Below are 283,060 nucleotides of genomic sequence, written 5' to 3' on the forward strand. Positions count from 1 at the left end.
ATTCTGATTATAATCAGTTATCATTGATTCCATAGGTGATTTTTAGCAGGTCACTTTCCTTCTCCGGGGCTCAGTTTTCTCATCTATAAAATGAACAGGTTGGTCTAGATGAGCTTTAAGAACCCTTCTAATTAGCATCATTTCCTGAACATTGAGTACCTGTCCTAAAAGTAATGTGGGGCATATGATCATACTAAATTAGATATGTATATATATATGTTTCATGTGAGTTTAATTTTGTTTTGATAACTTCTTGACATTCCTTGAGATGATTGTATACACACAGGTATTGGAAAAGCAGTTGAAATTACTGCATTACAGAATAGATGTGTTTCTGCAAACATCGTTGTTTTTAAATAGCAATATGGCAAGGATACCAGATTTAGATTTGCAGACCTGGGCTTGAAACCAACATGCTAAGTCATGTATCTCCAGGCCCAACTTGATAATATGACAAACTTAGTCACCAAGTGTTCTTAACTTGGGATTTGTGAATTGACTTTTAAAAGATTTTTGTTACAATACTTGTTTCAGTATAATTGGGTTCCTTTTTTAGGGATAGATGGGTAGCTGAATTAATAGATATTGTTATGTATTTATGCACATTATGTATATATGCACATTTAGTTTTGCATTAAAAAATGTTATTCAGAGAAGAGGTTCATAGGTTTCACTGCACTACTATTTGAGTCCATAACAAAAAACCACAATTAAGCGAGGATATCCTTTCAAATTCTAAATGCTGAATGAAAAAAAGTATTATGCACCTACTGTGTGTCTAACATGGCTAAGTAATAATGATTTTTAAAAAAGTGACAATCTGTCTTCAAGGATCTTAGGTTATAATCAGGGGAGATAATTGGAGTGGTAACCAAGGAAAGGTAGTTTGATTGCAAAATTAAATGGATGGATTGGAATATCCTGCAGTAGCAGTGATTTATTTAATTATGGTTATGATGGTGTAGTTAAGTAAGAATCTACCAATTACAGTGGTAGTTATTACATGGGATGAGCAAGTTTCATTTTTTTTTGACAGCAATAGTTATGAGTGTGCTTCTGTAGACATTAGTCTGAATTGAAATATCTGACCTTCACAAGATAAAATTGGATGCAATTGATTTCTCCATTTTTACTTAGTTGTCTCAGTTGAATGCTGAGTTCTGTGCCATAGACATGTGTTTTATTTGTTTCACATTCTGACATTTTGTAGTTTTAAAGAGTGGCTATCTCTCCTAGGAAATGTGTAAAGATCAGTATACATACATATACATAGTAATATCCCGGTGGTTACTGGTATCATTCAAGGATCATTTAAGTTCCTCCAGAAAATGCAACTCACCAAATCACAGAACAAAAGTGTTGCTAAAAAATATCACCAAGAAGTAACAAATTATTATTATTATTATTTTGCTGAGCCAATTGGGGTTAAGTGACTTGCCCACGGTCACACAGCTAGGAAGTGTTAAGTGTCTGAGATCTGATTTGATCTCAGGTTCTCCTGACTTCAGGGCTGGTGCTCTATGCACTGCACCACCTAGCTGCCCCAAGAAGTAACAAATTATTGCTGCAAAATTGTCCAATTAATACGAAACAAGTAAAAATCTTCAGAGCACTAAGACCCATTTTTTTAAAAAAGGGACTCACTTTTGATATAAAGGGGAATAAAGGTATATATGAGATAAATCAAAGATTAGATAATTCAATATTGAAAAAAGATAATTTTTACTGGTTGGGAAACCATTGTCAAAAGTCCTGATGAGCCTGTAAGGGTGAGCATTTTCATCAGAAGTCTTAAAATATTCTTTTGAACATTTTTTTGTTTTTTTTATTTCCAGTGGAACTTGGAAGGATTGTCCATATTCAGAGAATCATGAATTCTAATAAGTATACTGACATACTGAAAAATAGGACATTTTGGAAGTGTAGAAATTTCAAAATGGGAAGAAAATAGTACAATATAATATTACACTAAGCCAAACATCATGAAAAGTTAAGAAATCTATCCAAGAGATGGAAATGAGCTTATTTCAATAGCATAAGAACTTAACCTGCCTCACACCTAATTGATAAGCAAGGAGACATTTGGAAAAATGAACTGTTTGTCAAAGATATGGTTCCTATCCTGTCAAAGAGTTGGTTTCATGATGAACTGATGTGTCAAAATCTTGTGAGCTCAATGCCAAATCATGCAAAACAAGGAATTGTTAAAGTGGAAAGTTACTTACACTGTAAAAATATAACCCGTCTATACTCTGTCCCCATTAATTTCTACAGAACCCTATACTCTGAACTTTCATTTCTTTATTTAAAAAATCTTGAAGCCCATCTTTACTGGCTTAATGATCTAATGTTCCTTCTAACTCCAAAATCCTAGGATTTACTTTTTTTTGCATATGAAATCATGGTTCTTTCAGTGATTTTACTTATGAATTAGGGGAGTGTGAAAGGGGATGGAGTGAAAAGCTTCCTCAAGAAATAAAACTAGCTTTCTATAAAAGTTAGGAAATGTTTTTCAGCACCATATCTGGGGGAAAAATTATGATCTGAGAGAAAATAATCTTCAATGTAAGCTGGAAAATGAAGATTTTTTTTAAAGGACTAGGATTAATTTTTTTAGTTTGAGTCCATGTGTTCCCCAGTTATTCATCAACCTTTGCAGTTCAAACTGGTAGCCCTCAGTCACGTTCCTGTTCATTCAACTTACAGGCAATTTTTGAGTCCCCAGCAAAGAAAGCAATCTGGCAAAGTCTGTGAGTGTTACAAATTGTCTCTTCTAGGTCACTGAGGAGGAGGTTTGATAGACTTTCCAGTCCCTGTGTTCTGGTTAGTTATTTTTTCTCAACTTTGTTCAAGATATCAAAATATGATCATTTTGCATTACTTGGGAAAAAGGAAAAAACACTACTTCCTATCTTACCCCCTCGCCTTCTCAAACCATCTCCTACCTCCTCAAGCCACCAGTAATCTCAAGCAAGCATTAAAAGGGCTTAAGTTGAATTTAATAGTGAGACTGAGTAAGTGGATTCATTAACTCGGCAAACCATTTCAAGCAGGAGAGGGATAAAGTTCGGAATTGGAGAAGTAGAAGGGGAAAATGAGAGTGAAAAATAGACGAATGCAAGCAATCATCAAACATTTTGAAAGCACCTATTAAGTGCCAGGCATTATGCTAAGAGATACAAAGAGGCAAGACAGCTTCTACCCTCAAGGAGCTTACCATCTAAGACAGCGACATGCAAACAATCATATACAAAGTCAAATACAGAATCTACATGTGGCTCTTCCTGATCCGTAGACAAACAAACTACCATGGGGTTTTCTTGGCAAAGATGTTGGTTTGCCATTTCCTTCTCCAGGGGACCTTTTTGTCAGGCTAACAGGTTAAGTGAATTGCCCAAGAACACACAGCCCTCTATCCCCTGAGCCACCAGCTGCCTCTTATAAAGGATAAACAGGAGATAATTAACAGAGGGAAAGCACTTATTAAGAGGGGTTATGGGGGAAAGTTTCTTGCTGAGCAAGTAATGTGTCGGGACAAATACAGAATGGTGTTAAAAGTGCCCAGCAATTTACCAAACAACTAGCCAGTATTGATGGATTAATATAGGCCCGTGCTAAGTGCTGGCACTGGGTACGCAAGAAGTTCTTGTAAATGACTGCTGACTGACTGACTGGATCAGAAGTTCCAATCCTGGGCTGCCTTTTGACCTTGAGCGAGCAGCTTATTCATCTTATTTTCCCCAGTTGTTTCATTCTGTCCCCATTTGTTGTTCCCCTGGTAAAGGTACTGGAGCGATTTGCCATTTCCTTCTCCAGCTCATTTTGCAGATGAAGAAACGGAGGCAAACGGTGAAGTGACTGGTCCAGGGTCACACTGCTAGGATGTAGCTGAATAAGTACTGATTGGCTACATCGGGGCTTTTTTCCTCCAAGAAATTTTTATGCTACCCCGAGTATACAAATCACACATTTACTAATACCAGATCATAATTTTGCAGGCCCCACATCAGTTAGATGGCCCCGGAAGCATTTGGAGTAAAGAGGAAGGAGTTTAAATCCCAATTTTGGCAAAGTATAATTCTCAGGGGGCTGAACTTCTAGTTCTAAACACTAAGAGCCTAAGAAAGAAAAGTGAGAATGAAATTAGCAAAATATCTTCTTTTCCCCTTTCCTTGCCCCCACCCTCCCAACACAGTTCTGCTCCCTCTCCCTCCCTGCAGGAGGCGGCCCCTTTAAGCTCGTCCTCGCTACGTAACTTAAGTCGCTGAATTCGGAGCGCGTTCCTGCGACGGAGCGAGGCTGAGGAAGTTTGTCCACTTGGGGCCGCCGTCGCGCCGCGCCGCCATATTGTCCGCTGGAGCCGCCGCCGGAGCCGCCGAGGTGTCCTGGGAAAGCGGAGCTGCGCCGGGATGGGTGAGTGCGCGCGGGGGCTGAGGAGGTCGGGGGAGCCGAGAGGCCTCTCCCCGTACGGGCTGGAGGCGCGACTCCGGAGGCCTGGGGCGGCGCCGGCTGAGGAGAGCCTGGGGCCCCGAGGCCGCGCCGCTGGCTCGGGAACAGAGGCGGGGCGGAGCCGGAGCCGGAGCCGGAGTCGGAGCCGGAGCCGGGGCCGGGGCCGGGCGGACGCCCCTTCCTCGCCTGCCTCGTCTTCCTTCCCTCGAGGTGGCCGCGGACCCTCCCGGAGCGCTGACACCTGGTCCCGCAGCCGCCTGGGACGTCCCGGCCGGGGGAGTGGGGCCATCCCTTCTCCAGCCTCCCCGAGGGAAGGGACGAGCCCTCGCTTCTCCCTGCTCCTCGCCGGACCGGAGCTCCGTGGGGCGGCGGCGCCGGCTGCTCGGCCCGCACCTTCCGGCTCCTTTCCGCGGACCTCGTCCGGCGCCTACCGCCGGGCCCGGCACATGCTCTTACTCCGCGCTGCGTCCCCTCCCCGGGAGACCTGTGGCTCTCCCCGCCCCCACCCCGTGGTCCTGCAGCCGCCGCCGAGCCCCGGGAGCGAGCTCCGGCCAGGCCCGAAGCCCGGGGGCTGGGGCGCGCTCCGCCCGGAGTCTGCGGGACTCGGAGCCCGGACTAGCCTCCGGCAGCCTCGTCCGTGAAATGGACAGAACCCCGGGGTGCTCGCGAGGGCAGAGATGAGATACGGAAACGGGAGGTAGAGAAACGGATGCACAGATGTGTGTACTCCGGGGCACCATGCACATGCACATGCACACACTCACTCACACTGGTTTTATCCACGTGTTATAGATAGGGAAGCGGAGGCTTGTTGACTTAGCCGGGGTCACCCCCTAGAAACTGCTGCCCCGGCGCCTCGCTCATTGACTGTGTTGGGGGAGCTGGATTGTGGTAGCTGGGGTCGGTCCCGTGGCAGACATCCCCGCACCCCTTGGGGGAGCTCGCCTTCTGGGCCCGGAATGGGGGGGGCTTGTTTCAGTCTGAACGGCCCAGGGAAGAGATGGAGGGAAGAAAGGCTGCTGCTGCTGCCCGGCGCCGGGGCAGCCGGGGCGTGAGAGATCTCTGCGCTCGGGCTTTCTTTCAGGACCTGAGGAAGGAGCTTGAGCTCTCAATCCGGCTGTAACGGGGAGACACCAGTGGTCAGGTTTGTCATTCTAGAAAGGTCTAGGGGCTTTAGTGGCCCACAAACTCAGTGCAAGTTATTAGTGCCCCGTATCGGCCAGAAAAACTCTTCCCTTTCCTCTCCCCCTTTTATAAGATAGGAATAGCTTCTGAGAATATGGAATTAATAACGTCCATCTGCCCTCGTCAGACCTTATATGTGTAATGGTGTGTTTAGTTTCGGATACTGCTGTTTAAGAAGGATAATTGAAGTATGTGCAGAAGAAAAGTCATCTAGGAAAATAAGGAAATATACATTTATTAAACGTCACAACCTGTGAAGTAGATGTTATGATTAGCACCCATTTTACAGTTGAGAAAACTGAGATGAATTTAACTCTACGTTGCCCAAGGTCCCACAGCTACTAAGTCTGAGGTTTGATTTGGCTTCAGGTCGTCCTCATTCCAAGGTCACGTACTACTCACCAGCTGCCCCCAAGAAGTTGGGGACGTGACGTCTCTTTTCAAGCCAATGGGGAACAGGTTAGAATTTGCTGTTTGGCCTCTCAAAGGGCAGAATCTGGAGAAACTGCTGGAAGACGGACCAGACTCCCTCATTTTGGGGACTTTCAGCCATCAGCTTGACAGCTGCCATTTGGAGGAATGTCCATTTGAATGGGTCTGCAGAAATAAGCGACTCTGATATTCCATTTTGTGTCTGTCCTCTTGTACCATTATTCTCCGAATGAGCCAGTGGAGCCCTTGGAAACTGAACTGGAGAAGAACTAGACCAGTGCAGGTACCCCAAGTTGTAAAAATGCTTCACTAGTAGGTAGAATCCAAAAGTTCCATCCTCACCCTTTATTGATACAGTCGTTTTGGATTTGAAATCTTGTAAAAGTTGAGCAGAGATTAATTGTATTAGAAAATGTTTACTTTTCTTTGAGAGTAGAGGAGTATTTTCGTTCTCTTAACTGGCAAACTCTTGGGCTCCTCTTGTCCATCTAGTCAGTCAGCAGTCATTTGTTAGTCATTTACTATGTGCCAAATGCACTGCACTAAACCCTGTATGCAGAGAAGGACAAAAACATGTTTGGCAAGTAGGCCCAGATAGCTGGAGCACGGGAATGGGGGGTGGGAGTGGGAGAGGATGAATTAAAGCATCAGAAGATAGGAAAAGGAGCCAGGCCCAGGTTGTGAAGAGCTTTCGAAGACCAGGCCTACTTCCCAGCTGTCCGCAGGATAAGTATGTCGCCACTGGAGAAGCGGCTTATCTCTGGTACAGGTATATTGATTAAGTATTTTAATATTTCAGGCAGTAAAACAGCATTTATTAGCCTTCTGTTGTATGCTGAGAGAGCAGTTCCTGCTCTTGAGGAGTTTAGTCTATGGGGGATAGACAACATTCGGACAACTGTATGCAGTTAGAGATGCGCAGGAGAGATTGAGAGGAAGAAAAGCTGCTGACAGAAGGCAGGACTTGGGCACCAGATAAGCCAGGTGGTAGAAATGGGGGCAAGTAGTGATGAACATTCTGCTGCTCTGAGTCTGTGGATGGAGGGTTCTCAGCGTTCAAAGGGCAGCAAGGATGCCAGAGTCTCTGGATGGTAGAGTCCACGAAAGGGACAGAACAGAAAGGAAGGAACAGGTCGGTTTATTCAGGGCTTAAACAGAAGGTTTTATATTTGATACCAGGAAACTATTAGAGTTGATTAAAAAGGAGATATGACCTAGAAGCATCATCTTCCAGAGTTCTGATTAGCCCAGACGCTCTGTAGCTCTGTGACCCTGGACAAATCACTTGCCTCAGTTTCCTTGGTTTCTTCATCTGTTAAATAAGCTGGAGAAGAAAATGACAAACCATCTCATTATATGCCAGAAAAACTCAAATAGAGTCACAAAGGGTGGGACATGATCGAAATGACTGAAAATCAACAAAAATAGCTTGACAGCTGAATGGAGGATGGACTCCCAGGAAACTCAGCCAGATGACTTTGGATTTGAGGATTTTCAGCAAGGTGGAGTGCAGAGGGAGAACAGGAGGCATATATGAGGTTTTTTTAAAAAGGTGAAATAGAATTGGCAATTGATAGATTAATCAATCAGGAAGCATTTAAAAAGCTCCTGCTTATGTGCCAGTCACTACTGAGAAACTGGGGATATTGAAGTCAAAAGATGGTCCTTTAGAAAAGTTCAATCTGGTGGGGGAGACAACATGCAAATAACTCTATACAGACAAGCTATAGGCAGGATAAATAATCAATAAAGAGAAGACACTAGAGGTAAGAGAGACTGGGAAAAGTTTCCTGTAGAAGGTGGGATTTAATCTGGGACATAAAGGAAGCCAGGCTGCCAGGAGGTGGAAATGAGTGGGGAGAACATATCAGGCAGGAAGGACAGAAAATACCTGGAGCTGAGAGATGGATTGTCTTTGAGGAGCCACAAGAAAACCATTGTAATTGGATCAGAATATGTAGAGGCATGTAAGATGTCAGCAGTATTATTCAACACTCTAAAATAATGAGACAGTATAAAATATCTGAGAGTGTACCTGCCAAAATAGACATGAGAACCATGTGAATGTAAATATAAAAACACTTTATACAAATAACTCAAATCTAAATAAAGTAAAATTTATCGTTCATGGGTAGGTAAAGGTGATTTACTAAAAATAATTCTTACACAACAGATCTACTTATTCAATGTCATCCAAATTAAATTACTAAAGTATTTTACTGAGTTAGAAAAAATAACAATTAATTTAGAAGAACAAGAGGTCACGAACTTTAAAGAAACCAAGGAAAATGGTGTAAGGGAAGCAAATTCAGTAGTATCAGACCTTCAACAATGCACTCCCTTTATAATATAGTTTAAGTATAAAATGGATAGTTTTGATTTCATTAAACTAAAATTTTCTTGTATGAGTGTAGCCAAGAATAGAAGGAATGCAGAAAATTGGGGGAAAACTTTCACAGACCATCTCTCAGAGAGGATTTAATTGGGTTGGAATATTTGCTGTGGTATAGGAAATTCTGAGTTGGTTAATTTAGAAACTCATAGAAAGACTTGGACTTAAGGAAGATGCTATTCACCATCAGAGAAACAGATGACAAATGGAAAATATATTAATGTACATATGTGTGTGTGTGTGCACACACATATACACACACACATATCTTCAACTAATTGTAGTCATCTTTGAAGTGGGGTGAGGGGAGGGAGCGGGAAAAATAAAGTAAAAAATGCATAGCAGAGAACAAAAGAAAATCTACAATGAAGCAAAGAAAAGCTAGGCTTTCTTGAAATGGAAATTTGTTTTATATTGTATCCTTTCATTTTCTGCAGTGTACATGGCAATGTCTTCCTTTTCTCATTTTTGTATTTAAGATTTAAATATTTTTAAATGGTTAAAAAAAAAAAGAAAGAAAAACTAGAATCCTTTAAAAAAAAAGATGTAAAAAAATCTGGAAAGATCAGGGCTGGGGAGCTACATATCATGAAGGACTTTGAACAGCAAATAGAATTTTGGAGATGTTAAGGAAGTCACTGGAGTTTATTGAGTAGGAGAGTGACATGGTTGGACCTGCACTCTAGGAAAAATATTTTAGAAGCCGAATGTAAAATGGCCTGAGTAGGGTTGGCTGGGTTAGGAGGGAGGTGAGGAGGAAGACTTGTGGCAGCCTGACCAGTCACGGCATATTACATTAGTGCAGGCATGAGGTAATGAGCACCAGGAGTAAGTATCCCAGAGAAGAGGGCAGATGCAAAAACAAAGATGCAGGGGCTGCTAGGAATGAAGTAGACCAGCCCTGGAGTCAGCAGGACCCAAGTTTAAATGCAGCCTCAGATACTTGCATTGTGACCCTGGGCAAGTCACTTAACCCCAATTGCCTCACAGAAAAGTCAGTGGTGTTGCAGAGGTGACATCTAGAGACTTTTGCAGCAGATTGGATCTGTCAAGTGAGAAATAGGGAGAAGTCAAAGATGGCACCTAGCTTGTGAGTCTGGGGGACAGAAGAGTCTCCTCTTCAGTAATTGGGAAATTTGGGAGGAAAGATACTGAGTTCAGTTTTAGACATGTTAATTTAGACATGTCCTTTTGGACATATTGTGTTTATGTGGGAGGATCAAAAAGGAGTTGAAAAAAGAAGAGGAATGTGGAAATCAGAAGCAGAGGGAGCCCAGAAGCTAATGCAGGTTGGTTAGCCTGGACCTCTTCGCAAAATAGATTCCAAGAGGAAGCCTTCCCAAAAAGGAGATTACAATTTACTAATTGGAGTAGGAAGGCTGCATTACTGAAAGATGTTCTTTAGCCAGTAGATCCTACTCCCCAAAAAAATGTTCTAGGATGAGACAACAGTTTACACATAGTCCAAAAAAAAAATTGAAGCTATATTTTCTCAATTAACTACATAAAACTAGATGTGTTAAGCATATTTCTTGGACATGATGGCTCAGAAGGAAGTACACTGTATTACAGAATCATAGACATTCACTTGAAAAGGTCCTTAGAGGCCATTTAGTCCAATCCCTACTTGGATAAAAATTCCTTCTGTAATACTTCCACAAGTAGACAACCATCTTTTTCTTGAATACCTCTAGTGAGGTATTCCTACCTTCCTGGGAAGCCTATTCTACTTTTAGTCGCTTCTAATTAAGAAAATTTTACTCCTGTTGTTTTGAAATTGCCCTTCTATATTTCTACCAGCTAGTCCTACTTCTTTCCTCCTGAGATAACAAATATTCTTCTTCTACATTTGCAAACACCTATCATCTTTCCCTGCCCCACACTCCCTCCTCAGTTTTTCTTCTGCCTGGTAAACATTTTCAGTTACTTAAACCAGTCCTTGTATAGTCCCTTCCTGTTTTGGGCTCCTCCTCTGGACTTGTTAATGTCCTCTAGCTTAACAATGTCTTCCTTAAAATGTACCCTCAAAATGGAACATAGTATTCCCATTCTGGTGTATACTAGAAGAAGTATACTTGTTAAGATCACTTCATCCTACTCTGGTTTCTCTTCAGATCACATAAATCTTTCTCCTTTTACGAAAGGATACTCTTCATCCCTTAATGTAGCATATGAATAAATTCTCTTTTTTGGTTGCTGTGTCATGCTGTTTATTGAGCTTTCAGCCACCAAGACACCACTCCCCATGTTTTCATATTGGCCACTGTCTAAGTACCTCTTGTCTATCTGTACTTGTACAGCTGTTATTTTTTATCCTAAGTAAAACACCAAGTTATCTCTCAAATTTTGTTATGGTATATTTGACCTATTTTTCCATCTTGTCTAAATCTCTGTCTCAACAGTCACCCATATCAAGAGAATGGTTGTGGAGACACTTGTTGAGAATTTGCTTTATGAGGCACCAGATTCTTACCATGTTCTAGAGGCAGTTCATTTATGTGGTGAACTGAATCGAATTATAACCCATCCTCTCTCCCTTTTTCAGCAATTTTTCCTTTAAAGACAAGACAGCATTGCTAATTAGGAATAAATAGCACCTACTTCATGATATTTTTAGGGAACTTTTTTTTATAGGCAACATTTTCTGTTGGATTCAAAACTTAGGCCCTCAAATTGTTGATGTTCTGTGCCATTTGGTTGGATTAAACACCAAGCTGTTAAGAAAAAGGTTTTCTTCTTTTTGTTGGCTGTAATTTTTTTTCACTTAAGCCCTATCTTCAGTCCAAACAGTACTGTCTTCTAAAGCCAAGTGATCTCATTGCCTTCATCAGCCCTGGTACCTGAGCTCTGTTTTTGTGGACTCTCACGGGCAGAGAAAATGCTATCTGGGACTGTTGAACTAAATGATTCTAGGATTGTTGAAGGCCTTTTGGACTATACCCCTGGTCATAGCTCGTTTCTAATCCCATCTAGTCTCTGTGGAGAATGGTAGCCGACAGATCTCTAGCTGCTGAGTTGGGTGGCCTTGCTTAGGTGCTCTGTTGGCATTTCAGACTCAGGGTCCAGAACCAAATGCATCATTAGGAACTTGTCTCATTCTAATCCTTAGTTATTCTAATGCTTAGCTATGCTATCTTCAACTTGTAACTTTAAAGAAGTCATTTAATGTCTTTAGACCATAGGTTCCTTATTTAAAGAAAGGTGCTTGGATTAGATGATTTCTATAAATGCTTCAAGCTTTGAATTCTATGATCCTCATTCTATGATCCTCTTAAAATTGTTTCATTTGGATCATATTTTTGTGGGTTTGAAATTAGAGGTGTCAGGGTAGTTACCAAAAATAATGAAAATGTTGTTTTCATATATGTATATATGTGCACACACCTACTTTAGCTCCATGATCTCATTGGTGTAGATACATTGCAAATACCTTCCCACTACCACTATAACCTGTCTCAGCAACTTAAAAATAATGTGTATTACCACAGGAAAAAGATCACTCAAGGTTCAGATGATGATAAGCCTTTCTTTGCTGAGCTAAGTAGGGCTTTACATGATGAGAATCCCCTCTGCATTATAGTACAGCATTCAAGGCCTTCATGTTTATTTGATATTTAGTTTAGGTGGGAATTAGTATTAATTTTGATAGCATCTAAGAAAAGGATCCTAGGTCGACATTTCTCATCTAGTTCTGTAAATTCAGTAAGGGCTTTTTGAACAACTAGTGTGCCAAGTTAGTCCCTTAAAGGATTTTGGAGCCTGTGGTAGGCAGGAGCCGTTGGTAAGGCAAACTTCAGGACTGATTGCAGCGTGCTCCCTATTAGCTGTAAGATCAGAACTCAGAGCTAGAAGAGACCTCAGAGATTATCCAGTATAAGCAGCTAGATGACTCCATGGAGAGAGCCTAGGCCTAGAGTCAAGGAGACCCGACTTCGGATCTGGCCTCAGATACGTAGTAGCTGTGTGACCCTGGACAAGTCACTCAACCTGTTCACCACTGGAGAAGGAAATGGCAAACTATTCCAGTATATCCAGTACCTTTGCTAAGAAAACTCTATACATAGTGTGGTTCACTGGGGTGACAGAAGGTTAGATAGAACTGAGCAAGTATAGTGGTTTTCAAGCCTTTTGATCTGAGCATCTTCCAAAAAGCTTTTGTTTATGTTGCTTATATCTGTCTCTTCATGCCATATTAGAAATTAAAATGTCTTCATATTTCTTTGAAAATAGTTTTGACCTCTTAGACCCCTAAGAGAGTCCTCAGACCACATGATAATCACTCTCTAGTCTGTGTGTCACCCCCCCCCCAATATTATACTTGAGGTCCCTGAAGTCCAGAGACATTATATGACATACCTCAGGTCACATAGCTCTTAAATCCAAAAGTTGCTGTTGCACCGGGTTGCAAGGAGCCTTTCCTGATCTCTCTTAGTGCTAGCGCCTTTCCTCTAAGACTGTTTCCAATGTATTCTTCAAGATCTTGTTTGTGTATTATAGCTTGCATCTTGTTTTTCCAAAGAGCAAGGACTGCTTTCTTTATTATAGCTTTAGTACTTAGCATGGTGCCTGGTGCATAATAATTGTTTGGTCAGTGTTTGCTGATGACTTTTGTAGGGCACCAATCTGTGTGATGAGGGAGCTAAAGTGATTTAATTGAACAAGGACTAAAATTAGGGGAAATGATTATCTATTTCTAGTATCTATAATTCTCACATCAGATAAATAAGGGAAAACTTGTGGGAAAAGTTATCTATAGATATTGTTCACAAGTAACCTCTTAATTTTAAACAGTTGTCTATCAGATCATCGTTTCGTAATCATTTCAGTAAGCCCTGTGATGACATAGACAGAATGTGTAGGAGCCTTTATTGTCGACTGACCCAGTTATCTGGGCAGAGTAGTGACTCCCATTGTCTTTAGGGATTGGTGTGATGACTAGTTTACAAAAAACATTCTGGGTGCTTCATGCTGTCAGACCTGTTTCTCCCTGCTTTCTCCTTTGCTCTAGACAAATTGGATCAGGCTTCTAGAAGCTCAAAAAGACATTGTCAAAACCAAAGAGTAGATTTTGTTTAATCTTCTTGTTCATAAGATTTAGATTGGGAAGTGATCTTAAAGGTCATGTAATCCATCTCCCTCATTTCATAAATGAGGGAATTGAGGCCTAGAGAGAGAAGTTACTTGTTCAAGATCAATGTGTTAGGGAATGTCTTTTCCAGAACTATATTAATGTGGCTTTCTTACCTCCACTAGCTCATCTCATCTTTTTCCCTCTCCTAGAAGCAGAAGAATTATTGTTGGTTTGCTTTCGTTTTGAATTGACAAATACCCTATTTAATGTCTTTAAGGGCCTTTCAGTCATCTTACTGATGCTGCTTTTTTGCAGATAGTATTGTCTTTAGCTAGGAGAGCTTCAGTTCAGCCTTACTGGTAATCATAGAATCAGTAATCTTAAATGTAGTAACTTCATGAATCCCATTTTCAACTTTTCAAGGCACTACTTAAAGACTTCTAAGGATGGAACAGCTAGGTGGCTTAGTAGATAGAGCACCAGCCCTGAATCAGGAGCACCTGAGTTCAAAATCTGGCCTCAGACACTTAACACTTCCTAGCTGTGTGACCCTGAGCAAGTCACTTAACCCCAATTGCCTCAGCAAAAGAAGAAAAAAAAAAAAAGATTTCTGAGGATAAGGAATCTCATCCCTAAAACAGCCTTTTTTCACCTTTGGACAACTTTAGTTGATAGGAAATTTTTCATGTTGAACCAAAATCTGCCTTCTTGTAGCTTGCACTCCTTGGTTCTAGTTACCATCTCGGGTACCAAGCAAAGCAAATCAGATCTTTCTCCTTATGACTACCTCTCAGTTTTTAGAACACAGCAGTCATGTCCCAGGCTAAACATAGTAAATTTGGTGATCCAGCCTCCTCAATTTACATATGAGGAAACTGAGGCAAAAAGTAAAATCACTTCTCCAAGGTCCCACACATACTGTCAGTCAGGATTTGAATCTAGGCTCTCTGATTCTGATACGGTATTTCTGTATTGAGTTCCTTCAGAAGCTGCTCTTCTGCTGTAATTCTTTTTGGTCTTCTCACTATAATGCTTTCCATCTGCTGGACATGTAGCAGTTTGTCAGTTCCCTTTTTAAGAGCAAGATACAATTCATTGTTAATAGTGGGCCTTTGAACTTTGAGAAATTAGTGGACACTAAGGTGAACATGAAATGACACTACCCATTTATATCATGCTTAATACAAACTGTCAGCAGCTCATTATGTGAAGAAGAGAACAAATTGGGGACCGTTGTAGGTAGTCAAGACCCTTTTTTTCCTGCATCTCCTTCTGAAATAACCAGGATTTGGGTATAGAGAAAATATATGTGAAGGTTCTACTCAGTAATGGAATCCTCAAGATGTGGGAGACACGATAGGCAGCTTGGAAAAGGACAGATGAAAAGAGCAAGATGATCACTGTCCAAGGATTTAAAGACATTTGTGGACGAGCAGTTAAGTTAGATTTGTTCTCTTTGACCCCACTAGAATCAGTGGAATGGAATTTGGCAGAGAAAGCAGTTCAGAGTAAAGGAAAAATCCTAAATTATTATCACTGTTCAAAAACTCTTCCAGAGCTGTCACATTATTCATCACTAGAGCACCTCAAAGTTGAGTCTTGCTGAAGTATAGAAAGCATTCTTAATGTAGAAGGCATTCCCATTTAGGAGCAATGTAGATCAAATGTCACTCTAATAAATCACTTTCAACTCTTAAGACACTGTATAAGGAAAAGCCCAACCTAATTTATTGACATTTCGATGGAACCTTTCATGAGGGTCATGGAAAATTTTCACCTTGAACTTAGGTCTGCTTCAAAAAGGTAGAATGATATTAACATTCACATGGTAATTCACTCAGAGAGCAACTTCTGCATATTCTCGTCATGATTTTTGGAGGGAAGAAGCCTATCTAGATGTTCCCCATTTTGCATGTGGGGAAACTCAGAGTAAATTGCCTTATGTCATAAAACTAGTAAGAAAGTATGAGGAGTTCAAGATTCTTGGACTCCAGATTGGTCTTTGTTCTCCTCCTGAAAAACAACAGGGACTGATAATAGTTACTGTGTGATCCTGGGCTGGTAACTTCCCTGCCTCAGGATTATTGGGAGAGTCAAGTGATATTGTGTATGAAAGTACTTACAAATCTTAAATAAATGAGAACTATAAAAATGTGAATTATTGTTACCACTACTGCTGTCACCTCTTAACAGAATGGTTGAAGTTTAACTGAGGGACCAGCTGGGCAGCTTCTTAAATACAAGAACATTTGGATCTCAGTATTAGACTTATAGGCATCTGGTCTGTTCAGACCAAACCTGTTGCACACCATTGTAGTTGTAGATTGGCTTTGATAATCTCTTCTCTCCTCATTTCCTAAAAAGAAATTGGAAGATACCTGTAGGAAATGCTAAAGCTTCAGTGCATTGACAAAAACTGGGACAACAGCTTAGTTAAAAACATCAATGCCATACTACTTTGTGGGAAAGAGGTCTTGTTCCAAGCCCAAAGGGAATACATCGAGGAATGAAAAGCATGATTCCTGCCCTCAAGGAGTTTTCAATCTAGTAGGGGCAGTGAGGCATATATGCTACTATAATGGAAGGTAGAATATGATGTACCCTGCCATAAGAGAGGTAAAAAAGCACTCCTGGGTGGGAAGAAAGAGTTGGCATCTTAACTGAATCTTAAGGGATAGATGCTATTTCTCATTTGGAGATTTAGAGATAGAAAAGATATCACAGGGCTTCGGAGGACAATTTAAGCCAAGAGGTGGGAAAGGAACCCTGGACAGTCCAAATCAATACATAGGAGGCATGAAGGGAAGCATTGGCAGATAAGGCCAGAAAGGTAGACTGAGGCAAAATTTTGGAGAACCTTGAATGCGGGCTTGATAAATCCCATAGTTTATTTGGTAATAAAAAAAAAAAAGCCTTTGAATTTTTCTCATTAGAAGAATGATACCCTCACAATAAGAACATTACTTAAAGTAGCACAGAATGAATCAAATGAACGAGACTGGAGGCAAAAAAAGAGACTAGACTGCTCAGATAATCTAGGTTAGAGACTGAATGAGAGTGATGTCATGAGGGATGGAAAATTTGTGTTTGAGACATAAGGATCATGTTGGAAGTGTGGGGGCCAAGGGAGAAGTCAGATGACTGAGTTCTTACCATTGTGTTCCGTGCTTTTGTCAGAGTATACCAGTTGATTCCTATTTGAAACACACAACCAAAATCTCAGCTGCTTTTTAAAGAAACACCAATGATAGAATTTACAATGTTCAAGTCAAGGAAATAATGGGCTTACTACTGTATTACTAGTCACACCACTGTATATTAACAAGTCACATCTAGAGCCCCTGCTCCTGTGTGCCATGTTTTAAGAATGTCCTAGACAAATTAAAATGTATTCAAAGCAAGGTTATGAGGATGGTGAAGGGTCTGGCAACCATGTCATTGTAGGAACTGGAGATATTTGTTTTGAAAGAGATGGCACTTCGGAGATACAAAAGGCGACCTTCAAATGGTTGTAGTGCTGTTATATAGGCAGAATGGTAAAACTTATTCCTTATTTCAGAGAATAGAATCTAGCCTAATCTGTAGAAGTGTCTAAGAAAGCAGATTTTGAGCTATTCAAAAAGATTGACCACTTCAGAATAGTTTCCTGTCATTTGAAGTGTTCAAGCAGAATCTGGATGATGATCTGTTAAGATGCTGTATTAGGAAAGTTGAACTAGATGCATATAAGGGACTTTGCAAGTTCTAAAATTCTGTTGTTCCATATGCAAAAGTGCTAAGTTTTATAGTTACAACCACTTGAAAGTTGAACTCCCCCAGTCTGGTTGAGATGAATCCATTCCATTTGAAATAATTACATTTGGAGAGAGAAGAGATGGAGCACTATGATTTCTCTCATCTCTAAAGATGCTTGTGTATTTCGGTACCATATCTTTTGATCATAAAAAGATCTGAATTAGGACCCTAAAACCAGCAAATTGATAAAATCGAAGCTCTCCCATCTAGCTAACCATGTTTCAAATGTACTGTCAAATAAGGTTTACTAGATGGTCTCTGAGGGCCCTTCTCACTCTAATGAAACATGATTCTGTCATTGCTTTCGTACCATGATGACTCCTGAAAGGATGAATTGGCCCATTCTAAAGGAAATTCAGCAACTAAAGTGAATTTCTTAGAAATTGACCTGGTGTGTGATGTCAATGCCTTATATCTCACTTCAAAGTTAGAATCCATTTGTCGTTCATGAAGTAGCAATATTAAGGATTGAATCTATATGGGTCCAACGTAAAGGATAGATTGAATAAACCCTTATAAGCAAAAGTGATTTTCTTAAATGTAGCTTCTCACCTCTCTCCTACTAAGTTACTAGGAAATTGATTTATTTTTAAGTGAGGTCTATGAAAGCGTCTCCCTCTGAGGAGTTAATAGATTTTTTTCAAGAGATGTTTTAGGAGGCAGTTAACAAACATTTACTACTTAAGCTTACTTACTATGTGCCAGGTTTTGTTTGTTTGTTTGTTTAGGCTGGGGTTAAGTGACTTGCCCAGGGTCACAAAGCTAGGAAGTGTTAAGTGTCTGAGACCAGTCTTCCTGAATTCAAGGCTGGTGCTGTGCCAAGTTTTAAATACAAAGGTGGATGATGTTAGCAGTTCTTTCTCTCCAAGAGACTTAGTGCATTGAGCCCTGAGTCTAGAATCAGAAAGTCCTAAGTTCCAACTCAGCCTCAGGTACAGGTCACCTAATTCTGTTTGTTTCAGTTCCCTGAACTGAAAAATAGGGATGATAATAATAGCACTCTTCTTCCAGGATTATTGTAAAGATCAAGTAAGATAATTGTTGGTTTTGTTTGTTTTTAACTATTTTAGTTTTGTTTTTAGTTTTCAACATTAACTTTATAAGATTTTGATTTCTACTTTTTTCCCCTCTCCAAGATGACAAGCAATCTGATACAAGTTATAAATGTACAATCATAATAAACATATTTTCATATTGGTCATGTTGTGGAAGAAGAATCAGCACAAAAGGGGAAAACTTCAAGAAAGGAAAAAAAATTAAATTAGTATGCTTCAATCTGCATTCAGATTCCATTGTTCTTTGGATATGGTAGCACTTTTCTTCATGAGTCTTTTGGAATTGTCTTAGTTCATTTTATTGCTGCTAAGAGCTATGTATATCAAAGTTGATCATCCCACAGTACGACTGTACAATGTTCGCCTAGTTCTACTAATTTCATTTGACACTTGAGCTGAGGAAAAAGCTAAAAATCTAAGAGATAAAGGTGGAGAGCTAGTACCTTCTAGGGTACTAAAAGTAGAAGAATGTTGAAGGACAGCTAGTATGAATACCAGGGAAAAAGAAGGTGGGAGTCCTTTCTAAGTACCAACAATTGGGCCAATATGGCTGACCCAGTAGAATATATGGAGGGATATATATAAGAAGGTGGAAAGGAACCAGATTAAGAAGAGCTTTAAATGTAAAAAAAGAAGAAGAAGAGAATAGGAAAACACTGGCGTTTATTGGATAGGAGGATGGAGGGAGAATTATATGATCAGACCTAGGAAAATTATTTGAATTTGGATAGGAAAGGAGAGAGACTTGAGTCAGGCAATATAATTAGGAGAGTGTTGCAGTAATTTACTTGAGAGCTGATGAGTGACTGAATTAGAGAAGAATGACTACAAGTGGAAAAGAAAAGTAGATTAGTGATACTGTGGAAGGGGGAATGAAAAGATTTGGTAACTGATTTTATACATATATATGGTGAATGAGATTAAAGGAAGAGTCAGAGATGATATTGATGGGTGATGGTGCTCACTACAGTAATTTCCAAAGAAAGGGCAAATTTCATGGCATGATGAATTCTGTTTTGGACATGTTGAGTTTCAAATATCTTGGAGACATCCGGTTTGAAATATCCAACAGGTAATTTTTATCATAGGACTGGATATAGATCTAGAAGTTATCTTGGGAACAACTAGGTGGTAAGCACAGTGTAGAGAATTCCAGACGTGGTTCTTAGTTCAAGTCTAGCTTTAGACACTTCCTAGCTGTGTGATCCTGGGCAAAACCCTGTTTGTGTCTGTTTCCTTCTCTATAAAATGAGCTGGAGACGGAAATGGCAAACCACTCCAATATCTTTGTCTTCAATAACCTCCAAAAGGGACCACAAAGTGTCAGGAAATGACTGACAAATAATAAGGAATTATCTGCATAGAGATGCTTGAACACATGAGAACTGATGAAGTCTCCAACTGAAAAGGAGAAAAGAGCCCAGAATAGTACCCTGGGACATTCCCACAATTAGTGCTTATGACATGCATGAAGATCTGGCAAGAGATCCTGAAAAGGATCAAACTAATAAATAAGAGAACCAACAATTGTACAGTATTACAGAAGCTGAGACAGTGAAAATAGTGAACAGCATCATATGTTGTAGCGGGACCAAGGAACTGAAAAGAATATTTGATTTGTCAATTGGATCATTAATAACTTTGGAAAATGCAGTTTCCGTTGAATTATGAGGATTTAGAAGGCAGAAAGAAGAGAAAAGGAATGGAGACATACGAAATGTAAAAATGACTTTTTCAAGGAGTTTAGTCAAGAAGGGACTGGAAAGAAAGTATTAGGGCTCCTCTCAATACCTACTGTTATATAAAATCATTCTCTCTAGCCTTCCAAAGAATTTCCAAATCAAGTGCAAACTTGTCTAAATATAGTCCACACTCTCTCTCCTATCCCTCTAAATTTGGCTAGTATAAAATCAGAGGATGGTCTATACTCATGCACCTAATTTTTTTGACTCCTTTTGGAAGGGTTTAACTCTATGTCAGATAAAAGAATTGTTATTCTCATGCAACTAGATTTTAACTTCTCGAAAGGAAAAGTTTTTTGTTATTGATGTATCATTTCTTTTTTTCAATAATAACTTTTTATTTTCAAAATACATGCAAAGATAGTTTTCAACATTCACTCTTGCAAAATCTTGTGTTTGAAATTTTTCTCCCTCCTTTCCCCCAGCTCTCTTCGTCTAGATATCATGTAATTCAGTGTATGTTAAACATGTGCAATTCTTCTATACATGTTTCCACATTTATCATGCTGCACAAGAAAACTTAGATCAAAAAGGGGGGAAAAAGCAAGCAAATAACAAAGACGTGCAAATACTATGTTGTGATACACTTTCAGTCCTCATAGTCCTCTCTCTGATTTCAGATAGCTTTCTCTATCACACATCTCTTGGATTTGGCCTGAATCACCTCATTGTTGCAAAGTGCCAAATGCATCATAATTGATCATCCCATAATCTTGTTGCTGTGTACAATGTTCTTTTGGTTCTACTCATTTCACTCACTCTCACGTGAAGAGAGTTCATAATGAACTGTAAGTCTCTTCAGGCCTCTCTGAAATAATCCTGCTGATTGTTTCTTATAGAACAATAATATTCCATAACATTCATATACCACAATTTATTCAGCCATTCTCCAACTAATGGGCATCCACTCAGTTTCCAATTCCTTGCTACTACAAAAAGGGCTGTTACAAACATTTTTGCACATGTGGGTTCTTTTCCCTTTTTTATGATCTCTTTAAGGATATAAGCCCAATGGTGAGACTGCTGAATCAAAGTGTATGCACACTTTGACATCCCTTTGGACCTAGTTCCAAACTGCTCTCTAGAAAGGTTGGATCTGTTCACTATTCCAACAACAGTATATTAATGTCCCAGTTTTCACACATTCCCTCCAACATTTATCCTTATCCTTTTTTCTGTCATTTTAGCCAATCTGAAAGTGTGTAGTGGTACTTCAGAGTAGTCTTAATTTGCATTTCTCTAATCAATAGTGATTTAGAGCATGTTTTGGTATGTCTAGAATGGTTTTAATTTCTTCATCTGAAAATTCTGTTCATATCCTTAGATCATTTATCAATTGGAGAATGGCTTTATATTCTCATAAAGTTGAATCAATTCTCTATTTAATATTTTAGAAATGAGGCCATTATCAGAACCTTTAGGTGTAAAGAGATATATATATATATATATATATATATATATATATTTTTTTTTTTTTTTTTAACCAGCTTTCTGCTTCCTTTCTAATGTTGGCTACATTGGTTTTGGGAAACCAGTTTTCAAATTTGTTTTCTGGCATTTCAAAAAATACTGCCTTTCCAATACATGGGAGAGTTAAAAACAAAACAAAAACAAACAAACAAACAAAAAAAAAAAACCCTGTTGTGGTTATTTTCTGATGGCTGATGCCTAGCAACAATGTAAATGTTTGTTGAAAACAACAATAATCATTTAATCATTTAAAATGAATAAAACATCTTTATTTTCCTAAGAAAACTTTTACAGTGAATTTTTATGTAGTTAATTGTGTGATTTTTTTTCAGTTATATATTTTTAAAATTCTATTGAAAAAACACTATTTTGAAAGATCAGCATGTATTGATATCAGTACTTTTATTCCAGTATCAAGTGCTTCCTGAAATCCAGTGGTTCCACTAGCCATTGTGTATTCTGTTTTTTAAAGACTTGCATTAGATTGATGCTGGCTCCTTAGATAAGTCATCTTCCATTCTTGTTCTCTTTTAAAAAGAAGAGATTAAACTAAATTGTCTGCAAGAAATCCCCCTATGATGGCTAAGAATAGGCATTTTGAAGAACCCAAAGATAAAGCATCTCAATTCCCAAGAGATGTATTTTTTGATTTGTGATAGACTTCTGACATAGTGAACAGATAGTTGACCTAAAGTAAAGACCTGAGACCAAGTCCATCTTTGACATCTATTGGCTGTGTGACCCCAGGCCAATCACTTAAAATGTTGTTCATCATTCCCTTCTTGAAGAAGACCAAAGGTGTTACAAGAGTGGTGTGTTGACTTGCAGGTGAATTGGATAGCCTCACTACCTCCTCCAAAAAGACTGGTAATGGGAAACCCCTTAAAGCCCAGGACTGCTTATCTGTTATCTTCTGCACTTAACCAGAGGTCTGGCTGAAGAAGGAACTTGATAAGTCTTCCACTTATGCTTTTGTTCCAAGTCACTGATTAAAAATATTGGACACAAATCTAAAACAGATCTCTGCTGTGTGCTGTTTTAGTGTGCCTTTCAGGTTGTATTGTTCTGTTGATCATAACCTATTTGGCTTCCTTAATTCATCCAGGAATGTTTTTTAGGGAATGCCTTAATCCAGAGTTAATTGTGTCTATAGTTAACTCTTACTGGAAAGCACTTTGATTATAGCTTGAGAGCTGTGGTGATAGGGTGGCTACCCCTTAAGACCACTATCTGTGGTCATCAGTTATGTTAATGTTGTACCTCCTCATCCAGTTTTGTCAGAAAGTTGGAAAGACTTGAGATTTAGAGCTATAAAGGATTTTCTAGGTCTTAGAATCCAGTGACCTTCTTTGAAAAAAAAAAAAAAAAGAAATGAAGGATGGAGGCTTTGAAATACCCCCTTTCAGGCAGCAAACTCAAACAGGTCCAAATGTTTCACCTAGGTGGTAGACTAAATAGCAATCTTTAAGAAAGAATTTGTATTCTCAAACTGCGTATACCCCTTGACCCAAAAGTGTTTCTACTGGGCCCATATCCCAAAAATCCAAAGAGATCATAAAGGAGGGAAAGGGGCCTGTATGTGCAAAAATGTTTGTGGCAGCCCTTTTTGTAATGGCAAAAAACTGGAAACTGAGTGGATGCCCATCAGTTGGAGAATTGCTAAATAAGTTTATGATATATGAATGTTACAGAATATTATTGTTCTATAAGAAACGATCAGCAGGATGACTTTAGAGAGGCCTGGAGAAATTTATATGAATGGATGCTAAGTGAAATGAGCAGAATCAGGAGATCATCTTACACAGCAACAAGAAGACTATAAGATGATCAATTCTGATCAATAATGAATGATAATGATTCTTTCCAATTTTCCAATTCTTACCAATAATGAGATAGATGACTGAAGCCATTTCCAATGATCTTATGACGAAGAGAGCCATCAATATCCAGAGAGAAGACTGTTGGAATTGAATGTGAATCACAGCATAACATTCTCAATCTTATTTGATGTTGTTCACTTACATTTTGATTTCTTATTTTCTTTCCTTTTGGATCTGATTTCTCTTGTGCAGCAAGAGAATTGTATAGATATGGTCACATGTATTGGAATCAACATATATTTCAACATGAATAACATATATTGGATTGCTTGCCATCTAGGGAAGGGAGTGGGGGGAGGGAAGGAGGGAAAAATCTGGAAAAAAAGGTTTTGCAAGGGGTTAATGTTGAAAAATTATCCATAGGGGCAATTAGGTGGCACAGTTGATAGAGCACCAGCCCTGAAGTCAGGAAGACCTGAGTTCAAATTTGACCTCAAACATGTAACACTACCTAGCTGTGTGACCGTGGGCAAGTCACTTAACCCCAATTGCCTCAGCAAAAAAAAAAAATAATAATAATAATAATAATAAATAAATAATAATAAAGAAAAATATTAATTAAAAAAGAAAAGAAAACTTGTCATAACATTGAAATATATATTTGGTAACAAACTACCCACATATGAGTATGTTTATAGAACTATTTAGTGAAGGAATTAGTAGTTGAAGTTGTTAGGTACATGACAATTGTTAGTAGTTGAAATGATCTCTCTTTTATTTGCTTTGTCAGCTTTGGATAAATATTTGGTAACAACTTCTATTTGTCTGCTTGTTCAAATATGGTTAGCTATACATTCTAGATTGGATGCCACTAATGCTCAAGTAAAAACAATGTTAGAGGAGTAGTTGCTAGGGGTGCCAGGGACTGAAGTTTGGGTCCTACTGGTAAGGCACTGGTTTGTTAGAGTCTCATTAAATCAGACTTAGAGCTTGGCTTATTTGCCTCCCTTTAAAAATCCATGACTTAGCAAGCCTTGGACTTGGTGTTCTTCCCTATTTCATTCAACAAATCTCTGCTGATCATCTTTTATGTGTAAAGTCCAACCTTGAGTGGGAACATAGAATTGAAAAATGATGCAATCTCTGACCTTACACAGGCAAGATTAAATAGAAGGAAGAGAAGGCTTCAGCCTAGACCATTGATGATTCTTAAAAGTGGGTTAATACTGGAGCTGAGCTTTGCTTGAAGAAAAAAATTTCAACAGGTGTAGATTATAGAAGAAGTTCTAGTTATAGGGAGAGGGTGGGTGGCCCACTCCCACTCAGGAGCAACTGACTGGAATGCTTGAAGGAAAATAATGTGGGATAAAACCAGAATGGTCAATGAGAGACTCAAATGCTAGATTAAGGAGTTTATTTTATCTTCTTAGGCAATAAGGTAAAACTAGGTTTTGGCCTCTATCTTATACTTTTTTTTTTTTTTTTTTTTCCTGAGGCAATTGGGGTTAAATGACTTTCCCAGGGTCACACAGCTAGGAAGTGTTAAGTGTCTGAGACCAGATTTGAACTCAGGTTCTCCTAACTTCAGGGCTGGTGCTCTATCCACTGCGCCACCTAGCTGCCTCTGATTTTGGCCTCTAGTGATAGGTTGATTTGAAGATGGGTCAATGGTAGAACATTTAGGTGATGTAGGACTGGAGATTGAGAGTCATCTGCAAAGAGGTAATAATTAACTGTGGGAATGGATTGAATCATTAAAAGAAATTATAGTGAAAATTGGGCCAAGAACAGAACTTTAGGGGACATCCACATCTAGTAGGAACCAAATTGGTGAGCCAGAGAACCTGCTCTTTATTCTACCTATCTATAGTTCCCTTTTCCCAAAAAAAATTTCCATTTTGGAGTTGGTTGCATATTAGGGCCAAGGTTCCCACACCAGCTTTAGAACCGTGTCACTCTGTTGTCTAATAGTGAGGCTGTTTTTTTTATTGGCCAATTTAATAACAACGTTGTCTTAACAAACAGCTTTCTAATGATAATTGTGCTGTTTTTGCCCAAGGACTGAGCTTTATACTATCCTAAAAATTACTGGGGAAGTACAAAGGGAATGAAGGGGCAGGCAGAAAAGGGGTGGCTTAAAGCTTGAGGAGGAGGGTTAATTATTTGATGGAAGAGTCCAAATGCTAAGCTACCTATTTATTAAGGGGAGTTCTTCATTAATTTCTCCCATCTCTCTTCCTAGTATCATTAAATAGTCATGTTAACGTTATGAGACCTATGGTCTCACTTGGTCTTCTGAGATGTACAGCATATACTCAGCAATCAGTCTTGATTTAAACCCTTAGCATTTCCTGATTTAAGTGCGGCAAGTGGTAGCATTTCATTAGAAAGCCTCCCTTTTCAAGAAGAACCTACTGAGCTTGTTGCCTGGGTGATGATCATAATTAAAGAGACTGATTGGTTTCCTGTTTATAGTCTCCTGGCCTAGCCTCCCCTCCTGGAAGATCATCCTGTCATTAGCTGAAAAATGAAAGCTAGTTTCCTTATCTCCTCGGTGCAGCTGTTTTGTAGCCTCCCAGGCAAGCTTGCTTCAGATGATTGCTTCCTAGATGGAAATAAGTCACATTTTTAAAGCCCTTTATGTTATAAAGCAGTCTTCTCACAACTTTGTCAGCTAGATGGTCCGAACATTCCCATTTTTCAGATGCAGAAACTAAGGCTCAGAGATGGAACAAGATTTATCCAGGATCTCATGGTTAGGTAAGTGCTGGAGCCAGGTCTTCCTAGGACTTCATTAGAACTAGTATTCAAGAAGCTCCTTTTATAGATGAGGAAACTGAAGACCTAAGAGTGTAGGGAGCAGGAACAAAGACAGACTATGAGTCCAGGGGTATCGTTGATGGAGGGAGAGCAACTTAGTTGGGCTGTGAAGGGCTTCATAGGAAGGGAGAGATTTCATGGATAAACCATTAATTTCTCAATTGTTGTTAATGTGAATTGTGTAAAATTTTTTTGCTATAACATATCTCTAAACATCTTTTAAAAAAAAAACTCCTTTTTAAATACCTTAGAGTACATATCCAATATTAGAGTTACTTTATCAAAGGGTATTTCTCACTTTTATAATATTTGTTAAGTAACACAACAGATTGCTCTCTTGGAGACTGCAGTAATTTATATTGTTCCCAGCAATGTATGAATATTTATTTCTCCAAGCTCTGTCAACATACTTTTCATTTTTTAAAATTAATTTTTGTACCAAATTGTGTTTGTGTCTGAAGCATATCCAATGTATACGTTGAATAATGCCATGGATGTGGAGTCAGGGTCCAAGTTAGAATCCTAGCTCTAGTACTTAGGGGACCTTAAATGAGTCATTTAATCACCATAGACCTCAATTTCCTCATGTGTAAATAAAATTAGTAGTTTAAACAAAATCTCTAAATTTCTTTCCAACTCTTAAGTATAAGTCTAAATAGAAGAATTCCCCAAAGGTATTAAGCTACTCTGGGTGTAAGATACTCCATCAAATTAAATAGGTCCTATTTATAGGTGATGTGCTACTTTCAACAAGCCTGAGAATATTTAAGTTGCCTCATTAAATGTGACAGCCTCTCCGAGGTTATATAGTTGTCTGGACTAAAAAAAAAAGAGGAATAAGAATGCATGCTATTCTTGAGGGGATCTTCACATTTTCATCCTTACAGGTACCCTTCTAGTGTAGAGGAAGGCAGCTTCTCCATTCTTATCTCTCTCCTTGTGGGGTGTATGTTTGTGTGTCTTTCTGTGGCCCAGTATTACACTTAAAGTGGCTTAGGTTACCTCCTCTTCTCCTTTACTAATCAATCACCTACCTTTCTGATCATAATTTCTTGTATTTCAGTTGAGAAATTGTACAGTGGCTTCAATTATCCCCGACTCCTCTTTGACAAACACTAATTATCTCATTGTGTTTTGTTTTTACTTAATATACTTTTTTCAATTAAAAAAAAGCTTCCTTCTCATTTTTCATCCCTATTGAAGAAAAAAAGGAAAATGTATATAGTCAAGCAAAACAAATCGCCACATTGGCCATCTGAAAAAAAAAAAAAATTTTTTTAACATTCACCTTTGCAAACCTTGTGTTCCAAAGTGTTTTTTGTGTGTGTGTGTGTGTGTGTGTGTGTGTGTTTTCTTTCCTTTCCTACCTTCTTCCCTATTATCTTCCCTAGTAACTGAGGTAAGGTTTGAATTCAGGTCTTCTGAGCTTCAAGTCTAGCCCTCTATCCATTATTCCAGGCTTCCTCTTGAAATCTAAGATTAGATGATTTCTGAGGTCTAAGTAATATAAGTAACAAACAGCTTGGTACAGAAGTGAAACCATAAGATTTGGGAGCACAAGATTTTCATTGAAATGCTACTTCTGCTTCTCCCTCTCCCCCAATTTTCTGACTTAGGGCAAAGCTGCTTTGCCTTCTTTAAATACTTCTTGGGGCAGCTGGATGTTATAGTGGATAGAGCACTGGCCCTGGAATCAGGAGGGCCTGGGTTCAAATGTAGCTTCAGACACTTAATACTTCCTAGCTGTGTGACCCCGGGCAAGTCACTTAACCACAATTACCTTATGCCCCCTCCTACCCCCCGAAAAAAAACAAACAAAACAATATTTCTTCATAAAATGAGAAAATTGAGCTGGAGCTGGAAGCAACCTCAGACATCATCTCAATTCTGAAGTCCCAACACTGTGCGCTGCCCCATGCTTCTGCCAATACAGACCAGAGAATCTTGGCCCATCAGTGGCTGAATATCCTCCACAAAGGCTGTCCCAACTGTCCCTTTAATATGTTTATGGGAAGAAATGTAATAAAAGGTGTCTGTTTCTAGACATAAGTTGACTAAAATTCCTAAAGTTGCTGAGTCTCATGAAAACAGAAAGTTAAATTAAAGGGAAAGAGCCATATCAAATTCAAATGTGGAAGATTTTTGGAAATGGATGGGTTTGGGTATGCTGAAAGCAGGGAGTGAGGGCCATGAATAACATTGGGACTTGAACATGGATTTGGTATCCATCTTCCTTCTATACTTCATCTTCATAAGAATTGTACTTTGTTGACATTGGAAACAAAGTGAGCTTATACATGCCAGTTGTAGAAAGGAAACGAAAGAAAAGGAAAGTCATACTGAGTTTCACAGTGAGGAAAATTGAACTTTTTTTAATGTTAGAGAAACTCCAAAACTTAAACAGAAGAATTTTAAACTTGACAGCAAAAACCTTTGAATACTTTTCTTTCTCTTCTCCCAACCCTCTCACCATCTCTCATCTTTAAATGACTCTTGATACCCAAGCATTATATTTCATTTCAGTGTCAGGTTTTGTTTCTTCTGAACTTTCAAAAGTTCCATTGTATACTCACTTATTCCACTGAGTTTTTTCTCTTTTTTAAAAAGAGGCCTTGTTTACCTCTCATTTGTAGACCAATTTGCATTCATCATTACAGGACTCTTGTAAATCCTATCAAAAGCAGTCCCCAAAATGAGCTTTTGCAGTGGACTAAAAGAATCCGGGCTCTCCAACAAGGGATGTGGAGGAGCTATGGTTGTGCCAGGCCTACTGGATTTGGGGGGGAGAAATAGCTATAGTTTGAAATTGGCTAGACCCTGAGCTATGTTTTAAAGAGCCAGTTATCAGGGAAAAAAAGCTGATAAGCATCCCAACTATGATCTTATTTCACCTGGCTTGAATATGTATTGAACCCATTCTATTTCCCTGATCCCGTAATCTGGAAGTGTTCTTTACTAATTGTCAGTAGGTTGAAAATAAGCTGAGGATTTAGAATTTTAGCACTATAACTGAGAAGAGGGGCAGCTAGATGGCAAAGTGGATAGAATACCATCTTGAATTCAGGAGGACCCGAGTTCAATCTGGCCTCAGACACTTAACACTTCCTAGCTGTATGACCCTGGGCAAGTCACTTAACCCCAGCGAGGGGGGGGGGGGCGGGGGGGGAGGGAAGATTCACAATATAACTGAGAAGAGTTTCATAGCCCTTCTCTAGATTGACTGCCAAAAAGGTCTATGACCCAAAAAAAGATCTATTAATCTTGGCCAACATTATATATATATATATATATATATATATATATATATATATATATATATATATATATATATATATATATATATATAATTTATTTTTTTTTTAAGATAATGTTTGTGGGGGTTTTTTAATCATGGTTTTTTTTTTTTTTGTTTTGTTTTGTTTTTAATTTTGTTATATTTGGCCTATTGTCCTAACTCATCCAAGATCTTTTTTGGATCCTAACTTTGTCATCAGTTAACCCTTTCCTTCCTTTATGCCTACAGATTTGTTTAGTGTGCTATTTTTCTCTCTTCCAAATTATATTAAAATATAGGCTTTTTGAGAGCAAAAACTATTTTTGCCTTTAAAAATAAATCCCCAGTACTCTTAGCCTCGTGCCTAGCTGATTGATAGTTAATAGCATAAGATAAGACTAGAGCATTCTGCTAGAAACTTCCTTCCAAATTGATAACTGTTAATAACTACAATGGGGATCACTCGGGCCAATCTAGATCTAGGTAACTACTTGTACTACCATATAAACTACCTCTCTGTCCACAAAAACTAGCTGATTTCCCTTCTCCCCTGTCCCCCATTTTACAGCTATAAAAAACTGAGGCCTAGAAAAATGATATAACTAATTTAAGGTCTTCTAGATAACAAGTACCTAAATAGTAGAAGTAAGTATATTTCCATCACCAGCCTGAAAGGAACCCTTCTTGGCCCATGACATAGACACAGACATTGATCTAAAGGGAATCTCTCTGATAATGTTTCTTTTTTGGATCTTATTCTGAGGTATAGTTTTTCTTTTAAGGTAATGTTTTCAATGTAAATTTCCCACTTCTCATCATTGTAGCTCCCTTTCCAAGATCCTCCAGTGAAGTCATAAGCCAGTGTTTGTGAGATTCCCTTTGTTGCTATGGAAATAAAAATAGTCACACAATCATCCTTCCAGTTCCCCTTGTCAACTTTGTGCCGAAGCAAGTGGAGGAGCAGCCACCCTGGGTAGATCTGGATCTCAGTCATGAAAAAGCAGCTGTCAGGTAATGAGACTCACTAGGCAACACAGCAACCTTTTGTTACCCGTCTGTACTCAGCAACCATTAGTTTCCTAGGAGTGTCCAGACAGCATCACAAACTTCTTTGCTTTTGTACTAGGTGGACTTGGACCATGCCTAGTGTGGCCATAAATTTGACATGTTCTAAGAGCCTGGTAGTGTTCTTTCATTCCAGGGAAATCCTAGCCTAGCTTGCCAGTCTTCACCTCTCTACCACAGCTCCATTGGGTGTCAACAGCTCATTTAGATGTCCTTCGTGTTATTGTACTCCATTGGCAAATTATCCTTCATTCCTATCTGCCCAGTCTTTTCACTTTCTATTTTTAATCTCACAAGTTCATTTTTAAATCTCTGGAGCCTTGAGACTGCCATAAAAGTCATAGAATTGCAGGACTCCAAAGTTGGAAGAAACCTTAGGAGCATTCTAGTCTAACTTGTAAAACTAGAAAAGACTCCTCTAAAACATACTTAGAAGTAGTAGTCTAGTCTTTGAAGACTTCCACTGAGAGGGCACCCACTCCCTCCAGGCAATCCAGTCTGCATTTGGATAATTTCTATTGGAGGAAATTTTTCTGTGCAGACCACGCCTAAACCTGCCTCTTTGCACTTTTTCCTTTTCCTCCAACTTTCCTTTGCTCCTTATTTTGCTCTTTGGAGTCAAGCAGAACAAGCCTGATCCTTCTCCCTTACAACAGCCCCTTGGGTACTTGGAGACAGCTTTCATATGCTCACCAGGTCTTTTTTTTTTTTCGAGGCTGGATATCCCCAGCACCTTTTACTCCTCCTCCTCTCATAGAGACCCAAGGCCCTTCATCACCAAATTCAAGCTTCTGGAGATGTGCTCTCTTTTTATCAGTGCCTTTCCTTAAATGTTTGCCTGTAATAGTATCAGTTGGGGGATTAGTAGTGATAATAGCTCCTGGCACTTGTATAGCACTTTCAGTGGGGTGTAGGCATTGTGCACAGCTCTGGAAGGTCAGTGCTACTATCATCATCATCCCCATTTTACAGTCGAAGAAACTAAGACTGACAGGAGTGACTCATCCAGGGTTACTATCTCAGGCCTGGAGTGGATTGCAGTGAGAGGACCAGTCCAGCTGTGCCCTCAGGCTTTGAGTGGCTACCTTATTGTACTATTATGAAATTATTGAAATTTCACTCCACTAAAATTCCCAGCTCTCTTCCCCATCTTACATGTATGAAGTTCACTGTTTGAACCTAAGTGTTAGATTCTACAAATATCTTTATTAAATTTCATCTTTATTAGATTTGGCCTGATGTTCCAACCTGTGAATAGATCCCTTTTTGATCCTGAATGTCCTTCAGTAATTTAGCTGTCCCTCTTTGTGTCATTTATATTCAATAACCATGCCAGCTATGCCTTTTTTTTTTCTCAATGTCAACTAAAATAAGAATTTTCACATACACATACACAATACAACAGAAAGAGATGGTTGTACATGAAACCTTGAACTCTATTAATTTATAGCCTGCTTTTCTTTTTTAAGTGTATAATAAATCATTGACAGAAAAGTTAAATAGCATAGGTCCAAGTACAAATCCCCGAGTTTCTGGACTGGAGATCTTTTCAGTTAACATTGACCCTATTAATAACTACTCATATAAAACTGCCAGACTTTTGTAATTATGCTTCATTATCTGTACTTGCATTTACCTAGTGTGTATGTGTGTGTGTGTGTGTGTATATATATATAAATTTTAATTTTTTAAAATGTTGTGTTGGATGATGTATTCTATGTTTCTTTGTTTTGATTTGTTTTTAAAGTCAATCCCCCCTTTTTTTTTTTTTTTAATTGGAATTTTCCCTTCATGTCATCACAATTTCATCATCTGATAGGGTTCCCAGTCCCCTTTTACAGCACTAATTTATATCCTTCATACAGATTAGAGAATAATACTTAGAAATCCTGGTCTTTTGAGACAGAAAATCTGGAGCTCAGCCACTATGCTTATATCCTCATAAAAGTTGTTTTAAGAAAAATGCTTTGTTAACATTACAGTGTATTATATATAAATTCAAGCCCTTTCTCTTGAGTTTTTCAGGAGATTTCTTAAGTATCTCTGGATAGGAAGGGAATTAATGTGGTAGTAGATTTGAAGTCTAGGGACCTGATACAGAATCCTACCTAGCTCAGCTACTTAACTGTCATCAAGGTATTGTACTACTATGAGGGGGAAAAAAAATCTTTCTAAGCCACTTTCCTCATCTATAAAATCAGGGGTTTGGACTAGAAGATTTCTAAATTCCTTCTGAGCTCTACATGGTGTGATCCAAATGGAGGCATCAATTATTTGCAATTCATGGAAGCCAGGATTTGATTTGGCACTTGAAAGATAAACAGGCAAAAGGAAGAAGGGAGAGCATTCTAAATAAGAAGTAAACATATTTGAAGACAATAATAATGTTGGGATCTTCACTTAGGAGACTGTATCTTTGTGGCAGATGAAAAAAACTGAATCATGGTCCCCTTTGTCCAAGAAGAAGCGTAACTGGGACTGAGGATGAGGTCTTGTGATTTCAGTTCTAAGCCCATGAAATCTGGGATTTCTCTTCAGTCATTCATGAACATGGAATGATATAGTGGATAACAATAGGACAAACCTATCATTTCCTTGTTTTGGTGGAAGGTATGTCCATTGAGTAGTCTTTTTCCTTCACAATGAGCCTTTTTCCTCCTTTGAATTGGCATGACAACTAGGAAAAACCTGAAGTTATTGGGGTCTTCATCACCCTGTAAAAGCCTAGGAATCCACATGTGCAGAAATGTTTGTGGTAGCAAGGAATTGGAAATTGAAGGGATGCACATTAATTGAGAAATGGCTGAACAAGTTAGGGCTATGTGATTATGATGGGATTCAATTGTTCTATAAGAAATGTGCAGCTAAATCACTACTGATTAGAAAAATGCAAATTAAAACACCTTTGAGGTACACTTCACACTTCTCAGATTAGCCAACTTGATAGGAAAAGATAATAAACGTTAGAGGAGTTGTGGGAAAACTGGGACACTAATGCATAGTTTTATTCCAAATTACTCTCCAGAATGGTTGGATCATTTCACAACTCCACTAACAATGCATAGGTATTTGACCATTGTTTTCCAAATAAGGCAATTTGGTAGTGATGGGCTTCAGGTTGGGCAAAGAACATCACCTTAATCAAAGGACCAGGTCTTTACTACCTGCCTCAACTATAATAAAAATCTTCCTAGGTCCTATATACCATCAAGATTTCATACTGTTAACTAGAATCATTTTTTTATTGCATAGATCTGGCATAATACAGCAGCTCAAAATTTTTAAGTAGATCCTTTTTGCCTCCAAATTAAAGTACACATTCAAACCCCTCCATCCTTTGGCACTGCTCTACTTTACCCATGTTTCTATTCTCCAAATACTCTACCCTTCATCTGAATTGTTCTGTTTTCTGTCACCCTTCAAACTCCCACATTCAGGCTATTGTGCCTTCCTCCTCCTTGCCTATAGAATTTCTTTAAAGACACTCCAAATTATTCCACTTCTTTCATGAAATTTATCCTGTAACATTATCTTATCCTTCTAGACTGTAATAAGCTCGAGGAATGCTTGAGAAGGTCAAGTTTTTCTATCTTACATTGTAGTCTGTACCTCTAGACACAAAGGTTTGTGAATAATGAGGATTGAACCTGTAGTAAAGAAAAAAACCTGGTGAGGAAACTCCCTTCTCTGTAATCTAATTAGAGTCTTAGAGTGGCTTAGAATATTGTTGACTTGCCCAAGCTAGGACTGGAACGTAGTTCTTCCTGGATATAGAGTTGTCTCCACTAAACCCTCTTATTTCATTTATTTAATTAATATTAAGTGGGTGAAGCTCTGATGCACTGACTGACTTTGCAGTGAGAACCCAGGGGCTGACATGGCCCTAAATGTGCTCTGGAAAGTCCTGGTTACAAGTCTCCACTTGTGACTGTGGGGATAGTTCTGGTGCCCCAGATGATTGGCGGCTGGCTGGGTTGGGTCTTGGCTTTAGGCCAAGCTTCAGTGATCCTGTGAGTCCCTTTTCTTTCTTTTGGACCTTTGTTTTCAAAACCAATTGGATTTGATCATTTCTCAGTTACATTATGTCCAAAGTTTATGGTGTTTGCTTTCCTTTTTATAACCCATTGATTAATCAGTCATCCATAAATTGATGCCAAGTATTCAAGACTCTTTGGGTCATTAGATCTCTTTGGAGGTCTGGTGAAATCTGTGAACAGTTTCTCAGAATAGCATTTTTATAAATACATTAAGTAAAATATTTATGATGACAAAAGAAACCAATTATGCTGAAATACAGTTATCACGGTATTTTTTTTTTAAGTTCATAGATCTCAGGTTAAAAAACTCTATTATGAATCCAGAGGACTTATTATAAAAATACTATTCACCTGATGGAAGTGTGAATGCAGATCAAAGCATACTTTTTTTTTTTTTTTTTTTTTTTAGCTTTGGGGATTGTAGACCTTTTTTTCCTCTACTTATTATTCTTTCCAATTATATGTAAAGATACTTTTCAGCAGTCACTTTTGCAAGATTTTGAGTTTTTTTTTCTCTTTTCCTTCCTTACTAAGGAAGCAATCTGATATAGGTTATATATGTACAGTCATTTTAAACATATTTCCATCTTAGGTTGTAAAAGAAAAATCAAAAACAAAGGAATCACCACAAGAAAGAAAAAGGGAAAAAAAGTGAAAATAGGAAAAGCATACGACTTTAAACTTTATTTTTCTTGAGTTCTGTTTTCTTTTATAACATGGCTAATATGGAAATACATTTTACATAACTGCACATGTATAATGTATATCAAATTGCTTGTCTTTTTCAAAGAAGGGGCAAAGGAGAAAAAAAAATTGGAACTCAACAGAAGTATGTTTAAAAATAAGAAACTTTGTTTGAAGGTAAATAGAGATAGCACTTGATACCCCAAGTACCTCTGGAATATGAGGATGAAATCATCCTTTTCTAATTTTGTTTTCAGAACCAGGGCTGTTGCTTTGTATCTTGGAGATGACCCTGGTTTCTCAAAGGCTGTGTAACAGAACACAAGCTCTGGATGATCCTGCTAAGCTGGAAAGTTAGTCCAGGCAGCAGGTGCACCCTGAACTAGTCGTCAGCAAAATTGAGAGCATATTATCAGCAGGAGGGTGACTCCTAAAGAAAGGGTTGCAGTGGCCATAAAATTCATGTTCAATGAAGGTTCCCTATTCTTCAGGGACAGAAAATAGTGGGGAAGATCCCCAGAGGATACAAGAAGACATTTTTAGACCATCTATAAACATTCCTATGACTGTAGACCTTTTAAATGTATGTTATTTGTTCAAGTTGTTACAGTAGTTCAAGAAATAAATCATATCCAGTCTGTGGCAAACCAGGGTTAGTTACATTTTGCCTCAGTTGGTTATAACTGTCATAAGGTTCTTTGATGCTGGGGAGAAAAAGTTACATGCAAATTAATAATTTTTTTGTTGGAAAGAAATTTAAAAATCTGAACATTGTCCATATCTAGTCTTAACTTTAAGCAAAATGATTTTTCATAAAGAGTGATTTTTGCATAAATAGCAGTTACAAGAGCTGGGTTCAGAACCCCAACTCTGCTACTTGACATCTGTGTAGCCCTGAACTCCTTGACCTCTCTACACTCATTTTTGCCTGTAAAATGAGACAATTGGATCTATTGGCTCCTAAGGTCCCTTCCAGTTCTGAATATATGATTTATAAAATAAAAAGATTGGATTAGATGGTCTCTAAGATCTCTTCTGCCTCCAATTGCAAAGGCTAGATGAATTCTAGAAAAGAGAAATGGAGAGGACAGTTTTGCTTCTAGTCGGTCAGAACCACCATTACCTATTTCACTGGTAGCCTTTACAAATAGCTAGGGTTGGGGACAGAATGAGAAGGAAAAGACTGTTTTTAGCTACTCTTCCCAAGGACAAAAAAAGGTGGAAAGACTCTAGATTTCACAAACAGGAAAGGGAGAGTTATCCAAATCTTGGACTTACTGCAAATTGAATCCTAAATCAAAGCTAATTGCAGATAGCATCTATTGTCTACTGGAAGTTCCAGAGCCTCTTCTGCCAGTTAATGCAACTAGTTGAGCAAAGAGCATTGGGTAGATGGATTACAATGGGGGTTGGGACAATTCAGTTCAGACCCAGGTTTCTCTGGTGAGACCCTCTTCCTTACTATTGTGGAAAAGACCTGGTGTGTAGCTCTGTGCATGTGTGCCTTAATGCTGAAGCATTTAAAACCCTTGGTGTAGAGGTCCTCTTTTCATCTCTTATGCCCAAAGAATAGTTAAATAACACAAAAACTCATTCTTTTTATGGGAGGCCACTTGGGATAGTGGAAGGAGCCACTGATTTTCAAATCTAAAAACAGACACTGAGTCCTTTCACATGAATAATTATTTATTATAATTATGCCTTATATCCTTATGTATCTACCTAGGCATTTCTTTGTAGATTCCTGATAAAATAAAGTCTGGATTCTGATACTTAGGACAGCCTTTTCCCATCTCTATACTCTACTCTTCTCTCTTCTCTATCTAGGTAGGGATTTATTTTATTATGTATCAGGTGCTATCTTAAGTGATAGGAATTGCAAAACAAAACAAAAGCTGTGTATTCCCTGCCCTTAAGTGACTTCCCTTCTGGAAATTTACCGCTAAATTCCTGAATTAATCAGTACAGAATTATGCAAAATAAATACAAAGTAATTCTGAAAGAAAGACATTAAGTTCTAGAGGTTGAAACTAACCCAGGCTTCTAGGAGAAAGTGTTACTTGAGCATAATCTTAAGAGCCAATAAACTTTGTGCCACTTATCTGTAAAGATAAATTGGAGTTAGATTAGGAAGGTCTTTAATGCTAAACAAAGGTGTTTCTCTTTTATCTAAGCAGCAAAAAGAGCCCCAGAAGTTTCTTGAGTTAGGAGAGTGAGAGTAAGATTTTGTTTTAGGAATGTCTCTGGCAGTTGTGGGAATGGGGGATAGGGGACAGAGCAAGGACTAGATGGAGGGAGAGAAGTTAGCAGACTATTCAGAAGTCCAAGTGATGGGGCCTGACTCGGGGTTAGTAAAAAAACATATTAGAGGTGCTGATGACATAGGTGGAAAGTGGGGGTATATTTATTCTGGAGATTACTTAAGTGAAACTGGTAGTTGCTGTTAAGTGTCAGGGTAGTAGAATGTTTAAAGGAAGTCAAATTTAGGCTTGATCTAAGGAAAAACTTTCCACAGTCTTAACCTAAAATTAGAATGGGCTACCTTGGGGGGGAAAAAAAAAAAAAAAAGGTTCCACTTGATGTCCAAAGTACCAAGTGTATGTGTTAGTTCTTTAAAGATAGAAACCAGAAAAAAGTGCTTTCATAGGATCATTTGTTTTGTGTGATCCAATTTCAACAAAACATTGATTCTGTTAGTCATCTGGTATGTAAAGAAAACTTTAAAAGAAATTTTTTTAATATTCATAGAATCCCTGTCTCCAGAAAAGCATCTTAACTCAATGGGGAAAACACTGTATCTGAGATCTGAAGGCCTGTATTTGTTGTATATGAGGCATGCAGATTGAAATACTTAAGTGTCCTACCACACAGGTCATTGTCTCAGCCCTAAAGCATTCTATAAATGTCATCTATTGTCATTATTTCTGGATTTAGGGGAAAAAAATTTTGCCTGTCTCCCTAATTTGCAAATTCTCTAAGTATGCTTTTAGATTAAGATTACTACCATTATTGATCCTCTTCAAAAATCAAAAGCAAGATTTATACTCAGCGAGAGGATCTGGGAGTAGGGCTGAAAGTATTCTAGACTTGGCCCACTTTAGGGGATGGAGAGAACTGTTGAGAGAATCTCCTCTTATAATAGGTGACTGCCATTCTTTGATTTTTCTAGAAACCATGGCGAGCCCAGGAAAGGACAATTACCGGATGAAGAGCTATAAGAACAAAGCACTGAACCCAGAAGAAATGAGAAGGCGGCGAGAGGAAGAGGGAATCCAGCTCCGTAAGCAGAAACGAGAGCAACAGGTAAAGATAGAACCTATCACCCCTTCTGCAAAGGTAGGAGATTCATGGGGGAAGAATTTTCTGCAATCTCTTTAAGGGGACTGGTATGTTACATTGCAAAGGGAGACAATTACATTTGTGTCTCCTCCATTTCTAAAAATATTTATTCCTGCCACCCTTTGGTAAATGGAAGGAAGAAAAGTCTCCGCCAAGTTAGTCTACTCCTTTTCCCTCTGAGTAAGCCCTGTGTTTACTTCCCTCCCCCCTCTCCTTTCCCTCTTTCCTCTCCCTCTCCCCTCCCTCTTAATAAAACTTCATTAATCATTGTAGCTCTAAGTAATTTCTTTGCCCTCAGAACTCATCTAGGACTCGTGTCAAAAGTATAGCATAAGCATGATGAATATGGAAATATGTTTAGAAGAATTGCACATGTTTAACCTATATCGGATTAAAATTCCATAAAATTTGGAACACAAGGTTTTTGAAAGGTGAATGTTGGAAACTACTTTTGCATGTGTTTAGAAAAATAAAATATTATTTAAAAATTTGTTAAAAGCATATTTCATACATTATTTTCACGTATTTGCTTCCTCAACTAGTCTGTAAACTCAAGGGCTATGGTCATGTCTTACATATTCTTATCCCTCTAAAATGTCTGTTTATGATCCCCTCTCCTATTGTCAATTTCTCCCATATAGATATTCATAAGGTTTAAACAGAATGGCATCTAAACTCTTTCATCATCTTTACCTCCTTCTATGAACTCCTTAATCCACCTTTTCTGATGCTATAGGTAGAGCTGACAATTCTGATTTCAGAATCTTAAGATTTCCCTGCCAAATGTTTTGGTTCTTGGTATGAGTTTGGAGCTTGTTTAAATTATTATACCTCTACATTTATCAGTCTTGTCTAAATTGATTTCATCTTCTGGACTGTCATTTGACTATAGATATAGACAGATGCCAAAAGGGGAAGGGATGGCCAGGCCAGGGATAGTATGTGTGAGTTTGCTAACAAACAAATGTGCTTACTGTCGACCCTTTTAACTTTTATATTCAGCTTTTTAAACGAAGGAATGTAGAACTAATCAGTGAAGATGCTGCCATGTTTGACACACTACTCATGGATTCCTATGTCAGTTCCACCACTGGGGTAAGGTCTGAGTACACAGTATTGGGGATTTCCTATTTTCACAGACTTAAGATTGGGCATGTCATATTGGTTCCTGTTAACTGCTATGATTACACTGGGAAGGTTCTTTTTTGTTGTCACTATTGCCTTTTTTAAAAAGTACCATCCTTGGTTAGATCAGTTGTCATCCTAATAGTCCTCATAGACCAGGTGTCAAGCGAAGTTGTGAAAAATAGTGATAATTGTTTTTCTATCCCAGAGTCCTCAGGAGTAGTAAGAATAGAGTTTGAACATCCCAAATTTTTTCCTCTTTAGCTATATGGCAGCAGTAGATGAGCTAGAACTTAAAAGTATTTTCTTTGTTGAGTGACCTTTATGAATTTCTCTCTTCAGTGTGTGTGAAGGGATAGATATAGTAGACAGAGCACTAGGTTTAGCATGAAGGGGCTGCAGTTCTACTACTTAGAATTTATTTGACATTGGCAAAGACCTGATTTTCTTTTTTCTATAATGAGACAATTGGAATAAATGATTTTGAATGCCACTTCTAACATTAAATCCTAGAACAGTATTTTTTATTTGCATTTTCTTACTATTCCAAAGAGTCTTTCTGTAGTAGATAGTCTTTCTCATACTCTGGGTATGAGCCAAAGAGGCTCTTGGGATTTGGAGGCTAGATTTTCTGGTTACTCATCGAGTCCCAGCTCTGTCCTTTTCCTTTAGGATAGAGTGATCACAAGAGAGATGGTGGAGATGCTCTTTTCTGAAGACTCTGACCTGCAGTTAGCAACTACGCAGAAATTTCGCAAACTGCTCTCAAAGGGTAAGACACTCTTGCACTCAGAAAGAAATTAGTGGTACAGCTTGGAAGTATGTTTCTCTCTTTAAGAAATTAAAGATATTAGCATGGAAAAGGGAAAGCCAGTTGGCCATCTTTAAAACCCTCAGTGATAGGTGAGAGGCAGAGAAGTCAGACTAATTCTTGGCCCCAGACACAGAGGAGGAGATGACCCCATCAGGAAGATGTCAGCTCAGTAGTCATTAGCTTTCCCTCCCCTGCCTCAGGAGATCTTCCCTTTCATGCCTTTAACCAAAGGCTGAATGCCCACTAGTCAGGAAGGTTTTAAAGGACATCCCAGTGCAGATTGATTTGTGCTAGATAGCTTCTTAACCCCCTTTCCACCTCTGAGCTTTTGTAGGCTTCTGCCAAGATTTCTCTCTGGGCCTGTTATATTCTATTAAGTTCTGCTGGTTCCAGAAGTTTTTCTGAACTTTGGGAACAGAGTAGTCGCCCAAAAAAAAAAAAAAAAAAAAAAAAAAAAAAAAAGCTCATCTTTCACTTGCTTTCTGAGTAACAACAGTCAGCATTTCTGTGGCATTCTCTGTGAAGATAGAAGTAGCCAAGTAAAAGTTCCCCATGTTACAGACGAGGAAACTTCACAGATGAGAGGGGGAGAGGGATTTGTTCACACTATACAAGAAGTGCTTGTTGAGTCCTTGATGTTTCATATTCAGTTTAGTCCCTCATTTTATGCACATTAGAACTTTTTTGGTAACCTGAGGTGTTTAGTGATGATTGACCATACATAGTCCAGAAGCTTTATCTAAGAAGACCCTGGGAGCATCCTGAGACAGGCTCCCATGTATGTGTTCCTTGAGGAAAGCCCAACTGGACTATTGCTATTACTGCCAAATAATTACCTGGTGTCAGCCAGGGAGCAGATGTCACCTGGATCTCTCCTAATTCTCAGCCCTTTCCTTCAGAGCCAAACCCCCCCATAGACGAGGTGATCAACACCCCTGGAGTAGTGGACAGGTTTGTGGAATTTCTGAAGAGGAGCGAGAACTGCACGTTACAGGTGACTATGGGGAGCTGGTGCTGCCTGCCCAGGTGTTGTGTTAACTTTGGGTGGTGGGCGGGGGAGCGAGAGGGTGTGACAGGGCTTTCCCCCACACCCCTCAGGCAGCTGGCAAGAAATGGGATCCTTCCCCTCGCCCTCAAGACCACCTGAAACCAGGCAGCCTCGAGTGGGAGGCAGCGTGGTGTAATGGAAAGAGCACCGGACTGAGAGTCAGGAGACCTGGGTTCGAGTCCTGTAAAATGAGGAGGTTGGGCTGAATGATCTCTAAGGTCCCTTTCAGCGCTAACATTCTATGATTCCCCAGCCTGACCTCTAGGGAGGGTCCTACTGCATGTCTGGCTTGGGGCTCCTGTGGAGGAAGCAGACAGTTTCTGTCAGTTCTTAATCACCAACCTCTGGGTTCTGTTCCACATAAGGGGGGAGGGATCCTCCCAAACCATGGGATACACCCATTTAATAGACATACCCTATCCCACATTTTGCAGCTCCTGTCTCTCCAACATAGACACCAATAATCCATTTCCCACCGTACTTCTTTCAGTTTGAAGCTGCCTGGGCCCTGACCAACATTGCCTCCGGAACCTCACAACAGACCAAAATTGTCATTGAAGCTGGGGCTGTCCCTATCTTCATAGAATTACTTAATTCTGACTTTGAGGATGTACAAGAACAGGTAATGAGCTGGTAGGATAGTGTGTTCAGGGTCAAGACAGTCTCCCTCCCTAGGTTCTGACTGAGGCAGTGACCAGATATTTGTAAAGACCTTATCTGGGGGTCTCTAAAGATGCTACTGCTGGACTGACCTTCCCCTCATTCCAGGAAGGCCTGGGTCAGATTGCCTTAGGTGTTTCTGAAGCTTAAAGAAAGTGGGGAAGTGACTGGGCCTGAGGGCTAAGCCATTTGGAACTGGCTCTGGCCCTGGGAGCCATAGACACCTCAGTGCCATGAAAAGATCATCATGGAGCTTGAATCCCAGCTATCATGCCAGTATATCTTAGAGCTCCTCCTAACCTAAAGATTCTTTGTCCTTATCCATAAAATGAGTCCTGGGCCCAGAGGACCCCACACTCCTGGCGGCCAGACAAGCCGTGTGGTTAAGAATACCATTTGATTCCTTTCAGGCAGTCTGGGCCCTGGGAAACATAGCTGGTGACAGCTCTGTCTGCAGAGACTATGTCCTGAATTGTGCCATCCTCCCACCGCTGTTGATGTGAGTAACCTGGGCCCTCAGCCCAGGGCATCCCTGGGCTCATGGAAGAGTGGGCAGTTCTGAGAGGCTGCATGGTGTGGTGGGAAAAGATAGATTTCATGTACAAGGACCTCGTTTCAAGTCACAGTATTTAGGTGACAGAGAGTAGATTGTTTCCCTTTCTTGGGTCTCCTGCTTTCTTGATGTATAAGATGAAGATAACTTCTCCAGCCCAAGTTGGGCATTCTCTAATTCTTGAAAATCACCATTATGATTGCTACCATTAGTTTGCTTTTAGACTAAGCAGGCGGTTGATGTTCACGCTCATTATGGAAGTCATCACCTTCCAATCACATCTTGTTATCTGATGAGATTCTGATCCAAGGTAAACAAGAAATTCTGGCAGGTCTCAGGGGCCCTTACTTTTTTGTGGTTTCAGAAACTATTTTGTGCAAGTGCCCTAGGAACAAACTGCTCCTGAGGATAATGAACTTTCTGCTCAGCTGAAAAGACTTAGATACAGGCCTGGAAACCATTTATATTTGCTGGAGACATATATCTTATATCTAAGATCTGGCCTAGCAAAGAACAGAGGCTTATTCTTAGAGGGTTGATCACCAGGAAATGGGTTTTTTGGCCATAGTAATTCATGAGTCCCTCTGTTAATACATGGAGTTATGATTTGGAGAAAGATATGTTAGAGTAGAAAGAATATGTTTTTTGGAATCAGAGAACCTGAGTTCAGATCCCACCTGGAAAAGTCCTGGGCAATACCTCCCTTCTTCATTTTTTGGGGAGTGAACTTCAGTCTCCCACTCTGTCCTGTGATCAGACTTCTGGCACCTTAAATAACTGCTTTCCAAAGTCAGCAGCATAGGGATCCTCATACATAGTAGGTAAGCAGTGAATGAACAGCCACATGAGAATGGGGCTCTTTCCCCCGGGATCTCTGCAGACCAAGCCGTGATAGCCCCCACTGTCAGGAGGTATAAGGGGCCACTGCCTGACCCGCTTAGAACCTCCCCCAGACTCAGCACCCTAGCATTGATTTCCTGTGCTGCGTTTTCTTCAGACTCCTCACCAAATCCACACGGGTGACGATGACCCGGAATGCTGTGTGGGCCCTGTCAAACCTGTGCCGAGGAAAGAATCCGCCCCCTGAGTTTGAGAAGGTGAGTCCGTTGTGCCTCTGCTCTCCTGGTGACCCCCTACAGAGAGAGATCAATTTTCTGGGGGAATGGATCCAGAGAGGAGGCTTTTTCTTGGCTATTGTATTAAGTAGTCAACCTTGTTCATTCAGGTTTTAGGGGGGAAAGGGTGAGGTAGTGGTGGAAAAAGCATTAGTATTAGTCTATAGACAAGTCAGTAAGGCTCCTGGCTCTGTGACCAATTAGCTGTGTAACTCTGGGCAAGTCTCCTCGCTTCCCTGTATTAGCCTCTACTTTCTCATCTGTAAAATGGGGAGAAGAGAAGATTCCTTGTCCTTGGTCTGAGCTGTTCTTCCCATGCCTCTGCAGGTTTCTCCCTGTCTGCCTGTGCTGTCCCGCCTGTTGTTCAGCAGTGACTCGGACCTGCTGGCAGATGCGTGCTGGGCCCTCTCTTATCTGTCTGATGGCCCCAACGAGAAGATCCAAGCGGTCATAGATTCTGGCGTCTGTCGGAGACTTGTGGAGCTCCTAATGTGAGTGCTCAATGCTGCCCTGACTCTCGGGACGGGGAGGATGGGCAGGATCGGGAGGCTCCCCAGAGCCCAGAGGGGAACTTCCCCCAAGCCCCTGGAGCTTCAGATTACTCACGTGGCTCCGGGAAAGCCTCCCAGCGGTTTCTTTAGTGGAAAGAAAATTGATCTTGGGGTCAGTAGGCAGGGTCCCCAGGTAGGCCCTGGTGCTTTCAAACAATTTGACCTTGCACAAGTTACTGAAGCTTTCTGAGCCTAAATTTTGCCAACTATTAAATAGGATAATAACATTCATCTTGCTTTCAATGGCGATGATAGCAGTTATCATTGATGGTATTATGGAATAAGTTTTGATTATGTACCAGGCCAGCCCTGTGCTGAATGCTGGAGATGCCAAGAGAAAAATCAAGCAGTCCTTGCTCTCAAGCTTACCATAACAGAATGAAGGCCAGGCATTTTAGGAAGCGGAGGAGGAAGGATGCTCACCATTGGCATCAGGCCAGGCTTCATGGCATTGCTTGAACTGAGGAACAGTCCCTAGAAAGATACAGAGCAAGCAAGCCTCGACATAGGAGAGGAGACCCCAGCTTGCCCCTTTGTGGAGCTGGGAGGCCCTTGGACATTACACATGGCGTGGGTTTGTTGAAAACTTTTTCAATGCTTAGAGCAGCTATGGTGATTATTTTTTTCTTTTCTAAAAAAAATATTACTCAGTATGAGATGGGGAAGAATACTTGGGATAACTGCTATAAGAAATAGAAGATATCAGTAAAAACTGGGTTTTTTGGTTTGTTTGTTTTATTTATTTTAAAAAAAAAAAAAAAAAAGGAAAGAAAAGGCCCAGAGATGGAATATGCAAAATAGCCAGAAGCCTGTTAGGTTAGAGAGAAAAAAAATTTGATGCAGGATATCCCAAAGGTTCAGGGCAGCTTGGAGCCAGGGTTGGGGCAAGCTTTAAAGCCAATTGGGGATTTATCTTTTATTCTAGAATCCAGTAGCTGGAGTAAGTGATATGGTTAGACCTGCACTTCAGGAGTATCTTTGGAGGCTTCATGGAGAATGAATGGGAGAGGAAGAGACCTGAGGCTTGGAAAACATTTAGGAAACCTGGAAATAGTCCAGGAGAGAGATGGGAAAGACCTGAGCTAAGTAGTGAGAAGAGGATAGATCTGAGGAAATCGGTGGAGGTAAAAATGGCAAGTTTTGGCTGTCCATTAGAAACATGGGCCAAGTGAGGGTGAGTTGCTGTGCGGGACTGGAAAGCTAGGAGAAGACTTAGAATTTGTTCACTGCTAAGTTCTGAGGAAAGCATAAAAAAGGCAAAGCCTAGAAAACACTTAGCAAGCTTAAAGAGTTATGGAAGTGTTGCCTGTTCCTCATAGGCAGAGTGAGGGCTCTGACTCAGTTGGAACTTAGAGCTATCCGAAAGTGAGCATGCCTTCCTTGACGGACTGTGCGGGCCCCGTTCCTGGAGACAGAACGGCCTGAGGTCTTGTAGCCCTGCTGTGGGCAGCATTGGTGGTCAGCTGCAGGGTGGACTAGTTGACTTCTGAAGATTTGGGTTCCAAGCCTAACTTTCTGTCTATGCTGATCAAGTAATTTAACTTTTGTAGGCTTCAGTTTCCTCACCTCCAAAAAAGGTGGTTAGGTGATTTGTAAAGTCTTTTTCTCTCTAAATTTTCTAGTCTCTATTTTCTGTTCCCCATAAAGTTAGTAACAAAGCTGTGCTTTAGGTAGCTCTCCTGAACTAACCATCTCTTGGGGCTTGCCCTTTCTCTGCAGGCACAATGACTACAAAGTGGCCTCCCCTGCCCTTCGAGCAGTGGGCAACATTGTCACGGGGGATGACATCCAGACCCAGGTAAGGATCAAAAGCCTGCAGCCCCTTCTTCCCCTGGGAAGCAGACTTTGCAGACAAGATCAGGCTGTCCTTGCCATGTGCCAGTTCCTGGAGTCCTGAGCCAGGGGTTTCTTTGTGTCCTAGATTACTGTGAATATTGGAGTGGCAGAGGCAGACCTCTCTCCTAAATAAGTCGCCAGCATTGACACTGCACTCTTTTTCTTCAGGTGATTCTCAATTGCTCAGCCCTCCCCTGCCTCCTCCACTTACTGAGTAGTCCCAAGGAGTCAATACGGAAAGAAGCTTGCTGGACCATTTCAAACATCACAGCTGGAAACAGAGCCCAGATACAGGTAGGGAAGAAATTCTGGATATTAGACAGACTTGGACCCCTCTAAGTCTCTGTTCTGTGACAGGTCCAGGAACCCCTACTTCATCTCTCCTCTCAGAAGTAGGTTAGGGCTAAAGCTAATGTTCAAAAAGAAGTTAGCCAGATTCTGAACTATTCTTCCTCATCAATATTACTTAGAGTCCATGCTTCTAGCTCTGTAGTTGCCATTTCCCCGGAGTGTGGGTCTTCTGATGGGCAGGACTTGCTCTCTTGGTCATTCTCTGGGCTAGGGAAGTCCTTAACCAGAGCTGTCTCCTCATACTTCTCTTTCTCCCTCCCCCCCTCCCATTCCAGGCTGTCATAGATGCAAATATTTTTCCTGTATTGATTGAGATCCTGCAGAAAGCTGAGTTCCGCACAAGGAAAGAGGCTGCCTGGGCCATCACCAATGCCACGTCAGGAGGAACTCCTGAGCAGATCAGGTACTGGGCTCTTCCTTCCTGTGGTACTGTGCACCCCTCCTGCCCTTAAGCATTAGGTGGGATCCCCTGATATAGCTGTTTGACCTCACATGAACAACCTTCCACCCTTCCCAAGTGCCATTGCCTGAGAAGCCCCTCCTCCATTCTAGTTAAACAAGGCTGGGAAAAGCAAGCTGGATTTTTATGGCAGTCCTGGAGTGATTCTCCCTCTAGACATGGTAGAACCTAAGAAAAGATTGGATTCTGTGTTTTCCTAGTGATGAATACTTGCCACAAATGTTGTTAAATGTTGTCCGTCTTTTGGACATAGGCTACAAAGAGATGAAAATTTAAAATGGTCAGTTTCAATAATAAATGGAAGATATACTTTGTTTAGCTTAGATAATATCCCAGTAAGCTGAAGCCACGCAACATGCGTCTCTTTGACAGAAGCAAAATGTCCTTTTGTAATCTTAAAATAAAACTTGTAAAGTGGTTGGAGAAGCCTGCTTCAGCTCAAAGTCCTTGGGGAGCATCTGGGTGGTTCTCAGTGAGACACAGATCATCAGCACCTAAAACTGGAGCTTTCTCACAACAGGTCAGCAGTCTAAGCCTCCACTTATTTGGAGGAATTTTCCAGGGCTCAGGAGACCTATAAGATTGGTGCCTGTTAACATGGCATTTACCTTTCCATTGGCTCCCAGGTATCTGGTTACATTGGGTTGCATCAAACCTCTGTGTGACTTGCTGACTGTGATGGACTCTAAGATCGTCCAGGTTGCCCTCAATGGCTTGGAAAACATCCTGCGGTTGGGCGAGCAGGAGGCCAAGCGGACGGGCACAGGGACCAACCCCTACTGTGGCCTCATTGAAGAAGCTTATGGTAGGTGGCATCTTGAGCCCTCCAGGAACACTCTGAAAAGGCTTTGTATTCGGTCTTTCACCTTGATAAGGATGGATAACCACCTCAAACAGGGGCTGTGGCCTAGCTTGTAAGCCACCATCATGGTAGCTTGCTTCCTATAGCTCTCTCGTATTGGCAGAGCCCCCTCCTCACTGCGGCCTTGTGAGGCTCAGAGAGGAAAGTCACTTGCCAGGACCACCTGGTGAATCAGGTTCAGGGCCCAGGCTGAGCTCCCTCATCCCCATTCTCTGCTGTTCCATCTCTGGGTTAGTCTAAGATGACTTTGCCAGCCCCTGGGGGTGCTATCCACATATAGATGCCATTTTGGTTTTAGGGAATTCTAAGAGTGGCTCTTTGCAGGGTGGGCAGAGCTCATAAAAGCCCTAGAAAGGAGCCTTTTTAGAAGTTCTAACATGGCTTCTGCCTTCTAAAGCAATTACTATGTAAAAGAAAATGCCAAGATAATGTATTAGTGTAGGTGGCTTTGAGAGAAGGTGCGAAGATAAATATTTCATATCTATGGGCCCCAATCACCTTCTTAACTCTAGGAGGAATTATTTCCTAGATAAGTCAGAGGAGAGCAAGCCCTTGTAGATTGTGTCCAAATTCCAAGAGTTCCCTTTCAGCCCTAATTAGTGTCCAGTTTGAGAGAGGCCTTCCATCTGCTGCCTGCCCTTTGTCCTAGTCACCTTCCTCTGGAGAGCTGTTCTAGACTCCGATTGTCCCCAGAGGAAGACTTGGCTCCGGGAGAACTTCCTGACTTTTACGACTGTCCAGAAGCAGGGCAGGCTTCCCTAGATGGGGCGATCCCTTGGGCCAGGAATTAGCATGGAAGTTCTTCCCAGGCCTGTTTGGGTGGAGAATACTGATCCCACTTCTCTTTCCCCCACCCCCAGGCTTGGACAAAATTGAGTTTCTCCAGAGCCATGAAAACCAGGAGATCTACCAGAAGGCCTTTGACCTCATCGAGCACTACTTTGGCGTGGAAGATGAAGACACAGGCCTGACTCCTCGAGTGGATGAGACACAGCAGCAGTTCATCTTTCAGCAGCCTGAGGCCCCCATGGAGGGCTTCCAGCTATAATGCCTGCCCAGGGGAGGGGAGGGAGGGACAAGAGGAGAGCACCACAGACTGGCCCCTGCTGTCCTGGGCGGCAGAGGTTGGGGCCGGGAGGTACAGCCCGGCTCCCTGCCCCAGCCCTGGAAACTGCCCTGGCTGCCTACTCCCTCCCTTCCCAGGAGGCCCCTCTGAGGACAGGCCAAGGCTGAGGCTTTGCTTTCATGGAGAGAAGGGGGCTTGTTTTTCCTCCTTATCCACTGTATTTTTGCTGCATACCTGTCTAACCCAAGAGCCCAGGGTGGAAAAAGGAAGACTGAGGTAACCAATTTGCACCTTTTTTTTTTTTTTTTTTTTTTTTTTTTTTTTTTTTCCTTTTGTGGTGATTTTTCTCTTCCTCCTTCCCTTTGTCCCTTCCTGGACTCTGCCCCAGGCTGTGTCAATCTTACTTTGGGTACTTGAGCAGATGGAATATTCTGGTGGGGGGGTGGGAGGGAGAGGGGAGGGAGAGAATCCCCCCCCAAAAAAATAAGTGTTCATGCTCTGATGGAATATTAATCCTGGATGCTTGGATTGAGTCATTGAAGCTTTTTCTTTTTCCTTTTGCACATTTTACTCGTATTATATTCCTCCTGTCATTTTGGGGACATCCTTGGGACTCTTAAGAGTATCATGTCCCCCTTTTAAGACCTGGCTCTCCCCAGTGGCTGGTACACTTCAGCAGAAGGGAAAACCGCCATGATGTTTCTGGCTGCCTTCCCAGGGCAGGGGGGGCAGGGCCTTTTGGGGAGCCAGTCCCACCTTACCTGGTTTGGGACATGGGCCTACCTTGTGTAGAAGAATGGCCTCAGGCAAGGGGATGGTAAAGGCCCTCAGGTGTAATGACCCAGATGTAGCTACTGATCCTGCTTTTCCAAAACTCCCTCCACCTAGCTGTCAACATGGTGCAACCCCTGACGTCATTGTTTACTTGAAATTCTCCCTCAAGGTGACACCTGCCCTGAGGGGTGACATTTTCTCCTGAGTTCATGGCAGGTGATGGTCTTTTTCCTTTTCTGGGGGAAAGGAACAGGCCTCAGCCGGATTTCCCCCAGAGGGAATGCAGGGATTGCCAGAGACTTGTGTCTTTAGCCTTTCTTGTTCCTCTTCCACAGCTGGATCATGTTCATTTTACTTACAAAGGAGAGAATGTCAAAGCGCTGTATTTTTTATATTCTATATATTAGGTAGGTGAGTCTTAATTCATTTGGGGAGGGAACAGATCCATGAGCTGTCTTAATTTCTATAAATAGGATGCTGTGAGGCAGACAGAGCCTAGTGATGGTATCTCCCTCTCACCTAATAGGTTCCCCTCTTTCTCCTTTCTTGCTTGAGATCTGCTGGCTCAAAACCAGATCAGGCATGAGTTGACCCAAGATTTTTTTTCCTAGCCAAGCACATGAAGGTGGCCTGGGGCTTATAAATAAGAGACCTTAGAAGGGGCAGGGGTAGAATGTGTTCCATCTTAGTCCTGCTGGACTTTCCATAAGCCTAAGGTCATAGAGCAGGAGGTCCTGACGAAGCTGACTCTGGTTAGCCTCTGATGACCCAAATGACCCCAGTCTCCTACTGGACTAAAAGCCTTCTCCTTGCAAGGGTGAGGAAAAGGAGAGAGCAGTTTTCCTCTTAGGTTCCCCCAGCATTATTTTGGTATTGACACAGATTGGCGGGGCCCCTCTTCAGTCCTCTTTGTGTACTTAGCACCTGGAATCTACCCCAAGCATCTTTTTGTTTCTTTGCCTAAAATTGCAAATAGGAGGCCCACTGCTGACCAGGTGACTCTTTGAAGGAGTGAAGGCGAGAAACAAGAACCCCAAGGGAAGGGGCTCAGGCTCTGGTCTCTGGAAGGCCGTATCATATGGCAGGCAAAACTTTACATTCCAACTTTAACTAGCAGACTATTTAATTGGTCAGAATAAATACTCTCAAATCTACACCTTTCCTTACTCTGAAAAAGAAAAAAGGATGCTTTTGTACAAATTGGCCTTTTTTATTTACTTTGAACATAAGACTATGAGCACAGTTCCTACATTGTCCTGTTTCCCCAGACCTTTTTAGGCATCAAGGTCCTTTCTGTCTCAATCCAGGAAGGCTAAGGACAATCCACAGATTCTCCCCATCACATCTTCAAGGGAGTTTTTCATTGGCCAAGAGTTTTCTACTTGCCCTCTTCTCCCCTCTCCATATCCTAAGGTACATCAGACTCTGGCATTATCTTAGAAGCTGTTACATTGGCAGCTAAAGGTAAGAAGCACATATCCAAGATTTCCCTCTCCTTTTAGAAACCCATTAACAGAGTTCTTAAGGAATCCAGCCTAGAAGCCTGGGTGTGACTGCCCAGAAGGTAAGAGGACTGGAATTCCTGTATAGGTAAGAGAACAGTGACCCATGTCACTCACAAGATTACCTTCCCTCAAATGAACAGAGAAACTTTTTTATTGATGTTTTTGATTTGAAGAGTGACAGTATTTCAGAAGAATCCGTGTTGAGCAGCACTTTGGGCTCTGAAACTCCTTGTGATTAAAATATCCTTCACTTGCCAAAACACATCCAGTCGAGCCCAGCAGTCCAGACAGCAAGGGATTTGCCTGACCCTCAGGCTGCTGCTCAAAAGTTCACTGGACATAGATGGGAGCTAGGGAAACACTGACTGCAAACTGATTTTCAGTCAGGATTTTCTTTGATATAGCAACCATTGTGCTGTTCCTCTGCCTTAAGGAGCTAATGATGACTCCTTCATTCCTTATTTATCCCTTCGTTATGTTCCCCAAAACAGAGAACGAGGGATCCCTTTGGTTGGTCTTGTGCCTCACTTCTCTGATAGTTCTTGGCCCTTCTTGATTTTTGATTCCTGTACATCCCTGAGTAGTCTTACCTGCTGGCATCTTTCCCTCTGGCCCTAGTCTGACACTGGTTTCTTGACTGGTAATGCACTGGGCTCCACGCCCAAGTCTACAGTCTCTGGATGAGTCTGACTGAGCCTGGCAGCGTGGAAAGGGAATGACATGGAAGGTAAGGAAGTAGTCTGAGGAGGGCTGCAGATCAGACTTCAAAGCAGCTTCCTTCTCAGTCAGCTTAGAGCCTGAAGCTTCAGGACTTTTGAATTTGACTTTGCCAGGTGGATGACCCATAATCAAACTTAAAAGCTAAGTTTTTGTTAGTATTACTACAGAATATATACAAGGACCTGAGGGGGTAGGATGGTATTGCTTAATCAAATGAGCCACTGAATCACCAGCCATCTCATCTCTCTGCTCTATCCAGCCCAAATGGTCTAATTCCCACCCCCATAAATCATATCTGGACTGGTGAGGTCCGTGGCCCTCCTCCCCAAATAGTTTCTCACCTTTCTTTAGATGCAGGTAATGTTTTGCGGACCTCCTTGGCAGCTCTATCCCACTTCCTTTCAGGACTTGCACTGATTTTGCCCTTTGCAAGCAGGAACACGTGCCACAGATTCTCTCAACTGCCCAGGGACCTAAGAGCCCCCCTCCCTCAGCAGCCCTTGGAACTCTTAATTTATACTGATTAGAAAAGCCTTTGACCACCTTAAAAGTTACTTCTATAGTAGAACTTATCTTTTCAACTTGGGGGATATTATAGGGAAATCCTATTTATGAAAGAATTCAAAATGTTTGAGACTCGGTTTTTAACATGTTCTCTGGGTCAGCACTGCAGGTGTGTGCAAGACCCCATGTACTTCTGTGTCATGGGAATCCACTTGGTATAACAGATGCAGAGGCCTGTGGGTTCTGTTAGAGGTGCTTTCCCCCTTGTAGTGCTGAGACGCCCCTCTTCCTTCTCCCTCCCTTCCCCGAGTTATCTGAGTAAAGGGACAATGGCCAAGGGCCGCGGGGGGACCTTGGCTCCCGCCTTTGGAGCCACCAGTTTCTTCTTGTGCCAAAGTCACCAGCAGGTTGGTTCTGCCTTTGCCTGCCTAAGCTTCTCAGGTTTCTCCTCCTAGGGGACCCACAGACCAACTGGGCCTGGGCCTGCGAAGGGGTGGGGAACACGGAGGCAGGCAGGTGGAGACGAGGGAGACTGGGTGCCCACTTTCCCTTAATGTTAGCAAAAGGACAAGTCAGACAGCTCCTTGTGGAAGCAGAAATGGCCTGTTTCCAGCCCAGTGCTTTTGATCCAGCTTCTCCCAGGTCTTAGCTTTGGGTTCTCAAAGACCTCTGAACAGCAGTCAGCAGTACACATTCTCGTGGCTTCAGCTCAGCGGCCTGAAGGGACCAGCTCAGATCCAACCTTGAGTCTCCACCTGCAGTTCTGCTCCAGGCTTGTTCATCAAGCATCTGACATCCTGGTCCTAGCCAGGGCAGGAGGTAGAGAACCAGCAGGAGGCCTTTGTCTGAGGTGAGCAGTAAAAGGGTCATTGGCTGCTTTAAGCAATGGACCGTTTCCCTCTGCCACCCACCCACCCTCCTTCTGGCCGCCACTTGTGGCTTTTGGTACACATCCAGTGACTCCTGAACCAACCTACCTTGCCAGTGTAGGGCAAGCAATCCACACCGTCCGGGGTCTGAAAAACCAATCTGTGAACAGCCCCAAGGTGGAGAGGGATCATTATTTCAAGGGTTGAGAAATTTGCATGGATGAGATACATGTATATCTGGAACCCTCTGCCTCACAACTGTCCAGGTCAGAGCTTAGCTTTCACACTTACTGAAGAATCCCAGACGAGCTTGGGCCAAGGAATGGGGGTTGGAGTTCATTGTTACTGGATATTTACTTGCCCCAGTCTGGAACCTTCCTACTACAAACCACTAAGGGAGAGAAGAATGAGTGACATAAGCCATGCCCCTGGCAGGCTCCCTACCTTTCCTCCAGAAACATGAGCTGGTTTTCCCTTTTTACTAAAATGTTTATTTTTTTCCTTTGGTTCTTCAACAAATCTGGCTATCTCCCCTCCCTCTCACAAATCCCAAATGTTCTTGGAGGTCCTTTGGTATGCATTAGCCACAGCTGGGTAATTCTAGGCTGGACACAGGGCAAGATAGACAATGGAGTTGAGTGCGATGAGTACAGACTTAACAAATGATATTTATATACACATCAATTTGAAGAGAAAAAATGTATTTCTTTAGGTTTCAAACACTGTGTAACAAATATAATGCAAAAATAAAAACCTGTTGAAAAGTTCTTGGTAGTCTCTTTTCATTTAGACTCTTGCAATGCGGTTGGAGTGAGGTTGACAATTTGTAGCTAGAAGGGAGTAAGATGCCTGCTTTGCCGGGAGAAGCCAGTCCAGACTCCAGTCTGTCATGCACTTGCTCTGTGGCTTCAGAAGCAATTCACCTCCCTTCTGTAAACATTACCATGAGACCTTTTGGAATCTCAGACCGCCCTCGAATCCAAATCTAAGGAGACTGGGGTATTTCTAAAAATATTAACCATGCTTCGTCCTGTCTTAAGGGAAGGCAACAGGGAATAATGCATGAATTCTTAACCTTTGTGTCACGGACCCTTCTGGGAAAAAAAATTATAATCGAGGGAAATGCTAAATTTCAGTTATGTTAGTGAAAATAAGGGCGTAGGTTTTTTTCCATCCAAATTTATGGACCCCTTGAACTCTATCTATCTGGACACCAAATTAATTAAGCATCTTTTGATAAATCAGGAATAACACTGAATTGAATGTCAGATCGGACATATCTTGTCTCTGATCCTTATTTGTGAGATAATAAGCAAGTTAGGAATGTAAAAGAGATTTTTGAACTAGAAATTAGAAGTAATCCACCCAACCTCATAATTTTCCAGATGAGGAAGCCAAAGCTTGAGACATTGAGACCTGTGTTCAGACAGATCTATGCCTCTATTCACCTTGAACTCTATTTTTATCCCTCTAAAAAGGCAATGCTAATTTTCAGACACTGGCCAGTTCTTCATTGAAGGGATTCAGCCAAAGGCTGAATCATCACTTCTGGGGTATAATTAAATAGTTCTTCCTTTGAGACTGGATGGCCACAAGACAGGATGCAGCAGGCCGTAGTGGTGAGGACCCCTAGATCCAGGAGCAACTGTAGCCAGCCATGTTAGCCACCCTTTTTAAAAGAAGAGGAGCTGTTTCTGTACCCTTATACACCTGGATTCATACTATAAAGGCTGGGTTCAATGTTTGTTTCTAATCCCGATGAAGTAGACACTTTGCCTTTTGTACTCAAAAAATTTTGTCGTTGTGACAAATCTCCATCTGGTAGGGGATGGCCCAGAGTAGCCAGTGCAGGTCCCCTGGTGTGAAGGCTCTGGCTTTGGATAGAAAAGAGGGCAACCTAGGAGCAGTGTTCTCCACAATTCAGGGGGCTGCACAAGGCCATCCTCTGTATGAGGGAAGAGAAATGCATTGATCATAGTCTCCAAACCATTTGGGATTTCAATGCAACCTCTTCATTGTATAGAGAAGGAACCAGGCTCAGAGTAAGTTGTATTCTTGCCCAGTATCATATAGTGATTAAGTGAAAAAGCTAGACTTTGAACCCAGATTTCCTTGCTTCCAGCCTGGGTTACCTAAATTCTATACCTAATTAGTTTTTTGTTTGTTTTTTTTTCCGGTATAAATTAAGCAAAGGCTCTTAACATATTGGCCTTTTGTGTTGATTGTGGTAAGAGGTTATGTGCAGAGTATAACTAATAATTTTAGCAATTGGTGCAACCTGCAAGATACCCCTAGGCCCCCTTCATGATATGAAAGTAATAGAAGGAATACTTTCTTATTATTATTAAAGCTTTTTATTTTCAAAACATATGCATAGATGATTTTCAGGTTCGCCTTTGCAAAACCTTGTGTTCCAAATGTTTTTCCCTGTTACTGTATGTTAAACCTGTACAATTCTTCTATACACTTACACAACTATCATGCTGCACAAGAAAAAATCAGATCAAAAAGGAAAAAAATGAGAAAGAAAACAAAATGCAAGCAAACAACAACAAAAAGAGTGAAAATGGTATGTTGTGATCCATACTCAGTTCCCACAGTCCTCTCTCTGGGGGCAGATGGCTCTGATCACCAGACCATTGGAATTCACCTGAATCACCTCATTGTTGAGAAGAGCTGCGTCCATGAGAATTGTCATTGTATAATCCTATTATAGTACAAGGATTTCCTGGTTCTACTCACTTCACTCAGCATCAGTTGATGTAAGTCTCTCTAAGCCTCTGTATTCATCCTGCTGGTCATTTCTTACAGAACAGGAATATTCCATAACCTTCATATACCAAAATTTACCCAACCATTCTCCAACTGATGGACATCCATTCATCTTCCAGTTTCTAGCTACTATGAAAAGAGCTGCCACAAACATTTTGGCACATACAGGTCCCTTTCCGCTCTTTAGTATTTCTTTGGGATATAATCCTAATAACAGCAATGCTGGGTCAAAGGGTATGCACAGTTTGATAACTTTTTGAGCATAGTTCCAAACTGCTCTCCATAACAATTGGATGTATTCACAACTCCACCAACTATGCATCAGTGTCCCAATTTTCCCCCATCCCCTCCAACATTTGTCATCTTTTTCTGTCATCTCAGCCAATCTGACAGGTGTGTAGTGGTATATCAGAGTTGTCTTAATTTGCATTTCTCCGACCAATAGATTTGGAACACCTTTTCATATGACTTAGAAATAGTTTTAATTCATCTGAAAATTGTTCATATCCTTTGACCATTTATCAATAGAATGGCTTGAATTCTCATAAATTTGAGTCAATTTTCTATATCTTTTGGAAATGAGGCCTTTATCAGAACCTTTGCATATATAAAAAAAAAATTTCCCAGTTTATTTCTTCCCTTCTAATCTTGTTTGGTTTTGTTTGTACAAAAAACTTAATATAATCAAAATTATCCATTTTGTAACCCATAATGTGCTCCAGTTCTTTGGCCACAAATTCCTAAAGCATTCAGTTGAATGGGAAAGGGAATTAGTCACTGTAGTAACTTTATGCTGCTAGAGGGATATTTATTACATTTATTTTTTTTTTTGCACTCTTGAAGTTTTAGTAATCTTGGCAAAGTTCCACTTGCCCAATCTGAGGGTTGGAATCTCATCTCTGAAAAGAACAAAAGTATGTTCAATTTATGCCATTCTAGAAACTGATAGGATTCCAGTGCTGTGGCAAGAGCCTTCCCTGGGTTTGCAGTTAGCTTATTGTATGACACTTAGTATAATTCAGCTATCCCCCCTACCCAGTGGGGAGCACATTTTTTGGTCAAGTTAAAAAAAAAAATTGCACTATACAGGCTTAAAGCATCCTTCCAACTTACTCATTTTCTGCTTGACTCCAATTGATTTAACACAGAGCTTCTACCTTTTTCCATCCCCTTGGAGTATAGATGCATGAAAGATTGAAGTGTGGAGTCAGAATCCTGACCTCATGGAAAAATATCCCTGCAACTGGGGACAGGGCACTCTCTGGATCTGAGGGGAGCTTGTTTCAAACGGGCTTGTTTTAAGTCACAGTTCTATCATTGGCTGTGTCACCTTGGACAAGTCACTTCCACTCTCCCCTCCACCAGTTTTCATTTTCTCCCCTATAAAATGAGCATTGGGCTAGAGGAACTCATCTCTAGCAATCCAAAAATGTACGAGAGGTTTAGTGTCACTATGAGAAGCAAGCAGGAAACAGGTAATCAGGAAGCTACTGAGCATTTTATCATACATGGTGTTGTAAAAAAACACATCTGTATTTGAGCATGAGGGAATCTGAGTCTGAATTCCAGTTCTGTTACTAGTAGGGGGGTTTTTTTGGGTTGTTTTTTTTTTTTTTTTGAGCAAGTCATCCCCTTTGTCACCCACACAGTGAAGTGATTACAAGGTACCTAACCCCCGATCTTAAGGTCCTGGGTTTATTCACATGCTGGCAACTAGCCAGCTCTTCCCCTCTCTCCTTCATGTTCTTCAAAAGGGGTTTTTAGGGCTCAAATGATTTATTCCTTTGCAGTTGATTCCTGCTGCCTGCTCTTTTTAGGACATGGAAAAGGGCTGAACAACCTTAGGTACAAAAGGCTTTTTGGATCCTCTTGTTCCACTTCTGCACCAAGAAAAAAAAAGTATTATTTGGTTATTGTTTACGTATCGGTATCCACATAAGTCTGTAAGGTCATTTTTACCTTCATCTGTCTCAGAAATGCCTCTTCTCTCCATTCAGAGCCCCCACCTTCCTTCAATCTCTTATCACTTCTTGCTTCCTTAATTTTTTTCTTTTTTAGCCTTGACTGTTTTGATAGCCTTAATAGTCTTCTTGCCTCAAATCTCTTTTGATCCATTCTTCTCACAGCTGCCAGAGTGATTTTCCTAAAGGTACAAAATCGGCCTCCTGATACATTTTACTCCTCTGCATTCTCCAATCCAGCTTCCTCGAACTCCTTGGAGTTGCTTCCTCACAATGTTCTCCCTCTTATCTCCACGAGCTAGCACTGACTCTCTGCCCCATCTGGAATGCCCTTACTCTTGCTCAGGAAGACTTCATGGAAGAGGTAACCCTGGAGTTGGATTTTGAAGGAAGACAAGATTTTGAGAGATACAAATGAAAAGGGATGTTTTTATAATAGCTTTTAAATTTTTCATTTTTAAATAGCTTTTTTTATTTTCAAAATACGAGTTTCCAACATTCACCCTTGCAAAATCTTGTTCCTAATTTTTCTCCTCCCCTCTTTCTCTCCTTTTCCCCTAGATAGCAAATAATCCAATACGGGTTAAAAATGTGCATTTTGGAGCAACTAAGTGGCACAGTGGTTAAAGCACCAGCCTTGAAGTCAGGAGGACCTGAGTTCATATGTGACCTTGGGCACTTAACACTTCCTTGCTGTGTGACCTGGGCAAGTCACTTAACTCCAATTGCCTCAGGAAAAAAAAAAAAAGTGTATTCTATACATATCTCCACATTTTTCATATAGCTTTTTTTTAAATACATGTAAAGATTTCAACATTCACCTTTGCAAGACCTTGTGTTACAAATTTTTCTCCCTCTCCTTCCCCCTCCCTACTCCCTAAAACAGCAAGTAATCCAATATAGATTAAACATGTGCAATTCTTCCAAACATAATTGAGGAATTTTATTTTAGGAAGGGGGAGCAGTGGGAATTGGCTATGTGACAGTAAACCAGTTCCTTGAGCTGTCAATGCCCTGGGCAACTTTAGATGCCCATAGTTTGCAAGGGGAGGTGCTGATCTGCATTGGTAGAAGGCATTTACTCACCTGGAGTTCCATATGTCTCTGGAATCACTGGGCTAGTCCCTATCCTATGTGCTAGCCCTGTGCTAAGTAATGAAGCTACAAAAATGAGCAGGAGCTGACATCTGGCCATAGAGGCATAAAATACAGATATACAAAATTACTGAGAGGGTGGGGTACCCTGACAACTGGGAGAAATGGAAAAGGCCTTTTATTGAAAGAATTTGGAGAGCCAGCCACACCAACAAAATTTTAGGTCTTTGAAGTCACCACCATGTCTCATAGGCACTGGGTGAATGAATAACCACATCTACATCATGAGCTTTCATGCATCACATGAAGCACTGGTTAATACAAAGACAAAAATGAAAGGAAAAAACAAACAAAAAAAAAAACCTTCCCAAAAGCAGCCTAATATAGCACCTGGTGTAGAGTACTTGATAAATACTTGTTGGGTGGCCAAGAGAATGAGGGAGACAAGATAGAGGGAGCTAGAACTTAAAAGTGGAGTGGGAAGGGAGAGAAAACATTCTTGGTGACGTGGCCCAGAGTTAACAGTAGTGAAAGCCTCACTCCCATGGGAAGAGATAGAAGGGGGAACTACAGGATAGAACATAGACCTGAGTTGAAAATAAAGAGTTGAAATTAGGAAAAATAGAGTTGTGTGCAGTAGAGACTACCGAGATACTCCCTGGAGAAGTGAAATCTGTTCCTGTTGAGCCTATGGATCCTTTGCCTCCAGGCACAGTAGGCTTGACCATTTCACCTTCTGAGAGTGCCTACAAAACAGTGTCCATCCATACACTGATGTGGGAGACTGGAGAACGTGTATCTAATATCCCAGTCACTAACACAGGCAGACAACGTGTGATTTATCAACCAGGAGAAGTAGTAGCATCAGGCTTATTGTTACGGACCCCTAATAAGCAACCTCGTGATAGTCGCCTAGATTTTGACTCCAATGAACAAAATCCAGGAATATTTGGACAGCAGCTGTGACAGCTGACCGACCTATGCTTACTATTTATATAAACGGAATACCATTTGAAGGATTGGTAGACACGGGTGCAGATCGTACAGTTATTAGAGGTGCCAATTGGCCCGGTCACTGGCCAAAGATTAAAGCAGACACCTATATGTCTGGGGTGGGAGGATCAATAGCAGCAGAAGTTAGGGAAGGGATCTGCTGTGTCTACTCAAATCTTTCCGACAGATTCTTCTTCCTGTAGCGAACCGTTGTCTCCAGGCAGTTGCTGTTAACTCTTGTCCAGAGAAGTGACTTCCCTTCCTGCAGGGAGCCCTGTCAAGCCTGATGCAATGCAGAGTCTTCTCCTTGAATCTCCTCCAGCTCTTATCCTTCTCCATGTAGACTATGGGCGTGGGATAATGCAAGGGCTTCTGGGAAGAACCACCTCAGCCAATGAGCCTGCTCCTTCCATCAAGTCAACCTGAGTTCTCACCTTGTAAATTGTCCAACCTGAATTCTCACCTTGTCACTATCCAGACAACCCGAGTTCTCACCTAGTAATCCCAACACACATCCAGTCTTTCTAGCTATGTGACCATGGATAAGTGTAATGTTCTCTTCTCTAAAATATAATCGTTCTCTGGGAGCAGGTTTCTTGGGGAGCTTCTGGAGGCAGCCTTAGTTTCAGTTCAGTTCCAATAAATCACCAAATGCAGCCAGGAGTTAAAGTCCGGACACTTTATTGTGTGCGTCAAAATGTCAAAATCCTGAATCTTTTTCTGTGCCCAGTTAGCTTTCTTAGAGGCCTCTCTCCTTGATTCCCTAGAACTTTTGTCCAAATATCTCCAGCCAGCACAAATGTGGAAATGGGAATGAATCTTCACTCTGAATCTCCCAAGAAGTTTTCCCAAAGTCCTCCCTGGCCCTGAGAGCTTCTTGCTTATATGGTGCACATTGAGTATTCACCAATCATTACATCACTAAGAAACCATTATTTGTTGTAGGATTAAATCAATGCTAAACTAGATTTAACCATTGTCTCCTCAATTCCACTCAGTACCTTGTTTCAAGTTCTGGTCCATAACATCTCCTTGTAGGGTCAAATCAATCATACTGAATTAGATAATTGTCTCTATTCATTCCAGTGACTTAGTACCTTGTAAGAATCCTAACAGATAAGTCATTTAACCAATTTGCCTTATTTTTCTCAACTGTAAAATGAGGTCTATTGTTAGGATTACTGGGTGAGAACTCAGGTTTTCTGGACAATTACAAGGTGAGAACTCAGGTTGACTTGATAGAGGGGGCAAGCTCATTGGCTGGGGTGGTTCTTTCCAGAAGCCCTTGCATTATCCCACGCCCATTCTCTGGGAGAAGACAACGGTTCATTACAGGAAGAAGAATCTGTCTGAGAGATTTGAGTAGACACAGCAGATCTCTTCCCAGAGAGCGATCCAGCAGCTTCTGGAGAGGACAGCTCGCTACATTTGGCGTCCACACGTGGGGCAAGGACTTTTGCTTATCCTGACAAGAGGAGCTAGACCAGACCTTCGCAATTTGGCGCCCGAACAGGGACAGACACAGTCCTGATTCCAGTGGAAAAGCTTCTGATCTAGATCTCAGTCTCTCTGACCCAGAACCGTGAGTAACGAGGAAACTTTGTTAAAGATTAAGTGAGCGTGCTAATAGATAAATAAGGAACTTAACTTGTTAAGGGCTAAACCAGGAATCTCTTATAGTGAAATGGGGCAAACACCTTCTGTTCAAGGAAAATGTTTAGAGAGCATCATCAAGGTTATGAAAAGCCAAGGATTGATTATAATTTTAGAGGAGATTACTGAACTTTTAAGAACTGTGAAGGTTATATGTCCTTCTTTTTCTCTGGAAGAAGAATTGGATCCAGATGAATGGGAATTAGTAGGAAAGCAATTAGGTGAACACTACAATTCCAGGCCAAACTCAATTTCCAAAGATACAATTCATATATACAATGTAATCCAATTGGCTTTAAAAAATGTTATTCTAAAGGAAGAGATGAAGGAGCAAAATGGGGAGGTGTCAACTAAACTAGGTGAAAAGGAGGAATCAGATAACAATGAAGTTAAGTACAATTCTGAGCAACAGCAACAGGAGCACCTCCCATCTCCTCCCTCAATTAACCCTTCATGGGTGGAGCAAGAAGGAGGAGAGGAAGAGGCAGAAACACAAACAGAATTGCCTGTGAAGCAGCCTAAGCCTATGACAAGATTAGAAAAAGCATTGGTTAAAGCTAAGAGAGAAGGACAGGATATAAGTGATTTTATACATGCATATCCTGTGATTGAAAATATTGATTCTGTAGGTCATAAAATGAGAAGATATGCACCTTTAGATTTGAATAAAATTAAAGATTTGAAAAAAGGTTGTACCCTTTATGGGGCTACATCAGCTTATGTTAAAATGTTACTAGATGGTTTGTCTTATGAAGTCCTAACCCCAAATGATTGGAAATCCATAGCAAGGATATGCCTGGAACCTGGAGAAAATTTATTATGGCTTTCGGAATTTCATGAATTATGTAAAATTCAAGTCAGATGCAATTTGGAAATAGGAGTTAACACACAATTCACTTTTGAGCACTTGGCTGGTGAAGGTCGGTATGGAGAGAATTCAGAACAGACTGATTATACCATGACAATATATGAACAAATTGCTAAGGCTGCAATAAAAGCTTGGGGTGTCCTTCCTGGACAGAAAGATCGTGGAGAGGCTTTCACTAAAATACAGCAAGGTCCCAATGAACCTTTTGCAGATTTTGTGGGACGTTTGCAAACTGCTGTCAAAAGAACTATTGGAGAAAATGCAGCTACAGAAATAATGACCAGACATCTGGCTAAGGAAAATGCCAATGAGATTTGCAGAAGAATTATATGGGGATTAGACAAAGATGCTCCTTTAGAGGAGATCATAAGACGCTGTGCTACAGTGGGAACAAATGCTTTTTACAGCCGGACAATGATGAATGTGGAAAGACAGGGTCCCTCCTGGCAAGGGCCTTCTAGAGAAAATCGGCGATGTTTTCAATGTGGAAAAATAGGGCATCTAAGAGCTCAGTGTAGATATGGAGATACAGTGAGAAGACAGGGTGAAAGAAGACCTAAAACCCCATGTCCAAAATGCAACAGAGGACTCCATTGGGCATCAGAGTGTAGAATAATTCAGGGAAATGGGATGAGGGGTCCAGGTCCAGGGCCCCTGGCAAAAAAGACTTGGGGCATGATGGCAGCTGATGTTACACCCAAAGAACCTTTAGAAGGCCAGGACTCTGATTTAATCAATCAGCAGAGAAGCAATCACATGGCAGAAAGGGATTACCTGATAAGTCAGTCAAAAGGCAATCAGATTGCAAAAATGGATTACACTTGGGGAGAATACAGGCCTTTTAAACCAACAGGGCTGTGCCCAGTGCAAACAACTCCAATGTAATTGTCAGATGATGAGAAGAGATTTAGAAAGTGGTAAATAGAAGAAAATTAGGTAGGTTAACTGCCTGGGAGAGAGGGTTTGCTTGTATTTTAACAGACAGAAGAAAACAGATGAAGAAGGAAATAGATGGGTGGCAACAAGCACCTGGAGAGAGATAGAAAAAGAGAAAGACCTCAAAATAAAGGAGAAGATCTAAGAAACATCTTACACCGAAAGAGCATGGCTAATAAAAAGACTGTTAAAGAACTTTAAAACCAGCAGGAATCATTGGACTTCCTCACACAAGATGAGACTAATGGACAATGGACTTATGGACATTTATAAATTTTCAATTTATGATTATTTGATTATGTTATTTGTCATATACTTCTAGCATGTATTATGTTACTATGTTACTATATGCTTATGTAATTTATGTAATTATCTGTAATACTTCCCATATTGATGGATTTATGTTTCAAGGTCATGACTGTCCTATGTTCTAAATCAAAAGAAAGGGGGAGATGTTAGGATTACTGGGTGAGAACTCAGGTTTTCTGGACAATTACAAGGTGAGAACTCAGGTTGACTTGATAGAGGGGGCAAGCTCATTGGCTGGGGTGGTTCTTCCCAGAAGCCCTTGCATTATCCCACGCCCATTCTCTGGGAGAATAAAAGAGAGGACTCTCAGAGAAAGAAGAAGACTCTCTGCATTACATCAGGCCTGACGGGGCTCTCTGCAGGAAGGGAAGTCACTTCTAAGGACAAGAGTTAACAGCAACTGCCTGGAGACAACGGTTCATTACAGGAAGAAGAATCTGTCTGAGAGATTGTAGTAGACACAGCAGATCTCTTCCCAGAGAGTGATCTGGCAGCTTCTGGAGACGACAGCTCACTACAGTCTATAACATCTACCTAGAAGACTTTTGTGAAAATCAAATGAAATATTTGTAAAGTGTTTACCACAGTGCCTAACACATAAGAGCACTAATTCAGTATTGAGGGTTTGCTACCTCCAAACATGAACTTCTTTATTAACAAGAATGACTGGGAGAACTGGAAATCAATCTGGTAGAAATTAGATTTGGACCAACTTATTACACCATATAACAATAAATTCAAAGTAGATTATATTATTAGCTCTTTGAGAGTAGTAATTGTTTTTACTTTTATGTCCCCAGAACTTAGCACAGTAATGGGTATGTAGCAAATACTTAATAATACTGTTGACTTGACAGCAATCTTCTTTTTCTTTACTACCATAGAACAACGTATGAATTAGGACAAGGATTATCGTGTCTTGTTTGCAAAACAAGCTATAAAGATGTACAAAAATATTTATTCTTGAAATGGCAAGAAACTGGAACCTGAAAAGTTAGATGCCCATTCATTGGGAAATGGCTGGACAAGTGATGGCATAGTAATACAATAATAGATAACTATTGCATTTTGCTGTAAGAAATCATGAAGGGAATGATTTTAGAAAAAAACAAAATTTATGAAATGATACACAGTAAAGTGAACAGCACCGGGAAAACAAATTATACAATATTTAATAGTATTGTAAAGTTAAACAGTTTTGCAAACCTTAGGTACTCTAATCAGCATAATGACTCTCTATGATTTCAGAGGAAGAATAATGAAAAAGACTACCCACTTCCTGAAAAAAAAAAAAAAAAGAGACTTAAGGTGCAGAGAGATGATTTTCTTTTAGACATTGCCAGATGCAGAAATGTGCTTTGCTTGAGGTTTTGTTTTTCTTTCATTTTTTTCCCTTTCATTCTTAATGTGGGGAGAGATGGGAGAAAGGGAAAACAGATTTTTGCTGAAAAAAAGTAATTTTTAAAATGTACATGATGCAAACCCAAAAATTATCAGAATGGACTTTAAAATAAAATAGCCATCTACAATTAGTGTCTTCACTACTTTATTCCTTAATACCTACCATATGGCTTCTAATCACCCAAACTGCTGTTTCCAAATTGCCAAGTCTAATGACTTCTGAACCCTCATTCTTGACTTCTCTGATACATCCTCTCCTTGGCACTCTTGCTACTGGTCTCTGCCAGTCATTGACCTACCCCTCTAACTACTCCTTCTAAATAAAAAAAAAGAAATTTGCTAATTTCTTGTCAATGTCACGCCCACACTACAAGTCCTGAGCTCTTTTTTTCCCTAATCTCCTCCGCCCCATGTCAGTTACCTCCATGCATTTAAGCCTTGTCTCTCCTGCACAGTTTTACAGCAGAGCCTCCGAGCGCCCCGAGCTGGGCCTGGCAGCCTGCTCCTGGTGCGGCCTCGGCACTCCTCCTCTGCCCAGCCCAGGCTGCGGCGGGCCTTCTCTCCCCACTGGCTTCTCCTTCACCGCCTCAAGGTTTTAATAGATTTTTAATAAAGTCTGTGTCTATGCTATGGCTCCAAAAAATAATTTGTCTTCTAGGAATTTCGAGAGGTTCCTCCAGCCCAGTCAGTCTACACTTGCGCCCCCCTCACTACACTTCTCTGTGTCTCAGCGGCCAGTCTCGGTGCCCGTCACCCCGCACATCCGGCCCCTTGCCAACTCTCGCGGCCCCCCCCAAGTGGTGCCGTTTCCAGGCAGCCCCCAGCCTCCGTGAGCTTTGTTCTCCCCTCCCCCAGCTTCTTGGCTCTCCATCCTCCCCCACAGCAGTCACCAGGACTTGTCCCATGTCGCCCTCCAGGTCCAGGGGCTCCCGGTGCCGCCTTTCATCAGCCCTGCCCCCATAAATCTCCTAGGGCGTTGTCTTCCCCCTTGTGAAGGCCGGTGTCCCCTGGCCTAGAGTTTGTTCCCACCTCGGAATCTCTGGCCTCCCTGAGGCTACTGCTGACCCTCCAGTTCCCAAAGCCTCCCGAGGAATAAAATTCCCCGCGTGGGTGCGCATGCACGTGAAGGTGGCTGGGCTAGCGTCTCCTCTCTAGGAGGGAGGGAAGCCCCTTGGCACGGGGTGGGGTGGGGGTGGGGGCTCTGTTTTATTAGTGGGAGCCATATTGTTGGCCGCTGGGTGGCAGGCTAGAGATCGGAAGATCGGAGTTCAAATTCAGCCCCAGATGCTTGCTAGCTGCGGGACTCTCGGAAGGCGCTTAGCCAGTTTCCTCAGTTGTAAAATGAGAGTGATACAGCAGCACCCATCTTCCAGCGTGGCTGTGCTTTGCACAGTGCCGAGCATATAATAGGTGCTTAATAAGTGCTTGTTTACTTCCAAGTTGTCAGGGTCAAAAATAGGGTAAGGATCTTTTGGGTATTATTGAATGCTAAAGGGTTAAATTTTTTTTTTTAATAAACTTTGTCTCGTTTTACTTAACTGACATTTTATAGATACAAGTGAAGCCTATCGGGCAGGGCTTAACCGTCCGTGTCTTCATGCTCTCTCATAATTCAAACCCCTTGAGGGAAAGTGTTTCGTTTTTGCCTTTCAGGACCTGGCACGGTGCTTGTCACACAGCCGGCGCTTAATAGATGCTAGTAGGTCTACAGCTTAGATCATACGGTTTATAGGGACTTATTTGCTCCCACAGTGAGAGCAAAAACACTCAGCCCCGCTGCACCCTGGGATTGGTTCTCAATCCTCACCGAGAAGCATGTCGGGACATGTAGTCTCCATCGCTTCCCTCCTCCCACCTCATTCGTGACCAGCTTCCCCTCGGCTGAAGTAACCACCAACTCACCATTCCCGACAGGCCTAGCGAGGCCTCTGGCCTTTGATTGGCTAGGACTGCGGAGGGGGCGGGCGTTTCCATCAGCAGCCGTTGCTCGACGTTTCCGGTGTGAGGCCTGAGCCGGTATCCCTACGCTGCGAGTCTTGTTTGGGGGAGGGGGGGAGGGAATCGGCATTAGAGAAAGAAGGGAGATCGGCTGAGGCGGCGGTGGGAGAAGAGAGCGGGGACACGGCGGGATCGCAGCCTGTGTGACTCAGGCCCGGGAGGGGCGCGCGGTATGGAGCGCGTGAACGCGGGAAGAGGAGGGGGAGATATCGGGCCTTGGCTGGAGAAAAGGGGAGCCATGAGCGAGGGCGCTTAGCGCGCTTGCGCGCGAGCATGCCGAGGGCGCGAGGCCGTGCGGGGCGGAGCCCACGTGGGATGTGGGGCTGGGGTCTCCCGGAGTTGTGCCCCTCCCCCGACCGCCCTGGAAGGCGGGGACTGAGCGTGCCTGAGCTACGTGCGGGGGGTGGGGGGGGAGGGGAAACCCCAGGACTGTTCGGACCTCCTAGTTGGGAACTAGGCCCAGGCTACAGGGCAGGAGGATACGTCCGGCCCTCAGCCTCGACCGATCCCGCCGACCTGCCGGCTTAGGCCGTCCGAGCACGCTGGGGCCGCGTCACCGGCTGCTCGCGCCCCCCCCCCCTCCGCCCGCGGGCAGGCCCGATTCTGGAAGCATCCCTCCCGGAGTCGGCTTGGAGCTCCCGGAGGTGCTTCCGGGCTGGGGGAAGTTTGGCTTCAGAAGTTGGGCGCTGAGCCGGGGGCCGGGGGCATCGCTGGCCGGACCCGGGGCCTGGCGCCCTAAGCCGGCTGTGTTTGTGTTTTTGGAAGGCTAGGTCCGACTCCGCGATGAAGAATCGGGACAAAGAGGGGGCCGCTGCGAAGCTGCCGGCCAGCCCTGCCAAAGGCAAAGCCCGGGCGGGGCCTCAGGAAGCGGGGGCAGCCCCCGCCCCGAAGCCGGACGGGGCCCCGGAGCCCAGGAGTCAGGGGGCATCCCGGTCCCCCGCCCCCAAGGCGGACGGGCCTGCCGAAGGGTCCAAGAGCCAGGCCCAGGACAAGAGTGACGGTATGGCCCCGGCTGCCGCGCCCCCTCCTCATAGCGGAGCCTCGCATCCTCTCCCTCATTCTGTGGAAAAACGCTTTGTTATTTTCCTCACGTGGAGACCCAGGCTTAGAGAGGTGCGACCTGCTGGGGCCGCAGCGCCTGTGTCTGTATCCCAGCTTGGCGCGAGACCGTCTGCAGTGCTTGTTATTAACCTGTGTCTCCTCTTCGCTGCAGCGGCGGGTGCCCTTAGTCTGGACTGGGGGGGGTTAGGCGATGTGAGAAGTGCCGCTCCGGCAAGTGGACTTCTCCAAAGCCTGAGGAACTTCCTTAAGTTTCCCTGTTGCTTTTGTGCCAGTTTGGGAGAATATGTCAGCAAAGGCCCACATCGTTCATAGACAGTTTAGTGAATCAGAAAGAAAATTGTGATCTGGCAGTTCCCGTTCTGTGACAGCGGTTTAGGCACAGCTGCCCTCAGCCTCAGTGCTTTCCTCTATAGAAGTAGGAAGATTCCAGGGCTGTTTCGAGGAGGCTTTCACAAACCTTAAAGGGAGCGCTTGGATTCACTTTCTGCCCTGTCTTTCTTTACAGGGGGGCAAACCAAGAATCCTCAGGCAGGGCCAGTCTGTGATGTCTCCGAGGAGCTGAGTCGGCAGTTGGAAGACATACTGAATACCTACTGTGTTGATAGTAGTCAGGAGGGACCAGGTGATGACGGGGCCCAGAATGAGCACACCGAGCCAGATGAGGGGGAGAAGAATAGGAATTACTCCGCCCGGAATGGAGAACCAGAGCCAGGGACCCCCGTGGTCAATGGAGTGAAGGAAACAACCAAGGGAGATCCAGGTGTGGAAGAGATCCGGGCAAATGAGGAGAGTGGAGATCGGGACCAGAAGCGGGCCCAGGAAAAAAAGAAGGCCAAAGGCCTGGGTAAGAGCCTGAAGCCCCTGAGCCTTAAGGTTTCACATCCCCTCCCCCACCTCTATAGTGCAAGTTCCTTGAGGGCAGAGACTTTTGTCTCTTCCCAACTTTGTAACTACAAATAACCTGTTTGATTGAATTTGGCTTTTAGAGATAAGAGAATTTGGAGATCCTGGGCAAGTCCAGCCTCAATTGCCTGCCCCAGAAGGAGAATTTGGCATAAATGTCACTTGTGGCCTGCCTGATTTAGAGGCTCAAAGTGACAGTAGTTTAATGTATGTAGAATTGGGGTACAGACTCCAGATGACTCAGATTAGTGGGGATTTTTCTTTGTCCATCTTTTCCTGCCACTTATTTTCTCTTTAAAGAGAAAAAATCTACAGGTCCCAGGAAATCGAACTACTGAGTTTGCTGATGTGTCAGATCAATGAGGGAAATAGTTGAGAAGGAGAAAGAAGGCAGCCTGAGCTGCCCTTCCCCCCTTCATCTACGTGGCAAATCTTGGGTCTGAAGAGTGTGGATCTGGGGCTTTGTCTCTTATGAGGAAGATTTACCTGGTGTCACTGCTTTCCAGGGAAGGAGATCACTTTGCTGATGCAAACGCTGAACACCCTTAGCACCCCAGAAGAGAAGTTGGCTGCATTATGCAAGAAATATGCTGAGCTGGTCAGTTCTGGGCCCTCCTTTTGTGTTCTTAAGGGTTGTAGAATGTGAGTGAGCTCCTGGTTGGTGTGGGCCTGAACTGAAGGAAACATGGTTGACAACATACTAGCTTGGGGGCTAAACCAGGTGATGGAGCATAAAGGTCTCTTGTTAGTCCCTCTTTGGTTCCTTGATGAAAGACATGGAGAGTGGGGGTTGGGACTAGTGGGCAATCCTCCTAGATATATTCCCTGGGATCTCTGAGAAAAGAGAAACATTCTTAGAAGAACTGGCTATAGAATAAATTTCCATTCAGAAAATATCCCTCAATTTTGGGAGCGGTAAACTTGACTGTGCCTGGCAGTGAACCTCCAGCCTAGGTGATGTTCCATCTACAATGACTGGGGGCAATAGCTTGTCAGTTAACATGGAAGTCTGGCCAGGGACTTTGATTTGGATACTCTGCCAGAACCATTCCCTGTTTCCGCTGCCTTGGGAAATAAGTGGGGGGCAGTTACTGTTCAGGAGCTGAAAAGGCAGGCTCAAAGAGTTCAGTAAGGCACTCAAGGTCATAGAAAGATGGGCCTGGCTCCCAGGGCTGTAACACTCTGTTCCTTCTTTCAACATGACCTGGAACTTTGAATATGAGAAATATTTGTTCTCAGCTTCTTTGGCTACTTTGTTATGGGAGAAATGAGAGCTGGCAAGGGAGGTCAGGTACCCTCACCCCTGGAGGGGGATGACCTGACAGTAATGGACGTTGCCTGGGGCAGTACCCCCTGCCTTACACGTGATGGCATTGTTCTAAGTGCCCAGTTCTTTTCTGAGTCTGAGGCAGCCTCATGGGGCACTAATCCTGTTATTGAGGGCTCAAAGCACTTTCTCTCCTGTAAGGACTGTAAGATATTTTGTGTTAACCCCATTTTACAGGTGACAAACTGATATTCCAAAAGTTCAGTGACTCACCCAATCTTTCAATTTGTAAATTTTAGAATGAGGGGAGAAAGGGAGAAAATGGAGAGAGGCTGGATTGGGTAGCAGTAGAGAAGGATTAAAAGGTCTGGCTGCTTTGGTCCCTGACCATCTGCTTAGGAGCAGGGACACGCAGGCCAGTCTCCCTAAAAGATTCACTTTGTCTGCTAGAGACAGTGAGCACCACAATTGCTTCTGTGACTTGTGTCCCCTTGTTCTTATAGCTGGAGGAACACCGCAATTCCCAAAAACAGATGAAAGTCCTGCAGAAGAAGCAGAGTCAGCTGGTACAAGAGAAAGAGCACCTAAGGAGTGAGCATAGTCGGGCTGTACTGGCCCGCAGTAAGCTGGAAAGCTTGTGTCGGGAGCTTCAGAGGCACAACCGGACCCTCAAGGTGAGCCTGGTGCCTGGGACAGGGCCGGCCCCAGCCAATGGAGGCTGGGAGAAGGTGCTTCTTTCCTCCAAAGGACAAGCACAGATTTTCGCCAGCTGTCCTTCAGAGGCCAGGCCCCCTGCTACTCCCAGAGGGAGGTCACCAACATACACACCTGTCCCTCTGTTCCCAGCTAGCCTGGGGGCCCTTCCCTCCAGTCTGGTGGGCTCCTTACCTGTGTCCTTCCACCTGCTCTACAGGAAGAAGGTGTCCAGCGAGCACGAGAGGAAGAAGAAAAGAGGAAGGAGGTGACCTCCCACTTCCAGGTGACCCTGAATGATATTCAGCTGCAAATGGAACAGCATAATGAGCGTAACTCAAAGCTGCGTCAGGAGAACATGGAGCTGGCTGAGCGGCTGAAGAAGCTCATTGAGCAGTACGAGCTGCGGGAAGAGGTGTGGCTTCTGGGCCCAAGCCCAGCTACCTCTCATGCTTGGGGTGACAGTAGTGGGTTGTCCCTGACACCAACATAGTTTTGGGCAGTGACAGAGGTCCCAGGCTACCCTTCCTAGAGGGAGCCTCTGGGCACTGTTCCAGCTTGAGTATGGTGGGGCGCTTAGTTGGAGGACACAGGTTGCTGTTTCTGGGTATAATAATGTCCCCACCTACAATTTCCTAACAAGTAAAGTAGCCATGGCATATTGTGTACAAAGGACTTTACTTCAGGCCCATACTGGGCAGTGGTGGGGATAGGGAGCCTCCAGTTGTTATTTCACCCATTTTACAGACACAAAAATTGAACTCAGAAAGGTTGGGTGGTTTGCCCTGTAGCAGAAATAGGATTTGAATTCAGGCATCTAGCTTTGAGTCTCCTATCCCAAGATACTTTATGGTATGGTGAAACCTGAGGAGCCTTCTCTAACCTGAGGAGGAGCCTTGAAGGCAGGTTCTCATAGGGAGAGCCCTGGAGGGAGAAGGGGTAGTGTTACTTGATCTTGAGTGACTGACCACTTCTCCAGGACTGGTCTGGGTCTGTGTCATTTGCGGCACTCACTGCCCAATCGTCTGGGCACCAGCTCATGCCCCCTCTCCTCATGACCTGGGCTTCTCTTGGCAGCATATTGACAAGGTCTTCAAACACAAGGATCTGCAGCAGCAGCTGGTAGATGCCAAGCTCTTGCAGGCCCAGGAGATGCTGAAGGAGGCAGAGGACAGGCACCAGCGAGAGAAGGATTTTGTAAGTGCCCCCCAACAATCAGGCTCCCTCAGTCATCCGAGGTGGATACAGGACTGGAGATGGGCATCCCGTGAGCCGTTGGTCCTGAATGTAGTTAGGGAACATGGATGTTAAAAATTAAAATCACCAAACCTTAGCTATGCCTTTTGGGGCTCAGCCTGTGAGGGTTGAGAGAGGTCAGAAAGGCTGCAGGGAGAGCTCTGAGGCCACAGAGAGGCCTGGCAGGGACTGGGGGCTGGACTTGGAGTCCAAACCTGTGTTCAGGCATTAACTTTTACCTTTTGCCTTCCCTGGATCACAGTTTCCTCATCTGTGTTAGAGATGAGGTGACACCAGGTTCGCAAAGAAGGTTAGTATGGCAGTCTGAGACAGGGAGGTTGGTGTTGTCTCTGCAAGACCTTGGTTAAGATGGGCACTTTGCCCAGTGTGAAGAAAGCTATTGTCTTCAGTGGCGGCAAAGGTCCGTTCTGTACCGCCCTCACTCTGAGCATGCGGTCCTGACTCTAGTATTTTTGGAACAGCTCCTCAAGGAAGCTGTGGAGTCTCAGCGCGTGTGTGAGCTGATGAAGCAGCAGGAGGCTCACCTAAAGCAGCAGGTAAGACCCGTGGGAGGCAGCGCCTCTGGTGGGAGGCGACAGGTGGGCAGGCGGCAGGCTCTGATGCCCAAACTCACCTTCACAGCTTGCACTGTACACAGAGAAGTTTGAGGAGTTCCAGAACACACTGTCCAAGAGCAGCGAGGTGTTCACAACATTTAAGCAAGAAATGGAAAAGGTAATAATGGCTTTGGCCTAACCCAGGCCCCTCAAGTACAGCTCTTGTTCATTAATTGTACACCTTTCCACTGCCATGTTTCTGTCCATCTGGAGTATGGAAAGGTTTACAGTCTCTCATAGGGCTATTGGGGGACACAATAGGGACTGTGGAGTTTTTCTTCTTGGCATGGAGCCAGGGACAGCTTGGGGACGCTACTTTGGGAAATTCCATTTTCCTAGTTTTGTCAGACCTTTTTTTTTTTTTTTTAACGTTCTAGTTAGGGTGAATATTATCCAATTCTTCCCAATAAGATAAAGTAATTATGTGGACAAACTCTAACAAGCTTTGGGGAAAGACACGAGGTCTCTTGCTGTGTTGTTCACTAGTGGTAGATGTGTAGGCCTAGGAAAGCCTGGGGTTGGTGACTAATTAGCCTCACTCCCTCCCTGGCCTTGGGGTATTGACCTGATCCCCACATTATCCCATCCCTCTCCTAGATCCCTCTCTTGCTTTCATGGACACAGTAACAGTTCCGTTTTATTCCTCACATGACAGATGACCAAAAAGATCAAGAAGCTGGAGAAAGAGACCACCATGTACCGATCCCGGTGGGAAAGCAGCAATAAGGCACTGCTGGAGATGGCCGAGGAGGTGTGTGAGGGTTCAGGCCACTCCCAGGCTGGAGAGAGGAAGGGAGGGAAGTCCTTCAGCAGGGAAAATGCTTCTCAGGGCAGCATATGAAGAGAATGAGGAAGGAAAGAAAGATACTAGGAAACTCTAGAGGACATGGTGTGAAATGCATCATTTGGGGGTTTGGGGTGGGGCATAACCTCAGGGTTGATATCCCCTCTAGGTGGTGGATCAAGCTTCTTTTTCAAGACTAAGGAGGAACATGTCAGTGCAGTCCATGTGCTGGGAGCCAGCAGTGAGCCTTAGTCTGGGACACTGGCCTGGACCCTTCAGCTGCTGAGTTCTAAAAAAGGCATCTTTCCTTTCAGAAAACTCTTCGAGACAAGGAACTAGAGGGCCTGCAAGTGAAAATTCAGCGGCTTGAGAAGCTCTGCCGGGCCCTGCAGAGCGAACGCAACGACCTGAACAAGAAGGTGCAGGATCTGAGTGCCCACCCTCCGCCAGGCGAAGCAGACACCCCAGAATCCCCCAGAGGCCCTCGGAGGGACAGCGGTGCTGAGCCTTTGGTGGAGGGCCTAGGCCCGGAGGCCCCCCGGGCTCTGGGTCCCACAGAGGCTACCCCCCAGGGCCCAGAACTGAGCCCAAATGTTTCAGGCCAGATGGAGACTGGTGCAGCCACCCATTCTGCTGACTAGAGACCCTGGTGGAGGGAAGAACAGGGATGGCAGGAGGGGGCTGGTGAATGTTACAGGTCCCACTGCTGTGTCCCCTCTTGGCTTAGGGGCTGTGGGGAAGAGCTGGGGCCCATCAGGCATTTGACACTTTCCAATTTAGATTTTTGAAGACGATTTTTATATATATATGGCATATAAAAGTGTGTGCGGTACCCCATACTTTTATATACATACATGTATAAAACGAGTGCTCACTTTCCTGTGCTTTAATGCATGGGGAGAGACGTGTGACTACTCTGTGCTTTGGAGGGCTCAGCTGGGGGTGGCGCCTGTGACCTGCCCAATCATGGCAGTTTATGTGGCTAGTCGTCCCTCCTTCCCTTCCTCCCAGATTTGCAGTTCACCCCACTCCCAGCCCCCATGACCGTAATTCACTGGTGTCCCAGTGTATACACGCACAAGTACACATGTGCTCTTACATCTTGGTTGAGAGGATGGAGCTCTCCCATAGCACTGTCTTTGCCCCTCTTATTTGTGTTTTCCAGGGGGGAGAGGCAAGAGCGCGGAGCCCGTTCATTTAAAGACCCATCCAGTGGGAGTCTTGTGCTCAAACTAGACCATGCGTCCCAGTAGCCTTATGATTCACAGTTGCCTCTCCCTCCAGCACAAGCGGACTGAAAAGAGGTTGTCCAAAGAGGATGGTTTGAGGTTTGGGGTGGGGGTGGGGGTTGCACAGTAGTTTATTATTGAGGAGTTGATAAGGTTGGAGGAGGACTATTAATTAGCAATAGATTGTCTCCCTTCTGACTACAACAATCCCACTCCCAGCTTCGGGCCTATAACTGAGTCGGTGCAGTGGCTGCCTGTTCCTCGTGGAGAGAGATTGATGCTTCCCTTTCCTGTTGTCCAGGATGTTCTTGAATCACTACCAAGGGTTGTATAGAGCCTCAAGGGCTGCCTCTTGTCCCCATAACAGCTCAGCCCCAGGATCACAGCCCCCCTTCTCTCTCTCTTCCTCATTTCCATGGATTCCTCAGAATGATCCTCAGCCAGCACCTGGGATTGCTCCAGTGAAGCTTCTAGCCAGACTCTCACTCTGCCTTCCTTGACTGAGCAGGGGTCACAGGGCCTGCTGCTTGAAGGGTGGCCACCTGGACTTCCAGAGTCTGGGCCGAGAGCTCGGGCTCTGGATTAGCCTCTACACCAGCCAAGGACAGAAGAGCACAAGATTTCTCCCACGATTGGCTGGTTTCTGGAAAGGGCCAGAAATCTATAGCTTGGGAGCCATCTCCCATCTAATGAGCCTGGTGACAAGTTTTGCCTTTCCTTGTTTTGACCAGGTTGCCTGCTTACACTGTCAATCATGCCTACTGTGGTGTAGGCAAACCTGTGGGAGGAAATGATGCTCCAGGACCAGCCAAGCCCCAGCTGCCCTATCAGGGTTTCTCTGTGACTTCTCCAGCCCAGCCTTTTGCCTCAGGGGGACCAGAGTTACCACACAAACTGCAGGGTAGAGTAGACTAAGGGACAGGCTTGGAGGACCTTGGCCACCTTGATTTCTCCACATCCCTCCTCGCCTTTTTCCACATCACAGAGGCTGTCACACCAAGTCTCATTTGCAGACTAATCCTAAATCATGTTCTCATAGACCTTGTTTTCCAGCGTCATAGTCTTCCCTTCCCCTTGTGCTCTTTGATTTCTTTTGGATGGCTCTGGATTAGATTTCCTTCTCCAGGGGAGTCCTAGGCCTCAGAGACCAGAGTAGCATTAGTTGAAACTTTATATGTTATCCCGTGTCTTAGTAGGGCCAGCCTGAAGGTGTGGCATGGGACACTTGGGCTCTCAGGAGCTGGCAATGGGACGGGTGAATGGATACACGTTTGCCCTAGAAGGGATTTCTTGTGGACCCTGACTAGGCACTTGGTTTCATTTACATTTCAGACTAGGAAGCATTTTCCCACCTCTGGGGTCTGTTGCTTCTGTCCCTTTATTCCTTCTCAGTCTTCCAAGGTGCCCTTTCTTCCTCTGCCCTTTGCCTCTCTGAGTGCTAGCCCAGAGTTGCCTTCCAAGGCCACACAGGGCTTTCTGGGTAGTTAGTTTGGACTTCTCTCTGCATAAAAAGGGCATAGATGGCACTCATTGCCCAACTCACTTCAGCTACCTCTGAGCTGCTGTAGGCCTGGGGCTACAGAAGCAGCCTCTAGCCCACCACATTGGGTCCCTTTGCTGGGAAATGAGCTAATGAGTCCAGATGCTTCATCTTGCCACAGATTATAACTCCTTGGTTCAATAGTAAACCCTGTTCAAGGATTCAGTGCTGGATCTGCTTACCCAGGCAACAACAGTTAACCACACTAGGGCTTCATTCACCCTTCTTGGGCCCCCTTTTAATTAGCCTTTCTCCTACTAGTGACCAAATCTCAGAATTCACACTTGCTGCTGGTAGCTCTACAAAGCTATATTCCCTCCTTTTGGCTCTTAAAGTGGTTGCTTAGCCCTGGGCAGGAAAAGGGGTTTTGTTGCACAAGGACCCTAGGCAGGTCCCAGTGGACGAGTGATCCAAAAAGAGTACTGTATACCTGGCCCCCTCAGCCTTGGACCCAGAGAGCTCTGAAGCTGGTGGCTTTTGTTTCAGGGATTCAGCCCCATGCACATTCCACTTTGGCCTGTGGTTCTCGTCCCAAGAACTGGTCCAGCCCATTGGACCATGGCATTCTGGAGTTAATTGTCCATGGGTCATACTTGGGCATTTTCTGTATTGAGTAGCTTAGAATGGTTTGGTATGGGGCTGCAAGACACCCCCACCCAGCCAATGGTACAGCAGGGTAAACAGGGTTTGGGGGAGAAGAGTTAAGGGGTTGGCTTCCTGCCTGGTGGGCCCTCCAGGCAGCCTGACCTCATGGGGGTTGGAAGCTGTATGCTAACAGCTTTTTTTTTTTTCCCTTTTCACAACAGACGGGGTGATTTTGATGTATTTTTAACCACATTAAAGTCTGTTGCCTTAACTTAAATCCTGTCTGATGAGTTCTAGAGTGATTGATTCAGGGGCTGGCCCCCGGACTTCCTTGCACTTCTTTTCTATCTTACCTTCCTTCCCAGGTCCTGATGTGTTTAGTGTTGTCTATGGCCCAGTCCTTATCCTGGCCCCACCTCAATGGATTTGCTAATCCAGCACATGGTGAAGAGAGACAAAACCAGTAACATGGCAGGAGCTTGTTACGGTGACGGTACACCAAGGCCCAGAGACTAAGCCATCTGGCTATTATGGAATGCCAGTACAAGGGCCATGCTCTTTCATCTGACTTTGAGCCTTCCCACCAATGCTTTTTGTGGTCTGTGACTAATGGGTTCCTACCTAGCCCCAAGCTTTTCACTGTTCTTTGGGCATGGCCTACACAGCCTTGCTTTTTTTTTTTTTTTTTTTTAGAATTTTTTTTTCCACAGTATATATATGCATGAGTAATTTTTAAAAATATATCATCCCTTGTATTCATTTTTCCAAATTATCCCCCCGCTCCTTCCACTCCCCCTGATGACAGGCAATCCCATACATTTTACATATGTTACAATATAACCCAGATACAATATATGTGTGTAAATGCCATTTTCTTGTTGCACATTAAGTATTAGCTTCCGAAGGTATAAGTAACCTGGGTAGATAGAGAGTAGTGCTAACAATTTACATTCACTTCCCAGTGTTCCTTCTCTGGGTGTAGTTGTTTCTGTCCATCATTGATCAACTGGAAGTGAGTTGGATCTTCTTTATGTTGAAGATTTCCACTTCCATCAGAATACATCCTCATACAGTATTGTTGTTGAAGTGTACAGCGATCTTCTGGTTCTGCTCATTTCACTCAGCATCAGTTGATGTAAGTCTCTCCAAACCTCTCTGTGTTCATCCTGCTGGTCATTTCTTACAGAACAATAATAATCCATAACCTTCATATACCATAATTTACCCAACCATTCTCCAACTGATGGACATCCATTCATCTTCCAGTTTCTAGCTACAACAAAAAGAGCTGCCACAAACATTTTGGCACATACAGGTCCCTTTCCACTCTTTAGTATTCTTTGGGATATAAGCCCAATAGCAGCAATGCTGGGTCAAAGGGTATGCACAGTTTGACAACTTTTTGGGCATAGTTCCAAATTGCTCTCCAGAATGCACAGCCTTGCTTTCTACACAGAAAGGGCCTGAGATAGGCTGCTCTGGGATTGGATGAAGAGGGTGGACAGGCTGTGTCCTCCCCAGAGCTTGAAGTGGGGTGGTGGGCTCTTCCCTGTTGGCCGGGGGAGTGGGGAAACAATGGACTTGCTGTTCAGCCTTGTGACCCAGAGCCTGACGTGTCCTCTCCATGGGCCAGTTTCCTTACCTAGAGAATGAAATTAAGTTTGTGTGAGGATCAGCCATGATGGGAATATTGCTGCAACTGAAGGCGGACTGTTCTGAGGCCCTTTCAGTGACTGCCAGCTGTGACCTTTTATCAATCCAGCTTGTATGTCCACGCAAGGGGATGGGGAAGAGTTTCCTTCATAGCTCCTCTCCTGGAGTAATTACTTTAGGCCAGCATAAAGACCGCCGTCCGTTGCCTATGGAGTTAGCCAGGAGTCCCTCGTGGTGTCCAAAGCTCCATCTTGCAGCAGAGCACAACTTTGGGTTGGTGGAAACTTCACTCTCTGCTTGCAGCTCTTGGGCAACTTCCGCATCCCCTACTTGAGGGTCTGGTTGGGACAGTGGGCAGGGGGGGAGGGGGGAGGGGGAAAGAGGACAGATCAGGCTTCCCACAGAAGATCCTATTTCAGGCCCTCATGGGAAAGGAGAGGCAAGAACTAGCTCCAAGGCCATCCTGGGCCTGGAGTCTCTCTCCAATGCCCTTTATGGATGAGGAAACTGATAGCTGGTAAGATGTTATTTGATAGCTCCAGCCTAGGCTTCTCAGCTCTGCCCCACACTGCCTTAATGTTTATTGGCTAATTGATAAACGGGTTGATCAGTGATTGGGAGGATAAGGGTTAACTGTCAGGGATGGACCATGGACCGATCTCACAGGTTAATGAAGACAAATCCCCCCAGGACCTTAAACTTTTCATTAACTTCTTGTTCTCTAAATCCATGGAAAATGAGTGTTTGTGTTAACAGAAGCTAAGTCCTGGATCCATATGAAGGGCATGTGGCTAGGGGAGGCCCTTTTTGCATGGGATTCCTTGCATTTCCTCAGCCTTGACTTTCCCAAGGAGATAACCCGGCTTTTCTTCATAAAGGTCCATAAAGGTGGGTGGATAAAGGAAAACCTGGATTCAAATCCTGACTGAACCTTGATGAATACCATAGCAAATCACATCTCTCAGTAACTCAGACTAGAAAAGTCAGATGCAAGTTAAGAGTATAATTAACTCAGAAATGTTTAGAAGTGGATATTGGGGAAAGAACTCCCTCCCTTCCCCCAACTATCGGATTCAGATTTCCTACCGCTCATATCCACAACTGTCAGTAAAGTCTCCACCCAGTTGTCTCAACATCCTAGACTCGATGTGTCCAAAATGGAGCTTGTTCTCTTATCCCATCAATCTGCAGCTCCCTCTCCTAACTTCCCCTTCCTCCTAACTTTGTTGAGGGCCACACTATTCTTTCAGTCACCCAGATTCACCGCAAAAGTCATCCTACTGTCTCTCCCCTTTTCCTGTCCCTCCTTTTCTCTTTCTACCTTCTTCCTGTCTGTCCTCAGTGTCTCCCTTTTTCTCTCTCCCTATGTCTCAGTGTCTGTCTTTTCCTGTCCAATCCATTATCCCATACACGGGCAGTTGCCAAGTCTCTGATTCTCCCTCCACAGTGTAGCTGTCTCACACCCAAGCCCATCAATGCACTCAGTTCAGGCCATCCCTACCTTCCTGGATTTACCCAGTCACCCCCTCTTCTTCCTTTGTCCTCTCTCCAATCCAGTGTTTATACAACTACTACACTGAGGTAACTCAAAAGCACTGATCCCCCAATAAATTCCAGCCTCCTTTTCCAGACATTTCCCATCACTATTTCTCACAAACTCTTCTGCCTGAGGAAGGTGGTCTAAGTGTACCTGATCTAAAGCTATATTATATAGCAGCAGTCACCAAAACCATTTGGTACTGGCTAAGAAATAGACCGGTAGATCAGTAGAACAGATTAGATACAAAGGACAAAAAAGGGTACATCTATAGCAATCTAATCTTTGACAAACCCAAAGATACCAACATTAGGGACAAAAATTCATTATTCGGAAAAAACGGTTGGGAAAACTGGAAATTAGTATGGCAGAAATTAGATATGGATCCACACTTAACACCATATACCAAGATAAGATCAAAATGGATCCATGATTTAGGCATAAAGAGGGAGATAATAAATAGATTAGAGGAACAGAGAATAGTCTACCTATCAGACCTGTAGAGGAGGAAGGAATTTATGACTAGAGAAGAACTAGAGATCATTATTGATCACAAAATAGAAGATTTTGATTACATCAAACTAAAAAGTTTCTGTACAAACAATACTAATGCAAACAAGATTAGAAGGGAAGTAACAAATTGGGAAAATTTTTTAAAGTTAAAGGTTCTGACAAAGGTCTCATTTCCAAAATATATAGAGAACTGACCCTAATTTATAAGAAACCAAACCATTCTCCAATTGATAAATGGTCAAAGGATATGAACAGACAATTCTCAGAGGAAGAAATTGAAACTATATCCACTCACATGAAAGAGTGTTCCAAATCACTACTGATCAGGAAATGCAAATTAAGACAACTCTGAGATACCACTACACACCTGTCAGATTGGCTAAGATGACAGGAACAAATAATGATGAATGTTGGAGAGGATGTGGGAAAACTGGGACACTGATGCATTGTTGGTGGAGTTGTGAAAGAATCCAGCCATTCTGGAGAGCAATCTGGAACTATGCCCAAAAAGTTGTCAAACTGTGCATACCCTTTGACCCAGCATTGCTGTTATTGGGATTATATCCCAAAGAAATTCTAAAGAGGGGAAAGGGACCTATATGTGCCAAAATGTTTGTGGCAGCTCTTTTCATAGTGGCTAGAAGCTGGAAGATGAATGGATGTCCATCAGTTGGAGAATGGTTGGGTAAATTGTGGTATATGAAAGTTATGGAATATTATTGCTCTGTAAGAAATGACCAGCAGGAGGAATACAGAGAGGCTTGGAGAGACTTACATCAACTGATGCTGAGTGAAATGAGCAGAACCAGAAGATCACTCTACACTTCAACAACAATACTGTATGAGGATGTATTCTGATGGAAGTGGATATCTTCAACATGGAGAAAATCCAACTCACTTCCAGCTGATCAATGATGGACAGAGGTAGCTACACCCAGAGAAGAAACACTGGGAAGTGAATGTAAATTGTTAGCACTACTGTCTATCTACCCAGGTTACTTATACCTTCGGAAGCTAATACTTAACGTGCAACAAGAAAATGGTATTTACACACATATATTGTATCTGGGTTATATTGTAACATATGTAAAATGTATGGGATTGCCTGTCATGGGGGGAGGGAGTAGAGGGAGGGGGAGGATAATTTGGAAAAGTGAATACAAGGGATAATATTATAAAAAAAATTACTCATGCATATATACTGTGGAAAAAATTCTAAATAAAAACAAACAAACTCTTCTGCCTCCCGCCCCAGGGCCTGCTTATGGGTCAAGTGGTCCCATGCTCAAAAGGCCCTCTCCCTGTCCTCACAGGAGAATTGCTGGAGCCCTGGAAGTCTCAGCTCAGATCTGGCCTCTGAGAGGAGGCTTTCTCCTGTTGGTGAGATGTATTCTCTTCCCCAAATCCTTTGTATATACCTTGTATTTACTCCCGTTATCTCCCCTGAGATCGGGCCCTGAGCTGACTGAATTGAAAGTGTGGGGTGTGGGAGCAGCTAGGTGGCACAGTGGATAGAGCACCAGCCCTGAATTCAGGAGGACCCGAGTTCAAATGTGAGCTCAGACACTTAACACTTCTTAGCTGTGTGACCCTGGGCAAGTCACTTAACCCCAGCCTCAGGGGGAAAAAGAAAAAAGTGTGGGGTGCTTGGGACCATTCTGAGAACCAGACTGGTGAGGAGCCATCAAAGCCAAGAGATCTGGGCACCGGACTTGTTCTCCACAAGACCTGAATTCGACTCAGCCTCAGCCACTCACTGCCTGATCCTGGGCAAGTTACTTAACCTTTTCCTACCTTATTTCCTCCTTTCTGAAAAAGGAAAGGAACACTTTCCAGGTTGTTTTGAATTTGAGTTGGGATGCTTGAAAACTTAAAAACGCTATAAAAATGCGCGGCAACTCCGGCTCAGTTGTCGGCATCCGTGGGCAGCCGAGTGCAGCGAACACTCCTAACCCGTTATTTTCCCCAAAGCGGAACCGACCGGCCTTGTGGTTTCTGGGAAACCGCTGAGAGCGCCGACAATTGGGGCTCGGGCCTCCTCCCTGCCCGCCGGGCACGCTGCCACCCTTGAAGCAGGGCCAGAGCCAGACCTGGCAAGGGAGGAGCAAGTTAGAAAGCCAAGGCCGGCCAAGCAGACCAAGCCTGGGAGCCCAAAGAAGAGGCGTCCCCTTTAAATGCAAATCACTCTCCGCGCTCTCTCTCTCTCTCTCTCTCTCTCTCTCTCTCTCTCTCTCTCTCTCTCTCTCTCTCTCTCTCTCTCTCTCTCTCTCTCACATACATACATACACACACACACACACACACACACACACACACACACACACACATATTCGTCGCCGGGAGTGGGAGGCGGGGGAGCCAGGCTGGATGCGGCAGCGGCCCAGGCGGGCCCGCAGCTTCTGCTGGGATCTGTCCAGGTCAGTCTTTGTCGCGGGGCCACTTACGGGATTGAGGGGGATGGAGCACGGGGTCCCAACGTGCCCTTGGAGAGAGCCGGCCGCGGGCGCAGCGATCCGCTCGGGGATGCCGAGCCCCCGCCCTCAGCCCGCCTCGCGCCCCCTGCCCAAGTGGGGCAGGATGTCCCCGGGCCGCGGGGGGGGGGGGGGGGGGGAGGGGGGAGGGGTTGGGGGAGGCCAGGGGCTGCCCACCACCCAGGCAGACGCTAACAGACACTCCCGGGGGCTTGCACACAGACACCAGTGCTTGTCTCCGTGGATGGAGGCCAAACAGGAAAGCAGCTCAGGGAGAGGCGGGGCCGCTGCCCTCCGAGCCGCTATCTCCCAGCACCTAGCCCGGGGGCAGCCCCACAGTAGGTGCCTAATAAATGCATCTTTTATGAGATCACTTTTCTAGAGAGATTCTGCAGCTGAAAAAAAAAAAAAAAAAAAAAACTTCGTCCACCACCTCATTGAATGAGGATTTGACAGATGAGGAAACTGAAGCTGGGAAAACGGTTTGCCCAGAATCACTCTGGATCCCAGACCTCCTGAGGGCTGTGGCCTTGTTCTTTCCATCAAAGTGGAACACACGGAATCCCCAAGCCCAGGCCAAGCTTAGCATACAGAAAAGCACACACACCAGTCTCAACAGACACCAGCCCAGGCCAAAGGGGCAGGACCCTGCGGAGGGGAGCAAAGGACATATCCAAGATCCGAACCATCCCTGAATGCTCCAGCAGGTCCTCCACCAACAAGGGAGATCGCCTTTAGAGGCCAGAGGGAGAGGCCTAGAACCAGAACCTTATTCTCTGAGGGGGAGCAGGCAGCCTTGGCACAAAAACCGTCTCAATCTCCCCTTGATTCCCACCAAAGTAGGGACTGCTGTCCCTCCTCCTATTTGGACCCGCTCCCCCACCCTGCTGGGAGTGTGTGGAGAAGTCAGTACAACCCGAAACAGGCCCTGGGGAAGTTCCTCATCCAGAGCTTCACCTTGTCCTCCCTCTGAGAGCTTCGAGGCTTGTAAGGGAGGGCTGGGGTTTCATTAGTTAGCAAACTAAGATAAGCAAAAAGTGGGCTAGAAGAAAAGCTGGTGGGAACATCTCTAATCATCCCCCACAACATGTCTGCTCAGACCCTCTCCCTGGTCCCAGCTGCCAGAGGCCAATTACTGCCTCAGATGGACAAAGACTAAGCCAGAGCTGACTAGCAACCTGGTCCTGGGGCAGAATGGGAGGAAAATTCTCATGTCTACAACAGTTTAAAGTCTGTGTGGTTATTTAACATATTGATATAGCCATGATGAAATGAAGCTGCAGGTCAAACTCCAGCTTCCTGGCACCAGGCCGGGGGCATCCTCTATTGTACTGCCTGTGTCTGACAAGGACGAAGGATGATGAGAAATCTGAGGAGGGGGCATTGCTCTCAGCCGGGAAGAGAAGCCTTAGGAAATGCTTTTAGAAGGACACTTGTAGCTGAGCTTTAAAAAGGGGCCTGTCTTCAACAGAGTGAAGATGGTCAATGAGGAACAGGGAGGAAAAGGGAACTTTGATTACACTCCCACTGTGTAAGTATTGTGCCAAGGACTTTTCCAATATCATCCATACCTGGTACAGACAATATAGATGAAGCCACTGGAAATGGGAGAGGACAAGGCGGTGACCTAAAGGACAGTAGACCAGACTGTTTATGTGGAAAGTATATGAAGCCAGGTTATGGAACCCTTGAATATAGGGGTCAGAAATTTTATGCTTTGACCTATTATGGAAATGTTTTGCATAATATTATGCATATTATGCACATGCATAATAAATATTGGGTTTTTTGTATTCTCAATGGAGAGGGGGGAAGGAAGAGAATCTGGAACTCAAGTTTTAAAAAACATGCTAAAATTTTGAAAAAAAAAAGTATGCTTTAGTGAGTAGGAAAGTCCCTCTCATTCTCTGCTCCTCAGTTTCTCCATGAATACAGTACAGTAAGGGTTGGAGTAGGCCCATCTAATTAAGATTGACTTTGGAGAGAAGAGGTGGGGATGAGAGGACAGCTTAAAGAGATGCTCAGGATTCCCAGCCCCTTGGACAAATGGAATCTTAGGCCTTCTAGACCAGGTGGACTTGTCAGAGAATCAGTAGCTGGGGGCCTTGGAAAACATCTACATCTGTACTTGAATGGGAGTCTCCAAATCATCTCTATCCAATGGGAATCTAGCCATCAAGGAGACCTCTAGGGATGGGGGACTTGCCCTAGACTACTTTTGGACAGCTGGGGTGCTCTGGAAGTTTCTTTTATCCAGTGAAAATCTGCCTTTTGTTCCCCATTCCCACTTTGGGGCCAAGCCAGTGTCTCACTCCTTTGTGCCCACTGGTCTTTCTCTTCCCAGGCTCCCTCCCCAAGGGCACCTTGATCCCTTTAGAACCAAGCGTGGCTACCCCCAGACATGGATGACAAGAAGAAGAAGAGAAGCCCTAAGCCCTGTCTGTCGCAGCCTGCACCCTCCGCCGGTGCTCTGCGCAGGGTCCCAGTCCCCACCAGCCGAAGTGCCTCCTTCTCCTTGGGCCTCCCCCACCTACCATCCCCAAAGCAGAGGACTAAGTTTAAGCGGTAAGTCGGTCTGCTCCGGTGTGGACGTCCAGGAGGGCCCCCCCCTTTCCTATGACACTAAGGGAAGCCTCAGGGACAAATGTCCCCAGAATACAGACTGGAAGACTGAGGCCTAGAAAGGGCCAGTGACCTGGAGTCTGGTGGTGCTGCCTCCTAGGACTCAGGAGGGGGAAGGAGCTAGCCCTCCCACCCCCAGACATCTTGGAGCCGGAGGGCTGAGGGAAAAGCCTCCTGTGCCTGACCAGTGGCTCCTCCGACTGCCCAGGGTGACCAAGGAGAAGTGCCGCCCTGTGCTCGCTGGGGGAGGGGGTGCCCCAGCAGGCACCCCCTTGCAGCACTCCTTCCTGACAGAGGTGACTGGAGTTTATGAGATGGAGGGCGGCCTCCTCAACCTACTCAATGACTTCCATTCTGGCCGGCTCCAGGCCTTTGGTAGGTTTGTAAAGGGTGGGGAAGGAGGGATGTCAGGGATCTCATTGGGTGTGAGGAAGCAGGCTCAGAATGTGCCCGGGGCCCCCCGACAGATTCTTTGTATCTGCGTGCAGATACTCCCCCTCCCCTAGTGGGCCGGGGGTGGTGGGGAGCTTGCCTGGCCATGATTGGCACCAGGCTCCTGGGCTGGGCAGGGAAGGAATGCTCCTTTGAGCAGCTGGAGCACGTCCGGGAGATGCAGGAGAAGCTTGCCCGACTGCACTTCAGCCTGGATGTGTGTGGAGAGGAGGAGGACGACGACGACGAGGCGGAGGCCGAAACGCTGCCTCAAGAGCAGAAGAAAACTGTGGCTGATCGGAACTTAGATCAGTTGCTCAGCAATGTGAGCCGGGGATGGGGCCACGGGGAGGCTGGGTAGGGGACCCCCAGGGGGCTTGTCTGCACCCCAGGGCTCGGCCCCCCTTTGACTCCTCTCTCCCTTTTCAGCTGGAGGACCTCAGCAACTCTATGTATCCTTCCTGAAGGGGAGGGCCATTAAGATTCCCTGAGGTTGGCACTGCAAGGGGCTCAGAGTGCCCAAGGTTCCAACTCAGCTCCCCTGCCCCCCCTGTCCACTGAGTTGGACCCTTTCCTTCCCCCAAACAGATGGCAAATAGGGTGGATCAAGTGGCGGCTGGGCTTCAGCAGTCCTAAGGATTGCCAAAAACTCTGAACTGTGAGGGACATATAGTGGCCCTCAGCCTCCCCCTCCCCCTCCCCGCCCTCAGAAACCTCATGCGGATCCTTGGCTCTCAGAGGAAGAGTCCGAGGGCCCCCGCAGACCCCTTTCCTTAACTGCCTGCGTCCAGACAGAAGCTGCACCTGGCAGAGAATGCAGAGCCCGAGGAAGCACCCACAGCCTAAGGGGAGGCTTCCGCGGGCCCTATCAAACTTGCTCTCTGCCTCAGTTTCCCCAGGATGGCTGAGGGGAGCAGCTGGCCTCTCTCAGCTCCAAGGATATGAGGAAGGAGCTCCGCCCCCTTCCAGACCTTGACTCTGTGACCCGGCTGTGGCCCTTGAAGCTGTGACTCCAGGCCTTCAGACCCCAAATATCCAGAGCTATGACCCTGACTTGGGACTTGAAGCCCCCTGATCTCACAGGACCCAAGCTCTGAACGGGCTGTGCCCTCAGGCCCTCCGATCTCATAAGACCCTGACCTCTGACCCCAGCTGTGATATCTCCAGGGTTGCTTCCTCCCCTCCCCCCAATTCCGGCTGGGCCTCTAGCAGCTGAATTAAACTTGATGGACCGAAGCCCACTGGGTGTCCGTGTCTTCATTGGCTCCTCCCATTCGCGCGTAGCTCGTCGGCCAATCTTCCTGCTGAGATCCCACGCTCCCCTTTAGGTGAGGAACACCCGCTGTAGCCCCTCCAGAGAGCTGGGGTTGACTTCGAGGTGAGGGCGGGGCGTTCTCGTTTACTTGGAGCCGGCAGTGACGCCTTTTCATAAAGACTGACGGGCGGGCACGTTTTCCAGTAGCACCGCAGTTCGGGCGTTTCCGTCTCCATGGAAACGCGGGCGTGACCATGACGATAATTGGAGGCGCCGGGAAAGGACGGGACTGTTGAGCCAGTAGCTGGGTCATGGAGCTCCATGAGTTGGTTCGACGCGTGACGAAATTGCAGGTGGGGACAGGGGCACCATCCTTCCTGGATAGACCCTGGCCCCTCGGGACTCCCTGATCTCCCCGTGCCCTCCTGCAGGCGGGGGCTCTCCCACTTCCTGTTCCCTCCTCCGGACGGGCCTCGAGATTCCCCCGCTCTCCCTCCCTGCCCCTGACGGCCCGGGATTCTGCTTCGGTCCCGAGTGATCATGTCCACGTGTCCCCAGGCTTGCGTGAGAGGCCGTCAGACCCGGAGGCGGCTGCAGAGCTTGAGAGCCGAGTATGAGGAGGTGGTGCGGCAGGTGGAGGGCGACTTGGGCGGGCAGCTGCGCTGGGTGGGACGCTGGCTGCCGAGGCCCGTCTTCTCCCCGGAGGCACCGGTAAGTGGGTAGGTCCTCCTGAGCACTGAGCCTGACGTGTGGGTGAGTCCGGCCCAGCTCCGGAACCCACCTAGAGCCCTCTTCCTGGGGGAGGGCGGTTGTTGTGGCTTTCACTTCCCCCTTGCCCTGTGTTGTCTCTTGCGCCCTCCAGCGCCCTGACGTCCTCCCGACATATACCCTCCTCTCTTCCCTGCTCAGCTGCCTCCTTCTCCCTCCGTCCCTCCCTCCCTCCCTCCTCTCTGCAGGAGGCAGACAGGAGGAGTGGGCTGAACAGACCCTCTGGCTCTGCCCTGATTGCCCCATAGAGAAGACCCTGTGGCCCCAGGACAGAAGGAGGCAGCAGCCCTGTTCAGGAGCCCCCCAGCAGACTCCAGAGTGAAGAACCAGAGACAGATGGAGGCCGAAAGGAACCTTCTCCCGTGAAGGGGCCTGAGCAGCAAGATGGTTTCAGGGTGGGCCAGGAAGGTATTCCCCAGCACAGCCTCATGATGGAGGCTGGTGAGCCGATGCTGACAAGGATCCCAGGTAGCTCCTCTTCCCTCCTTTCTCCCCATGGCCCACCAATGATTTCTCTTCCTAATGGACCCAGGACCCCTAATTCCAGGCAGGGCATTTTTAGAGGGGAGCAGCCTTTGTGGCCAGTTGGTGGCATTCTCTGACACATCTCGCAATGTCTCCACATGCACAGAGGCCCTGGAGCTCACATCGGCCTCCCAACCTGCCCAGCTCCAGAAACTTCGGAGACACCTGGCCATGGAAATGCTCTGGCTGCAGCAGGCCATTGTCAGTCGGAAGAAGGTGACTGCCTCCTGTCAGCTTTCTCCCTCCTGGCTATTCTCAGCCTGCCTGAGCTTCCAGCCTCCCGTGCTTTCTCAGTTTTTACATAAGGGTAAAGCCTCAGAGATCCTGCAGGCCTTCAGCATTCCCATCCCCTCTTATCTCCCACAGTATCTGCTTCTCAGACAAACATTGGATCTCCCAGAAGATTAGTTGGAGAGGGCTGTACCTCAAGCACTGGGACCACCATATTACCATCTTCCGAGTGGCCGAGCTGTCAACGAGACTGGGAAGCCGATACTGCTAGGAAGGGCCTCCCCATGGCTCACTACTGAAGACTCGGGTTCCAACCCGTCCCAGTGCACCAGAATGAAGTCAGGGCACAACTTCAGCTTTATCCTCAAAGCCAATCGCAGCTCCATATGCCAGGACCTCTTTGTCTCCTTCCTTGGCTCCAAGGACTAGACTGGTATCAGATTTCTAAGCCTCAATACAACCTTGTGTTTGGAATAGATGGGCCTTGAGCTGGGCCTAGGATCATCAACTCTACAACTGGAAAAAGGTGTGAGACCATAATCCTGCCTCCCAGCATCAAGTCTGGGATTAGATGGACCCTGATTCAGAGGGTATCCTTTGGGCAGAGAGAGAACAGGAACTTGGTGAGAACTGAAGGAGAGAGTAAGAGAATCAAGCCACTGGGTTAGAGGAAGAATTAAAAACCTTCCATTCTGGAGCTTTAGTAGTCCCATCTCTTTGACCTGGTATTTGTGTGCCATGAAAGGTATATTTTAGATCTAGCACTCCCTTCTGGGGTATGGTACCCTCCCCAAAATCAACTGAGCCTGACAATTATTCATCAGTTGCATAGAAAGGTTTATGTGTGTGTGTTGGGGGTGAAAAGGGGTATGTACAAGCAGAAGCTGCATGTAATGATTTAGAACTGGAAGAGCCCTTCCAGATTATCTTACCCAATCCCCTTTGACAGGAGAAAAAAAATGAGGTCTCTGGAGAGAAATGGGCTTTGCAAAGCCATATAAGATTTAAGAAATATTATTGAGTGTTAGGATTACTAAGTGAGAACTCGGGTTGTCTGGATAGTGGCAAGGTGAGAATTCAGGTTGGACAATTACAAGGTGAGAACTCAGGTTGACTTGATGGAAGGAGCAGGCTCATTGGCTGAGGTGGTTCTTCCCAGAAGCCCTTGCATTATCCCACGCCCATTCTCTGGGAGAATAAAAGAGAGAACAGTGGGCCTGGAAAGTGAGTCTGCCTGGAGAAGGATAAGAGCTGGAGGAGATTCAGAGCCAGGATTCAAGGAGAAGACTCTGAATTGCATCAGGCTTGACGGGGCTCTCTGCAGGAAGGGAAGTCACTTCTCTGGACAAGAGTTAACAGCAACTGCCTGGAGACAACGGTTCGTTACAGGAAGAAGAATCTGTTGGAGAGATTTGAGTAGAAGACACAGCAGATCTCTTCCCAGAGAGTGATCCGGCAGCTTCTAGAGACGACAGCTCGTTACAGCAGAGTGTGCTGGGAAGTTCCTGAAATCAGTTAACATCTTGGTCTGAGATTCGGAGAGAAGCTAAACATTAATCAGCCTCCACTTCTTCTAGTTTTTCTCCACATTTACTAGCATCCTAATCCTAATTCCCTATTGACCTGGCACATGAACCACTGGAATCATTATAGTCATAGTGCCTGGTGAGCCTGCTCCTTCCATCAAGTCAACCTGAGTTCTCACCTTGTAATTGTCCAACCTGAATTCTCACCTTGTCACTATCCAGACAACCCGAGTTCTCACTTAGTAATCCTAACAATTGAGATTTGGATCAGTTTTTAGGGATAGTACAGGGGGAACTGTTGCTCAAATAATGATTGGATTAGGCAATCAAAATCTCTAGTAAAAGGTTAGCTCTAGTCTCTCTTCCAGCTAGAATGCTGCCACTTTAGATTGTTAGTGACCAATGGGGAGGTAGGAGTTAAGCCTCTGTCTTCAATAGTCAAGACTTCTGAGTCCCTCCTTTCTCTATCCTGATTGCCTAGCAACGGCTGAGCGTCCCTTGCCAGCTTAGGTCAGCAGCACCATGGCTGCCACTGCTCCTGGGCTTCCTGTGGCCAAGAAGGTGGTGGTATACCGGAATGGGGACCCGTTCTCTCTAGGAAGACGGCTGGTGGTCACCCACCGCCGTTTCCCCACTTTCGAGGCATTTCTTAATGAGGTGACAAGTGCTGTGCAGGCTCCTCTGGCCATTCGTTCCCTCTACACCCCCCAGCATGGCCATGTCATCACTGACTTATCAGAGCTTCAGAGTGGTGGGGAGTATGTTGCTGCTGGCTTTGAACGTTTCCGGAGGTTGCCGTGAGTGGGGACCAAGGGACCTTTGGGCAGCTAGAGATTATCCATTACCCATTGCACTAAAGGCTTTTTAAAAAACAAGCTCTCCTTGACTCGTTTCCATGTCCCTCATCATTTCCCTCCTTACTCCACACATCAGTGCTTTTTATCTGTGGCCCTAGTTACTTTCATGCCTTGTTTTTATCTTAAATTGAGAACTCTCCAAGGCCCGGGGCAGTTTCTTCCCCTGGATATGATATGCTGTGGTGATTGGTACTGGCCAAAACAGGGATTCATGTGTAGAGGGGCAGGACTGGCCACAGATGACCCAAAAGCCAATCTCACTGTAAACTGCTCCCATTTAAGTCCTTCCCACCTTTGGAGGGAGGATTTTGGAAGTCCAGGTTTTCCTTGGTTTAGATCAGAAAACATAACTTAAGATTAATACTGATCACGGACATCAGGCCTGGTAGCAAGTCAATCCAAGAGTCAAAGAGAATTGGGCTGCAAGCAGATGAAACATCCATTAGAATGAAAAAAAAAATTGAACAGTGTTAGGATTACTAGGTGAGAACTGAGGTTGTCTGGATGGTGACAAGGTGAGAATTCAGGTTTTCTGGACAATTACAAGGTGAGAACTCAGGTTGACTTGATAGAGGGGGCAAGCTCATTGGCTGGGGTGGTTCTTCCCAGAAGCCCTTGCATTATCCCACGCCCATTCTCTGGGAGGATAAAAAGAGACAGCAATGGGCGCAGAGGGCAGATCGGCCTGGAGAAGGATAAGAGCTGGAGGAGATTCAGAGCCAGGATTCAAGAGAAAGACTCTGAATTGCATCAGGCTTGACGGGGCTCTCTGCAGGAAGGGAAGTCACTTCTTTGGACAAGAGTTAACAGCAACTGCCTGGAGACAACGGTTCACTACAGGAAGAAGAATCTGTCTGAGAGATTTGAGTAGACACAGCAGATCTCTTCCCAGAGAGCGATCCAGCAGCTTCTAGAGACGACAGCTCGCTACAATTGGCGCCCAACGTGGGGCAAGGACTTTTGCTTATCCTGACAAGAAGAGCTAGACCAGACCTTTGCAATTTGGCGCCCGAACAGGGACAGATACGGTCCTGATTCCAGTGGAAAAGCCTCCCATCCAGATCTCAGTCTCTCTGACCCAGAACCGTGAGTAACGAGGAAACTTTGTTAAAGATTAAGTGAGTGTGCTAATAGATAAATAAGGAACTTGTTAAGGACTAAACCAGGAATCTCTTATAGCTGAAATGGGGCAAACACCTTCTGTTCAAGGAAAATGTTTAGAGAGCATCATCAAGGTTATGAAAAGCCAAGGATTGATTATAATTTTAGAGGAGATTACTGAACTTTTAAAAACTGTGAAGGTTATATGTCCTTCTTTTTCTCTGGAAGAAGAATTGGATCCAGATGAATGGGAATTAGTAGGAAAGCAATTAGGTGAACACTACAATTCCAGGCCAAACTCAATTTCCAAAGATACAATTCATATATACAATGTAATCCAATTGGCTTTAAACAATGTTATTCTAAAGGAAGAGATGAAGGAGCAAAATGGGGAAGTGTCAACTAAACTAGGTGAAAAGGATGAATCAGATAACAATGAAGTTAAGTACAATTCTGAGCAACAGGAGCACCTCCCATCTCCTCCCTCAATTAACCCTTCATGGGTGGAGCAAGAAGGAGGAGAGGAAGAGGCAGAAACACAAACAGAATTGCCTGTGAAGCAGCCTAAGCCTATGACAAGATTAGAAAAAGCATTGGTTAAAGCTAAGAGAGAAGGACAGGATATAAGTGATTTTATACATGCATATCCTGTGATTGAAAATATTGATTCTGTAGGTCATAAAATGAGAAGATATGCACCTTTAGATTTGAATAAAATTAAGGATTTGAAAGAAGGTTGTACCCTTTATGGGACTACATCAGCTTATGTCAAAATGTTACTAGATGGTTTGTCTTATGAAGTCCTAACCCCGAATGATTGGAAATCCATAGCAAGGATATGCCTGGAACCTGGAGAAAATTTATTATGGCTTGCGGAATTTCATGAATTATGTAAAATTCAAGTCAGATGCAATTTGGAAATAGGAGTTAACACACAATTCACTTTTGAGCACTTGGCTGGTGAAGGTCGGTATGGAGAGAATTCAGAACAGACTGATTATACCATGACAATATATGAACAAATTGCTAAGGCTGCAATAAAAGCTTGGGGTGTCCTTCCTGGACAGAAAGATTGTGGAGAGGCTTTCACTAAAATACAGCAAGGTCCCAATGAACCTTTTGCAGATTTTGTGGGACGTTTGCAAACTGCTGTCAAAAGAACTATTGGAGAAAATTCAGCTACAGAAATAATGACCAGACATCTGGCTAAGGAAAATGCCAACGAGATTTGCAAAAGAATTATATGGGGATTAGACAAAGATGCTCCTTTAGAGGAGATCATAAGACGCTGTGCTACAGTGGGAACAAATGCTTTTTACACCCGGACAATGATGAATGTGGAAAGACAGGGTCCCTCCTGGCAAGGGACTTCTAGAGAAACTCGGCGATGTTTTCAATGTGGAAAAATTGGACATCTAAGAGCTCAGTGTAGGTATGGAGATACAGTGAGAAGACAGGGTGAGAGAAGACCTAAAACCCCATGTCCAAAATGCAACAGAGGACTCCATTGGGAATCAGAGTGTAAACTAATTCAGGGAAATAGGATGAGGGGCCCAGATCCAGGGCCCCAGGCAAAAAAGACTTGGGGCATGATGGCAGCTGATGCTACACCCAAAGAACCTTTAGAAGGTCAGGACTATGATTTAATCAACCAGCAGAAAAGCAATCACATGGCAGAAAGGGATTACCTGATAAGTGAGTCAAAAGGCAATCAGATTGCAAAAATGGATTACACTTGGGGAGAATACAGGCCTTTTAAACCAACAGGGCTGTGTCCAGTGCAAACAATTCCAATGTAATTGCCAGATGATGAGAAGAGATTTAGAAAGTGGTAAATAGAAGGTAATAATTAGATAGGTTAACTGCCTGGGAGAGAGGGTTTGCTTGTATTTCTTCAGCAGGAGAAGGAATCAGATGGGTGCCAACGAGTCATATTCGCCTTGTCCACCAGAGAGAGACAGAAAAAGAGAAAGACCTCAAAATAAAGGAGAAGATCTAAGAAACATCTGACACTGAAAGAGCATGGATAATAAGAAGACTGTTAAAGAACTTTAAAAACCAGCAGGAATCATTGGACTTCCTCACACAAGATGAGAATAATGGACAATGGACTTATGGACATTTATAAATTTTCAATTTATGATTATTTGATTATGTTATATACTTCTAGCATGCGTTATGTTACTATGTTACTATATGCTTATGTAATTTATGTAATTATCTGTAATACTTCCCATATTGATGGATTTATGTTTCAAGGTCATTTATGTAATTATCTGTAATATTTCCCATATTGATGGATTTATGTTTCAAGGTCATGACTGTCCTATGTTCTAAATCAAAAGAAAGGGGGAGATGTTAGGATTACTAGGTGAGAACTGAGGTTGTCTGGATGGTGACAAGGTGAGAATTCAGGTTTTCTGGACAATTACAAGGTGAGAACTCAGGTTGACTTGATAGAGGGGGCAAGCTCATTGGCTGGGGTGGTTCTTCCCAGAAGCCCTTGCATTATCCCACGCCCATTCTCTGGGAGGATAAAAAGAGACAGCAATGGGCGCAGAGGGCAGATCGGCCTGGAGAAGGATAAGAGCTGGAGGAGATTCAGAGCCAGGATTCAAGAGAAAGACTCTGAATTGCATCAGGCTTGACGGGGCTCTCTGCAGGAAGGGAAGTCACTTCTTTGGACAAGAGTTAACAGCAACTGCCTGGAGACAACGGTTCACTACAGGAAGAAGAATCTGTCTGAGAGATTTGAGTAGACACAGCAGATCTCTTCCCAGAGAGCGATCCAGCAGCTTCTAGAGACGACAGCTCGCTACAGAACAGGATTATTCTCTAACCTCTATCTGATGTTGCCTCCCCTCCAATCTCAGAAGAGTAAGACTGAAGAAGAAAGAGTAGGGGGAGAAGTGGGTAGTTTGGGGAAGGTGCCATGATCCAGGAGGCAACAATATTTTCTGTGTCTTTCAGCTATATCCACCCTGGAGGGGAGAAACCAGGGAGGAAAAACATCAGATTCCTGGTGGGTTCTATACCTTTCCAAACTTGCCCCTTCTCTCACCCATGTTTACCCTGCAACATTTGGTCCCAGTAGGCTCCTAGGGCTATGAATGTGTGCCTGCCTCCCTGTATCAAGAATAAAGGGGACCACAGTTTACAGCCTACCAATAGCCACTATCTCTTGTGACCCTGGGCAAGTCAAAGCCTATGGGCTTCCTTTTCTTCACCAGGGAGTTATCAAATAGCACTAAGTGATCCTCCCAGGCCCCCTAGGTGTCTTAAGGTATCTGTGAACAGCAAAACAGACTGAGGCAGGGAGCAGGCTGAGCTGAGGATTTTTTAGCCTGGAACTCCTCAGCTCTGATCAGAATCCGGAGGATGATTTCTAACTAGAAGGAACCACACATGGGCCAGAAGGGGTGAAGGATTTACCCAAAATGAGGAGAGCTGCTGGACCTCAGACTGGTACAGCTCAGAGGCTGCAGCAACTCTCCAGGCACACAGTCTAGCAGAGAGCCATAGGTTGGAGTCAAGACCTTTAGGAGCCCCAATTCTGCCCCATCCTCACTGGGTGATTGGTCAAATTCTTTCTTTTTCTGTGACATTTAGCAGCTCCATCACTAAAAGGATGCGCTAGTTATCTTAGAACAATATTGGATCATAAACTCTTAAGAGCCAAGGGGAAACTTGGGAGGGGGAAACTTTCCAAGGGAGAAACTGAAGCCCCGAAAAAGTGGCAAAGATGACTCCAATTGTACTGCTTTTCCTTTTGTTCCAGGCTGGGCCAATTTAGTGGTTTGCCAATCACGAAGCACTATGTAACTGTCAGTTATTATTTTACCAGGCTCCTCCAGTCCTCCCAAGACCAAATTACAGGTCTCCTGGGAGGAGGATCCCAGCCTCGGCTTCCTGCACAATTCAGTGAGTGCTGAGGTTGCGGGAATGTAATGGGAATTAGGGCTAAGGGAAAATGTTGATGAGAATAATCTTTTTCAGCCATAGCAGACAATCTTTTTGTTGGTCCATCAAGGGTTTTGAACTTCTAAGGCCACCAGAGCTTCCTGAAGTCCTCAACTGGGGTGGAGTCACAGGCCCCTGTTCTGTTCTTATTCCAGGGTATTTAGAAATGGGGACCTGCTGAGCCCTCCTTTTAGCCTGCACCTAGCCCGTACCTCCAGGCAGGACTGGGGAGCAGTGCTGAGGCAACTGACGGAGAAGGCCAAGCTGAAGGGCGGAGCTGTGAGCGGGTAGGAGCTGGGCCCGAAGGAGTGGCTTGGAGGATGTCCAGTAGAGGGAGTCAGGGAGGAAATGTGAGGCCCAGGAGAGCGAATCACCCAAGACCCTCCTCCCCACCTCCCCCCAATAAGAGAGCAGTTAGTATTCCCGAATTGTCACTGAATTATGGAGGAAGGAGCTTAGGTGCAGAGATAGAAGGAACTTTTGAATAATCACATTAGTCCAATCCCCATTTACAAATAATGACTTGAATTTAAGTATCTTATTTCAAATCCTAGGGAAGACCCCACAGTCCAACAGAGATTCTGGCTTTGGGCCCAAACCCTAACCTGAGAGCAAGTCCCTAAACTCGAGTGGCTCCCTATCACCCTCAGAATCAAATACAGAATACTCTGGAATTCAAAGCCTTTCACAATGTAGCCCCTTCTTACCTTTCCAGTTTTCTTACACCTTACTCTCCAACAACATTGGTGTCCTGGCTGATCCTTTAACTAAACACCCTCTTATTTTGGGCCATTTTCTCAGCTGTTCCCCATGGCTGGAACGTTCTTGCTCAACTACTGACTTTCCTGGCTTCCTTTAAGTTCCAACCACAATTTCACCTTTTACAGAATACCTTCCCCAACTACATCTCAGTGGCTTATTTCCTATTTATCCCATATGTATATAGCTTGCTTTCCAAATTTTTTTGGTTTTTTTGCCTTGTCTCAATTACATTGCAAGCTCCTTGAGACAGAGGCTGTTTTTTGTTTCTTTGTATCATTTATTGATAGACCTCTAAGAAGGTTGGATTAGTCTCCAAGATCTCTAAATCTGATTCTAGTGTGTGAAAAATGGTGGCTCAATCCTTAAACTGGAACTGTTCTCATAAAATTTGAGGAAGCATCTTTTTCTGGCTATCTTCCAATGCAAGGAGTGACCCTTTCTCTCCTACAGACTCTGCACACTGGAGGGAGTGCCAGTGTTGGGCAAAGCAGCTCTGGTGAATGGTGGTTACTACGTGGCCGTATCAGAGGATGGGTATAAGGCCCTACCCTACTTGGAGCTTTTGGTGCCGAGCCCATCCCTGCCGGGTGGCTTCTGGTACATTAGGGTTTGGGAGGTATAGCCAAGAGATGAAGGAGGTGGAGATGGGCTCAGGTGGGCAGTGAAGGCAGAGGGCCTTCTTAATCTCAGCTTCCTGGGCTGTTATCTTTTGAATCATCCTTAATCTGAGCAATCTGCTCAATTTCCTTCTGTTACAGGCGTCCACCAAGACCTGAACCCAGAACATATAGGCAGAAGGTAGGTTAAGTGAGACAGTCAAGGAAAGGTGGAAAGAGCATAATAGTGAAGCCCCAAGAGGATGTGATTGATAAAAAGAGAGAAAGGTCCTGAGAATCCCTAGAGTCAAATCATTTCCAATGTTTTACAAATTAGTAAACTGAGGCATACACTAACCTGAGCCCTGGGCCAAGAGCTGTGCTTTAACATCATCCCTGTTACTGAGGCCAATGATATGGATGGTACCTGGTATGTGTCCAGAGACTTTAGGATGGTACCTGCCAAGGCCTAAAGGAGGACTGTGGGAATTGAAGAGGGGGTGGAAGGGAATCTGGGTACAGGAGATGCAGAAGGTCTTCCCTCCCCCAGGCAGACAACTTCAGGGCTCCAGCAGTCCAGCCCTCCAGGAAAGAATCCTCTGTTTTCTTTGCCAAACCTGTGCTGGCCCGAAGCCATCAGAGAAGGCACCCCCTACTTCAGTCTGGCAAGTTGTCCCCCAATCCCTCCTAACAGCCCTGTGAACTAACTACTAGAATGAATCCAGCACATTTTACAAATAAGGAAACAGGTTTGGAGAGATCAGGTTATACAGCTTGTACATGATCAAGATGATTGAAAACAGTTCATCCTGTAACTCCCTCTGTGTCTTGTTCTGCACTCCCACACACACTTTAGACTAGAGGAGGCGTGGGGAGGTTAAGAGAGCTCCAGAAATAGGGCTGATCTTGAAGGGATCAGTTTGTGTCTGGGCCCTGGACTCAGTGTTGTCCAGTCTCCAAAGTGTCCCTGTCTTTTATAGCTTCCAGGATAGGCTGGGAAAGGACAGCTGACCCCAGGCTATGTTACAGTGGGGAAACTGCTGAACCCCTGAGGCTCAGGGCCTTTCTTTTTTTGAGGGTGAGAAAAGTGCTTTGTAAATAGAGATGTAAATGTGAGGAATCCCATCTGCTAGCTCTAATGGTGGTTTTTCAGGGACCTGAGTGGGACTGATACCCTCAGATTCCACCTCACAGATCTTCTTCCTGTAAGGAAAGCTTTGTTATGGATATAAACAGTGATTTAAAAACAGTTGTTTCATAATTCCATGAGTCTCTTTGGTGGCCAAAAATCTAACCAAGGAAAGGAATCAATATGGGAAAGGAGACAGCTGAAGACAAATTTGGAGGAGGAAAGTCTTTTGACTATGAGATGGAAGTTGAGAGGGGAACCCAGTGGCTTGAAGAAAGTCTATCCACATGTGCTTTTCTGGCTCCTGTGTAGCCCCAATAGGGTCAACATGTACCCCCTCTTTACTCACAGAAGAAAGGGGTGTGTATGGTGCACCCCATACCAGGAGGGAATTGGCAGGTGCCCAAGAAGTAGAGGAAGATGGGAATACCTTGACAGAAGTGCCCTTGGATCAGGTATGAGATCTGTATAATTAGAACTGTTGTAGATTCAGCTGAAGTGTGTAGTCCCATAATCTAGCCAAAGTGAAGCAAAGAGTTCAAATGTGTAAAGGATCTGGGTTCTAATTCAGGCTCTGCTGGCACACCCTCATAAGCTCAGGAGCACCCTTCTGTCACGCTGACCACAACCCATCTGTTGCTTCCCCTTCTGGCAGGACTTTTATCTTCCCATAATTTCACCCTAATGCTCCAGAGTAGTACTTTAGCTGTCTACCAGGCCCTGTCACCTTGAACAGATATCTTTGCATCTTGAATCAGTTCCTTCATCTGGACAGTGAATATGCTGAACCAGATGTTGTCCAGAGTCCTTTTGTTCAAGTTTTTTTGCTAGATTAAGGGGCACTCTGCTTTGAGATCCAAATCTGCTCTCTTCTAGCTGACTGATCTTTCTCTTCCAGAGGGCTGCAGAAATGGTAGAAGAAACCTGTTTCTTGGAAAATGCTGCCTAGGGTAGGTAGTATAGACCTAAACTTGGATGCTGTCTTGGAACTCCAGAGGCTTGGCCCAGCCTCCCTCCCTTCCCTTCCCTGTCCCAAGCCAGCATTCCATCAGTAGCCATGGCACCGCCTTTTATTGAACCAATGGACCCTCTTCTGCATGGTCTCCCAGCTTCCTGCCAGGAGAGATCACAGGGCTTTCTAGTCTGCCTGGCCCACAAACCTGCAGTGAGCCTGCCTGGGAGGGGAAAGCCTCAGCTGCCAGGGAAGGGAAGGGTTACCTTCCTCCACCCTGTGTAGGGCCTGACAACAAGGTGGGTTGGGGAAGACACAGGGGCCCACACACACTTTGGGAGAGGCTCTGGCCTAATAAATAGTTTTCTCTGCTTCTGGGTTGTCTGAGTTTTGTTTACCCATCTCTCCAGACCACATCCCACTCTAAGGCCTGGACTAGAGAGAAGTTAGAGAAGCAAAAGTTGGTGATGAAGCAAGCCTCTTGGCCTAGGATCTGAGAGGGCCCCCTCCGAAGCTGCAAGTGGGGAAGGGAAAGGCGCCGTTCAACTGACTGCAGCACCTGTGGGCTCTGACTCACTATCATCCTCAACACACACCAGCTCACTCCCAAGGCTCAGAGGGGCCCAGAGTTTGAGTTTGAGGAGGACTCTGCACAAACCACAATATTGGCTGGAGGCCAAGGTCATGGTAGAGGTTGGGTCACACTGAAGGGGGAGAGGAGGGAGGAGTTTCCAAGGCATGAAACTTTGGGCTCAAAGAGGTAAAATCTCTATGCCCACCTCCCCATGAGGCCTCACTGGATCGTTGAGGAAGAGGCTCCTGCCAAAAAAAAAAAGTCAAAGACAGCCTTCTCAAAGAAAGCTCAAGTTTCAGTGGCTCAAGCTCCCCCAGCCCAGGGTTCCCTGCTCCAAGGCTCCGTCGTCTCTGGGTGGGGCTGGCCACAGGATCTAGTCGTTATTCTGTCTTGCTCACTGAACTTGCAATGCAGAGCATGATTCCGGAGGCGGTGAGCACCATTCCCAGGGCAGGCCCTGGGTCAATCAATAATTAATAAACATTAAGCACCTATTGTGTGTCAGACAGTAGGCTAAGTGTTGGGTCAGAAAAGAAAGGGACATAAGATGGGGTCTTCCCATACTCTATGGTTCCCTACCCTGATTGTAGAAAAAAGGGAAGGCTGCTGAGAGATATTAGACACTGGATTCTCTTCCCCCCCAAAGACTATGGACTTTGGAAATGCACAGAAGTCACCCAGCTTGGACACCTAAGAGCCTGGCAAGTGATTTCTCCCCAGGAATGGCCTTACTTACATTTTCCACCAATGTCTTCCCCAAGGAACTTCCCGACAACCAGGGTGACAACAAGAGCCAGGGAGTTACTGATGGGCACAGCCAGGGACAGATCTGGAGGGGAACATTTTGATATTCCCTGGGATTCACTCTAAAGCAGGAAATGTGTTTCTGTCCTCTAAAAGGTCTTGGCCTAATAGGAGAGGCTATCTGCACTAGGACCCACCTCAAAACACCTGTTTCTAGACAGATCATTTGAGTAACCTGTTTATCATCAGGAACCTGACTATCAGGTTTCTTGTCAGTAAAACTGAGATGAGAACAGCACCTACTTCAAAGGGTGCTGTGAGGATCCAATGAGCTACTGTAAAGTGCTTTGCAAACCTTCAGAAAGCTACAGAAATGCCAGCTTTCTAATTTTTAGGTTAAAGATAGACACATACAGAACTCTTGACAGTTATAATAAAAACACAACAATATAAAAACTCATTCAGCGGGAGTACAGCTAAATAAATCCAAGCCTCGTTTCTAATTTCTTTTTGGGAGGGATCAAGTACTTAAGAAAAATAATGTTTAAAGAACTCATGATCTTTCACACTAAACATTGAAGTCATATGGTGCTCACAGTCTCTGAACTCAGATTCTGTAAGGCAGATTCTGTGGGCTAGACATAGTAACAACAGATCCCTCCCACCTACCTAATCCCAAATACAAACTAGAAAGACTTTATGGGAAGCTTTGGTTAGAAAACCAGCCAAGCCAAATATATCATCATGGGGAATGGATGTAGCAGCTCATAAAGTTCATCTCCCAAGTCCTGGAAGGAGTGTCCACACCACATGAATGAAGGCAGGGACCTTTTAAAAGTGAGGAAATATGCTACAGCCTTTTAGAGATGGAGGAATAATTTATGCTTTTTTTGGTTTCTGCCAATGAATAAAAAACAGAATAAAGAAAACACTGCTGCCAATAAAGACCTGAGTAGATAGTGATTGAAGGCCTGCTTAAATGTAAGTCAAGTGGAGGAGTTGGAGACCTCTCCAAGAAGCAATTCCTTAGTGGTGTCACAAATATTCAATGGATCTGGGGTCCCTCGGGGGTATTCTCTTCGATGATGCAGCTGCAACTCAACCATGCCTGCCTATCCTGAGCAGTCTATGAACCCATCCCCTCTCGCTCAATTGGTTTTTCATTCCTTTGTCTAGAGCAGGGGTTCTCAAACTGAGCCCGCTGAGGACGTTTATGCAGCAGTGGGGTTTATGAGCAGAGGGGCGGAGACAGAGTGTGAGCTTTTGTTTTTACTATAGTCTGGCCCTCCAACAGTCTGAGGGACAGTGAGATGGCCTCCTATTTAAAAAGTTTGAGGACCACTGTACTAGAGCATCAGAGATGTAGAAATGGAAGGGATGGAAGGTCACTCTAGAACAATATCCTCATTTTTCAGATAAGAAAATAGCCCCAAAGAGTCTAAGTGTTTTGCCCAAGATCACACACAGAAGCAGAAATAAGATTCCAACTCAGGTCCTCCAAGGTCAGATCCAGGGTTTCAGTGTGTGCCACACTGATAAAACTAAATTGTCCAGTTCTAGACTGGTCTCTCTCACTCAGAAGCCTGGAGGTGCCAGGACTGCTAAAGCAGGAAGGCCGGTGATATAGCACAGCTACAATGCTAAGAGGGAGGTGGAGAAAGAGACATGAGGCTGCCGAATGAACCACTCTGGAAGGATCTTGGAACCCCTCTTTGGTATTTATTACCCGCATCCCGCCCAGATGGTCAGCCTCAGACCTGAGACACACCTACCTGCGGACGCCAGGGTAAGGTAAAAGATCAGGGAGCCACACTGGTTGAGGCAAAGGGGCACCAGGTACTGGGATTGAAGGTGAGAGAAAAGCTAGGTCAGTATCTCCTCGGAGAGAGTAAGCAGGAAGTCCTGCTAACGGTGACGTCCCACTTCCGGCCGAGAAACTTCGGTGGGGGCAGAAGGAAGAGCTGCAAACAACCCCAGCCACACATGGCTCAAGCGCACTGCGCCTTTAGTTAGTTTGGGACTGTGTGAGTGTGAGGGGCCTGAGGATGAATCTGAGGCTCAGGGAGGAGAAAAGCCTGCTCCCGCATTACCCGGGGAGGACTCACGGGCAAGACTAAGACAGGCCCAAACCCTACATGCACCAGGACGCCTCCCCCATCTTGTGGACTAAAGGGCCGGGCCGCAGAAACCTGGACAACCCCCGGCGCCCCACCCCCCACGTTTCCCCTGCACAAGTTTCCCAGGCCCACCTGGTAGTTGAAAAATAAGCACTTCATTTCCTTCAGCAGCTGCTCAAGCCGGCTCCCCTCCTGCACCGGCTCCATGTTCCCCGTGGCTCTCTTCAACAGGGGGTTGGAGCCGCCCCATAACACCGCCACCAGCACAAGGGCGCACACCTCTCCTGCGGGAGGGAGGAGGGTGTCACTCGCCCTGCAGTCACCCCAAGCGCGGAGCCCGGACTCCGCCCCCAACTCCCGGGTGATGCTGCAGGGCCCGCTTCCGGCACCAGTTCCCTGCGGCACCCGGAGCCACCCTTTTGCCCAATGAGCCTCAGTTTCCCCATCTGTAAGATGGAGGTAACTAATTCCCAAGGAGGTTTCATCCCAGAGCTCCTAAGAAACGTCTCATTAAAGTGCTCTGCGCCAGCTGTCATTATTATTACAAAGGAAAAAACTGAGATAGGAATACAGGTGGTGGGAGGGGCTCAGAATTTCTCACCCAGAGTCACCGCCATGACAACGCCGGAAAAGGAAGGCTTCCACTTCCGGTGCCGGCCCGGCTTCATGACCCGGAAGCTCAGTTTAGCCCTCTTCCGGTACGTACCTCACATTGCCTCGCGGATCTGTGGTGCCGGTGTGATCTCCGGAGCTGCCGAGATGGTGAGTTCGGAGAAGGAAGGGAAGCAAAGACGGGTGGAGGCCGGGGGTAAGGACGGGGACCCTCTCCAAAGGCCGTGCCCTGACAGTGACCCCCTGCCCGGTGCCGTCCCCAGAAGCCGATCCTGCTCCAGGGCCATGAGCGATCCATCACTCAGATCAAGTATAACCGCGAGGGAGACCTGCTCTTCACCGTGGCCAAGGACCCCGTGAGCACGCGCGGCCTGGCGTGGGAAGGGGAGGGGGGAGAGGACCGCGGGGAAGACGGGAGGGGGAGTAGGGGAAGCGGTCCTAGGGTGGCGCTGGAGGGGAGACGGGAGGCTTGGAGGAGGGGCGGGGCGATACTGGAGGGGAGAGGGAGGGACTACGAGTGATGTGGACGGGACTGGAGGAAAGGGGTGGAGCTAGAGGGGAGATGGGAGGCACTGAGTGAGTAGGGCGGGGCCAGAGGAGAGAGAAAGTTTTCATGTGGGCGGGGCCAAGGGGGAGATGGGAGGGGACTGGAGGGAGCGGGGCGGGGCTAGAGGAGAGGTTTTGGGAAACAGCTGGGGCGGGGCTGGGTGGGAAGTGGGAGGTGTGGGGAGACTTAGGTGGGAGAAATCGCCGATACTGAGGCACCTGCTTTAATGTAATTGGCCCAGCTCAGTGGCCCAGTAGATAAGAATGCTGCCGACTTCCATTTCAGCCTTTGTGACCCGGGGCACGTCTGTTTCCCATCTGAAAAAGTGGAACCACATTCAGTGTCATTTAACCTCGGTCAGGTGGGGGGTTGTGAGACCGGGATGAGAGTAGGTGTGTAAGGCATTGTGTAAACTTTAACAAGCTTTTTAAATATCAATTATTATTATTAGTGTTCTTTGCGAATTACCCGTCAGAGGTCTGGGAGCCAGGTCAGAACTCTTCGGTTCTTCCTACTGTACAAACCTTCTCTTTGTTACCTCCGTTTTCTACCTTTCCAGTACTTTTACAGTTAACACCGTCATCTCCCCCTCCAGCCCATATTCCATCTCATCTCAAACTGATTCCCTCATACAGGAGAGACTCCTTGTCCTTGGGCATATAGATGTGGCTGAGTTAGTTCAGTTTTACTCAAGACGGCTGGGGTGGGGTTTTTTTTTGCACCTCCCTACTCTGAGGTGAGGGAGGACTGGTGTGGTGCTAGCTGTGGGAGCCACTGCCTTCTGCAGACATGAGCTCTTTGTGTCAGGAGGGAGTCATGGCACTGAAAAACATGAGGTCGGATGTAAGAATTAGGGTAGAAAGTGTGTCTGCTGAGATAAAATAAATAGCAGGTAGATAAAGTTTTGCCTACAGAAGCAACCACCTTGAGAGGAGACACGTGAATGTTTTGGGGGACCGGGAAGAAGCAAGTATGTAATTGTTACTTTACAAAACATCTGGCTTATAGCTTTTAAAACTATAAAAATATACTAAGATGTTTGGGATGCCTAATTCAAGACATAAAGAAATTTGCTCTCAAATCATTTGTTTGGGAAACACAATTTGATTTTAAAAGCCCACTCACATGATCCTTTGCAGGGACTTGAGTAGGGAGCTTCCCTGGTAGGGGTTTAGGAGGGAGATAAGCAAGGAAAGGCCATATGGAAGACTGGGAGAGGGAGAGGTGCCAGAAGCTTCTGGAAGACTCCCAGGAAAGGAAGGTTTTTACTTTTTTTTTTTTTCTTGTTTACCTCTTCTAGGAGATGGGTACAGACTAACTTTCTTTGTTTCACCAGATTGTCAATGTATGGTATTCAGTCAATGGAGAGAGATTGGGCACCTACACTGGGCACACTGGAGCTGTGTGGTGTGTGGATGCTGATTGTATCCTTCATTTTCTGATTGTCGCCTCAGGAAGACCCAGGGGGTTGGGAGTTCCATCTTCCTCCAATGATCCTTCTTAAAGAAACAAATGGTACTTTCTGCTAATTAAAGACAGAGGTGCTTGACCACAGAGGTTATCCAGATGGTTTAAAGAAATTCAGACTGCTTCCCTTGCCAAGTGGAAAAGGTGGCAGATGAATTTGGTAACATTCCCTAACAATTTCTCCAGGGGACACCAAACATGTCCTTACCGGCTCTGCTGACAACAGCTGCCGCCTCTGGGATTGTGAGACAGGTAATAAGTGATCTACTGCTTTCGGCTGACTCAGTTTCCCAGGTCTGGTAACTGGGTGGTGCTGGTCATTTGGGTGTAGGCATGACTGATGTCAAGGGGATATTGGGTACCAGATAGATTCAGAGAATGTCAGAACTGGAAAGGAACTTGGGAATTCTATAGTCCAACTTCCTTATTTTGTGAAGGAGAAAATTGAGGCCCGAGAAAGGTAATGAATACCTTGTCCAAAGTCACAAGGTTAAAAGCAGGGCTAGGCCCAGAACCCAGTTATTCTAGTTTCTTCCACATCATCCTGCTTTTTCCAGTCTGACAGAGTGATTGCCCCCTTTTTCATGAGTCCCCAAAGGCAAAGTTCATTCTAGAGATGAATCTTTATAGATTAATGGGTTACTTTGCTAGGCTGAACCTATTCCTAGATGGCCAGATGATTGGTCAGAACACTCAGGACCCCAGTTCCTGGTATTCCCCTCCCAGACTTGATGAAGCAGTTTCCTGGTGTGATGTCGGACCTCAGGGATGGAAGTCTGGTGTCTAGGATGATGGAAGCAAGTTTTGCCTCAATTTTAGAAAAAAACCTTGTTAGTGGTCAGAGGCAGCTCAATGTAGAATGGGAAGAGGGTTTTCCCTTTGGCAAAGGGATTCAGCATAGCATCTCTGCTTGTGGATGATTCGAAGTTGATACCCTTTGAGATTATTTGACAAAAGTGCATGAGGCTGAGGAGGGGATTCTGGGTTGCCTTAGTCTAGTTCTCTGAGAGCTGAGCCCACTTTCCTGAGGAATCATGTTTATTGATAGAAGGAGCAGTAAAGATTGGTAGAGATAGCACTGGGGCTTTTAGAAGAATGAAAAAAGGAGTAAGAGCGGTTTTCCAACCATCCCTAGGGAAGCAACTGGCTCTGCTGAAGACCAACTCAGCCGTCCGTACATGTGGATTTGACTTTGGAGGTAACATCATCATGTTCTCCACAGACAAGCAGATGGGATACCAGTGCTTTGTCAGTTTCTTTGATCTGCGGGACCCCAGCCAGATTGGTAATAACTGAGATGGAGATACAGGGACTCGGAGAGTGGAGGTGGGGTCCAGTATAGTGTACTCCCAGGCCACCCTTCACCATCTCTTTCCCCACCCCCCAAACAGATAGCAACGAACCTTATATGAAGATCCCATGTAATGCTGATGCTAAGATCACAAGTGCCGTCTGGGGACCCTTAGGGGAGTGTATCATTGCTGGCCATGAAAATGGGGAACTCAATCAGTACAGTGCTAAGGTGAGAGTTGGGGAGGCAGGAAAACAGGAGGGTGAGTGTGAGCAGATCCGGATCTGGGGAGAATGCTTGGGGACAGGAAGAGATCACAGCTGCCCATTCACCAGAGGAGAAAGTGGCTCTGGACTCCTGGTGGTGAGAAGTAGGGCCATGCATGCATCTTCTTCCATGCCTTTTCTCACAGTCTGGAGAAGTGATGGTGAATGTCAAAGAGCATTCGAGGCAGATTAATGATATTCAGACATCCCGAGACATGACAATGTTCGTCACTGCCTCTAAGGACAATACAGCCAAGGTGAGTGCTGGGCTCAAAGTGGACTTGACTGCTCCAAATCAGGGTCTTTTCCCTACCTTCATCTCACTTTCCCCTTCTAATGTGTTTATAGCTTTTTGACTCCACAACCCTTGAGCATCAAAAAACATTCAGAACGGAACGACCTGTCAACTCAGCCGCTCTTTCCCCTATCTACGATCATGTAAGGCAGTTCTTGGCTCTCCTGCTCATCCATTATTTACAATAAAGGCTGATGGGGCTCTCAAGATCACAGCAAAGGAGCACTTTGGGGAGAAGGGGGTGTGTGGTAGACCTAGGAGAAGCTCCAAGGGACTAGGCTCCCAAGTTTGATGGGGGAAGAGAATCGCAATGTCTAGAGGACGTATAGATGATGCTATGCTAAGGGGCAGGGCCTGGCCTAAAGGCTAGCTCTGGGTCTCCTTCTTTCTATAGGTAGTCCTGGGTGGTGGGCAGGAGGCCATGGATGTAACCACAACCTCCACCAGAATTGGCAAGTTTGAGGCCAGGTAAGTGGGAGGCCTATTTGCTGGAGAAGGGCAGTCATGGAGAGTTTACCAAAAAGTGAAGCTTTGTTATCCATGCGTGTTCCTATTTCCTATATCCTAGGTTCTTCCACATTGCCTTTGAAGAGGAATTTGGAAGAGTCAAGGGTCACTTTGGCCCCATCAACAGTGTTGCTTTTCATCCTGATGGCAAGAGGTAAATACTTTTGGGGTGAGGTTCAGACCAGAATGGAGACCCTTCAACCTCCCCACTTCTGTTATCTGCCAGTGAGTGGGGTCCTTCAATACATACACGGACCTATCTAACTGTTGTCATCTCCTCCTTGCAGCTACAGCAGTGGTGGGGAGGATGGCTACGTCCGAATTCATTATTTCGATCCACAATACTTCGAGTTTGAGTTTGAAGCGTGAGGAGTTGAAACTGGCATCTCCTGACTCTCTTGCTCTGATTAATGAGTTGCGGACACCAAAAAATAAACCAAATGGAATGTGACGGATGGTCTTGTCCTTTGAAGAGCTGTGGGTTAGGCAGAGCTTATTGGTCAATAGGAACATATCTATCCCCTCTTCCCAGTGAGACTCTGGGAGACAGAGGACAAGTTCAGGCCCATTTATTGTCAGCTTTTTTCCTCTACTTCATGGCCCTGGAAGTGAAAGGGTTTGGGAATAACTGCAGTTGAACTTTGGAGCTACTGAAATCCATACCTAACCTTTCAGTCTTTAAGGCAGCTAGCCAAGAACCCTGAAGCAAAGACTGGATGTGGAGATTTGGAGCAAAATCTCTTCCTCAAAGCTGGAGACTTCATACTCCCTCTTCCTCTGTCACTATTCTCCAGAGCTGTTCCCACGCCTCTTGGGCAGGCTCAGGTGGTCTAGTCCAGCGGAGGAAAAGACCTGGGAGTGGGAGCAGAGAGGAAGCCCATTAGAGACAAGAGCCTGCAGGAGGGTGATGGGTGGAGCAGTAAAATACACCTTACCCGCCCACAGCTGAAGGCTCTGGGGCTCCACTGAGGGCCACAGGGCCAGAGGGTTGGGCGAGTAGATTGGATTACGGAGTCTCCTCCTCTCCTTTGATTGGTTCAGACTGGACCATAGGGAGTGGGTCTTTGTCTTCACATCACACAGGTACCTGACCAAGAAGCAGAGTGGATTAGACGGGTCTTTCAGAACCCTGTAAGTTGAGGTTTTATAGAGGAGGGCAATGCCTGCTTTTGAGGGGTCCCTTGCACTGTCTCTGGAGCAGAAATTGTAAGCTTCAGGCCTGCAACCCTATGGGTAGAAGTCTAGCCGGTCTGGAGGCTGAAGAAGGCACAGACCACTAACTGCAGTCACCACTTGGCTATCCAGATGTTCTAGGACCAGAACTGCCATCATACAGCAGCCCAGGGTCCTCCAGCTCTCTCCTCTCTGAGCAGGATTCTAGGGATTACTTTTATACAGTGCAGTCAGAAACCTGCGTTCCACCCACGACTGTGAGACCTTGAGCACATCACTTTTCCTCACATAGAAAGGGAGGTTAAGGCTGCCCTCTAGCTACCTGGAGAGATGGCTAAGAAAGCCCTTGGGCTTCTAGTTCTTGGCCTTTCTCCTGCCACCCCAAGGCATGGATTCCAGGGTCATCTGGCCTGACCTCCTTGCCCAAGGTCATACAGTAAGTAGAACCATGGGTAATGTAAGTCAATATTATCCTCATATTTGTCATGTGATGGAGTTGTTTTCAGTCCTGTCCAATCCTTTGTGATCCCTTTTGGGGTTTTCTGTGCCATTCCTTCTCCAGCTCATTTGACAAATAAGGAAACTGAGGCAGACAGGGAGGACTTGCCCACAATCACCCTGTTTACTATTTCTGAGGCTGAATTTGAACTCAGGTCTTCCTGATTCCACACCTGACACTAACCAATGTGCCACCCAGCTGCCTTCATCTCATGCCGAGGTCAGTCTTGTGAAGTTGTACTGTTCTCTAATTTGGAGGTGAAACTGAGGCTGAAAAGTATCTTGACTGTGATAAGTCACCCTGTGAATTAGTAATAAGAGGATGATTGGAACCCAGGATTCTTTCCATATTATCCCAGTAACGTCTCTCACATCAGAGGGCCAGTGGTTGCCATTTTGTCCCTGGAGGCCTTTGCGCCAGAGCTGGATACTTGTTTGGGTGCAGGGTGTCTTGGTTGTCATTTGAAGGCTCTTGCCGCTCTGTGCCTGTGAGGGATGCTGTGATCTATGGCCATTTGGCCTTCAGCATGTTTCCCTGAGGCTATAACACAGAGCTTCGCTGGCAAGGATGGGGATGGAAGTCATTTTCAGTTGGAAGGGTCTCCCTGGCACCTGTCCCAGGGGTGGGTTATCAGAGCCGAGCTGGCTTCCGGAGGAGTTGAACTGGGGTTTAGAAAGAGGAAGGAGCCTGGTGCTCGAGCAGAGAGGGTCTGAACAGGGGAGGTGCAGCCCAGCTGGCTCTTACCTCTCCTTCTCGCTGTTGCACAGGAAGGTGCCAAAGGGGGAGGCGTATGCATGCTCAAACAAGGCCAGCAGCATCCCCTCCCCAAACTCCAGGGACAATGGGAACTGACGGTTTAGCTGCCACACACAGTCCAGGAAGAGCAGGAAGACCGGTGCCTCGTGTTTGGGGCGGGCCTGGGCATAGGCTGAGTGGGCACAGCGCTGCTGGAAAGGGTGACCGGCCTGGGGAAGAGGGCAAAGCAAGGATGAGCAGGAGTCTGCTTTAGGAGCTGGTCCCAACAGCCTGGGCTCCCACTGGGGCCTATTACCTGGATCCATTCCCGTTCCAGGAGGCTTTGGAAGCCACTCATTGTTCGGCACTTGGGATCCAGGATTAGCTGTGCCAGTGAGGTCACAAGGAGGGTGGTGTCCGTGCCCTCAGCCCCATGTACCAGGATACAGACTCCTTCCCTGTATGGACCCAAGAGGCTCCATCAGCAGCAGTCCCCTGCCTCTCTGTGGGGTGGCTCCCCATCCCCAAACCTGACAAGTCAGAATGACTCCAGCAGTGATAAGGTACAGGCTTCAAAAGGTGCCCTATAACACACTGAGCAGCAAATGAGAAATGAGTGTTCTAGGGACATTTGTGGAGGGCCAGAAGCCTCAGGGAAAGCTTTCTGAAGGGGGTGACGCCAGGACTGACCCTCCACAGTACCCACTCTCTGCTCCCATTGCCACTATTCTGGCCTACCTGGATGACTTTAATGGCCTCCAGCCTCTCCCCTCCACCATCTGTCTTTCCCAAGCCGCCCAGAATGGTTTTTTCCAGCTGACAGTCCTGGGTAAAACTTTAAACAGTTCTCTGTGGTCCTCTGCCCAGCATTTAAGGCCTACCTAGTCTAACCTGAATTTCTCTTTCCAGATTGATTTCGCACTAGACCCCTTCCGGTGCTATTCTGGCCATAATGGAGTTCTGGCTTTTCCCCGTTAGCATTCCTGGTGGTTAGAGTTGGGGCCTCCTATGTAGGGGTGGGATGCTAATCCTGGGTCCCTCCCTCTCTCCGCCCTGGAGGGCAGTCACAGTTCCCCAGCCCCTGGGCCTTACCTGTCCATGCCCTGGGCTGCCAGGCAGGCAGCGGTCAGTGCTTCCTTAACATGTGTCAGCCATCGGCAGCTATCTAGTCGGCTGAGCCAGCGATCCATACTCAGCGAGGGGTCTGTGCAGGCCTCTACCAGCCGGACAAAACTGTCCTGCAGGGGCCGGCCCCTGGGGGGAGAGGCAGATGAGTCACCCTACCTCCAAATCTGAGAGGCCTGTTCTTCCAAGGGAGCCCCAGCACCCCTGCCTGCCTCCACTCTGCTTATCCAGTCTTGCCATACTAATCTGGTGACTCCTGACCCTCCTTAGGTCTGCTCCAACTCTATCAGTCTGCTAGCTTTTCTGTAAATACACTATCCATTGCCACCTTTTACACTAGTGATGACTCCTATTCCCGCCAAATCTCTGGGCCAGGAGGAAGAGGGGGAGGCAGCCTAAACTCGCTGCTCTCCTCTGTGATATTCCTGGTGCAGCTGTATGGTGTGGTGCATGGAGAGCCAGCCCTGGAGTCAGGAAGACCTGAGTTAAAATGTGACCTGGGGCATCTCAGTGGTGCCCTGGATAAAACACCAACCCAGGAATTGAGAGGACCTAACTTTCATATCCAGCTTTGTGACCCCAAGCAAACCACTTCACCTCTGCCTCAATTTCTTTACCTATAAAATGGGGATAACAGCCTCTTGTTCCCTAGGTTGTTGTGGGGACAAAATTGTATAGTGCTTAGCACCTAATAATGTATAAATGTTAGCTTTTGTTGATTTATCTGACCTGAGCTGAATGCTATTGATGTCCTCCAATTAGTTGCCTCTGTCCCCTCTGATTAGAATGTGAGCTTCCTGGGGCCAGGGACTGACTTGATTGTCATTTTTTTGCCTGGCCTCAAACACTTCCTTAGCCAGGTAACCCTGGACAAGTCACCCTATCTGCCTTGATTTCCTCATCTATAAAAATGAGCTGGAGAAGGAAATGATAAACCTCTCCGGTAGCTTTGCCAGGAAATTCCCAGGTGAGATCAGGAAGATCAACAAGCATGAACCTGGCTGGTGGTCTTCCTGTCCATCCCATCCCCTGGGATCATCTTCAAGGACCTCAGTTCTAACAGTTTGACCATACAATTCCTCAGTCTGCTCAGCCCTCACAACTACCTTCTCCATCTTACTCCATGATCTTCCTTTAGATTTCGCTGTCTTTCCTTTCAGAAAGACTGAGAAGCTGAAAACTCCCTGAAACCACCACAAGTGGATGAGAATCCATTCTTTCCCCCACTAACCCTAACGCTGAATCAGCATCTTGAGGCCATTCCCTATCGTAATGTCCAGGCTAGCTTTCTGGAGGTCCTCCGGAAGGGCCTTGGTCTCAGCAGGATGGACACCATGGAGGATGGGCAAGAATAGTGTCCAAAGTCTTTACCGTCTCTTACACAATCTGTCATAGTCTGACCCAGTCTCCTTCAGCAGTCTGCCAATCTCAACCAGTCTCCCCCATAGTGTAGGAGGCAGGAGAGCCTCCACAAGGCTGGTCAATGTTAGAATGACTTCCAGTCCTCAGCCCTTATATACTTTATTGTAATTACATCATTAGCATACCGTGCATATGAGTGAATTAGAAAATCATTACATCACCATGCTAAGTACTAAGTATATATGTGAACTAGAGAGCCATCATCTCATCAGTTCTACTGAGTTAACACCTTTTTTCAAGGGTACTTCTCCAGAGTTCCAGCCCTCTCCGCCCTCCTCCCATCTAGTTTCATTTTCTTCAATGCTAGCCTTGTCCCAGTGATTTGCTGCTTATTTCCCTCCTGGACTTCCCCGCCAGGAGCCTTCATCCTGCTCATCAGTACCTTGGGCCCCTCTGATGGGAGGATGGGTGAGCCACGCCTCCTTTTCTCACCTGGCTGCTCGTACCTCTCCTCCCCTCTCCCCCAACCTTTCAGCTTCTTTTTGGGTGCGGCCTCCACTTAGAGTATAAGCTGCTGGAGGAAAGGGACTCCTTTTTTCATATTTATATTCTCTATATTTTCAGTTCTTAGCACCAAGTTTAGAACAAAGTAGGCGCTTAATAAATGTTGACAGCTGGCAGTAGAATCACCACCTCGAATCCTTTGCCTCAGCATCACCAATGCTGTTAAAATGGCCAAGTCGCCCTGGACTGGCACGACTAGGTTACTTACCTCTCCAGGGGCCGGTGCAGCCGCTTCCAGCCGGGGTAGGCCGCCTTGGCCTCCGTTCCGCCCCCGGTGATTCGGGCCTGCTTGACTGCTTGGGCGGAGCGCGTGTCCAGCACCAAGCCCCGCCCACCGCCCAGGGCCAGAACTGCCCGCAGCAGCTCCTCATCCTCCGCACAGCGGCGCCTGTTGGCCCCCTGCAGGGGCTGGCTGGAGCGCAGCATCACCTGGGAGAGGGATGAGTGAGCCAGCTTAGGGACCACCCTCTCAGAGCCCAGGGTTAGGACTCCCCCGGTGGGCTGCAAGTGAGGGCAAGGTGGGAGCCGGGGAGGCTCAGGATCCTAGGGAGAACACTGGAGACTAGATCAGGTAGGGGCAAGGGTGTATCCATCTGGGGGCCCGGGGCCAGACGTCCTGAGGCGGGGCTGAACGTGTGAGGTGGGGTTTGGGGTGAGGCACATGGATGGGGGGTCAGGGAGGAGCCAGGAGCCAGTGGGGGAGTGGGCACAAGGCTAGGGTAGTTAGATCTGGGAGATGAGCAGAGTTCCCAGGGCAGGGAGCAGAGTGGGGTCCGGGAGCCCATTCGAGACTCACTGTTTCATTGGTCGTATGATAGTAGCAGAGCACAGGGAAGCGTCCCCCTTGGCGAAAGCGGGCGCTTCGTGCCAGGACCTCGTCTCCAATCCCGACGGGTACCACCAAGGCTGTCGGGTAGCTGGCACACACGTCGAAGTCCCTGTTCACTGTGCTCAGGCGCCAGGCGTCCGTCTACAGGGACCGACGGGGTGGGAGTGGGGTGGGGTGGTCTCTCACGGGCTCACATCCTCGGAAAGTTCCCTCCCCCCCCCCAGACAGGGCTCCAAGCCCTTTCCCCACGGCATCCCAAAGTCTCTTTGCAGTTGCTCTCAATCCTCCGTCCCCGCCCCTACCTGGAGGGCCACCTGCTGATAGAAGTGGTCCGGGGGGTGTAGGTCCGCAGCTTCTCCCAGCCTCAGGCTCTGGGGTCTGTAGAAGAATGGATAGGAAGTGGTGACAGATTCCAGCGAGGTCAAAGCCTTGAGGAGAAAGGCAGGAAGTATGTCTGGAGACTCCGCAGCTCCGCAGCAAAACCTCCGTGTCCTCGCTTTCCTCCCTGCCGCTCTCTGGCCCCCTTCCCCGGTATGCGGGCACGGCTTCGCTGCCCTGTCCCGCACGCCCCGCCCACCTCGATGGAACTGGCGATGTCCAGGGTCTCCTCCAAGCCTTCGATCTCCAGCTGCAGAACGTGCAGGTTCTTACATCTCAGGGTGATAGTGCCCGAGCTCCCCGCCACCCTGGGGAGTCAGAGGGCTAAATGGGCACGCGGCGCTCAGGGGGAAAGATACTGAGTTGGTTTAGGATTCAGGGCAGGTATAGGGTCACGAGGTGGGAGTGGAGCCCTCAGGGGAACGAGAGTGGAAAGACGGAAAATCGAATAGTGATAAGTGGGACGTAGGGGAAGAGGACACGGGTCACGGAGAAAGAGCGGAGAGATTTTGGGGAAGGGGATAGTGCAAGGATCATCGATGTGAGGGTTAGCGAGGGGGAAAAACGGGAGCGGGGGGGGGGGGGAGGAGTCGTATGGGGAGGGTGATCAGTGGGACAGAGGGAGCTCAGCTCTCCTTAGCTGGAGGAATGAGACCCGGAGAGCTACGCGTGCCTTCCCAGCCAGCGTCCGACACAACAGGGCAGGGCTGCCTGACCCCGCCACACGGATTTCCCGGCTAAGCGGTTCCCGATCTTCCCGGGGCACGCCTTGACCATGCTAATCAATGCGTCCTGCAGAGGACCCTTACCCTCGCCACACACACTCACACACACTCACACAGACACACTCGCACACAGAGACACACTCACTCACTCACAGACACACACACTCACACACACTCTCACACTCTCACACAGACACACTCGCACACAGACACACACACACAGAGACACACTCTCACACAGACACACACACACACTTACACACACACAATTTCACTCACAGACACTCTCACACACTCACACACAGACACACACTCACACTCACTCTCACACTCATTCTTACACTCACACACATACACACACACTCTTACACAGAGACACACACTCACACACACACTCAATCTCTCACATACACACACATACTCACACTCACACACACACACTCTTACACAGAGACACACACACATTCACACACACTCACACACACTCTCACACAGAGACACACACACTCACACACACACTCAATCTCTCACATACACACACACTCACACATACTCTCACACTATTACACAGAGACACACACACACTCACACATTCACACACACATACAGACACACACACACATTCACACACACACACTCTCACATTCACACACACACACTCACACATTCACACACACACACTCACACAGAGACACACACACACACTCTCACAGAGACACACACTCACTCACACATTCACACACACACTTACACAGAGACACACACACTCAATCTCTCACATACACACACTCACACACACTCTCACACTCACACACAGAGACACACACACAAATTCACACATTCACACACACACACTCTCACAGAGACACACACACTCACTCACACATTCACACACACACTCTTACACAGAGACACACGCTCACACAGAGACACACACACTCACTCACACACACACTTACACAGAGACACACATTCACACTCACACATACTCTCACACTCTTACACAGAGACACACACTCACACACACATTCACACACTCACACTCTCACAGAGACACACACACTCAATCACACATTCACACACACACTCTTACACAGAGACACACACACTCACACACACACTCACACACACATTCACACACACATTCACACACACACACACTCACACTCTCACAGAGACACACACACACTCACACACACACTCACACTCACACAGACACACTCGCACACACAGACACACTCACTCACTCACAGACACACACACTCACACACTCTCACACTCTCACTCACACAGACACACTCGCACACAGAGACACACACACACACAGAAACACACTCTCACACAGACACACACACACTTACACACACACAATTTCACTCACAGACACTCTCACACACTCACACACAGACACACACTCACACTCACTCTCACACTCATTCTTACACTCACACACATACACACACACTCTTACACAGACACACACTCACACACACACTCAATCTCTCACATACACACACATACTCACACTCATACACACACACTCTTACACAGAGACACACACACATTCACACACACTCACACACACTCTCACACAGAGACACACACTCACACACACACTCAATCTCTCACATACACACACACTCACACATACTCTCACACTATTACACAGAGACACACACACACTCACACATTCACACACACACACAGACACACACTCACACACACATTCACACACACACACTCACAGACACACTCACACATTCACACACACACACTCTCACATTCACACACACACACTCACACATTCACACACACACACTCACACAGAGACACACACACTCATACATTCACACACACTCTTACACAGAGACACACATTTACACATTCACACACACTCTCACAGAGACACACACACTCACTCACACATTCACACACACACTCTTACACAGAGACACACACACTCAATCTCTCACATACACACACTCACACATACTCTCACACTCACACACAGAGACACACACACACATTCACACATTCACACACACACACTCTCACAGAGACACACACACTCACTCACACATTCACACACACACTCTTACACAGAGACACACACACTCAATCTCTCACATACACACACTCACACATACTCAAACACTCACACACAGACACACACACACATTCACACACTCACACACACTCTCACAGAGACACACACACTCACTCACACACACACTCTTACACAGAGACACACATTCACACATTCACACACTCACACATACTCTCACACTCTTACACAGAGACACACACTCACACACACATTCACACACTCACACACACACTCTCACAGAGACACACACACTCACACATTCACACACACACTCTTACACAGAGACACACACACTCACACACACTCACACACACTCACACACACATTCACACACACACACTCACACTCTCACAGACACACACACACTCACACACACTCACACACACACTCACACTCACACAGACACACTTGCACACACAGACACACTCACTCACACACACTCTCACACTCTCACTCACACAGACACACTCGCACACAGAGACACACACACACACAGAGACACACTCTCACACAGACACACACACACACTTACACACACACAATTTCACTCACAGACACTCTCACACACTCACACACAGACACACACTCACACACACTCTTACACAGAGACACACACTCACACACACACTCAATCTCTCACATACACACACATACTCACACTCACACACACACACTCTTACACATTCACACACACACTCTTACACAGAGACACACGCTCACACAGAGACACACACACTCACTCACACACACACTCTTACACAGAGACACACATTCACACATTCACACACTCACACATACTCACACTCTTACACAGAGACACACACACTCTCACATTCACACACACACACTCTCACATTCACACACACACACTCACACATTCACACACACACACACTCTCACACAGAGACACACACTCACACACACACTCAATCTCTCACATACACACACATACTCACACTCACACACACACACTCTTACACAGAGACACACACACATTCACACACACACTCACAGAGACACACACACTCACTCACACATTCACACACACACTTTTACACAGAGACACACGCTCACACAGAGACACACACACTCACTCACACACACACTCTTACACAGAGACACACATTCACACTCACACATACTCTCACACTCTCACACAGAGACACACACTCACACACACATTCACACACTCACACACACACTCTCACAGAGACACACACACTCACTCACACATTCACACACACACACTCTTACACAGAGACACACACACTCACACACACACTCACACACACATTCACACACACACACTCACACTCTCACAGAGACACACACACACTCACACACACACACACTCACACAGACACACTCGCACACACAGACACACTCACTCACTCACAGACACACACACTCACACACACTCTCACACTCTCACTCACACAGACACACTCGCACACAGAGACACACACACACAGAGACACACTCTCACACAGACACACACACACACTTACACACACACAATTTCACTCACAGACACTCTCACACACTCACACACAGACACACACTCACACTCACTCTCACACTCATTCTTACACTCACACACATACACACACTCTCTTACACAGAGACACACACTCACACACACACTCAATCTCTCACATACACACACATACTCACACTCACACACACACACTCTTACACAGTGACACACACATTCACACACACTCACACACTCTCACACAGAGACACACACACTCACTCACACATTCACACACACACTCTTACACAGAGACACACACACTCACACACACACTCAATCTCTCACATACACACACACTCACACATACTCTCACACTATTACACAGAGACACACACACACTCACACACACACAGACACACACACTCACACACACATTCACACACACACACTCACAGACACACTCACACATTCACACACACACACTCTCACATTCACACACACACTCACACATTCACACACACACACTCACACAGAGACACACACTCACACACACATTCACACACACACACACTCTCACAGACACACACACACTCACACATTCACACACACACACTCACAGACACACACACTCACACATTCACACACACTCTTACACAGAGACACACATTCACACATTCACACACACACTCTTACACAGAGACACACACACTCAATCTCTCACATACACACACTCACACATACTCTCACACTCACACACAGAGACACACACACACACATTCACACATTCACACACACACACTCTCACAGAGACACACACACTCACTCACACATTCACACACACACTCTTACACAGACACACACACTCAATCTCTCACATACACACTCACACATACTCTCACACTCACACACAGACACACACACACATTCACACATTCACACACACACACACTCTCACAGAGACACACACACTCACTCACACATTCACACACACACTCTTACACAGACACACACACTCAATCTCTCACATACACACACTCACACATACTCTCACACTCACACACAGAGACACACACACATTCACACATTCACACACTCACACACACTCACAGAGACACACACACTCACTCACACACACACTCTTACACAGAGACACACATTCACACATTCACACACTCACACACACTCACAGAGACACACACACTCACTCACACACACACTCTTACACAGAGACACACATTCACACATTCACACACTCACACATACTCTCACACTCTTACACAGAGACACACACTCACACACACATTCACACACTCACTCACACATTCACACACACTCTTACACAGAGACACACACACTCACACACACACTCACACACACTCACACACACATTCACACACACACACACTCACACTCTCACAGACACACACACACTCACACACACACTCACACACACTCACACTCACACAGACACACTCGCACACACAGACACACTCACTCACTCACAGACACACACACTCACACACACTCTCACACTCTCACTCACAGACACACTCGCACACAGAGACACACACACACACAGAGACACACTCTCACACAGACACACACACACACTTACACACACACAATTTCACTCACAGACACTCTCACACACTCACACACAGACACACACTCACACTCACTCTCACACTCATTCTTACACTCACACACATACACACACTCACACACACTCTTACACAGAGACACACACTCACACACACACTCAATCTCTCACATACACACACATACTCACACTCACACACACACTCTTACACAGAGACACACACACATTCACACACACACTCACAGAGACACACACACTCACTCACACATTCACACACACACTCTTACACAGAGACACACACTCACACAGAGACACACACACTCACTCACACACACACTCTTACACAGAGACACACATTCACACATTCACACACTCACACATACTCTCACACTCTTACACAGAGACACACACACTCTCACATTCACACACACACACTCTCACATTCACACACACACACTCACACATTCACACACACACACACTCTCACACAGAGACACACACTCACACACACACTCAATCTCTCACGTACACACACATACTCACACTCACACACACACACTCTTACACAGAGACACACACATTCACACACACTCTCACAGAGACACACACACTCACTCACACATTCACACACACACTCTTACACAGAGACACACGCTCACACAGAGACACACACACTCACTCACACACACACTCTTACACAGAGACACACATTCACACATTCACACACTCACACATACTCTCACACTCTTACACAGAGACACACACACACTCACATTCACACACACACTCTCACATTCACACACACACACTCACACAGAGACACACACTCACACACACACACACACACACTCTCACAGACACACACACTCACTCACACATTCACACACACACACTCACAGACACACACACTCACTCACACATTCACACACACTCTTACACAGAGACACATATTCACACATTCACACACACACACACTCTCACAGAGACACACACACTCACTCACACATTCACACACACACTCTTACACAGAGACACACGCTCACACAGAGACACACACACTCACTCACACACACACTCTTACACAGAGACACACATTCACACATTCACACACTCATACATACTCTCACACTCTTACACAGAGACACACGCTCACACAGAGACACACACACTCACTCACACACACACTCTTACACAGAGACACACATTCACACATTCACACACTCATACATACTCTCACACTCTTACACAGAGACACACACACTCACACACACACACTCACACTCGCACACTCACACACACCCCGGCGCCCCCTCCACCTCTCCCCCCACTCTCTCGGGTCTGGCAGCCCGCTTCCCTCCCCTGGGCCCCCGCCCTGGCCCCTCGCGCCCCTCGAGGGCGCAGCCTGGCCTGGCCTTCCTCTCACCGCTTTTCCACCGCATCCACGTTGCGCAGAAGCAGCCACAGGTCGCCAGGGCTTCCGTGGCCCGCGGACAGCAGCAGGTGGTGACTGGTGACACACAGGGTGCCCCGCACCGGGGACTGCCCGGGGCCGGGCAGAAGGAGCGCCTCCGCGCGACCAGTGCGGATCAGCTCCGAGAACTCCATACGGGAGATGTAGGGCGCCGGGGTTCTGGGGTGCCGCGGCCTTTATGGGGCGCAAGGGAGAAGGGCGGGGTCCCAGGCACAGAGTCCTCTGCGCCCAGAGCGAGAACCCGAGGATCCGGGAGGGAGGGGGAACAGGAACTGCCCCCGGGGCGGGTGCGACTTGCGGGACGGGGTGGTTAAGGTGGCCCCACGAAGGGAGGGTTCAGGATTTCCTGAGATCTGGAGGACTCGGGGTGCTCAAGCCCGACACTGCCGTCGTAGTGGGGGCAAAACAGCCTCGGGCTTGCAGCCTAAGTGGGGACTCGGATTTCTTGGAGCCAGTGCACCCATTCCACCCCCACTCCCAAACAGAGCTCTCCTCTCCTCCGCCTCGCTCGGGAAATAATCAGAAAACTGTCATTCATCCTCCTCCTTCATTCCCCGGCTCACCTCGTCCGGTCTTGTAATCAGAAGCCCCGGGTCAGAAGTCCTGCCTAAGTTTTAAATTAATTCATTTTTGATATTGTTTATACATCACAGTCATTTTCAGATACATCCCTCTCCCCCCCCCACCCCCATGACCCTTCTCTTATAACAAAGAAACACGGTTAAACCAAAACGACCTTCTTTGACTGTGACAATGTTTAAGCTATTTTGCCCACCTCTCCGAGGAAAGGGGGGAGGGGAAAGGGGGAGAAATGCATTTCCCCTTGCCTTCATTTAACTGTTGTAAGGGCTCTTTCCTTGCGCTCTTAGAGCCAATGTGTAGAATACTCTTTTCTTGGCTTTCCTCGCTTCCCTTTTCCCACCCCTACGCGCCTTCCTACGTTTCTTTGGATACCTCATATTCCTTGTTTCTTGCAGGGAAACCACAATTTGTTCCACCATCCCCCAATCGAGGGCACATGTTTTATTTCCAGTTGATTGTTTTGCCACTGACCGATCCTCGGTTCTCCGCTCTCCTCCTCAATTTCCTCTCTAACGGGACACAGATGGACTAGCTTGGTCCTTCCTAGTTGTTAAATTGAGCCCTCTGTTGGGTCTCCTCAGGGCCACCTTAAATGCTGACTGTATCAGCTCATCTGGTGGTCACTGGTAAGGAGCGCCCCCTGGGGGCAGTTACCTCTTCACCAGTGTCTTGTCCTTTGGGGCCCAGAATGCCACAGTGGAGTCCACCTCACAGCCTCTCCTGGAGCTTCCCAAGATGCAGCACCTACTTCCTCCCACCTCTAGCAATCTATCTTAGACACTTCCTGGGAGCATCCTAACGGAACCAGCACCTCCCATCGCCCCCTCCAGGCTGGGACCCCTCACATTTATTTCCTCCCTCCAGGCAGGGACCACAGCCTTCACAGTCTGTCCTTTTCTAGCTGAAGACCCCACATTCTCCTTCATCCAGTCTGACACTCTCTCTGTGACCCGGTTAGGTATCCCATATATCCACTCCCCTGTCAGGATCCAGCTCCCTGCTCCCTCCAGGCTGGTACCTCATTCTGCGCCGCCCCCCCCCCCCATCTAGTTGGGATTAGAAGGAATTCTGTCCCTGCCCCAGCTGAGTTTTGAAGACGTATCCTCCATGGCAGTATGATTGGGAGAGGTGGGAAGGAAAGTAGATAGATGCCAAGGGAAAAAGCCAATATCCTCAGCAGCAACCTGGGCTTGTAGAAGTTTCCTTTCAGAGAATAGGATGTCTCCTTTTGGGCAGGGACAATTAAATTTGACCCTGAGGCCAGAGAAACTGAGATCCTGCCCCCCCTTTCCTCTGGGGGTCACGTGAGTTCCCATTACTATAGAATTCCAGGGAAATTAGCCACACAATCAATCTTACACGGTCCGACTGTGGCACATTTACCCATCTGCTCCCCCTAACCCAGGGACGGCCTGCACGTCCTCCCTCTCCCACCAGAGCTGCCATCACCATGGCTTTGGGGTCCCTGGCGTTTGGGGCTCTGGGTGAGGAGGAAGAACGAGAGGAGGAGACCCTGGACAGCTTGAAGGCACTCGCTGCCAAACTAAAGCTGCAGACCAGAAGGCCCTCATACCTGGAGTGGACGGCCAGGGTCCAAAGCCAAGCCTGGCGCCGAGGGCAGACCAGGGCCGAACTAGGGGAACCAGGCGTGGGAACCATCTGTGGTTTTCGCACTCTGGATGACGCCTTGCAGTGGCTCAGAGAGGAGTTGGTAAGTCTGGGGTGTGGGTGGTCGGAGTGGAGACTGGCAGGGGGCGCCCCAGGCCGGCCCTTAGGGAGTCCCCGGTTTCAGGATGGGCCGGCAGCATGGGTAGCGGGTGAAAACGATGGCTTTTGGGTCAGAGAACCTTGATCAGATCTTTTCTCCTGACTGTGAGACCTTGAGTCAACCCTGAGTCTCAGTTTACATACCTGTCACGGGAAGCACTAAATGATCCAAAGTTTCCTAAGGACCCTAAGTTCCCAGAAAACTTGGGGAGGCTTTAGTCCGCAGTGGGGTCATGCAATGCTGAGAGTGGGCTCGTCTTCCCCCAGCCTGGTCTCTTGTACTGGGTGGGTGCTTAATAAATCTTTGTTAACAAACAGATCAACCCAGGTCCATTTAGAAGGCTGGGAAACAGCCCTGTTCCTTGGTAGTCTTGGGTTCCAGTCCCAACCTCCCCCCTCTTCCCCTGTCAGGGTGAGGAAGTGCTTTGTAAAGCCTCCAAGGCCAGGGTGACAGGAGTTATTCTTATGATTCCTGGAAGAGGAGGAAGAGGGGAGCAGAGGGAGGAGCTGGTCTGGAGGGGAAGGAGGAGCCAGGAAGGGCCGAGCTGAACGGAAGGGATTTCAGGACCACAGAACGTTAGAGCTCCTAGGGGCTGGCAAGGTGCCCAGGCACCGGCTGGAGACTAGGGGAGGGGGCAGAGAGACACAGAGAGAGAGAGATGAGAGAGACAGAGACAGAGACGGACAGAGAGAGAGAGAGAGAGACAGAGAAGGGGAGAGAGAAAGAGGGGAAGAAGGAGAGGGGTCATAGAGATAGAAATACACTAAGGAAGTGAGACAGAGGGGCAGCTAGGTGGTGCAGTGGGTAGAGGGCCAGCCCTGAAGCCTGCCTCCAGGCTGCCCGCAGCAGCCCTGGCCCAGATGGTGGGCAGGCGGCCTGGATCCACAGCCTGGGTCGTTTCCCGCAGAGGCAGATGCAGGCCCAGGATCGGGAGCTGGCAGGGCAGCTGTTGCGCCTCCGGTCACGCATGCACCAGCTGAAGGTGGAGCAGATCTGCAGGCAGCACCAGGAGCTGTTGGACGCTGCCGAGCTGGAGGCCGAGGCCGAGGGGTTGGGCTTCGGAGAGGCCGCAGAGCTGCTGAGCCCGGGCTCCCTTCGGGCCCCTCGCCTGCTGGCTCCCCCGCTCAGGGACATTGGTCTCACCCGGATGAACATCAGCGCTCGGCGCTTCACCCTGTGCTAACTGGCTGGCCTACTGCCTGGCCCCGACCTCGGGGTCCTGCCCTGGCCCCAGGGACCCCTGCCTAGAGGCAGGAGCTCTCCAGTCCTTTCAGTCATCCTACTATTCCACTGCCTTATTTCTGTGAGAGAGATAGAGACACCTGGTGTCAAAACCAGATTTTCTCGTTCATTCAGCTTTGTCTCTGTTCCTTTATCTGGTTTTTGGGTTTGGGTTCTCCGTGTGTGGCTCTTTTTTCTGTCCGTTTTTTTTTTTTTTTTCCCTGAGGCTGGGGTTAAGTGACTTGCCCAGGGTCACACAGCTAGGAAGTGTTAAGTGTCTGAGACAAATTTGAACTCAGGTCCTCCTGAATTCAAGGCTGGTGCTCTATCCACTGCACCACCTAGCTGCCCCTCTGTCTCAATTTCTTAGTGTATTTCTATGATTCCTCTCCTTCTCCCCTTCCTTCTCTCTCTCTCTCCCTCCCCCCTCTCTTCTGTCTCTCTCTCCCTCTCCCTCCCCTTTCCTCTCCTGTATTCCTACCCTTCTCCCTTCTCCCTGCCCCTTTCTATCTCTCCTCATGAACATGTATCTCAGTTTCTGTTTTGTCTGTCTCTCCCCCGTAACTTTTGTTTCTGCCGTTCACCTCTCTTTGTCTGACTTTCCGTCTTTGGCTTCCTCTCCCTCCCCCATTTCCTGCCCCCCTCAGCTGCCTCAGTTGAGGTGAGCAGAACCAGCATCAGTTTCCACCTCTCAAACCCCAACAATGTCTGTGGCATCCTCTTCTCCGGTCCCCACACCCTCCCCTTTCCTCAACAGTTTGGCTCAAGGTGAAGGGGCAGGAGCTATTTGTGGCACAGGGCCGGGTGACTCCAGCCTGGCTCAGCCCTGGCGGATGCACTGGATCCAGCTGGAGCTCAGCCACCAGGGGTTCTTCTCTCTCCGGTGAGCCTCAATGGGACAAATCTTGCCACAAGACGGCCAGTGTCCATTTGGTGTTAGTGCTGAAAGGACCCTTAGGATCATCCAGCCATAGAGTGGCATAGAGGGCATAGAGTGATAGAGTACAAAGTGTGGAATTTGCCATCACAGGACCTGGTTTCAAAAGCTCGCTCTGCCCCTGACTCCTTGTATGATCTGGGACAAATCATTTAATTCCTAGCATCTGTGAGATGGTAAGCTCCTTGAGGGGAAGGGCTGCCTTTTGCATGTTTATTTTTCCAGTGCTTAGCACAGTGCCTAGCATATAGTAGGTGCCTAATAAATGTTTATTGACTGACGGTTTTCTCCTCTGTAAGGTGATTACCTTGTGCTCCACAGTCCATGTGGTCTTTCACCTCTATAAATGTCTGATTTTCCATGAGCTCATTCCTTTATCACAAAAAGTCAAACTCCAAGACAAACAAGGTCACATAGCCAACCAATAGTAAATTAGTCTATGTGGGGCTGGAGGTAGAGGGGGAGCTTAATCCCCTTTGTGAGGCTTTCCTTGTCCCCTACCTCCTTCAGCTGAATTGCCCTCTTTTTCCCAGAATCCTCCACCCTTCATTCTGAAAGGGTCTTTAAGAATCATCTTAACCGGTGACTCCCAGACTACCAAGGGAGACATGAGTACATTTCCTGGGGGAGGGGGTACAGGGAAAGGGGGTCTATGAACTTGGATGGGAAACAACCATCTTTATTTGTACCATCCTCTAAATGAAATTTGTCATTTCCTTCAATGATGACTGAAAAAAAAATTCTGAGAAGGGGTCACTAAGTTTACCAGTTTTTCAAAGGAGCCCATGACTCACACACAGACTGCTAAGAACCATCGATCTAATCCAACCAGCTGGCTTTACACAAAAGGAAAATGACTTACCCACAATCACACAGCTGGCAAATAATAGAGACAGGACTTCAGTCAAGGGCTTCTGCTCCAAATCCAGGGCAATCTCCACTTACTCTTTACAGTTCGTGGGCCTCTTTCCCCGACCATGTGCTAGGAATTCCCTGCAGGGGCGGAGGGAAGCCTGGGACCCCTGGGACCACAGCTCCCTACTATCAGGCCCTAGATGTGGGGAGGGGCGGGGCTGGCACTGTTGTTCTTGGCTTGTGGTTGAGGGAGGGCCTGACTAGGTTCTGGGGTTGACTGCCTCCTTCTTTCTCACTCACACTCTCTGAGGAGGCAGGAAGTTGGGGTGGGACGTGGGTTGGGTGCTGAGAAGGCAAATTGAGGCAGCGATAAGGAGCTGGGTGCCTCATCCATCCTCCGGGTGGTGATGGAGCCTCTGGACCAGAAGGACTATGTGAACCAGGCCCAGTAAACACTCCAGGCAGGAGCCCACCAGAGGCAGGTAAGGGGGCACAGGGCTTAAGGGGCACCTAGCAATCCCTGAGGAGAGAAGAAGGGTCCGGAGAGAATTTCAGATTTCTGTCTCGGCCATGGTGGGACACTAACGTAACCTGTGACAATCAATGAGCATCCTGACAGTACCGTTTTGCTGTGGGACATACCCTGGCATTGGCAGTGACCCTCCACGACTCCCTCTGATCCCTGACTCGTCTCTGGAGACCCTCCTGATATTATCCTGTGAGAATCCTGATACTATCCCCCTCTGCCCCTCAATGATAGTCACACAATCATTGTGACAGCCCCAGAGGTACCCTGGGGGCAAAGGCTGCCCTTTCAAAGAACAGTGTGGAAGTCCCTGAAACTGGACTTAGTAGCAGGGGAGATGGATTTGCAGGTAAAGGTACAGGGTTCCGGTCCACACTAGGGTGACCAGGACCCAGCTGCTGGAGGGAGGAGGGCTGGAAAGCTTTATGCTGTATCTGGTCTCTTGGGAGGGAGTGAATAATAAAGTGGGACCTAAAATAACCCCTTGCCTGGATCAGGTAAAAGACCTGATGAGACGTGGCCTTTGGAAAGTCTCCAATTGTCTTATTAATATATATTTGTAGATTGCTTGTAGATTGCTTTATTAATACATACTTATAGAAACTTGGTGACTTCTAGTTCAGACTAATTTTCATTTGGTAGAAGATGAAGAAAGGAGCAAAGAGTTGCCACATGGCCAATCAGTGGCAAGGATAGGGCTACAGTTCAGGCTGTCTTCCCATCACTCCTACCAGCGTGGCAAAGGAGAGAGAGGATTTAAAAAACGTGGATTCAAATCCTGCTTCTGATGCTCATTTCCTTACCCCCTAACTTTCTGGGCTTGTTTCCTTACTTGTGAAATGAGGGGTTTGGACTAGGAGATCTCTGAGATCTCTCAGTTCTGGAATTGTGACCCCAGAGACAGGAAAGTCAGAGCTTTATTTTCTTGCTTCGTTTGGGCGAATGGAAGAAAATTCCATCAGGAAGCTTAAGGGAGGGACTTAATGGGGTCAGAATCCCATGGGAAAGAGACCAGACCCTCCAATGACTTTAGCTGCCAGAGATCCTCACGAGAGGGAAGGGTTTATCCAAGCTTCCTGGATACCTTTGTCAGCGAAGATTTCTGATGTGGAACTGAGATTTTTTCATGAAAAAGGCCAGGCCCAGGAAGGGAAGAAAGGAAGGAAGAAAGGCTATTTTAAATTGGGGTGGGGGGGAAAGGATGATTGGCAGCAGGATCTGACCCTGGAGTCTCTTTCTTCACTGGATGCTGGCCAAGGAAGTCTTGCAATTAAACTTCTCAGGGGCCCAATGGAAGTTATCTGGTCTCATCTGGACTGTCCAAGCCGTGTACAATCGCATCTTCTATCACCCTCCCTTAGTTGCCTTTCTAACCCTCCCTCCTCATTCTCCGGGCTCCACCAGAGACAGTATCTGCCATGTTACGGAGTTTCATCATTTCTCTCCCTTTGGTGAGACCCAGCCTCAGACAGGATTGGTCTCTGGCCTTGGACACTGGCCCACAATTGTCATCTGCCTAGGAAGCCAAACCAAGAAAGAACTCTGGACAGGTGAGGACACCTGGATTCAGGATCTTGGTGCAGAGGAGAGAGTATGGATCTGGAGTCAGAGGATCTGGATTCAAATCCTACCTAGAGGAGCACCTCACCTCTGTACCTCAGTTTTCCCTCTGTAAAATGAGGGGGTTAAACCCAATGACCATGAGATTCTTTTTAGTCCTAAAATCTAATTTGTACTCTACATCCCTAAATCTCACTTCTAAGACTACTGTGATCATCTTTGGATAATACCCCCCCCCTCTTTTGAGGGCTATTATGAGAAAAAACACCTAAGTTTTAAAGAAACAAGATTAGAATCTGCGTGAAAGAGGAAACTTCAGGGAATGGAAGATGACAATTTGGGGCACGGGGGAAGCCCCCATTGTTACTAATCCTTCTGATGTGCCATCTGCCTTGGGGCCCTCCCTGCCCACTCTCCACCCCCACTGAATTTTTCTCCAACAAACAAGTTCCACAGATGTGTCCCTGCCCCTGTGGATACAACAGTACAAAGGATTGAGTGCTAAACCTGGGGACCTGGAAATCAGGGCTTCAGGCCTCTAGTAGCTCCGCTGGGTCTCCAGTGGAGGCTCTTCATCGATAAAATGGAGGCAAGTGCCTATTTTATCAATAGGTGGTCACAGAAAAGATGCTCCATAAACCAGAGAACTGGGGGGAGGGGTAGTTTAATGCTATTATTGTTGCCAAGTGCATTGCTCTCCAAAAATGACCTTCTGTAGAATTTCACCAGGGAGTATACCCCTCATGTGTGTTTAACACAGACCTCTCTGGGGACCACGATGGCAGAGTTGAAGGAAGAGGACCTGCTGTCCTATCCAGGATTAGCTGCCTTTAGTTTCTGGGAATCATTAGGGGAGACCCTTCCCTTCTTTAGACCTCAGTTTCTCCATGTATAAAGTAAGGAAATTGGACAAGGTGGCCATTAATTTCCCTCCTCACTCTAAATCTAGTAGTTTTGGGTTCTGTCATATTCTGCGTTCTAAAATGTATTCCGTCTCTGAAACACTGTGTTCTAAAGCCTCTCTCATATGTCAGAAAGTCCTTTCACAAATGTTTATTAAGCGCCTACTATGTGCCAAGCATTGGAGATGCAAAGGAAGGCAAAGGGACAGCTGAGTGGTGTAGTGGTCAGAGCACTTGTTCGGGCATCTCATCTCCCAGGATAGAAGGTCCCTTCCCACAGGAATTATAGTTTTCCTTTGTGTTTTTCCCCTTTGTTTTGTTGAAGTTGTTGGAGGCCAGTGGCTTGCCCGAGATATATGAACAAGCCACATAACAGGGAAAGCACTAACATTAGGATTAGGAAAGGCTTTCTGCAGAAGGTAGGATTTTTTTCTGGGACTGGAAGGACTAGGAGGTGGAGAAGAGGAGGAAGAGCACTTCCCACAAGTGTTTCCTAATTGTCCATTTTTCCAAGAGGACCAAGACATCAGGGAGGGGACACACGAGTGAATTGATTTTGGGGGGGAGGGCTGGACAAGGTCACCTGCCCCACTTCCCTCCAGAGCCCTCTGGGTCCAGGGGCTAGATATAGGAAGACAACTGGAGACGGCCCTGGATGCAGTGGGAGACCGTGACCTTTGTAGGCTGAGGTTAAGCTATTAAAGAATAGGGCTCCAGGCCTAGGACAGCAAGACAAATACCTGGATTTTGTTTTTTCTGTTCTAAGTTGGGACATTCTCGGTTCTATGAATCATATCAGATGGTGGGTGTCTAGGGATGGGGAAAAGCCTTCCAGCTGTTGACAGTATATAGAGGAGACTACGTGGGGCAATGGGGCCGGGCTGTCGGGAGCTCAGGCAGGGCCCCAGCCTCTTCCTTTCTGAAGTTCCGCCATTCTGCCTACAGTCCTCTGCGCTTGGGAGTTCCCTGGAAAGTTGGAGGAATCAGATCTGTGGGACTCCTGGAGGCAGGAGCCCATGTCTCTTGGGGGGAAGAGAGAAGCAGGACTCTGATACACAGGGAGGCTCACGCATCCAACCCCCCACCCCGATCTCCGCCCTGACTGGGACCAAGGTCTTCCTTTCCCCTTCAGGTGCTGTTGCTAAAGGCCTGGCTTTGCCACTGAAGCGGCTTCCTGTGTTTTCTCAGAGAGGGCTCAGCCTCACACTGGGGACCCTCTGGGCGAGGACTGCCGAGGGAGAGGGCTCCAAGGGCCAACTGCTCTCACCCGAGGGCCTTCTCTCTACACAGGAACACCCAGCCAGGTCGGCACGGACAGGGACGGCAAACGTGTAACCGCCACAAACACTCACCCAAGGGTAAAACCCCCACACCCAGACTTCTCTAGTCGTGCTCACACATGCTTATCAGTCCTTATGGGGGGTCTCTCCGTGTCTTTCTATCTCTCTTTTCTCTATCTTTTTCTCTGTTTTTCTCTGTCTCTGTCTATCTGTCTCTCTCCATCTCTGTCTCTGTCTCTCTTTCTATCTCTCTGTCTCTGTCTCTCTTTTTCTGTCTGTCTCTGTTTCTCCATCTCTCTGTCTCTGTTTCTCCATCTCTCTCTGTCTCTGTCTGTCTCTCTCTGTCTGTCTCTATCTCTCTGTCTCTCTTTTTCTGTCTGTCTCTGTTTCTCCATCTCTCTCTCTGTCTCTGTCTGTCACTATCTCTCTGTCTCTGTCTCTCTTTTTCTGTCTGTCTCTGTTTCTCCATCTCTCTCTGTCTTTGTTTCTCCATCTCTCTCTCTGTCTCTGTCTGTCTCTCTCTGTCTGTCTCTATCTCTCTGTCTCTCTTTTTCTGTCTGTCTCTGTTTCTCCATCTCTTTGTCTCTCTCTCTGTCTCTGTCTCTGTCTCACACGGATTCTCGGACAAAAACCGCAGGCGTTCGGGATGTCAGCCCCGAGACTGGCCCAGATTTGCATGGAGCCGTTGCACAGACTCAGCTGTCTCTCAGCCGTGGAGAGTGCCGGGTCTTCCCCAGCCTAAGGCCCCTAAGAAGCCGCGCGGTGCACCCGGCTCCTCAGTCACTAAGGGCGCTCCGCCGCGCGCTCCCCCCCCCCCCCCCCCTGCGCGTGTCTGCGCTCTCACACAGCAGCGCTCGGAGCCTCGCATAAAGCCAGCCGCGCCGGCCGCTACCTGCGCCATCTCCCCTCCCCCAAGAGAAGTCACCCACTCCCACAAGCCCCCCTCCCCCGCTCCCGGCGGCCACACGCGGCCTGAGCCCGCTGCAGTCACAACGGGGCCCGAGGCTCTCCCCCGGACGTCGCGGCTCCTCTCGGCCCGGGAACCCTCCCGCCCGTCCTCTGGCTTAGGCGCTCAAAGCGCGCTCACTGAGAGACGGCCCCTGCATGGTAGGAACGCTGCTGCCATTTTGCAGATGAGAAAATCCAGGGCCCGGGAGCTCGGGTGGCTGCAGGTGTGGGGCGGAGGCCGCGCCCGCCCGCCCTCCTGGGCGCATCACGCACGCGCTGTGCGCGCGCTCACGTGGGTACGGTCCGCGGCCTCGCGTGGAGAGGAGCGACCTTCAGGGAGGGAGGAGGCCTCCGCGAGGGCCCTAACCCTGAGCCAGTGGCCCCGGAGGAGCTTCTCCAGACAGCTCAGCAAGGACCCATCAGTGATCCCAGCTTGGACCTAGCCCCCCCTGCCCCCAGGCCCTCAGCGGGTCAGGTCCTCGGGACCCTCCAAGGCACGTATATAAAATTCCAGCATTCAGGCATCCGTCGGACCGGAGAGGGCTGCATCTTTCTCGGCCTAGAGATTCTGAGCAATAAAGGCAGTGCCCCTCCTCCCCAAAACGGAACTCTGCCACAAGTGTTCCCCTCTCCCCTCATCATATTCGCACACATAGACATGCATGACGTCACACGCCGGGCCGCGCGTCCAGATTTATGCCGATTTAAGTTGCTTTTAAAGACGTAAATTACAGGCGCTCAGTTGGGTAAACAATTTTAAAACGCAGCTTGTCCTAGCTGAACATAAATCCTGGGCACTTCACGTCAAAAGAGGCAGCAGGCGGTAGGAGAGATCAAGAGCTGGGTCTGACCTCATGGAGACCTGAGTGAAAATCCGGCCTCAGACGCTCCCCGGCCAAGTCCCTTACCCCGGTTTTGCCTCAGTTTCCTCGTCTGTAAAATGAGCCGAAGAAGAAAACGGTAGAGCACCTTTGCCACGTGAACCCCCAATGGGGCCACGAGGTATCAGACATGGTCCGCTCACTCGGAATCACTTCCTGTAGGTCTTCCCGGGTTTTTCTGAAATCCACCTGCTCATCATTTCTTATAACGTAATACTATTCCATTACAATCGTTTCAGACAATTTGTTCAGCCATTCCTCAGATGATGGGCATCCTCTCAGTTCCCAAGTTTTTGACACCGCAGAAAGAGTTGCTAAAATATATTTTTTAACACATGGATCTTCCCCTGACTTATTTTGGTCCAAATAAAATATTTGCAAAGCATGAAGCACAGAGACTGGTATGCAGTAGACCCTACACAAAATGTTCATTTCCTTTCCGTAATGGGAAAGGGCTTCCAAGAAAAATGTGTGTAATCTTATGCAGCATTAAGGGAAAAAAAGTCCAGAATGAGGGCAGAGTGGCGGCAGCGTCCCCTCTCCTGGCCTGACTCCACTTGGGGTTTTTGGTTTAATTGTGGGGAATACTTTCAAGATTTGGGGTAAATGCTTCAAGAGGGTAAGCAATCGATCCATTGAAAAACAGGATGGAGGGACAGCTAGGTGGTGCAGTAGTTAGAGCCCCGGCCCTGGAGTCTGGAGGACCTGAGTTCAAATGTAACTCAAACGCTAGCTGTGTGACCCTGGGAAAGTCACTTAACTCTAATTGCCTCCAATCTTCCCCTCCCTCCTCCAAAAAGCAAAAACCAAAGCAGAAAGGTTGTCCCGTAGTAGCAGTAGTAAAAGGAGGAGGAGGGGGAGGAGGAGGGAGGAAGGTGGGGAGGATGTTGTTGGGGAGGACTTCTACTCTAGCATTTGAAGTTTTGCTATAGGGAAGAGATAAGGTTAGAGCAAGGTTAACATGTGAGTAGTTTTGAGGAAGACAGATGGAACTTCCTTCTCAAGAAAAACTGCCTGATAACTAGGGTTCTCTCCAGGTGGGAGAGGCTTCTGGATGAAATAATGAGCGCACTGTAAACTGGCAGTCTTCAAGTGAAGGCTGAATGATAACTTGTCTGGGATCTTGTTTTTTTGTTTGTTTTTTTTTTTTTTTAATTTTAATTTTATCAATTACATACAAACAAAAAATGTTAACTTTTTTTTTTTAAATTTTGAGTTCTATGTTCCTTTTCTTTCTCCCTCGCTCCTCTTTGAAAAGACAAGTCACTTGATACAGATATACATATGCAATTATGCAAAACATTTTCATATTAGCTATGTTGCAAAAGAAAACAAAAATCAAAAACAAAAACAAAACAAGGAAAATAAACTCCAAAAAGTACTTTTTGGTCTGCATTTAGACTCCATCAATTCTTTCTTAATGGAGGTAGATAGCATTTTTTTGCCATAAATCCTTTGGAATTGAGTTATATAATTGTATTGCTGAAAATAGCTGCCATTCATAGCTGATCCCCATACAATATTGCTGTTGACATTTATACTTTTCTCCTAGTTCTGCTAATTTCACTTTGCATCAGTTCGTGTAAATCTTCTCAAGTTTCTCTGAAAACTTCTGGCTTATCATTTCTTATAGCACAATAGTATTCCATCCCAATCATATATCACAACTTGTTCAGACATTCCCCAATGATGGGCATTTCCTCAATTTCTAATTTGCCACTACAAAAAGAACACTATCTAATTTTTTATATCTATATAGGTCCTTCTTTTTCTTTGATCTCTTTAGGATAATAGACCTAGTAGTAGGATTGCTGGGTCAAAGGGTCTGCACAGTTTTAAAGCCCTTTGGGCATAGTTCCAAATCACTCTCCAGAATGATTGGATCAGTTCACGACTTTGCCAATAATTCATTAGTGTACAAATTCTTCCACACCTCCTCCAACATTTGTCATTTTCCTTTTCTGTCATATTAGTCAATCCAATAGGTTTAAGCCTCAGAGTTGATTAATTTGTATTTCTCTTATCAATAGTGATTTAAAGCATTTTATATGATGATAAACAGCTTTGGTTTCTTCTGAAAATTGCCCGTAATATTTTTTGACAGTTTATCAAATGAGAAATGATTCATATTCATGTAAACTTTTTTTCTTTGTTTATTATTATTATTATAGCTTTTTATTTACAAAACATATGCATGAGTAATTTTTCAACATTGACCCTTGCAAAACCTTCTGTTCCAACTTTTCCACTCCTTCCCCCTCATTCCCTCCCCTAGACGGCAGGTAGTCCAATACATGTTAGCTATGTTAAAGTATATGTTAAATCCAATATATGTACACATATTTATACAGTTATCTTGCTGCATAAGAAAAATCAGATCTAGAAAGAAAGAAAAAATCTGAGAAGGAAAACAAAAATACAAGCAAACAATAACAGAAAGTTTTCTCTCTGGGTGTAGCTGATTCTCTTCATTACTGAACAACTGGAACTGGTTTGAATCGGCTCATTGTTGAAAAGAGCCACTTCCATCAGAATTGATCATTGTATAATTTTGTTGTTACCGTGTATAATAATCTCCTGGTTCTGCTCATTTCACTCAGTCTCAGTTCATGAAAGTCTCTCCAGGCCTCTCTATTCATCCTGTTGGTCATTTCTTACAGAACAATAATATTCCATAACATTCATATACCACAGTTTATTCAGCCATTCTCCAACTGATGGGCATCCACTCAGTTTCCAGTTTCTGGCCACTACAAAGAGGGATGCCACAACATTATTGCACATCAGGTCCCTTGCCCTTCTTTAAAATCTCTTTGGGATATAAGCCCAATAGTAGCACTGCTGGATCAAAGGGTATGCACAGTTTGATAACTTTTTGGGCATAATTTCAAATTGCTCTCCAGAATGATTGGATCCATTCACAACCCCACCAACAATGCATCAGTGTCCCAGTTTTCCCACATCTCCTGCGACATTCGTCATTATTTTTTCCTGTCATTTTAGCCAATCTGAGAGGTGTGTAGTGGTATCTCAGAGTTGTCTTAAATTGCATTTTTCTGATCAATCGTGATTTGAAGCACCTTTTCATATGACTAGAAATAGTTTCAATTTTTTCATCTGAAAATTGTCTATTCATATCCTTTGACCATTTATCAATTAGAGAATGGCTTGGTTTTTTATAAATTTGAGTCAATTGTCTATGTATTTTGGAAATTAGGCTTTTATCAGAATCTTTAAATATAAAAATGTTTTCCCAGTTTATTGCTTCCCTTCTAATCTTGTCTGCATTAGTTTTATTATATGAAAATTTAACTTAACATAATCAAAATTATCTATTTTGTGATCAATAATGAGCTCTAGTTCTTCTTTGGTCACAAATTCCTTCCTCCTCCACAGGTCTGAGAGGTAAACTATCCTATGTTCTTCTAATTTATTTATAATCTCATTCTTTTTTTTTTTAATTTTTTATTATATATATATTTTTATAATATTATCCCTTGTATTCATTTTTCCAAATTATCCCCCCCCTCCCTCTATTCCCTCCCCCCGATGACAGGCAATCCCATACATTTTACATGTGTTACAATATAGTCTAGGTACAATACATGTGTGTGAATATCATTTTCTTGTTGCACAATAAACATTAGAATCCGAAGGTACATGCAACCTGGGCAGACAGATATTAGTGCTAACAATTTACATTCACTTCCCAGTGTTATTTCTCTGGGTGTAGTTATTTCTGTCCATCATTGATCAACTGGAAGTGAGTTGGCTCTTCTTTATGTTGAAGATTTCCACTTCCATCAGAATACATCCTCATACAGTATTGTTGTTGAAGTGTACAGTGATCTTCTGGTTCTGCTCATTTCACTCAGCATCAGTTGATTTAAGTCTCTCCAGGCCTCTCTGTATTCCTCCTGCTGGTCATTTCTTACAGAGCAATAATATTCTATAACCTTCATATACCACAATTTACCCAACCATTCTCCAACTGATGGACATCCATTCATCTTCCAGTTTCTAGCTACAACAAAAAGAGCTGCCACAAACATTTTGGCACATATATGTCTCTTTCCGCTCTTTAGTATTTCTTTGGGATATAATCCCAGTAGTAGCGCTGCTGGGTCAAAGGGTTAATCTCATTCTTTATGTATAAATTATGAACCCATTTTTACCTTGTCTTGGTATACAGTGTTAAGTGTGAGTCAATGCCTAGTTTCTGTCATACTAGTTTCCAATTTTCCCAGCAGTTTTTGTCAAATAGTGAATTCTTATCCCAAAAGCTGGGGTCTTTGAGTTTGTCAAACACTAGATTGCTAATGACTATTATTGTTGACTATTTTGTCCTGTGAACCTAACCTATTCCACTGATCAACTAGTCTATTTCTTAACCAGTACCAAATAGTTTGGATGACCACTGCTTTATAATATAGTTTTAGATCTGGTACAGTGAGGCCACCTTCATTTGATTTTTTTTTCATTAGATTCCTTGAAATTGTTGACCTTTTGCTCTTCCAGATGAATTTTGTTATTTTTTCTAGGTCAGTAAAATAGTTTTTTGGGAGTCTGATCGGTATAACACTAAATAAATAGATTAGTTTAGGTAATATTGTCATCTTTATTATATTCACTTGACCTATTCAAGAACATGTAATATTTTTCCAGTTGTTTAGATCTGACTTTATTTGTATGGAAAGTGTTTTGTTATTTTGCTCATATAGTTCCTGACTTTCCCATGGCAGATAGATACTCAAATATTTTATACTATGGGCAGTTATTTTAAGTGGAATTTTTCTTTGTCTTTTTTGCTGTTGGATTTTGTTAGTGATGTATAAAAATGCTGAGGATTTATGTAGCTTTATTTTGTATCCTACAACTTTGCTAAACTCGTGGATTATTTCTAATAACTTTTTAGTAGATTCTCTAGGGTTCTCTAAGTATACCATCATATCTTCTGCAAAGAATGATAATTTGGTTTCCTCATTACCTACTCTAATTCCTTTAATATCTTTTTCAAGAGATTATTGCCAAAGCTGGCATTTCTAATGCAATATTGAATAGTAATGGTGATAGTGGGCAATCTTGTTTCATTCCTGATCTTATTGGGAATGGTTCCAGTTTATCCCCATCACATGATGCTTTCTGATGGTTTTAGATAGATATATTCATATAAATTTGACTCAATTCTCTGTACATTTGAGAAATAAGACCTTTATCAGAGAAACTTGCTATAACTGTTTTCCCCAGTTTCCTGCTTTTCTTTTAATCTTCGTAGCATTGGTTTTATTTGTGCAAGAACCTTTTAGTTTAATGTGATCAGAGTTATAAGAGATTTTCTCTGTCTTAGTTGATCATAAATTCTTCCCTTATTCATAGATCTGGCTGGTAAAATTTTCTATGTAATCCTATTATGCTTATGATATCCCCCTTTATGTCTAAATCATGTACTTATTTGGATCTAATCTTGGAATATGGCATGAGATATTTATCTGTAGCTTCTGCCAAACCTCTTTCCAGCAATTTTTGTCAAATGGCGAGTTCTTAGCTCAAAAGCTTGGATCTTTTGGTTTGTCAAATCCTAAATTACTATGATCATTTACTACTATGTAGTGTGTATCTAATTTATTTCAGTGATCCACCATTATATTTCTTGGATAGTACCAGATTGTTTTGTTGATTATTACTTTGTAAATATATTTTGAGATCTGTTACTGCTAAGCCATGTTCCTTCACATCTTTTTCAACAATTGCCATAATATTATTAACATTTTGTCCCTCCAGATTAATGTTTTCTAGTTCTATAAAATATTTTTAGTATCTTGGTTGGTATGGTAAGTAAATTAATTTGGGTAGAATTGTAGCTTTTATTATATTGACTTTGCCTAGCTATGAGTAATAGATATTTTTCCTGTAGTTTAGATCTGACTTTGTGTGAAAAGTGTTTTGTAATTGTGTTCATTAGTTCCTGAGTTTGTCTTGCCAGCTAAGCTCCTAAGTATTTTGTATTGTCCACATTTATTTAGAATGGAATTTTTCTGTTTCTATCTCTTGCGGCTCGACTTTGTTGGTAATATGTAGAAATGCTGATGATTTGTGCGAGTTTATTTTATATCCTATGACTTTGTTCACTTCATTATTTCAACTATTTTTAAAAATTGATTTTCTAAATATAACATCATATCATCAGTAAATAATAGTAGTTGTATTTCCTTGTTGCCTATTCTAATTCCTTCACTTTCTTCTTCTTGTCTTTTATTGCTATAACTAGCATTTTTTAGAACAATATTGAATAAAAGTGGTGATAATGGGTATCCTTGCTTCACTCCTGATCGTACTGGAAAAGCTTCTGGCTTATCCCTATTACAGACATTGCTTGCTGATGGTTTTAGATAAATGATATTTATTATTTTAAGGAAAACTCCATTTGTTCCTTCTGGAATATTATAAAGAGGAAATTCCTGATTTGTACCAGTTAGACTAGATATGCTGAGAGAGACTTCAGAGATATGAAAATCTGTGGTTCAATTATGCTTCTTTTCCCTCTGGCCTCAGGACTAATGAGTTTTCCCTACCTTCTTTCTGATTCTGTAAAATTAGTCACTTAGAATGACTTTTTAGATGCACTACCCAAGGGTAATTACTAAGACTCCTATTTCCACAGTATTTAAAATTTTTAAGAAACCCCTTTCTCTTAACATCTCTAAAAAACACAAATGCAAATATCATTAGTCCCATTTTACAGATGAGGTTTAGAGACAAGTGGTTTTCTTAGGGTCATATGGCGTAAATGGCAGAGCTGAAACATAGCCAAGTTGGCTGTGATCTCAGGGCTCTTTGTAGCAGCCTCTTCCCTTCCACCCCCAACCCTAAGGCCACCTGTGCAGGAAGGAGGCTTCCTAGCTCTACTTTCTACCCTCCCCCTTCCCCAAATGAATCCTCCAAAGTTCATCTGAAGGTGGGGGGCACTGGCTCCAGGCTTCTTCCCTAAGATAGGAGTTTCCATGCCTTGGATCCTCTCTTCTCCTGGGAGTAGGGGGAGAGGGTCTTGGGAACTCAAGAGCCCCAAGGAGCTTGAGAGAGCGAAGAGGATGGCAGGAAATAGAAGAATGGCAAAGGTGTTGATGGCAGTTTGCTGGTCCCAGGTGGCAGGATAGAGCCTGGGCAAGGGGGAGGGTAATGGGGGGAAAGGATCTAACATAAAAATGAAATGGGTCAGGGGGCCCAGGGCACTGTACTTCCTGGCTTTACCCAATACTTGTACTGTAGCTGGGCAACCTGGGCAACCTGGGTAGCAATCTTTAATAATGACATGGAAATATGACACATTCTCCCCTCTCCCTCCACCCCTCCTTTCCCCACACCTGTCCCCATTACCCCCTCCTCTCTCCCCCTTCCTCCCACAGGCACCATGGGCTGCAGCTGCAGCTCCAGCCTCGAAGAGGATTGGATGGAAAATATTGACGTGTGTGAACGCTGCCATTATCCTATTGTACCTTTGGATGCCAAGAGCATGGTGAGGGTCCTGGATCTGCGGGACACTCAGGGGAGAGCAGGAAATTCCCTCATTTTCCAGAAAAAGATATGGAAGCTCAGAAAACAGAAGGGATTTCCCCAAGATTCCATAGCAAGCCAGGAATTAGAACTCAGATCTACTTATTCGCAGTTTGGGCTGCTCTTTTGTAAGGGAGGAGGTTGGGTGGGGAGCCAGAGACTAGGAACTGCTCCCATCATTACCCCAAATCTTACCTGCTTTCTTGTCTGTTTCCCAGTTCCCAATGAGGAATGGTTCTGACGTCCGGGATCCCTTGGTCACCTATGAGGGTTTAAACCCACCTGTGTCTCCATTACAAGGTACCACAGCTAGAGCTCCTGAGTGTGTGGAGGGAGGAAGATCTCAGTCAGAGACAGACAGACTCTGTTCTATTATCTCGGGTCACCTGGCTGGCTTTGTCCAGCTCTTAGATGCCTTTTTCACCTGTGGATCTGATCTTCACAGATAACCTGGTCATCGCCCTGCACAGCTATAAGCCTTCCCATGATGGAGACTTGGGCTTTGAAAAGGGGGAGCAGCTGAAGATCTTGGAGCAGTGAGTCTTTCCTAACTCCTCTAACTAGAGAGAGGGCAGAAGCCTAGGTCTCCATCCACCCAGGGGCCAGGATGGGGATGAAATCAGGTCTTAGTACCCAGGGCTTGGGACAGTCTATGAGAATTGGTTGGGCTGCTTCCATCCACAGGAATGGAGAATGGTGGAAGGCACAGTCCTTGACCACTGGCCAAGAGGGCTACATTCCCTTCAACTTCGTGGCCAAAGCAAACAGCCTGGAGCCTGAGCCGTGAGTACCAGGTGGGGAGGGATGGGGAAGAAATGGAGTCATTTAGGGAGACTGGAGGTAAACAGACACTGTAAGCATCCATAGACCTCTGCCAGGCTCTCTGGCTCTCTTCTCTGCCAGTCCATTCACTTCCTATCAGCACTTCTCAGGCCTTAGCTTTTGGATCTAGGGCTTTCCCTTGTCCAAACTGTCCCTGATCCCAGAGCCCCCAGTCCAAATCACTAAGCCCTATAATTTTCTTGGCCCCGATCTTTCTGTCTCCTTGGATCACAGAGCTAGAAGGATCTTCTTAAAGGTCTTCTAATCTAACACTTTCTTTTTAGAGAAACAATCCGAGGCCCAGAGTTGGTTAAGTGACTTGTTCACAATCAAATAGGTCATGTTGGGGTGAGATTTGAACCTAGAACCTCTGACTCCAATTCCAGTGTCCTTTCTAGTTCTGTTCAATGCCGATATCATTTGATCACTAAATCTGGCTCCCCTCCCTCTGCCCCTTCTCCTTTCTGACCAGACCATTTTTCCAGGGTTTACTGGAACCCAGAACCCCAGAACTTCTAACTTAATTCAGTCCAGTCAATTCAATGTCTACCAGGTTCCAGGAACTATGCAAAATCCTAAGAATTCAAAGGCAATTAAGGATAGCAAGTGCTATTATGGCTTATGACTTTTAAATGTAGCTAGACATTTCATGTATTTTTCTCCACATTTTGACAAAAGTATGTTCCCTTGAGCTTAAGGCAAGTAAAGCACCATTAATGTTTTTTATTATTGTTTAAAAATAATGTATTTGTGAAACATAATATAGAACACTGGAAATGGGTGCTTCGTCCAGCAAATGTGAAAAGATACTGTCTTATTTGATTCCTTTGACTCTTTAAAGCAATATGAAAATGAATGATACTTAAGGATTGTAAAGCAGTTATTAGTTGTCCACAGTGTTTATCTGTATTTATCACTTATTTACTTGTCAGTTTTTACATTCATAAGAAATACTCTTTGTAATTTAGCTAAAATGGTATTTTTATTTTCCTGCTTTTCTCTCTTTAAAATGGGATTTCATTGTTTTACAATCATTTCTTACTAGTCTTTTTTTCCCTCTCCAAATGAACTAGTCACCACTAATGAATCTATAGATCCTTTTGCTGTATTCTTATAGTAAATGTAAATGTTTTGTAGCCAAAAAAAAATTCAAAGGCAAAAAACAAAACAGTCCCTGCCATCAAAGAACTTACATTTTACTTAGAATGAATGCTGGATTTAGATCTGTCATTTTTCTAACTAGATGACTTTTCCCCCTTTAATTTAATATGTTATTTTCTCCTAATTACAGATAAAATAATTTTAACATTTTTAAAATTTTGAGTTCTTTTCCTTCCTTCCTTCCCCCCCATAAAAAAGACAATTTGATGTTGATTATATATGTGTCAACTAGATGACTTTGGACTTGGTCTTTACATTTTCTCTTCGGTAAAACAAAAGAGTTGGATTAGATTAGGGCTTCTTAAACTTTTTCCACTCATGAATCCCTTTTCACCCAAGAGATTTTTACATGATGCTAGGTATATAGGTGAATAAAAGAGGTAAACACAGCAAATATTTACTGATATTAAGTCCTAATTTAACAACCCCCACATTCACATGTGATCCATATGGGGTTATGACTCACAGTTAAAGAAACTTTGGATTAGATGATCTCTGAGATCCCTTCTAGCTCTAAAGGTCCAAGAGCAAAGTTGGACTTCTTGGGGAAGGCTACCAGGATTTCCCCTGAAAAAATTTTCCCAGGCTCAGCTTGGCTCTCCAATCCTTGATTTCAGCAGATTGGAATTGATACCAGGCTGTTTCCTACTCCCAGCTCACTCCCAAAATTACCCAGATGATGACACTCTTTGTCCATTAGAAAGGGAGAAACATGGGGAGATCCTAATAGGGGAGGGGAGACTTTAGAGAACTATGGGGGAAAGATTTGACTGGGTCTTGGTACAGTTGGTTTTTCAAGGACCTGAGCCGGAAGGATGCTGAGAGACAACTTTTGGCCCCTGGGAACACCCATGGATCCTTCCTCATCAGAGAGAGTGAGACCACTGCAGGTGAGGAAGTTAGGGGACTTCAGCAGAAGAGAAAGGAAATCAAGGAATCAGAAATATGGGATATGGGATTCAGACTTGAATTATAGAATGCCAACATCTGAGAATCAGAAGGTTCCTCAGTGGACTTCTTAATCAACCCATACCTAGAAAAAAATCCTCACTATAATATCTCCAACATACCCTTCATCCTATTTTTGAAGACTTTTAAAAAGGATGAACCTACTACCTCCAGAGATGGAGCCCATTTCACTTTTGTTGTTTTTCAGTCACATGCAGCTCTCCATAACCCGGTTGGAGGTTTTTTTTTGTTTTTTGTTTTGTTTTTTTTTTTTTTGTTTTGTTTTTTTTTGCAGAGATACTGGGTTGGTTTTTGCTATTTTCTTCTTCAACTCATTTTACAGATGAGGAAACTGAGGCAAACAGGGTTAAGTGACTTGCTCTGGGTCACACAGCTACTAAGTGTCTGAGGCTGGATTTGAACTCACCAAGATGAATCTTCCTGACTCCAAGTCTAGCACTTTAACCACTTATGCCACCTAGCTCCATTTTACTTTGGGACAGCTATAGTTTTTAGGAAGGTTTTCCTAAATTATTTTCTTTGTAACTTTTACTCATCATTCCTCCTGGTTCTGCCTTCTGAAACTAAAAGGAACAAATCATATCCCTTCCTAAATTATAGTGCTTTGTGTACTTGAACGTAGTCCTTAAGTCCCTCCTGAGTCTTCTCCAGGATAAATATACCAAATTCCTTCATCCAAGATATATCATGGACTCAATTATAATCCTGATTAGTCACCTTCCAGATTTTTAATATTCTTCCTAATATGTAGTATCAAGAGCTAAACTTTACTTTAGATGTTTACTTTAGAACCTCCTCCTTATTCTCTAAATATAGTTTAAGATCATATTAGCTTTTCCAGTTTTCATATCATACTCTTGACTCATTGAACTTGTAGTCTACTAAAACCCTCAGATCTTTTTCAAACCATTGTTTAATCATGTTTCCTCCATTTTATGCTTGTGAAATTAATTTTTTAGACCTAAGGGAAACACTTTACTTTTATCTCGATTGAATTTCATCTAATTTGATTTAGCCTATAAAGACCTTTTTGGACTATGACTCTATCACTTAGTGGGTGGATCATTCCTTCCAGCTTTGTGCAATCTGCTTGGCATTGGGGTGGGAGGAGGAATATGAATGTTTCCTAACCTTGACTATTCCCATTCCTTTCAGGGTCCTTCTCTCTGTCTGTGCGGGATTTTGACCAGAGCCAGGGGGAAGTGGTGAAACATTATAAGATCCGCAACCTGGACAATGGTGGCTTCTACATTTCCCCCCGAATAACCTTTCCTAATCTGCAGGAACTGGTCCAGCATTACTCCAGTGAGTACTGACCTCAGGCCCAAATTCTCAGTTCCCAATCCTTTTAGATCCTTAGCCTCTGTTTTTCCAGTCCCAACCTGCATGATCCCTCAGTTCCACATACCCAACTCATCCAGAGCCCCTTCCCCAAACTCCTTGCCTTCAGTTTCAAATCTCCAATGCATCCTCAGCTTCCCTAAACTCACCAAGGCAGGGTCTTTATCCCAGTCCCTAATTATAGGGCCCCCACTAATGCCTACCACCTGCAAATATTACAATACCTCTACTCCCAATCTTTTAGTTCCTATAAAACCTTATCCTCAAATCCCCTAGACCCCCAGCTCTAGCTAAAGGCCCCTCTGAATTATTTCCCCAAACCTCTCACCATCTAACCTCCCTTGGAGTCATTATCCCGTGACAAACAAGGGCAGAGGTTTTTCCGCAGTCCTCACCCTGATTTCCCATCCTTGGTGAGGGGGGAGGTGTTATGTGAACAAGGTTTCCCCTCATCCAAGCCCTTCTTTGGGTCCACAGAAGTCCCAGATGGGCTCTGCACTCGACTGAGCCGGCCCTGCCAGACCCAAAAGCCACAGAAGCCCTGGTGGGAAGATGAATGGGAGGTTCCCCGAGAGACGCTCAAGCTGGTGGAAAGGCTGGGAGGCGGCCAGTTTGGGGAGGTCTGGATGGGTAAGTGAGGGCTAGTCCCCCAGAGAGAGGTCTTGGAGGAGTGACCAAATGCAGGGATTTGCAGGGTACTATAGCACTAAATAAGGGCAGATGGAGCCACTGTTACCTGAGGAAGAGAGCCAAGGCTCAGCTTTGTGCATCTTAGCTTACCTGTTGCTAGGGCCTGCATCAAGAAATGGCTCCCAGAGGAAGAAGAGGGAATGATGACCCTCCTCTTCCTTCCCCACAACTCATGGCCATGCAGGCACTGGGACAAGCCAGACTTTGAGCTCCCCACTGCCGCCTGGAGCGTGCGCCCAGGAGTCACTTCTCCCCTCCCACAGGGTACTACAATGGGCACACCAAGGTGGCAGTGAAAAGCCTGAAAGCGGGCAGCATGTCCCCTGACGCCTTCCTGGCAGAGGCCAACCTGATGAAACAGCTGCAGCACCAGCGGCTGGTGCGCCTTTATGCAGTAGTCACACAGGAGCCCATCTACATCATCACCGAATACATGGAGAATGGTGGGTGTCTCACTAGCATCTGGCACTGCTTGCCTAGTGTCATCGCTCCCACAGCCCTCTCTGCCCCAGAGACCTCAGCCTCCCTCCCTGAGGGAACAGAGGCAATCTGGAGCCCCACAATCCCCACAGTTAAAGTCATAGAATCTTAGAGACAGAAGGGACCCTGCAGGGTATCTAGGCTAACGTTGAACTAAACTGGAATCTTCTCTGCAGTATCCGTAACAAGTGCTGATCATTTCTGGTGCCCAGGAGCTGAGGATCCCACAAAAATCCCTCGGGGGTAACAATGGCCAAATAGACCAGGCCAGAAGCTACAGAGAAATGGGAGAGAGATGGGGACAGAGACAAATCATTTTTGGGGGACTACGGTTATAGGTTCTCCAAAGAGTTTTTTTATTCTGGAGCAGAGGGGGAAACAGAGACATACAGAAAGAGAGGAGGTCACAGAGGACAATACAGAGACCCAAACATAACCACAGAGTCTTGGTCAGCAACACCAGGCTGGGGCCTTAGGCCCCACTCAGACCTTGGCTCAAACCCAAAGGGTTCTCTTCCTGTGCTTGGTTATTCCCCTTTCCTATGGGAGGAGTAGGGACACCCTGCCCTTCTATCTCCCCAATAACTGGCAAAAAAATCTGACTTGGGAAAAGAAAATGTAGCCCTCTGAGCCAAGGCTAAAGATCCTATTGGCTGGCTAGTAAACTAGTAAACTGACTAGTAAACTAAAATGTACTTTGGGAAAGTGAAAGGAGCCCTGGACTGGGAAGGGACATGCATTTTAGTTTTAATTTAGCTCTGTTTGGCAATGGGCAAATCAACATTTTTAAGACTCTTTCCAGCTCTGACATCCTATATTTCAAGATCCCTCTATCTCCCCATTCTGTATTTCAAAATCTCTCACAATTCTGAGGTTCTATGTTAGATTAGTTCTTTTTCAGTTCTGACATTCTGTACTCTGTGCTCTAAGGTCCCTCCATCTCTGATCGTGTAATATCCTATCTAGCTCTGACATTCTTTATATTCCAAAGTCCCTCTGCTCTGATATGATACATTGCTGTTTTCAAGTCATGTTCAGTGATCCCATTTGGGATTTTCTCATCAGAGATCCTGGAGTGACTTGCTATGTCCTTCTCCTGGTTATTTCGCAGATGAGGAAACGGAGACAGACAGGATTAAGTGACTTGCCCAGAGTCATTCATTTGGGGATTCTTGGCAAAGATACTGGAATGGTTTGCTAGTCCCCTTTCCAGATCATTTTACAGAAGAGGAAAATTAGGCAAACAGAATTAGTGACTTACTACTAAGTGTCTAATGCTAGATTTGAACCCAGGGAGAAGAATCTTTATTCACTTTATTCACTATTAAATCACAGCCTGGTGATTTATGCACTATGGCGCCACCTAGCAGTCCTTGATATTGTATGTTCTGAAATTATTTCCAGCTTTGACATTCTGTATTCCAAGGACTTTCCCAATTACGATATTTTATGTCCTTTGTTCAAAGATTTCCCCTCCCAGCTCTGACATTCTGGGTGCTAAAAATGCTTCGGGCTTTGACATCTGTTTTCTAAGTTCCCTCCCAGTTCTGGGATTCTGTCTTATTTTCTATCATCCTTTCCACCTTTAATATTGATTTTCTTTTTCTTTCTTTCTTTTTTTTTTTTTTAATTAAAGCTTTTTATTTTCAAAACATAAATATGCATGGATAATTTTCCAGCATTGATCTTTGCAAAACATTATGTTCCAAATTTTCCCTTTCTCCCCTCCAGCCCCTCCCCTAAATGGCAGGTAATCCAATATATATTAAACATGTTAAAATATATGTTAAATACAACATATGTATACATAATGTTGATTTTCTATCTTCTTAATTCCCCCTCCTTAACATTCTGTGTTTCTAGCGCTGACATTCTTTACTCTCTGTTCTAAGGAGTTTTCCAAAGCTGAAATTCTATATTGTGGGGTACTTTTTTTTAGCTCTGATAATCTGCATTCTAAAATGAGATTCTAATTCTAAAGGGCAGCACTAAGGAATAGGTGCCTATGCTTACAAAGGCCCAAACACACTATCCCTTTCTCACCCCAAAGACATTACCTAAATGTGGTTCCTCTGGATTCCAGAGCTCCATATGTAGCCCCCATCTCTCTTTTTCAGAGACCTTTCTCTCTACTCCTTATGACTCAGGTTAACAAATTAAATACTTGAGACCCAGTTCAGACACTAGACTAAATGTGGGGGTACTTTGGTGATTCTGTGCTGGGATGGAGAAAATTGTGGGAAGTACCAGAGTGGAGGAGGTGGTGATGGCTCAGACTTCTGATAGAGACTGAAGTTTCTTCCCCCAAAAGAGTTTCCCTTGGGGTTTAGGGTCCATTCTATCCTCATCTGAGTACTCTGACCCACAGGGAGCCTGGTAGACTTCCTCAAAACCTCAACAGGGGTCAAACTAACCATCCACAAATTGCTGGATATGGCTGCACAGGTGAGGTTGGGATAAGGTTGGGGGGGAGTAGGGGAAGGGAAGGTGTCAAATGACTTGGGAATGGACCTTGGGAAAGAGTCAGGGAAGGAAGGGCACCCAGACCGCTGACCTTTTCCTTCTCTCTCTGAGTCCTCAGATTGCTGAGGGCATGGCCTTCATTGAAGAGCGGAACTACATCCACCGGGACCTTAGGGCCGCCAACATCTTAGTATCGGACTCACTGAACTGTAAGATTGCTGACTTTGGGCTGGCCAGGCTAATTGAGGACAATGAATACACAGCTAGGGAGGGTGAGTGTATGTGGTGGGAAAACCACAGCTAAGAAACATCCATCTTGCTGGTGGGAAAAGGGATGAATAATAGGACCTTCCATCATATTGAAGGAGTGGGGCAAGAAATCTGTGGGATTCAATAGACCCAGGTAATTCTTCATTTCAGGAGCAAAATTTCCCATCAAGTGGACAGCTCCTGAGGCCATCAACTATGGGACATTTACTATCAAATCAGATGTCTGGTCTTTTGGCATCCTGCTGACAGAAATTGTCACCTATGGAAGGATCCCCTACCCAGGTTGGTCAGAATCAGAGTCCAATAGGGACTTGGGAGAAGGGAATAATATGGATGAGGATCCTTTATATCTATGAACTGATTTCATTGATGAGGTCCTTGGGGTGACAGGGGAGGTGACTCAGCTGGGAGGAGGTTCAGGATCCCCAGTGACCCCAATGCCATAGTAGTGTAGAAAAGGACAAGGAGCAAAGCATTAAAAGGAAGGCATTGTAGCATAGTGAATCTAAGACTCAATCCTACCATTTAATACTTGTGTGAATTTGGGGGTCACTCCGTAAAGGGAATATATATTTTTATATAAATATATAATAAATATATCTTTATATAAAATATAAAGATATATTTATAAAATATAAAATTATAAATTTAAAAATGATAAAGCTCTTTATAAATAGGTGTTGCTATTATGCTCCCAATTTTACATTTGAGGGAACTGAGGCAGACAACAGTGAAATGTGATCAGAGCCACACAGCTAGTAAATGTCTGAGGTCAAATTTGAACTCATATCTTTCAGACACTTCCAGCACTCAGCACAGTGCTTGGAACATAGTAGACTCTTTAAAAAATGTTTACTGATTAATTATCCCCAGACCTAGAATGCTATCTGCTAAGCTACATGGCTGCCTAGTCCTATTTGGAATGAGCAAAGAGGTATGAATGGAAATAACAAAGAAATAATAAGTCTAGAAGAGACAGCTAGATAGAGAGCATCAGATAAAACACTGATCCTGGAGACAGAGGACTTGAGTTCAAATCCGACAGTTATTAGAAGTACAACCCTGGATAATTCACTTATCCCAATTTCACCCCCCTCAAAAAAAAAAAAAGGAGATAAGGCTGGAAGTTGTGGATGATAGAGCTAGATTGTGGAGTGTGTTAAATGAGCCTGAAATATTAGGCTACAGAGATTTATTTTATCCATGAGGCATTAGAAAGTTACAGGAAGACTTTGAGTGGTAGAGTAATATCATTGGACTTGTGCTTTAGATAGATTATTTTAGCAGCTATGGGAAGAATGGCAAGGAAAGAGATTGGAGGCAAGCAGACTAGTTAAGTGTCTTGCTAGTAATCTAGGGGAGAGGCAATGAGGACTGGAATGTGAATGGAATCAGTCAGCAAGTACTAATTAAAAGTATCCCCCCCAAAAAAAGTATCCCAACCACTGGGATACAAATACAAAAATGAAAGTTCCTGACCTCAGTGAGTTTACATTACATTCTACTGAGGGGATAGTACAAATTCACATGCAAGTAAATACACAGGATGTATTCAAAATAAATAAAAGGAGACTAGACTTGAGGAAATTAGAAAAAAGTTCTTGTCAGAGATGGCAGTTAAGATGAATCTTGAAGGGAATTAGGAATTATAATAAAAGATAGGGGGAGAAGAAAAGCATTCTAGGTAAGAGGGAGTCTGCAAAGTTGTAAGACGAGATAGAATGCAAAGGATGAGGAAGTGTTGGTGGGCCAGTCTGATTAGAGCATAGAAGATTTGAGGGAGATTCATGTGTAATTACTTTACAAAAGTATGTTAGGTCACAAAGGATTTTGATTGTCAGAGGCATTTGTATTTTATCCTAATGGTGACAGGGAACCATGTGACATTCTTGAGCAATTCCACACATATGGAAGCAAACAAGATTTTTCTTCTCCTTTGGGATTCTCTCTAATCCAGATGAATCTGAGACCAACTGATGGGGGAAACGCCAGGGAAGTCAGCCCTCCCCATAAGAACTCCCTAACTTCCTACTGGATTACCCAGTCCTTATCTCTAGCCTCAGAAACTAAAGCTGGGAGGGAAGTTAAGAAATTATTATAATGATTCAGGCAAGAGGGGATGTAAATCTGGACTAGGATGGTTGTGGGGTGAATGGAGATAAGGAGATGGATATAATAGATATCTTGGAGATGGAATTTGGTAACTGATTGGGGAGGATGAGTGTGTGAAAAGTTAAAGAAGACCCCTAGTTTGTTGTAATGTTCTGTTCTCTAAATTGTAATCGTTCTCTGGGTGCAGATCTCTTTGGGATCTTCTGGAGACAGCCTTGGTTTCAGTTCAGTTTCTTCTTTCTTTCTTTCTTTCTTTCTTTCTTTCTTTCTTTCTTTCTTTCTTTCTTTCTTTCTTTCTTTCTTTCTTTCTTTCTTTCTTTCTTTCTTTCTTTCTTTCTTTCTTTCTTTCTTTCTTTCTTTCTTTCTTTCTTTTTCCTGAGGCTGGGGATAAGTGACTTGCTCAGGGTCACACAGCTAGGAAGTGTTAAGTGTCTGAGACCACATTTGAACTCTGGTCCTCCTGAATTCAAGGCTGGTGCTCTATCCACTGCGCCCCCTAGCTGCCCCCTCAGTTCAGTTTCAATAATCACCTCAAATGCAGCCAGGAGTTAAAGTCCAAATCTTTTATTGTGTCCTTCAAAATCCTATCTCCTTCACTTGGGGCTCAGCTAGTTTTCTGGGGGTCTTCCTCTCTCCTTGGTTCCTGAGAACTCTTGTCTGAATGTCTCCAGACAGCACTAAGATGGAAGTGGGAATGAATCAGACTCTGCCTCCAAGAGTGTGGGATTGTGGGTTTTTGTGGACTTGTGAATCTCCTGGAAATCAATTCTAGTTGTGAATTTCCCAAAGTCTAAGAGCAGGCTTTTCCTTTCCTCCTTATATATCTCTGTAAAGGTGTGAAGTCTAATGTGTGAACCAATGGTCGAACTCCTTTAAAAGTGCGAACTAAGTACATTACCTTGTCTCAAGTTCTGGCCCATAACCTCTCCTTGTAGGATCACATCAATCATACTGAACCATGCTAACTCAGATAACTATTGTCTCTATCCATTCCAGTGACTTAGCACCTTGTAAGAATCCTAACAGTTTGTGACTCCCAGTTATTGGAAAGATGGCAGTGTCCTCTACACCTCTCACTTGGGCTATTGCAATAGACTATTACCTGGTCTTCAGTCTTTTGCTACAACTAATGCATTCCTTTTTTTTTTTTTTTTTTTTTTTGTTATTAAGTCATTTTTTCAGTTATGACCAACTCTCCTTGACTCCATTTGGGGTTTTCTTGGCAAAGATATTGGAGCAGTTCACTATTTCCTTCTCTAGCTCATTTTACAGATGAGGATATTAAGGCCAACAGGATTAAGTGACTTGTCCAGGGTTACATAGCTAATAATTGTCTGAGGTCAGATTTGAACTAATGAAGATGGATCTTCCTGATTCCAAGCCTAGTGCTCTTTCCTCTGTGGACTTAGCTGCCCATAATTTATCCTCTGTACAAACACAAAAGTGATTATTCTAAAACAAAGCTCAGGTCTTACCATATCAACACCCATCCACATCAATAAACACCAATGGTTCTCTGTTATCTCTAGGATCAGATATTAACATTTAAATCTCTTAATAAGCCTGGCTAGGTCCCACTTTTTCAATCTTGCTTATTATTTCTCTCCATACCTTCTTGTTGTTGCAGCCATAGGGACTTGCTGTACTAAACACACAGTGCTCAATCTCTCATTCTTTGTGTTCACCTGAAACTGTTCTCTCCAAAATTACCAATGATCTCTTAATTGGCAGGTTCAATGACCTCTTTCCAGCCTTTGATGCTATTGATCTTTGAAGGCTTTAATCACCTTTTCCTTGACACTCTCCTTTTTGCCAGGTTTGTGTGCTCTCTCCTAGCTTTTTTCCTACTTACTTGACTGTTTCTTCTCTGTCTCCTTTGCTAGATCTTCAGCTAGGTCACTTCTGATAACTGTCGGGGTTTTGCTCTGTACCTTTTTTCTATCCTGTATCTATACTGTTTCACTGATGATCTCATCAGCTCCCATAGATTCAATTATCATCTATATGTTGATGATTCTCAAATCCTTTTATCCAGTTCTGATCTCTCTGCTGATAGCCTATTATATATCTGGAACTGGATGTTTATTAGACATTTTAAACCCAGTATGTCCGAAATTTTATCTTTCCTCCTAAACTTTCCTCATGTTCTATCATCCTCCAATTCTCCCAATTTAGTGTCATCATTATCCACCTCCCCCCAGTCCCTCCTCTGCTGCCAAAGCCTATGGATTTCACCTTTGCAAGCTCTTTTGAATAAGTCCCCTCTTTTCTTTTGGCACTGCCATCACTCCAGAGCAAATTCTCTCACCTCCTAAGCCTTAAACTCTTGACACTCGCCCTTGGGGTGGGACTGCTTATCTCAAGTTTCTCCTCCAGTCCAGTCTCCATTAAACAGGCAAAGTAATTTTCCTTTATAAAGCTTAGTTCTGATCACATCACCCCTTTAATTCAGTAAAATGTGGGGTTTTTTAATGACCTCTAGGATCAAATATGAAACCCTATTTTGTATTCGAAGCCCTTCATAACCTATCCTTGCCCTATCTTTTCATGGGAGCTGATGAAATCACCAAGTATGGAGGGGGAAATGAAGAGAGTCCAGGACAGAGGCTCCTAGGAGAATTAGAGGGTGAAATTTGGAAGAGGATCTGGCAAAGAAGGCAGAGGAGAACCAGCCAGATAGGTCAGAAGAGAATTGGTAGAACATGGTGTCCAGAAAACTTAGAGAGAGAAGAGCATAAGGAGAAGAGAGTGACTGGCAGTTGGAAAGCAGCAGAGAGATCGAGTAGAACAAGGACTAAGAAGCAATAGTATGGTAGAGAATCATGAAAAGATCATTAGTAACTTTGGAGAGAGAGAAGTTTCAGTGAAATGATGATACCAGGAATGGGATTGTATGGAGTTAAGAAAAGAGAAGAAAGACTTTAGAGGTACTTACTCTATGCCTTTTTGAGTTTAACTACAAAGGAAAGAAGAAATACTGGGGATGTGGAGATAGATGAACATAGTGGGATGAAAGAATTAAGTGAAAGTTTTTTGAGGATTTAAAAAAAAAACACTTTTGTCTTTGAATACTCAGATCTTAGCACAATGTCTGGCACTCTGTAAGCACATAATAAATGCTTATTGATTGAAAGGGAAGTTCCAAAGGCAGGACAGGTTTAACAGGGAAAGAAAATGAATGAGTTCCATTTTGGATATGTCGAGTTTAAGATGCCTGTGATACATCTAGTTGAAAAGGTCTAGCAAGAAATTCTGGAGAAAGATGAAGGCTGGATATTGAGATTTATGAGTCTCATGCAGGGAGGTTGAGAGCCAGACAGTTGAGGGATCACAGAGAATGAATGAATGAAAAAGCCAGCATTCAGGGCTTAGTCAGAAAGGATACAGCTCTCCCCTCTACTGGAAGAGGAGGGTTGAATTGAAAAGGCAGAGAGAAAAATCAAGACTGAGAAAGAGATTTGAGAAATATTGTCAAGTTGCACAAAGGGGACAGGGTGAAGGAAAAGAAAGAATTAAGACTATTTTGAGATTCTTTCCAACTGGGAAGATTAACAGTGCCATCTAGATAATCTGCCTGAGGTTACTCTCTCTAAATATAGGGAAGTTAGTAGGAAAAGTGTATAGAGAAAGCATGCTATGAATTCCTTTAGGTCTTGATGGGGCCAGATAAAACAGTCTAATTTCTCTTTCCTCTTCAAGGCTCAGTGGGATAGAGCCTGGAGTCAGAAAGAAAGGAGTTCAAATTTAGCCTCAGATACTTACTAGCTAAATGACTCTGAACAATTCATTTAGCCTCTTTTTGCCTTAGAAAACAGAGGAAATCCTTCTGTAAAATAGGAATAATAAAAGCACCTATTTTGAAGGATTATTGTCGTGAGGACCAAATGAGAAAATATTTGTAAATCATTTAGCATGGTATCTGATACCAAGTAGGTGCCATAAAAATTCTTATTCCCTTCCCTTTTCTTGTAATAAGCCTTTGGCTCCTCAGATACTTCAACACATTTAACATACCTTCTCTGAATGTTCTTCAGGCTACATATCCCTACTCCCTTCAAATATTGGGACAAAGACTGGGAAAAACTCAATTTCATTGTGAAGTGTAGTCACTGTCAACCATGTCCACTAGGGACCACCTCTACCCCGTGAAGCCCCAGGAGTGTGTGCTCTTAAAATTTTTAATCAGAAGGTGAAAACAGGTCTCCCCAACCCTGTTACAGTGGTGAGGAACAATCACAAGGGGAACTTTCCTTCACCTTTGGGGTTCACTCTGATGCAGAGTAGGTGCTATGTAAATTCTTAAGACAGTCCTGGGCATTGCAGCTCCTTTACTCTCTGTGGGATCATCCAGTCCTCATCTCTGCATTTAGAGAGGCAGCTGGGTGGTACAGTGGATTAAATAGGGGACTTGGGGCCAGGGAGATCTCAGCTGAAATTCTTCCTCAGACATTTAATAATCATGGATCCTTAGGTAAGTCACTTCACTTTGAAGAAGCTTTGGTTTCCTTACCTGTAAAATAAGTGGGATCGAAGATCTGTTCCCCATGCCACCCCACCTAGCTCAAAATCCAAGATCTACTCTCCAGAATTGAGCATGTCTTTCTCCCCTCTTTTCCTCTCTCTGCCCCCTCTCCCAGAACTACACTAAAATCTCCCTTATTCTAAAGTAATCAAACCCACATCTGCTGGAATTTTGTAGCTCCTCAGACTATAATTCATCTTTGGAGGTTTCTGAATTGACTTTCAGGCCAGAATCCCAGCTTCACCCCCATTTTCCATGGACATACCCTTTTCTAATATAGATTTGGAGACAGGTCCATAAGGAAAATACTTTACAAGTCCAGAATCACTTAGAGCCCTTTTAAATTAAATTAAATTAAATTAAGGCCCAGCCCATTATTTAGTTTAGTCCAGCAGAATATGGGAAACAAAGTCCTCTTTCAGTTCTGGGATGTGGTCCTAGGGGTGGGTAGGGGAATTGAGGGTAGGGGGAGGAAGGGAGAAGCAATCAGAAGAGTAATGGATAAGTACTTCTTGGTGTTATTGTAGTGGGTGCTAATGAGAAACCTGGAATTTGTTCTAGATGGCCTCTTAATCTTCAGGCCATAGAGGATTGGTTAGATGATTTCTAAGGTCCTTGGAGACTATGACCACCTGAACTCCTGTTCATACTTTCCTACCACATAGCCACCTGACCTGACCACTTACTTTCTCCCACAAAATGACTAGGAATGACCAATCCGGAGGTGATTCAGAACCTGGAGCAGGGCTATCGGATGGTAAGACCTGACAACTGTCCAGAGGAGCTGTACAAACTGATGATGCTGTGTTGGAAGGAGAGGCCTGAGGATCGGCCTACGTTTGACTATCTGAGGAGTGTCTTAGAGGACTTCTTCACTGCTACAGAGGGCCAATATCAGCCCCAGCCATGACCTTCCTACTTCCCATCCCAGTCCTTGGTCCCCACTTTACCTTTGCTTCCTAAATCCCCACCCAGATTGAGACAGGGACAAGTCTGGGGGAAGACAAAGAGCATCCTGCTTAAGGTTACCCTCTCCAATCAAGATGGAGGCACGGGCCTCTGATAGGTTGGCCAAAATGTTTGTTTCTTCTTAACCTGCCAGGGAAGAAAGGAGAAAACTTGGGATTGGAGTCATCCTTTGTACACTCTGCCCCCCAACACTTTGTCTCTCAGACTGATCTCCCCAACTCTGTCCTCTCCTTGATTTCCCAGGGTCAGAGGAGAATCCTGGACTTTACCTCAGCATTTTGACTCTTTTATCTAGACTGACTCATTGTCTCCCCACACAAAATTCACATTCTCAACAACCTTTTGAGGATAGGCATTGTTCTACCTTACCACGACTCTCTCAGTCCCTGCCCTGCCCATAGAAAACGTACTATAAACATTAGCTAAGAATGATGTTTCTTTCTACCCAGCACCACCCTTCCACCTTTCTAAGGTAGGCTCAGCCACACTCCTCTTGGCACTGTGAGGAAAGGAGGTGCAGAAAAGAGTAGAAGGATATAGTGGGGCAGCTAGGTGGCACAGTTAATAGAATACAGCCTGGAGTCAGGAAGACCTGAATTTAAATCTAGCCATAAACACACTTACTAGCTATGTGACCCTAGCCAAGTAACAGTTTGTCTGAGTTTCCTGATCTATAAGATGAGCTGAAGAAGGACATGCAAACCACTTTATTTTCTATGCCACGAAAACCCCACAAATGGGGTCAAAAAGAGTTGGATATGATTAAAAATTTGGTTGGGATAGAGGGAAGGGTAGGAATAGCATCCTTAAAGTTTATGGGAATGCATCCCTACACTAAGAAACTTATTGGCTATGTAATTTTAGGCAAGTCTTCTTTCTGAGGCTGAGTTTTCTCATCTTTAAAATGGATATAACCTTTTTTAATAATAGTTTTTTATTTTGAAAATATATGCAAAGATAGTTTTCAACATCACTCTTGCAAAACCTTGTGTTCCAAATGTTTCTCCCTTCTTTCTCCCCACCCTCTCCCCTAGACAGAAAGAAATCCAATATAGGTTAACATGTACTATTCTTCTATACACATTTCCACATTTATCATACTGCACAAGAAAGATCAGATCAAAAAGGAAAAAAATGAGAAAGAAAAAAAATAAGCAAACAACAGAAAAGGTGAAAATACTATGTTGTGATCCACATTCAGTCCCCATAGTCTTCTTTATGGCAGCAGATGACTCTCTCCAAAACAAAACCATTGGCCTGAATCATCTCATTTTTGCAAGGAGCCACATCCATCAGAGTTGATTATCATATAATCTTGTCGCTGTGTACAATGTTCTCTTAGTTCTACTCACTTCACTTAGCATCAGTAAGTCTCTCCAGGCCTCTCTGAAATCCTGCTGATTATTCCTTTTTTTTTTTTTTTTTTCTGAGGCTGGGGTTAAGTGACTTGCCCAGGGTCACACAGTTAGGAAGAATTATTCCTTACGGAACAATAATATTCTATAACATTCATGTATCATAACATATTCAGCCATTCTCCAATTGATGGACCACCACTCAGTTTCCAATTTCTTGCCCCATTTTTGCACATGTGGGTCCTTTCCCCTTTTTTATGTTCTCTATGGAATTCGGATCCAGTAGAGACACTGCTGGATCAAAGAGTATACACAGTTTGATAGCCCTTTGGGCAAAATTCCAAATTCCAAATTGATCAATTCACAACTCCATAAACAATTTATTAGTGTCCCAGTTTTCCCACATCCCCTCCAACATAATCTTGTAAATAGTAATCATTTCTGTTTTGGCCAGAAACCCTGAGGGTCTTCCTCTCCCAGATTGGATTTTTTTGGATTTTGTGACTAGGTAATAGAGGCCATTTTTAAACTTAATTTCTTTCTTACGTAGCCTCAGTCACTGAATGGGCAGTTGCTTTAGTGAAACTGAAACCTATCAAAGACCTTAGCTTTTAAAGACCAAAGTATCCCACTGTATTCAAGGTCGCCTCCAATTGTCCTGATCTATATTTTGCCACTGGATCCAGATGGCTCTAGAGGAGAAAGTGAGGATGGTGACTTTGCACAGCCCTTCCTCACTTTAATCCAATTCATTTGCATGTCATGGCATCCTCTCCCCAATGTCCCCAAGAATGAAGGACAAACTATAACCTCTGTGAGTAGAGCTGCCCCACTGGAAACCCAACTGAAACTAGTCAATTGGGCAACATAGCTCTCCTCCCTTCCTTGCTTCCTCCCTTCCTCTCTTTATTACTTTCAGGTGCTTTGCCCAAAGGAATGTGTTTTTTTTTTTTTTGGATTGCTGAAACCTCCCAAGATATCTTGTGTTTGCGGCAAGATTTTGTTAAGGACCATACTTTAAACTCAAATCACTCTGGCTGTCACTGATTGGCCCACAATAGGTCTCAAGCCACGCCCCACTTGGTCATTGCTCCCTGATTAACTCAGAGTGAATGGAAATAACAATTCTTTCTATTTTGGCCGGAAATTCTTAGGATCTTCCCCTTCCAGAATGGATTTTTTTTTTTAGTTTTGTGAGTAGGTAATAGAAGTTATTCTTAGTCTTATTTCTTTCTTAACTAGCCTCAATCTCTGAATGCTCAGTTGCCTCAGTTAAACCTCAGTTTGATCTGTCAAAGACCATAGCTACCAAAGTATCTCACTTCATCCAGGCCATCTCCAATTGTCCTGATCTATTACTTGCCACTAGACCCAGATGGCTTTGGAGGAAAGAGGTTGGTGATTTTGCAAAGCCCTCCCTCACTTAAATCCAATTCACTTGCCTGTCCTGGCATCCTCTCCCTGAAGTCACAATCTTTCGCAGGAACAAAGGACAAACAACAATCTTGTGTTATTCCCTCCAAAACCAAGGTAGGAGAAAGTGACTTGGGAGCTTTAGAGTGCTAAGGAAGATTCGGCTATTGTTATGCATCTTCTAACAAAAGGTATTTGCACTTTGAGAGATCCACATAACCCTTGGCTGGAGAGAACCGGAACCTGGCCTGGAAGTGACAAGAACTTCCCGAATTCCCGTTTCCCCCACTACAGATGAGTCCCTCGAATGATGGTGTTCCCCTACTCAGTAAATCTTCTGTCCTGAATCCCTGATCTCATCCTAGAATAATAATGATAGCTTAATTATACAGAGCTTTCCGGTCATGGAGCAATAATAATAATAATAACTAACATTTACATGTGGATTTAAGATTTGCAATATGATGAACACGCATTGTCTAACTCAATCTTGATTTTACAGATGAGGAAACTGAGGCTGAGAGAAGCTAGTGAATGAGGGATTTGAATTTATATCTTCCTGACTTCACTCTATCCACTGTACCACCTAAGTGCCTTAAAAATAAAAGAAATTAAAAAAAAAAATCTTTAGATTTTAAATGTCACCAAGCAATTTCTTCCCAATATTGGGCTTCTCGTGGCAGCAAATACCTGAATTCCCTGCTAATGGGAAAAGTGAGATTAGTGAATTATTTGAGAGCAAGAGTTCTGAGATAGAGGGAATTAAAATCAATTGGGTGGCCACACTAATTCCAGCACCAAGTCAGGAAGTTGCTGGGAGCCAGGAAGTTTGGATTGCTAGGTGGCTCAGTGGATATAGTCTGGACTGGAGTAAGAAAGACTTGAAAACAAATGTAACCTCAAACACTTATTAGCTGCTTAACTCTGCAAATAAATCACTTACCTGCTCTTTGCCTCAATTTCCTTAACAGCAAAATTGAGATAATTATGCCTACTTCCTATGCTTGTAATGAGGATCAAATGAGATAACATTTGTAAAGTGTTTAGTACATAGTCTTTTAAAATGCTTATTCTTCTCATCTCTGCTTCTTTCTCTACCTTCTGAGTCTTAATTTCCTCATCTACAAAATAGAAGTAATAGCACCAGAAGGGACTAAAAGACGATTTGGTCCAAACACCTCATTTTATGAGGAAACTGACATCTAAGGTGGTGATAAGAAATTTGACCAGGATCACTCCCATTTTAAGTAAGTAACACAGTTTGGATTTGAACCTAGGTTCTGTGATTTACAGAACAAAAGCTTTTTCATGGTATCATTATAAGACTCAAATGAGATTGAATTGGTAAAATGCTTTGAAAAATTTAAAGCCCCACATGTGAGTTATTATGAATATTGTTATTATCTATCCAACTCCCTCATTTTTCAGATAGGAAACTGCAAACTGGACAAGTGGAATAACTTCCCCAAGATCAATTGGCAAGTCAGCTAAGTATAGCCAGGATTTGAATGCAGGGTTCTTGCCTGTGATTTCATCAACTGCACATAGTATGTGCTTAATGATGAATGGAATTAGATCATCACATAATAATCTGTTGCTGAACTATTCAATTAACTTTTTAATGCTCCTTGAAAAAGACCTTTTTCCTGTCCTCCCAGACTTCCCTTTCCCAGGCAATTCTCTATTTTGATTATAATTTGGTAGAGGGTATTATTTTACTGGGTATTCCTTACTTAGGTAAAACCTTAAGTCTGGGGGTGAGAAAGAGAGAGAGAGAGAGAGAGAGAGAGAGAGAGAGAGAGAGAGAGAGAGAGAGAGAGAGAGAAGAGAGAGAGAGAGAGAGAGAGAGAGAAGAGAGAGAGAGAGAGAGGAGAGAGAGAGAGAGAGGAGAGAGAGGAGAGAGAGAGAGAGAGAGAGAGAGAGAGAGAGAGAGAGAGAAGAGAGGAGAGAGAGAGAGAGAGAGAGAGAAGAGAGAGAGAGAGAGAGAGAGAGAGGAAGAGAGAGAGAGAGAGAGAGAGAGAAGAGAGAGAGAGAGAGAGAGAGAGGAGAGAGAGAGAGAGAGAGGAGAGAGAGAGAGAGAGAGAGAGAGAGAGAGGAGAGAGAGAGAGAGAGAGATGGATGAGGAAATCAGCAAAACTTGTCAATGCATGGGGGGAAAATGAAAGCATATCCTATTCACCCCCGTGGTCTTACTATCTCTCTGCCAAGGAGCAACTCTTCCCATCTTCTTTTCCAGAGGCACAATTGTTCTCTGTCATTCTGCTACAATTACTTTTAATTGTTTTGTGGTTTTTTTTTTGTTTGTTTGTTTGTTTACATTGTTATTGTCATTGTGTAAATTGTTTTTCTTGGCGCTGCTTACTTCACACTGCACCAGTCCATGTAAGTCTTTTAAAGTTTCTCTGTAGTCATCATAATTGGTCCTTTCTTAGAGCTTGGGAATATTCCCTTCCAAAGACCAGTTCTTTCTTTCCCAACATAGCTAATATTAACATGTTTTGCATGACTGTACATGTATAATGGATATCAAATTGCTTGTCTTTGGAAAGGAAGGGAAGGAGGGAGAGAATTTGGAATTCAAAATTTTTTTTAAAATTTAAAATGTTAAAATTATATATATATTTATATAACAAAATTGTTGTGTTTGACAAACCCAAAGATCCCAACTTTTGGAATAAGAATTCATTATTTGACAAAAACTGCTGGGAAAACTGGAAATTAGTATGGCAGAAACTAGGCATGGACCCACACTTAACACCACATACTAAGATAAGATCAAAATGGGTCCATGATTTAGGCATAAAGAACGAAATCATAAATAAATTAGAGGAACATAGGATAGTTTACCTCTCAGACTTGTGGAGGAAGAAGGAATTTGTGACCAAAGGAGAACTAGAGACCATTATTGATCACAAAATAGAAAATTTTGATTACACCAAATTAAAAAGCTTTTGTACAAACACAACTAATGCAAAATTGTTTTAAAGACCAATCAGCCATTCCTCAATGAATAGTCATCTACTTTGTTTTCTGTCCTTTGCCGCACTCAAATATATGCTACTGTAAGTATTTTGATGTAATGTCTCTCTCTCTCTCTCTCTCTCTCTGATGCAATTTTCACTTAACAACAAACTTCCATTAGACAGGTAGTGAGAGTTTAGTCTTCCCATTTTACAGATGAGATGGAAAAAATTGAAGCCCACGGAGGGGAAGCGCCTTTTCTCCCATCACAGGATTTAGAGCTGGAAGGGGGTCTTTAGTGTGACCCCATTTCGTAGAGAAGAAAACTGAGGGTCCGAGGTGGTTTTCAAGATCACAAAACACGCAGCCTAGACAGGATTCGGATGGAAGATTCTCAGCTTCTCTGCAGTAAGCGACAAAGCCCTTTATAAATTTACCCCCGAGTAAAAGGAGCAGCACCCGTTTTGAACCCAGGTTTGCACCGTCTCAAGCATCTTTAAAGAAAAGGGACAATAACCCCCCCAGTCCTCCCCATTCCATTGAATTGTGGTACAGTCTACGGCCGGAGGGCGCCCCCCAGCTTCCACACATGGTACCGTCAGGGACTCTGGGCCGGCTTCTTTCCCGGCCTCCTAGTCCGGGGCCAACTTCCGGGCTAGGGATGCTGAGGCGTGATTGGTTTTCGTTTCGTCAAGCCTGGCCGGCCATTGGCAGGTGAGTGGGGAGGGGGCGGGCGGAATGAAAGGAACCTCGCCCCCTCCCTCAGGTTGGACGTAGTGCGGCGCCGCGGGCTGGCGCGAGGGTGCGAGGCAAGATGGCGCTGACTCAGGGCACGAAGCGAAAAGTCTGTTACTACTACGACGGTGAGTACGGCCGCCCAGGGCTGGGGGGCTTGCGGGGACCGCAGGGAGGAGAGCGGAACTCGAGGGACTAATCTAGGGGGCGGGGACTTTGAGATAGTTCTGGTAGCCGGGAAGCCTCGGGGACTGAAAGGAGCAGAGGGGACTAAGGGGATGGGGGGGAGGGACCCTGGGGAGAGAGGAGACCGAAGGGGCGCTGGAGTAAGGAGAAGAAACGGGGGGCAGGGCTGGGGGAGGAGCCTGGAGAGGGAGGGAGGACTGGGGGGGCAGGAGAGGGAGGGGAAGGAGACTGAAGGGGGCCAGGACCCGGGGGGGGGGGTAGGTGGGAGACGGGGCACAAGACTGAGGAGAGGAAATGGGGAGAGGAGCCTGGCGAGACGGGAACGGGGAACTCGGGGGAAAGGAAACAGTAGTGGAGGGACGGGCGGACGGGCGGGGGCAGCCTTAGGGGAAAAGGAGACTGATGGGGGCAGGAAGCCTGCTCGGGAGGAGAGACTGAAGGAAGGAGAGCCTGAGGGGGTCGCTGTTCTTAGAAGAAAAAAGGGGGACAGGGTTATGGAGGAGGGAAGCCTGGGGGGAAGAGGAGGCTGAAGGGAGAACCGGACTGAGGGAAGAAGAGGCTGGGGGTGGGGAGGCAATCTGGGAGAGGCAGGACTTGGGGGAAGAGTCTGGGGGGGAGGTAGGACGGGGAAGAGAGGAGAGAGGGACTAAAGACTAGATGGGGGAGGGGACTGAAGACTGGACAGGGGGGAGGAGACTGAAAGGAGGGTGGGGGAGGGGACTCTTGAGAATTGGAATGGGGGAGGGGAGCCTTGGAGGCGAGGACTAGCTTGGATGGGGGAAGGGGAGTTTGAAGAGACTGGACTAGAGAGGGGATAAAGTGGGGGATATAAGGGGCCTAAGCTACTCCCATGTAGGAAGGGGGAATCTGGTATGGTATCCTAGAAGTGGAAGGAGAGAAGTCCAAGTTAAACAGATTTGAAAGAGGAATTAGGCTGGAAAAAATGGGGGCCAGTATGAAATGGAGCTGTTGAGAACTCTGGCTACTGAAGACGTGAAGCTTTTATAGAATGGAGTAAAAAAGAGAAAAAAGAAAACTCTAGGAGAAGAGCATTCATACGTTTATTCATAATCTTTCTCTGTCCTGTTTATGGGGGGGAAAAACAACTTGTGTTTCAGAGCACTAGCTATTAAATATGTCTTAACTGGGTTGATTACTTCCTTTGGAAGAAGAAACATTGTGAGTCACTTTTAAGACCACTACTCTGTCAAGGCTGTTGAGCATTTTGTCTCACTCCTCAGCTCTTTGGTGATAAGACCCCAACAGTCTGCCTTCCCCGGACTGGCTCTGGACTTAGCTAGTGGCACCTGTTGCAGAGACAGAGGTTCTGAGGGAGAGGACTGGCAATGTGTTGATAAGCAACCCTGAATTATCCTTGGGAGCTCTCAGGTTTTTTACATCCTAAAACATATCCAAAGGTTGGCACAGTGAAAGAATACTAGACAAGAAGCCTGGCTCTATACTAACATAAGTCTGATAGATACATCACAATTTCTTTAGATGTCAATTTCCTGATCTTTACAATGAGTATGTTTGCCTTCCTCCTCAATTGCAGGAGTGAATTGTGTAAGCTCATTGAAGAATTGAAATATACAGAAAGCTGATTATATTTTTCAACTCTGTATTACTTATAGTAAACTCATAATGCTCATTAATTTTCTTATTGTGGAGATGAATTGGGTGGGCTAAATGATAACTCACCTTATATGTATGAGCATGATAGATACATCACAATTTCTTTAGATCTCAGTTTCCTTGTCTTTAAAATAAGTATAATAATGGTTACCTCTCTTTTGGATTACTGTGAGAATGAACTGTTTTGTAAACTCATTGAGGAATTAAAATAAAGAAACCTAATCAACTACCATAGTACTTATAGTAAACTTCATATATAGATGCTTGTTAACTTATTGTGGAGTGAATTGGGTGAGCTGAATGATAGCTCACTTAATTTTACTTTAATTTATGACAATTCTCTCTCTCTCTCTCTTGGATATGATAGTCTTATTCCTTCCGAACTCTTTTAATCTTCTTGGACACCTATATAATCTGTCTTCTATTAGATTGTAAACTACTTAGGGATTGATAGTATATGCATATTCCATACTTTTGTACTTGTATCCTCTTTACCCTTATTAGTAATCTCTGATAACTAGTAAGTGAAAGTTCTAGGTTGTAAATCGTAATATCTTGAATTGTAAAATCTTTTTTTTTTTTTTTCTTGTCCTGAAAGGAGTACTCCCTGAGTGCACATAATAGTAATAATAATTATTTATTAATTACGTAGAACCTATTAGATGTTGGCAAGTACTATGCTAAACATTTACAATTATTATCTCATTTGATCCTCACAACAATGCTTCCAGGTAGGATTATTCCTATTTTGCTGGTGAGGAAACAGATTAAGTGACTTGCCTAGGGTCACATCTAGTAAGGGATGGAGGGAGAATTTGAATTCAGTTACTTCTGATTCTAGGCCTACCTTTATTCACTGTACTACCTACTTCCCAGTTACTTTCAGAAGAACCTCTTATTAAGAAATGTGGTTCATTGGAAGCTTGGTTCGATTTTATTAGTGGTGTAGAAGAACTTGAGCAGGTAGACATTTTATGTAGTTAAATTTACCGAGTATTTATTAAGCTTCTCTGATGTGCCAAACACTCTACTAGGCACTGTGGACAGAAACAAATGAAAAAAATGAAGGTTCCCTTAGAGCGATTAGTTTGGGGTTGGGCACAGTGGTATGTATATAAGCAAATTTAAAAATACAAAGCAATGGGAATGGACAAGTGGGAAATTGGAAAGGGCCTCTTTAATAGGCAACACCTAAAATATTTTATGGGAAATTTGAGTTTCCTGGGAGCAGTGATAGGAAGAATAATCCAGTCACTGGACAACGTAGGAAAGACACAAAAATAGGAGATTCTGTGGTGTTGGGTGTTCAGGAAACAGACATTCTGCCAATTTGATAGAATGGTGGTAGGAATAAGTATTGGACCTGTAATTTCACTGGTATAGGAATTCCCTAGTGAGAATATGAGTAATCAATCTGAACAGTTAGATTGGATGGAACTAAATTGTGAAGAGTTTAAAATGCCAAGCAGAGGAGTAAATATTTTTATCCTAAAGGCAAGAGGGAAGCACTGAACCTTCTTGAGAGAGGCATGACTGGTTTAGACCTGTGCTTTAGGAATATTGGTTTGGCAGTTGTGGGAAAAAGCTTAGAAAGAGGAAATTCTATCCCAAGACCAGTTAGAAAACTGTTGCAACAATTTAGGGAAAAGGGTTTGAACTAGGTAGAATGATTGTGTAATAAAGGACTTAACTGATTTTGATTTCCCCCTGATAAGAGGGAAGGATAGAAAAGGGTAAGGAGAAAGAACTCATATATTGTGTTCAACCTGGATGTTGGTAAGGATGGGAATACCTTTAACAAATCGATAAATTTAGAGATTTGTTTTAGGGGAAGTATGAGATGAAGTTCTGTTTTGGCTATGGAGTATTTGAACTACTTAAGACATATTCAGCATGTAGTTGATAATGTGAGCCTAAAACTCAGAGATACTTGCTGTATATGTAGATTGAGTATTATCTGCATTGATATAATTAATGGCTTGAGCCAACCAATAGAGGCAACTAGATCTATCCACTAAACCTTGAGTCAGGAAGATCAGGGACTAAGACTAGCTAGTGTATGACTGGGTAAGTCACTTAACTTCTATTTTCCTTAGTTTCCTCATCTGTAAAAAAAAGAGATAATTGATAATTTTGGAGAGAGTTTGAATTGAATATTGAGATCAGAAACCAAATCCCAAGGAAAATCATAGACTTAGAGCAATGTCCTCATATTATAGTTGAGGCTTGGAGAAATTGTGATTTGTTCAGTGTCACATAGCTAGTAAGTGCTGAAGCAAGATTAGAATCCATGGTCTCTGATAGTCAAAACAGTACTCTTTCTATTCTACTGTGAAGGTAGGAGATGGGAAAGTATAGTAAAGACATCTTCTAGGAGTTTGGGAAAGAGGAGGCTTAAGGCAGTAATAGGTTCGAGTAAAGCCTTATTAAGGATAAGGAGATCTACACATATTTTAGGCAACAGGGAATGAGTCTGTGGATAAAAAGAAATTTTAAAATGGCCTGGAGAACAGAGGTTCTGTAGGAGTAGATGGGAAATGGATCAAGAATACAAGGGGGTAATTTAGCCTTTGCATGGAGAAGAATGACAAGATGAATTGTAGAATTTAGAAGAGGAAGCTTAGGATGGATGGTCTCAGTAAAAATTTGAGATCCTCTTCTGAGATGGCTGGATGTAGGTGGCATAAGGAAAAAGCATAGATTTGAAATACTTTGTAAAGAGTGTAGTAAAAATAATAATTAGCACTTATTGTAGTGCTTTAAGATTTGTTAAGTGTGCACCCATAGAGAGACTGTGGGACCTGAGTGTGGATCACAACATTTGTTGTTTGCTTGCATTGTGTTTTCATTCTCATTTTTTTTTTTTTTTTCTTTTTTGATCTGGCTTTCCTTGTGCAGTACTATAATTGTGGAAATATGTATAGAAGAATCGCACATGTTTAACATAATGGATTACATGCCATCTAGAGGAGGGGATAGGGGGAAGGGAGGAAAAAAAATTTGGAACATAAGATTTCATAAGGGTGAATGTTTAAAATTATCCATGCATATGTTTTGAAACTAAAAGGCTTTAATAAAAAGATTTGTAAAGTACTTTACAAATATTTCATCTTCATAACTCTGGGGTGGTAGGTGTTGTTCTTATTCCAGTTTTACAGAACTGGAAACTTTTGAGGCCAACAGCTTGTATGACTTAACCAAGGTCACATAGCTGGTAACTATGAGGCTGGATTTAAATTCAGATCTTTCTGCCACCAGGTCTAAATGTTCTATTTGATATATATATATGTGTGTGTGTGTGTGTGTGTGTGTGTGTGTGTGTGTGTGTGTGTGTGTGTGTGTGTGTGTGTGTGTGTATAAAATCACCTAGACTTTTAGAATAGTTATAAGGGAAGAGAACAGCTGTGAAGGTCTAGTTGAAATTAGATAAATTATTTGTAGTTGTCGTGGTTGTCCCAGCAGTTGAGACATTCTCTATGAGAATTCAGCACCACTCAAATAGATGTGAATGAAAGGAGTAATTCAGGGTTGGGGTTTGGAAAAGGATGAGATCAGAGGAAAAGGACTCAAAAGTTATGGACAGCAGAAATTTGCACTGGTTAGAGTCACTCTTAAAGGGAAGGAGAAAAGTAAGTAGTGCTGGTGAGTTCAGAAAATAGGAGGGATTTCTTTAGAAGGAATTTCAGAATTCTGAGTCTTGCAGAGGGAAAGATGCAATTAATTTATTGGAAGCCTAGGTGTTTGAGGAGATTCTATATGTAATATCTGACCTAGGGTTGGGAGGACTGGGCCAAGTACTGAGTCGTCTCTCCCCCCTCCCCCCCAGGCTGGGGTTAAAAGTGACTTGCCCAGGGTCACACAGCTAGGAAGTGTTAAATGTCTGAGACTGAATTTGAACTCGGGTCCTCCTGAATTCAAGGCTGGTGCTCTATCCACTGCGCCACGTAGCTGCCCCCAGAATCCAATTCTGCCCTCTATAAAGAAGGCTTTGGGAGGAGTTTGGTACTCCACCCTTTTCAGAAAGATTTAAAGAATTAGGGCAAAAAAATAAAATAAAATAAAAAGAATTAGGACAGCAAAGTGTTTCAAATATAAAGTGCTTTGCATCCTGTGTAAAGTAGAAGCCTTCAGAGTACCATAGATTGTCATGTCCTTCCTGTGTCTTGGGCTTCAGTCCTTAGTTCGTTTGTCTGCTCTCTATCTTCCTTGCCAAAGGTAGAAGAATTGGGAATGACCCAAGTGTCTGGATACTTATCCTATAATTTGTAAGGACAGTTATACTTCAACCCTTGTTTTGATGGATTTGATTCCATTCCACTTGTATTACTTGGACTCTGGGATTTGCATCTGAATGGCTCCCCCAGACCAGGTCTTCAGTTCCCTTGCTGAAGAAAGTCCTCTTAGAAACCCCTTGAGACCCACCTTTTGACATTTGAGCGTTATGGATAAAATGTACTGTTCTTATGATCTAAGTCCTAAAAATGATCAGCATTTGGTGATCTGACTTTTGGCTCCAAGAAACCATACATAGCATGTGAGGCAGGGTCCTAGGTAAATATATTGAATTTGGAGGGATCTAAGAAGTGGCAGGCTATTGCAAACACTTCATAAAAAATTATTAAAATTGAAGACATGGAATTCTAAGCATGGAGAACCATCTACTAACATTAAAGTATCCTATGTTTTTTTGACATTGTGTCAAAAATTGTGCTTGCTCTAAAATTGTTCTTTTAAGATTCTGATGAAGTATGGGAAGCCTTGGATGAGCAGTCTCACCAAGGCCCTTGGGCCTGGGCATCCTGATTTCTCAGGGTGAAGCTATTACTGACTGACACAGGTTTCTAGAGGAACTTTGTAAGGACCTTAACTCTTCCTAAAGGAATTCTGCTATCTTTGGAAATGCACTGTATGAGTTGGCTTCCATGGGTTTTGATAGTTAACAGAGCTTTCTTAGTTTGTTTGCAGAAGACTTTCAGAACTGAAAGGATCCCTTCAGATTCAATGATTGGATTCTGACCTTATTTCCCTCAATTGTAAAATGAGGGGTTTGAACTGAAAGGTTTTTTGCAGGTGCCTTCCAGCTCCAAATTCTTTTGATACTTTCAAGCTGCCATCCATAGCAGGAACTTTAACTTTTTCCCTGGACTGAAAAAAATAAATGTTTTACCTTCCTGTCACTGAAATTATGACTTTTTCTTTCTCAGGTGATGTTGGAAATTACTACTATGGGCAGGGCCACCCAATGAAACCTCATCGAATCCGAATGACTCACAACTTGCTACTTAACTACGGACTCTACCGGAAGATGGAAATATATGTGAGTTTAAGGGGAGTTGATTTATATAAGCCCTAGTCGTATATGGAAACTGCTTCTGAGAGCAGAGGATCCACATTTCCAAGGGGATATATTTCTCTGAGGCATAAAATTAAAGATTACCACCTAGTACTTGAACTGTCTCAGTTGCTCCTCTACATCTAGCCCACTAAGAAACTGGGCACTTAGTGGTTTACAGTTTGGATAGTTTGGGGAAATGAATTCACCTACCCTCTAGGTTTGACCCAACCCTATCCAGTTAATAAAAGTGCATCCCAAGGGATTAAAATGCAATTCATTGGAAGATAGAAGGTAAAGGATTTCACCATCTAGAAGATTAAAAGAAATGAACTGGGAAGTAACTTTTCTAAGATTTTTCTCTTCTTAGCCCACATTCTAGAACTGATTATATCTTTCCTTGCCTAAAGGATTCACAATTGGGACTCCTATCTATCCATCTGGGACAAAATGAATTCAAATTGCTCCCAGGTCTGCTGCATATCTTGTTTGCTTAAAACAGGGATCTCCTGGTATTGCGTATGTTGGGGGGAGAATTCAGTTGCAGCCTCCCAAGTTCCACCAGTAACTTGGCTCATCAAAAGCAGAGGAGACCATGGTCATCATGGGGAATTGCTGTTAAGTCTTTGGGAAGAGTGGTGAAGAATTAGGCAATGCACTAAAGAACCTAGTACTGGGAAGCTTTAGCTGACCAGAGAAAAGACAGTTGGAAGGGCTTAGGTGGGAGTAATTGTAGCAAGAAGAAAATTTGGGATGAGAATAGGAAGCCAATGGACCCTTCAGATAAAGATTACTTATGTGGGAATGTTAGGGAAGGAGAGGTTGTTTATTAGAAAGTCTGAAACTTCTGGTGACTCCTATTCCACTAATTGAAATATTAACTTTCCAGCATATCATACAAGGCTTGCTGATGAGCTCCCCAACCTGCTTCTATAATCTTTTCTCCACAGCAATCCCACATATAGCTTCCCCCTCCAGTCATCTCAGGTTTGTCTTCTGAACCCCAACACATGTACCAAGCTCATCATTTAACATAGCATTGTACAATTTTCTGGTAGACATACAAAGATTAAATAAGATGCTTCCCTCGTGTCTTGGGGAGTTTATATTCTAGTAAATAAATACAATAAAATTACAGTTAATTGATTTTTGAGAAGGTAGAATTCCTCATAAGCCAGATCTTGGAATACTTCTGAGGTAACATTTTCTTAAAAGATGAGTGGTTTTTCCTTTTGGTAGAAAAGAGGGGAGGTATTCTGAGAATAGGAAACAATGTGGGGGGAAGGGGGAGAGAGAACCTGGAGGCAGGACAGTATAGATTAGTCCAGGTTAGCTAATCTAGTCTTGGCTTTTTAGGGTTTCTTTGGCTTGAAATGTCTCAGGAAACTGACTGCCCATGTCCATTTCTTCCAAAAAACTTGTCTTTGTATTCTCAGCTATGTAGTTCTCTTTCTCTCAAAAACTACTTCATGTTTGTAGCCCATAGCACAAGCTTTTAGTTTTTAATCCTAGTCTTCTAGATCATTTCTTCCTTGCTAGTGTCATCTCTCCAAATAGACTGAGCTCCATAGAGGCAGACAATATTTTATCCATCTTTGGATTCCTCTCATACATAGTAAGTGCTCAAAGACCTGGAGGAAACTGAAGCTGATGACAATAATTCAGCCTTTTTTGTTTGGTCCTGACAGCGGCCCCACAAAGCCCATGCGGATGAGATGACCAAGTACCACAGTGATGACTACATTAAGTTTTTGCGCTCTATCCGTCCTGATAATATGTCGGAGTACAGCAAGCAGATGCAGAGATGTGAGTCTATTCTGAACCTTTTGCCCAAAGAACCTTGGTTCTTCCACCTGACTGACTAGATGGTTGCATTAGACTTTGCCAGAGAATTTTCCCATCAAGGAACAGGGTACAGGGACTGAGTATACCAAGTATTTTTCATTGGCATGGGGAGCTCCTGGGTGATTTATCAAGGATTGAATAATTCAATGATTTGCTCATAGTCACAAAGAAATGCCAGAGGGGACACATAACCCAAAGCCCTGTCTTGAAGGTCATCTCTTGTGTCGATGTGTGTGTGCTATGTCTTTCCCACCAAGTATTGACAAGTCAGAAAAATAATTCAGCAGCATTTTATAATTTGCTTGTTCTTGCTTTCCTTATAATCTCTATTCGACTTAAAAAAAATCTTTAAAGTTTTGTAGTTGATATTAATGTTATTGGAAATCAGGTAACTTAATATACTATAAGATATTTAATATGTATGGGAATGTCTGCCATCTAGGGGAGGGGGTGGAGGGAAGGAGGGGAAAAATTCGGAACAGAAGGGAGTACAAGGGATAATGTTGTAAAACAAACCAAAAAATTACCTATGCATATGTACTGTCAAAAAAAATGTTATAATTATAAAATTAATTTAAAAAAATAAAGGTCCCTTCCAATTCTGGGGGGGAAAAAAAGGGAAATCAGGTAACTCCATACCAAAAAGCCAAGTGCCTTTAGTCTCAAGCTACTTCTCACAAGAACAGATTCATCTGGGGCAGCTAGGTGGCGCAGTGGATAGAGCACCAGCCTTGAATTCAGGAGGATCCAGTTAAAATCTGGTCTCAGACACTAAACACCTCCTAGATGTGTGACCCTGGGCAAGTCACTTAGCCCCAGCGGGGGGGGGGGGGGAACAGATTCATCTTATAATAGTTGACTGAGGTAGGGTGGGGGTGGGGATTCCCAAATTTTAGCAGATACTTTGAGGTGGTCTTAGAGGTTATTGCCTTCACATCTAAAAACTTGGTATGTAATATAATTGATAACATTTTCAGTAAGGATTTAAAGTTTATAAAATACTTTTCCTCACAATAGTTCTAGGAAGGTAGATATTGAGCATTATTGTTCCCATTTTGTAATCTGAGGTGATTTACTAGTGGTCATCTAGTTCATTAAATATGAGTCAAAATTGGGTTCAAATCTTAGTTCTGGCTGTTACCTAACTCTGAGTCTGGGCAGGTATCTAAGCCTCAGCTGGGGGGAAAAAATGTAATACCCTATCTACTGCACAGGGTGATGCTGAGGAAAGCCATTTTATAAGACCTTAAAATGCTATAGAAACGTGAATTGATTAATATTGTTTTGTACTAAAAGCTAATAATTGTGATCACTTAAGGAGCATTAGGAAACCTTCCAATAGCAGGACTGATAGCACTTGGTAGAAAGCTATATGAGGATGAGGTCCTTGATCATTTGGAGGGTCTCAGGCAGAGTGCTTCTAATGGCAGCCTGGAGAACTGGGAAAATTAAATTTTGGGGGTCCTAAAGGATCAGATCTTTTACAATTTTCAGTGTTGTTGCCATGGGTAGAGCCAAGCCCACTAAACTGGTGGTAGCATGAAACAGAAGCTGGAGCAGAAACAGCTTCTGTAACATCATCCCAGTTGTGTGTGTCTTCCACCAGTTCTTAATCACTTTGAAAATCTTTGCTCAGCCCAGGAGAAAGGACCTTGCTTTTGGTTCCACTGGTCTACTTACTGGGCACGTGCCACTCCAGGAGGTGCTGCTCCATCTGGTGAGATGTTCTTTGAGAATGTTTTCCAGAGCACATCCTCCTTTATGAACTGGCAGCAACCTTATTATCTTCATCTGTCTTTCTGGGCTGGGCTTTAAAAGGTAGTACTAGTAAGTAACATAAATTGCTTGCTCCTGTTAGTGCAGGCTTTGCTGTTTGCAAAATGTTTTCCATAGTACAAGTCTGGCCTCAGTCACTTACGTCCTAGCTGTGTGATCCTGGGCAAGTCACTTTACCCCAATTGGTTTAAAAAACAACAACAACAACAACAACAACAACAACAACAACAACAACAACAACAACAACAACAACAACAAACTAGCACAAGTAGTCTTATCCTTGTTTGACAGATGAGGTTCAGATAAGGCTAGTTGACTTGCCTGTGGAAGCAGGATTTAAACTCTGCTCGGCTTCTAAATCCTTTCTCAGGATTGAGTATCACAGGGCACTGGGTAGCATATTGAGACCTTGAGGATAATTTAGAGATTATCCAGTCCAAACTCCTCATTTTGCAATTGAAGAAAACTAAGGCTAAGAAAAAGGATGCCTCTTTCCCAGGATCACAGTAAATAAAACCTAGATGCCCAGCCTAGGTCTTCTGGTTCTTTATCCATTCTCTACTGTGCAGCTGTCTGCTTTAAAGATAATATAGCTGAAATGGACATCAGAGTTCTACTAGTTCAATCCTCTCATTTGTCTAGGATCACAGCTTGTGACTGACAGACAAATTCCAAGGCTCCTGACTTGAAGCTTGGGAACATTCTTGCATTACTCTGCCCTTCTGGAATGTATTTTAAGGAATTCCAGGGTGGCCTCACTGCCCAGAAATATCTCCTGTATTACCTGATCTCCCATTAAAAATGCAGATATTTGTATTTTTAATCTTTTTTTGCTGAATTAAGTGACTTGTCCAGGGTCACACAGCTAGGAAGTATTAAGGGTCTCAGGCCTGATGTGAACTCAGGTCCTCCTGACTTCAGGGTCATCTGCTCTGCCCATAGCACCATCTAGCTGCCCCCATAAACTCTTCCTGGCTCCCTCCCCTCCTAAACTCTTAAAAACCAATTCTGATTGGGATTTGGTGAGGGGGTTGTACCCCAATTTTTTTTTTTAATAATTTGCTATAATTTCTTGTAGTTGTACAAAATGTGCCTTAAATGCAAATATAATTTTATTTTTAAATAGATTTCCATGTTAATCTGCCTTAGAAAATTAAAACCCATGGATTGGTCTTTTGAGGTTTTCTTAAATTCTAATCCTTTTAATGTTAATAAAGAAGTGCTTAGAGAGAGATGGATGCCTTGAGGGTCTCTACTTCCTCTTCCAAGCAAATTTTTCTTATCTTAATATACTTATCTAGCTGACCATGTACAGTGACAGCATAGCTTGGTGATTAGAGGCCTGAGTTCAGATCCTGCCCTAATGTCACCTAATCTCTGATCTTCTATCCCTTTGGCAGTTTGGAAAAACCTATGGATCTTTCCTCAGAAGAAAATTTAATATAATTAAAGGAAATGCTAGGTTTTAGTTAGAAGTTATTGAAAATAAAGATATTCTCTTCTATCTCCCCACCCTCATCAAAGTTCTTGGACTTCCTAAAATCTGTCTATGGAACCCAGGTTTAAGAATTTGTGTTCTACCTAACTATATTTTGAAACCCCCTGTAGATATTTACTGTGTGTTAAGTGCTTTATTGCATTATTCAAGGGTCCAGTATGCTAATAAAGGTGCAAGTGAGTTGTCTTTTCCCCAGAGCATCAGCAATTTAGGCTGTAGTGGGGGAGCATTCATTGGTGGGTAATGCCTGACTAGATGTTCCATCCTTAAGGGCTTTTCTAGTGCTAAAAATTTGGGATGCTGAATTATTGTTGTTGTTGTTTTTAAATAAATGCTAGACTTGAAGGAAAGTTTCATTTTTATTTACCTTTCTTTGAATTTTTTGTGCTGGTGTTTAGAGTCTGAGCAGTTTGTGTTCTTTCCACACTTGAACCTTAGTTAGCTAGCCCCTGAAGGAGGAAATAGGAAAGAGCTTCCTTTGTGTAAATAACCCCAGACTGTGAGAGACCAAAGTTCATACTGTACCTGTGTTTGTTGTAGGCTGTAGGGAAGAACTGCTTCTCTAGTCCTTTCAAAGATGCTGTTCCTCTTTGGAATATCTGTTAAGAATAATTCCTCGGGGGTAGTGTATGATTCAGATCAGTGTCTCTTTTTGGTTGTACTTTTTGGGGGAGGGAGCAAGGGAGAAGAGAGGCAGTTGGACTTAAGTGACTTGCCTAGGGTCACACAGCTAGTAAGTGTTAAGTATCTGAAGTCTAGTTTAAATTCAGGCCTTCCTGACTTTGGATCCATTGCTCTGTTCACTGTATTATCTAGCTGCCCCCAGGTCAGTGAATCTTTTAGCTAGCTTATCTTTTGGACCATTAGTCCAATACTTATTCGGCCTAAGGCAGGCTGGTAACCCTTTTCTATGTCAGGGGGCTCACTTGATAATCAAGTGAGTTTATTGGTGACCAGTGTGCTTGCATTAGTTTTGTGTCATTCTTCACTCAGATCTGACGTTAGAACTTACACTAGTTATTTGTAGAGAAGACAGCATACTATAGAGGGGGAGCATTGGATTTTAATCAGAGCTAGGTTTGAATAAAATTTTATTAATTTTATAATTATAACATTTTTTGACAGTACATATGCATAGGTAATTTTTTTTTTTTCCCAACATTATCCCTTGTACTCCCTTCTGTTCCGAATTTTCCCCTCCTTCCCTCCACCCCCTCCTCTAGATGGCAGGCATTCCCATACTTTTTTTTTTTTTTTTTTTTAATTTTTCCTGAGGCTGGGGTTAAGTGACTTGCCCAGGGTCACACAGCTAGGAAGTGTTAAGTGTCTGAGACCAGATTTGAACTCGGGTCCTCCTGAATTTAAGGCTGGTGCTCTATCCACTGCGCCACCTAGCTGCCCCATTGCCATACATATTAAATATGTTATAGTATATCCTAGATACAACATATATGTGCAGAACCGAATTTTGTTGTTGTTGTTGCAAAGGAAGAATTGGATTCAGAAGGTAAAAATAATCTGGGGAGAAAAAAAATGCAAACATTTTTACTCATTTCCCAGTGTTCCTTCTCTGGGTGTAACTGATTCTGTCCATCATTGATCAATTGGAACTGGATTAGATCTTCTCTATGTTGAAGATATCCACTTCCATCACAATACATCCTTATACAGTATCATTGTTGAAGTGTATAATGATCTCCTGGTTCTGCTCATTTCACTCAACATCAGTTCATGTAAGTCTCTCTGTAGATTCATCCTGTTGGTCATTTTTTACAGAACAATAATATTCCATGACATTCATATACCATAATTTACCCAACCATTCTCCAATTGATGGACATCCATTCATTTTCTAGTCACTACAGTTTCTAGTCACTACAAAAAGAGCTGTCACAAACATTTTGGCACATACAGGTCCCTTTCCGCTCTTTAGTATTTCTTTGGGATATAATCCCAATAACAGCACTGCTGGGTCAAAGGATATGCACAGTTTGATAACTTTTGGGGCATAATTCCAGATTGCTCTCCAGAATGGCTGGATTCTTTCACAACTCCACCAGCAATGTATTAGTGTCCCAGTTTTCCCACATCCCCTCCAACATTCATCATTATTTGTTCTTGTCATCTTAGCCAATCTGACAGGTGTGTAGTGGTATCTCAGAGTTGTCTTAATTTGCATTTCTCTGATCCATAGTGAACTAGGTTTGAATCTTAACCTCAGATGCTCAAATTATGAGCAAGTCACTAAAAGCTCAGTGCTTTAGTTTTTGCAACTGTAAAATTCGGATAATATTTAAATTCTGCATCATAGTTTAGTTACTGCATATTTGCCAAGTGAGAAAGAGACCTGAATCCTTTATGTTGAGAATTCCTTCTTTTTTGGTTAGTCTTTAAAGGATTGTTTTTCTGAGATTTCCTTGTTGCATTGGAGGCCCCAGGACTTGCTTTTCCTCAGAGGTGCATAAATGGGAAACTTATATCTCGTAACAGAACCTGAGTTTTTCCTCAGTGGTGGAGAATTCAAATCTCTTTACTTTTTCCCTTTTTCAAGTTAATGTTGGTGAAGACTGTCCAGTGTTTGACGGCCTGTTTGAGTTTTGCCAGTTATCCACCGGTGGATCTGTAGGTAAGAACTTCTGGCTGTTCTAGAACAGATAATTGTAGGCCCTACTGATACGATAACTAACTTCTTAGATTTGGGCCATAGTTCAATGCCTTCATCATGATGTTATGATTTCCAAAATGTTGTTCATGGCCTGACCATCATTTGGTTATTTGAGTTATATCTCTCTCAAACATCTTTGAGTACTGAGATACATTTTAGGGAAAGTCTATCTTCAAAGGTTATTGGAACTCAAAAGACTTAGCTGGATTTATTATTTGGATTATTTGGAGCATAGATATAGATCAGTGAAAGTGAAAAGTAGAATGTTTACTTCCTGCTATATCCTAAAACTGCATACAGTGAGGTTGTGGAGGGGGGGGGGAGACACGACATGGGACACTATTGCAAATTGAGAGTTGAATTGTTTGGTACAAATGTTATAGCTTTGGATATAATTGTACCAAATAATTGTATAATTTGGCTAATTTGTCCCGATGTCTTGGGAGGTGGGATAGGTAAGAGGATAGTCAAGGAGTTCCCTATCTGACATTGTCTCTTCCCTCCCTGTAGCGAGTGCGGTGAAGCTTAATAAACAGCAGACAGACATTGCTGTGAACTGGGCTGGGGGCCTGCACCACGCTAAGAAGTCTGAAGCTTCTGGCTTCTGTTATGTCAACGACATTGTGTTGGCCATCCTGGAGCTGTTGAAGTACGTTCACCTCATATCCCCTGGGGGTGGGAGCGCCCATATCCAGCCCTCTACCCTGCTGCTCACAGTTCCTTAGGGTATTTCTCCTTAGAGTGCAGTGACAGGGACAGCTCTGATGAGTGTCTGCAGTCACTCATCAGTGTGGTGTGAACCTAGAAAGAGGCTCAGGCAATGACTTGGAAGCACTGCTCAGAGCACAGGTTTGGAAATGGCCAGTGTGACCTGACCTGGGATGCTGGCGAGCTCACTCTTGGCCCATTCCAGCCTCTGGAGACAACCAGCTGCTCTTCCTCCTTCTGTCATCCTCACCACTTAACCCTTGCGATTAGAGATCCTTGAGGGAGGCCACCAACCTGGTAAGCAGGGCCATAGTGCCTTGTGCTTGGGACATCTCATTCCCCTCAGTGCCTTTGTCCCCTGACCTTCTTCTGATCCTAGGTACCACCAGAGGGTGCTGTACATTGACATTGACATTCACCATGGCGATGGCGTGGAAGAAGCTTTCTACACCACAGATCGGGTCATGACAGTGTCCTTTCATAAGTATGGAGAGTACTTCCCGGGAACGGGTGACCTACGGGTGAGAGCTCCCTCCTGGCAATAGCCAGCTCTCTTTCGGCTCTAACTCTCCTGCCTCATACTACAAAACCACTTCCTTTCCCTTCCACTGTTCAGAGCTCAGCCTGGAGCTCCCCCTGCCAGCTGCACCTTTGGGGGGGTGGGAGGGTGGGGTCTTCCAGTCTACCAGCTGGCACTGAGCATGCCAGCAGAGGTGGGTTTGGGGCTAGACTCGGCATTTCCAGATGTCCTGTGAGTCTCAGGTTTTGGTGACAATGTTCAGGCACTGCCTGGCATGAGCCATCTGCTTACCTTACTTTACTGTCTCACAATTATCACAGTGACTGTTTGCCGAGCCCCCTGGCCTTGGGCAAAAAAGTGCTACCTATTACTTTCCTTGGCAGCATAGCTCTTTATTGCAGTCAATGAGATGATAGACATCTGCTGCCTAGTATTAGAGACACTTAAAATTGGGAACCTGTTTGGGAGATATCACCAACCCCTCTTTCTCTTCTCTCCTTCCTTTCCTCTCTCTTCCCCCCTAGTTCATCAGGAGATAATCCTTAGAAGGGGAAGCAGGTGTGACTTAGTAGAAGAGCACTGGATTTGAATCCTGACAATGCTACTTTATCCCTTGTGTGACCCTGTACCAATCACTTCTGAACTGAAGTTTCCTAATCTATAAAATGAGTGCGTTGAACTGAATGATTATCTAAGGATCCTTCTAGCTCTAAATCCTATGAGCCCACAGAGTAGGGGGCACTCTGAGAATGACCTTACAGGTAGGCCCTAGAAATTGTTGCCTGGCACCTAGTCCTAAGAGACAATTGTCATGATAACCTGTTCCCATCAGCGGCATGAAGGGGGACATTATGTGCTGTGTTATCACCTTCTGAAGCTTTGTCTATTTCAGTTCATGACTGATCACATGGATCTGTGTCCCATCCCAGCGCTGTGGCACTTCTATCTGTGGTGGCCTTGTGCTTGCCTAAGGGCAGATCTTTTGCTGATATGGTCATTGTGAAGTGATTAAAAGGGTCACTGGTGATGTTTGGGCAGGGATTCAGAGGGACTGTGCTTTTTGAGGGATGGGGGGGGGGTGTTTCTTTACACTACTTTCAGTTGAGCTCTACAGTTCTGCTTAATCTTGTTCTTCCTTTGCAAAGTTCTGTTTCTCTTTACTCTTGAGCCCTTGGCTTTTTCTTCCTCTTTCTTTACCTCATTTTGCTTTAATGTCTCTTTTAAATCAGGACATTGGAGCTGGCAAAGGCAAATACTATGCTGTGAACTACCCACTTCGAGATGGGATCGATGATGAGTCTTATGAGGCCATTTTTAAACCAGTAAGTGTTGTACACCCAGGCTATCTCCTTGAGATCCGTGACTAGAGGAACAAGGGGAAGAGGAAGACTTCTCATACTGTGGCTCTGAGAGCCCATTCCGCCATTGTTGGTTGGCTGGAATAAGAGGACTTGGTACATATCAACACTAGGAGATATGGGTAATTAATAGATTATCAACAAGCACCCGCCCTGTGCTGTCCTATTCTTAGCTCTGTGTGGGAATAGAAAGACATATAGCATTGACCATTGTCCTCAGTCAATAAATAAATGTACAGTGAGCTGTGTAAGGCAGTACCATAATAGGGTGATTCAGAGAAAGGATTGTTTAATGGGGAGGCTTCCTAGTTGGGAAAGGATTCTTGGAGAAACTAGGATTTAATCCTGAGACTTTGGATGACAGAAAAGGGTACCCTAGCTCAGCCTTTTTAGGAGCTCACAGTCTGATAGAGAAGACAGCATGCAAATAACGTATGAAAAGATGTGTACAAGTTGGGAATGGTCTTGGATGGAAAAAAGATGGAGGAATTCAGGAGTTAGGCTTTTTTATAGAAGATACAACTTAAGCGGAGACAGTGAAGATGAGATTTCTAGACATGGAGTATATATACTCAGGAGGGAATGTTATGTTTGAGGAATGGCCAGGAAGCCATCATCACTGTATTTAAGAATACAGAGAAAAGAGTAAGGGGAAGATTTGAAGGTTAGGAAAGGGCTAGATTATGGAGGGCTTTGAAAGCCAAACATTTCCTCTTTGGTCTTAGTTGTAATAAAGAGCTACTGGGGCATATTTAGTAAGTTGATAACATGATCAAGTATATATTTTAGGGAGATTAATATGGCAGCCTGGTGGAGGATGAATTGGAATAGGGGAAACCAGCCAGCAGGTTTGCTGCCTATTGTGAGCTATTGTAGTTCATGTGGGGGTGGTTAGGGCTTTCAATGGAGTGAGTCCAAGTGTCAGAGAAATTGGGGGTGGAGAGGAGGGAGCAATGTTTAAAAGAAGTTGAAGATAGCTACAACAGGATTTGACAACTAATTGGATATGGGGGCCAAGAGTGAAGAGTTGAAGATAGCACCTAGATTGTGAGCCTAGGTGACTGGGAAGAAGGGGCAAGGACAGATAAAGAATTCATTTTGGAATTGTTGGGAATTTAAGTTATCTATAGGACATTCAGTTTTACCTGGCAATCTGATAATTGTATTAGAGATGGTCATTTAATCTGTGGGAGCTGATAAGATCCATCAAATGTAAATAGCATAGAGAAGAGAACTCAGGACAGAGCCTGGGGGGGGGGGGGGGAATCTCCCCAGGAGGGCTATTTTAGATAGGATACAGATTGAAGGAGGAGAAGGAACTGTCGGGCAATAGGGGGAGAACTGGTAGAAAGCAATGTCATGAAAACCTAGAGATTATCAAGATTATCATTGACCAATGTTAAAGGTTATAGAGATGGCAAGAAGGATGAGTATTTAGGGTTGCTGGATTTGGCCTGGATTTTATTGGATTGGATTCCTAGCTTGTTATTATCTTGGAAAGAGTAACTTTGGTTGGATGATGAGGTTTGGATGTCAGGCTACATAGTTTAGGAGAGAAAGAGGAAAAGAAGTGAAAAAGAGTTATACCATAAACGAAAGGGAGAGTATCTCTCTATTTCAGGGATAAAAGTTTTTGAGAGTGAGGAAGACAAGGACATGTTTACAAGCACTATTGTAAGTAATGACCTCAGAAAGAACACACGCCTGGAGAATTTGGAGGTCATGATGAGGAAAAGTGTCCTGGAGGTTTGTAAACAACCTTTGACACAACACAAAGGGAAGACAAGACAAATAACTAATACAAGGAGAGATCTCAAAGAAGAGAGTTGGGTGAAGTGCTCTGAGAAGTTTGAAGAAGAGATCAGCTTTACTGGATAAGGTAGAATCTTGAATTGGCCATGGAAGGAAAGCACTGAAGAATCAGTTCTAATTAAGCATGGAGTATAGGGACAGAGGTGGAAAAAAGACAAGACAGTGACAGAGATAGGAGAATTTCTACTTTGGCTAGTATCAAGAATTCTTGAAGAGAAGTCACCAGAGAAGGTAGAGAAATTATAAGCAAAAGTTTTCTTTTCATGGGAGCTGTAAATAGTTAAAATGGAGGGTCAAGAATCTGCCTTGGGGGAAGAATGAAGAGCTAAGCAGCCTTAACTGCCTTCAATGTCCTGCCAAAGATAGTAAAAAATAGCCCTGTCTTTGGAGTCAGAGCATTTAATAACTTTGGCCAAGCCATCTCTAACCTCCAGGCCTCTGGTTCTCAAATACTACTGAATTACAGCATTGGATTAAGTGATGTCTAAAGTCAGCTCTATAGCCTATGCTTTGGACCACAGTGTTGTTATCTTTGCATAGTGATGATCCAGGCTTGTCTTTTCAGGTTATGTCCAAGGTGATGGAGACCTTTCAGCCCAGTGCAGTGGTCTTGCAGTGTGGTTCCGATTCCCTGTCTGGAGACCGATTAGGTTGTTTCAACCTTACCATTAAAGGTAAATAAAAGGGCAGAGGTCATTGCAGAGTCCTGCTGATTCTGCCTAATCTGTCTCCTATGCTTGGAATGCCCTCCTTCAACACAACTTCTAGAAATTCCTGGTTTCTTTGAAAAGTTCCCATCAAACACCACTTAGGTCATGGAGCCTGTCTTGGCTCTTCTCAGTTACTAAGGCTTTCAGAACCTCCTAGTATCTTATATTCATTCTGTTTTGCATTTCCTTAATGATTATATGTTGTATCCCTTGATAGAATATAAATTCCTTGAAAGCAGTCCCATTTCTTTTTTTGGGTTGATATTTCCAAGACTAGGACCTCTGTACAGTAGATTCTTGGTAAAGTTCAGTAATCAAAAACCCTTTTGATTTTCCTCTTCCTAGGTCATGCCAAATGTGTGGAGTTTGTCAAGAGCTTCAATCTACCCATGCTGATGCTGGGAGGGGGTGGCTACACCATCCGCAATGTAGCCAGATGCTGGACATATGAGACAGCTGTGGCTTTGGATACAGAGATCCCTAATGGTAAAGTTAAAGTTGGGCTAATGAGGTGGTACCTGGGAGGATAGGTTTGGTTCCTACTCCTTGTGGAGCCGTTTACCCTCCTGGGAGTTGTTACCCATCCAGGACTGTTCTATGAGGTTTCTCAACCTTTGTTCATTTGGTGGGTGTAGTGACAAGAGTGCCAGAGCTGGGGTTAGAGTTTCAGTTAGGATACTTACTTGATATGTAACCTTGGGTGTGGTAGAATGGCAAATGTCTTGCATTTGGGTTCTCACTTACCTTTGTGAGCTTGAGAAAACTACTTTAACCTCTGTAGGCCCTGCCTCTTAAAAAAAAAGGGAGGAGGGGAAGAGTTGTATTTGATAATTTCTTAAATTTTACCTCAGCTCTATATCCCATAACTGTTCAGCTTCTGAGCCCCAGATTTATCATCTATAAAATAGAGGTGATATCAATAGTATTTATTTTTTAGGCTTGGTATAAGGAAAAAAAGCATTTTTAAACTTTAAAGCAACATATATATATGTGAATTACCATTATTTTTAATCTGCTGAGCCCCTTCTTCCCTTTTTTCTCTCTTTCCCCCACCCCCCCTTTATAGAAGAGAAAACCTGAGACCTGAAGTGGGAAGTTAACTAACCTAAATCACATAGTGAGTTAATTAAGGCCTTTGGCCTTCAATGCAAGTAGTTTCCCATCACTGACTGATCCTATGACTTGTAACCAGTGGTTCCCAACTTTTTTTTTTGTTCTTTGAACAACCCTTTCAACAATAACAAAAATGTATTGTGAGCCTCCAGGATAATTTAATACTATTCATATTCATAAGCAATTATTTAAGGCTAAGGAACCATTTAAGGATCTTTAGCCTAAACCTCTTATACCAGTGGTGTCAAATAAACACAAACAGAAATGAATCACTGTGGGACATTTATTGACTTTGAAAACCACAAATTAATGTTATCTGTCATTTTTATTTTGTAAAAACTTTTCCCAATTACATATTAATCAATCATGCTAGCTGAGTTTGATAGCTTTACCTTAGACCATTATCTTGAATCACTAAATGGCCAGTCATCTGACAGATAAGCAGAAAGTACTGACTGGATATGGGGAATTTTTGATTTGAATTTAACATTGGAAATTTCCAAAAGTGAGTGACTTGTATCACATACAAGATAGTCTTAAAAGCCAGGGATAAGAGAAGTATCTAACAGGGCAGCATGATGCATGAACTTAATGCTAGACTTGGGCATCAGCTCATTGAAGATCTCACTCTGTGTGAGCTTGGGCAATTTACTCAACTCCCTAGACCATAATTTCTTCATCTACAAAATGAGGCATTTGACTATTTTGAATCTCTGGCTCTTAAGTCTTAGAATCTAGTCTGGGCTTCCTTTGAGCAGCTTCAGGAGCATCCTCAGTCCCACCACCTGCCCAATCATCATCCGCTCATTCATATTATTGTGGAGAGGGCATATGATTTGATCAGTTTCATTGGGGGGTGGGGGAGGTAATAGACAATCCATGTCTTCTGACTCCAATGTCTTTTCTCCTCTCAAAAACTTTCAAAAGAACTTCCCTACAATGATTACTTTGAATACTTTGGACCGGATTTCAAACTTCATATCAGCCCATCTAACATGACAAACCAGAACACAAATGAGTACCTGGAAAAGATCAAGTGAGTACTTTCTACCTATAGTTATTGCACCTCCACCCACCCACCACTGACACAGTATTTTATTTTTCTTGGACCCTCAGGCAGAGGTTGTTTGAGAACCTTCGGATGCTGCCTCATGCCCCTGGTGTCCAAATGCAACCAATTCCTGAGGATGGGATACAGGAGGACAGTGGAGATGAAGATGAGGAAGATCCTGACAAACGCATTTCAAGTAGGTTTCTGGAGGAAGGAAAATGCTGAATGGAATGAGTGGGGAGGGAATGTGGGGACCATGGAGAAACATGACAGAATGGGATGTACAAGATCCGTGTATGTGATTTTATGGACATGTTTTTACATGTCCTTCCACCTGAAATGATGCCTTATATGGGATGCAATGCAGAAAATCTATTTTGTCAGATTTGTGTTCGGAAGGCATTTAAGCTGCTTTACCTCCTTCCCCTTTCCTAAGCATTAAGAATCTTTATCCCTTTATCAGTCAAGAAGAGGAATTGAGATGGGCATTACAAGTTTGTTAAACTTTGTTGGGCCACAGAGGTACAATATAACTTCCTGCCTCTGCTTCTGCTTTCCTCCCCTTCAGTATGCTCGTCAGACAAAAGAATTGCATGTGAGGAGGAGTTTTCAGACTCAGATGAGGAAGGTGAGGGCGGTCGGAAGAACTCTTCCAACTTCAAGAAAGCCAAGAGGGTCAAAATGGAAGAGGAGAAAGATCGAGAGCCAGAGGAGAAAAAAGGTGGGTAGGTTCTTGGGCAAAAGCTTCCAGTGCTTGAGCTCAAGAAAGGGGGGGGAGGGTAGGAAGGAGGTCTCAAACCCATCAGTGCCTAAGGGCCTCTGCAGAGCTTCTCATTCCTCTTCCTTGTTTCCCTGAAGTGTCAGGTCTACAAAAAGAACAAGAGCTGACTTGTAATCTAGCCCAACTGCCTCACCTCCCATCAGGCCCCCCAGCCTGTTGTGACCCATCTCCCCATAGCCAGTGGTGACTCTCACATACCACCCAAGCCCTTTTCCTGCCACCTCACACTTCCCAGGGGGGCCAGCTCCTCTCAGCCTCCCAGAAAACTGGTCAAACCTGTTTGTCTTTGGGTCTGGTCCTCTCCAGCACTGGGCAGCAGTCAGTCTTTGGAGCTTGGGAGGAATACCTGTCCTCTGGGCTCACCCAGCTGTGTCTAGCAGGGGAAGTGATGATATAGTTCTGTCTGGGATATGCAGGAATCAGTAACATTTTCCCCTAATCTGGTCTAGTTCTAGTACTGGGTAGGTAATGGTGGGTGGTAAAAGGGTCCCCAATTGGAGGGAAGTAGGATTGCCATTCTTATTCCTAAAATCACTGTTTCAGAAGCAAAAGAGGAGGAAAAAACAAAAGAAGAGAAATCTGAAGCCAAAGGGTGAGTGAAAAACGGGATTGGAGGATGGGGATAGAAAGAACATTGACCTTGTTTCCAAAAAAAGTCCTGGCCCTCTTTTATCTAGCTGCCTACTTTTGAAACATGATAAGGGAAACCTTCATCATAATTGAAAAGAAGGTCCTTTAATGGATTACAGTTTCTCAGTTTTACACAAATTTACCTTTACCTAAAGAATTTTGAAAGAAATCTATATTAAAAAAAAAAAAAATTACAAAAATGCCCTAACACAAAGCAGACCCTGTAACAATAAGATGCCATATGATTTGGGCAGTGGTAGGAAGCTGAGAAACATCTAAGCATCCCTAAAGTCAGTTCTCTTTAGACAGATATTGTGCATGTCTGTTTAATAGTGAGCCTCAAAAGAGGGCTGATGGTAACTTGTTCTTGAGGGGAAAGGCCAAACAAACCATTTCCTAAATATAAGCTTAAGACTTGGAAATTAAAATAATTAGAAATTATTAAAGAGGCCAAAAATTGTTATCGATAAACATGTGAACTTAAGTTTTATGGGGTCAACTGTGAACAGCATAGTAAAGAATAATTCAGTGCTTGCATGAAGTCAGCTGTTGAAGGTGCTGTTTTAGAGATTAAAGAACTTAATTATATGGATAGATGACCAGATTCAGAAAAATATTCCTTTGAGCCTTCATTGTCATAAAGCTTTAAAGCCTTTTTAAAGATTTAAAAATAAAGTATCCTGAAGGAACACAGGTATTTGAGCAATGGCTACTAAACAGAAATATGTATAAAGACAATTTGGGGAAAAGAGTGCTTGCAGTTCCTTTCCCAATTTTCACATGGATTTCATTTAGCTGAAATACTTTGAGAAGTGAATAACTGGGTTGTAAAATTAGCAGAAGAATTGGAGTTAAAAGTGGTTAAGAATGATCTGGAGAAGTCAGTCCCATGGAGAAGAACTGTAGATGAGGATCTGATTGAGCTGCTAGCTGCAAAAACTGCAGAAGAGAAGGAAGCTTGTCAACATGAGGTCAAACCAAAGAAGGGTTACAATCAAGTAGCTGACAGAAGCATTTCATCACTTGATTGAATTTTTTTTCCTTTGTATTGAAAAGATGGATCCAGATGCTTCAGGATTTTTAAAAGTTCAAAGACTAGTTGAAGACAATAGCACTTGCTACCTTAGACGAATAAGGAGAAAGAGAGCCACTGTCCAAAAATCCAGATAGCTACCAGTGATAAAGGCTTGGAATGCAGTGGGTGGAAAAGGGACAATGCACTGCACACCTATGTTAGCTTTACAGTTCTCTTTATTATCGTACTGTGTTTAAAACTGCATTTTAGTGCATTTTATGACTATGATATGTTTTATGTAAGCCTTTGTTACAGGCTCAGCAAAGTGGGTGGTTAGAGGAAAATTTGCATTATTTTCTTCCGTTGAGATCTTTGGAATGGTCCCAAAGTGAGAATTGTCTTGTTAAATAAGCAAATCTGCCTCACCTGTCCTGAGACCATCTCTTCCTCACCTATGCCACTAAGTATAAAGTTCCATTCTAACCTCGGTCATATTCCTACTCCACAGGGTGAAGGAGGAAACCAAGTCTGCCTGAGCTCTCCAGCTTTCCTTGGGGCCTGCTACCTACACCTCCTTCCTTACCCCTACACCCTCAGAGTTTATATTTTCTATGTCTCTCTATTTATATATATAAATATATGAAATAGAATTGTCCCCAGAACACAGGAACTAGGGGTTTTGCTATTGGCTGCCCAATCCAGTGCCTTTGTTGCCTTGTATACCCCAGTCTCAGGCAAGTGAATCCATTTCTTCCCTCCCTTGTCATTGTAAACACAACCCCTTGCCTGACTGTTTAGGGCCTGGGTGTATTTTTTTCTGGGTGGGTTATTTTAAGATGGCATAGGACACATTGCCCTGGGTGGCTGGGTTGGGTAGCCTTCACAGCCCCCTTTTCTCTCTCCGTGGGCCTTTGTTATTCCTCCAAATTGAATTTGAAACTAAGTGAAGTTTTTGTAAGGATGGCAGGTGATGTGTCTGTTCAGCTTCTTCTGGTGGTTCCTCAGTAGGTTCAGGTACTTACCCAACCACTACTTTTCCCTGTCCTGAGGTGAAGTGACTTAGCAACTGCTCAAAGGTGCTATGTTTGGTGCCCACGGAGACATGTGACAAGGATGTGCCTTCTTGGTGGTTCACCTATCTGGTTTGCCAAGGGGCACCTTGTGCTCCCATACCTCAGCAGACTTCCAGGCTAAGGGCTTTTGGCTGCCCTTTCACTGGTACCATCAAATAGTCCCCTCTTCACCCTGGCCAGGGACCCACCATTGTCAACTGGGTTTGTGTGAGAGTGATCTGGGTTGGGATCTATGGGGTGGTTTCCATTTTGAAGTTACTTTTTTTGAGGTGTTTTTTTTTTTTTTTTTTTTTTTTTGAAGAACCTTTGTAATAAAACTGGTACATTTTTATGACTTTGTGAATTGGCTGGCCTTTCTGATGTCCAGATATTAGGATAGTGGAGAATGAGAATTATTCTGTTAAATAGAATCGAGCATGGCATTTTATATGGACTGCGAGGATTTAAGGATGAAAAAATTAAGGCCTACATAAGACTAATCCCCAACAGAATTGGGCCTGGAGCAGTCCTGGTAATTTTTCTTTGCAGAGTACTTCCTAAGGTTAGACTGTAAGGGGCAGGGGGCCAACAGCAGGTCCAGGTAAATTAGTGGTTGAGAACCACTAAGACCTAGTCAAGCACCAGGCTTCCACACTGTTAGCTACTGAAAAGTAGTACTTAGTAGTACTCTGTATCCCACCCCAATACAAACTCGGGAAGTCATCACAACAGGGCCTGACATTTATTCCTTTTCCAAATGTTACAGTTAAAACCCAGATGGGAGGTTGGTTTTAGCAGTTAGAAAAAGTCACAAGTTTAGTTTTGGCCATTAAAAATTATTTACAAATGAAAAATGAGACAAAACAAGTTGCTTCACATTATACAGATTCCCCCTCCCCCCAGAACCCCTTCAGCTCCCCTACAAATTCAAAAAGGAACACACAGCAGGTGCACAAAGCTGGAGTGAAGACATTTGTAAAAACCCAACCAGGTTATAGCATCCCTCCCAAACTGGAGGAGCCAGCAGGGTCCGGGCAGAGTCCTCTAAATGAGCCCCAGCCCTGAAGGGCCAGGCGCCCCGTTCCAACCTCCACCCAGCAACAAGAAAACCTGCCCAGGAAGAAAGACCTGGGCTCAGCAATGAAAGGGGCAGGAGCAGGGCCTGGAGCTGGGGCTGGTCTGAGCATCTCACTCCACTAACCTAACGGGGAACCGCAGAGTAGGCGGGTGGGAGGATGGAGGGCTGGCTGGGGGAGACAGTCCACAGGGGAGGGTGGGGGGGGAGAGCGGCTCTGCCTGGAGCTCTCAGCTGCCTCTTCTAAGCTGGGCACGGAAGGAGGGCACTGACCCGGCCGGGGAGCACAGTCTTTGAACTCGGGAGATGCCCACCTGCCTTTCCCAAATGGGAGGGGGGATTACTCCTTCTGCTCGCCCCCAGGGGCTGGCGTGGAGCTCTGCTCGGGGGCCAGAGCAGCCTCGGCCGCCTGGGGAACCGGCTCCTCCAACTTTCTTTCATCGGCCTGAGCCCCCTGGGCCGGGGCGGCCGCGGCATCGGTGGCCGCCTCCTCACCCCCCTGCCCGGGCTCTTGGCGGCCGGGAGCCTCGGCCTCAGTCGCCCCCTCCTCGGTGGGCGAGGAGCCTGCCGAGTCGCCCCCAGCCTCCTTCCGGTTCCGTTTGAAGGACAGGCCGCTCAGCTTAAAGGGCTTCTTGAAGGAGAATTTCTTCTTCTTTTTGGGCGTCTCCTTGGGCGGCCCCTCGGCCTTGGCCTCGCCCCCCGGGTTCTGCGCCGCGGGGCTCGTGGGCTCGATGGCGTCACCGCTGGCCCTGGCCGCGTCGGAGGGCTCGGCTGGGGCCGGGGGGGCGGCTTCGGCCTCGGCCTTGGGGGGCACGTCGCCGTTACTCTTCACATGGCCGTTCTCCTGCGGACGAGCAGAGCAGAGGGCAGCGCCGTGAACCTCCTGCGGGGGGAGCTGCGGGGCCCCCCACCCTCCCGGCCCGGGGCCGACAGGGGGCGCGCGGGGCAGTCGGGCGGGGCCAGCCCAGGGGCCCCGCTTTCGGGACCGGCCCGATCGGGTTCCGGGCGCATCCCTGCGGGTATCCCCGCCCGCCCGGCTTTTGTCTCCGCGCCGTCTACGCGGCGCGCGGATCGGGCTGCAGTCCACGACCCCGGGCCCCCGTCCCCCCTCCTCCCGCCAGCTTTCCCCCGGGCATCCCCCCATCTCATCCGCGCCCTCCTCCTCTTCTTCCTCCGCGCCCCCTCGCTCCCTGGACCGGCTCGAGCGCCCGCCCCAGGTTCCCCCGGGTTGGCGTTCGGGGCTCCGCCTTTGTGCTCTGGGCGCTGGGGCCGCGGCTCGAAACAAAGGCGGCGGGCCGGGGGCCGGGGCCCAGGTCTCGGCCGGCCGCGCCCCCTCCTCCCCAGCTCCCTCCCTTTTCTCTCCCTCCGCCCGCCGAGAGCAGCAGAGGAGCCGAGAACAAAAGGCGCGGGGGGAGGGGGAGGGGGCGCCGCGTGTCCCGGGCGGGCGGGCGGATGGGCACAAAGCCCGCGGCCCGGGGGAGGACGACGAGGAAGACCACGGGGAGGGGGAGGGGGAGGGCCCAGCCCGCGCCATCCCGGCCCCGGCCCGGTCCAAAGAGCGCACCCACCTGTCCATTGGCCTTGGCTGGGGCCGCCTCGTCGGCGCTCACGTCGCCCCGGGGCGCTTTGGAGCTCTGGCTGCCCATGGTCGGGGAAGGTGGGGGGGGGTGGGTCTGCAGCGCGGGGCGCCCGCGTCAAGGGACGCCCCGAGGGAAGGGGGAAGGGGGAGGCTGGCTGAGGTGGGGGGCGACCCCGGGCGCTACGGTCGGCCGAGCGAACTCTGGGGGGGGGGGGTAAGCGAAGGGGGTACCCAGGTGCAGCCCCCAAGCCCAGCCACTCCGCTCCGCGCCGGAATGCCGCCCGCCGCCCGCCGCGACGCTTAAATAGCACCGCGAGCCCGGGGGGGCGTGGCCGTCCATTTAAATAAGCGCCCAATCAAGGAACGGGGGTGGGGCCCGAGGCGCCCCCACCTGCACCACCAGCAGCCTGGAGTTCCAAGCCCCCCTAGCCCCTCCCCGCTCCTCCCACCCCCTCCACCCCCCCTCCAAAACCAAAGCCTAGGAAAAGTGGGGGAGGGGGTTGGGCGTGAGAATCAAGATCACAGTAGAGGGAGCAGAATTCTTAGACATCACTTTAAGTAGAGGATCCCGGCGCGGGGAGGGGGGATAGGAGCAGGGGGGAAGGTGGGGGGGCCGGTGGTCTTTAAGGAGTACAAGGGCTTGTGACATAATTTGATTTGGGCGGGAGGGAGGGGCAGTTTAAAAAGAGGACCGACCTGAGGGCCATTTAAAGAAGAGGGTACCCTCAGTGAGGGGGCGGTGTCCTCAAGATGTGGGGCCTTCGGATTTCCTTAGGGAAGAAGAGGATAAGGGAAGCTCTTAAGGAGAGGTGCGGGCCTGGAGAACCTTTATGGAATAGGAGAGATTATCACAGAAGAAATCTGATTCTATCTAAAGGGAAGGGGAGAGTTTAGGTTTCTCTGGGGTCTTCCTATGTCACGGAGGGCTGATGTCTCTTCTTAAGGCAAGAGTAGGCATGAGAGCCACCATGCCCTCCACAAAAGTCTTATGACCCCAGGGTCACGGTGGTGTACATATGGTGGGGGGAGGGGAAGTTGTTCAGGAACTAGACCATACTCCTCCTCCAGATTCCCAAGCTCTCCCCCTCGTTCTGCTAGGTCCTTCTTTAGTTTCTAGAAATCGGAGAAATCCATTGGGCACAAGCTGGGGAAGAAAGCTATCCCCCCTGACCTTGACTAAAGGAATTTGGGGGTCCCCCAGGGAGATTAGCTGACCAGCTCCATCCAGACATTATTTCCTCTGGCCTTCAAGTCAGGAATCCTGTGTTTTTGTCCTTCCTTTCTCTGCCATCAATTCTGGTGTCATTAAGTCCCTTCCTCTTGGGGAGGAGGGGTTCATTTCCACCCCTATACGAAGAGATCTCTTCTAGCTGACGTTTCCAAATCTTGGTAAATCTTTCCCACTCCTACTCTCATTCCCGGCGGTTTCCTGGCCAGGCAGGGCCTCTGTGGCCCAGGAAATCCAGGACAAGAACTGGCTCCACTCCTCACCATCCCCGAAGCTAGAGTCTTGGTTCAGCCGAGGAGGAAAGTCCCCTAACATCCCTCACACACCATCCCCACTTCGTCTCCAGCTCTTCCTTTGGGTCATCAAAGCACTGAATTCAATGTTATGGAAGTCTTTCAGCCTGGGGAAAATTCATTCTGTTCCAGATGAAATCATTCCAGGGCAACCTCCTCCTGCCCCTGTGCCTGGGGAGGACCTTACCCTCCCACCCAGGGCAGCTTGAGCCATCTCATCCCTGCTTTGGCTCTCTTCTGTTTACCCCTGATGTTACGTGGGAACTAGATTGAGAAAGAACTGGGAAGTCCCCTCACCCTGCCGGCTGCCCTGTTCCCAATTTCAGCCCCTCCACAGGGCTAAAAGGGGAAGAGGGAGGCGGGACCCCTATTCTGAGCACTGCCCCATGTGGGAGAAGCATTTACACTAAGAGTCCCCCCTCTCCCCAGGGAAAAGCCGAGCAGGAGAGGAAACCCCGTGCGAGCTGCAAAAGTGAGCGGCTGGGATGTGTCAGGGCCGGCCAATTCTGCCCCGTCTCCTCCTCCGGAGCGCCTCCCTAGCTCCCCCCCCAGGCAGGGGCACACTATTAGCCCAGAGTCAGGGTGCTGGCCGGGGGGCCTGAGCTCCCGCCTGGGGACATTCTCAGGCACTGTCCCCGGCCCGAAGGGATGACTAATGTGTGACCGGCATTGAGACACTTGGGAAACTCCGGGCTGGGGGGAGGGGGCTGAGACGGTTCCGGAGCAGTCCTAGCCTCCCCTGGGTGGGCAGGGCTGAGATCCCGAAGTCTGAGGGCCGGACCTTAGGCTGTACCTGAGGAAGAGGGTTAACATCCTTGGCCCTATCCCGGCGGGCTTCCGGGCCCCAGCGCTCCTATCTCTCCCTCCCGCTGCTGTCCCCAAGAAGCTGGGACAATAACTTAGTATCGGCTGCTGCCCCCGCGGCACCGAGTGTCCCAGGCAATCTCCGGATGCCCAGCCCTGGATCGGGGGCTGTTGCCTCAGTTTCCCCACTGTTCGAGGGGAGGGCGGAGGGAGTCACAGGTGCCTCTGATACCAGCATAGCTGTGGTGGATGGAGAACGTGAGGGGGGAGAGAGAAAGGGGGCAATAACCCCTTCCCCCAGGGCCTCTTTCTTCCAACCTGGGTCTATATCGGAGGCCCCAGCTCAGACAATGAGCCCATTGTTCTGGGGCTCTGCGCCAGGGTCTGTTTCTGCCAGTGTGTATCTCCGAGTGTGTGTGAGACTGCCTGGGAGAGGGCCTCTGTGTCTATCGGGGGGGGGGGGGGGGGGCGGGGGGTCCCGAAGCCCAGCTAGCCCGTCCCCTCCCTCCCAAAAACTTTCTGTGGCTCCCCACGAGCTGCAGAACAATAACCATCATTCCTCTAACTTCTTAGTGACAAGATTTCCTCGTCCCTTAGAGATCATGCTCCTCCACACCTAAGCGGATGGTTTCCGGAGTCGCTGTAGCTTGCATATTGGTTTCTCCCCCTCAGCCTCTCCCTCTTGGGTTGGTCCTTCTTCCCACTTGGGTTAAGGTAATCTTCCTAAATCACAGGTCGGATCAAATCACTTCTCAGCTCCCCACCGCTCAAGGATCAAAGAAAACTCCGCTATTTAGCAGTTAAAGCAACCTGGCTCCAAACCCCCTTTCCCACCTTCCCCTTCATGCCCTCTTCAGTTCGAGGCACCGACGTCCTCACACACAGCACGATTTCTAGTGCTGGGCTTTTAAATCGAATGTATACATCCCCTACCCCTTGCTAAACTCCCAGAAAAAATCCTTTTCTTGTGGGCAGGTTAGAGCATCAGCCCTGAACCGGGAGGACCTGAGTTCAAATCCAACCTTGGAAATTTACAGTGTGATCCTAAACAAGTCACCCAAACCCAATAACCTTCCCCCACCCCCCAGAAATCCCACTTTTAGCTCAAGGACTACAAACTCCATGAAGTCAGTTGCAGTTGCTAGTGCCCTTTTTATTAGAATGGAAGCTCTTTGAGGGCAAAACCATTGAGGGAGTGTCTCTGTGTCCCCGGATTCCTGATTCTTCCTCCAGATTCCTAATCCCACCTTTCTTTCCCCACACTTTTATGCCTGTATTTCCTTGGCCTAAATGCCCATCTGGCTAAATCTCTGCCAACTGAAATAATTTGAGACCTTGGTCCAATGTCACCTCCAAGAAGCCTCCCTGAATTTTCCCAGTAAGAACTGATTTCTCTCTGTTCTAAATTGCTTTCCCCTTCTCCTGTTTTTGAGTCTCCTTCTCTTAGGATTTCATCTACCTGTGTATGTATGGGTCTTCCACCAGAGAGAGGCTGTGCCCTGCTGGTCCTGGCAGATGCCCCTGCACATAACTGGTAATCCATAAAGACCTGGGGGTGGATTGAGAATTCCATTTCTGCTACCTCTCACTGTGTTACCTATACCAGTGTTACTTATGCCTGTGCCTTCCCACTATGGACTTTGTCTTTTCCTTTCCCCCCATAAAGGGGGGGGGGCTGGACTAGGTAATCCTTAAAAGCTTCTGCTCAAGAAACTGAAGGCTTTGAGGGTCTAGTATATAAGTTCATCTTTTTCCATTGAAGGTAGTGACTTAGGAGGAGAAAGGAAGGCAACAGGTTCATAGGCTTGACAAAGTCCATAGGTGACATTGGAGCAGGGTCTCGATAATAATCTGTCCATAGACACCAGGATGCAGGGCTCTGAGGAGCCTAGAAGGGAGGCTGCTAGTGCTGGCAACTGGAGAAAGAGGAAGGTAGAAGGGAACTGCATTGAGAGGAGGTTTTGTTTCCAAAAAAATAAAAGTCAGAGTCCTTCTGGTGCTGTCAGACTCTTGAGTGACTTCTGATGTGACTTTCCAATTTTGAGTGTCCTTAAAATTATAATAATACTCAAGACTTAGGGAGCACTTTGAGATTTTCAAAGTGTGTTGGACTTTTCCTCTGTGGCATGGGTACTAGGGGTATTATTGTAACTCATTTACAGAGGGGGAAACTGAGGCTCAGAAGGAGTACATGACTTGGCTTGGGTCAAGTCAACAAGCGTTTAAGTGCCTACTATGTGCTAAGCACTGTATTAAAAACAAGGAAAAGAGGGAATAACAAAACACACACAAAAAGGTAAAAATAGTCTTTATTCATAAGGAGCTTGAAAATTTCCAAGATTACAATAAAATCTTATGACTAATAAATTTTAGAGGATGGATTTAAATCCAGTCCTTTTTTTACTCCAAGAATGCACACCTTGGGGAGGGGAAGGGAAAAAGAAAGGGAGAAAAATTTGGAGCTCAAAATCTTATAAAGAGGAATATCAAAAACCATCTTTATATGTAATTGGAAAATATAAAATTCTATAAAGGGGAAAAACTAAAAAAACTTCTAAAACTATATTTTATGATCAGTCAATAAATATTTAAGTACCTACTGTGTGACAGGCACTATACCAAGTGCTAAGCAGGTATGTGACAAAAGAGTTTAAAAAAAAAAAGCAAAAGATGCTGTTTTTTAAAAGGAATCAACCAGGAAAAGCACTGGTCTTAAATCTATATCCAAGTATCCAAGTGTTCAGCATATGGACAGTACTAGGAAAAAAAAGAAAACCTTGAGATTTTTACTCAAGCAGTAAATGTGACAGCAAAGTCTCCATGAAGACTCTAGTGGCATTGGACTCAGTACTAGAATACAGCAGTGGAAGGATATAATCTTTCCAAAAAAGCAAGCAAACAAAAATTCCCAGCCTTAATAGAAAGGAAGTGAACTGTACATTTAGAAATGGAAATAAACAAATCTAGGGGGAACTTGGGTGAGGAACAAGGAGGAAAAAAACAAAACCAGAAATAATAGTATAGTTGGAGTATTCTACTGACCAACTGACCTTATGGAGACTATAGATGATGCTTTCCTAATCGAGATCACAACATTCAGTTCAGTTCAGCATATTATTTATTAGGCACCTGGCACTGAGAATTCAAAGATGAAACATTACCTGCTCCCTGCCCTTAAGGAAATTAGTATCTGGGAGGGCCCCAAGAATACCAAGTCAGAAATGATCTGGTGTACACGAGAGGTAAATAATTGGAGGAAGTGATTACAGGAGAGTTGAGAAACGAAAGATCACTTCTATTTGGAGTGATTGGGGATGGCTTCATGGTGGGCATCTGAGCTGATTGTTGAAGGAGGAGAAGGATTTTAGAAGGCACAAATGTAAAAGGAGTTTCATTTGGGGCATGTTTGTGTAAACATGTACATCAGTGAGAGGTCAGGAATACTGAGGGAAAGTTAATCATCCATTTTGTGTGAAATGTATATTCTTCCCAAGACAAAGGCTGGAGATAAGGCTGGAAGGAAAGGTTTGAGGCAGATCCTAAAAAGCTCTGAATGCCAGGCTAATTAGGTTGCTTGAGTTTTTTTTCTCTCTCTCATAGGAAGCCACCAAAAATCTTTGAGCAGGGGAGTTACAAGATCAGATTACAGAGGCAATGTTGTGCAGAATGGTTTGTGGAGGGGAGGTCCCAGTGGGATTCAGATATGACTTGCACAGGGGTTGTGTCAAAAGGCTTAGCTAAAAATGATGTGCTTGATAAAATTATGATTCTCTCTGCTGACAACGTCATCTCCCAGCAGACAAGAAGAAACTAGGGGGAACTACAGCTGTCTTAGATCTAATTTTTGCTAACAAGGAAGAACTAGTTAATGATGAGGAAATCGTGGAAAATTGGTCAGAGAAAGTGATCCTGCAGTAGGAAGGAGATGCTGGGTGGATGTAATTGGATGAGGTCTCTTAGACCTCAGGGAGGCAGATGGGAAACTACCCCTCCCCCCAGTTACTGTCAAAGGGATCAAATTGGCTCAGAGAGGGATTGGGAAGTTGTCCATGATGGAATTCCAAGGATGGAAATGTCAATGATTCTGATGAGGAGGAAGAGAGCTCTAGAATGTTTTGGAGGAGGATCTTAAAGTGGGTGGAGGAGCTGCCTTGTCAGGACAAAAGATGGAAGTAGAAGCTGGGGACCAAGGACAAACACAGCACCAGGAAAAATGGAGCTAAGAAAGAGCTGAGTCTTGTGAAAAACGCTAAGAATGACAGAAAGTTTGGCCAAGTTAAGCCAAGTTTGGAAGAAGGGAAACCAGAGGAGATCAATTCATGGGACCTACAGTGTCATATCAACAGGGAAAGCAAAGCAGCCTTCCCCAAACCTGCTTTTCCTTCTTTCCTTCCCAGAGGATCACCAATTTTGAGCTCAAATGGACTCGAAAGGCCATCTAGTCCAACCTCAGGATTTTAGAGAAGAGGAAACTCAGACCCAGGGAGTGGAAGTCACTTACATTCATTTGCATTCATATGATCACTGATTTACAGCTGGGAGGGACTTGTTTTGTCTGACCCTCCCTTACTCTGCAGGGTTACAAGTTGGAGTCTAGAGCATTGAGGTGACTTGTCGCTAAATAACATGAGAGAGACTGGTACAAGGGAAAGAGCACAAACCTTTGGTGCTGATTATCTGTTTTACCTTCCTCAAATGACTTCCTTCTCTCCTCCCTTCTCCCCCACCAGCTGGCACAGGACCTTACTGACCTTAGAGAGTTAGAGGGTTTGGAATTTGTCGTCCATCTTCCATCATCATCCATCAACATCTCATTATCATCATCAAGAGTTGGGAGTTACTTTTTTGCCACATATGTGCCCTTTGAGTTCGAATGAACTTTCCCCTGGACTCTGTACATATCTGTGGGACAGTGTACCTCTTTACTTAAGGTGGGATTCATACTAACTCTAACCCTGAGTAAATACCTGTTTTTAAAAGTCTGAATGACTTATTTACATCAATGGATAATTATAAGAAAATCACATTTGTAGGGGCTGATGGACAGCATTATATGTTAAACATACAAATATATATGTATCATATACATATGCATAGATATATGTATGTGTTATATATTTATACAAATAAGTATTTATATATATATATATATATATATATATATATATATATATATATATATATATATATATATATATATATCCTGAGCAGGCACCTAAGAAATGTTTGAATCATGGAATCCATCTTCAATTTTGCTTCTTTTCTAGAAGATAAGTCTTAATATTGGAGAGGTTGGGACAAACATTCCAAGGGAACTAGTAAGAGAAGATCTGGTGGAAAATGATATGGGAAAGGAAGACCAGAGAAGCCCAAGTTATGTTACATGAATTTCGGTCTCCAGATCCAGGTACTGAAAGGATTTGCAGATGTGATTCCAGTGCCAGTGACATTTTAGAACTGTGAACAAGCATAGGATTGGAGACAAGCGCACATACTAATTTTCAATAAGGGGGAAAGGTGGAATCCAAGAAATGATGAAATGTCAGACTTCATGTTGATTCCAGGCCCAATTTCCGAGTTGATTATCAAACAGGGAGTTTCCAAATACATAGAAAAAAGGTGCTTTTGGGGGAGTCAGGATAGACTCAAGAACAAGCTATACATATACACACACATATATAGCATTGACCCTTGCAAAACCTTTTTTTTTTTTTTTTTTTTTTTTTAATAGTTTTTATTTACCAGATATATGCATGGGTCATTTTACAACGTTGACAATTGCCAAACTTTTTGTTCTATTTTTTCCCCTCTTTCCCCCCCCTCCCAGATGGCAGGTTGACAATACATGTTAAATATGTTAAGGGTAATGTTAATTAAATATATTGTATACATATCCAAAACAGTTATTTGTGTTGTACAAAAGAGAATTGGACTTTGAAATAGTATAATACAGGATTACCCTAAGAAGAAAATGTAGGTGGACAAAAATAGAGGGATTGGGAATTCTACGTAGTGGTTCATAGTCATCTCCCAGAGTTCTTTCTCTGGGTGTAGCTGGTTCAGTTCATTACTGCTCTATTGGAACTGATTTGGCCTCATTGTTGAAGATGGCCAGGGCCATCAAAATTGATCATCATATAGTATTACAAACTTATTATTAGTACACTTATCTGGACAAGTCACTTAACTGAAGCCTCGGTTTCCTCATTTGTAAAATGAGCTGGAGAAGGAAATGGAGTATCTTTGCCAAGAACATCCCAAATCCGGAGGGCATGGCAGGTCAAGAGCCTAAAAGTTTGTCAGTAGAATTTATAAAAGAGACATAAATGTGAAATAGGCTTGAAGATGCCTGAGAGAAGGAGCTTCCCTCATTTTTTTTTTTTTTTTTTTTTTTTTTTTGTGCCACAGATCCCTCTGAAGTCTGGGGAAGCCTAGAACCACCTTCTCAGAATAAGGGTTTTTAAATAAGTGAAGGAATCATTAAATTGCAGTTAGAAAATGGTGAAAATAAAAGCAGATTTTTTTCCTCCCATCCAATATATATGAACTCCCTGAAATTGATCTACAAATGCCTTGGAGAGGCTGTGTATCCCAGGGTAAAATTTCCCAGGGTAGAATGCTATTGTGGAAGGTCTTAAATATCAAGTTAAGAAGGTTATATTTTCTTCTGTAAGTTCTTATGAGCGACTTACTTGAGATTTTTGAGTAAGGTCAGGAAGTATACCAGGAAGATTATCTGGCTAACCATGTGAAGGTCACCTATAAAGAATAGAGAGTGCAGGCAGAGGTCAATTAGGAAACTAAGATAGTAGTCCAAATATAACAAGGTACTGACTCTTTTCTTAGGTGAGCATTTTTAAAATTTGTTTTTATTTTTTGTTTTGGCAATTTCCTTTTCTTTTTTTTTTAGCTTTTTATTTTCAAAATATATGCGGTTTTCAACAATCACCCTTGCAAAACCTTGTGTTCCAAATTTTTCTCCCTCCTTTCCTCCCACTCCCTCCCTTAGCAAATAATCCAATATATGTTAAACGCGTGCAATTCTTTGATCTATATTTCCACAATTATCATGCTACACAAGAAAAATCAGATCAAAAAGGAAAAAATGAAGAAGAAAAAGCAAGTGAAAAAAGTGAAAATACTATGTTGTGATCCACATTCAGACTTATGTGAGCATTTTTAATGTTCCTGAAAGGGGCAAAAAGAGAACATTTACTTGAGAAACACAGAAAAAATTAAGAAACATAGGAAACTCTGAGGCAAACATACCAACTGATGGTCAAAGACAGGCAGAGTGAGTGTATTGCTGCCTGGGAACTAAAGTACATGGATCAGCTAGGTAGTGTAGTGGGTACAATATTGAATCTGGAGTCAGGAAGGCTCTCAGTTCAAATCTGGCCTTTGACACTTACTAGTTGTGTGACTCTGGGCAAGTCACTTTATGCTGTTTGCCTCAGTTTCTTCATCTGTAAAATGAATCAGAAAAAGAAATAGCAAATAGAAAAACCCTTCCTTATTTTTATCATGAAAATTTGGACATACAACAGATCTGAATTAATACTGAACTAAATGATTATATGTTTTGTTTTGTTTTGTTTTTTAAGAATTTTGAAGTTTACAGATGGGAAACTCTGAAACAAATATTTTGGGTTTATGGGACAAATGCATGTTGATTATTCATTGTACATGTGAAAGAAATGTGGATTTGGGGTTTCTCCACTTAAGATAGAGGGAGGTCACTACATAAAAGCTCAGGAATAAAAAGGTAGAAGTTAATGAAGAAACTGCTTATAGAAGCTGAGATCAGAAGCCAGAATAGAATTTGGAACATATGAGACACACCATGACAGTTGAAATGAAAGAACTCTAGTCCAGCTGAGCCCATTTGAGTAGAGACTGAGAACTCTGTGGTTGATGTAAGGAGCTGCTCTGGAGAAGAGCCTTGATGTTGGGAGCTGATTAGAGAAACAAAAATCCTTAGCTACTCGGCAAATGGAATGAGGAAAAGATGCTTTCCTCTCTATCCATTGTTAATCATCTATAATTTGAGAAAAGTTAAAACTCCTCAGACATTAGCCTTTATCGAGAGAAATTCCTCTCAGCCAGAGAATAAACAAGAATAGCTTTGCATATCTCAGAGTAAGGGAACTGTTTTTTAAAATTATTATTATTATATCTTTTTATTTACAAAACATATGCATGGGTAATTTTTTCAATATTGACTCTTGCGAAACCTTCTGTTCCAAATTTTCCCCTCTTAAGGGGGAAAATTTTTGATGAAAAAATATAGGACTTCCTTAGTGTTTACCTCCCAAAAAACAGATTGGAAGCTCTGCAGATCCAAGCTTTTTCCTACAAGGAATTTAACACCAGTGCAGCCCTCCCAACTAGGAAAGAATTAGCTTCAGCCAGCAGATGATACCTGGTATATATTGTTGCCTAACGAGACCAAGGTTGTCTGGGTTTGCAGTAGAGTCAGGAGTTGCCCACAATACACTGGTTTCCTTACTTTCAATGCTTTTTTAGGTTTCTGTGAGTTTGTGAGAATGTCTGTGAGAATTTTCCTATAATACTCTCCCATAGACACTCTGCACATGGGTAGAAGAGTGTGGCCCAAGTTTATTGGTAGATTGTTATGTTATGATTATTATTGCCTTGCATTAGATTTAGTAAATGTCGCATGATTAAGATTAATGGCCTTGGAATATTATTGTTCTGTAAGAAATGACCAGCAAGAGGAATACAGAGAGGCTTGGAGAGACTTACATCAACTGATACTGAGTGAGATGAGCAGAACCAGAAGATCACTATACACTTCAACAACAATACTGTATGAGGATGTATTCTGATGGAAGTGGATATCTTCAACATAAAGAAAATCCAATTCAGTTCCAATTGATCAATGATGGACAGAGGTAGCTACACCCAGAGAAGAAACACTGGGAAATGAGTATAAACTGTGAGCACTGTTTTGTTTTGTTTTATTTTGTTTTTCTTCCCAGATTATTTTTAGATTCCGAATGCAATCCTTCCTTTGCAACAACAACAACAACAAAATTCGGTTCTGCACATATATATTATGCCTAGGATATACTATAAGATATTTAATATGTATGGGAATGCCTGCCATCTAGGGGAGGGGGTGGAGGGAAGGAGGGGAAAAATTTGGAACAGAAGGGAGTACAAGGGATAATGTTGTAAAAAAAATTATCTATGAATATGTACTGTCAAAGAAAATGTTATAATTATAAAAATTAATTTAAACAATTAAAAAAAAAAGAGTTAATGGCTTAATAGACTTGGGATGGAAAATGCCAATTGCATCCAGAGAGAGAACTATGGAGACTGAATGTGGATCAAAACATAGTATTTTCACCTTTTGTTTGTTTGGTTTTTTTCTCCTATTTCTTTCCCTTTTAGTGTGATTTTTCTTGCACGATATGACAAATATGATGGAGTATGTTTAAAAGACTTGCAAATATGTAACCTATATCAAATTGCTTGGTGTCTTTGCCCTTGCAAGGGAGGCAAGGGAGAGAAAAATTTAGAACACAAAGTCTTACAAAAAATAAATGTTGGAAACTATGTTTATATGTATTTGGAAAAATAAAAATAAAATACTATTAAAGAAAAAAAGTTAATGGCTTTCTTTTGGTAGTTTGGTTTAAATGAGAAACATGTCAGTGGGAGCTCAGGGACTAGGGTTGTAAGCAGATGTGTCTCTATCCTCACACCAAAGTCAACCAGGACCTTGAGAATAAGTTGTATTAATGTGGCTGTCCCTCGTGGGAGACAAACAAGCCCCAGCTCAAAATAAAGAGAACCTAGAGAGAGTTGGAAGGAATGGCTGAGTTAGGGTCCTGCCATGGACCATACAAGCAAGAATTAAGGAGGGCTAATTAACTTGTATTCTCCACAGGGCCTGCTTTATGGCAGTTGCAATAAAATGTTCCCATCTGCCTCTTCCACTAGGGAATGTAATCACAGGTTTGGGGAACACTCCCTTAACTCACCCACAGATTTCACACTGGTTGAACATCCTCAACCTGGTTTAGCTTACCTGCCTAAGAGATTTACCAGGGTATGGCAGCTCTGCTTCTTGGAGCCACAGGTGAGAGCTGAGTTCCAGGTAGACACCTGAGGTGGATTGGAACCCCGATAAGGGCTCTTGGGAAGTCCTTACATACACTAGAGTTCCAGTTCCTCTCTGAACACCTCATAGTCTCAATTTTTGAGGAGTAGAGAACAATTGGACTAATGGCCTTATTAGTCACCGAAACTGACACACAGTGACAGATGACAGGTGGATTTAGGGTTTTCAACCTAAAGAGGGAGGGTTCTCTCCAAATAAATGAGATTTCTGATCTGAAGGGGCAAGAACAGAATTATGAATTAATGAAAAGGTGGAAGAAGAGGCAAAAATACAGCTGAAAGAGAGCAGTATAATTGCATTCAAAGGAGGGGGAAAACATTAGGAATGGGCGGTGGGACCAAACAAGAGTTTTCAAAGTTTCAGAGAGGTTGTGAAGAACGAGGGTTGCAAAAAGGCCACAGGATTGGGCATTTAGGTCATCGGTGACCTTGGAGAGTACAGTTTCACTGGCTTGCCGAGGCCAGAAATCTTATCACCAAAACCGGAGGAATGAATGGGTGGTGAAGAAGTGGAAACAATGAATAGAGATTTCTTCCTAGGAGATTAGCTGTGAAAGTGAGGTTCCCTCGGCAGAAAGATTGAGTCAGAGGCCCTGGGTTCAGAACCTAATTCTGTCACTTGATACTTGTGTGGCCTTTGGGCAAGAGCTCTGAGTATGGACCAGATTGGGTGACCTCTAGTGAAAATGTATGATCTATAAAATAGGATGATTGTTTGAAAAAGCAGGATGGTGGAGGATCTTTAAAGAGAAAGGAGACCAGTTTGTAAGTATTAAGGAAAGAATCAATAAATAAAAGATTCAATCAACAAGTCTTTATTGAATACCCATCCCGAGCCTGGCACTGGAGACATAAAGACAAAATTGAAACAATTCCTGCCCTTGAGGAGCTTACATTCTAGAGGGGGAACAATGTGAGGAAGGGGGAAATGGCTGATAAGACAGCCTCCTGGAGGAGAAAAAGGGGGTGGGATCAAAGATCCTGTGGCAGGGGCAAAGGAGAAGATGCAGTTGTAGAGAGAACTGGAGACATGGAGAAGGAGAGATGAGGAGACTTGATAGGAGGCTTCAGTCTTCTGAGCAGAATGGAGGAGCTCATCTGCTAAAGGAAAGTGGGAACATTAACCACGCTGGGGACACGAAGGGAAAAGACACTACTGTGAGGAGTGCAATAGGGAGTTAATCAGAGATGAAAATGTGCTTATCATCTCTGAGGATGACACAAAGTTGGGCATAGCAAATTTTCCATTTAGGGAGGAGAGCCAAGAGCCCTGAACTTTAGTCTGGAGTTTGGAGACCTGGGCTTTGTTTTTGGTCTTAGTGTTAGCACAGTTTCACTGTGTGACCTTGAGAGAGGGTCTCAGTCTCTTTCACTTTCCCTCCTTTGTCTCTGTCTCTTTTTTGTCTTTCTCCCTTCTGTGTCTCTCTTCTTCTCTGTCTCTCTGTCTCTCCTCTCTCTGTCTCTGCCTCTGTGACTCTATCTCTGTCTCTCTCTCACTCTCTCTCCCTTTCACTTTCTCCATGTCTAAAGGGAATATTCACCTCCTACTTTGTAATGAGAAGGAGGAATAGGGCAGGGGAAGGTGCCAGAGTTTGGAGGAGGAGAGCACCAAGTTTGGAGTTAGTGGACTTGGGTTCAAAATAGTTTTGTCCCTCATACTGACTTTCGATTGCTGTAACTCAGTTACCTCATCTATAACAGGGGATTGGCTTCTAAGAGGAGACATGGTTTAGTGGCTGGGCCTGGGAGGCAAGAAGAGTTCAAATCTAGCCTTGGGCACTTACTGTGTGATTTTAGGCAAATAATTTCTGCCTGCCTCAGTTTCCTCAGCTATAAAATAGGAATAATGATATCTACCTTTCAAGATTGTTGTTGTGAGAATCAAATAATATTTGCAAAGCATAAAAAACAGCACCTAACACATAGTAGGTGATCAATAAATGCTTGTTTGCTTCCTTCCTTCTCTGAGTCTCAGTTTCCTCTTCTGGAAAATGTGGTTAACAATAATTGCAGTACCTACTGGAGGGGTTCCAGTTGTAAAGCCCAAATAAGATTATGCATCTAAAATCATTCCTCAACCCTAAAACCCTAAAAAAAGTTAGCTTTTGCATTGGCAAGTCATTTGGGAGTTTGGCTTCCAATAGGCTGTGAGGCTGAAAAAGATTATAGTCTTGCTGCCTTCTGACTTGATTAGCCAAATCTGCAGTCCTAGGGTCCTCCTCTTGGATGCTGACACCTGGCCCTCCCTCTCAGTCCCCTCTATCCCTTGGCATAATGGCAGGAGGGGGACTAGAAGCTCTGTAATGGGGGAGCCTTTTCTCTGCACTTTGGCTTCAGCTGTAACTCGAAGTTTTGATATTCTTTCATTCCTCGTTTGATTTCAGTCTGTCTATGGAACAGGGATGGAGTCCTTCTCACTTCCCCAAGGACCTCACTGGGCCGGAGGGGCCATGGGAAAAGGAGAGAGGGGCTGCAAGAAAATGCTTTCTGACCCCACTCCGCCATCCCTGCAGCCCTCACCCTTGTGCCTCTCTCATCTGCTTTCAGTTTCCTGTAAACACTTCTTATTCCTGGGGCTACTAGGAAAGTGTGTGTGTGTGTGTGTGTGTGTGTGTGTGTGTGTGTGTGTGTGTGTGTGTGTGTGTGTGTAGAAATAATAGAAATAAATGAATCCGGATTGTTTCCAACTTTCCAATCATGATTTTCCCTTCAGGGAAAGTCCCCTAAAAGAGAAAATGAAAGTGTTTTTGTGAAGGCTATGGGATGAGGGTGAAAAGGGAAGGCATTCCACTGACCACTGGGGCAGTCCCTTCCTGCCAATTCTCTCTGAGGGCACTCTTTTTCTTCCTCTAAAATTCTTGACTTCTGGTTACTTGTTGGCTCCTAAGCCCCATCTTCAGAGCTAGACACCCCCCCCCCTTCCTCTCAGAGGTTAGAGATCTTGGAGCAAGAGGAATGACCTGAACCAGCTTCCCTGCAATGAGATCGGTCCATACACTTCCATTGCCTTGGCTAGTCTCACTCTCCCACCAGTATAAGGGGATTTACTTATTTTTTGGACTTCAACCAGTTCAATAATGGGAGACAGAAACATCAATGAAGGGCTGGGTTATCACCGGCCCTGCCCCTCCTGAGAGACATTTCTAGAGATTTCCCAGAGGAAGCTTCTAACATCTTCCTAAAACACTACCCCCATCAGACTCTCCCTCATGGAGACCCCCCCCTCAGAAACACCCAACAAACATGTGCAAACACACTCCAAAATATATCTTCAGAAATAACTCCCAAACAAGGACTTCCCCAAATACCCCAAGAAATAACCCTCCTGAGATATCCAGAAGCAACCCTAGAAAAAGCCAGTCCCCAGAGATGCAACCTAGAGATCCCCCCAGAACTATCTCCTATTATTCTCTATACCCACCCACTCATTGTTACATAGGTATAGCTCCCTTTTCCCCACACCCAAGAATGGAAGATGACTGTCAATGAAAAAAAGGCCCTACTGCTGCTAAATGATCCCGAGCCCTTTTACAAATGGGGAAATCTGAGAGTCAGATGCAGGATGTCACAGGGTCACACAGTTGGTTAGAGGCAGAACTTGGGACTAGTTCTGACCTGGGTCATTCTGTAAGCAGGACAAATTAGGGCTCTTTGACCCTGCTGGGCATAGATCTGATTGGCCACCCCACACCAACACGTGTGTCCCAACCTGCCTTAAATCATCTAAAGAGATGACTTACAGGTGACTCAGCTGAGGGTTTGCTCTCCAGTAAGGCTTGGGAAAGTGAAGTGTACTACGTCCTTTGGGAAAGAGATGCAGTATAATATGGCAGCCTAACTATCCCTAGGGATGGGGGCTGATGGAAAGCAACTTGGGTCACTTCATTTCATGGATCCTGACAGTCTTCTTCAGGCCCAATAACCCCCGTTTTTTCAACTGCTTCTCAATGACTATGGTTCCCATTGATTTTTGTGCTGTAAACTTCTTTCAACAGCAATAAAAGTGTGTTATGAACCTCCAGGGTAATTTAATATCCTATTTATAATATTCTACAATTATTTACTCTTCAAGGCATCATTATATAATTTTTAGCCTAAATGCCTTGTTCCATTGTTAGGGGTTCTCAACCAAATAGGAACCACTGTTTTATGACATGGTTTCCAGACTTCTCATCATCTTGGTGGACCCTTTTCTCTAGATATATTCTAGCTTGTCAACGTTCCTCTTCAAAGGACAGGATATATCCATTGTTTTGGATCTTATTGTCTGTGTCCTAACATTCTAGACTGTGGAGAATCTGATGCTCTCCATCCCAGATGTGGGGTAGGTTAGTATACTGAGCAGGTGGCTGATTCCAGCTAGAGGACCCTGCTATAGGGAATTCTAGTCCCAAGATTTTCCACTACCCTTCCAGGAGTCCTGGATCCTTTTGTCTCCCAAGGAAGTCACCTTGCAGGAATGTGAGTTTGGAAGGGAGGGGAGATTCAGAAACTCTCAGAAGAGATTGGTGAATAAAGTAAAAATGCCTCTTTCTCGGAGCGTCCAAGTCTAGTATGTTTAGCTTGGGAAGAGCTGGTTGAGATACTGTGGGATTCCAAGTAAAGTCATAGATTCTTATAGAAGCCAGGCTAGTGAGTAGTGATACTTCCTCTCTCTGGGGTCATTTCAAACTGGGACTACTTAGAAATCATCTAGTCCACAAATAAGCTCTTCTTAGTTTCATAATGGGGAGGAGTGTTGTTTTTAGTCCCCATTATTAAATTTCCAAGTAATCAAGGTGATCCCTGCACCTCAACTCTGTAACCAATCATGTTGCTCCCAATTCCACGTCACCTACCTTGTTCTGTTCTTGGTTCTGTGCTCCACAAAACTTAATTGTCCTTTGGTTTGGAGTCTCTCCCATAAGTGGAAGCAAGCTATTGGGCCACTTATTGATAGGCAGCATGCCCTCGATAATAAATGTTATCTTGCTCAGAGATCTACCTCAGGTTTTTCCTTTTGTTAAATTCCAATTGTGATAGAATGCAGTTTTATAGCCCTTTGGGCAAAGTTTCAAATTGTTCTTCAGGATAGTTGGACCAGTTCACTACTCTACCAATAGAAATTTGATGTCCCAATTTTTTTCACATCCTATTGGGCATACATTCTAAGAAGGTCAAAGACAGAAGGGAAAGTTATACATAGGAAAAATACTTAAAGCAGTACTTTTATAGCATTAAGAATGACTGAAAAGTTATGATATATGAAAATGTTGGAATATTGTTGTACAATAAAAAAGACAAATAAAAAAAAAAAGAAATCATCTAGTTCAATCTTCTATCATAGATGAGGAAACAGAGGCTGATTTTGTGTGACTGAACCTGGACCAGTCTTTCTAGAGTGAGGCACAGTCCCAGTCCCAGCCCAGCTGTTTTGTGTGCAAGGTCCTGGGGTAGGGACTTGGAGAAAAGGCTGGATTGGGACACAGGGGACTGGTCTGTGGGGAGAAGAGAGGCAATTGACCTGTTGGACCAGGGCAATGGGGGTGGAGAGTAGGGAGTTACTCCACAGAGCCTCCTCCTAGATTTCAGGCCCAGGATCCACATGGGTCCACAGGTCCAACTTGGGCTTGTTACAGAATCACTCTGGAGCATCATGGCAGGATCATCATGATTCCCACACAGATTATCCCAGGTTCCTGGCTCTAGTACTATAGGGCCATGCTCCAGCAGGGGGAGAGGGAGTAGCCCTAGAAAGTGGCTAATAATGACCTATTTGCCAACCTACCTCAGCTCTTGTCTCCCTCTCCCTATGGGGGCTGACACAGGCAACTGAGAGCCTGGCCAAGACTGGGCAGGAGAAATTCAGAGGGGTTCTCTCCTCCACCTTGGGTGTACAAGAACAAGGGCTTGCTACATTTCCAGGGATGCTCTTCCCTTGACCTCAGTCCTAGAGGGTCACTCAAGCCTCAGAAAATTGGAGATGGGCGAGGGCTGGGCCCAGCCAAGGTCTTGGGCATTAGCCCAGAAGCCAGAAAGCTCCCAAGTGTGTCCGAGTCTGGGCTTGAGTGAGAGAAACTCCTGGAGCCCTACCGCACGGCGCAAACTGAGCCAGAACGGAAAACCTCTCCTCGGGCGAAGTGACCTGGAGGGACTCCATCCTCATGCAGGCCGTCTCCTCCCTCCCGCCCGATTATTCCCCCTTTCCCCCTAAATCTCAACTGCGAAGATACCTCCTCCAGGACGCCTCCCCGGGTGCCCCCAAGTCAGTCAAGCCTCTTCCCCTCAGACCTCACAGAGGACCCTGACGCACGTACCGCGTAATATTGTGCTCTACCGGGCTCTGCTTGTGTCCTTTCCCCTACAAGACTTAAACTCCGAGAGGTGAAGGACAGTGTCTTCTCACCACACTCTAAATCCACTCCAACCCAGCGCACACAGTAGGTGCTTAATTTTTGCAGAAAGGTTCCATGAATCCTGCCCTCCCTAAATCCCTCGCCTCCGAAATGTTAAATCCCCCTCCCAAAGCCCCACCTACATCAAACCCCGCCCCCGCCCCGCCCCTCGGGTTCCCACCTTAATTCTGCCCCTCGGGTGTCACAGGTACAAGGGCATCAGGTGTCTCATCCTTTTGCCCAGAAATTCGTGATTGAGACACTGCCAGCGGTGCTTCCACCTGCAATGAGGGGTACGTATTTAGGGGAGAAGGGGGATCAGCCGCCTCCACACAAGGCCCCAACCGGCCGCTCTCCAGCCCTTCCCATCCCACCCTCCTCAAACTACCTGCCCCCTCCCGGTCTGGGCCACACCTTTCGCAGTCCCTCCCCATAAGGCCCCTCTCCACCTGCCCCGGCCCGAGCCCTTTCCCGAGTTCCGACCGGGCCCAGCCCTTACCGACCCCGTCCAGCGCCCAGCTTCTCCCACTCCGCCTCAAGTCGAGGCCCCTCCCCTCGCCCCCGGGGCCCCTCCCGGGCACAGTTGGCCCAGGCCTGGCCGGGCCAGCCGGGCTCACACGAGGTTGGGACGCGAGGAGAAGCATCCTGGCCAGCGCGCCGAGGGCACGTCGCCCAGCCCGGTAGCGGGGGGCAAGAGCAGGAGGCGGCGGCTGGGCCAGCGCCACGAGGCCCCCGCCGGCCAGCGGCGCTGGGGGCTCAGCCAGAAGTCGCCCAGGCTGCGGCGGCTGGCGGGCTCGGGGGGAGGTGGCCCTCGGACTCCCCAGAAGCAGAGTTCCTGGTCCAAGCGGTGCGGGGGAGTCGCCCGGGGTCTCCTGGTGGGGGAGCAGGGTGGTGAGAGGTGGAACTAGACCCTCACATGTTCCTGGACCCCGGCTTTTGGGTGGCAATCTCATCCTGCCCCTTCTGCGTTAGACATGGCTCCCCCTGCCTTTTTGCAGTCCTCCTGAGCCCCTTCTCGAAATCTCTGACCTTCAAACCAGGGACCTCCTCCTCTAAATCTCGGACATAAATTTGGGAGTCCTCCCTTACACCCCCCAATAAGGTCCTTCTCTCACAGTTCTCACTCTCCAAACCAGGGATTCCTCCGCTATTCTTACCCCCCTCCCGCCTCAGCCTCTCTCTGGAGTCCCCTCACAAGTGTCAGACCCCACATCGGGGTTTCTCCCCATCCCATCTCCCATTAACCTCAAGCCTCGGACTCCAAACCAGAAGCCTTTCCTTCACACCCCCTCGGTTGCATACCCCTGGGGCTCCTCACCTCCCTCCCGCCCTTTCCCTCACCGGTTCAGCAAATAATTGACCACAAACTGTGTGGCCTCTGGGAAGATCATGGTGTCTCGGGTCCCGCGTCTGCCTATGGCCTCGCCTGCTTGGCCCCTTTAGTCTTGGGCTGGGGAAGATGATACTCCCCTAGGGGCCCCCTCCGGTGTTTTTAGCCCAAAGCGTCAGCCGGTCTGAGGAAGGAGAAAGGGAGGGAGCTGTCCCTGCCCCCCTTGCGGATCCTCTCTTTAGTCCCCCCCTTTCCTGGCAGATAAGCCCCCATCAGGCTCTTCAAAAAGATGGCCCCATCCCTGGGGGGGCCGGGGTTGGCACTCACTCTGGTCCAGCTCCTGCTTGTTCATCTTCCCAGGGCAAGCTAGGACAAGGACAGAGCCAAGGAGAAGGGGAGGGGGAGCAGAGAGAGACAGAAAGAAGTCACAGAAATAGGGGTTTCTAGTGCAGACAGGGAGAAGGATGGGGGGGACACAGAAAGGGAGAGAGGAGTATCCAGAATCTCAGAGATAAGATAAAGGCAGGAGGTGGAGGAATGAGAACTGGGACCCCCAGTGACAGACCCCAGACTGGAGACTCGTGGAAGAGCAGGAAACCCCAAAGCAGGGGAGGGGGAGCTGGGGTTCTCCAAGTCCACACTGGCTGGGACCTCCCTCAGCTCTTTTGCACAATTATAGTCATGTTCATCACAACAAGCACACTCATCTACAAGGGCTGACAGGAAGCTTTGGCTCAGGTCTGGGTGCAGTCTGCCCCACCCTGGGGGGGTCTCAGGGGACCTGGGGGAACATGAAGGCCCTGACCCCTCCCCAGCAGGAGCAGCTGCCCCAGCTCAGTTTCAGATTCAATCTATCTTTGCTATTTCCCCCCAGTGACTCACTGGGGGAGACTATTGTGCAGCTGTCTCATGACCCCTAACCTGTCCCCCAAGGCCAGAGAATATGTCCCCCCCCAGTCCAGCCCCCACTGCAGCCCTCTTCTACCCTCAGCCACACCGGTGAACATAAATGCAGAGCTGCTCAGCACCCCGCAATAGGAGGGTCTGGTTTTGGAACAACCAGGGGGAATTCATTCAGTCAACAAACATTTGTGTAGTGCTTACTTAGTATGTGAGCCAGGCACTGTGATTATAAGAGGAAAATGAGATCCCTAGCCTAAAGGAGCTCACATCATAGTTTGAGGGAAATGACATAAATTTATATTACTGTGTGACAGAGAGACTGGGTTGATGGAAGGGGGTCCCCAAGGGAAGGAAGGCACTGAGGGATGGGAAATGAGAAAGACTTCCTGTAGAAATGGGATCTGAGCTGAGCTGGAAGGATCAGGGCGGTCAGGAAGCCTGGGATCTATTTGTTGATGTGGAGCAACCTCATAAAGAGGGGCTGAGTTAGCAGATAAAGTGGCTTGTTCCAGGAAGAGCAAGTGATTGCTGGTCTACTTGTAAAACGGGGAGGGGGAGACAAATAGGAGAAAGCTGGAGAGGTAGAAAAAAGGGAGGGAGGGGCTGGGTTGTGGGGCTCTTAATGGCAAACAGGACTGGATATCAGGTGCCAGCCAGATCCCTGGAGATTACTGAGTGTTTGGGGGGAGTGGGGAAATGGTGACTTGGTCAGAAGTAACTTCAGGACATCACCTGAGCAGGTGAGTGGAAGGTAGATTGGAATGGGAGAGATGGGGCAGGACAGATACTGGGGGAGGCTCTGGAGGCTGTTGTGATATGGTCAAAGGGATAAGGGAAGAGGGTTTTCATCAGAGTCGCTGGTGTGAGAGCTTTGGAGGGGAAGGAGGGGAGAAACAGGGGAGTAGCATTTACATAGTGTCCTGCACAGTGCTAAGTATCTCATCTGATGGAGGGGATGGGATGCTCAAAAGAGATGTGGCAAGAAGTAATGACTTGGTCACAGACTGTTTCTGGATTTAAATCCTGCCTCTGATGTTTATTACTGAACGACTACTAGCAAGTCATTGAAATGAGTCTCAGTTTCTTCATCTCTAAAATGGGGATGATGATATTTTATACTAATATTGTCAATACTATTTTTAGTGCTGATACTAATTAGCATTAATAATATTAATAGCAGCTAGCATTTAAATGGCTCTTTGTTTTGTAGAGCACTTGCATATATGCTATTTTATGTGATCCTCACAAGTTACTCCTATAGGTATTATTACCCCATGTTACAGATTAAAAACTGAGGCTGAGAGGTTGTCATTTTGTCCAGACTCACACTCAAATCTTTCTGGCTCCAAGTCCAGCAGTTTTAGTCACCCACCTATCCATATTTACCCCAATTAGTCTGTTTTGAGACTCAAATGAGATGTCTTCGAAATGCTTTTCTCTATCATGGATGAACATGAGTACATTCTTTCCCACTCTTCTAAAGCTCTAAACTCTCTCTTCTTCCTCTGCTGAATTCCTCCTCATTTCTTAAAGCCCAGTCCCACTGCCACCTCCTCCAGGAAGCCTTTCCTGATTCCCTGGTCAGGAAGGATCTTGCTCCTCAGGCCTCCCTTTGCACCTCAAGCCCACCCACGCCCAAGACTGGGAACTCAATGAGGAAACATCTAGGGATGGGGAACAACCCCAGTAAGAGAGACTGAGTTAGCAGATGGAGTGACTTACTCTAGGAACAGCAAGACTTTTACAAGGTCTCCTTGCAAAATTAGGTGGGGAGGGGGGAGACAAATAGGAGAAAGCTGCAGAAGTAGAAAAAAGGGAGGAGATTCTACCTTTAAGACCAGGTCTTAACTAACCTCTGTGCACCCCAGGGTCCAACACAGCAGAAATTTGTTGGATAGATAGCTACTGAATAAAAATGAATGAGGTAGGGATGTGCAGGGCTGGGCCTTTCTCAGGACCATATCTCCCTGGGCACAATGTTTGAGAGGGATCCTTCCTCTGATCAGGGGAAACACCATCTCAAGCCAGCCAATGTTTCTTTAAAAACAAAACAAAAGGATTTTATAATGAGCTTAATCCCCCCAAATACCAACATTTCAGTATGCCAAGAGCAAAAAGAGAACCAAAGAGATCTCTGGGCTTTATTTATTTATTTTTAAAAATCTTCCTTTAGAACACTGGGAAGTGAATGTAAATTGTTAGCACTACTGTCTATCTACCCAGGTTACTTATACCTTCGGAAGCTAATAATTAATGTGCAACAAGAAAATGGTATTTACACACATATATTGTATCTAGGTTATATTGTAACACATGTAAAATGTATGGGATTACCTGTCATGGGGGGGGGGAGGGAGTGAAGGGAGGGAGGGGATAATTTGGAAAAATGAATAAAAAAAAAATCTTCCTTTATATTAAGTTGAAATCTTCTATTTGTAACTTCCACCCTCATTGGTCTTCCTGGATCCTTTGAGCTGGGGGAGACCTTAAAAATCATCAATTATTCCCTCCATTTTACAGATGAAAAAACTGAGGCTTACAGGTATGTGATTTGTTCAAGGTCCCACAGATAGTAAGAATTAACAAGTATAATTTTAACTCAGTTCTTCTCGATTCCAAACCTAACATTATGTCTGCTATATCATGCCTCTGCCCTGGTAGCAAAGAGATTGTTGGGAAGACTAAATGAAGTAATATTTGTTAGCATAAATATTATATAAAGGTAAATAATGCTGAATCTCTCTTCTATACAACACCATCTTCAAGTAACTTGAAGGCAACAATTGTGTTCCTCCCAAATCTTTCCTTTTTCGAAGGTAAAATTTCTAGCTAAATAGTATCTAGTAAATAAAATAACCTAAAGTAGAAGGCAAGCTCACGTTGGCAGGGAATTTCATTGTCTTTGTAGTACCTGCCACATAGAAGATGTTTAAGACATGATTGCTGATTGATCATTTAATTGATGTGACTTAATTGATAGGAACATAGAGTCCCTCCTGTGTTGGGTCCAACCACATGCAGAATTTTTTGAACTTGTGAATTTCATCTTAGCATATCCTTAGGGTCAAAATTGTTTTGAGTCCTTTATTCTGTCATTTGACAAATGCTTTCTGATATCCTGTCATCCACAAGTTTGACAAGTATGTCACTTTATGCTTTCAAGTCACCAATATTACATGTGTAATGTTGAAAAGGTCCATAAGCCAGGACCGATGAGGGGGAGGGAGTTTCTACGTTAGAGGTTTCCTCTTCTGAGGAGAATGAGACCATTAATCATCCCTCTTGGTGGGTAGTTGCTCAGTCACAGATTCATCTAATTATACTATCTTCTAATCTAAATCTTTGGATCTTGTCCATAAGGACATCATTAGATGATTAGCAAAATGCCACATCATACTGAAATCAAGAGAGAAACTGGAAATCTCCTGATCTCTACTGATGCGATAACTGCTTTGAAAAAAGAGAGAGGATTTTGGCGTTTCTTCCCAGTGAGTCTATACCTGCATCACTCTCTTGTTAGTTTTTCTTGAACCCTCAGAAAAGTAAAATGTTAGCAGTGGGAAAGGAGGGGAAGGGATGGAAAAAGACTTAAAATGGAATGGATACAGTTTTTGACAAAAAAAGATACTTTTCAATAATAAAATCCCCCAACAAAATCCATTACAAAGTACATTTCCTGAGGGGGAAAAAATGAATGGAATGGAAGGATGTTGCCATCATGGTATGTACAGTTTGGCACTAACATTGACCTTTGGGACTGTGCCCTCCACTTTGACTTCATTTACATTGTTGCAGTCATTGTAGAGACTGTTCTTTGGGCTCTGCTTTCCTGTATTAAAAGTGACTTTTTAAGGACCAAGGAGAGAAAAGGGGAAGGGGAAGCAGTGGGAGAGAAAGGGCAGTAGGGAGAGGGAGAGGCTCATGAGGAAGATGAATTTGGCTTTGGATAGGGTGACTCGAAAACGTTACAAGGAGATGCAGGAGAGGTGTTCTGGAGAATGTGGGAAAAGAGAGTAGGAGAGACAGGTGAGAGTTGTAACCATAGCAAGGGTGAGATCTCTGAGCTGAAAGAGAGCCAAGAGCTAAGAATGGAAGACTTTGGACAGAACTCGGAGATATAGCCACATTTAAAAGGGACAAAATTAAAAAGAAAAAAATGGATCTTGGCAAAGGAGACAGAGGTAGAAAATAAGGCACGAAGGGAGAGGTGGTGACAATTGAACAAGTGGGAGGAGAGAATGGGAGGAAAGCTGATGGTACTGGGAGGAGAAAGCCAGGATGGTAGCTGGAAGCTCATATCCTCATCCCTTATCACATCCTCTCTGCCTCTTTCCTTTTGTTTTTAAGCTGGAGGAGGAACTAGGCTTGTTTTAAGGCAGATGGGGAAGTGCCCAAGGACAGGAAGATCATTGATAGAGGGTAGGAAGGGAGGAGGGGTGGGGGAAGGGATCAGCACAGTCTGCTGAGACTGGGGAAGAGAGGATGGATTCAGGGATGAAAAGGGGGGGGTCTAAGCAAAGAGAAATAGGTAAGATGGAGCTCATTCTGGGGTGCCCAGCTTCCATGAGCAGGAAGGAACCAGTGTTCCTGGGACTTTGGGGATAAAAGGAGCTCTTCAGGGATTTTGAAATCTGTCGGTGATGGGGGAGGGGGGTAAGTTTCATTTTAAGAGAGCAGAGATGCTTATGAAATAAGCATTCATTAATGCTTGTTGACTGAGCGGATTTTGTTCATCTCTACCTATGAATCCTAAAGATTCACGAAGATCCATGCTTAGAAATAATTCAGAAATGCCCCATAAAATTCAGAACCTAAAATTTAGCACCTCTAGCTATTCAAGTCACCCTTCAGCCAGATGCTGATTCTTACCCTCCTCTCTTTCCCTCCCCACTTTCTAGAAGGGGAAATGGAAGCTTAGGAAGGTAGAAAGCTGAATAGTGTGGGAGGAGGAAACAGATGAGGAAGGGGAAGTTGAACCTGGGCTCCGGATACAATGGCGTTTATTTCTTGGAGGTTTCCTGACATTGGAATTTCCCCACACTCTGCTCTAAGTGACATCTGGGAGAACTCCGATTCCAAGGCTCTTGGGGCTGAGACACACCCCCAACCAGCTTGGGTACTTCAACCCTGAGACCCTTCACAGTGAAGTATTCTGATCTCAGAACACTTCCCAGACCCTCTATGCTGAGTACTCTTGAGCCTTGAAAACTCCAATCTGGAGCCCCTGAAACACAAGGGTCCTTTCTGAGCTTCCCTGGACTTGTCGATTCCTGAAATGTTTAGGATTTGAGATCCTCAGCCCCGGGACTATTAAACCCAACACCCATGACACAGAATCTCCCAACCCTGAGACCCTCAGATTTTATTGCCTTCATCTATTACTAAGGCAATACCCTTATGTCCCGAGATCTTCAAAGTCTGACACTCTCTCTAGCCCTCATTGCTCAGATTCTGAGACCACTAAGTCAAATGATGTGAGGCAGCTGCTCTGTATAATTATAAAAGGTGGTGCAGTGGATAGAGCATCAGAACTGGAGTCAGGAAGACTCATTGTCTTGAGTTCAAATCTAACTCACACCCTTATGAGCTGTGTGACCCTAGGCAGGCTGCAGTTTTCTTCATTTGTAAAATGAGCTGGAGAAAATGGCAAACCGCTTCAGTATCTTTGCCAAGAAAACCTTAAATAGGGTTAAGAAGAGCCAGACATGACTGAAAAACAATTAAACAGCAACCCAAGTATAAAGACATCCAGACAGAGCCCCCTCAAACCTGGGAAACCCAGACACCTCCATCACGAGATACTCCAACCCTAAAATTTCTGGATCCTTAGACCCCCAATCCTGAGAGCCTGAAGTTTCCAGACCCCTCCCCCATTTATGATTCTTGTTAACTTGTCAACCTTTTGGTATTGAGAATCCAAACCCCAAGATTCCTGACTCTAACGCAGGGAGACCCTGAAATCTCCTCCAGAGTTCGGATGGGAGGGCATCTCTTTCTAGGCCAAGCAGTCCTGTGGGTTCATTGAGCAAACTTGAAAATCAGGGACCCTCTAGAATGCTGGGAGAGAAGAGGTAAATATAGGTCCCCATACTCTGGAGGAGTTAGAAGGAAAAATCTGGGTCTGACCCCCAGCTGCACATGGCTAGGAATGAGTGAAGAGGCAGCCGATTTCCCCTTTTCCCAAAATCCCCTTCCCCCATTTCCACCCCCTCCCTCCTACCTCCCTTCAGTGGGTGATAGGAAAGGGCACAGGTCTGACGTCTGAAGTTGCTATGGCGACACAGAAACCCCTTTCCTTGCTGTTACCATGGTAACTGGGCCTCCATCTGTGCAGCCCCCCATTTAGAAATGGGGGTCTCTAGTCAGAAAAGAGCAGGGGAGGGGTTCTAATTAGGAAGGACTGGGAACAGGGAGAAACAAAAGGCTGTGAGAACATGAAAGAGAAAGTGGACATATTTGTGTGGGGAGAACAGGGAGGGGAAGGGAAGAGCTATGATTTCCAGGGCTGAGGTGTCTAAGGGGGTCATTCAAAACATCTCCCCATTCCCCAGAGGGGAACACTTAGGTCCAGATCCAGGACTAAGCTGGACTGGGCTACAAGGACACTTCACTTCCTCTGACACTGAAGCTAAGTCTCATTTTTGACCCTTGGAGGGGGTGGAATGTTTTTCTGGTTCTGGAAGATAGTGATTATGTGATTATTATATCTTTAAGTCCTTAAAATTCCAAATCAGGTCTGGGGACTGGGGAGTTTCCTTGTCCGGGGGATCACCTGGGCTAGCCCCTTTCTGGGACCAGGTTCCCAATTTCTTCAGCTCATTAATGCAGGTCTTCTCCCTTCCCCCCCTCCTGGTCCGGGATCCAACTGCTGGGAACTTTGTAGGTGGGGGGAGGGGAGGTTAGGGAGGGAATCCCCTGAGGATATGACATCACCAGGCTGGTGTGACCCATGGGCTCCCTGGCTCCCTCTCGCCCCACTGTGGTCACAGATGGACATTTCTCCCCTCCTAGGTTACTCTCCACTCACTCCTCCGGGCATTTCCAAATGTCTTGCCCCATCTTGGAATACAAGTATTAGGGCAGACGACTCCACACCCCAAGCCTGAGAAATAGAGGGGAAGGGCTAAGGAGAAGAAGAGCTCATCTGAATCCAAGACAAGGTGAAGAGAAATTTGGAGAGTGAAGGATTAGGAAAATAGGGGAAGATAGAGAAGGAAAAGGGGAATGAAGGAACGGAGAAGAGGTAGAAGAGATGGGAGGAGACAGGGGAAGGAGGAGAGAAGGAAGAGATGGGAAATTCCTTAGGGTAGGAATTGTCTTTGCCTCTTTGTCTCCAGGGTCTAGGACTTATATTCATGAAGGACGTGGAAGAGAAGATCGAAAATGGAAAAGGGAGAGAAGAAACAGGCAGAATGAGAAGATAGAAACGTTGAAACGAGGTAGAAGGAAGAGGAAGATAGTCACGGAATCTCATAGCAGAAAGAGACCTTAAAAGGGATCAAGCCAAAATTTTATTTTAAAAGTTCTTTTTTTTTTTTTTTTTTTTTTTTAATACCCATGACTTAGGATGACAGCCTTTGCTTGAAGACTTCTCCCTCTTGATGGGAAATCCCTCCTTCCAGAGGCAACCCATTTAATCTTATTGTAATTCACCGCTCCCAATTATAACTCTCTTAACTCTGTTTCTATCACACACATCTCCTCTGTTCATTGAAGAAAAACTCTTTGTAACGAATATGAATAGCTGAGCCAAACAAATTAATTATGCTTCAACACTGGTCTTCTGGAAACTGCAATTGTGGCTGGTCATGGCATTGATCAATTTCTTTAGTCTTTAAAAGTTACTCATCCTTACAACATTGTTGTTATTGGATGTTCTGGTTCTATTCATTTCACTCTGCATCAGTTCATACAAGTCTTACCAGGTTTCTCAGAAAGCATCACTTTATTTCTTCAACTGGCAGGCATCCATTTGCAGTTCTTTGTCATCACAAAAAGTACTATAAATATTTTTGCACAAAAGCTCATTTTATTCGGGTGTAGTTTTAATTATGATTATATTGAGTTGGGATACTTACACCATAACTTTGCAATTTGCACCTGTTGGTCCCAATTCTGCTTCAAGAATGCCCTTCAAATATCTGGAAGACACAGTTGTATTTTCTATCTCTCTTCTCATATTTTGGCATGACCTTGCTTAAGTTTTAACTTAGGGTCTCTAACCTTTATTTTCCTCATCCATAAAAAGGGGATGATAATAGCACTTACCCTAGAAGACTTTGAGAGAAATTGAGAGATCTAAAGAAGCTTGTAAACTTTAAAGTTCCCATCTCTGAACTCATGACATTGACTTTTTGAACTTAAACGTGGAACTTTGCATTCATCTCATTGACCATCACAATTTTTAAAAATTATTAGATTAATACCAGTTACATTGCTTTAAATGAAAAATGTAGTTTTCTCTATCCTTCCCACCACCTTTTGATACGAGTTTGATTGCCTACTGTTCTAACCTGTCATTCAATGTTCTGTGCCCTTTGAAAATGTGATAAACATGAAATCCATATTTTTATTTGGGTCACTAAAATATAAAGGAGCACAGGGCTCAAGCTGATTCCTTAAATACTCCACTAGCAGCCACTACAGATCTTCCTATTGAGGTTAAAATGGTTTGATGGGTATTCAACCAGTTCTAAATGAACCTAATCATATTACCTAGTCCATAAGGACCTTGCCAAATTCCCTGTTTATCTACAGCCTTCCTCTGGTCCTACCAGGCCAATATCTTGGATCAAAATGGGAACTGAGGTTAGGTCTGGTCATTGCTGTGTTCTGGTTCTTTGTAACAAAGACTGACCATTTCCTTTTCTGGGTGAACAGGTTCTAGAATTTTATTAGGAATCAAAATTAAGTTCACTGACCAACAGGTTTCATTCTCTGTTCAACTATTTCCACTGTCAGAAGAGACAGGTCCCTTAATCGTGCTCATAGTCCAAGGCCCAACTTAAATCCCACCTAGAAGCCTTTCTCCCCTTCTCTCCTTCCTCTTTTCCCCGGCTGAATGTTCTCTTTTTTTCCTTCCCAATGTACCTTTTAGAGCTTGCCCTGGCTGACCTGTGTTGTGGGATAGAGGCTAGATTGGACCATAGCCATTAAAACCCCTTCCAGCTCTGGCCTTTTTGCTTCCTTTGAGTCATCCCCCTTTGCTGGGGCTGGGTCTGATTCCTGTGTCCCCACAAGGAGTTAGGTGGAAGGAGGGAGGGAGAGGGAAACTACAGGGAGTGGGATCACACGGTTTTGAGTGGGAAGGAATCTTAGAGGTCTTAGAAGTGTAGGGAGGAGACCTGGAAGAAATGAAAGAGGAAAAGGGAATGAAAAAAGGTTTCAGGAGGAGAAATAGAGAGAAGACTCTTCTACTTCTCCTGCTTTATCTCATATTGCATGTGGTAACTCCCCACTCACTGGTCTCTGCATCTCCCTCTCCCTCGTGCTGTTGTCCAGGTTTCCTCCCAGGCTTGGAACCCTCTTAATTCCTTGAGTCCTTGTTTTCCAAGGGAAAAATCTTGAAATTTTTTAGTCTCAAGACCCTTTTACAACCTTATTTCTTTCTGCCCACCCCCGCTTTGTTTAGGTGTGTTTAAATGAAGTTTTAATATCATTATAAAGTCCTGACCCGAGGATCCCTCGGGAGGGGCACCCCCACCCGCACTCTGGGGAGGGGCGGTGTCCGGCCATTCGGGCGCCACCCCGCTAGCCAGCCATCCCCGATAACCGCGCTGGTTGCCAGCGCTCCCTCCTCCCTCCCGTTATCCGGGGTTGCGCCTCTCGGGCACTGTCCCGTTCCCACCCCCACTCCCACGCCCGGGTCGGCCAGCTCCTTGGGGACCACTTCTCGGGTTGGTCTCGGCACCGCCCCGGCCGAGTACAAAGCCAGCTGCAGAGAGCTTTCTAAACGCTGCCCTCGGGACCCTGCACTGAATTTCTGGAGCAGCCGGCCGGGCTGAAGGACAGACAGACGCGCGCGCGCACACACACGCAGCCAGCCCGGAGTGTAAAGAACAGTGTAAGCTGTGCTTTTATTAAAATGTGCATCATTCTTTTATTTTAAAATGTGCATCATTGTCTCGTGCTCGGCGCGCGCGACCTCAGCGCGGTGTCCCCGCGGCCGGCCCCGCCCCCGCCCGGCCCCCTCGGAGCCGCCGCGCAGGCGCACACTCAAGTGGCGCGGGCCCGGGGGCTTCCGCCCATTGCCAGGTAGACGTCGATGGGCACGTGCAGCAGCGTCAGGCAGTGGCAGCCAGGGCAGCGTCGCAGCGGCCTGCTGGGAAGGGAGCGGGGTGGGGGTGGGGGGCGTAGAAGTTGGAGGTTAGAAGCTCCAGGCCTAGGAAAGAGTCAAGTACTGCTACACTTGGAGTCGAGAGCTCCAAGTTCGAATGCTTTCCCTGGGACTCTACCCCACAGGGCCGTGGGCATGGCGGCCCGAAATAACCTCACCGCACCCTCTCCTCCCCCTTCCCCATCTCTAAGTCCTAGGCGATGATGGCCGGGGGAGAGGGGCACGAGGAGGAGGAGAAAACGGGCCCGGGCTGGAGTCGCTCGCCTATCCCTCACCTGACCGGGGTGTGCTCCGTAGCAACGGGCTCCGCGCTGTCCTGGGGCTCGGGGGCTGCGGCCAGGCCGGGGGAGTCTCCGGCCTCAATGGGGAATCTCCGACCTTGCGGGGGCTCCTGGGCGCTCATGTCCGGGCCCCGGGAAGCTCTGCAGGGGGCAACACTGCGCTCAGCCCCGGCCCCGGCCCTGGTTCCACTGCCCCGCGTTCGTCCCCGCCCGTCCCGGCCCGGGAGTCTCACCTGCTGGAGGCCGGAGCCGGTCCCAGGCGGGAAACAGCTGCCCGCGCCCTGGCCGCGGGAGGACGCTCTGGTCCAGGGGTAGCCGGGCAGGTGTCTGGTGCAGCGGGGCGGGGCGCGCGGCGGGGCCGGGCCGTCGAGGGCGCGGGCTGCATTGTGACCCACGGGGCGGGCGCGCTGACCTCACAGTAGCCGGGGGCCGCGGCCCGCCCCGGGCCCGTTCCTCCCCTCGGGGAACCCTCACTGCTCGGGCGAGACGGCGCGGGTCGGGCCGCCACTTCGGGCGGGCCGCGGCGGGTCGTGGCGGGAGGGACGCTGGGTCCCGGGGGCGGCCGGCCCGGGACGGTGCACACTGTAGGGGCGCCGAGCAGTCTCTAGGTCGGGCATAGGCGTTTCCACAGCACGGCTCGGCGCAGCTGGACTCCGCTCGCTTCGTGGCCCCGGCTGGACGGCGGCAGCCCGCGATCTTGCTGTTGCAGGCGCCCACCGAGGCACGGGCTGGCCCAGCCGCAGCTTTCCGCTGGCCGGGCGATGGTGACAATGCGGGGCCCGAGGGGGCGGGGGAGGGGGGCACTGCCCATTTTGGTAGCCGGGGCAGCATAACTCCCCCACCCCCCGGGTCACTTGTGCCACATCAGTTTACATCATAATCAGGGCCCTAGCTTAAAAATGTCCGGCCCCCGCCCCCTCCCCCACCCGCGGCTGTGTCCAGACGGAGAATGTTCTAGCGCTGGGGGCGGCTGCGGATGAAGTCCTGGGGGGGAGAGGCGCGGGCCGAGGGCGATGGTGGAGTAGAGCTGCCTCACAGAGGCAGGATGAGCTGAGGCGGTGACGGGGAAGGAAGGAAGGAGGAGAGACAGCATGGAGGACTTTCTGCTCTCCAATGGATACCAGCTGGGCAAGACCATTGGGGAAGGGACCTATTCAAAAGTGAAGGAAGCATTTTCCAAAAAACATCAAAGAAAAGTGGCAGTTAAAATTATAGACAAGATGGGAGGGCCAGAAGGTGAGAAAAGGCCTTCTCTCCCTCATTTGCGCCAGTCCGAGGACTCCCACTGGAGGGCGGGAGAGCCAAGGGGGTGAGGGGAGGGGAGAAGGGGCGGCGCGCGCGTGCGCAGTCTGATCCTCCAGCCCAGGCTGGGCACCTGGGGCCTAGAACTGTGGTCTTTCTGCCTGGCGGGGACCCCACCTTTTGGGGAGGAGGGCAGCCTGGGGGTGGGGCCCCCTTGGTATAGTTCCGTGGCGCACACACGTGTTTGGCTCCGGCGATTAGGGACTATGTAACTTGGTTCTTCCAAGGTGGCAGCTCCGGCTGGCGCGCGACCCTTAGTGCGTCAGATCAGGTGTGTCGGGCTCCTGGCCAAGGGCCTTGCGCGCCAAAGGGTCCTAAAAGCAGAGGTGTCGGCGGCGGCCCCGGGGAAGCAATGAATCGGAGGGAGAGGACGGCAGGACCAGTTTAATGGAAGAGTGGGCTGGGCACTCGGTCCTGCCCCCTTGGGTTCAGTCTACTGTCTGTCTCCTTTAAGTTTCCCCCTCTATAAAAATTGGGCTAATGCCACCACTTTACATTTATATAGGACTTTACAGGCGGGTTCTAAAGTGCTTTCCAGGGCCAAGGTCCCTCCAGGCTGATCCTCCTAACCACCTTGTAAGGTAGGAAGTGCAGGGACTCATAGCTGATTAGAGCTGGACCTTTAACCCCTCTTGAGCTTACTGCCAAGACACAGACTCCCAGAGAGGGCAAGTAGCTTGGCGAGCCACTCAGCTAGCTGTAGGGCAGAGTTGGGACTCCTGCAGGGGACTCCTGCAGGGCTATCCGCTGCATGCTGCTTTCCTAGATGCATACCATTAGAGTGGCAAGAAGCTCCCATTTTGCAGATTAGGCTGCATAACTTGTGTCCTGCCCACATGTGAGAGGGCTTTGGAAAGCCTAGTGAAGAGAGACCATCTCTAGGCAAGCCCAGTATGGAGTTGGGGCCACACGACAGACAGGGGTTGCATCTCCGTGTCCTGCCTTGCTGCTCCTCCCCTTAGCCTTCTCTTTCCTTCCCCACAGAATTTATCCAGAGGTTCCTGCCGCGCGAGCTCCAGATCGTCCGCAGCCTGGATCACAAGAACATCATCCAGGTGTACGAGATGCTGGAGTCAGCCGACGGTAAGACCTACTTGGTGATGGAGCTGGCCGAGGGGGGAGATGTCTTTGACTGCGTGCTGCACGGTGGGCCTCTGCCCGAGAGCCGGGCCAAGGCCCTCTTCCGCCAGCTGGTGGAGGCCATCCGCTACTGCCATGGCTGTGGCGTGGCCCACCGAGACCTGAAGTGTGAGAACGCCCTGCTGCAGGGCTACAACCTGAAGCTGACCGACTTCGGCTTTGCCAAGGTACTGCCCAAGACACGGCGGGAGCTGAGCCAGACCTTCTGTGGCAGCACGGCCTACGCTGCCCCAGAGGTGCTGCAGGGCATCCCCCACGACAGCAAGAAGGGTGATGTCTGGAGCATGGGCGTGGTCCTCTATGTCATGCTGTGCGCCAGCCTGCCCTTTGACGACACAGACATCCCCAAGATGCTGTGGCAGCAGCAGAAGGGGGTGTCCTTCCCTGGGCACCTGGGCATCTCGGCTGAATGCCAGGACCTGCTCAAGAGGCTCCTAGAACCAGACATGATCCTCCGGCCTTCAATCGAAGAAGTTAGTTGGCATCCATGGCTAGCAAACACTTGATAAAAGCAATAGCAAGTCCTCCCCAATAAAGCAGGGGAGAAAGAAAACCCAAAGTCTGCTTCTAAAATGGTGATATATATTTTACACTTTACGTTTGCTTATCCTATAAAACTCATCCCCACCCCCTTTCTCTTTTCCCTTAAAAGACCTTCATGGAACCAAGGGCTTCATTCAGACCTCCCATTTTATCACACCCGATGTGAATTTTTTTTTTAATACAACAGGTGTTTTAAAGTAAATTAAATAGACCCCAGAAGCACACACCTAGGGGAGGAGGAGGAGGAGGAAAAAAGTTACCAGGAGAACTATTGGATCTACGCCGTTGTTGCAACTTCCTTTCCAAATAAAAGCAGAAGCATTGGGAATAATGCAGAAAAGGCCTCTTGACTCCTTGTCTCAGTGACAGCCAGGTGCCTGCCTCTTGGGCAGTATATTGAATGGGCCCTGGCAGGCCACCGTCCCCTTCAACTCAGGGTCCCCAGTCCAGAGTGCTAGCTTAGCTTCAAAAAAATGCCAAGGGGTGGGAGATTGGGGGGGGAGTTGGGGGCTCTTCCAACCACTGGCCACAATGGAATGCTGTTGTGGGGCTGGGCCCATAGCTTCCCCCCAAGCATGACCAGGAAGTGTGACAAGAACAAAGGCCCAAACACCTCTGGCTAATGTTGAATGTCTTTTAATAGCTGTTAACTGCAAGTCTGCAAAAGGTTCAGGACAAAGTTTCTTTGTGGGATTTTTAAATTACAAAACTAACAGCTGTTAGAATCTTTTTTTTTTTTTTTCTTCCCAGCTACAAAATGCTCTGGGGAGATGCATTATAATTTAAAATATATAATATTGCACAAACAACCAAAAAGGTTAAACTAAACATTACAAAGAGAATACCTCCACCCCCACCCCCGAGAAAGATTCAGCATTTTCCCCAACTTGACTTTCTTGATGAACATGACTGATTGCCACCCTCCCCTTATCCCATGACGCTGACCCTTTTAAAATGGTGGTTAGACACACTAGCCTGGAAACAGCACCTGGAAACAGCACAAGAGTGTTCAGGAACCCCAGCAAGCTCTTCCCCACCCAGAGAAGGAGGCAAAGAGAATGAATACACACAGAAGCCTTCCCCAGATCCATGGACACCAGAGGAGAGAGAAAAAATCCACGCTAGCCACATGTCAGGAGGCAGGAGCAGATGAGCCTGGGCCTGCCCCACAACACATGCCCCAAAGAGAAGCAATGGGGGAGAAGGGGAGGGGATCTCATGGCTTATCCAACGAAGGCTGGAAAAGGGTTCTCAGACACTGACCTTCTATCCTGCTTGTGAAGCAGTTACATTCCACATGGTGTGTTTCCTAGACTCCCAAGGAAAGGGACTGGAGACGGTCCATCCACCCCCAACCAAAGAGCAAGAGAAAAGCTTGAAGGCTGCTGCTCTTGGCTCAGGCAGCAGGAGAGACAGAGCAAGAAATGCAAGGAGAGCACGGGCCTCACAGACCCAAAGGCCTGTGACTATCCCAGCTCCCACAGGTCTGAGAAGCAGGTGCTGTACAAGAGGCACTGGGAGAGGGGACTGAAATACCGGGATCGTGGTGATGGAGGGGGGGCAGCACTGGTCCCAATCTCTACTATAGCACTCACTTAGAATCTGAAAGACAAAGATCACTTGAGCCTTATGAACAGAGAAGAAAAGGCCTGGCAAGGGAAGAGGCGTCCCCTATGACATGGTCATGGCCCCCCTCGTTCCCCAGAGGACAAGCCAACATTGACATCGTCCTGATATCAGCCCCTTCACTCCCCCAGCCAGCAGTCAGACAAAGAAGGCCACCTATGGTAGGGTGGGGAAAGACATGACGGAGGTAAAGTAGCTGCTCGGGGAGAGATGGAAGTGGACCTAAGGCAGGATGGGGGCTTTCACAAGTTGTCCCTTCGTCTCTTTGAGCTCAAAGACAGGACATGGAGGAGAGCAGAGGGCACCACTGGGGGCTCAGACTCAAAAGTGGCTGTAGATATGGCTCCCCCCACAAGCAGGCGGGTGGAGAAGATGCCGCTGTAGGGCCTGCCCAGGGGCAGTGGGGTTATAGCAGAGTAATACGGGCTCTTCAGAGGGGGTCCCCCCCACCCCGAGAATTGGCACGGGTCACAAGACACGGTCTGGCCTCAGGGAGGTCCTTTCTGGAAGAGCCCTGTGGAAAGGCCTCCCTTCCAGGAGGGGGCGTGGGTTGTACTCAGAAGATGGAGCAGACAGCACAGGGTAGATGGAGGAGTGTCTGGGGCACCGTCCAGGAGCGGGCTGACAAGGGGCTGGGGGCCTGCATGGAGGGGCTGCTTTCTCCAAGCTCCCCCATCTCATTCCCAGTCCTCCCACTCCACGTCTTCCAGCTGCAGAGAGGGGTGGGGGAGAGAACAAAAACCATCCATGTGTCTGAACTTTTTTGACTCCAACCCATCCCCAAACCACCCGCCTGAGGGGGCTGGGCCGTGCACCTTTGGACCTCCTGAAGACCAGGAATTGGGATTGACCCAAGAGGCTGTCCCCTCCTCACTGGCAGTACAGACTCTGTCAGCTGACTTTTTCTGCCTCTCCTGCCAGAATCCCTGAAGTACATTTGTGCCACTGAGCCCACTAGACCTCACACTGTCAGCCACATTCACCTGGAGGGGAGCGGGACAGCTCAGTGTCGGGGTCCCATGTTGTACCCCCCTCCCCGCCGGGCAGACTGCCGCTCTCTGAATGAAGGAGAGAAGGGTGCTAGACTTCTGAGGCGGGCTGGGTCCTTGGTGGCCTCAGCTCTGTAGCTGCCATGCCAGGGATGGACAGGGAAACATCCTTTTAGCCCCAGGCTAGCCGACTTTGTGGGCAGGGAAGGGAGAAGAGGAAGGTGGGTTGGCTTTTGCTGGAGGGCCCTTCCCTAGCGAGCACAGCCTCACCTCTCCAGATCCATCAGCTTTGGACAGAGCCAGCTGCACCTCTTCCTCAGTCATGTCCAGATCAAAGTCCTTCTCCCAGTCTTCACTGATGTCAGTACTGGAACCTAAAACCAAACCAAAGACAAAAGGAAGGCTTGGAGCTAAAGCCTACCCTAAAGGGAGCTCCAACTTGCCTCAGTGACCCAGAACATTCTTAAATGTTTGTCATTTCCTAGAACCCATTCCTTTGGACTAGAGACTTCTGGGATTTAAAGGGATGCACATCTTCCCCAACCTAAAAACCAAGAATGATCTTGGGTGCACCAAACTAGCCTAATGGCTAGTGCACTGAGCTTGGAATCAGGAGAACTTGGGTTTGAATCCCACTTCAATCATTAGCTATGTAATCTTGGATAAATTACACAATCTGTTTTGGCCTATTTCCTGGTCTGCAAAATGGTACTGATAATATTTGTAGTACTTATTTCATAGGGTGGTTGTGAAACTCAAATGAGATACTGGCTGCAAAGTCTTTGGCAAACTTTGGAGTGCTATATAAATATCAGTGACTATTATCAGTACTATTTTTTTTGACCATCTATATCAGGGGAGTTGGGGGACACCAGATAGCATCTGATGAATTTGGGTGTCTGATAATAAGCAACATTTGGACAGATAATCTGTAAGGTGCTTTCCAGTTCTAAATACCAAGCACCAAATATTTTTAAGCTCTTTCACCCTATATATTCACTCAGTAAGATACAAATAGAATTGTGGGATCACAGATGTGGGGCTAAAAAAAGGATCTTAAAGTCCATTACATCAGAGCTTGAAGGAAACTCTTGAGGTCACCTAATAACTAGTTCAACCCATATCATCTATTGTGATATCACTGACAAGGACGGTGATAAGGAGAAGCTTACTGTCTTCTTTTGGAAGCCTTTGGATTGAAAATCCACTCTATTCAACTTCCTTCATCAGCCCCTAATTCCAGTTTCTGAAGGCAACTAGAAAATGCCTCTTCCCATGACATCCTTTAAAATTATTTTGTCTTAGTGTTCTCTTCTCCAGACTAAATATGCCTAGCAGTCAGTTAGAAATATATGATTTGAGTTTGGGAAAGTATGGAGATGAAATAATAGGTCTAACTTTACATGCTATGCCATTGGATTGTACAAAGAAGATACTAAAAATTAAGGAAAATACAGACAAGGATCAATGTAGCAAGTCAGTCTGGAGGCTGAGATTTTCAATTGCCAGGAAAGGTTGGGGGTAGAGGAACACTTCTTGATTCCTCCTGAGCACTCTTCTGCAGTTCACTATCTGCACATGGGGTAAGGAGTGTGGGTAGTTTGGCTTTCTAGGTCTTTTTTATCAGGGGCTTGACTTCTGACCGAAATGGGCTAACTACAGACATCTTCCCATATTTAAAGCTCTTACTGCTGAAGGCTAGATATGGAAGACCCACAGGAAATAGGGGATTCTGGGATTCTCCTTATATTAGGAATAGCAAAATGGCTTGGAATGGTCAAGACCTCAACTATAAGATCCTCCTAACTAATCCTTCCGTCCACATTTAAATGCTTACCAAGCACTGGTCATATAAAGACAAACCCCAAAACAGCCCTGCCCTCAAACAGGTTATATTCTATTGGAAAACACATAAAATTATTATTTAAAAGTAAATACAAGATAATTTGGAGAGGAATATAGTAGCAGCAACTTCAGGAACTAGCAAAAGAATGTTACTTAAAAATGGGGAAGATAAGACCTTGGAGCAAGAGGAATAACTTGGAATCTAGGGATTCTAAGGAGGTAAGGTAAGGAGGACTTAAGTTGTAAGGCAGGGGAACAACCACGTAGAGCCATGTGATGAAAAACTTGGGCTACAGCAGGGTTGTCTCTTGAGTTGAATGTACAGTACTTGAAGAATAGTCACATGGAAAAAAGATGGGAAAGAGTGCAGAGATCAGACCATGGTAGGCTTCAAATGCATTTTACAGGTGACAGAGCCAGCTAGGACATATTTTTGAACAGAAGGTGATTATAGATATAGCTGCAGAGGGCCCTAAAGATCCAATCCCTTCATTTATCAATTAGGAAACTGAGGGACAGAGAAGTTAAGTTGCCAAAGTCATGAAGGCTGGGTGTCACCTCCAAAGTCCTCTCTAGCTTTACCTCAGATCCTCTGCGATGATTTTGGCAGTTAGGGAAAATTAATTGTAGGGAAGCAGAACCACTAATAGACTACTGCAATGGTCTAGGCAAGAAGAAATAAGAGCCGAAGCAAGCTCAGGAGACTTCAGGAATGAGATGGACATGGATTTGAGAGATACTGTGGAGACAGAATTGACAGGACTTGGCAACTGAATGGATATGGGGAGTGAGGGGAAGGAAAGTGTAAAGAATGACTTCTAGGATGTTAAATTGGATAAGCAGAAGAATGGTTCTGTCAGGATAGCAGAAAGGAAGTTTTTGGAGGGAGATGGGGAAGACAGGTTTGGTGGGGGAAGATTATGTGAGTCCTAGTAATACTAAGACTTGATATATACTGAGTTTCAAATACTAGGGGAACACACCAAGGAAATGTGTAGTAGGTGATGCAGACTATAGTCTACATCATATAGATGACTATAGATGAAGATTATAGTTCTAGCTGTTATTTAGGAGATCTGGGATGATCTGGTCACTAAGAAAAAAGACACAGTCTTGGAGGACATCCCTGATAGTGGGAAGGAGACAGATGGTCAGGCAGTAAGGAGGTGAAGGCACTCAGAGAGTAGGAGAACAATCAGGATGCTGCTACAAAAGGCTGTGGAAGAGACACAATTCAGCACCAGGGGTGCTCTTTCTCACTATTTTCTGAGCTGGGGGGAGGGGACAGAGGAGGAGGGAGGTGTCCTGTCTTTTTGGACAACTCAAATTTTATATCCAATAGGCAGCACAAACTCAAGTATGTCCAAAGAAGGATTCTAATAATTTCTTCCTTTACAACACCCCCTTCTCTCTTTAAGCTAGTTCAGGCCCTCATCATCTCTTTCCTGGATTATTACAATAGCTTTCTAAGTGGTTCTTCTAATTGGTTTCCTGCTCTCTAGTCTCTCTCCTCGCTTCTCCATATTCTCCATTCAGTTCGAGTGATTTTTCTCAAGTGAAAAATCACTGACAACATTAGTCAATTCAAATGACTCCCTATTACCACCAGGACAAAATATAAAATCCTCCATTTGGTACTTCAAGCTGTACAACCAGGCCCCTTCCTCCTCTTGTCTTCTGAGTCTTTATTTCTCTCTCCATACTCTACAATCCAGCCATAAGCCACCTTGGCATTTCCCTAAAATCACACTATGACTGGACTCCATAGCTCAAAGTCCATCTTTTGGAGGAAGGCTTTCCTGGCTTCTAGTGCTACAAGGGACTTTGGAATCGAAGACTGAGGTCGAATCCTGTTTCAGAGGTGCTTACTGGACAAGTCACCAGCCTCTCTCAATCTCAGAAAGGCCATAAAATGGAGAGAATAATAGCACCTCTCTTCCAGAGGTGTGGTGAAGATCAAATGAGGTATTTGTAAAGCACTTTGCCAACCTTACAATGCTATAGAAATGTTAGCTATTAATAGTGTCTTTAGTCTAGGATTACCTTTCATCTATTCATACAAGCCTCCCTCTTAAGATTGTGACCTCCTGGAGGGGAGAGGCTGTTTTTGTCTTATTCTATAACCTCAGGACTTAGCCAGTGCCTGTGTCTTGTTTTAATAAATTAAGTGTTTAGTAAATGTCCACAACCAAGAGATATGCCGGGGGGAATTGAGAAAAGGTCAGTGCATTCAACAATCATGATGATCACAGGTATTTTGGAGAAAGCAGTTTTAGATGGAGTAGGACTGGAAGCCAGGGAATGAAAAAGGGTGAGCAGAAGATAGGCAAGTGGCTACAAGTATAGGTGTTTTTCTTTTTTTTCCTCTATGAGTTTGGCAGTGAACTCACAAGAGTGAATGAATAGAGGAAACCTAGACACATTTGTATCTAGCAGGGAGAGAGTCAGGAAACAGGGTAAAAATGAGACTCACTGCAGGGGCACTGGAGGGAAACTGGATCAGGAGCACAATTACGGGCCTTGGCTGAACCACCGAAAGAAAAGAAGACAGAACGAGGTCAGGGGAAGCCTTTACTAATAATTTGCCTCCTAGGTGCCATTCCCTGAGCTAGGAAGGTGATATGAACAGTCTCTGTCCTCAAGGAGTTCACCTTATCCTGGAGGTGAACTTCCTGTAACCATTTAGGGAGGGGAAGTAGCACTAGGAGCTAAGAGAAAGGTCCTGAGGAGGAGGAGGAGGAAGCTGAACCAAACCCTGAAAAGGGGCAGAGGTGAGCTGGGAAAGCACCTGGGCTGAGGAGAGCCTGAAAAAATGCAGGCTGCTGGGAAAGGGGAGGCAATGCCAAAGGGTCCAGAAAGGCTGACCGGGTTCCTTCAATTGTGTCAGCAAAGCAGAAACTACGGTGGCAATGAGCAGAGAGTGTGTCCTCTGAGGGTCTTGAGAAGAGAAGAAGGGTTTGAAACGTGGGTGAATTGAAGCATAAAAAGATTCCTGAGGAGCAGTGAGGGTCCTGACTGGCATGGAGCCCCTCTCCAGTACAACCAGGGTCTAGCATGGCACACCATGAGAACACAAGCATGGCGCTGCTGAAGTGGTCAGGGATTTCATGCCTTTGGAATTAACTTTCCATAATGGCAAAAGAATGGAGGTTCCAGGGGGTGTTTATTAGGAAAGGAAAAGGCAGAAAAAGCTAGAGCCTCAAGAAAGAGAAGACTGAAGAGGACAACGGATCCAAGAAAATGGAACAGAGAAGGCCTTCTGCTTTAGAGACAAACTGAAAATTAGCAGCCTGTCCTCAAGGGACTTCCTCTAATCTATCCTTCATGTTACTGCAGAGGAATCTTCCAAAAACACCGATTCTACTGATGTCACTCCTCAAATCAGCACCCCCTTTTAGCTCCTTGTTATCTCGTGAATAAAGCTTGATTTTCCAACTTTTTCAGCAATTCAACTCCTGACTAGCCTTCAAGGTTGCCCAGAACGTGGTGCAGCTTTTTCAGTTATTCTTTTCTTCCCTTGGTGGACCAGCTCTATCCTGTGCCATCTCCCATGCCCTTCTTGACCTTCCCTCTATGGCCCAGCGTGGAGATCATGCCCCCACTCAAAGGTGAAGGCAGCCCTTCTCCCTTGAGTGATTTCTCCACGCACTTTGCTTCAATCTCTAGTTTTGCTCCCTTCTATCAGAGTCCCTTGGGGACCTTTCATCAGACTGGAGGTTTCCTAAGAGCTGGTTGTGTGTTTGCAATGCTAAGTCTTACACACAGTCATGACTTAATGTTTGCTGAATATTAGAGCTGGAAAGGATTTTAAGAGGTTTCATCACAGGCTCACCAAAGACTTAGGGCTAGATAGAACCTTCATTAACTGCAAGACTCTGGTTTTTCAGATAAAGAAAATGAACCTCTGAGAAGTGAATTAATTTGCTCAATACTAGCAAATAGTCATGAGAATTCAGATCCGGATCTCCTGACAAAACCCAGCCTTCTCTCTTCTATGGCAATCTGCCTCATCCCTCACACAATTCCCCAGGGGAATAAAGGCAGTCATTTCATGAAGGTTGAGATAGAGATAGGGGGAGACCAGGGAACTGACATCACCCTCTTGGGGGGGAGGGGAGAGGAAGCATTTCCATAGCATTTTACAAAGGACCCATTTGACCTTCACATCACCGCTGGGAGGTGAATGCTGTTGCTACCCCCATTTTACAGTTGAGGAAACTGAGACTGGCAGACCTGCCCTACAGTAAGGATTTGAGATGAAATCTGAACTCAAATCTTCTAGACTCCAGGCCCACTCTGAGTCTTCTGATGCCACCTGGTGGCTACACTCATGGGGAGAGGGTGCAATAAAACTGAAACAGCTGGTTTTATCCCAGCAGATGATGTGGACATTGAGTAAAGTGCAGCCTGGTAAGGCCCAACCAAGCCCTCTGGGCCCAGCTGGTGAGCTGCAGGCCTGTTGAGGGCCTGGACAGAGAGGGCTCCAAGCACCCCAGCACCCTCCACTCCTTCCTGTCCACGACCTAGAACAGCCCTCCCTGGAGCCTCTTTGTCCCCCCCCCCCCCCCCCAGCCTCTGGGAACATCCTCCCGGCAGCCAGTCAAAGCTTTCCAGCATCCGGCCCTGGCTGTCCCGTCCCTGCTTCTCGCCTCCCCTGGCTATGCTGCTCCCCCTCCCCGCCCCACCCCCCCCTTCATATGCTGGCAGGACAGGGATTCTCTTTCTTCTTGCTTGTCCTAGTACCGCCAGCACTTAGCATGGTGCCTGGCACATAGAAGACTCCTAGACCTTCACAAAGCTTTGAGAAGGAAGAAAGCTCATTTCAGGAAGGAGGAAGGGGCAGTCCCTTCACCCCCTTTGCCCTGCCCTGAGCAGCCACATCGGTAATTCTGTATTCTGTTCTGGCCATGTTTTAGAAAGAAAAACAACCAGAAGGAATGGCCAAGGTGGTAAAGGACCTTGAGCTACTTTCTTTTCTTTTTTTGAGGATATTGAGGTTAGGTGACTAGCCCAGGGTCATGCAGCTAGTATCGGTTGGGGGCCAGATTTGAACCTGACTCGATTCACTGCACCACCTAGCTGCCCTGAGTTCATTTCTTAAGGATATTTAGCTTAACAAAGAGATTTCTTCTGCAAACATAACTGTCTTCAAATATCTGAAGGACCATTATCTCCCAGAGGATAATAGTAATAATAAAAATAATTTTTAGCATTTACATAGGACTTTAAAGTCTGCAAAATACTAATAATACTAAATAATAAATACAAAATACTAAAAATACTAAGAGATAGACTAGTAACTATCAAAGGAAACTGCAAAGTAGAAAACTGAGGCTCAGTGTAAGAAAAGAACTTAATTCTAAGATTCCCATGATGCAGCTGACTCCTGGACTAGTGTCCCTTTCCCCTAGGGCAGCCTTTCACGGGCTGATCTCTTCACTGTTCCCCCAAATGTAGTCCTCTGGTTCCCATCCCCTTCTCTGTCAGGACATTCCTCCAGTTTAAAACACCTTCACCATTTCTCTGCAAATTACACTATTCTTGAAGCTAAAGTCTCACACTACCTGCAATTTTCCCCAATTATTCTTATATTGCTACTGAAATGTTACTGTTACTGGGACTCTTACACATTTCTTCCTTCCACAAATTTAGGATGGTAGAATTTAGAGTTGGAAGGAATTAAACTTTTGTTATACTTCGAGACTGAAGAGAGTGCAGGATACTATTGAGCAAGCACCTAAATTCACACATTAACTGGTAGGAGAAGGGAAGAGACAGATAGCCTTTGACCTCCTCAGCTACCCTATAAGGTCCTGATTCTGACTTGTATCCCCTAGAAGGGCTATTTAGCTCTGGATGAATACACTATGAGATCGGGTGACTCTTGGCTAAATCCTTTTCTTTCTTCACCTTATCCTTGATTACCGCCCTTATAATGGTGTCTCCACAGCTGATACCATCACAGATGCTGCCAAGTGACAGCTCTCAGTTCTCAGTGAGAACTGTTCAAAGCCAGTAAGAGGCAGCTGAGATCTAGCCCTAATTAAGGAGGATGGCTCAGTAAGATTGAAGGACACTCCCAATCACCCCCCCCTTCCAACTCCCTCCTAGGCCTGTGAGACCCACCTTTCTTGCCATTGTTGGAAGGCGTAGACTTCCCACTGTCTGAGTTCAATTCAAACACCCGTAAATCTGTTGGTCCCTCCTCTCTCAGAGTCTCTACTCTGATCACTGGCTTGGGCTCAGAGCTGCTTGGACGCCCAGGAGGAGCTGAAAGCTTGGGCCGTTCCACGGGAGGTGGGCCTGTCTCTCCTGTGTCAGCTGTGGGAACTTGGTCTTCTAAAGTGGCTTCCAAAAGCTTTTGGGAGAGGTCCTTAGCAGGGGCTGTCTGCACCGGTGTTGGGGCTTCAGGTGTAAAAGCAGGGTTGATGACCTGGGTCACAAGAGAGACGCTCTCGCTGCTTTCCGAAGGGGTGACCTCTGCTGAGAGGGAAGCCAGAGCTCCCAGACTCTCCTCAGAAGGACTCTGAGGACTGCTGGCCTGGCCCTTCACAGCCGAGGCAGGGTTCAATATGGCAGCTTTTCCCTCTTCTTGGGATTGCTCATTCATCTGAGCTGTTGCCAAGGGTCCTTCTATGGGGGAAATAGAGAGAGAAAAGAAGGGGTTGACACTGTGACTGAACAGGGTCCCAACATGTAACTAACATGTGTCCAGCATGGATTTTAAAGAAAGCATCTGCTATAATCCTATGTTTTCTATTCGAGTTTGCTGAGAAGCCCCTCATCCTCTTCTTCACCTGATGAATTCCCATATTTTCTTTAAAGCCAAACTCAAACGCTATCTCCTCAGGGAGCCAGTAACCCAGTCTGGCCCTCAGACCTCAAACAGTCCTTGGCACCTCGATCCTACACTGGTCATGTACTATTTCACCATAAACTCCTTGAGGGTAGGGATTATGTCTCATCTAAAAATTCTGGGGAGCTCGTGGCTCTTTGCATAGCTGTGAGTTAAAGAAGGAAGAATAGCACTTTAGTATGGCACAACAAAATGCCTAGTGTTTGCATCTAACTACAGACAGGTGGTACATCTGGTCATATAGCCCTTCTTCATTTACCTTCCTCTTCCTCCCAGCCTGGCTCCTCAGAGACACTTTGTTCTGCCCGTTGTTTTAGAGCATCCCTCCGCGCCTCTTCCTAGAGAAAGAGAAGAGACATATGGGGGTCAAGATGCCTTCCCCCCAGTGCTTTCTTCCATTCTCCCTAACCCACCAACACTCTGCCCACCATCCTTGGAAGGGAGGGACGCACATACCTGTTCTAAGTGGTGGAGCCTATAGAAATATCGGTGCCAAAATTCTGAGTGGGAAACAGCTGCTGGGACCTAGAGAAGCATGAAAGTCTGTATCACAGGGGAAGAAGTACCAAGATTCTTTTGGGCTGTTACCCTCCTTTTGTATCAGGCAATACCTGTCAGCAAGCTTTAAAACAATGTGGAACCCCTTAAACATTTCATTTGGAGAGGAGAAATTTCATCAAGCCCTTGGAGGAGTCCTTTCATTCTCAATCAGGCAATCATGTCATTCTTCTGCTCATACATTTTCCGACCTGGGCCGGTTCACCCCTCCTTAGGCAACCTGGTGGTCTCCCGTTCCCAGGGGGTCACCATATTGATGCTGAACTTAGTGGGGATACCCGATTGGCATAGCACACGGCAGCCCAGAACTCCTGGGCTCAAGCGATTCTCCAGCCTCAGCCTCCCGAGTAGCTAGGATTACAGGCGCGCACCACCACCCCCGGCTGCTCATACATTTTCACTGGTTCCCTAGTTCTCATGGAGTCAAGTTGAAAACTTCATATCTAATATTCCACCTGCTCTAAACTCTTGCACACCTTAGCTTTCAACACATACTTATTGTCACGTTTCCGGCCTTATGTTATATAAAAGTACATTTAAGAGACATAATAGATGTCAAAGATGGGCATTGGAGCCAAATCAGACAGTTCACTACCCCCACCATGTGCCCTATACTTTTCTCCTCACCTGCAGAATGCCTCAAACCTAATTCTCCATGAAGTCTTCCTTGATTCCCCTTCTCCACTGGCTATCTCTGACTTCGTTTTGTTTTATACTCCTTAATGCACTCACCTAATACTGTGAATCACAGGTCCCTGTACTAGATTATGAGCTTCATGAGAAGAGGGTCAATGCCTGACTTGCATTTTGTGCACCTGGCACTCCCCTGGCACTTAGATCAAGTCTCTATACAAAGGGGCTGAATGTTTGCTGAGTGGATGAAAGGCAATAGCCTCTGTCTGGCTCACAATGATTATGCCCTTTGGTTCAAGTCCACGCTCCCAGCCGTGGCTTCCTGACACCTGGCTCAGCTAGCTCTGCTAGTGGCTGCCTAGGAACCTCCTACACTGGACTGGCCATGTTCAATCCCACTGCAAAGGACTCCTCACCATCTTAGTATAGAGAGCCCGGATGGAGGGGCTGCTGATGAGCAGATTGGAGATTTCGTCTTTCTTTTCCTCCAAATGGAACTGAGATAGCCAGGTGTCAAATAGCTCTGGAGGCCCTGCAATGGGACAGATACAGGATGATACAATGCAACATGCCCTCATAGAGCTTAAACTTCACTAAAGATCCCCTTTGGTCAAGTAGGGAGACAGACCCAGACACAACACAGGATTAGATGCTAAGGGTCTGAGAGGGCTGCAAACAGACAGGGAAGGAAATGGCCTTTATTGTTCATGGGGCTAGGGGTGAAAAGGAAGAGAAGGGAACTGAGTAATTTTCCTTAGTAGGTGGTGCTTTAATGGGCATTCCTGCCTCTATAAAATGAGGGGCTGGCCTGTGTCACCTCTGGGATCACAAAAACCAAAGGAAGGCCATCTGGTCCAGCTCCCTCTCATAGTAAACTGAGGCCTACAAAAGTTCATTGAGCAGTAAAAGACCAAAGGGATCCAAACTCTTTTCATGCTATTCCACTGCTCTGGGTCCATGATTCTGTGATTCGGAGGAAGAGCTCCAGGGCAGTGAGCAGCAGAGCTGGTCACCAATGTGGGCACAGGAAGCCAGTTCCAGCCAGCACACTGGCTCCTCCATCTCTATATAGGGCATGCAGAGGGGGTGCTATAGCTCCCATGATCCCCTCACTTTTCACTTACCATCAGGCTCATTGCAGTATGTTGCTGGGTCTGACTGCAGGCTATACAGACGAGCCTGGCACAAAAAGCACAGGGTGTGAGATAAGCTTCAGAGGGAGCAGGGCAATTCCCCCCCAACTTTCCTGAAAAACTTCGATTGTCTGCTTCTTGTTCTCTCTGGGAACCCACCATTCAGGAAGCATATATTCCATCCTTCACTGAGCATCCATGAGAAAGTTCTGGTAGGCTTTCTCTGACTCCCCAGGGAGGCCCTAGGTTAGCATGTAAGATTGTTGAGGCAAATCCACCCTCTGACCGTGGGGGCTAGAAGGCCTTGGTTTTGGCATTCCCACTTCACCTCTTGGGAGTCTCAGTTCCCTCATCTGAGAAAAGGGGATAGGAAAAGAAGTGCTCCCATTGTTCATTTCCCAAGGCCATTGTGGGAAAGCTCTCTGTAATCTGTGATGGGCAGCACATGTGAGAATCACTCTATTAACAGCCTTGACTGATTCTGAAGGCTGCCCAGGAGCCTGCCCAGCAAGGGTTTGCATAGCCCAAACAAAATCGTCCTGACCAAGATGCCCAGTCCCTCATCCAAGTGTCTGTGCCACAAACTTCTAACTGCCCTTCTACCAGAGGGCCACTGTGCCTTTGATTTGCCCAAAATCTCAGAGGCTTTGGCAAGGATGTGGTCACGGACTCTGTCAAACATCATAGGATAAGCTGGTCAACAGGGGCTGAACTTTGTTCAGTCAGAGATTCAGGAAGATCATTGACAAGGGTGTGGAGACTTTGTTATTAGGATCAGGAGATGTCAAACCAGTGAAATCACAAAGCCTTCAAATAATTAGTCTTTAGATGGTATATTCCTGGATTATTAACCCTAAGTGACAAGTGAGGAAAGTGAGCCTTCAAGGGGTTAAATTTAAGACAAGGGAGGCACTTAAGGACTGATTTTTAAGCATAAGAGCCTTGGGGCTTTTTAATGACTAGCTTAGGGAGACATTTCTCCCACCAGCTATGTCCTCAAGTCACTCTCTAATGCATTAAGTGGGAATGTGGAAACATACACAGCATGGGGCAAGAGCTATTGTTCTTGATTTGGTTTAGCCTAAAGGAAGCTCTGGTCTTAGCATGCTATTAGGTTGTCGGTCCCAGCAATCAGTATATCCTTAGAAACTAAATCTAACTTGAATTCCAAGATAAAGGAATTGGAATTTTATTGAGGAATGAGGAGCTACTGGAATCAAGATCACTAGACAGTATTTTATTCTAAAAAAGCTCCTGAGAGGTAGCTACATAGCACAGCATTTATTCAAATATTGACTCAGATATTTACTAACTGTGTGAATTTCCTGAGCAAATTACTTTTAACACTCTTGGTTTGTCTCAGATTCCTTACAATAAATAAAGAAAAAAATACATTGCATGTTGGTTTGATTCCTGGCTTCCCTGCTTGCCAGCTAGGTAGTCTTAGGGAATCCATCTCATTCTTTTAACACTTGCTTTCCTTATCAATAAAAAGAGTAATTGACAAGCTACCACTGGGTGGCCAAATGTGGCCTCCCACCTGGTTCTGTGCAGGCAGGGAGATAAGAATGGTTTTACTGTATATAAACATATAAAAAACATTCTGAGCTCATGGGTTAAGTCCAGCTATCTCGCATGGTTGAGTGTACCCTTTGTCAAAGATCCACAGGCAGCCAGAGAGGGCAAGAAACACCTATGATGAACTATGATCTTCTGATGAAAGGAGGGCTGACTCCTGAGCCATTACCAATCCGTCCAAGTAGGAGTACTACCTCCTGGTAGCATGCTGCTCTGGGGATTCAATGAGCTAATTCACATAAAAAGCAGCTTGTAAACCGAAGATAAAAATGTCAACTATGACCCCTATCACTGGGGACTTTCAGAGTATAGATTGTTTTTTCTTGTAGCAGGAACTCTCTAAGGTCAGTAACAATGTCTCCATCTTTGGTAAATCATTTAACTTCTGGCAGATGCAGTTTCTTCATTTGCAAAATAGGAATAATTCTTTTATTCCCTGCTTTTAAGGATGGTTGTGAAAAAAGTATGTTGTAAATCTTGAGGGAAGCTTGACATTCCCATCAAGGTCCCATGGAGCAGGACCTGCCAGACATTGTTATATCTGAGGGGAGATGCCATTTCTTTCTCTCATGTCTCTCTTCTCCCCTCCACACATATTAACTCCACATAGACTGTCTCTGGGATTCCTGGGGTCTGACACATACCTTGGCACTATCATAAAGTTCGGTTGTTCCTGAAGGTGTGCCCATCAGGGTGATAACATCACAATCAATGGTTTTGTCAGGAGAAGGGGCAAATGTGTCTGAGATCACTCCAAGAAAGTCAGATAGCCCCTTCTTCATCTTCTCTGTTGCTCCTGAAGAACCTTCAGTCTGCAAAGAAATCAATGGAAGAGTAGAGATGTTTTGTTTTAAAGCCACAGTGCAAATGAATGAATGAGAGGAACAGAAAGAATGAGGAATACCCTTCCAGTCTGGGGCTTGGTGACCATCTGGGACTGTGAAGACTGGAAAGAAAGGGCATAAAAGAACAAGGGAGAAGAAATGCATGCTCAGGTTTGGCCAAGGGGTTTGTGCAAGTTTCCAAACAGCCAATCACAAGCAACAGGTTTAACTTCAAGGCAAACCAGGTCACAGCTGCTTGGGGAAGAAATATGGAAGGACATTTCTAGGCCTCTCCAACTGTCCTCCAAGCCATCTTGAAGTCCAGAGATTTTGCTCACAAACTAACAAACACCCAAACAACAAGAACAAGGATTTCCTAGAGAAAGGGCATGTGGCCCAAGGGGCACACAGAAGCAGTCAGGGGCATAAGGCCACAATAAGGTAAGGTGAGAATAAGGGAATAGCTCATAGAGACCAAATGAGGTGAGGTCCTGGGATAGGGGGGGACCTATGTGGGGTCAGCAACCTCCCCAAGGGGAGGAGAGCAGTTGGCTCTGCTTCAAAGATACTCACAGTCAGCTTTTCCTTGACCACACTGGCAGTGGCCGCGATGGTGCAGGCTGTGTCATGCTGGACCACCTGAGTGAATTCAGTAAGGTCTCTTTTCATGAATTCTAGGGCTTCTGAGGACTGTGGGGAATGGGAAACCAAAGGTCAACTTCTACAGAATTTAAGCTGCTGGGTCTCTCTACTTATTTTCTCCCTTTCCCCTCAAGTTTACCCCCTATGGCCCAATTGACCACTTTCCTAAACACTCTTGCATCTGAACACTGAGCTCACTAACCAAATCAAGCTAGCAAAAATTCAAACTAGAACTTAGATATCAGAGGCAATTTTCAGAAGATTACAATTCCAGGCTCATATCAAAATCCAAATTCACACAATTAGGTTTCTCTATTATCTAATACCTTGTCTTGGAAACAATGCTCTAATCAAACAAATAATAACAATGATTATAATGACATGCATTTTTAATGTTTATGATTTTATTTTGATTCTTAAAAAAGCAAGACGACAGGATTGTTAAGGAAAAGTGATTAGTTGGAAGTCACCTGGCTGTTAAATAAAGCTAAGTACCCAAACATCATATTGCCCACAGGGATTCCCTTCAACCTCAAGCTTTCACCTCCCAACTCTCCCTTCACTATTTCCACATATTTCCTTCTAATTTCAAACCAGTTCTGATGAGGTCCTAGGTATCAAAGTAGGCCTTAGCAGAGAAAGCCTGAAGTACAGATAGGATTATAATACTTTCTGAGGCAAGCTGGGAGGGGGCTAGATGGGATCATCTCAGGCTGAAGTGGGCTTTTTTTCCTTGAGTAGGCCTTTAGTTCAAGTGGATTTTTTGATTACCCCAGCAGGAGGTCCTCTACCAAAGATCTGCTCAAACAGTAAATCTTTTCTAATTGTTTGTAGGATGCAAAATCCCTTTTAGGATTAGCCTGCCATTGTACTCTTTATAATAGTAACTTCTCTATGAGGTGTTTTCTCTTTAATAACATCTTCCTCCTGATTGTGAGTTCCACTAGGGAATTTGTTGTTCTCTTGTTAAATACTAAAAAGTCCTTTCCTTACTAACTCCTCTAGGAATTTAGTCCTCTCTTAGAAGCAAGATAGTCTTTTGCCCCTTGATTTGGAAGTCTATGTTTACAATTAAAAAAAAAATTTTTTTTTTTTTTGAGTGGGACAATTGGGGTAAAGTGATTTGCCCAGGGTCACACAGCTAGGAAGTGTTAAGTGTTTTGAGGCTGGATTTGAGCTCAGGTCCTCCTGACTTCAGGACCACTGTTCTGTCCACTGCACCATGTAGCTGCCCCCTGACCGGCCCTTAATCCCAATCTCACCCATAACCCATCATCTTGGAGACTAAACCCAACATTCTGGTGACTTGATACAGGAAGTCTGACTGCACCCTGTAACTTGGGCTAGACTTAAGTCCGGCATGAAGGAGAATTTTCTTTTTTTTTTTTTTGGAAGAGTAAATTTTATTGACTGATGAAAAACTAAAGTGATGAGCATGGACAGCAAACAGTAAGGATTCACTGAGTTTTTCTACTTTCCTATTTTTCATTTTAAACCAATAGAAAAATGAAATGGTTTTTAGTTGGTTAATCAATTAGTCATTTTAGGTTTCTTTTTCCCAACAAAAACTGCATAGTTCAGCAGTTGTAGAGCATGAAATATATACATTTTTTTTTTCCAAAACCCTGAAAAGTGTGTGTGTATGTGTGTTACGTATGTGGGTAAGTAGTGCGTGTGAGAGTGAGAGTGTGTGTGTGTGTTTGTGCTGATCTCAACGGCTAATGTGATCACCTACACTGGTCAGACTCAGAGTTTCTTCAAGCCTTCATCAAGCCTTCTAGGAGGAATTCTAACATGTTGTACCTATTTCTTTTATTCCATAATTTCCGTAGAAATTATGTATGTAATAAGTAAGACTACAATAATTTACACTTATTTCATAGACTCTGAAGGACTTAAATGGGTTTTCTAGAAACTCTTCCCTCAGGATACACTCTGTATCTCCAAATGGATATGATATCTCTCATCTCAAATCAGGACTTCCTCAAGGGTAGAGCACAAAGGCCAGGTCTTGTCTTCTCTGTACTCGACACAGTGCTCAGGACAGGGGGCAATAGAGACAGTTAAAGACACTACTAACAAGCAACCTACCCTGCTGCTGCATGAATGAACTACAGCTTTTCACAATCTCCAGGAAATGTTCTTAAATGGGAAGGAAGCACCTCAAAGGCTCCTATTATAAATTGAATCCTATCATTTATTACTCCAGAGTAGCAGACATAGTTCAGTACAGAATCAGGGACTGGGCCTGGATCAATGCCAAAGGTCACTTTACCAATTACAAATGCTGCGAAGACTTAGTCAAACCAAAAGCTACCTTCTCCCAGGAAGTAAAACCTGTTTTGGAGAAACAAAACTGGTCTTACCTGTCTTCTGCCTAAGTAAACAGTAATTAACTTCATATAGTCAACTCAGAAGCTAGTTTTGATAAAGTATTTTGGAATGGCATTAGTGTACATATTATTGGGCCACTTAGCATCTTAAGCGTAACATGGCAGTGTCAAGAAGTGGAAGAAGGGAACAAGCATTTATGTAGCTCCTACTATGTGCCAGAGACTACCTTATAAATATTTCATTTGATTCTTACAACGACGCTGGGAAGTAGATGTGATTATAATCGTCCCCTCCCTCCTTTTAAAATTAAAGCTTTTTATTTTCAAGATATATGCATGGATAATTTTCAACATTCACCCTTGCAAAATCTTGGGTTCCAAATTTTTTCCTTCCCTTTCCCCTCCCTTCCCCTAAATGCCAAGTAATCCAATATGTATTAAACCATGTGCAATTCTTCTATACATATAATCTTCATTTTAAAATGAAGAACCCGAGGCTTTAAAGTGACTTGCCCAGGGTCTCACAGCTAATTGTCTGAGGTGAAATTTGAACTCGGGTCTGTCTTCCTCCACTTCAAGTCTCCTAAGTGCCACTAGGCAGCTGAGGGTCAGAGGACCCAGGTTCAGATATCAGCTTCCTCAGGGATCTGTAAAATGAGAGGACAGACTAGATGATGTACAAGGTGTAATCCTAGCTCTAACCCCTATCATTCCATCTATCCAATATTTGCTCCCTGCTACTCTTTCATAAAAATGGTCCACTCCAGACAGACTGGCCCACTGACTACTCCAGGAACATGTCAGGCTCATTCCTGGCTTTTTTTTTGCCTTCACCCATACTCGGTCTCTACCTAAGATGCTCTTCTAATTGCACATGTTCAACCTATAGCACATGGCTTGCTGTCTAGGAGAAGGCAGGTGGGAGGGAGAAAGAAAATTTGGAACACAAGTTTTGCAAGGGTGAATGTTGAAAACTAGTTTTGAAACTATGTATTTTGAAAACCAAAAAGCTATTATTATTATTAAAAAAAAAAAAATGCTCATGTCTCTTTTCCAAGCTGAAGCCTATCCGATGTTTAAGGACGAACTCAAGTTCTTCCACGAGGAGGCCTCTGTCGATTACCCCTTCCCATTCACTGCCTCCTTTGTGATACATCTGGTCCTGGGCACGCGCCACTGGATGCTTTTGTGGTTTCTCCTCACTTTTCAGTCAACTGTTTGAGAGGAATGACAATCCTCGGTCTTTGTGTGCCCCACATAGCACCCGGGACCATGAATAACTGTAGCATCACACACAGCTTACCTGGTCCATCCCCCTATTTTACAGGAGAGGAAAAGGGAAATGGTTCTATCATGCCCCCAAAACCATGAAACCTGCCCGTGCCAGTCATGGCCACTTCCCTTCTCAGGCTCCTCCGTCCTCTATGAAGTGGGCCCAACCATCCTTCCGCTGTCTAACAGGGCTGTTGTGGGGCGGAGATTTGGGGTCCAGAACCCTACATGCGCTACGGCTAAAAGGCCCCGCCTGGGCCACAACTTCCGGGCAGTGCGGAAGGAGGCTCCCGGCCTCTCCGCAGGGACGCTCTGGAAGGAGAGGATCCTGGCCCCTTTTACCTTCTCTTTGACAACCTGGTAGCTCTGCTGCAGCCAGCTTCTCCACCAGCCTCCGTCCTCCCTGGGGAAGAAAGGGCACATCTCAACGAGGGAAGTGTGGGGAGGCCCTTCTCACGCCCCCCCCCCCCAAGGCACTGAGGCCATTTCCAAAGCGTCCAGAGACAAGGCGTGTGGGGGACAAGAACGCGAAGGAGAGGAACATTCCACATGCGCGCCTGGGAAAGGGGAAGTGCGGGGAGAGGGGAGGCGCCCTCAGGGCGGACCCCAGAGTCAGTCCGGGGACTGGGAGAATAGAAATGGGGGAGCATGGACAACGGGGTCAGGAACGTGAGGACACTTGAGGGCAGGAATTCCTCGGAGCCTGGCCTTGGGAAAGCGGGGCGCTGGGGGGGTGTTCCTGGATTTAGGGGGACAGGAGTACTGTCCCCCTAAATGAGGTGCCCCTTGCAGCGGGAAGACAGGAATATTTTCAGGAATTAGAGGGGCGGGGACGAAGATTCCCGGGCCAAGCAGAACTGTTCCCTGGGCCGGGGGTTGGGAATAGCTGGGGGGCCCTGGGCTGAGGGGACAGGAGCACTGGGGGGGTGTGAGCGCGCAGCTGGGGAGAGGCAGAACCTGGATCTGGGGTGGGCGGGGCAGGCGGGGGGCGTTAAGCCTAGCCACGATTTCCCTTTCTCAGAGCTCTCTACTCTTTGCTCCGAGCGCCCCTCGCCCGGCCCGGCCCAGCCTCTTTTCCAGAGACCACGGACTGGGCCTCTCCGGCCTCCATACACCGCCCTCCGTCTTGGCCTCCCCGCCCGACCCTGGGCCCCCGGCGCCGGGATGGGGAAATCTCACCCTTCCGCCATCTTGCCCGCCTGACATCACCACTATTTACTGCCCTTTGACCTCTCCATTTAGGCTCCGCCTATCCCCGCGAGCCTTGGTCCAATCCCCACCCCTTTTCGTTCAACCCACCTTCCTTCACTCCGTCCCCCGGCCCCAAAGAAGCACCAACGCCCACTACGGTGGCTTCCGTGGGACAGAAATCCCAGGCCTCCGACAGGGCTGGTATGAGAGAGGGCGGGCGGAGGAGAAAGAGGAAGGAGGGGAGGGGGAGGAGGAGAGGGAGGAGGGGGGGCAGGAGGAGGGGGAGGCAGAGAGAGAGGGAGGAGCCAGGCGGAGAGAGAGGGAGGAGCCAGGAGAGGAGTCTTGAATGCTACAGGTCCCTGCGTAACTCCGAGAGGAAGCCGAAGCTTTAGGCGCTGGGGGACCCGAAGTTCTTTGGGAAACTGACTGGGGTTCTTTCCCCCCGATTCCCCCAGACCACCCTGCGGCCCTCGGAGATGGCCGCCGCGTCCTCTTCGGTTTCTTCCATTCAATTCCCTTCAGTTGAACAATCATTTAGGCTCGGGTTCCCTCAGTCCAAAGGAAACTTCTAGGTCCCGAGCTGCCCGGGTCGCAGCGGACCGTCCCCTCTCCGTCCTCAGCCTTTTTGGGGGCCCTGCCCGCCGCTGGCCTGGAACAGCCCCTTCCAGCCTTCTTGGGGGCTCCGTCGCGTGCTCTCTCCGTGCCCTGCCCCCCCTCTTTTCTCCTGGCTCTCTCCCCCGTCCCCTCACCTGTCCGGCTCCTGCCGGGGCTCCTTTCTCGGACCTTTCTCCATAGCCGCTCCTCAGGAAGGGCCTCCGCGGGCTCTGCCGGAGACTGCTCCGACCGTTCTCTTCCCGAGACTTCATCCGCTCACATGGGCTTTATTATCGTCTGGATGCAGATGACTCCCTGCTTCTGACCGGAGCGTCCCTCCCTATCTTCAGCTACCTTCCGGGACAGCTCTCGAGATAAAAGTTTCTAACTAGAAAGCTGGGCCGCGGGCGCTGCGTGTATGTGCGCATGCGCATGGGGTATATAAAACTACATACACCCATCTATCATGCATCTAGGTTTGTCTTGTGGACAATCTTCTTGTTTTTTCTCTTTCTCTCAGCATCCACCACAGGGCCTGACACACAGCAGCGGAATAAACGCTTGTTGGATTGATACCATCTGCCAGGCCTGGTACTAGGTGTCAGGAGGAAAGAGAAAACAGCCCTCGAAACCTTACCCCTCTGAATCCCCTTTACTAGCATTTGATCAGTAGCCTCTCGTCCCCAAGCATTGCTTAGCATATAGTAGGTGCTTTTCCAGTAAAGAATCTGAGTCCTTCAAGGTCTGGATCAAAGTGACCTTTTCCCGGAAGCCTTTTCCATCTGGCTCAGGTCTCTAAACGGATTTTTCCTGCGTGTATGTTTTCTATTCAACAAATTTCCATTAAGCACTTGTAACTTGAAAGGCTCTACCTGAGTGACGCCTTCTTTCCTCAGGTGGACTAGGACCTCTAGAGGGCAGAGTCTGTGTCTCACATTTGTGCCTGTTACCAATGAATGGGGCAGGAGGGGGTGAAGGAGCAGAGCTGCGTCCATAAGGGGCTGAGCCGCATGCAGGTAGGCTATGAGCAAGGCAAGGCCTTCCTCATGCAGTTCTAAGTGCAATCTGTGAGTGAGCGGCCAGAGAAGGTTCTAGTCATCTCACAGTGCCCACGTGGGCTGTGGTGGGGAAATATTTCTTTTGTCTTCTCCTCGCAGAGAATTTAGAGCTGGAAGGAAACAGATCATGTAATCTACCTCGGCATTTTGTAAAGGAGGAAACGGGCTCAAAAAAGGGAAGTGACTTGATTGAGATCATACAACTAATACCACCAGCACCACTGAGACAAGAATAATAAGAGTTGCCCTGTTTACACTAAAGGAAGGAGAAACTTCTTAGTTTCTCATAGCATCCATTCTGTCACTCTCCGGGAACCCTCTCTGGCCACACAGGACAACAGCTGCTTTGCTCCTGCTTCAGCTGCCCCCTCCCCCCCTCCCCCATGTCCCTTTGTAGTTTTCCAGCTACACAAAATTGTCACCCTAGAACCACCCAAGGATAATGAAAACTTGCCCTGAACTTGTTACTCCCCGATTAATCTGCCCTATTCCCATCATAGCCCTTCCCATCCCAATGATTCCCAACGCGTTTGTCACTGTTCGAACCCACTTTTCCTCTTCACCGCACTATGATCCACACGAAAGCCAGCCGCCCTTAGAGCACGTCCTCTGCAGCGCTGCTCCGTAGGTAGGAGACTAGCTTTCACCTTAAAGTCTCATTCCGCCCATCTCGCCCTCACTGAGCGCTTCCCAGGCCGGCCTTTCCAGCACCAGTTATAACCTCACTAATCCCTTCCCTACTTCTCCCACTCACTGATCAGGAAAGGATACTTGGGACCCCTAGTGCTTTCAGGCTTTTTCTTTTCTACCACTAATGCTCAGTAATCTTTCCTCCATATTTATCGCCCAATTAAAATTTCTGATGATCTCTAGGATACTCTCCTTTTATCAGAGTTCAAAACCTGGCTTATTTCTTTCCTAAACCATTTCGATTTTCAAACTGCAGGGACTTCAACATAGGTAATGAGACTCTCTCAAACACATTACCATCACAGTTACTCAGATTTCTCACTTCCAATGGCCTACTCCTCATCCCACCTTAGCCACGCGTAGGAATAGTTATACTGATGGGGTTGAGGTCCCTTTAAGATTCCTTTCGGATTCCCAACTGCCCCATGGCTAAAGAAGCTAGGATCTTTGATTCACAAATCCTGGTCAAAAGCACCTTTTGAATTCCAATGATATCTAGACTTTACCAGCCCCCACGGGATCTGAGTTAACTTGGGTTGTCCCAGTCCCCCACTGTAATGATCTGCTCAGGTTTCCCAACCCTCACAAACAGCTTCTTCCTTATCTAAAAACTCATTGAATTCTATTCAATTCTAACCCTGGCCAAAACCAGCCAGGAGCCTGGGACTCCACCCACCTTCAAGATTATAAAAAGGGGAATCCTGGAGCCCATTCTTTGCAGGAGCCCAAACATGCCATTCTTATGGCCGCCATGCCAAGGGTTCCTGTCTGCCCGGCGCCAGCTCTGGCCCTGGCGTCTTTCTACCTTTATCCTTACTTCCAAACCCCTACAATAAACCCTTTTTTTTTTTTTAATCAATCTAGGTTTTTGGGCCTGTAAATTCCTTTACATGGGACTCTGCGCTGCTATTGGACTGCATTTAACTATGCGTCTTTGCACTGAACCAAAAGGGGTTACCCCTTACCGAACTATCATCAATACTTTTGATCTTTCCTTCACTCTCCAGTGTGCACTTCCATATTTATAAACTTCAAAGTTCCTTTATCTGATCATAATTCTTGTCATTTTACATCTCATGTACTCTTCAATCCAGTGACTCATGACCATCTCTTGACTGCATTTTTAGTCTCCCATGCCTGGAACTCTCTCCCCTCTCATTTCTGCCCTCTACTTGCTTCAAATCTCACCACAAGTTCTACTTTCTTCAAGAAGCCTGGTCTTCTTTATTTTCAGTGCCTTCCCTCAGATCATCTCCAATTTATCCAATATATCTGCTTGTCCAGAGTTGTTGGCATGTTTTCTCCCCTGTTAGACTTTAAGTTCTTAAGAACTGGGACTGGGTCTTTGTTTTTGCCATTTTATATTTCCAACACTAAATAGGCACAGTGTCTGGCAGAATGTAGGAAATTAACAGATATTTGTTGATGTGATCCGATTTGACCTGTTATCTCATTTGATCTTTACAATAAAGAAGTGAAATAAGGGCAGCTAGGTGGTGCAGTAATAAAGTCCCAGCCCTGAAGTCAGGAAGACCCAAGTTCAAATTTGGCTAAGACACTTAAGACTTACTAGCTATGTGACCCTGGGCAAGTCACTTAACCCCAATTGCCTCAACCCAATTGAAATAGGTGTTATTAATCAGTTGATACAGAGCCAAGATTGGCTCAGTATAGTATGGTGATGGGGAATGGTGGACTAGGAAACAGAAGGTCTGGATTCTGACACTGGTTTGATTTTTGTTACTTCCTCTTTTGGAAGCTTCCTCTTCAAAATGAGGGCATTAGACTAGGTGGCCTCTAAGATTTCCATCTCTAAGAAGTTCTGAATCTAGAACAGTGATCCACAAACTATAAAACAAAAGTAATCTCCACTGTACCACAATATATCCTTATTTAATGTTACCTTATTTATATTTGTGTCCATTGTCTATGGTATCTCTTGTATCTCCATGCTTTTTCTTTAAAAAAAAAAAACACCAAAACTTTTATTGTTATATTTTGTTTTTTATATCATCATTTTTACATCACAAATATCCTTCTTCCCCATCCTTAGCCATTTCATATAACAAATAGATTTTTTGGGGGGAAGGAAAAATCTGTACAACTGATCAATACATTGAAAAAAAATTCCAAATCTGTGCATATGTTCTGTTTTTTTCTAATTTTTAATATTTTTATTTTGTAATATTTAATATTAAATATATCTACTAAGATTGTATTGTGAAATATGGTATAATTGGTCTATTCTAATTTTGACCAGACAACTTTCCAGTTTTCCTTAGCAGTTTTTGTCAGATAAGGAGTTTTTCCTACGTAAATTAGATTTTCTACTTTATCAAACACTGGGTTATTATGTTACATTGTTTTGGATTCTCCTTTATTAAGGACATTCTATGGATCTCTCTTTTTTTCTTTAACCACTAGCAGATGGCTTTGATGACTGCTGGTTTGTAATCTAGTTTGAGGTCTAAAAGTGTAGTTCCCCCTTTATCTCTCCCTTTTTTATATCATTTCCAGTTGAAATTTTTTAATAAAACAATTCAGTGTTTAATTATTGAACAATGTAAAGTTATCACTACATTTTGTGTAAAGAGAAAATTTCTACAAAATTCCACATCACAAACAGGGACAGAGATAGTATACAAGATATGTTTAGGGCTTTCATAAATTCTTGTCTTAGTGGTATAGGGTTCTCCTTTAGCAGAGATTTGCCAACTTAGAAAATCAGATTCTAAATTACTAATTCTTTTCTGAGCAACAAAGTAACACATTTAAGTTGAATTTTGTTATTATTTTATCAAGTTCTATAAAGTATCCTGTAGGTAATTTGACTGGTATACCATTAAAAATATAAATTAATTTTCACAGTACTGTCCTTTTTATTATATTGGTACTGCCTAGCTATGAACACTGACTATTCTTTAAGTTCTTTATTTCTTTTAAGAAATACTTTTATAATTGAATCTATAAAACTCTTTTGTGTGCTTTGGTAAGCCAACCTCCAAATATTTTATGCCTTTACAGTTATTTGGAATAGTATTTCCCTTTCTATTACTGATTCTTTTCTTTGTCTCTTTACTATTATATAAAAACAGGTAAAAATTGTTTTTTGAGTAATTATTTTATAGTTTGCAGCTTTGTACACCTATCTATTTCAATTACTATCCTTGCTGATTCCATATGATTATCTAATGAACCATCATATCATCAGAAAATAGTGATAATTTTATCTCTTTTTTACTTCTCTTTAGGCCTTTACTTTCTTTCTCTTGTCTTATTTCTATTGCTTGCATTTCCATTTCAAATAATAATGGGAAGAGTGGGCATTCCTTGCTTCACTCTTGTATTTATTAGAAAAGGTCCTAGTGTGTTCCTATTACATATCATGTTTGCTTTTGATTTTAGATGGTTTTTATGTTATTGTAAAAAAGATCCCTTTATGCCTGTGTTTTGTAGGGTATTTAGCATAAAAGAATGTTATAATTTTTCAAAGGCTTTTTTTGCCTTTGTTGAAAATGATTATGTGGTTTGGGATGTTTTGGTTATTAATATGAGTATGTTGTTTGTCTAATACTGAACCCATCCTTGGTATAAATCCCACTTGGTTATAATGAATGATTTCTTGTATAAATAGTTGTAATAGTTGACAGGATTTTGTTTAAAATATTAAGTCAATGCTTATTAATGACATTGATCTGTAGTTTTCTTTCTTTGTTTTATTTTTCCCTGGTTTAGATATTAAGACTGTATTTGTCCATAAAAGAATTTTCATGATGTGCTTTATTTCTTTATTTTTGAAAACAATTTGTGAAGAATGGATATTAACTGTTCTTTAAAAATTTGACAATGTTCTTTTACAGTTAGATCTATTTTCTTTTCTGAGATCTCATTAAGACCATTATCTGGTCTTCTGATTGTATTGGCATTTTATATTTTTGAAAGTATTACTTTTCTTTCATTTGTGTTCTTAGTTTTGTTACAATATAATTGTGCATAGTATGTTCTGATTATTATTTTTATTCAGGTTTTGCTGCGATTTCATCTTGCTTGTTTTCTATTTTATTGACTTAATTTTTTTGTTCTTTTTAGTCAGATTAGCTATTGGTTTGTCAATTATATTAGACTTTTCAAAGAACTATTTTTAGTTTTATTTATCATTTCTATGGTTCTTTTTGTTTCTAATTTATTTCCCCTCTAATTTTAAATATCTCCTTTTGGGGGGCTTTTTTTGAAGTTTATTAGCTTTCTGATTTTTTTAATAAAAACATATTCAGTTAGTTAATTCTCTTCTATTTTGTAATGTATATTTCTAAGGATATATTTTCCCCCTGAGGACTGGCTTTATCTATATCACAGAAATTTTGGTATGTTGTTTACTCATTCTCATTTTCCTTTACGTAGTTAATTGTTTCTGTGATTTCTTTTTTTGACCCACTCATTATTTAGGATTTCATTTTTGTTTCCATTTGGCTTTCTATCTTTTGTTTATGATTCCTGAACCATTCCATTATACCTCACTCCCAGAAAAATGCCAGATTACTGCAAGGGTCAGAGAGGAATAGGAGTCCACTTCTACAACATCCCGGTTATGCAGTCCTCTCCTGGTTACCTTTCCCCATTTATTTCAAAATATTATCCCAGGGTCCATGCTCTCCCATTGCCCCAGATACATGTTGTCCCCCTCCTGAGGTGGGATGAGGAGACTTTTCAAGCATCAAATTCTCCAGACCATTCTTAGTGCAAAATCCCCATCTCACTGCACAGACCATTCTCTTCAGAGCATTCATCAATGGAATCCTCTCCCACCACCAAAGCAAGACCTCATTCCTCCCTCGACCCACCTTTTTAATCTCTCCCTCCCTCCTTCTCTTCCCCCCAACTCTCTTCCATAGATGCTTCTTTGATATTGCAGGGATCACCTTCCCCCATTACTGTCTATCCATTTGACCTGAAGATCACACATTCTTGTCTGTCCCTTGCTCCCCTCTTTCCCTATCCTGTACCCTCCCAACTTGTAATGTAGTATCACAAAATAAAAACAAAAACACAGATTCACCTGTAACGTCACTAGGTCCTGTCCATAATGTTCCATGCCCACCTTCTCACAGTTAGTGCCACTGGACTTCTGCCTTCACTCCTTTCTCTGTACATTTAGCAGGAACTCTCTTCATAGATTCTTTGCTGTTACTTTGCTATTTTTGCTGTCCTTAGCCGATGCACTTAATCACTTTTTCTCCATGTTGTTTGGAGGGTTAGAGAAGCAAATAATTTCTTCAGTTCTGGTTTTCTTTCTAAAAATGTTTCAAACAACCTTCTATTGAACATCCATCTTTCTTTTTTGCATATGGTTAAGCTCATATTTGCAGGGTAGACCACTCTGCACTGTATCCAAAACTCCTTTGCTCCTTGGGACACCTATTCCATTCCCTCCAATGTTTTTGGGTAGATCCAAAATAGTCTTGTTTTATTTAAATTTCTTTTCCTTTGTATTTGAAGGTCCTTTTCCTGATCATTTCTATAATAACTTGTTTCAGAATCGAATTATCAAGTTTAACCATCATGTGTCAGGATTTGCAACCTTGTTTTTGTTTTCCTAGAAGTAACATGTGAATTCTTTTAGGTGCTATTTAGTATTCTATATTCAGCAGTTCTAGGTAGCTTTCTTTCTTGAATTATGGTGTTAAGAGTTGTTGCTTTTCGTGTTCTGGGAGACTTATGATCCTTAGATTGTCTCTATGATTCTTATCTTCTAGATCCTTATATTATGTTTGCATATTGGTTTTTTTGCTTCTCTTCTAGATTGTCTACATTTGTATTTCCAATCTATTGTCCTCACTTTTGTTTCTTTGATGAGACTTGCCATTGAGAACTCTACTTTTTGCATTCTACTGTTATTTTTGTTGTGTAAGCCATAAATTTTGCTCTCATAACTTTCATTTCTCTCTTGAACCATGCAGGAACATTGTGTTGCAATTTCATGTTCTCATATCTGACAGGGTCCTCCATCTCATCAAGAATTGGCTCATTTTCCTTTGATTTGTAATTTGTATTCATAGTTGCTTAAACTTGTTTTATTAGATTTGGAAGTCACATTTCCTCCTGATATTAATGTTTTCCTTATCTATTTATCTGTTTTTGTTCAAGGTCTTGACTTTTCTTCTTCTTCAGATCTTTAGTTTATGAGTGTCCCAGCCTTGGTTTACTAGTGCAGTCTTGTTGCTGATAGTCTAGTTGCTAAGAGAAGGGCACTAAAGGAAACCTTTTAGATTCTGGAAATCCTAGATCATGGAGATGATGATTTTATCTTTGGAATTTCTGTTTTGGAGAAGTTTGAGAATTAGGGGTAATCAGAAAAAATGTCTCTAGTCTTATACCTTGCTGTTCATGTGATATGGAAGTCCCAAATATATTTCCGTGCTTTTTCTTCTAACATAAAAATTTTATTTTTATTGAGAGTTATTCTTTTTATGCCACTTTGATTTCTCTATATATTCCTTCTCTTCTATGCTTCAGGAGATTCCTTCAAAGATCAAAAAAGAAAGGGGAAAAGATTATTTCAGCATAATCAATTAACATGTCAACCTTATCTAGTGGTACTTGCATTAATCCACACACAGCCTTCCACTTTTGCAAAGTGGGAAGAGAGCTACATTTTCTCAGTTCTTTTCTGGAGCTAAGATTATAATCATTATAATTATACAGCATCTGATTTTTTTCTTTGTTCTTTCTTTAACAGAGGTTTGAGAACTGACTAGTATCTTATGATTTGTACCTCAAAAGGACAAGCATTCACTCTTAGCCCTGGGAGTTATTTGGAACTCTTCATGTCTTTGAGGCAGATTGGAGTCATGTCCAGGAATTCTAAAACATTCTTTGGGACAGAGATGGAAAGGAAGGAGTGGATACTTCAAAAGCTAAGCGGTGGGGAGACAAATGTTTCTTGCTTTGCCCAGGACTTTAAAGAACAAAACCAGAAAGAATGGGTGGTACTAGGACCAGAGGTAAAAGGGGAAAATGAAAGGAGGGTTGAAATGTGTCAGAGAAGGAAGAACTCAAATAGATCCTCTGGGTCCCTCCAAACATCTCAGGGCATAGGATTCAGTCTGAAGTTTCAGGTTGTATCCTTTTGTTTAAGGACTGAAAGAAATTATTAAAAAAGGGTCTTTTCTCTTCCTAACTTCCACTCCTGTCAGTTCATTAAAAGGCAATATAATATGCTCTACTTGTTTATTTTACCTAAATGTTTCCTGTATCCTAATTTTTGCCTTAAACATAAAGAGGCCAGGGACTTGCAAGAGATAAAAAGAATTTAAATGAGGGCAGACAGCAAAACCTGTGCCTAAATATTAAAAATTTTCCTACCAGGAGCTCCTGATAATTTTGGCAGTAGTCCCTATTTTTAATCTATATACATGCAATAAGATGAGCAAGGATTTGAATCCATCTCCTCAATATTCTGTTACATTTACATACCAAAATCTGATTATCCATTCCACTATTTATCATTTACTCTGCCCTAATTCCTTTGATTTTCTTGACCTTTGTTTTTCTGTTATTATTTTTTATAACTCAGTAAAAATGTTTTTGGTAGTTTAATTGTGATGAGACTTAGTAAGTATTTTAGTTAAGGTATAATTTAATTTTTGTTTTATTAGGTTAGTTCACTCAAAAACAATGATTATTTCTCCAATTAAAAAAAATTCCACTTTATTTGTATAAAAGTATTTTATAAACATTCATATAGTTCCTTGGTTTGTCTTGGCAAGCATTTTATATTGTCTACAGTTATTTTAAATGAAAAATCTCTTTCTTTTTTTGCAGGGATTTGTTGATGATACATAGAAATGCTGATGATTTATGTAGGTTTATTTTATATCTCGCTACTCTGCCAAAATTATTATTTCAATTAATTTTTAGTTAAATTTCTAGGGTTTTCCAAGTATACATCATATTGTTGCAAAAAGAGATAGTCTTATTACCTCATTGCCCATTCTGATTTTTTCTATTTATTTTTCTATTCTTGTTGCTAGTGCTAGCATTTTTGGTTGGTTGGTGTCCTTTGTTCTTAAAGAGGATCAAAATGATAGCCCTATGTTGGGGTCAAGTGTGTCCAACTGTGACCAATCATAGTTCCTTCTTTGATGCAGGAGTGTCATGCTGGGTAGTCCTGCGTCAGTGCTTCCTATGTCTCCCAATCGATTCCAAAGTTCTTCAGAGAGATCATGAGAGTGTCCTTGTTATCTCTTCTTTCCTCTGCGTGAGTACTTGCTTTATGTGAGTTCACTGCAAAATAGTTGTTTAGGGGACAATCACAAAACTATTTGGTACTGGCTAAGAAACAGAATGGTGGATCAGTGGAAAAGACTGGGTACACAAGACACAGTAACAAATCACCAAAGTAATCTAACATTTGATAAACCCAAAGACTCCAGCTTCTGGGATAAAAACTCACTATTTGACAGAAACTGTTGGGAAATGAACAGTATGGCAAAAACTAGGTAAAGACCAACATGTTATGTTGTACACCAAGATAAGGTCAAAATGGATACATGGATATAGACATAAAGAGTGATACCATAAATTAAGAGAGCAAGAAATAGTTTATCTTCAGATTTATGGAAAAGAGAAAAATTTATGACCAAATAAGAGATAAAGAACATGACAGGATATAAAATGAATAATTTTGATTATTAAATTAAATTTAATTAATTAATTTAAAAGGTTTTCAACAAACAAAACCAATAGCCAAGATAAGAAAAGCACAAAGCTAGGAAACAATTTTTATAGCAAGTGTTTCTGATAAAGGTCTCATTTCTCAAATATTCATTTATTTATTTTTGATGAGGCAGTTGGGTTTAAGTGACTTGTTCGGTGTCATACAGCCAGGAAATGTTAAGTGTCTGAGGACAGATTTGAATTCAGGTCCTTCTGACTTCAGGGCTGGTGCTCTATCCATTACACAAACTAGCTGGCCCCAGTTCCTCAAATATTTAGAGAACAGAATCAAATTTATAAGAATATGGATCATTTCCCAATAAGTGGTAAAAGGGATATGAACAGGAGTTTTCAGATGAAGTAATCAAAGCTTTCTATAGTCATATGAAAAAATGCTCTAAATCACTATTGATTAAATAAATCAAAATTAAAACAATTCTCAGGTACCATCTCATAGCTATCAAAGTGGCTAATATGACAGAAAAGGAAAATGATAAATGCTGGAGAAGATGTGGGAAAATTAGGACACTAATGTATTGTTGGTAGAGTTGTAAACTGATCCAACCATTCTGGAGAGCAATTGAGGCAATTATTCTGGGCATACCTTTTGATCCAACAATACCACTACTAGGTTTATATCCCAAAGAAATTATAAAAAAGGGAAAATGATCAATACATACAAAAATATAGCAGTTCTTTTTGTGGTGGCAAAGAATTGAAAACTGAGGGGATGCCCCATTGACTGGAGGATGGCTGAACAAGTTGTGGTATGTGACTGTAATGGAATCCTATTGTGCTATAAGAAATGACCTGAAAACACTTACATGAGCTTATGGAAATAAGTGGAATGAGCAGAACCAGGAGAACATTGTACACAGAAACAATAACATTGTATGATCAAATGATTGTCTTAGCTCTTCTCAGCAATACCATATGATGCAAGACAGTTCCAAAAAAACTCATGAAGGAAAATACTATCTACAGACAAAGAAGTAATGCAGTCTGAATGCAAATTGAAGCATACTGTTTTCACTTTTGTTGTTTTTTCCTTTTTGTTGTTTCCTCTTTCACAACATAACTTATAGAAATGTGTTTTACACAATTACAAGTATGTATCCTATATCAAATTGCTTATCATCATAGGAGGGAGAGGAAGGTAGAAAACTTGGAGTTCAAAATTTTATTTTAAAAAATGTTAAGAATTGTTTTTATATGTAATTGGAAAAAGTAGTATTTTTAAAAAAAGAAAAAGAAAAAAATAGTATTTTATGCAAACATACATTTGAATTTGAATAACATGGCCAGCCCATCTGAATTGTACTCTCTGAAATAAAATTTTAATGTTTGGCAATTCAAGTGGAGAAAGGGCTTCATTTAGCAAAGTGATCTTCAGAATCTTCCTAACACAAGTCAAATGGAGGCAATTCAATTTCCGGGCAACACTGATAAGACTGCCCAGGTTTCATAGGCATATATAACAAGGAGGATCAGCACAAAGCCTCTTTAGCTCTTCAGTTTGGTGGGCAGTTTTAACATTTCTCTTTGGAGCCTCCCAAACACAGAGCTAACTCTGGGAATGCAGATGTTAATCTCCTTATCTATATGTATATCCCTGGAAAGTTTACTGCCAAGGTAAATGAACTTATCAACACCATCCACAATTTCTCTATTTGCTGTAACTAATGGTTCTATATATGTGTGATGTGGTGATGGCTGGTGAAGAACCTTTGTTTTCTTGGTAATTGTTAGGCTAAAATTAGCACAAGCAACAGAGTTAATCCATACCTTGTTGCATTTTAACCTAAGTAGTTGCATTGAATGCACAGCTAGTATTTCTAGTACAATACTGATTAATACTGATGATAAACAGATATCCTTATTTCACTTCTGACATTAGGAAGACTTCTACTTTATCCTCATTATAGGATGTTGTATTTTTAAAAAAAAGAAAACCAAAAAAAAACCCTTTTTCTTCATTTATTGATATAGTTTTATGATTTTTTGTTAATTTTATTATTGATATGATCAGTTATGTTAGTAATTTTCCTTATTTTGAAAAGCCTTGCATTCCTGATATAAATCTCACTTGGCCACAATATATAATATTTATGATATATTGCTATAATCTCCCAATTAGTATTTTATTTAAGATTTTTGCCTTAATATTCATTAGTGAAATTGGTCTATGCTTTTCTTTTTCTGCTTTTACTCTTCCTGCTTTAGATATTAGTGCCAGGGGCAGTTAGGTGGCACAGTGGATAGAGCACTAGCTCTGAAGTCAGGAGAACCTGATCTCAGACACTTCTGGGCAAGTCACTTAACCCCAATTACCTCAGGGGAAAAAAAAAAAAAGATATTAGTGCCATATGTGTCTCATAAAAGGAGTTTGATAGAATTCTTTCTTTACCTATTATTTCAAATAATTTAATATTTGAATTAATAGTTGATCTTTAAAAATTTGGTAGAATTCACTTGCAAATCCATCTGGTCCTGATGCTTTTTTCTTAGGAAACACATTTATGGTCTATTCACTTTCTCTTTCTAAAAAAGGTTTATTTAAATATATTATTTAAGTATTTTTGCATTTCACTTAATTTGTTACATTTATTGGTGTATAATTGGGTAAAATAACTTTTAATAATTATTTAATTTCATTTTCATTGGTGGTATATGCATACTTTTTGTTTTTTTTATATTAGATTTGGTTTTCTCTTTTAAAAATCATATTTATCAATGGTTTCTTTGTTATTTTAAAAATAAAAACCAGCTCCCTTCTTTCTTTATTGATTTAATGGTTTTCTTAATTTGATTTTATTACTCCTGCCTTTAATTTTCAGGATTTTCAATTTGGTGCTTAATTAGAGATTTTTAATATGTTCCTTTTCTATGTTTTTAAAAATTGTATACTCAATTCATTGATTTGCACTTTATTTTATTGAATAAAGCATTTAGAAACATAAAATTTCCTCTGATTATTACATTTGTTGCATCCCTGACGTTTTGGTATGTTGTCGCATTATTATCATCCTCTTTAATAAAATTAACTATTCTTTTTATGATTTGTTTTTTGACCCACTCATTTTCTAAGATTAAAGTCTCTATTTTTAAATTAATGTTTCCATGGTCCTTTGTTAAAAGTAGTTTTTATTGTATTATCATCTTAAAAGCATAATTTTCATTTCTATTTTTCTGCATTTGACCATAATGTTTTTATGCCCGAATTTTTCTAAATATGTTATGTACCACTGAGCAAAAGTGGTATTTCTTTCAATTCTAATTTAATTCTTTCCAGATGTGTATTATTTCTAGCTTACTTAAAATTCTATTCATTTCCCCAATTATTTATTTATTTTTGATTAGTTTTATTGGCTCTGAGATAGGAAGGTTGAAACCACCCACTCTTTTATAGTTTTGCTATCTGTTTCCACCTGTAATGCATAGCATTCAATATATATATATGTTTAATATCAATATTACTTCATTACTTTTTGACATAATGTAGTCTCTCTGTTTTTTAATTAAATCTAACTTTGGTTGAGATAATGCCTTTTTCTGCCTTTTTCCCTCCATCAGCTGAAGCACAATAAATTCTTTAACACTTTATTTTTACTCTATGTATGTTTCTCATTTTTAAATGTGTTTTTGTAAACAACATATTATAAGGTGGTTGTTGTTTTTTTTTTTTAAATCCATTCTACTATCCATTTTATGAGTGAATTTATCCCATTCCTATTCAGAGTTTTAATTACTAGTTGTAATACTTCTCTCTCACACACACCTTCCACCCTGCAATGTTTAACCTTCTCTCCCTCTTTTTACTCTATCCATCCTCAAAAGTCTAATTTACTTCTGACCACTGTCTCCCCAAATCTATACACCTGTCTTATTGTTCTTATGTTATTCTATTCCCTTGCCCTCCTATTGCTCTGTAACTTAAAGACTTTTACAACTAATTGGTTGTATATATTATTCACTCTTTAACTCAGTTCCGAAGAGAATAAAATTCCCATGCTGCTTGCTCTCCACCCTATTTATTTTCCTTTTCATTAAAAAAGTTCTTCCATTTACACTTCTTTTGCATGAGATTTTTCCCATTTTACTTCTCCTTTCAGTTTTATTATTTAAAGTCATTCTATCATAATTAAATCCAAACTCCTTATCTATGCATATTTTTCTACCTTAATGATAACACTGTTAAGAGTTAAAATAGTTTTCTGTATAAAAGAGTATACAGTTTAACCTCATTAAATCACGGATGATTAATTTTTCATGTATCTTCTAAAGTTTCTTCTGATTCTTGTATTTGAAAACAAAATTTTTCTCTTCAGTTTTGGTCAGTTCCTTAAGAATTTCTGAAAGTTTTTTAATTCACTGAAAATTCATTTTTTTCCCCTTGCAGGATTATACTCAGCTTTGCTAGGTAGGTTATTCTTTGATTGCAAACCTAGTTTATTGACTTTTAAAATATTATATTCCATGCCCTTTGATTTTTTAATGTAGAAACTGATACATTTTGTTATCTTGACTATATTTCCACAATATTTGAATTGCTTCTTTCTAGTTGCTTATAATATTTCCTCTTTGATCTGGGAGTTTTCAAACTTAGCTATAATATTTCTGTGAGTTTTCATTTTTCTCTTTTAAAGGATCTCTTTCAGGTAGCCTTAGTAGATTTGTTTTTTGATTTCTATTTTACCTACTAGTTTTGAAACTTCAGGGCAATTTTCTTTAATAATTTCTCGAAGTATAATTTTATAAATGACTTTTCAAGTAATTCAACAGGTTTTATATGATTTCTCCTTGATCTGTTTTCCTTATTTTTTCCAATGAAAATAGTTCATATTCTTTTCTTTTTTTTTGTTATTAAGATTTTTGTTTTACTATTTCTTGATGTCTTATGAAATCTTAAGCTTCTTCCAATTCTGATTTTTAAGGAGTTATTTTCTTATTATGAATTATGAAAAGAAATTTTTTAAATGGCTTCTTTCTTGAGTGTTAACTTATTTTAGGGTTGGGCTCTGCTCTTGGATTATGGGGGATAGATAATGACTCAAGGTTCAGATCTTTCATGTTGTTTTCAAAGCTATCTGAGGGGGTCTTTGACTTTTTGGTTCTTCTAGTGTTTTATAATTCAAGGTCAGGTATGGTCACTGTTCAATAGCTTATACCTTGATTTTTGAATTACTTCAAGTATTCTTCTCTACACCTGAGTCCAGATTAGGGCCTCTACACTGCTGCCAGTGCATAGTGCCTATGGTCCTAGAAATATGCCACCAGCCCCCTGTTCTCTTGTTCTGCAAGCAATAATTCATTGTTTTAAATTGCAACCAAAATTGGAGAACATTTTTCTTCCACAAGTGGCCATAACCAGTCTTTTCTCTCCAGGAACCTGACAGAGCTACTCCCAAGGCTTGCTTTTATTGACATGGTGGTAACTGCACTTTGCTCTAGACCAGACCAGACTGGACCACCCTCCTGGTAAGCCAGATCTAATATCCTCCCAAATTGTCTTAGACTGGATGACTGGTTTGCTCTTATTTTTTTATTAAGTCTGCTGCTCTAAAATTTTAAAAAAAAAATCTAAAATCTGATGTGTTATTTTATTTGGAAGGAAATTTGCAAAAAACAGGTCATTTCCTTCTTCATTCTCTCTTCTTCCCACAATTCATTTTTTCTTTCTTTTTTTTTTTTTTGTTAGCCAACATGAGTTCCCCCCCCCCCCCAATGGCTGGAGTTAAGTAACTTGCCCAGGGTCACACAGCTAGGAAATGTTAAGTGTCTGAGACCAGATTTGAACTTGGGTCCTCCTGAATTCAGGGCTGGTGCTCTATCCATTGCGCCACTTAACTGCCCCCCCCCATGAGTTTTCAAAGATCATTGCCAATGCCAGAATCTGTGATGCCTTCTAGGTAGACCAAAATGTATTTCAGTTACATCTCAGGCAACGAACTTAAAGTTGAACTTAAGGGCAATCACGTGTTCTCATAACTTACTTCTCTTGGATTTTAATTGCTTACAAAAATGTTTGTTCTTCTCTTTTTATTCCAAAGATTATTTATTATTTATATTGTATCATCCATCTTAGCAGCATTGACTATTGCTTCTTTTCTCCCTTTTTTCTCTGAATAACCACAGAAGTCCTTTTTTTGTAGGCCTTGGCCTGTACCAGCAACCTCTGCTCATCTTAAACTTTGTTTTTATGAGACATGTTGATCACAAGCCAGCACAGAGACATGACAGAGGAAGAATTCAGTTATCTGAATGGACACCTGCTGAAGGGAGGATTCCCTCTGCAAGAAGTGGAGACGTCACACTTTCTTGGCTTGGCTTGATGAGAAGTACAATCATGTTTAGCTCTTGCCCTTTTCTTCACTGGAATTGTTTCTTTTTGTGTCTTTGGGATTCAGTCCTCAGAGCTTTCCATCATTCCTGGGCTATATTCCCCTGTAGAAATTTGGGCCATGAAATTCCATCTGTCCTTTCTTTTGAATCTTTTTCCTCTCTCACAATCTAGAACACACATCAGACTATATCCAGCTTTGTTGTCTATCACAGAAGGATCAGTTACATATTCTCTCAAGGAGGACATCATTTCTGATTCATCAATTGTTGATGAGAGTCAAGTTCAGAATTGCTGTTCTCTTCCACTTTTTGAATTATAAAATTCTCACATAGATAAAAATCAAAGAGTTATCAGCTATTTTGCATTTGATAGAGAAGATACTTCAATATGTGTCCAGCTAATTAAAGGTTGGTTTTTTTTTTTAAACTTGGAATACTTAACCTAGGGTCCATGAATCCCCAAGAGAGCTTTGGATAGATTTCATGAGCTTGAATGCAAAAAGATTACATTTTTATTTTCACTATTTTCTAACTGAAATGTAGCATTTCTCTTTGTTATTTATAAATATAATTCTCAGAAGGGTCCCTTGGTTTCACCAGCCTGCCAAAAGGGTACATGACACAACAAAAATTAAGAATTTCTGCAGAGACAGGTAAATGGCTCAGTGGATACAGTGATAGGCTTGAAATCAAGGAGAACTGAGTTCCAATAAGGATGCAGAAACTTACTAGTTGTGTGACACAGGATAAATCACTTAACCTCTGTTTACCTCAGTTTCTTCAACTGTAAAATGGGAATAATGCACCTATCTCCCAATATTATTTTCATTTTTCATGTAGAAAGTCAATTGCCAGCCAGTTTCTATATAGTTGCATTTAATTACCCACGTCTTTTCTCCTTTCCCCATTGAAAGTCTTGATTCTTCTTATATTTCCTCTTTTAAAAATTTGTTCCTTCTTCTCTTCTTTCCTTCTTTTCCCTCCCTCCTTCCTTCCCTTTCCTTCCTACTCTCTTTCTTTCTCTTCCTCCCTTCCTTCCCTTTTCTTCCTTCTCTCCTTCTTTCTTTTCCTCCCTTCTTCTTCCCTTCCTTCCTTCTCTCTTCCTTTTTTTCCTTCCTTTCTTCCTTCCCTCTCCCTCCGTTCCTCCTTCTCTCTCCTCTCTCTCTCTCTCTCTCTCTCTCTCTCTCTCTCTCTCTCTCTCTCTCTCTCTCTCTCTCTCTCTCTCTCTCTCTCTCTTTCTTCCCCCTCTCTGTTTTCCTCCCTTCCTCTCTTCATCTATTTATCTCTGCTTATTAACACTGGGTCTTCCTATATCTTCCAAGTCATTAGTAAAGGGGCTATTCATGGTGGAAACACTTTTTCTTTGGCATTTTTGACTTTCTCTTTTCCAGTCCTGGGTCACTTCACCCTTCCTTGAGCAGCCTAGTGGCAACTTCAGTTCTGGGGATTCACTGTGCCAAATAGTAGGGACATCCTATTAGCTCAGGACAGCGTATCTCACCGGCCTCAGCCTCCCAGATATTATAGTCGTCTGCCACTGAGTTTGACCTTCCTTATGCTTCTCTGGCAACTTCATCCTCTCCTATCCTGTTACAAGTCAGATGAAGGGGGTAGTATAGGGAGACAGAGCTTAGACTCAGCAGCTTCCATGTTCACACACACTTTTGGCTTCCCTTGTGTTAGTATTAACTGGGGGGAGGTGATACCTGGCTCTGCGAGAGCAGCTCTGGGTATCTCATCCTCCAAGGCTGTTACACCCTTATTCACGAAAGAGTGCTTCATGGTGACTTTCAGAATGGGATAGTGTCCTCTTCAGTATCTGATCCAGATTCTCTGTCTACACTGAACTCTAAAACATGAAAAATCAGCCTTAATTTCTTTGTTGGGCTAATGAAAGGAGGGTTCTGAGGAATGCTTTCTTGGCTCCAGCATCATACGTGCCTTCTTCCATCCAGGAAGGGAGAGGGAGAAGTCTCATTGACAGATATTGCAAGTCTTTGCTTTGCTACTAATTGGCTGTGTAATGTTGGACAAATGTCTTTCCCTCTCTGGGCCTCAAATGTAAACTGAAAATGGGGAATTGGACTAGATAACCTCCTAGTTCCTTCTAGTTTGCAAAGTCTACAATTCTAGCACTTGTATACCCAATCCTTCCCTCTCCTCTCAATTTGCCCATTTCCCAGACATTAAGTCCCAACACTTCCTCTCTGTAAAATGCTCTAATTGAATAAATCAATTGATACTCTCATTTCCAACTTGTCTTTAGCACCATAATGCTCTTACCAGCAGGTGGCGATAAAAGGCTAGATAAAACACCTCCATCAGGTCTAGGTCCACATATTTCCCCAAGATATCATTTTGCCAGAACACAAGGAGTGTTTTACTTTCCCATTGGTTTAAGTGTCAGACTTGGTACTGCCATGATACCTGGTTCTCAATCCAGCACTCTTTCTACAACATCCCTCTACACAGCCTTCAATCATGAATATCCCTCCTCAGTTGTATAAAGAAAGGCACACCATTGCATTGCTAGTGGAGCTATGAATTAATACAATCATTCTGGAAAGCAAGATGGAGGAACTATAAAATATTTGAGAGTGTATGCTACCAGTGTTCATCCAGAAACCACATGAATCCAAACATTCTTTGCAGAAATAAAGATGTAAATAATTTTACAAACATTAATTACTTTATAGGTTAACCCAATATAATAAAAATGACAATATTATCTATATTTATTCAGTGCTATACCAAATTGCCAGAGGATTATTTTATAGCACTAAAAAAATAATGAAATTCACATGAAGGAACAAAAGGCAAAGAATCTCAAGAAAAAAGTGGGAAGGAAGTGGAGAAGGGATGTCTATTAGTATCAGATCTCAAACTGTGATATAAAGGAGTAATTATAAAAATGATTTTGTAGTATTTTTAAAAAAAAAAGATCAGTTGCACAGATTAGGTCCCCACCATTTAGAACCAACCAACTAAACCAAACAAACAAAAAGCATAGTGTTTGACAAATCCAAATATCCCAATTACTGGGAAAAGGATTCACTATTTGACAAAATCTGCTGGGAAAACTGGGAAAACAGTTGGGAAATTAGGTTTACAGTAGCAGCTTATACGATATACCATGGTAAATTCTAAGTGGATATATGACCTATCTAAAAAAGATTGCATTATAAACAAATTAGAGGAGAAAAGAAAAAAATTGTCTTTTAGATTTATGAACAGGGGAAGAATCCACAACTAAACAAGATAGAAAAAAATCAATAAAGTGAACAATTTTTATTATATAAGATTTTTAAAGTTTTTACACAAATCTAATGATTAAAGTTAAAAAGAAAATAGGTAACTGGGGAAAATTCTTTGCAGCAAGTTTCTCTAATTGAGGTCTTACATCCCAGATAAATAAGGAACTAATTCAAATTTATTTATTTTTGTTGAGGCAATTGAGGTTAAGTGACTTGCCCGGGGTCACACAGCTAGGAAGTGTTAAGTGTATGAGGTCAGATTTGAACTCAGGTCCTCCTGACTTCAGGGCTGGTGCTCTATTCCCTGCACCAACTAGCTGCCCCACTAATTCAAATTTATAAGACAAAGAGCCATTATAGGAATTTTCTAAAGAAAGCCATCCAAGGTATCAACAAACATAAGGAAAAATGTTTTTAATAAATAATTTTAAAAATTCAAATAAAATTACCTTGAGATTTTACTTCATCAGACTCACAAGGATAATGAAAGAGGTAAATGACAAATATTGGCAGGGCTATGGGAAAATAAATACAATAGTACACATTTGATGTATCTGTGAATGAATTCAACCATCTTGGAAAACAATTTGGAATTAGGTCCAAAAATTTACTAAACTGTACATACGCTTTATCCAGTTCTAATGCTGCTAAGCCTGCACTTTAAAGAAATGAAAGGGGAAGGACCTATATCTACAAAAAATATTTATAGCAGACTTTTTCATGATGGTTGCCCCAAATTGGAAACTAAAGGCCTAAAGCTAATTGTGATATATGAAAATAATGGTATATTATTGTACTATAAAATGATGGAACAGACAAGAGGAAACTGGGAAGATCTCTATAAACTGATACAGAGAGAAGAAAGCAGAACTATGAAAACAATCTATACAACAGTATTATAGAGAAAAACATATTTGAAGGTTTTTATATAAATTCAGTTTTTCATATAAATATGTCAAAAGTCTTAGATTTTTAGACATCCCCTAGAAGATAGGTTGATCAGGGTGTTCTCCAGTCAACTCATAAAAACTCATAAACATATATCTCCCCTGCTTTTGGTATCTTTTTACAAAATGATTGTTAACTAATAACTGGAGTTCTGATTTATTTCCAATCTCCAGAACAACTAGAGAGAAAGTCAGATTAGCCCAAGAGCTAATCTAATTGAGGACTAATGTTAGTAATGTAGAGAAGAGGAGACTTTATGAGGGTAGAGGATGAGTTCATTTTAGATTAACTGAATTTGAGATGTCTGTGAGACATTCAGATGGTGATGTCCAGCAGGCAAATGGAGATATAGCCCTGGAGCTCAGAAGAGAGATTAAGTTTGGATATATAGATTTAAGAGTCCTCTGGATAGAGTTGAATAAGTATGATGGCAAATGAGTTTCTCTAAGGAAGAGTGTATAAAGAGAAAAGAGAAAAAGTCCCAGGATTAATTCTTGCAGGACACTTGTTCGTCCAGCAAAGAGACTGACAAGAATGGCCTTTTTTCACAAGAATTGAGAGAAGAAGTGGCATCCAGGAAGAAAAGAGTGATCAAGAGGAATGAGCCAGCAAAAATTCCAGAAAGAACTCAAATGGAAAGAGGAATCATGTAAGACATCCCAAAGGATCCCCTCAAAAGGATAAATTTGAAGAAATTAAGAGCTAACATTGACAAGAAAACCAGAAGACCAAATGCTATTAGTAAGAACTAGCATTCATGTAGTGATTTAAGGGTTGCAAAATGCTTTACAAATAATATCTCATTTTTATCCTCATAATTCTTAGAGGTAGATAAAATTATCATCCTCATTTTAGGATGAGGAAATGAGACAAAGATTAAATGATTTGTCCAGCTAGTAAGTGTGTAAAGCCAGTTGGAATTCAGATGTTCCTGATTCTAAGTCTAGTTACACTCTTATTTTTCCAGGGATGTCCACATACATGATGAGGTTGAACCAGGCATTACTGGGCCTCACTCAGTGTTTGGGAGGCTCTGAAAGAATGTGTAGAGGAGAAGAGCTGTTTAGGACGCTTACCATACAGAAGGCTTTGTGCTAACCTCATGGCCTTGGCAACTGGCCATGCCAGAAAACTGAACCCCTTCCATATGAATTGTTTTAGAAAGATTCTGAAGATTACCTGGAAGATAAGGTGCTGGACACTGAGGCCATTTCTTGGCTGAATTACCAATCATTCAAACTCTATTGCAGATAATCAGTTCAGATGGGCTACCATTGGTTTTTGGATGCCAAAAGTACATTTGCCTAAAAGACTATTTTACATTAAATTCACACAAGGAAGGTGCTTATATGGGGTTCAAAAGAAAGATGACAAAGATCCTCTCAAGGTTTCTCTGAAGAACTTTGGAATCATTTGGGAGATGTAGGAGACACTGGCACAGGATCATCCAGCATGGCATTCCTGCATCAAAAAAGTTACTGTAGGGGCAGCTAGGTGGCACAGTGGATAGAGCACCAGCTCTGAAGTCAGGAGGACCTGAATTCAAATCTGACCTCAGACACTTAACATTTTCTAACTGTGTGACCCTGGAAAATCACTTAATCCCAATTGCCTAAGCAAAAAAAAAAAAAAAAAAAAAAAGTTAGTGTTCTGTGAGCAAAGCTGAATTTAATAGCTCACAAGAAATGTCAGAAGTACAAATTTAGAATGTTCATACAATTTGTGCCTGTCCTGTGGTAGCGTCTTTCAAGTTCATATTAGTCTGATTAACTATACCTGAACACACTGTACCTTAATCCTAATATTGTGATATCATTTTGGTGCTTTTTAAGCACAAAGGACAAACAACAAAAAAAGCAATCCACTGCACTATCAAGCTGCTTCCAAAATAAAGAATAGATACACAAAGCATAGAACATTTTTTTTATGTATACATATTTATGCAGTTACCTTGCTACACAAGAAAAATCAAGATCTAGAAAGAAAGGAAAAAACCTGGGAAGGAAAACAAAATGCAAGCAAACAATAATAGAAAGAGTGAAAATGCAATGTTGTAGTCCACACAGGCCTCTCTCTGGGTGTAGATAGCTCTCTTCCTCCTGAACAACTGGAACTTATTTGAATCATCTCATTGTTGAAGATGGTCATATCCATCAGAATTGATTAATAATATAGTCTTCTTGTTGTCGTGTAGAATGATTTCCTGGTTCTGCTCATTTCACTCAGCATCAGTTCATGTAAGTCTCTCCAGGCCTCTCTGAAATCATCCTGCTGGTCATTTCTTACAGAATAATAATATCCCATAACATTTATATACCATAATTTATTCAGCCATTCTCCAACTGATGGGCATCGACTCAGTTTCTAATTTCCTGCTACTAAAAAGAGGGCTGCCACAAACATTTTGGCAAATACAGGTCCCTTTCCCTTCTTTAAGATTTCTTGGGATCAGTAGAATCACTGCTGGATCAAAGGGTATGCTCAGTTTGATAACTTTTTGAGCATAGTTCCAAATTGTTTTCCAGAATGGTTGGATTCGTTTACAGTTCCATCAACAATGCATCAGTGTCCCAGTTTTCCCATATCCTCTCCAACATTGATCATTATCTTTTCCTGTCATCTTAGCCAATGTGAGAGGTATGTAGTGGTATCTCAGAGTTGTCTTTGCATTTCTCTGATCAATAGTGATTTGGAGCATCTTTTCATATGACTAGAAATAGTTTCAATTTCTTCATCTGAAAATTGTTCATATCCTTTGACCATTTATCAATTGGAGAATGGCTTGATTTCTTATAAATTTGAGAAAGTTCTCTATATATTTTGGAAATGAAGCTTTTATTAGAACCTTTGAATGTAAAAATGTTTTCCCAGTTTATTTCTTCACTTTTAATCTTGTTTGAACTTTATTTGTAGAAAAACTTTTTAACTTAATATAATCAAAATTATCTATTTTGTGATCAATAGTGATCTTTTAGTTCTTTGGTCCTTTTTCCTCCACAGGTCTGAGAGGTAAACTATCTTATAACAAAACATTTTAAAAGGCTTAAAAGGAGAAAACAAAGTCAAATTTTTTAAATGTTAAAAAAAAGAATCAAGAGGAAATATTATTTACAAGACCAATGTGGAGAATATGGGGGAAAAAATCTGAAGGAATAATAGATTCAACCAATAAGAAACTTCGAGCAAAAACAGTTATTGATAATGTAGTCCAACCATGGAAAAAATAGGCCCAGAAAATCACTGCATAATCTAAAGGAAAAAAAATACAGATTCAAGTGATAGAATTAAAAGATCTACATGCATCAACCTCAGCATTAACTGAAATTGCCAATAATTTAAAAAAAAAACAGAAAAATTTGAAAGAAATTTAAAATCACCCAAGAAAAACTCCCAGAATGAACAAAAAAAAAAAAAATGCAATAATACAAAGAGAAAGAATCCATAGGACCTTGATAAGGAAAAATCAATGTACATCACAATCAGACATATTTTAGTTAAATTCTAAGGTAAGAATAAGAAAAAATGCTACAAGCTTCAAGATGAAAAGCAGAAATAACATCAAGGAACATTATTCAGAATTATAGTAGACTTCTTAAGTAGCATAAGAGCTTATTTGAAAAATGATAATATAGTATATATAAGATTAAGAAGCATAGGCGATAAACCCAGAGTTATCTGTCAATCAAATCTTAGCATTTTGTATAAAGGCATGAAAAATACCTATGAAAAGCAGATAGACTTAAAAATTTTCCTAGGGATATAAACATTTTTAAAGGTTAATCTATTTTAAGGTTAAAAAACATATATTTTCTCTTCTTTTCCCTTCCATCATTGAGAAAAAAAAGAAAAATAAAACCTTCATAAAAATATGCATAGTCAAGCAAAACAAATTCTCACATTGACAATATTTAAACAATGCATTACAAGGAATTTTTGAGCAATCAAAACCCTCCAAGCAAAAAAGGTAAGCATTTGAAGATAGATATATCATATTGCAGTGGAAAGCATGCTGAAATTAGAAAAGGAGAGGGGCTGTACCTGTAATTTCATTAGTATAAGGAACTTCAAGATGGAGAAACTTCTTTTACCAATCAATGGAAGTCAGAATCTATTCTATGGTTTAATGTCTAGCGCTGCCTGGGTTCACACAGTCTTGCCTAAGACAGAAGCAGGACTTCTGCCTGGATACTTTCCTGTCTAAGGTCACGATGCTTCTGTGTAAGTATGAAGAACTTATCTAACAATTGCTCATTGCTGCCAAGTATCACAGAAAATACAGGAAAATACAGAAAAGCAGAGATCGTAAATTTAAAGATCATAATGCAATAATTAGAATATGTTATATAATGAATATGTGGTAAATATCCCAGGTATGATTAGAGAGATTAAATCTCTTGTTTTAAAGAAGTGATTAAATCTCCTTTTACTGTCTTCTCAATAAGGTGTAGAATTCTCAGGAAAAGATCAACTCTTTGACAAGAGGAAATTAATAAGATGGTTACCTATATAGGAACAAAAATTTAAAAATGAGACAAGTACAGCTAAAGACATCTTTGTAAAGATGACTGAAACTGATGACATTAATGAAAGTAATACCAAATTTAATAAAAAGGCTAAAGGATTCAGTGGGAAACAAATGGCTGAAATTAAACAGAATTGGGAAAGAAGAACTGTCTGAATTCCTGTGGAAATATCTTGAAAAGCATTGCAAAAGAATTAACACAACCCTCTACTAAATTGGTATCAATGAACTGTATCAATAAATTAGGATTTATTTTCTTCTCTATTCAACATTCCGGCAGAAATACATTTACACATTATATTTCTTTTATTATCAAGCTTAGGATTTTTTTTTCCTGTATTGTTAGGAAGAATCTGCTAAGTATAAAACTTAAGGAAATTTTACATGTTAATTGAGTACTAGCCTTGAAGTCAGGAAGATGTAGGTTCAAATCCAGCCTCTGATACTTACCAGATAGATGTGTAATCATGGGCAAGTTTTACCCTTCTGTGCTTTAGTTTCTTCATCTGAACCATGAGGACAACAATTATCTGTAAAACTTGCCTTACCAATTTGTAATTTGAAATTCAAGTGTGATTATATATGTAAAGTGCCTTATAAGTTTTAACATGTTATTATAATGTCAGCTATTATTTTTATAATAGCCTTTTATTTTCCAAATACATGCAAAGATAGTTTTCAACATTCACCTTTGCAAAACCTTGTATTCCAAATTTTTCCCCTTCCCTTAATGGATCCCCCCTTAGACAGCAAGTAATCCAATATAGGTTAAACATGTGCACTTCTTTTAAACGTATTTCCACATTTGTCATGCTGGACAAGAAAAATCAGATCAAAAAGGAAAAAAAAGTGAGAAAAACAAGCAAAAAACAAACAAAAAAAAGATGAAATTACTATGTTGTGATCCACAACGCAGTCCCCATAGTCTTCTTTCTTGATGCAGGTGGCTCTCTACTTCACAAGTCTATTGGAATTGGGCTAAAAAGAACCAAGTCCATTATAGTTGGATCATCATATAATTTTGTTGCTGTGTACAATGTTCTCTCTCTTTTTTTGCTGCTTTTTGTTTTTTTTTCCCTGAGGCAATTGGGGTTAAGTGACTTGCCAGGGTCACATTAAATGTCTGAGACCACATTTGAACTTGCATCCCTCCTGACTTCAGGATCAACACTATCCACTGCATCATCTAGCTGCCCCTACAATGTTCTCTTGGTTCTGCTCACTTCACATCAGTTCATGTAAGTCTCCCCAGGCCTCTCTGAAATCATCCGGCTAAGTGTTTCTTATAGAACAATAATATTCCATAACATTAATATACCATAACTTATTCAGCCATTCTCCAACTAATGGGCATCCGCTGATTTTCTAGTTCCTTGCTATTACAAAAAGAGCTGCCACAAACACATTTGCATATGTGGGTCTTTTTTCCCTTTTTTATGATCTCTTTGGGATACAGACCCAGTAGAGACACTGTTGGATCAAGGGGGTATGTACAGTTTGATAGCTCTTTGGGTATAGTTCCAAATTGCTCTTCAGAATGGTTGAATCAGCTCACAACTCTACCAACAATGTATTAGTGTCCCAGTTTTCCCACATATCCTCCTGTGAGGGATGTAGTAGGCTCTTACCCAAAATGACTACTCAAAGATCACTCAGTAGAAAGCAGAAAAGTTGTTTATTAAAATCTCCGGAAGATGAGGCTTCCCATCATGAGATAAGAAAGAGAAAGCTTGGGAGAGGAGGGCTAAAAAAGTAGTAGAGATACCCAGCTTTTATATAAGAGACTACATATCACAAGTAAGAGAGCATTAAGAAGGGGAGGAGGAGGCATCTAATTGGTTATTACTATTAGGAGAGATTGGAATGGAAGGTTTCTGTTTCCTCAAAATCACCTGATTTCTAAAAAACAGAAAATCAGGCCTTCAGGTTTAATCAAGCAGATAGTGGTCAAGCTAATAGACTAAATATCAATAAATGTCAAATACTGATAAATGTTATCAGCTCAAGTTTAGTAAATATGCAAGTAAATATGAGCTGGCCAAGGTTCAAGTAAAATTGGCCTGAACATATTATACAGGTCACAGGGGAAACACAGAAATGATGAAAATAAAATACAAAGAATTCACATATTCCTATAAGTTCTTCACCTTATCTCTCTATGCCACATACTCCAACTTCATTTTTATTTTTTCCTATCATCTTAGCCAATCTGAGAGGTGTGTAGTAGTACCTCAGAGATGTCTTAATTTGAATTTCTTTAATCAGTAATGATTTAGAGCATTTTTTTCATATGGATGTCAGCTATTATTGTAATCCTGAGTCCTAATTACCTTCCCAGTACCATCCTTATGATGACATTCATGGCCAGTTAATAAACTGAGCTTTACCCTTAGGCTTGGCTTTTTAAAAAATGACCCCAAGGCATTATAAGTTGTAAAGAAATATAACACCAAAGAGGCTATCCAAATCTAGATTTACTTCTCTAGGTGAAGACCTGGGCAACAGGGAGGTTCTAGGGATAGATGCAGATGGAGGAAAATTTATTTATTTATTTATTTATTTATTTTTAAATTAATTTTTATAATTATAACATTTTCTTTGACAGTACATATGCATAGGTAAATTTTTTTTTTTTACATTATCCCTTGTACTCCCTTCTGTTCCGAGTTTTTCCCCTCCTTTCCTCCACCCCCTCCCCTAGATGGCAGGCATTCCCATACATATTAAATATCTTGTAGTATATCCTAGGTACAATATATATGTGCAGAACCGAATTTTGTTGTTGATGTTGCAAAGGAAGGATTGTATTCGCAAGGTAAAAATAATCTGAGAAGAGAAACAAAACAAACCAAAAAAACCAATGCTCTCAGTTTACACTCATTTCCCAGTGTTCCTTTTCTGGGTGTAGCTGATTCTGTCCATCATTGATCAATTGGAATTGGATTAGCTCTTCTCTATGTTGAAGATATCCACATCCATCAGAATACATCCTCATAGAGTATCATTGTTGAAGTGTATAATGATCTCCTAGTTCTACTCGTTTCACTCAGCATCAGTTGATACAAGTCTCTGATGGAGGAAAATTTAGAGAGATCAGGAGTTTCTGGGCCAAGGAGATAAAGGAGCTAGAGAACCAGATGCATTAGAATGGAAACAAGAAAGTGACAAAGAATTTCTTGAACTAAGCCAAAACAAACAAAAACCAAGAGAAAACAGAAAATGAGAAATAAACATGGATCAATACTGAAAATGGAAATAGTATATTAAAGAGTAGGGTTTTCCCTAAAAACTAAAAAAATTGGTGGGTAATGAGGTAATCTTTTTATTTTTATTTTAAAAATTTTTTAAGATTAAGATTCAAGGAAGATGAGATAACACAAAAAAGTCAAGGAAATGATCAGAGATTATTCTATGTAGCATTAAACTAATTTTATGTGATTCTAGACTATGGATTAAATTTGAGAATTTAAATGAATGATTCTCTAGAGAAGTATAAAATAAATTATCAAAGCAAGAAATAAATAACACCAGAATTCAATAGAGTGGAGCATGTAGAATGGAATCAAAGGGAGTTCAAATGAAATCATAAACGGATAATAGATAGCATTAGCAAAGTGTTAATGTGTTAAAGTAAGAAATGTGAAGGCATTTCTCTAATTAAATTGGAAGGTTTTAAAGTTTTAAAAGGTTAAACTTGCCAGGTTGGGGACATGATGACAATGTCAGTAACTTAATACAATGATGTTGAAAATGACTAACACATAGCATTTTAAAGTTTTTGAAAAATTTTATGTATATTAAATGATCCCTGCAACAGCCCTGTAAATTAGATATTATTATACCCACTTTAAATAAGAAACTGAAGCTGAGAGAGATTAAATTACTTTCTCATGTTCACCTAGCTAATAATCATTTAAGGCAGAACTTGCACTCAAGTCTTTTCTGACTCAGCATTCTATATCATCACAACTGAGACAGAGAGTGGGGTTGTGGAGAGTGGTCCCCACTTCCCTCCTGCTTTCTCCACCCTCCACTCATTGGAAGAAAGGCAATGGAGAAGAGGGAAAAAGGAATTTACTTATCCTTCTCTATTATTGTCACCATGGTACCTTGTAATGGAATTAGTCAGATGGAGTCACTGCATGTAGGTAACACAATGATGCAGTGACCAGGAAGAAGTAATGAAAAGAGAAGGTGTTGGGTCCTTCAGTACCAGTGGGATAGTAGTCACTTGCTTCTTACATATGTGTATTCTTTTTTTTAATTACAGCTTTTTATTTACAAGATATATGCATGGGTAATTTTACAGCACTGACAATTGCCAAGCCTTTTGTTTCAATTTTCCCCCTCCTTCCTCTCACCCCGCTCCCCCAGATGGCAGGTTGACCAATACATGTTACATATGTTAAAGTATAAATTAAATACAATTATATGTATACATGTCCAAACAATTATTTTGCTGTACAAAAAGAATTGGACTTTGAAATAGTGTACAATTAGCCTGTGAAGGAAATAAAAAATGCAGGCAAACAAAAAATAGGGGTATTAGGAATTTTATGTAGTGGTTCATAGTCATTTCCCAGAGTTCTTTCGCTGGGTATAACTGGTTCAGTTCATTACTGCTCTATTGGAACTGATTTGGTTCATCTTATTGTTGAAGAGAGCCACATCCATCAGAATTGATCATCATTATAGTGTTGTTGTTGAAGTATATAATGATCTCCTGGTCCTGCTCGTTTCACTCAGCATCAGTTCATGTAAGTCTCTCCAGGCCTTTCTGAAATCATCCTGTTGGTCCTTTCTTACAGAACAATAATATTTCATAATATTCATATACCACAGTTTATTCAACCATTCTCCAATTGATGGGCATCCACTCAGTTTCCAGTTTCTGGTCACTACAAAGAGAACTGCCACAAACATTCTTGCACATACAGGTCCCTTTCCCTTTAAGATCTCTTTGGGATATAAGCCAGTAGTAACATTGCTGGGTCAAAGGGTATGCACAATTTTATAACTTTTTGAGCATAGTTCCAAACTGCTCTCCAGAATGGCTGGATGTATTCTTGAAGTGTAAATCTCACTATCAATGTTTTATACCTTAGGCTGTACTTAAATAAACTGTCTCTTCTCATTGACACTGAATGGATTTGTGAAGGTTTATGATTTGATAGAATGTATAGCTATTATGCTCTTAACTATATCATCTTAGAAATTTGTCTTTGTACTTAGTTATAGTTACCAACTGTCTGTTAAAGGAAGAAGAACCAGTAGGTCTCATGAGCTATATTCTTAAGAGTGCAGACCCACAAAGTGTACCCTTAAATCTATGGATGGTCACTGGCCCAATGGGAGACGCATGCTGTGAATATACTATCAGGAAAAGTTGAGTTGAGGGAGAAGTTGCCTAGACTTTGTAAAGCACATGACAGCACAATTCTTTGGAAAAGTTGGAAGAAAGTAGGCTAGATGATAGAACAGTTTGGTGGATTTAAAACTGATTGAATGATTAGATCCAAAGAGTAATCATTATTGATTTGATGTCAATTTGGAAGGAAGTCTCCAAAGGAGTGTTCTAGAATTCTGGGTTTGGTTGATATTTTTATCAGTGATTTACATAAAAGAACAAATATCTATCAAATCTTTAGCCTATGAAAAATATTGTAAATCATTATAGAGAAATTAATATTAAAATAAAGTTGGGAGGGACAGCTATCATAGGATCATAGATCTAGAACTAGAAGAAACCCTAATTGTCATTGAGCCAGCCTCTTCACTTAACAGATGTTGGGGCTCAGATACATGAAGTGACTTGTCCAAGGTCACATAGGCAATAAGTAGAACTGAAATTTGAGTCAAGGGTCTCTGATTCCAAATCTAGCATTCTTTTTACTATACCATTCAGCTTTTTTTTTTTTTTTAGCACATTGGATGTTAATATCCAAAAAGATTTTTGCCCGGTTTGAAATATTGTATTAAATCTAATAAGATTAAATTTAATAGGGACAAATATAAAGTATTTCCCATGGATTCAAAAAATCAACTTCACAAGTATAATATAAGGTGGCAAGATTAGACAGATGTTAAAACATCTTGGAGTTTTGGTGAACTATAATAGCAACAACATTGTGAAATGCCAGCCAGAAATATGAGTGGGAACTTAAAGAGAGTCATAAATAATATCAAGTAGTAGGAAAGTGATAGTTTTACTGCACTCTGCCCTGGGCAGAATACACTTGTTCATTTCTGGTTTCTACATTTTTTAGGACAAGTTGGAGATTATATAGAGAAGGGATAATCATAACTACGATGAGAAAAAGTCTGGAGACCATGTCAATTGAGGAATGGGATATTTAGCCTGGAGAAGAAAAGTTTTTCTAAAATGGATTAAACTTGATGTTCTCTTTGGCTTCAGAGGGATGAACTAGGAACAATGGGTAAAAGTTGCAAAAAATCAAATTTAGGGGTAAAGCAAGGATACACATTATCATTATTATTATGTAACAGTATTACAAATACTGTCACAATAAGAAAAGAAAAAGGAACTGAAGGAATAAGCATAGATAAAGAGGAAACAAAACTATCACCTTTTGCAGATGGTACTTAGAGAGCCCTAAAGTCTTAATAAAAAGACTAATTGATCCAAAGTTACAGGATATGAAATAAATCCTCACAAATCATCCGCTTTTCTGTATATTAACATCAACATCTGGCAGGAAGGGTAGCTAGGTGACACAGTGGATAGGACACCAGCCCTGAAGTCAGGAGGACCTGAGTTTAAATGTGATCTTGGACACTTAACACTTCCTAGCTGTGTGACCCTGGGCAAGTCACTTAACCCCAATTGTCTCAGCCAAAAAAAAAAAAAAAATCTGGCCAGGAGAGATAGAAAGAAAAATTCCTTTTTCAAAAACTCTTAGGTCTACCTACCAAGATACACATACAAAGGAACGATATGAACATAAATACAAAATACTCTTTACACAAAGATAGATGTGAATAACTGGAGAAATATTAATTGCTTATGGATATGGTGAGACAGGATAATAAAAATGATAATACTACCTAGATTTACTTATTCAGTGACATACTAATTAAACTATCAAAGAATTACTTTATAGAGCTTTAAAAGAATAACAATTCACTTAGAAGATCAAAAAGTAAAAAAAAAATATCAAGGGAATTAATGAAAAAAGTAGGAAGGAATGGAGTCTAGTAGTTAGTACAGATTTGAAACTGTATTACAAACTCATAATCATAAAAACAATTTGATACTAAATAAGATATAGAGAGGCTGATCAGTAGAGCAGATTAGATATATAATAGATAGAAGCAAAGGAATACAGTAGCCCAATGTTTGATAAACCCAAAGATCTCAAGTATTGTATAAAACTCACTATTTGACAAAAGCTCTTGAGAAAACTGGAAAGCAGTCTGGCAGAAACTAAATATAGTCCAACATCTCACACCATATATTAAGACAAGCTCCAAATGGGTACATGATTTACACATAAAGGGTGACATCATAAACAAAATAGAGGAGCATGGAAGAAATTACTTGTCAGATCTATGGATAGGGGAAGAGTTCATGACTAAACAAGAAATAGAGAAATTCACAGAAGGTAAAATAACAATTTTGATTAGATAAATTATATCATTTTTCCACAAACATGATCAATGAAGTTAAAATTAGAAGAGAAGCAGCAAACAAGTAAAAAAAAAAAAAAAAAGTTGCAGCAAGTTTCTCTGGTAGGAATTTCATATATCTTAAGATATATAGGAATGGATTAAAATTTTTAAGAAGAGCCATTACCCAATTAATAAATGGTAAAAATTTGTGAATAAGCAGTTTTCAGGGGAAGACAACTTATCAATTAACATATGAAAACATACTCTAAATTGTGAATAGAGAAATTCAAATTAAAACTTTCAGGTATCACATTTTTCAGATCATCAAAATCAATAAGAAAGGAAAATGACAAATGCTAGAGGAGCTGTAGAAAAATAGATACACGAATTCACTGTTGGGAGTTGTGAACGAGTTCCAATTTGGAATTATGGCCCCAAAGCTATTAAGTTGTACATATCCTTTACCTTATGATACTGCTATTAGATCTATACTCAAAAGAAATATAAAAGGAAGAGGAAAATGAGACATTGTACAAAAATATTTATAGTTGCTATTTTCATGCTCGAACAAAATTGGAAACTGATAAAATGCCCATTAATTGAGGAATGAATGAATGATGGTATATAAATGTGATGAAATACTACTATGCTGTAAAAAATTCTGAAGGGCATAGTTCTAGAGAAACATATAATGATTGTGGGATGTCTTTTAGAGAGAATTCTTCCTCATATAGTGGTTAGATCTGGGATCCCTTCCAATTCTGAGATTAAACGATACTAATAGAGTAGGTTCAATGCCTGAAAAAGATTTGCTCAACACACACACA

General features: G+C 43.9%; 15 protein-coding genes and 2 long non-coding RNA genes across 39 annotated transcripts in view; 11 read left to right on the plus strand and 6 right to left on the minus strand.

Annotated features, from left to right (window-relative positions):
• The first annotated feature begins 4,270 nt into the window (after window positions 1-4,270).
• KPNA6 (karyopherin subunit alpha 6) lies at window positions 4,271-54,207 on the plus strand. Of its 4 annotated transcripts, none has more exons than XM_074305343.1 (14): window positions 4,271-4,413; window positions 38,461-38,594; window positions 39,633-39,725; window positions 40,428-40,527; window positions 41,469-41,563; window positions 42,108-42,239; window positions 42,688-42,776; window positions 43,828-43,927; window positions 44,273-44,436; window positions 46,216-46,294; window positions 46,501-46,626; window positions 46,959-47,086; window positions 47,770-47,948; window positions 48,866-54,207. In XM_074305343.1, the coding sequence occupies exons 1-14, from the start codon at window positions 4,410-4,412 to the stop codon at window positions 49,051-49,053; spliced, it is 1,611 nt and encodes a 536-aa protein (XP_074161444.1). In that variant the 5' UTR covers window positions 4,271-4,409; the 3' UTR covers window positions 49,054-54,207. The 4 variants fall into 4 exon arrangements, with proteins under 4 accessions (XP_074161444.1, XP_074161445.1, XP_074161442.1 ...); XM_074305344.1 differs by lacking the exon at window positions 4,271-4,413 and adding an exon at window positions 5,624-6,349; XM_074305341.1 differs by lacking the exon at window positions 4,271-4,413 and adding an exon at window positions 25,908-26,171.
• Window positions 54,208-55,774: 1,567 nt separating this feature from the next.
• LOC141563793 (uncharacterized) lies at window positions 55,775-67,462 on the minus strand. The gene is made up of 2 exons (XR_012488513.1): window positions 67,334-67,462; window positions 55,775-58,546 (listed from the first exon to the last, which is right to left on the minus strand). It is a non-coding gene; the product is annotated as an uncharacterized LOC141563793 (long non-coding RNA).
• On the plus strand, window positions 67,341-77,622 carry TXLNA (taxilin alpha). Of its 7 annotated transcripts, none has more exons than XM_074305337.1 (11): window positions 67,341-67,447; window positions 68,195-68,429; window positions 68,997-69,335; window positions 69,901-69,992; window positions 71,165-71,335; window positions 71,575-71,769; window positions 72,432-72,551; window positions 73,073-73,147; window positions 73,233-73,325; window positions 73,863-73,958; window positions 74,306-77,622. In XM_074305337.1, the coding sequence occupies exons 2-11, from the start codon at window positions 68,213-68,215 to the stop codon at window positions 74,630-74,632; spliced, it is 1,725 nt and encodes a 574-aa protein (XP_074161438.1). In that variant the 5' UTR covers window positions 67,341-67,447; window positions 68,195-68,212; the 3' UTR covers window positions 74,633-77,622. The 7 variants fall into 7 exon arrangements, with proteins under 7 accessions (XP_074161438.1, XP_074161440.1, XP_074161434.1 ...); XM_074305339.1 differs by having other exon boundaries at window positions 67,427-67,447; window positions 68,200-68,429; XM_074305333.1 differs by lacking the exon at window positions 67,341-67,447 and adding an exon at window positions 67,458-67,599.
• Window positions 77,623-83,162: 5,540 nt separating this feature from the next.
• Window positions 83,163-90,049, plus strand: LOC141563790 (coiled-coil domain-containing protein 28B). 8 transcript variants are annotated; one of them, XM_074305355.1, is made up of 8 exons: window positions 83,169-83,465; window positions 85,864-86,084; window positions 86,242-86,516; window positions 86,711-86,898; window positions 87,003-87,025; window positions 87,365-88,539; window positions 88,738-89,064; window positions 89,488-90,049. In XM_074305355.1, exons 2-6 carry the CDS (start codon window positions 85,921-85,923, stop codon window positions 87,417-87,419), a joined length of 705 nt encoding a protein of 234 aa, XP_074161456.1. In that variant the 5' UTR covers window positions 83,169-83,465; window positions 85,864-85,920; the 3' UTR covers window positions 87,420-88,539; window positions 88,738-89,064; window positions 89,488-90,049. The 8 variants fall into 8 exon arrangements, with proteins under 8 accessions (XP_074161458.1, XP_074161456.1, XP_074161459.1 ...); XM_074305358.1 differs by having other exon boundaries at window positions 83,190-83,465; window positions 86,350-86,516; XM_074305356.1 differs by lacking the exon at window positions 83,169-83,465 and adding an exon at window positions 83,729-85,050.
• A 123-nt stretch (window positions 90,050-90,172) lies between these two features.
• TMEM234 (transmembrane protein 234) lies at window positions 90,173-104,332 on the minus strand. Of its 2 annotated transcripts, none has more exons than XM_074305365.1 (5): window positions 104,272-104,332; window positions 103,803-103,954; window positions 103,326-103,392; window positions 101,546-101,638; window positions 90,173-90,857 (listed from the first exon to the last, which is right to left on the minus strand). In XM_074305365.1, coding segments are annotated over exons 1-5 (330 nt in total). In that variant the 5' UTR covers window positions 104,288-104,332; the 3' UTR covers window positions 90,173-90,855. The 2 variants fall into 2 exon arrangements, with proteins under 2 accessions (XP_074161466.1, XP_074161465.1); XM_074305364.1 differs by lacking the exon at window positions 90,173-90,857 and adding an exon at window positions 100,339-101,266.
• Window positions 95,267-100,316, plus strand: DCDC2B (doublecortin domain containing 2B). Its single transcript, XM_074305352.1, has 8 exons — window positions 95,267-95,858; window positions 96,681-96,757; window positions 96,952-97,083; window positions 98,009-98,155; window positions 98,317-98,356; window positions 98,705-98,819; window positions 99,635-99,738; window positions 100,182-100,316. The coding sequence occupies exons 1-8, from the start codon at window positions 95,769-95,771 to the stop codon at window positions 100,230-100,232; spliced, it is 756 nt and encodes a 251-aa protein (XP_074161453.1). The 5' UTR covers window positions 95,267-95,768; the 3' UTR covers window positions 100,233-100,316.
• EIF3I (eukaryotic translation initiation factor 3 subunit I) lies at window positions 104,271-109,106 on the plus strand. Its single transcript, XM_074305351.1, has 11 exons — window positions 104,271-104,432; window positions 104,546-104,638; window positions 106,166-106,253; window positions 106,483-106,548; window positions 107,432-107,581; window positions 107,688-107,818; window positions 108,000-108,110; window positions 108,202-108,291; window positions 108,543-108,616; window positions 108,717-108,809; window positions 108,943-109,106. Exons 1-11 carry the CDS (start codon window positions 104,286-104,288, stop codon window positions 109,022-109,024), a joined length of 1,125 nt encoding a protein of 374 aa, XP_074161452.1. The 5' UTR covers window positions 104,271-104,285; the 3' UTR covers window positions 109,025-109,106.
• Window positions 109,107-109,208: 102 nt separating this feature from the next.
• LOC141563785 (myotubularin-related protein 9-like) lies at window positions 109,209-125,439 on the minus strand. 4 transcript variants are annotated; one of them, XM_074305345.1, is made up of 12 exons: window positions 125,194-125,439; window positions 124,856-125,112; window positions 122,653-123,307; window positions 115,520-115,628; window positions 115,245-115,370; window positions 114,910-115,083; window positions 114,322-114,542; window positions 112,155-112,316; window positions 111,379-111,520; window positions 111,072-111,292; window positions 109,591-109,742; window positions 109,209-109,507 (listed from the first exon to the last, which is right to left on the minus strand). In XM_074305345.1, exons 3-12 carry the CDS (start codon window positions 122,832-122,834, stop codon window positions 109,416-109,418), a joined length of 1,581 nt encoding a protein of 526 aa, XP_074161446.1. In that variant the 5' UTR covers window positions 122,835-123,307; window positions 124,856-125,112; window positions 125,194-125,439; the 3' UTR covers window positions 109,209-109,415. The 4 variants fall into 4 exon arrangements, with proteins under 4 accessions (XP_074161446.1, XP_074161448.1, XP_074161447.1 ...); XM_074305347.1 differs by lacking the exon at window positions 125,194-125,439 and having other exon boundaries at window positions 115,245-115,320; window positions 115,520-115,570; window positions 124,856-124,962; XM_074305346.1 differs by lacking the exons at window positions 124,856-125,112; window positions 125,194-125,439 and adding an exon at window positions 123,655-124,006.
• On the plus strand, window positions 124,615-127,489 carry FAM167B (family with sequence similarity 167 member B). Its single transcript, XM_074305363.1, has 2 exons — window positions 124,615-124,993; window positions 125,958-127,489. The coding sequence occupies exons 1-2, from the start codon at window positions 124,733-124,735 to the stop codon at window positions 126,231-126,233; spliced, it is 537 nt and encodes a 178-aa protein (XP_074161464.1). The 5' UTR covers window positions 124,615-124,732; the 3' UTR covers window positions 126,234-127,489.
• An 883-nt stretch (window positions 127,490-128,372) lies between these two features.
• Window positions 128,373-158,483, plus strand: LCK (LCK proto-oncogene, Src family tyrosine kinase). Its single transcript, XM_074305349.1, has 13 exons — window positions 128,373-128,545; window positions 141,564-141,673; window positions 141,930-142,011; window positions 142,157-142,247; window positions 142,396-142,494; window positions 144,481-144,584; window positions 145,819-145,968; window positions 146,482-146,634; window positions 146,958-147,137; window positions 149,543-149,619; window positions 149,756-149,909; window positions 150,058-150,189; window positions 157,249-158,483. Exons 2-13 carry the CDS (start codon window positions 141,569-141,571, stop codon window positions 157,449-157,451), a joined length of 1,530 nt encoding a protein of 509 aa, XP_074161450.1. The 5' UTR covers window positions 128,373-128,545; window positions 141,564-141,568; the 3' UTR covers window positions 157,452-158,483.
• Window positions 158,484-163,982: 5,499 nt separating this feature from the next.
• Window positions 163,983-190,013, plus strand: HDAC1 (histone deacetylase 1). Its single transcript, XM_074305366.1, has 14 exons — window positions 163,983-164,102; window positions 171,000-171,112; window positions 172,816-172,933; window positions 178,798-178,872; window positions 179,422-179,560; window positions 179,999-180,140; window positions 181,369-181,461; window positions 183,875-183,983; window positions 184,365-184,505; window positions 186,060-186,168; window positions 186,249-186,379; window positions 186,752-186,904; window positions 187,508-187,556; window positions 189,118-190,013. Exons 1-14 carry the CDS (start codon window positions 164,054-164,056, stop codon window positions 189,143-189,145), a joined length of 1,449 nt encoding a protein of 482 aa, XP_074161467.1. The 5' UTR covers window positions 163,983-164,053; the 3' UTR covers window positions 189,146-190,013.
• Window positions 190,014-190,381: 368 nt separating this feature from the next.
• MARCKSL1 (MARCKS like 1) lies at window positions 190,382-192,600 on the minus strand. The gene is made up of 2 exons (XM_074305367.1): window positions 192,305-192,600; window positions 190,382-191,580 (listed from the first exon to the last, which is right to left on the minus strand). Exons 1-2 carry the CDS (start codon window positions 192,380-192,382, stop codon window positions 191,077-191,079), a joined length of 582 nt encoding a protein of 193 aa, XP_074161468.1. The 5' UTR covers window positions 192,383-192,600; the 3' UTR covers window positions 190,382-191,076.
• Window positions 192,601-211,124: 18,524 nt separating this feature from the next.
• Window positions 211,125-221,080, plus strand: LOC141563801 (uncharacterized). Its single transcript, XR_012488514.1, has 3 exons — window positions 211,125-211,211; window positions 211,375-211,459; window positions 220,411-221,080. It is a non-coding gene; the product is annotated as an uncharacterized LOC141563801 (long non-coding RNA).
• Window positions 221,081-223,447: 2,367 nt separating this feature from the next.
• FAM229A (family with sequence similarity 229 member A) lies at window positions 223,448-224,797 on the minus strand. Of its 2 annotated transcripts, none has more exons than XM_074305374.1 (3): window positions 224,250-224,797; window positions 224,011-224,157; window positions 223,448-223,720 (listed from the first exon to the last, which is right to left on the minus strand). In XM_074305374.1, exons 1-3 carry the CDS (start codon window positions 224,399-224,401, stop codon window positions 223,615-223,617), a joined length of 405 nt encoding a protein of 134 aa, XP_074161475.1. In that variant the 5' UTR covers window positions 224,402-224,797; the 3' UTR covers window positions 223,448-223,614. The 2 variants fall into 2 exon arrangements, with proteins under 2 accessions (XP_074161475.1, XP_074161476.1); XM_074305375.1 differs by having other exon boundaries at window positions 223,451-223,717.
• Window positions 224,798-224,870: 73 nt separating this feature from the next.
• TSSK3 (testis specific serine kinase 3) lies at window positions 224,871-227,031 on the plus strand. Its single transcript, XM_074305373.1, has 2 exons — window positions 224,871-225,252; window positions 226,303-227,031. The coding sequence occupies exons 1-2, from the start codon at window positions 225,108-225,110 to the stop codon at window positions 226,962-226,964; spliced, it is 807 nt and encodes a 268-aa protein (XP_074161474.1). The 5' UTR covers window positions 224,871-225,107; the 3' UTR covers window positions 226,965-227,031.
• Window positions 227,032-227,621: 590 nt separating this feature from the next.
• Window positions 227,622-249,488, minus strand: BSDC1 (BSD domain containing 1). 2 transcript variants are annotated; one of them, XM_074305371.1, is made up of 11 exons: window positions 249,231-249,488; window positions 247,633-247,693; window positions 243,617-243,733; window positions 242,864-243,031; window positions 240,633-240,687; window positions 239,925-240,040; window positions 238,774-238,842; window positions 238,577-238,655; window positions 237,588-238,094; window positions 229,887-229,990; window positions 227,622-229,337 (listed from the first exon to the last, which is right to left on the minus strand). In XM_074305371.1, exons 1-11 carry the CDS (start codon window positions 249,272-249,274, stop codon window positions 229,305-229,307), a joined length of 1,353 nt encoding a protein of 450 aa, XP_074161472.1. In that variant the 5' UTR covers window positions 249,275-249,488; the 3' UTR covers window positions 227,622-229,304. The 2 variants fall into 2 exon arrangements, with proteins under 2 accessions (XP_074161472.1, XP_074161473.1); XM_074305372.1 differs by lacking the exon at window positions 249,231-249,488 and adding an exon at window positions 248,470-248,554.
• A 33,288-nt stretch (window positions 249,489-282,776) lies between these two features.
• Window positions 282,777-283,060, plus strand: part of ZBTB8B (zinc finger and BTB domain containing 8B) — a 21,528-nt gene continuing 21,244 nt past the window's right edge. Inside the window, exon 1 of the mRNA XM_074305369.1 lies at window positions 282,777-283,060. This exon is cut by the window's right edge and continues 2,037 nt beyond it. The gene's annotated coding sequence lies outside the window, so the exon portion shown is untranslated.

Source organism: Sminthopsis crassicaudata, chromosome 3 (assembly GCF_048593235.1).
Source record: "Sminthopsis crassicaudata isolate SCR6 chromosome 3, ASM4859323v1, whole genome shotgun sequence".
Taxonomy (NCBI): domain Eukaryota; kingdom Metazoa; phylum Chordata; class Mammalia; order Dasyuromorphia; family Dasyuridae; genus Sminthopsis; species Sminthopsis crassicaudata.

Coding starts and splice junctions, on each gene's coding strand:
- KPNA6 (XM_074305341.1), top strand. CDS start 26,138: ATGGAACAAGATTTATCCAGGATCTCATGGTTAG. Junction 38,595..39,632: donor AGCAGAAACGAGAGCAACAG/GTAAAGATAGAA, acceptor TTTTATATTCAG/CTTTTTAAACGAAGGAATGT. Junction 42,240..42,687: donor TTGAGGATGTACAAGAACAG/GTAATGAGCTGG, acceptor GATTCCTTTCAG/GCAGTCTGGGCCCTGGGAAA.
- TXLNA (XM_074305337.1), top strand. CDS start 68,213: ATGAAGAATCGGGACAAAGAGGGGGCCGCTGCGAAGCTGCCGGCCAGC. Junction 71,770..72,431: donor AGTACGAGCTGCGGGAAGAG/GTGTGGCTTCTG, acceptor TTCTCTTGGCAG/CATATTGACAAGGTCTTCAA. Junction 72,552..73,072: donor ACCAGCGAGAGAAGGATTTT/GTAAGTGCCCCC, acceptor TTTTTGGAACAG/CTCCTCAAGGAAGCTGTGGA.
- LOC141563790 (XM_074305353.1), top strand. CDS start 88,140: ATGGAGCTCCATGAGTTGGTTCGACGCGTGACGAAATTGCAG. Junction 88,182..88,386: donor GACGCGTGACGAAATTGCAG/GTGGGGACAGGG, acceptor ACGTGTCCCCAG/GCTTGCGTGAGAGGCCGTCA. Junction 88,540..88,844: donor TCTTCTCCCCGGAGGCACCG/GTAAGTGGGTAG, acceptor ATTGCCCCATAG/AGAAGACCCTGTGGCCCCAG.
- DCDC2B (XM_074305352.1), top strand. CDS start 95,769: ATGATCCAGGAGGCAACAATATTTTCTGTGTCTTTCAGCTATATCCAC. Junction 95,859..96,680: donor GGAAAAACATCAGATTCCTG/GTGGGTTCTATA, acceptor TTATTTTACCAG/GCTCCTCCAGTCCTCCCAAG. Junction 98,820..99,634: donor GCACCCCCTACTTCAGTCTG/GCAAGTTGTCCC, acceptor CTTTACTCACAG/AAGAAAGGGGTGTGTATGGT.
- EIF3I (XM_074305351.1), top strand. CDS start 104,286: ATGACAACGCCGGAAAAGGAAGGCTTCCACTTCCGGTGCCGGCCCGGC. Junction 104,433..104,545: donor TCTCCGGAGCTGCCGAGATG/GTGAGTTCGGAG, acceptor TGCCGTCCCCAG/AAGCCGATCCTGCTCCAGGG. Junction 106,549..107,431: donor CCTCTGGGATTGTGAGACAG/GTAATAAGTGAT, acceptor AACCATCCCTAG/GGAAGCAACTGGCTCTGCTG.
- TMEM234 (XM_074305364.1), bottom strand. Junction 101,639..103,325: donor CCTTACCCTGGCGTCCGCAG/GTAGGTGTGTCT, acceptor GTTCCCCTCCAG/ATCTGTCCCTGGCTGTGCCC. Junction 101,267..101,545: donor GGAAGACATTGGTGGAAAAT/GTAAGTAAGGCC, acceptor TGATTGACCCAG/GGCCTGCCCTGGGAATGGTG.
- LOC141563785 (XM_074305345.1), bottom strand. CDS start 122,834: ATGGAGTTCTCGGAGCTGATCCGCACTGGTCGCGCGGAGGCGCTCCTT. Junction 115,371..115,519: donor ACATCGCCAGTTCCATCGAG/GTGGGCGGGGCG, acceptor TTTCTCCTCAAG/GCTTTGACCTCGCTGGAATC. Junction 115,084..115,244: donor ATCAGCAGGTGGCCCTCCAG/GTAGGGGCGGGG, acceptor CGGTCCCTGTAG/ACGGACGCCTGGCGCCTGAG.
- FAM167B (XM_074305363.1), top strand. CDS start 124,733: ATGGCTTTGGGGTCCCTGGCGTTTGGGGCTCTGGGTGAGGAGGAAGAA. Junction 124,994..125,957: donor AGTGGCTCAGAGAGGAGTTG/GTAAGTCTGGGG, acceptor CGTTTCCCGCAG/AGGCAGATGCAGGCCCAGGA.
- LCK (XM_074305349.1), top strand. CDS start 141,569: ATGGGCTGCAGCTGCAGCTCCAGCCTCGAAGAGGATTGGATGGAAAAT. Junction 141,674..141,929: donor CTTTGGATGCCAAGAGCATG/GTGAGGGTCCTG, acceptor TCTGTTTCCCAG/TTCCCAATGAGGAATGGTTC. Junction 142,012..142,156: donor ACCTGTGTCTCCATTACAAG/GTACCACAGCTA, acceptor TGATCTTCACAG/ATAACCTGGTCATCGCCCTG.
- HDAC1 (XM_074305366.1), top strand. CDS start 164,054: ATGGCGCTGACTCAGGGCACGAAGCGAAAAGTCTGTTACTACTACGAC. Junction 171,113..172,815: donor ACCGGAAGATGGAAATATAT/GTGAGTTTAAGG, acceptor TGGTCCTGACAG/CGGCCCCACAAAGCCCATGC. Junction 172,934..178,797: donor CAGCAAGCAGATGCAGAGAT/GTGAGTCTATTC, acceptor CCCTTTTTCAAG/TTAATGTTGGTGAAGACTGT.
- MARCKSL1 (XM_074305367.1), bottom strand. CDS start 192,382: ATGGGCAGCCAGAGCTCCAAAGCGCCCCGGGGCGACGTGAGCGCCGAC. Junction 191,581..192,304: donor CAGCCAAGGCCAATGGACAG/GTGGGTGCGCTC, acceptor GCTCGTCCGCAG/GAGAACGGCCATGTGAAGAG.
- FAM229A (XM_074305374.1), bottom strand. CDS start 224,401: ATGCAGCCCGCGCCCTCGACGGCCCGGCCCCGCCGCGCGCCCCGCCCC. Junction 224,158..224,249: donor CCGGCTCCGGCCTCCAGCAG/GTGAGACTCCCG, acceptor TGCCCCCTGCAG/AGCTTCCCGGGGCCCGGACA. Junction 223,721..224,010: donor ACGGAGCACACCCCGGTCAG/GTGAGGGATAGG, acceptor CTCCCTTCCCAG/CAGGCCGCTGCGACGCTGCC.
- TSSK3 (XM_074305373.1), top strand. CDS start 225,108: ATGGAGGACTTTCTGCTCTCCAATGGATACCAGCTGGGCAAGACCATT. Junction 225,253..226,302: donor CAAGATGGGAGGGCCAGAAG/GTGAGAAAAGGC, acceptor CCTTCCCCACAG/AATTTATCCAGAGGTTCCTG.
- BSDC1 (XM_074305371.1), bottom strand. CDS start 249,274: ATGGAGAAAGGTCCGAGAAAGGAGCCCCGGCAGGAGCCGGACAG. Junction 243,032..243,616: donor TGGTCAAGGAAAAGCTGACT/GTGAGTATCTTT, acceptor ATTTCTTTGCAG/ACTGAAGGTTCTTCAGGAGC. Junction 240,041..240,632: donor ATACTGCAATGAGCCTGATG/GTAAGTGAAAAG, acceptor GTCCCATTGCAG/GGCCTCCAGAGCTATTTGAC.